This window comes from Loxodonta africana, chromosome 3, assembly GCF_030014295.1.
Source record: "Loxodonta africana isolate mLoxAfr1 chromosome 3, mLoxAfr1.hap2, whole genome shotgun sequence".
Taxonomy (NCBI): domain Eukaryota; kingdom Metazoa; phylum Chordata; class Mammalia; order Proboscidea; family Elephantidae; genus Loxodonta; species Loxodonta africana.
In genome coordinates this window covers 74,145,337-74,429,992 of record NC_087344.1, presented here as the reverse complement: position 1 = coordinate 74,429,992, position 284,656 = coordinate 74,145,337, and the positions used below count along the sequence as shown (strand labels likewise).

The 284,656-nt window shown below is 45.0% G+C and overlaps 9 protein-coding genes across 23 annotated transcripts; 6 read left to right on the top strand and 3 right to left on the bottom strand.

Annotated features, from left to right (window-relative positions):
• The first annotated feature begins 6,052 nt into the window (after window positions 1-6,052).
• POU3F1 (POU class 3 homeobox 1) lies at window positions 6,053-12,865 on the top strand. Its single transcript, XM_010595226.3, has one exon. The coding sequence runs from the start codon at window positions 6,053-6,055 to the stop codon at window positions 7,403-7,405; it is 1,353 nt and encodes a 450-aa protein (XP_010593528.2). The 3' UTR covers window positions 7,406-12,865.
• A 14,415-nt stretch (window positions 12,866-27,280) lies between these two features.
• Window positions 27,281-37,949, bottom strand: UTP11 (UTP11 small subunit processome component). The gene is made up of 8 exons (XM_003415509.4): window positions 37,783-37,949; window positions 33,393-33,454; window positions 31,875-31,977; window positions 31,376-31,489; window positions 30,801-30,894; window positions 30,569-30,699; window positions 28,602-28,712; window positions 27,281-27,941 (listed from the first exon to the last, which is right to left on the bottom strand). The coding sequence occupies exons 1-8, from the start codon at window positions 37,843-37,845 to the stop codon at window positions 27,858-27,860; spliced, it is 762 nt and encodes a 253-aa protein (XP_003415557.1). The 5' UTR covers window positions 37,846-37,949; the 3' UTR covers window positions 27,281-27,857.
• A 7,539-nt stretch (window positions 37,950-45,488) lies between these two features.
• FHL3 (four and a half LIM domains 3) lies at window positions 45,489-54,029 on the top strand. Of its 2 annotated transcripts, none has more exons than XM_064281760.1 (6): window positions 45,489-45,567; window positions 50,811-50,986; window positions 51,094-51,268; window positions 52,642-52,811; window positions 52,931-53,117; window positions 53,245-54,029. In XM_064281760.1, exons 2-6 carry the CDS (start codon window positions 50,831-50,833, stop codon window positions 53,397-53,399), a joined length of 843 nt encoding a protein of 280 aa, XP_064137830.1. In that variant the 5' UTR covers window positions 45,489-45,567; window positions 50,811-50,830; the 3' UTR covers window positions 53,400-54,029. The 2 variants fall into 2 exon arrangements, with proteins under 2 accessions (XP_064137830.1, XP_064137829.1); XM_064281759.1 differs by having other exon boundaries at window positions 45,552-45,651.
• Window positions 54,030-58,373: 4,344 nt separating this feature from the next.
• Window positions 58,374-90,759, top strand: LOC100668559 (splicing factor 3A subunit 3). 5 transcript variants are annotated; one of them, XM_064281754.1, is made up of 18 exons: window positions 58,374-58,579; window positions 58,843-58,890; window positions 59,003-59,161; window positions 63,396-63,448; window positions 63,552-63,657; window positions 65,218-65,290; window positions 65,720-65,811; window positions 66,711-66,793; window positions 67,435-67,573; window positions 68,084-68,152; window positions 68,570-68,637; window positions 68,801-68,908; window positions 77,095-77,164; window positions 79,888-80,052; window positions 80,158-80,268; window positions 81,495-81,585; window positions 89,366-89,421; window positions 90,459-90,759. In XM_064281754.1, the coding sequence occupies exons 1-18, from the start codon at window positions 58,484-58,486 to the stop codon at window positions 90,534-90,536; spliced, it is 1,665 nt and encodes a 554-aa protein (XP_064137824.1). In that variant the 5' UTR covers window positions 58,374-58,483; the 3' UTR covers window positions 90,537-90,759. The 5 variants fall into 5 exon arrangements, with proteins under 5 accessions (XP_064137824.1, XP_064137827.1, XP_064137826.1 ...); XM_064281755.1 differs by having other exon boundaries at window positions 58,459-58,579; window positions 58,799-58,890; XM_064281757.1 differs by lacking the exon at window positions 81,495-81,585.
• Window positions 90,760-116,461: 25,702 nt separating this feature from the next.
• On the top strand, window positions 116,462-184,832 carry INPP5B (inositol polyphosphate-5-phosphatase B). 7 transcript variants are annotated; one of them, XM_064281745.1, is made up of 24 exons: window positions 116,463-116,533; window positions 117,126-117,280; window positions 117,684-117,778; window positions 118,926-119,023; window positions 119,153-119,182; window positions 121,425-121,535; window positions 132,146-132,262; window positions 154,457-154,553; window positions 156,178-156,345; window positions 158,161-158,262; window positions 165,028-165,142; window positions 165,921-166,037; window positions 167,074-167,261; window positions 170,961-171,072; window positions 172,951-173,060; window positions 173,948-174,083; window positions 175,495-175,605; window positions 176,756-176,918; window positions 177,964-178,199; window positions 179,388-179,501; window positions 181,983-182,067; window positions 182,419-182,546; window positions 183,644-183,755; window positions 184,007-184,829. In XM_064281745.1, exons 2-24 carry the CDS (start codon window positions 117,224-117,226, stop codon window positions 184,120-184,122), a joined length of 2,718 nt encoding a protein of 905 aa, XP_064137815.1. In that variant the 5' UTR covers window positions 116,463-116,533; window positions 117,126-117,223; the 3' UTR covers window positions 184,123-184,829. The 7 variants fall into 7 exon arrangements, with proteins under 7 accessions (XP_064137817.1, XP_064137818.1, XP_064137815.1 ...); XM_064281747.1 differs by lacking the exons at window positions 181,983-182,067; window positions 182,419-182,546 and having other exon boundaries at window positions 116,462-116,533; window positions 184,007-184,832; XM_064281748.1 differs by lacking the exons at window positions 182,419-182,546; window positions 183,644-183,755; window positions 184,007-184,829 and adding an exon at window positions 182,209-182,412 and having other exon boundaries at window positions 116,462-116,533.
• A 1,277-nt stretch (window positions 184,833-186,109) lies between these two features.
• MTF1 (metal regulatory transcription factor 1) lies at window positions 186,110-245,592 on the top strand. 3 transcript variants are annotated; one of them, XM_064281750.1, is made up of 11 exons: window positions 186,110-186,209; window positions 187,836-188,294; window positions 204,191-204,429; window positions 205,444-205,575; window positions 210,733-210,806; window positions 211,253-211,389; window positions 215,061-215,138; window positions 233,775-233,871; window positions 234,591-235,189; window positions 237,879-237,939; window positions 239,967-245,592. In XM_064281750.1, exons 2-11 carry the CDS (start codon window positions 187,887-187,889, stop codon window positions 240,395-240,397), a joined length of 2,256 nt encoding a protein of 751 aa, XP_064137820.1. In that variant the 5' UTR covers window positions 186,110-186,209; window positions 187,836-187,886; the 3' UTR covers window positions 240,398-245,592. The 3 variants fall into 3 exon arrangements, with proteins under 3 accessions (XP_064137820.1, XP_064137819.1, XP_064137821.1); XM_064281749.1 differs by having other exon boundaries at window positions 237,876-237,939; XM_064281751.1 differs by lacking the exon at window positions 186,110-186,209 and adding an exon at window positions 194,833-194,965 and having other exon boundaries at window positions 188,185-188,294; window positions 237,876-237,939.
• A 119-nt stretch (window positions 245,593-245,711) lies between these two features.
• Window positions 245,712-246,967, bottom strand: C3H1orf122 (chromosome 3 C1orf122 homolog). Its single transcript, XM_010595223.2, has 3 exons — window positions 246,852-246,967; window positions 246,430-246,631; window positions 245,712-246,186 (listed from the first exon to the last, which is right to left on the bottom strand). The coding sequence occupies exons 2-3, from the start codon at window positions 246,475-246,477 to the stop codon at window positions 246,091-246,093; spliced, it is 144 nt and encodes a 47-aa protein (XP_010593525.1). The 5' UTR covers window positions 246,478-246,631; window positions 246,852-246,967; the 3' UTR covers window positions 245,712-246,090.
• A 10-nt stretch (window positions 246,968-246,977) lies between these two features.
• On the top strand, window positions 246,978-251,739 carry YRDC (yrdC N6-threonylcarbamoyltransferase domain containing). 2 transcript variants are annotated; one of them, XM_003415309.4, is made up of 5 exons: window positions 246,978-247,369; window positions 247,927-248,041; window positions 248,158-248,277; window positions 250,258-250,400; window positions 250,692-251,739. In XM_003415309.4, the coding sequence occupies exons 1-5, from the start codon at window positions 246,978-246,980 to the stop codon at window positions 250,762-250,764; spliced, it is 843 nt and encodes a 280-aa protein (XP_003415357.1). In that variant the 3' UTR covers window positions 250,765-251,739. The 2 variants fall into 2 exon arrangements, with proteins under 2 accessions (XP_003415357.1, XP_064137822.1); XM_064281752.1 differs by lacking the exon at window positions 250,258-250,400.
• On the bottom strand, window positions 251,203-258,554 carry MANEAL (mannosidase endo-alpha like). Its single transcript, XM_023554554.2, has 4 exons — window positions 257,953-258,554; window positions 256,654-256,763; window positions 255,465-255,541; window positions 251,203-254,044 (listed from the first exon to the last, which is right to left on the bottom strand). Exons 1-4 carry the CDS (start codon window positions 258,497-258,499, stop codon window positions 253,408-253,410), a joined length of 1,371 nt encoding a protein of 456 aa, XP_023410322.2. The 5' UTR covers window positions 258,500-258,554; the 3' UTR covers window positions 251,203-253,407.
• Window positions 258,555-284,656: the final 26,102 nt, after the last annotated feature.

Here is a 284,656-nt window from a genome sequence, read left to right as displayed (position 1 = left end):
TCAGACAGCTGTGACCCATAGGGTTTTCACTGGCAAGTTTTTCAGAAGTAGATTGTCAGGACTTTCTTCCTAGTCCTAGCTGGAAGTTCTGCTGTAACCTGTTCAGCATCATAGACACATGTAAGCCTCCCCTGACAGATGGGTGGTGGCTACGCATGAGGGGCATCGGCCAGGAATCAAAGCTGTTCTCCCGTAGGGAAGGCAAGAGTTCTACCACTGAACCACCATTGCAGTCTTCATCCGTGTGGTTGTGTAGCTGGGACTAACCTGCACCGAGGTAGGATGGACAAGATGACCCTGGCACAGCCCCAGGCTGGGACTCCGTGATAGCCCAGACCCTGCCAGACTCTTCGGTCAAAATCACATTCCAGCCCAGAGCCCAGAGGGCGGCAACCCCAGTGGGTGTAGCCACTCCTGACACTATTTAGAAAGAGCTAGCTGGGGGAGGGAGCAGGTTCTCCTCCTGATCGTACAGCATCTTACTCATCCCTAGTCAGCCTGGGAGAAAAACCAAGTCGAACTTGCCCTTTCCAAGTTTTCACCAGGGCAGTGGTTTCATTCCACCTTCCCAAGCAGCTCAACAGAGACCAGCCAGCTCAGTTTACTTAAGAGGACACTGAGGTTCACAGAGATTAGGAAGCTGAGACTGACTGGTCCAATGCCATCCAGCAGGCCTGCGTCAGGGCCAGGATGGAACTCAGACCCTTGGCACTCTGCAAACACAAGATCAAGGACATGAGGAGGTCCCTGGGTGGTACAAACGGTGAAGTTGCTCCACTGCTAACCTGAATGATTGCAGGTTTTCATCCACTAAGAGGCTCCTCAGAAGACAGTTCTGATGACATACTTCTGAAAAACCAACCGTTGAAAATACTATGGGGTACAGCTCTGACACACATGGGGTCACCGTGAGTCAGGGTCAACAGCAACCGGAAAAGACTAACAGAAGGGAAAGGAAGGGAGACCTGAGAGCTGCCTCCCACCGTGCTCCACCCCCCGCCGCCCCCCGCCCCGGGGCTGACCCAGCTAGCCTCTGACAAAGACTCAAAGCCCACACACACAGGAAGGCACCCCAAGACAGCAACTCCTCCAGCAGCCCTCTGCGTGGCCCCTGACTCTTCCTCTCGCTAGCTCTTGTCAGCAGTCCTGGCTTGCAAAGAACCCAGGTGAGTGTCCTGGGCCTGTCTTCCTCAGAACTGAAAAGGCCTTGGCTCTGCAGCTCCATCTGCTCTCAACGCTTCCCAGACTCAGAGAGCTGACTGGCCAAGGGTTCAGAGGGGGAAGCAGCCGGACCCAGCTGCCTGCAGGAGATTCTCAGCAAGACTGCCCCTCTCTTCTCCCTCCCAGATGTGGGCTTGGTGTGGCATTGTGTAGGCTCGCCTGTCTGGGATGTGTGTCTGGAATGCCAGGGTGAGTATATGGCCGGGGGGAGACTGATGGTGACTCCCCATGAGTGTGGCTGTGTGCCTGGGCCTATCAGGCAGAACGTGACCGTGGATCAGGGAGGTTTGCATCTGTGACCCAGGGCTTTACAGAGCGTGTGCAGCTAGAGCTGTACAGCCTCCCCCACTACCACCCCCTGCCCCTTCAGCCCCTCGATCTCAGACCCCCCACAGCGAGGGCCCCATCTGCTGGAGGCTCGGTGACCTGTGTCAAATGAGCAGGCGTTCAGTCACACTCCAGGGCCTGGCAGAGGCCATGCCGCTCTGGGAAACCCCAGCAGCTCCTGGCCTGGGGGCAGGCTGGGCAGGGGCCCTGCTGGGGACAGAGGCCTGGGAGCTTCTGAGTCTGGCGTCGGCCTGGCTGGGAACTGCCCTCCACAAACAACGAAAACGAAAACAAATATAGGATAAAAAGGGCTTCCGTGCTTCCTTGGAGTTAGCATTGCTGAACTGTGGGGACCAAACTCTGGCTTGGGCACATCCCTTCCTCTGCTTTCTGTCCCTTGTGCAAACCTGTTCATTCCTACAGGGTGTGTGCGTGCATGTTTGGATGTTTGTGATGTGAGGGGGGTGGGCCTCTGTATCTGTGTGCTTCTGGGTCAGAGAGCTTATGTGCCTACTCTGTGTGCAAATACGAGGGTGTGCCTATGCTTGTAAATCGGCAAGCCAGCTAAGAGTTCCCACGTTTTCCACCCTGAGGGCCTAGAGGTCCTGTGTAGAACAGCGTCAGTGAAGGAATGCCTATTTGAGCCTATTGCAGCTTACTTGTGAGTTCTATGCATTTTCCCATTTAGACATGTCTGTCTTTCTCATTGTGTGTTGTTATCTGTGACTACAGCGATCAGCCTAATGGTGTGAGTCCTCGTGTCCCTGTTGTGAACATGTGCTAGGTTGCATGTGTATATCTGTGTGATGTGTGCATGAATGCACATTCGTTCGCATGTCTGAACCATTCCGTGTCAGCAAGGGGCAGGTGGGTTCCGGCTTCCGCGTGTGCCCCTGTGATTGTGTGTGGTGGGTCTGAGGACAAGTTCTCTGCAGTCTGTGCGAGTGGCACTCCTGGGGAGAGGGGCTACCAATGGCCATGTCACAGCCCCAGTATCCCACACAGAATCTGTGGGAGCAAGAGTAAGGAGGATGTCCAGATTTCTTGGAGGAAACATAGCTCTCAAACACAAGGAAGCTTTGATTCAAGACCAAGCCCGTATCTTGTATAGAGTCTAAAGAGTCCAAAGCTGAGAAAGAAATTTTACCCTCTCCTAGTTCACACTGCTGCTCACCGCAGAGAAAGTCTCTGACATGCAGTGGGTGTCTAACATGCTGTATTTCATCCTTGTGAGTCCCTGAATGGTGCAAACGGTTAACACATTCAGCTGCTCAGTTGGCAGTTTGAGTCCACCCAGAGGCACCTTGGAAGAAGGGTCTGTGGATCTACTTCTAAAAAGTCAGCCACCGAAAATCCTGGGGAGCTCAGTTCTACTGTGTCACACATGGGCTTGCCATTAGTCGGCACCGACTCAACGGCAGTTGGTTTATTTCATCCTTGTAACCTCACAGCAATCCTGAGGAGCAGGTATTATTGTCCCTATTTTATGATGAAGAAACTGAAGCTCAAGCAGGTAAAGAAAGCAACTTGCACAAAGTCACACACCTACTGATCGGTATAATGGGGCTGGGATTGAGATTTGCTGGGCTCATATGCTGGTAAGCTGGGAGCCCAGCTGTTGCTTTGCTGCAGACGACCCTCAATTCAGCATAGGCCTGGGAACACAGCCTCGGGAGCTCCAGCTGACCCTGGCCTGCCCCAGGAGAGCTACCAGAGACAGGGCCATGGGCTCTCTCTGCTGTGATGGCCAAACCAGCCACCTCCACAGGTACCCTCCCCCATCCCACAGCAGCAGGGAGAACAACGAGAAGCGGGGCCCCCATGGGTTCTGCACCCTTAGACAGGTCTCAGTTCCCTCAACTATGCCCTGGGAGTAATAACTGCACTGTTTTCTCATGGGGCTGAGAGGCACAGATGGAATGATGAATGTAAAAGCACTTTGTAAAACACCGTGCCCACTGGTCATTGTTCTTCAAGTCTCAGTGACAATTCCAAAGGCAGGACATCACAACACCTGTCTAATGCCCAGACATTTCTCTTCCTCCAACAGGAACTGGGACAGATTCATTGAATCATAGACCATCAGAGCTGGAAGGACCTTAGAGATCAACTGGTCCAAACTTCTGCAACCTCACTCTAGGGATGAGGAAACTGAAATTTAGTTAGAAGAGAGAAACTTGCCCATTCATGGGGCAATAGCAATAGAAATACCCAGAGCAACAAGCCCTTACTGAGAGCTCTTCATCCTCATTGTCTCATACCACCCTCTGACTTACCTTAGTGCTATGCCCAATTGACAGATAGGAAAATCAAGGGCTAGAGAGACTGGACTCTTGTCCAGTAGGATAGTGGCAGCTCTGGGTTGGCAGCCCAAGAGTCAATGTCATGCAGGTCTGGCTACAGCTGGCATGAGAGAAGCCTTCACTATGGGCATCCCAGCTTTGGTCCTACCTCCAGGGCTTGGGAGAGGGACCAGAGAGGTGAGTGAACCAGGAGGTCCTGTGCTGCCTCAAGGTGACCACTTCCTATGCGAGTCCTGTGAAACCTAGCATCCCTACATGGATTCAGACACAGGGCACCATCGCAGCTCCTGCAGCTAGGGTGGTGCCTGAGGGGCCTGCTCAGGACAGTGGCCAATGGTCAGCCAAGGTCCCTGCCTTGTCCTACTCCATCCCTTGGGCACTAGCCAGAGGCTGGTCCTAGGGCGGCATTCAGGGCCCAGATGAGCACAGTCTGTGCCCAGGATGACACTTGTCACTGTCAACTATGCCCCCACCACCTTAGAACCATCTCCACTGCAGCTGCATCTACCTGAGCCCCCAGTCACCCTTCTCCACACACCTTCCAGCTGAGGCTTTATTACACAGTCCTGATTTATCCAGTGGGACACTGGCTGGGCCCCCAGCTCTGTTCTGTGATCTGGGATGCCAGGGCCCTGGAATATGTCAATCCATTGAAGGCTAGATTGAGGAGGAAAATGGGGTCGGGCCAGCAGCTGGAAGACTCCCTGGAACCCCAAGTCTGGGGAAGAGGAGAGACTACAGCTCATTCACACACAGCCTGGGGCCAACTTGGGGTTAAGAGTCACAGACTGGGCTGCAGCAGAGGTCCAAGTCCACTCCGGATGCTTTGGGGAGTCCTCCTAGACTTGGAGGGATGAAGAGGTACCCAAATTCCACACCCTGCCTCTCCAACAGGGGCTCCTCACCCAACTCCCTTTTCAGCAGCCCCAGGCAAATCCAGCTAAACTCCAGCCCAGGGCCCATTAGAAGCTGGACAGCTCCCTGCATGCACGCTCAAGTGCCAGCCGCCTTTCCTTGAGTCCATTCCACTGCTCACCTCCAGCAAGTTTCCCGGGGCGTGACCCCGGCCAATGAGCCCTTCAGGCTTGGAGAAAGGGCGAGAAGGCTTCAGCGGCGCGAGACAGGTACCCCTCGGCCCAGTGTCCACCATCCCAGCCAAGGGCGTTTTCCCTGGAGCCACAGCCTCCACCTCGAAGTCCTCTCATTCCGGACCCCGGAACGCAGCCCGGATACAGGAGCTTCCTATCTTCCCGTAGCACCGCTGCCTCCCGCCGCCGGTTCCCAGCCGTCCACGCGGTACTCACCTGGGCCGAGGTACCGGGGAAAGCGGTGCGTGCTCGAGGAGTGAAGCCGGGGCCGGTCCAGTTCTGTCCGCGCCGCGCGCTCTCGGGACCGCGGAGGTCCGGCGGAGTTGTGACGTTGGGTCTAGAGGGAGAACAAGGAAAACCGAGACCGGTCCGGGGAGGCGCGGAGAAGAGCTCTGTGCCCCCTGGAAACTGCGGGAGGAGACGCGGGCGAGGTAAGCAGCCGTACCAGAGCCGAGCTGGGGACCCGCACCGCCTCCCGCTCGCAGCCGCCGAGACCCGCGGGAATCCTGACCCGCCGGCAGCGGTACTGAGAAGGGAGGAAAGCGGGGCTGAGCCGCTTCTCGGAGCCCGAGCGCCTCCCGGAGCCCGCAATCCCAGCCGTTGCCTCTGGACGCCCCGGCGGGACCCAGGAGGGAATTAGGCACGCGCGGAGTGTTGGACTGCCCGGGCTCGGAATCTCCATTGCCGAGGGAAAGCCGGGCCCACGCAGCCAGGATGAGAGGGGGTGCGGTCCCAGTGCCACCCCCGCGCCACTCCCCACGTGGCGGCCGCGCCCCCGAGGCGTGAGAGTGTACGCTGACTGTAGGGGCAGTGAATGAAGCCCCAGCAGCCAATCAGCACGGCCGGCGCGCGGGACCCCGGGAGCGAGGCCCAATGGCAAGCTCCGGGCGGCCGGGCCGAGCGGCAGGCTGGCGCGGGGGGCGGGGGCCGGGGCCGAGGGGGGGCGGGAGGCGGCTCCGCGGGCAGCCAATGGGCGGCGGGTAGGGTGGGGCTCCGGAGCGCCGAGCGGGTCCCGGCTTTAAGCCCGCGGAGCGCGGCGGCGGGGTCCGCAGACGGAGCAGAGCGGCAGCGGCGGCGGCGGCGGCGGCGGCGCGGCGCAGGGCGCGGGGCGGCATGGCCACTACCGCGCAGTACCTGCCGCGGGGCCCCGGCGGCGGAGCCGGGGGCACTGGGCCGCTCATGCACCCGGACGCCGCGGCGGCAGCAGCGGCGGCAGCGGCCGCCGAGCGGCTGCACGCGGGCGCCGCGTACCGCGAAGTGCAGAAGCTGATGCACCACGAGTGGCTGGGCGCGGGCGCGGGCCACCCCGTGGGCCTAGCGCACCCCCAATGGCTACCCACGGGAGGAGGCGGCGGTGGCGACTGGGCCGGCGGCCCACACTTGGAACACGGCAAGGCGGGCGGTGGCAGCACTGGCCGAGACGACGGCGGTGGCAGCGGCGGCTTCCACGCTCGCCTGGTGCACCAAGGGGCCGCCCATGCGGGCGCGGCGTGGGCACAGGGCGGCACGGCGCACCACTTGGGCCCAGCCATGTCGCCGTCGCCAGGGGCTGGCGGGGGTCATCAGCCCCAGCCGCTCGGGCTGTATGCGCAGGCGGCCTACCCTGGGGGCGGCGGCGGCGGCCTGGCGGGGATGCTGGCGGCGGGCGGCGGCGGTGCGGGACCGGGCATGCACCACGCGCTGCACGAGGACGGCCACGAGGCGCAGCTGGAGCCGTCGCCGCCGCCGCACCTGGGCGCCCACGGACACGCACACGGACACGCACACGCGGGCGGCCTGCACGCGGCGGCGGCGCACCTGCACCCGGGCGCAGGCGGCGGCGGTTCGTCGGTGGGCGAGCACTCGGACGAGGACGCACCCAGCTCGGACGACCTGGAGCAGTTCGCCAAGCAATTCAAGCAGAGGCGCATCAAGCTGGGCTTCACGCAAGCCGACGTGGGGCTGGCGCTGGGCACACTGTACGGTAACGTGTTCTCGCAGACCACGATATGCCGCTTCGAGGCCCTCCAGCTGAGCTTCAAGAACATGTGCAAGCTCAAGCCGTTGCTCAACAAGTGGCTGGAGGAGACCGACTCGTCCAGCGGCAGCCCCACCAACCTGGACAAGATCGCGGCGCAGGGCCGCAAGCGCAAGAAGCGCACGTCCATCGAGGTGGGGGTCAAAGGCGCGCTCGAGAGCCACTTTCTCAAGTGCCCCAAGCCCTCGGCGCACGAGATCACGGGCCTGGCTGACAGCCTGCAGCTGGAGAAGGAGGTGGTGCGCGTCTGGTTCTGCAACCGGCGGCAGAAGGAGAAGCGCATGACCCCGGCGGCCGGCACCGGCCACCCTCCCATGGACGACGTTTATGCGCCCGGCGAGCTAGGGCCGGGTGGGGGTGGCGCATCGCCGCCCTCGGCACCCCCGCCGCCCCCGCCTGCCGCCCTGCACCACCACCATCACCACACACTGCCCGGCTCGGTGCAGTGACCCCGCGGGCCGGGCCCCCGCCGGTGCGCAGCGAGGCGCGGGCACGCAGCCCGCTCGCGCGGCCTGGACTCTTTTTGTTCGGTTGCTTTGGATTTTACAAAAAGCCCAGAAACTTTCGAACAAAACCAAACACCCGGACGACCCTCTCCGGCGATCGGCGAAGACAGCTTCGCCGATAAGCTGCGGCGCCCGAGACTCGGGGAGAGGAGCGAAGATCCGGAACGCGCCAACTCACCCCGGGCACTCTGCCCGACGCCTGCTCCCTATCCCCATCCCCTCGACGATCCCCGCCCCTGCCCCCCGGGCTGTTCGGGGCCGGATCCCGGCAGCGACCTCCCCACAGCGACAGGTAACGCGGTGCGGGGTCAGGGATTCCTCGGGAGAGAGGACGAAGTGAGGAGAGTTCCCCATCCCCTCTACCCGGCGCGGACTCCCGGGCTTGCGGGTAAAGGGCGGGGGGCTGTCACTTTATTCGCTCCACGCCTTTTCTCTCCCCTAAGGATGCACCCCACCCCTTTCACCTTAGTCCGGGTTTGGTTTTTTAAGGTTTTTATTTATTCGCGGAGCCTCTTGGTTCCTGGGGTCCTTCTAACTCCGCCCGCGCCCTTAATTTAAATCGCTGTATACTGTATTTATCCGGGCCCTGGAGGGGAGGCCGCGAGAGCCGCGTCTGTGTATAAAGCAGGAAATAGCCAAAGCTTTAATCTAGCCTAATTTATTTTTCCCGGTACCTTCCCCTACCCTCCCTCAAAAAAGCAAAACAAAAACATTGGAGTGTTCGTTTTTTCGTTTCGTTTTATCCGAGCCCCGGCTCGGTTCCCGGCCACGCCGGAGGGGTCTGCGATCCCACACACACCCGGATGGGAACGGGCTTTTGCCCCGCTGCAGACTGACCACCGCACAGCAGGGCTCCCACTCCCCGCGGGGCCCTGCCCTGCTGGCCACTAGCAAAAGAAACTTGGAAAAGTTGGAGAGATGTTTTAACCAGCTGTAGAAATCAGCCGTTCCCTGAGAACCTTCTGCCTGATTCCCTGCAACTTCACTCGGCTCCCTTTCCGGGCCGCTGACCCCCTGAGATGTGGGATGCTGAGGGAGGTGAAGAGAGAAATTACCCAAGTTTGGGGTGAGGTGGGAACCATGTAAATATGTGAGATATGTACACACTGGCGGGGAGAAGAAACATTTTGTGCTTGGTTTTTATTTTTGGCTTTCTGGGTTGCCCCTTCACACCCCATCCTAAAGGATTTTGTACACAACTAATCTGAAAAAGGCATTTTAATATGATTTCCGGATTTCTGACCCATCTCTATTTATTTTCTGAATGTGTTTGGAGCTTCCCCTATTCTCCATGTCTTGTTCTGTTTGTTACAGTTTGAATTTAAATTTTGTTATTTTATTTTTATTATTTTTTTGGAACAATGTTTTGGTGCATTCTCTTTGTATCTTTATTGCAAAAAATGTAGACTGGGAAGTTCCCTTTATATTTATGTTATAGTAAATATTTTATTACTCACATAAACATGTACCCCAGGGCTGTGTCCTGTCCTCTTTACTGCCAGGGCTGGGTTGATTGTGGGGTGAAGTGATGGGATTTCCTGGTTCACCTGTCCTAAATTTCTGACCCTAGTTGGGGAGATGTTGGAGGAAGGTGACCACACAGACCTTTCCAGGTCAGTATTAGGACCAGACCGCCTGTTACTTAGGGTACAGTTGGGCCCCTGCCCCAGGTGAGTGTGTTTAGGGAAGGTGAAGCTGCTTCGTGCCCTCATCCTATAAACCGACTCTCCCAAGACCAGACCAGGGCCTGGGACAGTGAACGACAGACACCACACCAAGCTGGGGTCAGCCATTCCTCAGGCACAATTCAACTGCCCTTTTTGGCCAAGGAGAAGCCTGCCGGGGCTGGACTACCAGCCTGGCATCTCTGTGCCCCCTGCCAGACACCCAACCCATGATGTTAGTTTCGCTTTGCAATTCCATGTGTAGGGCCGAGCCAACTGCACTGTTCTGAGTCCTGGGGAAGCTGGAACCCTTTTCAGGCCTGCCAGCCTGCCGCAGCTGCCTCTGTACCCACAGACAAATGATACCCAAGCCCACCAGAATCCATGCAGAGTTTTAAGGACTTAGATAGAGATCCGGCCAGTGGTTTCATGGAGCTAAGTCAGCCTGGGGAGGGAGCCCTGCCTACTCGCTTGGGCAAAGCCAGTCCTACTTCTCTTTCAACAAGCCACCTGCCCCAACTTCTCTTGGAGAGAAGTGGGGTACAAACAACTGTGCCACAAGAAATACATGGCATCTCTCCAGGGGTGGGCACCCAAGAACCCCACGGAGAGTGATGTATCTGCCTGTTGGAGGACTGGCCTCCGGGAAGCGGTAGATACAGTCCCTTCTCAAGCCTTCAGCAACAGTATCCCCGAGGGTCAGGATGGGTGGAGGCAGATCCGATTCCAGGTCCAAAGCCCAAGACTACCAGTATCCCAGTCAAGATCTTGAGATTTTTTGGGGGGAGGGGGTTTAAATTAAAGCAAGTCTTTAATATACAAATAAAACAGCTCTTTCTATTGACCCCATAAAATGCAGTTCTTTTCCCTTCTCAGGGGACCGCATGAGGTTTCTCTTACTCTTCGTGGAGCCAAGGTGCAAGGGCACAGTTGCTTAGCAGGGGAGAAGGTTACAGCCCTCGTAAGGGGGTATGTTGGCTCCTACCAGGGACACTGCCCAAGCCCAGGCCAGGGAGAGGCCTTGGCTCAAACAATGGCATTGGGGTGCCCAGAGAGGTGTTCTTCTGCCACCGAGGTGGTGGTCCCCGGCTGGGTGCTGGGCTCAGGATGACTGTGCCATGCTGTGAGTTCCTCATGACTTTCTGGCCTCTGCTCCTCAGTCTTGGGGGGAATTGTCTGCAAGTGCAAAGGCCGCTGCTGTCTTCAAAGGCTCAGCCGCTCACTACTTTGGTTTTTTTCATTTCCCTCCTTCAGTCCAGCCTAGTGAGCGATTAGCCCTGTAATTGGCACCAGCATCCCTGCTGTTCCCCATGCTGGTAGGCCAGTGAGCCTCCCACTGGTGCTTCTTAAAGAAGAAACTGGGAACTGGCCGGCATGTTGGCCACGTGGCCAGGAGCTGCTGTCACCCTACCTTGACCTCTCATTTCCCCTTCCCCTAAGTACGCAACTTCGAAGCAGTCGCACATTCCCCTCACTCCCTCCTAATTTCTCCATTCCTGGATTTGTCTCAGCCTCAGGGCCCTGAAATGGAAGCAAATGAAGCTCAGAGCTCCCCCACTGCCTGCGCCCCACTCTGAGCCTCAGCAGGTTTTGAGGTTGGTAAGGGCGACTGGAAGGACGGGGCCTTTCACTAGCTCAGCCTGCAGCTGACACGAATTGATTGATTGATTTCCTAATTGTCTGCTTAATCCTGCACAAGAGGGTAGGTTTATTATTTAAGCAAGTCAACTCAAAAACAACAAAACAAAGCGGCCTCCCAAGAACCAGCAGCAGCTGAGGAGTAGAACAAAAAACAAAAAGTGGTAAAAAGGGTAGAAGACAATCTTGCACTTTGTGAGGATTTTGCTTAGTGAGACAACAGCCTGGAACTGCTACCTTCAGTGACCAATCCCTTGGTCACATGAAGCATGGGGCTGCTTCCCCCCTTCTCCAGCCTAGGGATGAACAGGAAGAACCTCAGCAAGTTTGACTTTGTAAGATGAAAACCATAGGGAGAGAAATATTTTGTCCCATCAAATCTCACTCCCTGGATAGACTAGAGAGTGGAGAAGGAGTTAGCTCGGCTCCACTTTGGTTTCTACACCTCATGTGTATGTGTATGTACCTGCTTGCTCATGAGAACCTCAGACTTTCTTTCGTTCAAGAGAGGCAGCTGTCCCTCGCATTGACTTCAGAGGAAGCCAAAGCTGTCGCTAGCAGGTTTGGAATTTTCTGATCCCACCTCCCTTCCATTCTCATTTAAACAAAATTATTTTCTATGGTCAATTTAGCCACATATTCTGGTAGTCAGAGCTTTACCCTCCCCATGTGAACCTCTGCATGTTGGTGTACAAATACGTGTGTGTACCACTGTGTGTGCAAATCCATAGCTGCTTGCAGAGTAGGCTGGGGAGGGAATCCATGCTACACTGTTAATGCTTTGAGCTAGGAGAGCATTTGCAGGGTGGAGGTTGACTAATGTGGGAAGGAAGGTGGCTATTGTGGTCGCCCGTGGTCATCAAGGCAAACCCAGAAGGTGTCTTGCCCTGAGTAAGGAGCCTGACTGTGCCAGACACAGCCTCTACTAGAGCCCCAAAGACACCTATATTCTCCCACACCTCCTATCCCAGGAAGATGCACTAGCTTATGTTCTGGGTGGCTTAGGTCCTGCACAAGCCTAGTCACCCCATGACCCCAGGCCTCGATTAGGTGTCCACAGGACTAGCCAAGCCCCAACCACAGCTGCCCACCTTGAGCTGTTTGGAACTCAGCTTCTTCTGGAGAGGCTCTGGGCCCGCATGTGGGAAGGGCAAGCTCCCAATAGCACATCCAGATCCACTCTGCCTTCCTCCTTGGGGCCCTCACCTGAACAGGGAGAGGAAAGAAAGGAAGTTCGGCATCTGGCACAGCTGCTTCTCCTAAGCTTAGCAAAAACAATCATCAATCCAGAGCACCAGTTTAGCGACTGAGGCCAGAGGCAGCTGGAACCATCGGTTTGGTCCCTGCCTGGCTTATTTGAAGACCCTGGAGGAAGTGTTTGACCAACCATTCAGAGTTCCTATTGCCACCTCCAAGGCCTCCATGTGGGAGGACTGCCCTCTATTGGTCCCTGAGCTGGGACATGGCAGCAGACTCCAGGGCCATCTCGGTACTGAGCGTTCCCCACCAGACAAATCAGCTTCAAGGTGGCTAGTCCGCTGAAGAAGTCCAGCTAGAGCTGAGACAACTTTAGCCTCCAAAGGAAGCAACGCTGTTCCACGCACACACACACACGCACACGTGCACACATACACACACATGCTTGCCCATGACCCTTCCCTCTCAAATCTACCACCACACCCATTTGCACAGCCACTCTCGGAAATTCACCACCATTTGTTCACCACCTCCTCTGTCTCTCTCCCCCTCACACTCATCATCATCACTCCTCTTCTCAAGCCTGCTAAAACTCTTGCCAACTCACTCATTCACACACACACACACACACACAGACTCACATGCTTACACACCCATGGCCACACCAACGTTCTGGCTGTCCAGTTCCAGCTTTCTGGTCTTTTGGCACTGAGCTCCCCGGAGTCACCAGGTACCTGGCACCTGGCTAAGCACACACACTCATCCTTTGTAGCATTGATGAGGTCCCTTTCTCTTAGGATTTCCAAGTGCTTACCCCCACAAACCGCTTTCCAAACACATCCCTGCCCGTCATTGTCCCAGCTCCACCCAGATCTCTTCCTGCTCCGTTCAGATAATTAAAGTTAGGCTGTGTGTTTGTATGTATGTGTGATCTTATTTTTTAAACACACACCCCCACACATACATATGCGTGTATATATACAAACACACACAGCAATTAGATCTATCTGTTCCTGCCGCCATCCATCTCCTGCAGCAAAACCTCAGCTACGCACAGGCACCCACGTCGCCATGCATATGAGCCTGCGCTGCATCACCTAGTCACGGGCTCCTGATGTCACACACGCACAGACACACACACAGTGGCACTTTCACACCATCACACCTACCCCGAGCTCCCTGGTGTTTCTCCAGGGGCATGACCCACCTCCTACCACCCACCCACCACCAGGCATCTGAGTGGGCTCTCCTCAAATAAGCTAAGTCCCTGGAGGCTGTGCCTCAACTCCCACCCCCCACACACATACACCAGTGGACATGTCTCTGCTGCGGCGCCTGGCCAGGGTGGGTCTGGGTATTCCTAGGCCGCAGAGACAGCACGGAGGCATATGGTCTCGTACACAAGAAATAATGTTCATGTTAAATCAGACCTCATGCATAATGCATGGTGCCTGATCTCACATTATTTTGGGTGTTCGTCAAAATCAGTGTTCTTTCTTGTGAGGGCTCCTGAAAAGAAGGGAAAAAAGGCATTTGCTAATTACACCCACAGCCTGGACCCAGGCAGCTAGGAGTACCCCAGCAGCCTCCCTCTGGCCCCTCGGCACCCACCAGCGAGTCTCATCCCTCTGTCCCACTCTGTCTTTCCACATGGAAGGAGGGGCTGACTCAGGTTTGTAGCAGGCGGAAGGCCCCGTGTTATTTTTATTTCTTTCCTCCCTGCTCTCTGTCCCCAGAGGGTTCTGGGGAACAGCCGTGGCTCCGTCGCTCTCACACCCAATTCATTTGCCGTTTTATGAACTCCCCGTTGATTCATCGCCTACCTAAGTCAATGATTCACTCCTGATGGCTTTTCAGAAATCCTTCTTCAAAGACTCCTGATTATTCAGCTCTGAACAGGAGGGAGAGCCAGAGCAGACCTGGATGCGGCCCTGCTGCTGCTCTCAATGCTTGAGGTGGAATGTTCTCGCCCCCCTTGGCCTTTCCCAAGGGCTGGACAGGCCTGGGGAGGGGGTGCCCCGTCTACTCGGAACCTGGCAGAGCTGACCCAAGCAGCTCATAGGGAGACCTGGCCCTCCAGCTGTGGGTCACCTGCCTTCTCTCATTCTCATCAAAGTCCCTCAGGAAGCTCTCCTTGTCTCGGGGGAGGCAGAGTGCAGAATGGGGAAGCACATGGGCCTGTGGCATCACACAGACCCAAGTACAAATCCTGGCTTTACCATTTATCAGCTGTGTGGCCTTAGGCCAGCTACTTACCCTTTCCGTGCCTCAGTTTCCTGATATGCTGACAATGGTGGTCCCTATGTTATAGGGTTATTTTGAGAATTAAGTGGAACAATGTACACCTATATAGTGCTTAGCATAAGTAGGTGATCAATGAATGAAAGCTGTTTTGTTATAGGGTCCTGGGCAGGGCACTGTGAATGAGGGAAGTTCAAGTGACAAGTGAATGAAGCAAACCAAAATGTAACAAACTTTCAAGGTCCCTGGGTAGAGCAAACAGTTTGTGCTAGACTACTAACCTAAGAGAGGTTGGCCAGCAACACCCTAAAAGAGAAAGGCCTGGTGATCTGGTTCCATAAAGATTACAGCCAAGAAAACTTGACGGAGCAGTTCTACTCTGTGACACACGGTGTCGCCATGAGTCAGAATCGACTCAACAGCAACAGGTTCAATTTATTTTTTAATGAACTCATACCATAGGCCTTGCCCTATCCAAGGCTCTCTAACATAGTACTTACCCAGCACTTTGTGGTTTATCTTTATTATCTCACATTAATTATCTCTATTTTACAGATTAAGAAACTAGTGCCTGGAGAGGTTTAGTGACCTGTTCAAGGTGGCACCACTAGTTGACACCGCACCGCTTGCCATCAAGACAGTTCCAACTCATGGCAACCCCATGTATGTCAGAGTACAATTGTGCTCCATAGGGTTTCCAGTGGCTATTTTTTCAGAAGTAGATTGCCAGGCCTTTCTTCCAAGGAGTCTCTGGGCAGACTTGAACCACCAGCCTTTCAGTTAGCAGCAAACACGTTAACCACTTGCACCATTCAGGGACTCCAGTTAGTGATATTGTTGTTAGGTGCCATCAAGTCGGTTCTGACTCATAGCAACCCTACGTACAACAGAATGAAACACTGCCCAGTCCTGCACCATCCTCACAATCATTGTTATGCTTGAGCCCGTTACTGCAGCCACTGTGTCAATCCACTTAGTGATGGAACCTGGGATAAAACCCATTTTATCTAACTCCCTGGCCCGTGGACTTTTCGTATCCCCTGCTGGGACCAACAGTGGTGTTCAGGATTTCAGTATGTGCCCAGAGCAGGGGAAGTTCCGGAATTCAGGAGTGGGCTGGGGATAGAAGCTGGGGACCAAAGGTGTTAGAGCTAATTGGCTAGGATCTCTTCCACCCTACAGCCAGGTTAATCTCTTGAGGTTCAAGGAAGTTGGATGACTTGCCTAGTATCATCAACAAGGCCAGGAAGCCCTTCTAATCAAGCCATTCAGAGCTGCCACATATTGAGCAGACACATATAGGGGCTGAGAATGCAGACCCTGGAGTAGCTCAGGTTTTAATCTGGGCTGGACTACCTACTACCCATGTGACCTTGGGCAAGCTGCTTCAGCGCTCCATGCCTCAGTTTCCTCATTTGTAAAGTAAAGACAATAATAGTACCTGCCTTGTAGGATTGCTGTGAGGATTAAATGAGAGATGATAAAGGTAAACACTTAGAAGAGTGCCTGGCACCCTGTAAGAGCACATTAAATGTTAACTATAAAAATACTTTTATATGTATGATATAATATTATTATATTATTGCTGGGATGAAGCAGTATCGAAAAATAATGCCTACCGCTTTTCTTTCCCCAGAATTATTTCCCTTCACTCTCAAAACCACTCCAGATGGAAAGGCTCAAGATCATCATCCCCAGTCCACATATGAGGAAACTGAGGCCCAAGGATATAGAGCAATTTGCCCAAGATGACCCAGAAAGTTAGTGACAGGTGCAGCCTCCCAAACCATTCTTCGCTTCTGTCTCTTTGTGCCAACCCATGTATCCAACAAATGTTCACTGAACCCCTCCTGAGTACTAAGGCTGTGGGCTGGGTTCTGGGGAGACAGCACCCAGGGGGTCAGGGAAGGCCTCATAAAGGGTGGGCATGAAGAATGAGTAGGGGTTTGCCTGAAGGCCTTTTTCTGCCCTGCTCAGCACCCTCCCACCAGTGACCCTGCTGTCCCCTCCTTCAGCCCCAACACAGAAGAGTCAATTCAGGGTCAAGATCCCTAGACCCTGTGGTGCCACCTACCACAGGACTTGGTCTGGCTGTAGATTCCTTTGGGTCCCAACTTCTGATTCCACCCCAACCCTGTCACACCAAACCACACCACAGGGTAAACTGGCCTCAAAGTTGGAGCCCAGGGCTCCAGGCCTCACCCCCCTTCTCATCCTTGGGTTATTTGTCATCTCTGGACCTCGATATATAAAATGGACATTCCCTCATGCACCCATTCACCCATTCTGCAACCACCTACTCATCCATTCAACAACCCAGCCACCCATCCATCCAACTGTCCATTCAGCCTTCTACCCACCCAACCATTTATCTATCCACCCATTCGAACATCTACCCATCTACCTATCCAATTACCCACCATCCACTCATCCAATTTAACAGCCAGGCCCTGTGTCGAGCACTGGGAACACGGAGATAAATAAGACCAGTTCCCTGTGCTCAAGACACTCCTGGATTAGCCGCTCCCCCTCCCTGCTTCTCAATAGTAAAAGGTAGGCACATGAAAATCCCAAAAGATATTATTGCTTGGAAGAAAAGGATGAAATCTAGTGTGGCCTCCGTGACTCTCGTGTGTCAGAGCACTGGGAACTCCATGCCCCATTCTGTTCTTCAGGACCCCACAGAAGGTGTAGTCAGTGTGGCTTCTGCATGGACCTAGCTCTAATTTAGCTCTAATTTCTCACTCCATGGATGCCAAGACCAGAGAGATTTCAGAGGAAGTGGGGAGAGGAAGGAGCTTATGAACATAACTTCCGCCAAGGTTGAAGATCACCACTGGGACTTTGTTTCCTACCAGAAATGGCACCAGCATCTCAATACGGGGAGATACGGAGAAATGTTCTGGTCCCAGCCCTGTCACTACATAGCTTGGTGGCCTTGAGCAAGTCCTCGCCATTCTCTGGGCCTCAATTTCCCTACCAGTGCAGTGTGAGGGAAGGTCTATGGGCCCTCCCAGCTTGGAGGTGGCCCCTCTCGGTTCTCACTTCCCCTCCAGCCTGGGTGGGCCTGCCCCTCTGACAATGGGGCCTCTCTGACCGGCCCACACATGAGGAGGGGTAGGAGATGACGTGGCTTGGCGTCCACAGCCCTGAGTCCTCTGGCTATTCAACCCCTCCTCCCCTGACACAAACAACCCTCAGTCGCCCCCCTCCTGCCCTCCACAATCTGGGCACAGCTGGGGCCTGCTATGCCCTGGCCACCCCATGAATCACCCCTCTATGGTCCCTGGGGGAGTAGTGCAGGGAGCATCCTACGCCCTATGTGGGGTGAGGGCCAGAATGGAGGCCCTCAAGCAGCCAGTGTCCACAGGAACAATGGGGGCCTGTGGCTCACAGCCGGAATGCAGCCATTGTCCTGCCCTGGCCCCCAACCCCTAGGCCTCAGGTCCCCAGGCCAGGCAGGCTGGCGTGGGTCGGTGCGTCAGGCGCTCGTGTGCCAGGGCCAGGACGCATGGCCTGCCACTTTCCCTCTCTGGGCAGGCAGGCAGGCGGGTGGGCTGATGGTCCAAATCCCACCTCCACACCCAGCCTCACAAAGGAATCCACACACAGGGTGAGGAGAAATAAGATGGGACCCAAGAAAGCCAAGCTACGCTCTGACCCGACCATCCCTGGGTTACCTGGAACAGACTCTCAGAGAAGGGGCCCAGCAACTCTGAGACCCAAGCTATACATCACAGTGGGGAGGGGGACCACATTAGAATAATGCAGGATTAGAGTGGGGTTGCTATAGCGACGTATTAGGGCAATACATCTAGAAGCCCCGGTCCCTTGGTGATGTATGACTCTGTTCAGCTGCGGGGAGCAGGGGGAGGGGAGCCATCCCGCCCCTCTGAAGGAAGAGCAGACACCAAACATTCTCTTTATTGGGGGAGACCAGCTGCCTTGGGCTCCAAAAATCAGCTTCTCAGAATCACATCAAGATTGAAGGAGATGCCCTGCCCACCCAACCCCAAACACCCCGGCTTTAGTCCACGCTCGACTGCTCAACTCAGCTTCAACTTCAGACTCCAGTGCTAACCTCAGCCTCAGCCCAAGCCCAGCTTCACCTGCACCACAGCCTCTGGAGCCCCATCCTTTCTGCTTCAGTGCTAGAGGCCATTCGCAGACTCTCTCTCCAGTACCTCACAGGACTAATAGGACCATATCTGGGGGGTCAAACAGGGGAATTAGAAAGTACTCGTTTGGTTCAGAAACACTTCTTGGCCAAACCCCTTGAAGCTCTTAGCTTGAAAGAAGCCCAGAGAATAAATCTGAGGGTACGCATGCTGTCCCCTTCTCACCCACAGGCCTCCAGATAACATCTGGGCACCCCACCCCCATCTAACCCCAGCTCTGGGAATTTAGTTCCCTCCAGACACCCCCAGAGCCACCGAGAGGATGTATAGGTAGACTGACCCAGCTAAAAAAAAATTGGGTGGCACTCCCAGCAAAGGAGGATTTGCTAAAAATTCCTCAGGTAATATTTGTGATGGTATGTGATGACGTCAGGCCATGGGCCCCGTTTCAAACTGCTGCATGGAGAATTTTGTGCAGGTTTGCCTCTGTCTCAGAGGCCCTGGCCCTCAACCCCCTGAGGACTTTAGGGGAAGATTCTCTTGAGACACCTCTTTTGCTACAACCACCTTAGCATTTTGGTGAAAAAGAAAAGACAGACAGGCCAAAGCCCTTCAAGAACCATAGGTGTGCCTATGTGTATAACCACGTCTCCATGTATAGCCTTACTTTCCCTCTGTGTACCTTTGTCTGTGTGTGTGTACATGCACACACACTTTCCTTCCTCACTAAACGGTTTTAGTTAATTCAATTGGTTACAATAATTACACAGGCCCCCCCCGCCCCCCGCCAAAGTCTTCCTTTTTCCTTTCGAAAGTGACATTCTGGCTCTGTGCCACAGAGAGGGGGTCTGGCTCCAGCCAGGTGTAAGAAGCTGCCCATAGAACTCAACCCCTCCCACCAGAGAGAACATAGGTCAAAGGACAAGGCAGGGTAGGAGGTATTGCCCTCTACATATGCACACACATGTCCACACCTGTACATGGACACACATGCACATACACTTGGACCCGATCCCTGGTTTTGTCCCCACAGTGGAGGAAAAAAGGTCTTCACCCCTGATTGGGAAGACACCATATGGGGTTTTTTCTCTCACTGTCTTTCATCCTCTGTGCTTCTCCCTTTTCACACTCACACAGACACGCATGCTCACACACACATGCACACACAGTGTGCACACACATGGAGGAGCAGAGAGAAAGACTAAAGAAGAAGGTAGGTGGAAGACAGAGTGTGTGTGCCCAGAGGGCAGTTCTGGGCTGGGGGTGGCAGGGTGCCCAGGGCATTGAGTGGGCAGGAAGGCTTCATGACTTCCTCTCTTCCCTAGCCAGGGACCAAAGGTCAGCCTAGGCTGCCTAGCCACGTGCAGTCCACCCACCCCCGGGTCGGGTCATGTGAGACTAGGACCAGAGACTCATCAACACGCCATTGTCTCCCAGCACCCAGCCTTGTGCTGAAGGTCTAGTTCATGCCCCTCCAGCACCTTTGGTCCCCTCAGGGTCTCTGAGGAGGTCCCTCAGCCCCCACTTGGAGGACAAGCTGAGTGATGCTCATTGGGTTCCTAGCCCTCTTTGGGACTTTGCATCCTTCCTGAGAAATGGGGAGGAGTTGGCCTTCCATTTGCACGGACAGTAACTGGGATGGAGAGTGGAGAGCAGGGGAGGAAGGGTCCTCTTTTCTCATGGTCCCTAGAGACCATCCCATACATACGCCATCCAAAGCCACCGCTCCCTGCCCATTCCCCAAGTTCTGGGGAGGGGGGTAGAGAGCAAAGTGGAGCAGGCTGAAGAGTTGTCCTGAAGGTCATCTTGCACGTCAGCACTGGGATGGGCCCCAGAGTCCCTTGCGCCCTGGCTCCCAGCCTGGACCACAACACAGACTCCATTGACTCCTGTGCACCCTCTTTCCCAAGATGCATGCAAAGCTGTGGGCTCGCGGTTCCTGCCTACGGGCCCCTGAGCCCCATAAGGCTCCAGGGGGGCTGGCCTCACCAGACCCACCCAGGGAAGGAGGCCAGCACTGGCTGCTGGCTGGATGAACAGCCGTGGGTGGACACAGTTCCCAAGGAGCTGGCAGGAGAGATGAAGAAGGGTGGGATGGATGCTGTGCCTCCACAAGAATCTCTTGGATCTGGGCTGCAAGACCTCATGGTCAACCTCTAAACCCTGTCTTACCCAGCCTGGAATGGAGTCAAAGATCTTGGGGGCTTGGCTAGGACAAATTCTCTGCTAGTTCTGCCTGTACCTGTTGCCATTGAGTCAATTCCAACTCATGGTGACCTCACCTGTTACAGACTAGAAGTACTCCCTAGCGTTTTCTCGGCTGTAATCTTTAAGGAAGCAGATCACCAGACCTTTCTTCTGCAGTGTCTCTGCGTGGGTTTGAACCACCAACCTTTCTGTTAGTAGTCAAACTCAAACCATTTGCACCACCCAGGGACAAAGGACCACTTCTACCTACTCCTAAGCTCTACCTACACCTTGCAAAAACATGTACACCCTTTCCCCCTACCAAGACTAAACCTGGGGCAAAGCCACCCTGGCCCACCCTCTGTCTCCTACAAGGGAAGTCAGATGGGGTAGGATGGTTGTGTCTGGAGGAGGGAGATTGGAGGGAAGCAGGGCTGAGAGGCTGCCGCCCCTCTAGGGGCTCCAGCAAGGGGAGGGCTGCCCCAGCAGGATGACAGAGAGATGATTAAACCCACAGAGAAGATTGATAAGGGAGCTAAACAGCTGCAGCTCTGCAAGGTGGGCTGGGGACAAATCTCATCTTGTCCTGGCGGGTGCTCAAAGCACTGGGGGGCTGGGCCTGCCCGAGTGAGCTCATGACCTACAAGAGCTCAGGAGCAGGGGTGGGGGTGGGGCGAAGGACTACTCCCACCTTCTTCCCCCAAAGGCCGCTGGCGTGGCTTTCAGAGCCCAGTCCCCATTCCTGCCGCCCCAGTGTTCCTTCCCCCTTGACACCCATCTGCACCTGGGCAGCACGTCCCTTCTCACCGGTGCCCCCTTCACCCACAGCATCTCCACCACAGCTCTCACTCTCGTTATTATTAGATGTGATTTACAGCGGAAACGCTGAGTCAGACAAACCAAGAGTCCCCAGACAGAAGCAGAGGGAGAGGAGAGGAACCCAGGGGAGCCGCCCCTCTCTGGACAGCCTCCTCGGAAAGGAGCAAGGAGATTGGAACGGGGCGGGGGGTGGGGTGAGGCTTCCGGGATAAGTGGGAGGTCAGTCTCTCCTGTTTCTCTTGTTGGCTCCACGCCCAGGATCCTCACCCTGGACCCCTGAACATTCAGATCCTTCCCCCGGCTCAGCCTTAGTCCTGTCAGCCTCTGGCTGTTCCTAGGCAAGTTTGAGACCAGCTCAGGGATCCTGGAGCCTTGAAATGAGGTGGCTCGCCTGGGCCCTAATGTTGCCTCACACCAGGGCTCGTGGTTCAGGAGGTGGCTCCTGACTTCCAGAGATGGAAGAGGCAGGAAAAGTGCATTGCTGGGGCCCCAGCCCCCGCTCTGCAAACAGAATACGTGTGTTCGTGGGGGTGTCCAGAGGCACTGGAGTGCTTGGAGAGCGCACGATTCTGCTTTCACCTAGCGCGGAAGAGCAAGGTGGGCAGGTCCGTGTGCGCTCGCTGAGTCTCTGACTCCCTGGCAGGGAGGAACTGGGCATTGTTGCCAAAAATAAACCTTCCCTCTCCCGCTCCCTGGCTCCCGGCTCCCGCTCATTAGGATGCGTGGCGTTTGGCTGCGGTCCCACACCTTGCAGCTCATTATAAATATGCAGTCGCTGCTGGCGCTACCCCAATCATCTCTGCAATCAGAGCTTTTAATTAGGTTAATTAAATTGTATCAAATCTCGCAGGGACGCAGTTCACTGATGCTGATGAGGCAGCCAAAACAGACCCCAGCTCCTCCGCTAATGAAGGCCGCTGCCTGCCTGAGCGGTGAGGGAGCAGGAGCGCATAATAAACGGGCGCGTCCTCCGGGAGGAGCCGCTGCCCAGGCCGCAGGCTCTGGGGACCTGGCAGGGGGTCTGCTTCGAGCAGACCAGGCTCCAGCTGCAGCGGAGGCTCCCACCCGGGAACCATCCCCTTCACTTGAGAACTAACAGGAGCTTCTCCAGGAGCTTAGGCAGTGTCAGGGGCCTGAGCACCTGCCACTCCTGCACAGCAAACTTGGGTGAGTCCCTAAGAGACACCTACTTAGTCTGGGGCACTCGCTTTATTTCTCCCCCGAAATGGCCCGAAAGGTCAGGACTCTCTCCCCATACACACCTACACACACACACAGACACACAGACACACACACACACAGCCCTGTCACTGCCCCTCTGATTGTCTTATTAGCCAGGGGGCCCAGGCTGAGACCAGAAAACCCATCCAGCCACTGCCAGTATAGTCTCCATCTGCCATGGAGGCCATCTGCCCCTGGGAGCAGGAAGGTGGTTTATACACTACCAGCCAGAGACAGGAGGGAGTGGCACCCTCAGTCTCTACACACCAGATGGACCCTATATTTTCCCACCTACCACTCTACCTTAAGAGCCCTTTTTGGCAGAGGGACACTTGCCCCAGACCCCCTGGATCAAATCGGCTAGGGGATACAAGATGGGAGGAGGAGGAGAGAGAGTCTCCCCCATTCCTGGTCCCTGCCCACCCTGAACTAACGTCCCTGTCCCCTGGCAATCGTTGCTAGGCACAGCAGGCTCCAGAGCTTGAGGGCCCTTCGAAGGTCCTCCCCTGCCTACCAGCAGGAGAGCAGGTGCTGCCCCCTTCAAAGGGGCTCTCCCCAACCCTCCACTCAGCCCGGCTCCAACTCCTCCTCTTACCCCCCACGTCACCGGTCTCAGCATCACTGAGCAGATGAGGACAGAGGATGGGGAAATTTTCAGTGCTTTCAGGATATGTTTCTGCTGTAGATGCTGGTTTTTTGGTTTGGAAATGTTTTTTTTTTTTTTTTTTTTTTTACTTTCCACCCAGTAATGTGAAAACATGAAACCTGAAACCAACCCCCCACATTTGTCACCTCAGAGAGAAGACTTTGGGGTAACTGGAAGAAAGCTGTAAATGAGTCAAGCGGATTCAGGGCGGGGGGCTGCCCAGCTGCCTCCGGGGCACCATAGTTTCATTAGCACTTATGATCTGAGCATGGCCATCAGGTGACAGATGACAGGGGGAGAGGGAAAGCTTTCCTTCCCACCCTCCTCATACTCCCAAACCCAGCAGTCACCAGGGTAAAGTTCTCTTGTCTAGAAATAGCTAGATGCTTGGCTCTGTTCTGGACCAGCCTCCACCCTCACCCTACAGAGGCAGAGAGTTCCAGATAGTATAATTGAAAGGTACCGAGCAGCCTGTTCCCCTCACCCAAGAGAGGAAAGAGCCATTGCCATTACCAGTGCCATGGAGTAAAACGGACAAGACTGGACAGGGAGAACTCTGTATGAACTTCAGTTAGGAGAGATACAGATTGGACAGGAGTTCCCAGTGGAATGATGATGGATCCAGGAATGGGGAACAGAGATTCCTTATAGGAAGTCTGAAAGAGGCAGGAGAGATTTTGTCCTCTGACCAGAGAACAAGCAGAAGCATGAACCTTCTAGCCTCTTCTAGCCTCCTAAGGTGGTGGACTTGGAAAAGGAAACTCTGCCTCTCATTGTTTCATAGCTTCTCTCTGATCCTTCCCCGCACTTTCTGCTGAGGCCGACCCAAGGAGCTGAGTGGAAGCTCTGCCAGCAGGGAGGCCCCGTGACCTAGCTGGCTACAGAGGATGCACCCTCTGACCCCAGGAGGCAGCTGCTCAAGCCTAAGAATCCTGCCAACTCAGCCCCCAGACTGGGTACTTCAGGTCCATCCCCGATTCCTTCGTTCACCTGGGGCTTTGGGCCAGGATTCCCACCCGAGCTTCAGCCTGCCCTTCCCCAACATCCTGTGCATGAGGCTCTGGGAACTGGCATGCTGGGAGAGTTTGAGAAGGGAGGGAGGCCAGCACCACACACCTACGTGCCTCACTGTTTCAAGTCCCAACAGGCCTGGCCTCACCGGCCTCCACAGGTAGGCAGAGCACGTCTGCATCTGTTGGCTGCTTTCCCTGCTGGAGGACGTGAAGCTCTAATTGTTCAGTACCTCGCAGCCAGCAGCATGGGGAGAGACAGCAAGATATAAACAAACACTCAAAAATGCATGTGGAGAGACCCCTACCAGGTCTTGGTGGAAGCACTGTTTGGGCAACCTGGGGCATGACATAGAGCCCTGGGGAAGACTCCAATGCTTCCTATATGGTCCCCACTACAAATAACTCCTTGGGGAAAGCCCTTTCCTGTCTAGTCCTCTTCTTGGGGCCACACTAACCTCAAGATTGGGGGAGAAAATCTTTTTTCATACGTGCTCTCCCCCATGATATTATATGTAATAAATAAATACATACTTCACAGGTTGGGAGTACAATGAGGATTGTGACGGAAACGAAATGTGCTAGGTGGGTGGACACCAGCTCTGGAGAGCTAATCCCAGCAAAGGGGCAGCAGCTCCACCTGCTGGGCCCTTTCCCGCCCTGTCACCAGGAATCAGTTTCCTCTAAAAATAGTCATGATTTTTTTTTTTCTGCCTAAGGTCCATTTGGACGTCTGACCACATATACATCCCTGGTCCCATAACGTTGTAATAGAGTTCCGAACAGGACGTAGCAGACATTATTGGACGTATTGAACACAACAGCTTCCCGCATGCAGTATGTCCATCTCATGTATCTTGTATACAAAGCAATTGTGTCGCCAAGTGTATAATGGTACAGTACATACATTACCTATAATACGTCTTGATAGACATAATAAATGCCTGTTACTGGCATATATATGTACTGTACTGTACTTTCTATCATTGTTTTAATATGAACTTTCCCTACTTACCAATGAAGTTTACCATATAACAGTGTATAATCAACTCATAGGCAGCAGCATCAAATCTCATGTATCACACGACTCCTGTGTGTTGTAGCATTATCTCTGTTTTTCTTTCAAAAATATTACCATGAAGTGCATCATGGCTCCCAAATGCAGCAAAACCAGTGTTAGTGATAGCAGCAGCAAGAGGCAAAGGAGAATTATCAATTTGGAAGTGAAACAAAAGGTTACTAATCAACATGAAGGTGAGAAATCAGTAAACGCTATTGCTTGTGATTTGGGCACGTTCGCACAACGTCCAAATCACATATAGGCCTATTTCACAGAATGTATCGTGAACATTAATCAACGCATGACTGTAGAAGAGAGAGAGTCAGAAAAAGGTTTTATTCAAGAAAAAGCCAGGGTGACACTCTCCTGCCTTGGTCAGCAGGGCAACCCTAAGACATTCAACGGGCTGAGTTGGACTCGTTCTCTGCTGGGCAGCTGCTTTCCAAAGCAGCAGCTACAAGGTCTGCAGTTCATGTAGCTGCTGCTTTAGAAAGTTTATACAAGAGACCTGAACCACACCGGTCCTGACTCACAGAAATGCTCTCCACCTCCACAGGCTACCCACAACACCCATGGCATAGCCAGGGCAGGATGCCACCAACAGCCCAAGCCACTCCTGGGCCTGGATCCTAAGAAAACAATATTCTCCTTTCCCAAGCAGTAAGCAGGAATCTGAGGTCCCACTGAGCATCAACGTATCAAAGGTCTGGCCTATTCTCAATACCCACAGGGCGAAGCCAATCTCTTCCCTTAGAATTCCTGGGCCTCAGAGACAGCTCAGTGTAACAGCAATTCAGGATACTCAGACACATCCCCTTAGTTTTCTGGTTACCTCTGGCCTGGAACTTAAGGGTACCCTGCGAAGGTAGACTTCTCTGCTTCATTGAGCCTATGCATATACCTCTCCAAGCATGTTTGTGTACCTGTCTGAGGACTCACGCAGTCAATGGCCTGTGTGTGAAACCCTCGTGGTGAGTCCCTATTTCAGAGGGTATATAGGTACACATGGGCCTGTTTGAGGCCTGAGTTGTACGCGCTTTATATGCCTGTTAAAGTGTACCATTGGGAGGGTATATGCTTCATGAGAAGACAAGTAGGGATACTCCCTCTGCTCCAGAGCCTTACCTTCCTACCCAGTAGGGGCAGGAGGCAAGGTGGGAAACAACAGTATCAACTTGTCCCAGTAACAGATTGCAGCTTGGTCTGCTCACTCCCCTGTCCCACATCTATGTGACAAGCCCCTTCCCTGGCTTGGGACTCAGGTCCCCGGATCACCATCCTGTAAATCTATCACCATTTACTGATATCAGCACCTCCACAGGAGTTCCTGCAGACTGCGAGACTTCCTGAAGATAAAAGCTGCTAAATTCTGTTCCCCTGGCCCTTCTTCCTGTTTTCCAGGGCCCCCAGATCTAAATCCCACTGGATATAACCTGAGGAAACAGGCTTTAACACTAGGCTTTGTACACAAAACTGGCAACTATGGGCACTTATTAACAATAATTTTTAAAAATATATATATATCTTTAAAATCCACACAGCTATTCCCCCTCCCCGCCCCAGGGCACAGTGAGGTGTGAGCAAGCCTTCCAGAACCCTGTTCTCCATTCTCCACCCCTCCCCCATTTGCTCTAAGCATGCTCAGTCCTGTTCCGACTGGCCTCAGCCTACAATCCCTGTAGGGGCAGACAAGGGAAGGGTGAGACTGGGAAGAGGAGAAGGAAACTGCCACATACACTCTGGGGTCTGTATCCCAGGGTGAAGGGTTGCACTAAGAATCAAAGAGTGGCCAGCAGAGTAGAGAGCAGGAACAGAGAGCCAGGTCTATTCCAATTTGAGCTTCATGAACAAAGAGGTGCCTCTGCCGGTTCTTGGCTCCACAGGTTTCTACCTGTAGCTGTAAGGTTTTAAGAGAAAGATCTTTTCCTTGGAAAACTTACGAAGCCACCTGAGTATCCAATAAAAGAACAATGAATAAGGGTAAAATCATTCTACCCACTGAATAAAACATTATGCAATCATTAAAAATAATATTTAATTTTTACCAAGAGCATATAGTACTTTAACATTTAGTGATGTAACAAAAATGTAAAAAAAATTAATGATTTAATCTTAAGTGAAAAAAGTAGGATATAAAGTTGTTTACTATAATTACAGCTACAAAACACAAAAACATAAAACCTGGTGCAGAGTTTTAAAAATATAATAAACCAGGACATTCACAGTAGTTGTTTACCTCCATAGCCCTTAGTACAGTAAGTATGCAATAAAATTTGCTGTTCTTGAATAAGTATTGGGATTAAAGATGAATTAATCTATTTTCCAAATTTGCTGAAATAAGATTATATACTCTTCATAATAATAAAAAACTTAAGTATATACAAATAAGACTGATTTCAGAACCCAAAAACAGTAACACAAGGGAAGGAGCTTTAATGTTGTTTATAGAAAGACATCAAACCTTAAGATCTACAATAAATTATGTCTACAAAAAGATAAACCACACCATTTGGACTAATGGAATGTGAAGTTACTGGGGGAGGGGGGCGAAGAATTCTTGTCCCTGCAGAATGACAACGCTCATCTATAATACGTCAGCGTTTTCGACGACTCTGAAATTTGTAAATAGCTGGTGAGTTTACAGTCGCGTTCTTCACCTTCACCTTCGGAGTTTTATCCTAAAAAAAAAGTAAAAAGGTTACCAGTAAATAGCAAAGCTCGTTCAGGAGAGACAAAGCCCTAATGCCCTCAGGCACCCGCTGTGTGTAATGAACTAACCTCTCTCCTGAGCATCTACAGTGGTGCTAGCTCTACACATACAGTCCTTGGGAAAATTGAGAAGAAAGGTATTTAAATCATTTTTTTGTAGGTTCTCTCACAGAACAGCAGTTGAGAAAGGCTGACCTAAGTAATCTGCAAAGCTAAAGAACTTGACATTTAGAGAAATGATAATATATGAAAGGGGCATCTTAGATTCCTTAGCTCTGCTATTTAACTACACAATGTTGTCTATTTTTAAACACGAATGAGCGACACATAGTTTTGTTAACCTGTTTAAATGTTAAGGATAGCTGCTCATAAGCTATAAAGTTCATATGCTACCCGATCCTACCCTTTGCTATTCTAAAGCACTGACTAATAACCCCCTTATTATCCTCTTAATCAAGAAACATTTCAACACCATCAGACTAACAGACAGTGGCTCAAACCACTGCCCCTGAGGAGCAGACATTTTCAATCGGGCTGATTTACACACAGCTGAAATCCAGCCTCAGTTAAGACCTTTACAAGAAGGGGAAAAAAAAAAAAATGAAGGCCTAAGGCTTCTCTCTCCTCACCAGAAGGTCTTTGCGTGTTTGAATTTTCTGTGCAACAACAAACAATTCCTTCTCTCGCTGAATCCGCTGCGTCAGATGCTTATACTGCTTTTGCCTTTCTTTAGCCATCCGCTGCAAAAGAAACGCACGCATTCAATAAAACAATTCAAGGGATAAAACCGAGGCAATGTTTCTTAATCCACTTAAGCCCATAGGCATGAATGGCTTCATCAACTCCCTCCTTACTTTAGAATCAACATGGCATGATACTCTAGTGTCCATTTTAGAAAGACCACATTGTAGAGCTGAAAGGAACCTTGGAAACCGTCTTATTGAAACCTGTCAGTTCATAAATGCAGAAACTGAGATTCAGAGTGCCCACGGATACATTGCTCATCTGGAGCAGAGTCAGGGCTGTCCTGAGTCTCACAAATGCCAGGTATCTTTCCACTACTACACTAAGCTGCTTCGACCTTTGTGTCTAAGCTCCTGGTTACCAGAGGTGATGGCAAGTAATGAACCAGTACTAGAAATCCTACACAAAATGAACAGAGAGAAACAGCAGGGCCGCCAGGTCATGTGCTGGAGACTGAGAACCTCAGAACTCAAGAGATCAGGACTTTTTCAGCAGAAGTGACCTGAGATTCTCACTGCTAATGACTCCTCAAAGATCAGTGGTCCTTAAATTCGGGTAATCATAAACCTTTGAGAAACTGATCAAAGTTTTGGATCCTTTCTTGAAATACATGTACACACATTTGTACAAATCTGTCCAAACTATACACCCATTTGCACAAAATTTCAGTGTGTGTGTGTGTGTGTGTGTGTGTGTGTGTCATGGGGGGGAGTGGCGTATTCACAGACCTCTTAAAGCCCACTCCTGGATTGCCCACCCTCTCCAGGTTACAGACTAAATTCCCTTGCAATCCACCCACCAGCAAAAGAAACGACACTGCTGGACAAATATGACAAGACCCAAACCTTCCCAACTTCTCAAAAGCTATGCTGTAAACTATTCTACACAGGAGTTCAGGATATTAATCTCTTTAGGGACTACCACAATTCTTGAGAAGTGTCAGTGACACAGCTAATTGAAAATACAACTAATTGACAAACAGAGTTATCACAGGAACCCTAGTCAGCCGGCTCCTCAGCTTGAAGTGTCATCTATAAGGAGGGGAACAGTACTGGGCCTCAGACTTCACAATCCACCGATTCTACCCTAGTCTCACAGCAGTGGTTTCAGACAGCTTTTGTTTTCACTTTATTGCACAGACTGTCAAATTTATGGGATTACCCAATATAGTCAAACTAATTAGGGGTATTTATATTACTAAAGCAAGTTTAGCTGCCTCTGAGCTAGAGAAAACTGCTGTGAAATTAAACATTGGAAGCAAAGCTGATGCGGTGTAAATGATTCAAATCAAAACAGAACAGCTGTCTGCCTGAAACACATTGACAGTATTTTTTTTAAACGAATCAGTCAGAAGTGAGAGTTCAACTCCAGAAGGCTCTGAGAAAAAGCATGTCTTTTGCACAAACCCAGTTATGATGATGGAAAGCACTATAAGTTAAATACAAAATTTTGGTTACAATTACTAGCGTGATATATAAAGACCTTTTGATATGTCATCACCGCTGCAGGTTCAATATCAAAGCATACCAAATCCCTTAATCTTTGCTGTCCCTCTTTTCTCTGCATTTTAAAAATGTCTGGCATTTGTTTAAAGCATTAGAGCACAGGGTCAGAGCTGGGACTCCAACCCAGACCTAAAGGCCAGAACCTAAGCTCCTGGCCCTGCTATGCTACATGGCCTCCAATCTCAAAAACCACAGAACCCTCCTCCATTCCCACCCCTATAATCAAATTCTCCTTCCACTTTTCTAAGGGAACGTAGTGAGTTTTCCACAAATAACTATACTAAATGCAGTGAGGAAAAAAAAAAAAGAACCTAAACTCAAATATGAAGAACAAAGGAGAAAATTACCTTAAACTGAGCCTGATGGGTAACTCCTTTCACTTTTTCCTTCCTCAGGGTCTCTATTGTGGGTCTATTAAAGACTCTCTCAACTAGTTCTGGGGCTGTTCGCAGGTGAGTTGCAACGTCGAACTGTTCAACTAAAAGTCAAGATAACTCTTAAGGCAATGTCAAAAGTCTGTCTCTAAACAACATAGATCAATATGCTAGATTGTCCCAGAAACCTTCAAACATTTCATACCTTCTTTTTTGGTGTCAAAAAAGAACACATGCTTATTCTGTTGCTTCCCTTGGAAATCCAGCAGATGGAGCTCTGATTTTAGTCTTTCAATTTTCTAGAAAGCAGAATACAATCTCACTTTATATTGGGTTCTTCTGGGGTATCAGGAATGAATTCCAAAAGTTTAAACCATTTCACATCATTATCGCCAGTCAGCAATCAACTTGTTTCATTCTTTTAAAGGAAAGCGCCATTAAAATTTAGGTGGTGCTAGCCAAGCATTCCACAAAATTCATTCAATCCTTAAAATGGTCCCATGAGATAGAAATGAGTAAACAGCCTCAGGGAGATTAATTTGTCCATAATCATGTGGTGAGTAAATGGTACAGCCAAAATTCAAACCTAACTCTGTCTTCCCAAACTTGAATTCTTTCCATTCCACCATGCTAATTATACTTCTAATTCATTATCACAATTAAGCATGCGTTAAGATTTTAAACGCCACAAGAAATCAATTTCTAACTTGAGGTTAATGAATTTACATTTCCTGTCTTCACCAGCAGAAATACATCAGAACAAAGAGTTTCGATTGTTACCTTAGCTTCTGCAACTCTTTTCATTTCTATATATTTGACATCCTGAGTTCTCATCAGTTTCAGCTGTTCTGGGGTTGCTTCTTCCTTTGTCTCCTTAATAACATGAACTCCATCCTAAAATCCAAATTTAAAACATACATTTCCTATTAGATTAAAATCCTTAATTTAGTGCTGCACAGTTCATAGCTGAAGCAAAGGCAACCCAATGCTGTATGCTAATGGCAATCCAATGTATCAGGCCCCTGAGACACACGTACAACTTAGCACCTCCAATAAGCCACTCTTAGTACAACTCACGGCATAAGACAACTCAGATTCAGAAACAGAAATGCATGTTGCCCATGACGGGGCAGGTCTGCCTTGGATATTGACCGAGAGCATCCCGCCCAATCAAGAAGGGCTCTATTAAGGCCAAAGATTCTTCCTCACCATCCTTTCCCCCATCCTTATTTTCAAACAGTTGGAGCTCAAAACACTGACTGGCCAATTAAGCACCCACCTGGAGTTTAACCCGAGTCATTTTATAGTAGAATTCATCTGGATTTTTTTCAAGAGCCTTCTTCCGGAGAGCTCTGAGATATTCTTGCTTTTTTCGGTAGTCACTAAATAAACAAGGTTCATAGCAAACAAAACACAATGAGCAGATTTTACAAGAATCTGAAAGTTCATACAAAATGAAATGCAAAAAAAACCAAAGCAATGACTGGCTCTGATCCATGCTCCACTGTCACTGATGTTGAGCTCGTGTCTCCGTAGGATCCACAATCTAACAGTCCTCTCCTATCCCACTCTTACCTAAAATTAATGGTTCCTAACCCATGTATATTTTAGTGTCATCTAAATCATTATGACGGGACACCAAACAAAGCACAAAAACTCCTCAGGCAGGACTGTGGTGCCAGCTTCAGCAGATTCAGAAACTACACGGTGCAGAATAGCATGATGACTAGAACCGTGGACTCTGAAGCCCAGATGTGGGAAGGGGAGGGAACCGCCCGGGTTCAAATCTTGACTCCACTAATTCTGGGTGATTAACCTTGGTTAATTAACCACTCTGCACCCCAATTTCATTTGTAATATGAGGATGATAATAATAGTAACCTAGCCCAGAAAATTAGGAGCCCTGGTGGCACAACGCTACTAACCAAAAGGTTGGTGGTTCAAACCCACCAGCTGTTCCACGGGAGAAAGATGCAGCAGTCTGCTTCTGAAAAGATTTCACCCTTGGAAACCATATGGGGCAGTTCTACTCTGACCTATAGGGTCACTATGAGTTGGAATCAACTCGACAACAACTGGTTTGGTTTTTCAGGTTTTATTCCAGAAAATAACTGGGAGGAATAAATGAAAATAAACACTAAAAATCTCCTAGAAAACTGGTCTGGTATCAGCACTCAATTATTATTATTATTATTAGCCTTCAAACTCTGGGACCCAGAGCAACCCACTTAACCATCTGTACCAGCATAAGAAGGACCACAGCTGACATGCACAGTTAAAAAATAACTACAAAGTATTCTGCAAATAAAGTCCTAAAGAAGAAGAAGAATGGGGATAATTGTTTTATAAAATGTTTTCAGAGTTCATTATCACCCACGCTCAGTCTTATGAATCCATCTTTCACATCTCTTCATTCCACACCACACACATGGTGAGGTAAGAAAACTCAACAACTGGAATTTTAGATTTTATCTTGCACTTCAAAAAAAGCAGACAGAAGAAAGACCCAACTTCTGGCTCAAACACCAAGGCAGAAGCAAATCAAAGTCACCATGAGAAAATGATTTGGAGCGACATAACAAAAACTCACAATGCAACCACAGTTAAGTAAATACCACTATGCCTGAACAAAGAGAGAAGCTGAGGTTCACAGAAAAGCATCTGACAGGCTGCCAGGGCTCTGGCCATGTTCTCAATGGCAGGAAATTATCCAGTCGGACACTCGGGCAATTCCGCTGCAGCACAGGCAGACTCTAAGCTTTCTTGGCAGCATGTCTCGAAGAAAGCCTGAACTCACTCTGCACGAAGTTTGTAATCCTTCTTTTTCTCCAGCAGGCCCAGATGTTTTCGAAAGCCGGGCTAGAAGACAAAAGTAAAAAAAAGGGCTAGTTTTCTCAGCAAACATATACCTAAATCAACATGACATCTGATGGGAACAGGAGTCTCTAGAGTACCCAGTAAACCCATGTCCTTGGAGCCAGACCTGTTACCCTGCTCCCTCCCCACGTCCAGCTGGGCTCTGCCCAAGGATAAGAGTACCATGCTGACGCCAGAGAGGTCACAAGCACTGCCATAGTAGGTTTCCTGGCCTATTAAGGACAGAGAGAGGCAACAATGACTCGGCACTAAGCAAGCAGTTGCCAGTTGTACTAAAATTACTACCAACTTAATCCAAGGGTTTAAAAACTACTATGAAGGGAATAGATAGTAACAGGGAGGCAACTGTGGTAAGAGAGCTAAATTTAGAGTCTGGAGACTTGGGTTCAAATCCAAGCTTTACCTTTTAATAATCTGTGACCTTGGGCAAGTCACTTAACTTCTCTGAGCTGCGGTTTCCTAACTGTAAAACAAGAATAATAGTACCTACTTCACAGAGTTGTGTTGTTGTTGTTGTTCTTGTTCGGTGCCATTTCAACTCATAATGACCCCGTGTGACAGAACAGAACTGTCTCATAGGGTTTTCTAGGCTGTAATCTTTACAGGAGCAGATCTCCAGGTCTTCCTCCAGTGGAGCCACTAGGTTAGTTCAGTCCAAACTGCCAACATTTCAGTTAGCAGCTGAGCACTTAACCACTGTGCCACTGTGGCTTCTTAGTGAGGATGTCTGTGAAGTGGAAGTGCCTGCAAGTGCACACAGCAGGTGCCTGACAAATGTTTACAGTTATCATCAATCAGCCTGTGGTACAAGGTATGAGAGAAAACCAAGTATGACAGAAAACATTCTCTGACACAAGGATTAAATCTTGGTATTATGTTTCTACAATCTACTATCTGTTGAGCACTTACTATATATCAAGGAGCCCTTGTGGCACTGTGGTTAAAGCAATCAAGTGCTAACCAAAAAGTCAGTGGTTCAAAACCACCAGCTGCTCCCGGAAGAAAGATGTGGAAATCTGCTTCCGCAGACATCTACATCCTTGGAAATCCTATGGGGTCACTGTGAGTTGGAACTGACTTAACTGGCAGCGGGTTTGGGCTCTGGTTTACTATATATCAGTCTGCACTAGACGCTTCAGTTACATCATCATACTAGGCCATATTTATTAAGCACTTACTCTGTTATAAGACAATGTTATAAACTCATCACAATCTCATTTAATCCCAACAACCATGGAAACGAAGTAAAGCAATTCTATGTGGTGGTACAGTCTTCACCACCCCATTAGACTGCATCCTCTTCTGCTTTGAATAATCTTCCCTTTCGCAGAGGTACACTCCTTTACTGTTTAAACTGGTATGATAATTTGGGTGGGATTTTAAAGACACCTTTCTCATCTTTTTCTCTTCAAGTGATACAACAAATAACTCAATATTTAAATGATGCCCAAAACCTCCTCTAATAATTTTTAATTATAGCAGACAAAGGGAGGTTGACAAATAGTGGAGAGAGAAAACTCAAGGGTCGAAAGAGCGACATGAGGTAGAAATGTTGGAATCTGTCATGTCCATCTTGGATATACATCTGTATTATAGAATGAAACCTGGCACTGCATTTGAAGTATTCTTTACATTACACACACACTCTGTACAAAGTATCTTCAATGGCTTCCCCACTGCCTCACTGAAGGACCTACAGGGTAAAGTCCAAACTTTATCCAAACAGAGAATGCCCCTGTCAATGTGTTTACTCACCTTTCCGGCATGGCCTTCTCCTCACCTCTCCCACAAAGATCCTCACTTCCTCCTTAAACAGATTTGCTTATGCCATGCTCATGGCCTGCCTGGAAAGCTCTCTCTCCCTTCTCTGCTGATCGAAATTGACTACTGGTAACTGTGACCCTATTCAATCTAAGCATCAGATCATTGGTAAAATGAGGATACTAACATCTACCTCAAAGGGATGCTGTAGGATTATATAAGATAATACCTGTAAAGCACGTAAGGCTTTGCCTAACACATAGTATGTGCTCAAAAAGCGATGATTATCATTTCCTTCCCACTCTAACAAGTTTCATCACGGTGTTTTCTCTCATCACCTCTACTCTTCCCACTCAAACTCCTCACTTGGCATTTTTTATGTGCCATCTCTTATAAAGTTCTCTCTTAATTCACCTTTTGGTACCCTCTGGAGTCAAAACACCTGGTATATGCTATATGTCTCTGGGCAAATTACTTAACCTATCTGATCAGGCAACATTTCCTTGTTAAGCATAGGGTCGTTATGAGTCAGTCAACTCAACAGCAATCTGAGCCCTAGTTTCCTAATCTGCAAATGTGAGAAAATAATAGTACCTACTTCCATCAGTGGTTGTGAGAGTTTAATGAGAGTATAGGGTAAGGCACTTTGACTCCAGCACACAGTAAGCACTATAGCTACTACTACTTTTAGATAGGTCCAAACACAGTCTTCTATGCAAGGTAGCAAATTACACTACTGTTCTCAGCACACCACTGAGCACACGGCAAGAACATAATAAATGTCTGATAAATGCTATTAAGCAGGAAGACTAAACTGTCATCAAGAGGCTTTAGTTCTCATTCAAGGCATAACAATTGGTATCTATCCGCCTGGAGTGACGGAGGAAGAAGAGCCAGGAGTAGGAGGAGGAAATGGAATGTGCAGCTAATTGCCTTCTTGAACAACTGCCTCATCTGCCATGAGACCAGAAGAACTGGATGGTGCCCAGCTACCATTACTGAACATTTTGATCAGAGATTCCATAGAATCCTGATTGAAGGAGGGAAAATGCAGAAACGGAATTTCAAATTCTCATGAACTCCAGGCTTTCTAAATCACTGGAGGGTGGATGAACCCCTGAAACTATTGCTCTCAGACAATCTTTAAACCTTAAACCAAAAATATTCCCTGAAGTCTTCTTAAAACCAAACGGTAGTTTAGCTTAACAAGTAAAAAATGTCTACACTGAGCATTAAGCTGTTTTTAGAACTTTTTTTTTTTTTTTTTATGTAATCAGGAAACCCCGGTGATATAGTGGTTAAGTGCTATGGCTGCTAACCAAAGGCTGCTAACCAAAAGGACGGCAGTTCAAATCCCCTAGGCACTCCTTGGAACCTCTACGGGGCAGTTCTACTCTCTCCTACAGGGTTGCTATGAGTTGGAATTGACTCATGGCAACGAGTTTTTTTGTTTGTTTTATATGGGATTAAGTTGACAACAGCAGCTTGAAAGATTAGATAGGAACGTGAGGGGCAGCGAGTTTTTGTTAAGGAGAGAGAAACGACTCAGAAAAGGAAGGTGAGAATGGCATGACTCAAAAAATGTAAACAATGTCACTGAAATGTACATGTAGAAATGGCTGAATAGGTGTATGCTTTGCTGTATAGCTTCTCAACAACAACAAAATAAACTTTAAAAAATAGTTTTTTTGTTTGTTTGTTCTTAAAAGAAGCTTTAGTTCTACCCCATCAATCACCTGCATAACTTTTAGATACACCCCCTCCCCTTTCTTCCCCATCTGTAAAATGAAATTGGACCAGATGTCTTTAAGGGCTTTTCTGAATTAGATATTATGTGATTCCCAGAGCAGCGGGCTGGATAAATTGATTCTACACATAAGCAAACTTCTACTCACTCTCCCCACAGACAAACACCCTCTACAGACATCCTTACAACTGTTTATTTTGTCTGAATTTGATGTTGTAGTGAATGGGCAAGTCCCTTTCACTCTCTGGTCGTCAGCTTCCTCACCTGTGTAACAGGAATGGAAAAAACACCAACATTACAAGATGAGGCACAAAAAAAAGCGTATTTGGCAGATCTTCATTAACCACAAATCCCTCGCATGATGGTGATAGCACATCTAAAGCATCAATCCCTACGCTCATCAAAACCAATATGCAGCAGGCAGAGCCAAGCGTTAGATACAAATACTAATCCCAGCCGGGCCATTTTCTAGCTGTGTGAACTTTGACCTCAACTTCCTCAGGGAAGGTCAGGCACTTTACACACATTACCTCACTGCGTTACCTCACCTGCAGGATGGGTTTGATTATCCCCACTGGCAGGGGAGCAGCCCGGCAGAAAGCGCCCCGAACTTCTTATGGAGAGAACAACAATTTTATCCCCAGCCGCCGCGAGGCTCCGCCCCAGCCACAACTATTCGTTAGCATATATTTACTTACAGCCCGACCAGGACCGGAGCGGGGCAGCGGGGAGGGATAGGGGGCAAGGGCGAGACAGTTCTGGGGGCGACGGGCCAGCGCTCCAGGGGCCTGTGCGGGCCTACCTGGCTTCGCTCTCGGTGTTCCCGCTGCCGGGACTTAGCCGCCTTCCGAAAAGCCGCCGCCATATCTGCTCACGCCTGGAAAAGCTCAACAGACACGACGGTTCCACACTGTCTCAGCTGCCACGACCACTAAGGCTACCGGAAACAGGCTGAGCCTCCAGCGCTCAGGACCACCCACTTTCTGTCCTCAGCGTATCGCGCGCCTGCCTTTCCGGAAATCCGTCCACAATCAAGACGGCTACTGAAGGCTTTTTCTGGGAAGTGTAGTTTCCTAGGTCTAGTTTCCTGACTAGAGTTCTTACTCGCCAGAGCTTGTCCACGTGTACGGAGATCTAGGCTTCGCGCTCGGCTCCGCGTTGGCACCTGGGAACACGTGGCTGGCACTGCCAGCTGGCGGAGCTGAGCTTGGCGTGTGCGCATGAGCAGTCACCTACTCGTCAGCTCCGGTTGCCGTGTTTACTTGGTACACTTAAAGCCAGGAACGATGTAATTTTTTTTTTTTTTTCTTCCCTTCAGTGTGCTAAAAAGCGCGCTCTATAGACAGGAAACCCTGATGGCATAGTGGTTAAGTGCTGAGGCTGCTAACCAAAAGGTCGGCAGTTCAAATCCACCAGGTGCTCGTTGGAAATTCTATGGGGCAGTTCTAACCTGTCCTATAGGGTCGCTATGAGTCGGAATCGACTGGACAGCAACGGGTTTATAGAGGGACAAAGGACCTTAAAAACCATAGCTGACTCTGCCCCGACAGGCTGTGTGACTCTTAACAGGTGGCTTGACTTTAATGAGCATCATTTTTCTCATCTATAAAACGAGGATAAGGATAATAATAGCATGCACTGCCTGCCTCACTGGGTTGTCAAGTGGCTCACAATCTGAGTCGTCGTATCTGTAAACAACGTAGAAGAGAATCACCTAATGGCAGTGGTTATAAAGTTCTTAGTCCCCCTCACCACTAACGGAAAGGCTTGCAGCCCAAACGACGGTTTGAGACAGTACATGTAATGATTAGGACCATGAACTAAGGAGGTGTATTCTGAATCAGGGCTTCAAACTGGTCCATTCCGGTTGAACCCCTCCTGAGAATTTGCATTTCCACCCCCCAGATATACTGAATCAGAATCTACGTTTCAACAAAATCTCCAGTGATACATACAATAAATTTTGAGAACCACTGCCCTACTAGTAGAGGCCCTGGTGGGGCAGTGGGTTAAGCACTTGGCTGCTAACTGAAAGGCTGCTAGTTCAAATCCATCAGCTACTCCACAGTAGAAGGATGTGGCAATCTGCTTCTGTAAAGATTTCAGCCTTGGAAACTCTATGAGACAGTTCTTCCGTGTCCTACAGGGTCACTATAAGTCAGAGTCGGCTTGACGGCAGTGGGTTTGGTTTTTTATTGGCTCTACTAGTGGTTTTCAGAATTGGTCCCTAACCAGCAGCGTTAGCATCACCCGGAAACTTGTTAGAACTGCAAATTCTCAGCAGGGGTTCAAACTAGAAGGAACCAGTTCAAAGCCCTGGTTCCAACCCTAACTCAGCTACCAGCCAAGGCAAGGTTAGCTTCTCTGAGCCTCAGTCTGTTATTGTTGTTGTGTGCCCTCGACTGACAGAGGAGAACTGCCCCATAGAGTTTCCTAGGCTGTAAATCTTTGCCAGAGCAGATGGCCAGGTCTTTTCTCCCACAGAGCGGCTGATAGGTTTGAACCACTGACCTTTTGGCAGCTGAGCGCTTAACCATTGCACCACCAGGGCTCCTTCAGCCTCAGTCTACCCATCTGTAAAATGGAGGTAATAATACTATACCCACAGGATTGTTGTGAGGATTAAATGAAATATTGTGTGTAAACACACACAAAAAAAAACAAATCCATTGCAGTTGATTCTGACTCACAGTCAACCCTATAGGACAGAGTAGAACTGCCCACAGTTTCCAGGGAGCACCTGGTGGATTTGAACTGCTGACCTCTTGGTTAGCAGCCATAGCACTTAAACACTACGCCCCCAGGGTTCCCATTGTAAAGTGCATACTAAAGACACCCTGGTGGCACAATGGTTAAGCGCTGGGCACTAACTGAAAGATTGGCAGTTAGAACCCACCAGCTGCTTCTTGGGAGAAATGACCTGTCGATCTGCTCTAGTAAAGATTACAGCCTAGGAAACCCTATAGGGCAGTTCTACTGTGTCACATGGGCCCACTATGAGTCAGAATCAACTTGAAGGCACCTAACAACCACAAAGTGCTTACTGCAGTGTTCAGCTCTTAGCAAGTTCACAATAAACTGGAACTACAGTAAAACATGCGGAAGCTGGAAAGCTGTGTAAGGCAGAAACCTGTCAGAGAAGGAAAACTCAAATATTTTCACTAAATAGAGAGCGACAGAATATCGGTGACTGCACCCTGTCAAAGGCGTAAAACTTTTGAGACCTGGGAAAACAAGGCAGTCCCATCAACTTTAGCTCTTACAGGTTTCACTGTATTATTTTTATCATCATTAAACCTGCCTCTAAGGCTAGGAAGAGTCTTGGAGACAGCAGAACATTCCAAAGCCCTTTGGTTTCTTTTCTACCACGTGAAACTGACCTTCAGCAGGTTCTGTAATTTTGCCCATTACTCATGACAGGGGTCACCCCTCCAGCTGATATCATCTGGGGATATCATCTCTTCAGTCCCCAGAGGTGCTAGTCCAGTAGACCAAAGGTCATGAAAAGTAGCTGAGATCTACTGTGTGAAAAGTCCTTTCCTGCCTCTGGACCTGAGCCTTGACCAACTCTGGTCACATGCATTAACAAAACTCCATCTCATTTGTCATTTGCCATTAGAAGACAAGGCCCTTCACGGTCTGGCCAGGACCTACCTTCCCAGCCTCATTTCACTCCTTTTCCCTCGGCCATAATGACCTTCTTGCTGCCCCTAAGCAAACAAGCTCGTTCTTACCTCAAGCCCTCTGCAACTGTTTTTCCCTCTGCCTGGAACTCCCTACCCTGATGCTCACTTGACTGGCTCTTCCTTGCCCCTCAGATCTCAGCTCAAATATCCTCTCCAAGGGGAGTTTTCCTATCACTGCATTTGCTATAGCAGCCCCCATCCCCAGCCTATCACATCACTCTATTTTATTTTCTTCAAAACACAGTCTGATATTTTTGCTTGTTTTCTTATTTATTTCTGCTTCACCCCCCAACCTCCAGTTCCACACATGTCCATGAATGTATGTAATCTCCATGAGATCAAGAATCATGTCTTATTTGCTGCTTGTATCCCCAGTGTCTAGAGCAAGTGCCTGGCACAGAGTAGGCACTACATTAATATTTGTAAATTAATAAATTGCCACCACCACCATCTCTGCCGCCACCCTGCAATCAACTCTGTGAGGGGATGTTTATACCATGAAACCTGTGAGGGCCAGAACTTGACGGGACTGCCTTGTTTTCCCAAGTCTCAAAAGTTTTCTGCCTTTCATATCCTGTGCAGAGGGGAGATGAGAGGGCAGAGGCGGTCAGAAGCTGGCTGAAAGGACAGAAAAGAGAGAGTGGAAGGAAGGAGTGTGCTGTCTCATGAGGGGGACAGCAATTAGGAGTATATAGCAAGGTGTATATAAATTTTTGTATGAGAGACTGACTTGGTTTGTAAAATTTCACTTAAAACATGATAAAAATTAAAAAAAAAGAAATGATCCTCAAAACTTTGAAAAAAAAATGTTTTCTGCCTTGTAACAGGTGCAGTCACCACTTTTCTATTGCACTCTATTTACTGAAAAATATTTGCATTTTCCTTCTCTAACAGGTTTCCTCCTTACACAAGTTCCAGCTTTTGCAGGCTTTACTGTGTTATTATCCCCATTTCCCAGGCAACACAGAGACCCAGATTGCGCCATCCAGTAGAGCTTTCTGCCAATGATGGAAATGTTCTATATCTGCACTTTCCAATATGGTAGCCAATAGGCATGTGTGGCTATTTAACACATGAAACATGGAATTGTGACTGAGGAGCTAATTTTTTTAATTTTAATTAAGTTTAATTTAAACAGCCACATGTGGTTAGTGGCTACTCCATTGGACAGCACAGTTTAGAAGGCTAGTCTAATGGAGAACACACGACTAGTTTGTGGAATAGCTAGAACTAGAACCATTGTGCCTCTGGTTCCCAGCATGGTGTCTAGTACATAATGGTGGTGGTGTTTGGTGCTGTAGAGTCAGCTCCAACTCATAGCAACCTTACATATAACAGAATGAAACGTTTCCTGGTCCTGTGCCATCCTCATGATAGTACGTATGTTTGAGCCCATTATTGCAGCCACTGTGTCAATCAATCTCGTTAAGGGTCTTCCTCTTTTTTGCTGACCCTCTACTTTACCAAGCAGGATGTCCTTCTCCAGGGATTGGTCCCTCCTGAAAACATGTCCAAAGCAAGAGAGATGAACTCTCGCCACACTTGCTTCTAAGGAACATTCTGGCTGTACTTCCTCCATCTCTTTTACAAAAAGCCAAGAGTCAATAATGAGCCAGATTAAGAAGCTCACACATCAGGCCGAGTGACCAGGTGGCAGCCCAGCCACTCCTGCACTTCCTCCAAAAAAGGCATGCCCAGAAGGCAGTTTTGTGCCCTAGGGGAACCCTGAGTCAGCCCTGGATTTGAACTGCACATCGACCACCTGTGGGCTTATGATTTGGGGCCACAGTCTCAAACTCTTCTGAGCCTCATTTCCTAATCTATGAAATGGTGGTAATAATAATAACACATCGTATGGTTTTTATAAGGATTAAAGGAGGTAACGATAGCACTTAGCACAAGGTAGGCATTTAACCACATTAGGGCTCCCTGTACCATACTTCTCCCTTACCCCCATGCTCAGTAGAAGTCACTCATTTCACCATCTCCACCCACAGACCCATCGTCAGGCTTGGGGTCACGAGGACAGTGTTTTCTGGGCAATTTGCAAAAGGGTGTCGGCTAAGCCATGAGGCCTGCAGGGGCTCTAGGCTGCCTAGTACATGTAAGAGTGAGCAATACACTCAGAGAAGGAAGGAAGTTTTCTCTCTGGGTGAAGGAGGACTTGTGGTTACAGGCATCAGAGAGTGATTCAGCACCCAGAGGAAACCATGAGAGGCCTGTCAGTCATCACCCAGGCCTCCTTTGAAAACCTTTCCAAGGTGGTAGAACAGCTGGGGACCCTGAGCAAGCCCCCTTCCACCATGAGACAAGGAAGGCTGTGTGGGACCTCCCAGATGTATAAAGGGACAACCAGATCTCACTCACCCCGAACCTGTCATGCAGCACTAGAAACTCTGCTTCCAGCCCTGGCTCAGACACACCTGTTCCCCAGAGAGTGGGGGAAGACAGATAGGGAACAGAGAGTCCATGTGGCTGATACCCAGGCCTTCATGCGGCACGTCCTCCTGGGCCAACCGAAATAGAGTGGGCAGGGAAATGTGAGCCCATCGGGGAGCTGGAAATGGAGAGGGAAAAAGACACAGTCCCCCTTCTCTAAGCCAGTCCCCCTCCCCCAGGAGATGTCCTAACCTTCTCTGGCCTCCAGGCTCCAAATCCAAGCAACAGAACCTTAACACTTGACCATGAAAGGGTATGTGGGTTTGAGGAGTGGGGGTAATTACCAAATATTGAAGACCTGCTGTGTGCTCTCATCCAATACTCACAACAACACTATGTGATAGGGAGTCAACTATTCAACAAATGAAGAGACCAAGGCTTAAATGACTATAGAGGCTGTAGCGCCTAATGGTTAAGCTTATTTTTGGCATAAGGGGCTTTGACATTTGATTGTCTGGATTTCAGTTTGAAGCTTTGCCATTATTAGTTGTGTCACTCTGCCTCCCTTTTCTCATCTTTAAAGTAAGGATAAAAATAATATTTCATCAATTTGTTGGATGATCAGGTGAGTTCCTACATGTCAAGTGCTTAGATAGGAACTGGTGCAAAGTAAGAATTCAGGAAACACTGGCTCGTATTATAATTAAGGCTATTAGGCAGAGATTCAAGCTATGAGAAAACAGCAGAGACCCAATACTCTGCCTTTAATCCAGAGCCTTCCTTACTTACTCATAACCACTTCATTTCTGCAAGCCTCTTACCTTCACCCTTCCCTCACCCCAGAGCAGACGTCCCTCTTGCCATCTACTCCAACTCAGTGACTCCCCAGGCTGGCAGTCCCCTGCACCTGTGAGACCAGTCCCTAGACTCTGCGGACCTCTATGCCAGTGAAAGGGCCCACCCATAGGCTAGCTGCTCACTTCCTGGGCTCCGGATAGCAGGTGCCTATGGTCCAAACTAGGGGGTTGGAGTCAGATTGAAGCAGTGTCTTCATTCATTCATTCATCAGATATTTATTATGTGCCAGACATTGGAATAAACACTGAGAATGCAGTAGTAAACAAGATAGACCCAGTTTCTGCCCTCATGGAACCTGCAGTTTAGGCAGCAACAACAACAGTAATAATAAACAAGCAATTATTTAATTAAGAAAGGAAACCTGGCCCGAAGGGCAATTTAGCAATTTAGGAGTGGGAATCCAGGCAGGTGATGCAGAGATGGGAGAGGAGGGTCCTCCGGAGCCCCAGCATGGGAGGGAGTGGGTCCCTGCCCTGAGAGCTTGGCAGGACTCAGCCTGGGGAGGGGGTGGGGGGCCTCTGTGGGTACCTCAATCTCTAGATGCCCGAGGTTATTTCCAGGGTTGGTTTGTTGTCTCTTGTTTTGCAAACAGTACAGCAGAGCCTCCTTCCTCCCTCCCCCTTCCCTCCAGAGGGAGGCTATTTATTCCTAGTGACAAGCCTGAAGATCCCAGGGGGGGTGGCCTCAAGAACCTGGAGAGGCACCATGTCCCTGGCAGGTGCCAGCTCTCCCTCCCAGGCACAGGGAGGAAGCCAGAGGCTCAGAAACTGCAGAAAACGGGGGAGGGTTCCCTCCCCTCCATTATTTCTGCCACTCACATCCTCACACCCCTCCTAGAAAAGCCCAAAGATCATGGGGCCAAGGATTAGGGTCTCCCCTGGGCATCAAAGGTCAAAACTATTTTTGGGCACTACGGAAATCAAGGCGGGATCTCACAGTGCCAGGTTTCAGCTGGGGTTGGGGAGGTAGTTACCTCTGTTTTTGCCGCTCAGGGTTGTGGAATAAGACTCTTCGAAGGTCAGGGCACTATAGGGAGGCCCTTTCTTCACCCCCTGTTTCCGGAGAACACCTGAGTTCCCACTGACCCAGCCGTGACAGCTGAATTGACTCCATCCCCTCCTCCAGGCTGGGTTAAGGCCTCCTACACACGCTCAAGCTGAGTGTGACCCCTGGGGAAAGCCGGTAGGGGGACACAAAGAGGGCATGAGGACTCTTTGGTCTCCTAGTAGACCCTGGTCTGCGGGGTCCAGTGCCTCTTGTCCGGGGTTGAATACGGCAATCCCCCGCTTGCAGCTGGGGGCACAGAAAGGGAGACAGAGAGGACAGCAAAGGCTGCAGGGAGGGGGCAGGGGTGGGGTCCCTCCCTCCGGGAAGGTTGGGAGGGCCAGGTTAGGCTGGCCCGGGGGAGGGGGGTTGGGGCTGGCTCCAGTCTGAAAGGGAGGTGGGGGCGGGGCCTGGCCCCCAGCGGCCCGCTTGGGGGACCGGGGGCGGGGTCCGCACCCTGAGGGCAGGGGGGCCCGGGGGCGGGGGCCGGGCGGGGCGGGCTCCCGCGCTCACTTCCTCGGGGAGGGGTTGGGGCCAAGCTCCCACTCGCCCACACAGTCCGTCTCCAGCCGGCAGCCTCGCCGGCAGCTCGCTCGGCCGCCGCTCGGCCGGGCCCGCAGGTAGGAGCCGCCGAGAGACGCGACCCCCGGTGCCTGTCCCCACCCTCACGGGCGCTGCGCCCCGCTGCTGCCGCCTGCTTCGAGGTGAGCTCCCCGCCGACCCGGCTCTGAATCCCAGAGCCGGGTCCCCTCCCTCGGGCCGGGGAGCGGAGACAGCCCGCACAGGGTTAAGGACAGCTGCGGCTCCCGCCCCCTGCCCAGGTCCGGCCGGGGACACCGGGCACGCTGGGAGCCGGAGGCGCTGAGCACCGGAGCGCCGGCTGTCCCGACTGGACCGCTCCCGGCCGCCTGGCGGGGCGGGGGCTGCCTCGAGAGTGGGGCGGGGGAGGGGACGAAGTTTGAAATAGAAAAGCCAGAGAGACAGACTTCGGCCTGCAGAGACCGGGAGGGTCCGAGAAACAGGCTGGCAGAAACCTCGGTGGAGCGAGACACCGGGACAGAGACAGGGACATGAGCGGTTGGCTTAGGCTCCGGGTCTGCGGAGACAGACGGGCTACAGACATAATGGAAACACGGACACAGACTTGGTGTACAGAGTCACCGAGAGACGGACCCGAGATATAGGGACAGATTAGGATTTTGTGGAGCATTTTAAGAAAAGACATTCATATGACCCCGTAAACACATTGCTAGGGCCTTTGAGGTGCCCTGAACTTTATGTTTCTTTAGCTTCCTGGTAAGCCCGCCTCTGGATTCACTGTCTAGCTCAGAGGGTAGAGGTGGAGACACTGAGGCTTTCTAAAGACAGACTGTGAGACCAAGATTTGAGTGTACAGAGGCAGAGATCCAGAGAGGTGGTGGCCACCACTGGGAGATAGCTAGTCAAAGACAGACACCCAAAAACGTAAGGAAAGCTGCTGAAGTGTGCTGAGACAGAAATTATGAGCAGAGCAGAGCCAGAACTCCAGAGACTGAGATTTAATGGGAGCAGAGAGACAGGCGAGCTGACAGCTTCCAAGATAGACCCAGAGACCCAGGCCAGGAAAGATGGGGAAGCCAGGATGTGGGGAAGCAGAAACTGAGCCAGCTGAGCCCCCCGAGGCCCAGGACCTGAGACAGTGAGATTGAGATGAAGAAGCAGCCCCACGAATACACACAGCCACCAAGGCAGCCCCAACTTATTTTTAAACTCAAGTCTTGGATGCATTGCTTCAGCCCTGGGGGACCTAGGGTGAATGAACTCTTCCTCCCCTGTCCCCAGAGCAGCTGCCAGATCCTGTGCCCCATCCCTCTTTGCCTAAGCTTCTCTGACTTCCAGGTCCCTTAGGGGAACTGAAGGGGGAAAGGAGTTTGGGATTGGTGCCTGGTAGTGGGGAGTAGGGGAGTTTGGTTTCACCCCTTAAGACTCCTGTCAACTCCTGGGAGCTGGGGGAGGTGTCTGTCCTGATCCTGACTCACAGCTGTGGGGCCCTCCTGGACAGTTGGGGGCTGGAGGGTTTGAGTGGTTGGCATGGGTAATTGGAAAGGCTTCTGGGTGTCTTCCAATCGCAGAGCTGGCAGCTGGGGGGTAAAAGGGGAGAAGAGCCAAGCTCCAGTCCTGGTGATATTACCCAGCATCTCCTGTTTCCCTGCCCTCAAATACTGACCAGCCCCTCCACCACCACCAAACCCCTTTCAAAGGATTTCCAGGGAGAGAAGCGGGAATGGGCTCCAGGCTGGGTGGCAGAGACCTGGGCTTTCTGACTACCTGAGTGATCTTGGGCATGGCCCTGCCCTGGCGTTCTTATGCTCAGCTGGAGAGTGAGGCCTGTCTTTTGAGGCCTGATGAGGTAGTGGGTGTGAATGCTCTTTGGGAGGGCAAAGCTGCATGCTGGTGCGCACACACCTGTGCCTCTGGGATAGGTTGCAGGCAGAGATAGGCTTGCTGGAGCAGGGTGGCTGGGCCAGAGCCACCACTAGCCCTCCTAGTCTCCTCAGCCAGCCCCATGGGCCTCAGGGCCTCTTCTATTCCCCAGCTACACTGAGAAAGTACAGTTCCCTTACCTACGTCTTAGTTATCTAGTGCCTCTATAACAGAAATATAACACAAATGGGTGGCTTTAACAAACGAATTTATTTTCTGGAAGTTTAGGAGGCTAGAAGTCCTAATTCAAGGCGCCAGCTCTAGTAGGAGACTTTCCGTTGGCTCTGGGGGAGGGTCCTAGTCTCTTCTGAGCTTGTGCTCCTGAGCAATCTTCACATGGCTTGGCACCTCTCTTCCCCCATCTCTGCTTCTAACTTATGTTTAATCTCTTTTATATCTCAAAAGAGATTGACTCAAGATACACCCTACACTAATCCCGCCTCATTAACATAAGACAACCCATTCCCCAATGGGATTATAACCATAGGCATAGAGGTTAGGATTTACAACATGTATTTTTGGGGGTCATAATTCAATCTATAACACCAGGCCTGGCTGAGAAACTGCCATCTGACCCCACTATGAAAAATGGACTAATAATAAAAAGACCAACAGCCAACATTTACTGAGTGTTTACTATCTGCCAGGAAACCCTGGTGGCATAGTGCTTAAGTGCTTTGGCTGCTAACCAAGAAGTCAGCAGTTCGAATCCACCAGGCGCCCCCTGGAAACCATGGGTCACTTCTACTCTGTCCTATAGGGTCACTATGAGTCAGAATCGACTCGATGGCAGCGGGTTTGGTTTTTTTTGTTTACTATCTACCAGGTACTTTACAAGTATCACCCCATTTAAACCTTACAACAACCCTAGGAGGTAGGGAGTTATAATTACCTCATTTTATTAGATGGGAAAATAGGCTCAGGGAGCTTAAGTGACTTGCCCAAGGTCACCCAGCTTAGTAAGTGAAGGGAGCCAGGATTCAAACCCAGATTTAAGATTTTGCTCCACACACCAAGTCTGTTATCCAGCCATTCTGAGCTCTAGGAGGTTTGCTAGGAAGTGCCAGCTGTGTGTCTATATGTGTGGTGGGGGAGAGGGCAAGGGCTGAGAGCCATCTGGCAGACTGAGCAAGTCTCCCTCTGTGCCCCCCCCACCCCCGCAGCCAGGAAGGCCTGGCTGTCTTCAATACCCCCAAGCCCTGCCAGAGAAGGGGGGGGAAGGGGGATGGGCAGAGACAGGTGGGCCTTGATAGTGCCCTTCATTCTGTCCTCACCAGAGCCCAGCCTGACAGATTAGGGGATTCTGGGAAGGGAACAAGCCACGCCTATACCCTATTTGGGGTGTTTCTGTCTGAGAGTGACTACGTCTTCCCAGAGGGCGGGCGTGCCAGCCCGGGGCTAGCCTGGGCCTGGGAAGGCGGCTGTTGCTGCTGACCAAGCCATAGAGGAAGGAAAGGACCTGGTGCACTCTTGGACACAGGACCACACTCTCCACTTCCATGGCCCCCTGCTGTCCAGTGGCTGACAGCCCAGGCCAGCCTCAGATGTTGGGCCAGAGGAAACCTGGGCCTGGGAGGGGAGGGACAGTACTGAGTGCTAGGGGCACCCTGCTGCATAGTCCCACACCCCAGGAATCCTGCTCTGAAGACCACAGCTCCTGATGGCTTCGGGCCCTGGCCCAAAGTGTGCACTGAGTATTCTCCCATTGTACAGAAGGGAAGGTGAAAGCTCACAGGCCATCCCTTCAGAGAAGCCAGGCCCTCAGGGCCTGGGGTGTCTGCTGGCGCCTGGAGTCTGGACTCCAGGCCAGAGAGCAATGCTTGTTGGCAAGGATTTCCCACTTGTGGTGGCTGAGAAAAGGAGGGCTTTTCCTTCAGCTTGATCCAGGGCAGGCTCTGGGGACAGCCAGTCACTGGGGTCTAATGGGAGAGGGAGTGGATTGGAGGGGTTCTTTGTATGTCTCTTTGACTTCCCCCAGACTCATCTGCAGCTGGGAAATGGCCCAGCTCAGTGTTCCAGGGCCTTCCCATGGGTCCTGGTGGCTCCTGTCCACCCACCCTGGATCCCAGTCCTTAGAGAGTTGGCTTCATGGTAGAGGAGGCCAGGGCTGGGGAGCTCTGACTTTGGGGCTAGAGACTGCAATCAGAGGCAGCAGAAGGGACTGGGAACCCCACTTCCCTACCCCCCCATTCCCCATGCTCCTGTTCCAGAGGCAGCTGTGTGCATGACCTCATCCTGCAAACATGCTTTGTTCCTGAGAAAATGGAAAGTGTCTGAGGTTTGGTGGGGGGCTGGGTGTCTGCAGCAACAGCTTTCAGGGCTCCCCTTTGCCTCACTCCCCCACCCCTGGGGGGGCCCCTCCCAAACTGGGGAGAAAACATCTTCAGTGGCTCCCGCTCCCTCACCCTTTACTCCCAGTCCCAAACCCTTGGAAATCAGAAGAGCTAGGAAGAGACTGTCTCACCCAGAGGCTGTGCCAGATGCTGCCAGGGGTGATTCTGGGGGGTGGGTTGGAGCACACTTCTTTTTCCCTCTCCCTCATTCTGTCTCCATTTCCCCTCTTCCTCCCCTGCCATCTCATTTCCCTTTTTTCTCCCCTGTTGTTGGCAAAACTTGACATCTGGCCATCTGGGCTATCACAGCTGCTGCAGATGTTGCAGGCCAAGGCTGCCCAGCCCGGTGTGACCAGAGACACAGCAGGGGTGGAAGGGGATGAGGGCAGAGGGTCCAGCTGGGGAAGTCTGGCTGCGTCCAGCTTGCAGGATTTCCTTCCTGCTGAAACTTAGGCTGAGCCTCTGAAGTTCTTGTTGCCGGGCTGATTCTTTTCTGGGAGGGGAGGCCCAGCTTCTCACACAGGTCTCCTCCACCATTCATCTGTCCAGCAGCCATCTAGCATTCCACCGTTTCCTGGATCAGGAGGGGGTGGGAACAACCCATTCCCATCCCTAACCCCCCACTCCAGATATCTGATAGAGGTTCCTTTATTCACATCTTCCTGGGAGTCAGGAGAGGATGGGCATGCTAGTCAGATGGGGTAGAGTGGTGTGGCTTCTTGCCCCTGGTCCTGCCACCCTAGAGACAGTGTTTGCTAAACTCAGGCTGGGGCAGGAAATGAGTCACTGACCCAGGAAAAGCCCCCTCCCCCCTGATCTGCCAGAGCCTAGATAAGAAAGCAACTTTGCTTCCTGATTCTTTCCTGACCCCTTCACACCCCCACCTGTAAATACAGAAATAAATGTGCAGGACTCCTGGGTTCCCAGAAGCACCCCTTCTTCATCCCCACCTGCTCTGACCTGGCACTTCCTATGCCTGGTCCCTTTCTTGAATGCAAAGGGCTCTTGCAAGGGGCTAAGCCACAGCCCCCCTTGGTGACCCCTGCCCCATCTTGTGTTCCTAACAGGGCGCACCCACAGTGCCACCATGAGCGAGGCCTTTGACTGTGCAAAATGTGGTGAATCCCTGTATGGCCGCAAGTACATTCAGACAGACGGCGGACCCCACTGCGTGCCCTGCTATGACAACACCTTTGCCAACACCTGTGCTGAGTGCCAGCAGCTTATTGGGCATGACTCGAGGGTGAGGACCGGACCAGACAAAGCAGGGAGTGGGTGGGGCTGGTGGGAGGAGGCAAAAGGTAGATCTACCAGGCCTGGATGCCAGCACCCCCACTGTGCTCCCCGCAGGAGCTGTTCTATGAAGACCGCCACTTCCACGAGGGCTGCTTCCGCTGCTGCCGCTGCCAGCGCTCCCTGGCCGATGAGCCCTTCACCTGCCAGGACAGCGAGCTGCTCTGCAATGACTGCTACTGCAGTGCCTTCTCCTCACAGTGCTCTGCCTGTGGGGAGACCGTCATGCCTGGTACGTCCCCAGGGGCTTACCATATGCAGGGAGTGGCATGCCTGGCATCTACGTGGGAGCTTAGCATGTACAGAGATCAGGACACCTGGCATCTATGTAGGGTCTTTGCATGTGCAGGGGCCAGCATGCGTATCTAATTACACACCTAGAGGCTTGGATGTGTACAGGCCTACATACACAGTATGTTCTTGGAAATGTCATATTTGTATGCTCTTGGGACTTAGCACGCACAGGGACTGACAAGGCCAGGTATACACATGACAGCTTAGCATGTACAGGAACTGACGAGCTTGGTACATTCCTGAGGGCTTCATGTGTGCTAGACCAGCAGGTCTGGTAAACACCTGGAGGCTTAGCATGTACAGACAGACTACCACACTTGATACACACTTAAGGCCTTAGCATGTATAAAGACATACATGTTTGGTACTTGTAAGAGCTAAAGGCAGGCAGAGACTCTCATGCCTGGTGCATTGGGCTTAGTGTGTGCCCCAGAACCAAATCCACTGCTGTCAAGTTAATTCAGACTCATTGCGACCCTATAGGACAGAGTGGAACTGCCCCAAAGGGTTTCCAGGAAGCGGCTGGCGGATTTGAACTGCTGACTCTTTGGTTAACAGCCAAGTTCTTAACTACTGTACCACCAGGGCTCCTTAGTGTGTGCAGAGACACATAAACAGAGGGCATCTAGTAGATACGTGAGTGGAGAGTGGCGTGCCTGAGATATGCAAGGGCTTAGCACATACTGAATCTATCATGCCCCAGGCATTAGAACGTTGTGTGGATAGAGACTTGCTTGCCTGGTATATGTGGGGTCTTTGTGTGCCAGGTCCCTGGGTGGTGCAAACAGTTTGCAATAGACTAGTAACCAAGAAGTTGGTGGTTCAAACTGATCCAGTGATGCTACAGAAGAAAGGCCTGGCAATCTGCTTCCATAGAGATTACAGTCAAGAAAACCCTATGGAGCTTGGCTGTACTCTGTAACACATTGGGTTGCCATGAATCTGAATCAATCAAAAATGGCAATGAGTTTTGTTTCTTTGGGGGGTGTGTGTGCTAATACCATCATGTCTGGTGTATAGGGTCTCAGCCTGTACCGAGACTCATGCCTGTTATATCATATCTGGTACATATGGGCACTTAACATATGCCTAAACCCTCATGTCTAGGCTATGGGGGCTGAGCCGTCATGTGCAGTGTTTGGGTTTGAGGGAGGTTATCATACGGAGTATGTGGTGGGGGTCTTGCCGCATATACATGAACACTACTCTGCTCAGACTATGGGAACAGTGGGTACTGTTCTTGGGGGTAGCAAAGGATATCCCTCTGGAGCTTGGGACACAGCCTCTGAGTGGGACCCCTGTCCCCTACAGGGTCCCGGAAGCTGGAGTATGGAGGCCAGACGTGGCATGAGCACTGTTTCCTGTGCAGTGGCTGTGAGCAGCCGCTGGGCTCCCATTCTTTTGTGCCTGACAAGGGTGGTCACTACTGTGTACCCTGCTACGAGAACAAGTTTGCACCTCGCTGTGCCCGCTGCAGCAAGGTAAGGGCTGGGCCAGCGGGTAGGGTGCCAACTTCCACTGCACTAACAGGTGGGGTGAATAAGGCTCTGTTGTGGGGTGGGAATCCCCACTCCCCAGCTGACGGATGCTGCCCCCACAGACGCTGACACAGGGAGGCGTGACATACCGTGACCAGCCCTGGCATCGAGAATGCCTGCTCTGCACCGGGTGCCAGACACCCCTGGCAGGACAGCAGTTCACCTCCCGGGATGATGATCCCTACTGCGTGGACTGTTATGGGGAACTCTTTGCACCTAAGTGCAGCAGCTGCAAGCGCCCCATCACAGGTGGGACAAGGGTCAAAAAATAGGGTGGGTAGGGTACAGACAAGTGAATGGCATCTGGTATTGGGCGAGGTTGAGGGACAGGACTTAACCCTGGGATTTGCAGAGCTAACCTCCAGCCTCCCTCCAGGACTTGGTGGGGGCAAGTATGTGTCCTTTGAAGACCGTCACTGGCACCACAGCTGCTTCTCCTGCGCCCGCTGCTCCACCTCCCTGGTGGGCCAAGGCTTCGTGCCCGACGGAGACCAAGTGCTGTGCCAGGGCTGCAGCCAGGCAGGGCCCTGAGGCAGGGCTCCTGGGCCCAGGCCCTCCCAAACCAGGGCTCTAGGACTATGACTCCCTTTCCAAACCACCTCTCGGACCCCAGCCCCTCCCCAAAATGGAACTGCCCCTTGGCTCCAGGATTCAGCCTCCTTATCCCAACATCTCCAAACTGGTACTCCATGACCCAGGGTCCCCAGACCCAGCCTCTTATAGAGCCTCCAGGATTCAAGCTCCCACCCCAACTCCAGAACTCAGCCCTCTCCCCCATGGTCTCAGACAAAGGCCCCTTCACAAATCAGAGCTCTAGACCCCAGCCCTCCAAACATGGGCCCTGGAACCCAGATCCCCTTAAATCTAGACTTCTCTCCAAAGACGTTTGGTCTTCTGTGGGTGCCTGAGAAGTCCTAAAAAGTGGGCTATACTCAGGTCTGATTCCTCTTCTGGCCCCATTCCAATCCCATCACTAGGGCTGGGGCTGTCTAAGCAGCAGGGCAGGGGTTGCTGGTTGGGGGTGGGGGTCCTAGCGTGCAGGAGCTCTGTGTCCACCGAGTGTCTTCTCATTTCATTTCAGCTCCATTTTACCGAGAGATGGGCAGAGGGGTGGCCATGGGGCTCCCCCCTCCAGATTCTGTAATAAAGCAGTGTGAGAAAGCTCTGGCCTCATGTGTTTGTCTGGGGGAAGGGGAGGGAAAGAAGCTTCCTTTGCGGACCAGGAGATGCTGAAGCTCTTCCTAGACCTCTTCTGTGCGGGGCTGAGAGGGAGGTGGCCTGGACTCAGGGTGGGAAGTCCCTCCCGAAGAAGGAATCCCGAAAGAAGGGTTCCCAGCCACAGCTACCATCCCTCTCAAGCTTAGCGGGCCTCCCTCCTGCTGGCACAGGGCTTTCTCCTCCTTGTGGGGAAAGGAGGGTCAGGGTGGGGGGGGGCGGGAGTAGAAGTGGGGTTACCTCTGGTACAGATCGCCCCCACCCCTCACAGCCCTTCTCAAATCCTGCAGGGCACCTCGTCCGGATCCCCAGTCTGAGCCCAGACCCTCAGCCCGCTTTCCCCCTCTTCCCAGGGATTAGCGGGGGCGGCCCGGGATCCGCTCTCGCGGCCGCACGTTTTTTGCCAAAAAAGGCAAGGATGCAGCTGCACGCGCCGCGGGAACATCTGGATCCAATTCCCGGCATGAATGGGTCATGGCCCCGCCCCCTCCCCCGTGATTCACGGGCGGGGGCGTGAATGAGCGTGGAGGGCTAACCCCCGAAGTGGGGAGATGGGGCGGAGCGCTGCACCCCTCACCCAGCGTCCCACGCCGGGGCCCCCAGCCCCCTCGGCGGCCTGCGGTCTGGGCCGCCGCCATCTGACTGGTGGAGGCAGCTTTGCGCGCGCACGCGGCACGCGCGGGCTGATGCGCACACAGAGGACCGCCGGCAGCCGCCCCTCGGTGTGAGGGTGCGGGCGGACCGTGGGCGATCTGTGGGGTGGGGCTCACTCCTAGTCCGGCGGAAACCGCGCGATCAGATGTGGCTCACGTTAAACCTTCCCAGAAACCTGTGGGGCATTACTTCCATTTTACAGAGGAGAAGACCGAGACTCAGGCGGTTGCCCAAAGTCTTGTAGGTAGTCACTAATCCTGGATTCTAATCTGCATTACACTGCCTCCCGGGCCCAGTCCTAAACTATCTGAGGAAAGGGTTGGCATTTTCAACACACCATTCCCAGTGCCCAGTGCGCTTACCATGATTAATAATTGCATGTTTACGTTTTTGTTTCTCTCCTTGACCGTCAGAATTGGGCTGGGGCTTCCCTTGTTTCCCCTTCCATTCCCAGCTCCCGGCACTTACTACAAGTTCGGTGAGTATTTGTCGAGTAGGAGCAGTCCAAGCGTAGAAAACAGGTGGTGCAAAGGCCTGGAGGCCTGAAAACATATGGTGCTTTGGGGAAGCACCAAGTAATTTAATCTGGAAAAAGTGCCAGGAGACTAAAATGGCAGGCAAAGCCCAGGTCACGGAAAGCCAAGTGCCAAGTTAAACAGACCTCACCCTGCGGGTAAAGCAGCTAATGGAAATGTTCAAGCAGGGGCGTGAGATGATCGCAGTTTTGGAAAGATCACTTGGGCTGTGGCATGAATAATGGATTGGAGGAGTAAGATGAGCAAGCTGGTTAGGCGGGTGGTGCAGTGGTCCAGGTGAGAGAGGATGAGGCAGGTGGCAGGTGGCAGTAGGAGTGGAAAAGACAGGACTGATTTGATGGAGTGGGGATAGAAAAGGGGTTTAGGAGGAGGTAGGCATCAAGTTTGAGGCAAAGGGAAGGAATGAATGGCGGTGCTTAAATGTTCCACCCACCTAAGAGGAAGAGATACCCTGGTACAATACCACATTTCATTGATTTCAAGACATTTTCCAGGTTTAAGATCTCAGAATCCTGAGATGCATTTTATAATTGACAGTGTCAATTATAAAACTGGGTCATAATTTGACAGTTTTCCTTTCTTTTTGGAGCTTAAAATAATGGTAAGTTTTACATTTGATGGTATCTCTTATTGGATGAAATAGGACAGATCACCAACCTTACAAAAAAAAATAATAATAAACACCCTGAGTTACTCCACTCCAGAATGGAGATTTCTCCCTTCTTTCCTAGGGGCCCAGGAAAAGCCCCAGAGGGCAGCTGTGCCTGGGGTCCCCCATTCTCGAACACTGGAGGTCTTGCTTATATTTTCAGATGCAAATATGATCCTCACAACACCCTCATGAGTAGGCAAGACAAGGGTCATTATCCCCATTTTATTTTTCAAACTTTAAAAACCAGAAGATAATTTTTTTTTTTTTTGCAAAAAGCAACGTGTATTCCTTGTAGAAAAATTGTTATTGTTCTGTGCCCTGAAGTCAATTCCAACTCATAAAAACCAGTCCAGTGCCTACCCTGTGCCTAGCAACCCTATATGACAGAGTAGAACTGCCCCATAGGGTTTCCTAGGCTGTAGTCTTTACGGGAGCAGATCACCAGGTCTTTTCTCCCACAAGCCGCTAGGGGGTTCAATCCACTGACCTTTTGGTTACCAACCAAGCTCTTAACCATTGCTCTGCTGGGGCTCCTTGTAGAAAAATTAGACACTACCAAAGAGTAAAGAGAACAAAAGGTAAAAAAATAACTCCTTGATGCATTACAGCTTTCTAGTCCTTTTTTGTTAAGCATATACATGCATATTTTTTTTTTTTAGTTTAAATTTATTTTTAAATTAAAAAAATAGTACATGAATACATTAAACAAAACTTTTCACACTGTACTTTGGGTATATACAAAGAAAAACTTTTCTCTCATACCACATGTGCCAGTCCATCTTCTGGAAAACAACCATTGTTTAGTGTTACTTGGATATTCTTACAGAAATCATCTCTGTATATCTTTTATACACACTGTTGAGCATCCACCTTTTTTGACTTTTCCTGGCCATCTTTTCACATGAGTTCACACTGATTTTTTGACAGCTTCATTGAAGTATAATTTACAAACCGTAACATTCACTCATTTTAAATGTATAATTCAATTATTTCTAGTACATTAATAGAGTTGTGGAACTATCACCACCATCCAATTTTAGAACCTTTCCATCACCCCAAAAAGATACTTGGTGTCTATTTGCAGTCACTTCCAGTCTCACCTCCAACCCCTGGCAACCACTCATCTACTTTCTGTCTCCATGGATTTGCCTTTCTGAACATTTCATATAAATGGAATCATACACTATGTCATTTTAGTATCTAGTTTTTTTTTACTGGCTTTTTTTTTTTTTTTTTACTGGCATTATGTTTTCAAGGTTCCTCCATATTGTAGCATTACGTGGATATGCCGAATTTGGTTTATACACTCACCAGTTTAGGTTGTGTCCAGTTTTTCTGTCAATTGTGAATTATAAACAGATGCCCATATAAGCACACAGCTGTAGGTCTTCATTTCTCTACCTAGAAATGAACATACAGATTTCTTCCCCCTTTTTTTTTCAATGATTGGATGTACTACACTTTATCAATCTAGTCCTCAACTGGAGCCCAGAAACCCTAGTGGTTAAGTGCTACAGCTGCTAATCAAAGGTTGGCAGTTTGAATCCACCAGGAGCTCCTTGGAAACTCCATGGGGCAGTTCTACTCTGTCCTACAGGGTCACTATGAGTCGGAATCAACTCCACCGCAATGGGTTTGGTTGTTTTTGTCTGCTGGAGCCCTGGTGGCATAGTAGTTAAGAGCTTGGCTGCTAAACAAAAGGTTAGCACTTGGAATCCACCAGCCGCTCCTTGGAATCCCTATGGAGCAGTTCTGTTCTTTCCTACAGGGTAGCTATGAGTCGAAATCAACTGGACAGCTAAGGGTTTTTTTGTTTGTTTGTTTTTAAGTCTGCTGCTGTGAACCCTGGTGGCAGAGTGGTAAGAGCCACATGGGCTAAACAAAAAATTAGCAGTTCGAATCCACAAGCCACGCTTGAAAACACCATGAGATAGTTCTACTCTGTCCTATAGGGTCACAAAGAACCGGAATCAACTCCATGGCAACGAGTTTGGTTTTTGGTTTGGTTGGCACCCCGCTGAAAGGCAATTAAATTGTTTCCATTTGTAAGTTTCTACAAAAAAAAATCTGTTATTATCCCCATTTTACTGAAAAGGACATTGAGGTCCAGAAAAGAGGCAAATGTTGTCAGAGGTCACCCTGAAAGCTAGGGACTCAAGTTCTGATCCTCCCAATTCCCATCGCGTGCTCCTCAACTGCTCCTGAATCCAGACAAGATCCCCAGCGGCCCAGACGGCCCCACGAAGCTCCGTGAAGCCCTAAGAAGCCAGCAGCTGAATTCAGGCTCTTGGATTTCCATTCGCCCACCAGAGGAATCTGCAAACCGCTCGGTAGCGGGCCACACACCCCGACCAGCAGGGGGCAATGCTGCCATCGCGATAGCACAGGCTGGCGCTCCTCGCGGTGCCCCTTTTCCTCGAGTCCCCAAGGCACTTCCGGCACTTCCGGAACTCTAGTGCAGCCGGACGTGCCGCGTGGGGACGCAGGCGCTCAAGGCGGCGGGAGCTGCTTCTGGCCGCGTCGCTGATCTGAAGTGAGGTACAGCGGCCAAGGGAAAAATGGAGACAATTCTGGAGCAGCAGCGGCGATACCACGAGGAGAGGGAACGGCTCATGGACGTCATGGCCAAAGAGATGCTCACTAAGAAGTCCACGGTGAGTAGGGTCTGGGCCCCTTCCCCGGGTTTAGCCGCCGAGCGCGCTCTTTGGCCTCAGACCCGCCCTCCTCCTGCCCCCCACCCTCCCGGGGGCTCCGTCTCCGAGCTCCGGCCTCGGCAACCTCCTCCTCAGGCCCAGCGCCCCGGCGGCCTCTTCGCTTCTGCCGCTGAACCTGCGAAGGTAAGCTCCGCCCTCGGGCGGCCTTTCCACCCCCAGGCCTGGGACTAACGGCGTCTGTGTCACCGTTTGTCTGTCTTCAGCTCCGGGACCAGATCAATTCCGACCACCGCACACGGGCCATGGAAGATGTGAGTGCTCCGCTGTCGTTTGGTCGGGGGGCGGGAAAGGAGAGGAGCGGGGAGGCGGGCGGAGCACGGGGTCTCACCGGGAGCCCTGGCCAGAGCTCACCTGACTGGCCAGGGTTGTCCGCCTGCAGCCGAACCTGAGGCTCCTGAGCTGCTCCTCCTCACTTTCCTGAGTGGGGAGCGCTTCCTCTTCATTACTCGGAAAGTAATGCCTTCTGTGTCCCTTGGATGTGCGAAAAATAGTGAGGAGGACTCAGTGACTCAGACACAGAAGGTACTGTTGTGTCCCCGCAAAACGAGAATGCTGTGTTAGTGTTTCCCTTCCAGACCTCTCTTTTGAAATGTTTTTGTTTACCAAACTGCTTTTGCCCAGTTAGATTTTCTTATTTGAAAAAAAGAAAACTAAAGTAAAATGTTGGTAATAAAGTTGGGTGATGGGTAAATGGAGATTCATTATACTACTTTTTCATGTATTTGAAATCTGCTCAGAAAGGATTAAAGGCCTAATTAGATTTTTTTTATTTGCAGGAGATAAACATTACTACCAGTCCTGTCCCTTATCTACATCCCCAAATCCAAAAACAGTTTGTAAATCGATAGGTTTTTTGGTGGCAAAACATAATGTGGCCTCATTTGGCAGCAAAACCTGCCCTGAGCAGATGAGAGGCTTTTTATGGTGTTTCTTATTCCACTTCGCCCTGGTGGCACAGTGTTTAAGCACTTGGCTGCAATTGGCATCCACCAGCTGCTCCTTGGTAACCCTATGGAGCAGTTCCACTCTATCCTATAAGGTGGCTCTGAGTCAGAATTGAGTCAACAGCAACAGGTTTTGTTTTTTTTTTTAGTTTATTATCCCACTTAAGGAGCCATGGTGGGGCAGGGGTTAAGCACTTGGCTGCTAAGAGAAAGGTGGGCCTGTTGACATGGCAATCACTTCTGCTTCCACAAAGATTACAGTTTTGGAAACCCTATGGGGCAGTTCTACTCTATTTTATAGGGTTGTTATGAGTCAGAATCTATTCCACGACAATGAATTTTATGTACTAATTAACCCAATTTGGTATCAATCCAAAGGTTTTAAGTTATGTAAAGATCTTGAAAATTATCTACAAGCCTATATACCACAAAACAATTACTGTTAAAATAAAATTTGTTTACATAGTTTAAATTTTTATCCAAACTTTTCACCATTTTCCATATTTTTCAATCTAACTGTAGCCCTTTTAAGATTTCGTCAACTGGTTTTGGACCACCACAGGGATGGAACCATTTTTCCAAGCAATTTTGATGCATTTTTATTGTGATTTTTATCTTTTTACTTCTTAAAAATTTCTTTACAATAGAGAGGACTTGTTTATGGTTCTTACTAAGACAGCGTTTGTTTTATTTTAACCCAATCAATATCTGCCTTATTTATCCAGTTTTTAAATATCTCCGCCCTGTTGGGAAGAGTCTCTCAACTCTTTCTTTTGTCTTTACTAGTCTTTTGGTAATTGGCGTAGCCTTATTTCCTTCAATAAAACCTTTTCTTTAACAGATTTATAGAAAAACGCATCAAGTTTTAACTTTTATTTCCATCTGGGTTTGTCCCGTTGTTGTTGTTGTTAGGTGCCGTTGAGACAGTTCCGACTCATAGGGACCTTATGTACAACAGAATGAAACACTGCCCAGTCCTGGGCCATCCTCACAATCTTTGCTATGCTTGAGCCGGTTGTTGCAGCTTCTGTGTCAGTCCAACTCATGGAGGGTCTTCGTTTCTTCCACTGACCCTCTACATTATCAAGCATGATGTCCTTCTCCAGGGACTAATCCCTCCTGATTACACGTCCAAAATACATGAGATGAGTCTCGCCATCCTCACTTCTAAGGAACGTTCTGGCTGTATTTCTTCCAGGACAGACTTGTTTGTTCTTTTGGCAGCCCATGGTAAATTCAGTGTTCTTCGCCAACGGTGTAATTCAAAGGCATCAGTTCTTTAGTCTTGCTTATCTGTTGTTCAGCTTTCGCATGATATGACGTGATTGAAAATATAGTAATCCTCCCTTATCTGCAGGGAATACATTCCAAGATCCCCTGTGGATGCCTGAAACTGGGGATAGTACGGAACCCTATATATACTATTTTTGGTCCTATATATATATACATAACTATGGTGAAGTTTAATTTATAAATCAGGTACAGTAAGAGATTAGCAACAATAATAAAATAGGATAATTACAATAATATAGTGTAATAAAAGTTATGTGAATGTGGTCCCTGGGCAGGACGGAGTGGGACGGCACAAAATTTCAGTATGCTACTCATATAACACTTTTGGACTGAGGTTGGCCTCAGGTAACTGAAACTGTAGGAAGTGAAACCTTGGGTAAGGAGGGGCCACTGTACCATGACTTGAGTCGGCACACCTTAGTCCTCAAGTGAAATCTTTGCTTTTTAACACTTTAAAGAGGTCTTTTGCAGCAGATTTGTCCTGTGCTTCCCTTTGTCACATTCTGGAACAACCAAAGTTTTCACTTTAGGACAAAATTACTCTCTTTTTCCCTTAACAAGTCTTGTATGCTCAGTCTAGCCTAAGTTACTTAAAAAGATCTAGGAAACTGCCTTTAGTTAACATACTGTAAAACGTAAAACCATTTGTCAGAACGAATTCACTTTTTTTAATTCCTGTGAATATTAGGACCATTCAGTCTATATAATCAATCATTTATCTGTAAACTAATCAGAATAAAGCTTTATAAAGGAATATTATAAATTGATAATGCCACTCAGGGGTAGGAAAATACTACATTTTCGTAACCCTATCTTCTGCCCACTTTAAAGAGTCCTTTAGAGAAGCAGTTTAGAATAATTTTTGTCTTTTGAAGCCTGGTTAAGCCAATCAAGATAAACAACCCATCCTTTTTTGTGTTCTTTTAAATTGAACCAATTTATGTCAAAGATTGTTTCAAAGCCACTGAAGGCCCAATCATTCTTAGTAAATTGTGCCATTGAGAAAGGCAGGCTCACATAGGAAGCTATTTTTCTCAAAGAGGAAAGAGTTGAAACTTAAAATGACCTCTTGAAAGCTGGCCAATTCAGCCTTCCCCATGCTACCTGAAGGCAAGCAAAAAAAAAACCCAGACAGGGGGTCTTAAACACTAGTTAGTGGCCATCTAATTGGTCTCAACCTACCTGGACCAAAGGTGAATGAAGAACACCAAAGACACAAGATAATTATGAGCCCAAGAGACAGAAAGGGCCACATAAACCAGAGACTACATCAGCCTGAGATTAGAAGAACTAGATGGTGCCCGGCTATCACTGATGTCTACCCTGACAGGAAACACAACAGAGAACCCCTCAGGGAGCAGGAGAGCAGTGGGATGAAGACCTCAAATTCTCGTAAAAAGACCAGACTTAATGGTCTGACTGAGACTGGAAGGACCCTGGAGGTCATGGTCCCCAGAGCTTCTTTTAGCCCACGACAGGCACCATTCCCAAAGCCAGCTCTTCAGACAGGGATTGGACTGGACTGTGGGATAGAAAATGATATTTGTGAAGAGTGAGCTTTTTTTTTTATCAAGTAGACACGTGAGACTATGTGGGCAGCTCCTGTCCGGAGGGGAGATGAGAGGGCAGAGGGAGTCAGAAGCTGGCCAAATGTACACGAAAATAGCGGATGGAAGGAATGTGCTATCTTGTTACGGGGAGAGCAACTAGGAGTATATAGTAAGGTGTATATAAATTTATATATGAGAGACTGACTTGATTTGTAAACTTTGACTTAAAGCACAAAAAAAATGTTTACGAAAAAAAAAAACAACCCAGAAGGAACGCTGTCTAGATCAGAACCAAGTTCTCAAGACAAAATGAGACAGAAAGGAGAACCACAAACTCGTCTGTGAGGCTGGCTGAAACAAGCAGACTTCTACTTTATGGTTGTCCTTTTTATGACAATTTCGGACATCCCCACACTTTCAAACAATAAATCAGAAAACAAAGCAAATAAGGAATTCAGTTTCCTAAACCGTCCACTGAAACTCGAAGTTGTCCACCAATTTCAACAGAAAAAAGTGGGTTCTAGAGCCTTAATTTTTAAAAAACTCATCAATTTACCTGAACAGTGTTTACACAACAATTTGCCTTAAAACACGGCTTTTAGTTTGCCTTTGGAGCTTCTGGAAACTTGACATAGTAATTCTTCAAAAGAGCAGAAGGTCTAAGACAGAATGGTCTTTACTATCATTTGACTTAAGGGTGACTTTTAGGGGACCAGTTTCATCAAGGTTCAAATATTAGCTCAGGGCAGATTGCTTGGATGGGTCACCCCAATCTCCATGGAACCCAGAAATCTGAATTCTATGAGAATTAAAATTCTGTTTTCCACTATTAAAGGTACTAAAAACCTCAAGAATTTAACACCACATCTCTTGAGGTTTACTTGGCCTTGCCTGAGGAGCCATTGTTGGCTGCTTAGCTTGCAGTTGTACGAATTGCTTTGTTCTTAAGTGTTCGTGTTTGCCTTTCAGAGGTATATGGAGGTCAGTGGGAACCTGAGGGATTTGTATGACGATAAGGATGGGTAAGTGACATCACAGTCAATCCAGGAATTAGTGCTTCTGAGGGGCCATCTTTAAAGGACTGACTTTGTGCTCTATGCTCTTTGGATTTTCCTGAAATTGTAGGTTACGAAAAGAGGAGCTGAATGCCATTTCAGGACCCAATGAGTTTGCTGAATTCTATAATAGACTCAAGCAAATAAAGGAATTCCACCGGAAGCATCCAAACGAGGTATGGATTATTTCAGTATTTTTTCCTGACCTACTCAAAGAGCACACTAAAGAAAAGGTGTAAGGAAAATGGAGATGTGGCACACAGATGTTCCTTCAAAACAGAGCTTGCCATTTAATTAAAAGCATAGCAAGGTGACAGTCTACAACTGTAGTGCTTTTAGCATTCCCCTCAGCTTTGAAGCCAAAGCCATACTGTTTGGGCAGGGCCCAGCCGGTGTCTGAGTACCGTGGTTTCTGCCCAGCGTGGGACCTCTTTAATGAGTACTCTTTGCTCCAGAGCTCCCCTCTGGGGGAGTCAAGATATTGTCTGATCTCCATTGTAGCCTAGGCTTTCGCTGCCCAATCCTGCTTTCTCCTAGAGTTTCTCATAGAGTTGTGAGAGAGAGAGAATGTAAAGGGAGAATGTCAGCGCTTAGCTATGTACCTTGGGCCACACTGATAATAAGATACTTAAAGGAAAAGGAGGCTGGAAAGACTTCCATCACAGATTAAATGACAGCTCCAGGTAGTGCTTGCTGTCTTACGGAAGCCATGCAAAAGAGTTTTATACGGGAAGTCACTGGTATCAGTTATTGATGGTAGCTGCCAGGATTGCTGTTTCACCGAAGTAATGGGAATGGAAATCTGGTCACAGGTAAAGGCAGGTAATGGGGAAGTATGGCCGTGCATTTGAAAGGCTGGCAGAAAAAGGAGGAAGAGAAACAGCAGAGTAGTAAGAAATATACGGAAGATACAGATAATTACACGAACAGACAGACTTAAAGTATCAAAAAGGAGAGACTATTAAATTAAATTACTGTGCAGGTAGATGATGTTACACACACACACGCACAGAGATATACCGCCCTCCTCTTTTGGAGGGTAAAGTATGAGGTCCTCTGATAACCAAGAGAGAACACCTTACCCAGCCCTGGTAGAATACTGACGAGGAATAAATGGTTAAGTAAATGATGGGAAGGACACATAAGATATGTAAACTGAAGGAAGCAAGTCCATTTATGTGAAAAAAATAAAAACTTTATACATGCATGTGAGGCTGTGTGCTTGTACAAATACAAGATAACTAGAGCAGTGGTTTTCAAATTCTGCACATTTGAATCACTTGGTAGATACTGTAAAAGTGCTGATGCTCACTGCTCATCCTTTCTGATTTAATTGGTATGAGCTGTGAAATGGGCATCAGATTTTTTTAAGTTGCTCTGGTGACCTAATGTGGAATAGTTTGTGAACCTTAGCAACAAAAACACCTGGAAGTATATAGCCTAGACTGTTAATATTGGTTACCTCTTTGGAGGAGAATTAATGAAGTAGGCTTTTCATTTTTCACTGAATCTTTTTGTATTATTTGAGTTTTTGTGAGCATGTGTTACTTTAGCAATTCTTAGTCACTACCAAAGAAGAGGAAAGAAAGCAAAGTAATTGGGAAACAGTAATAGGCCCTTTTTGAGAATTTAAGGTCAAGTAAAGCTTCAGAAGTTCAACTTTCTGTAGTGCGCATTCCTTTGACGTGCAGCTTTTGTGTTGAAAGATCCATCTAATCTTTCCTCTTTTGCCTCAGATCTGTGTGCCAATGTCAGTGGAATTTGAGGAGCTCCTAAAGGCTCGAGAGAATCCAAGTGAAGAGGCACAGAGTAAGTTGGGTTTAATATTCCTTTGCAGCACTAACAAAAGTACGGGCTTTGCCTTCTGAGCCCTGGAAAGCAGGGCCCCAGAGGAAAAAAAAATTAATTGTGGTGCAAAGGTACACCACAAAACATATACCAGTTCAACAATTTCGCCAGAGAAATTTTTGCCAGTTTCTTTTGCTTGTTTTTTTCTTCGCTGATTTCTGGGCTAGACTGACATCCAAAATTGACCTTGGGCAAAACGTTCCTTTTGCGCTAGCCTAGTTTAGATACACTAGTCCGGAGAGCCAAAGTCAGTTCACCTCAGGAGTGTAGGGAGGACATTTTGATGAAGAGCTGCCTCATGGAACAAGGAGCAAACCGTCCATTTGAAAGGGCTAGTTGGAGAAAGTGGTGTTTAGTTATCTGAGTCATTGATGTCTCTGATTCCTTCAGACTTGGTGGAGTTCACAGACGAAGAGGGATATGGTCGTTACCTTGATCTCCATGACTGTTACCTCAAATACATTAACCTGAAGGCATCTGAGGTAAGGCATGGGAGAGGGGAGGGTGGTTGTGCTTTCAGTGCTAAGTCAGGATACTCGACTGGGCTGGGCTGCGAGACATGAAACGGTTAGAGTGCCTTTCTTATGTTCTGTAACTACTGTGTTAAAGAGGCGGTAGGCTTTCTTGGAATGAAACCATATTCAAATGAAAGTCAGGTTCTATAGTGGACACACAAGCACATTATTACTTTTGTAAAAACTTAAAAAAAAAAAAAAAAAAGCGAGAAGTACCTATCTTCATCTCCTGTGTTATGCACACACAGTACAAGGAACATAGTAGATACAAAAATATATTATCTACCAGCAAAGGACTATCTAAAAGTGTAAATAGAACATTAAAAAATAGCTTATTACTAAGAGATGACATTTAATATGACACTCTTAGAAAGGGCACAAAGAAGTATATGGTTAAGTTCCTCATGGAGTTGTGAGAACATGTCCAAATGTGTAGTGAATAAATTTTAAGCTCTATGAGGGCAGGTCCCTGGGCTGACTTGTTTTCTGCTATATCCCCAGTACTTGGTATGAAGATACTCAGTATGTGGTTGTATGAGTGAATCAATGGCAACTTTCAGGACTTTTAGGTTGTAATGGATGTCAAAGTCCTTAACCAAGTGCCAGTGTGCAGTTAGTGTTCAGTAAATATTTGTTTTAATTTACTGTTCATTAATTTGAACATTACTTTGCAGAGTTAATTTTGTGTCTGATATTCTCAGTCTAGTGGAATTCATACCCCACTGGACTGAGAAGGAATTGAATGATGGGAAATAAAAAGACTAGAGTGATCTGGGTGGGCCTTGTTATTTGTTAGGGAACACTCCATCTGGATCTCACTTACTGGAGACTATATTGTAATTGAATCTTATGTCATCTCTTTTCAGAAACTGGATTATATCACATACCTGTCTATCTTTGACCAGTTATTTGACATTCCTAAAGAAAGGAAGAATGCAGAATATAAGAGGTAGGTATTAATGGTTTCTAGGTCTCTGCTGGATTGATTAGAAGATTATTTAATATGAAGGTGTAAGGGCAAAGTTCCAAATTTTATCACCTGAAAGGCATACCTGACTTCCAGGTTTATTAGACAACAGGGGTTTGGAATGACATGGTTTTAAAACATTTGTAGTACTCTGCTTCTATGATCTTATGCCCATGCTGTTCTTAATTTTGTCTTTGGATGTAGAAGGAAGTCTCCCATCCAGGGACCTCTGTGTCTTTGGAATTTAGTGGGAGAAAATGACACATTCTCATACTGTGATTGAAGTGAGGTGTCTGGGTCTGGTGTGTAAATGGGAAATTATGTTTTTGTTATTCTCCCCTTGGTTAGTGATTTGTACCCCTAGCTGCTTCCCTTTTTCTGGTTTTCTTCTTACCCAAAATGTTTTATGTATAGAATTAATTAAAACTTTAGTATTTGAATAGTGTCATGAGGGTGAAAAGAGGTTAGAAAGGTCAGAATTGAAATGACACGTTGGGGAAAAAATCATGAGCTAATTTAAAAAACTAGTAGTACTAGAATTATAAGTATATTCTACAGAGCATAACAGTAGACCAAAAATAGAAACCTTCTTAGCTTTCACTTTATTCCATGTTTCTCTATAGATACCTAGAGATGCTGCTTGAGTACCTTCAGGATTACACAGATAGAGTGAAGCCCCTCCAAGATCAGAATGAACTTTTTGGGAAGATTCAGACAGAATTTGAGAAGAAGTGGGAAAATGGCACCTTTCCTGGATGGCCGGTAAGCTTCAGTGGAGGTGTGGGTAGAAGACATGCCAGGGAATTGAGCTAATTAATTGAATCTTGATCCTCACTTTCTCTGTCAGGGGCATTAGATGTTGAGCCCCTCAGTATCAGTTGTGGCCATGAGGTGTTCCCTGCCAAGTATACAAGGTTTTCCCTTTGTACTTTGGAACAAGATTTACCAGGGCCCACTTGCTATTGAGTAGACACAGGATTTTTACCAGCCATGTTATTACCGCTATGTGGTTCCTACTGACCAAAACCTGACGAGAATGTTTGTTAGAAAGCTCTACTATATATCTTGACTCCTGGGGATATGCTTGAGTTTTTATTGAACTCTCAGAGAGAAAATGGACCATCTGGGTTTTTGCCCCGCTCCTGCAAGAATTTGATCCTTACTCGTAAATGTGTATAAGAAAGGGCCAACCAGCAGCCAGCAGTTTAAATGACCCCCTTATCTTCATCTTAAACTTGGATTTCAATAAATGTTAAACATTGTTCTTGCCAGAAAGAGACAAGCAGTGCCCTTACCCATGCCGGAGCCCATCTTGACCTCTCTGCCTTCTCTTCCTGGGAGGTATGTTTTCTATAGCTGTTGCACTGAGCTCACCTGTCTACCCTTCCAAGGACCACTCACTCTTGTTTTTAATGCCATGGTTGTATTATGATAAGACACAAGCTTCTGGGACCAGGCATCTACAAAGAATGTGGAAAGGTTAAAAGAAAACAAAAATTAGGTAACTGCTTTGAAAACCATGTGATAATACGTCTAACTATGTTAAATTGTGGTGGAGGTAATATAACAATAACGTCATGGTCAGCTCTGAACTTGACCGCAGATCAGTACTTTGGAGAGCTTGAACTTATGCTAGGAGACTGGCTATGGAATGTGTGGTTCTGCCACAGCCTCAGACTGGGAAGACCTGGGTTTGAGCATTTGTTGTTTCCCCAAATCTACTTTTTAAAATATTGTAACTTGTCCCTTTTTGTACAGGAGTTGGCCTCCCTGGGTCTGGACAGATTGAAATCTGCACTTTTAGCTTTAGGCCTGAAATGTGGCGGGTAAGAGACTGGTTTTTTTTATCATAACTGTCTCATTTACTGTCTGTTTGCTAGATCTTCTAGGTGGCTCTGATTCCATTCTTTCTGTCATCCTACACTATAAAAATGATGACATCTGTTTGATGAACAAACCCTGAAATTCTTTGCCCTCCTGTCTTCTTAGGACCCTAGAAGAGCGAGCCCAGAGGCTGTTCAGCACCAAAGGAAAGTCCCTGGAGTCGCTTGATACCTCCCTGTTTGCCAAAAATCCCAAGTCAAAGGGCACCAAGCGGTGAGTGGCTGAGGTGGTACCTCTGTTTATGTCCTATTTTATTCTTTTTTTTTTTACTTTATTTTTATTGTGCTTTAAGTGAAAGTTTACAAATCAAGTCAGTCTCTCACATAAAAACTTACGTATACCTTGCTGTACAGTCCACTTGCTCTCCCCCTAATGAGGCAGCCCACTCCCTCCCTCCACTCTCTATTTCATGTCTATTTCGCCAGCTTCTAACCCCCTCTACCCTCTCATCTCCCCTCCAGACAGGAGATGCCAACATAGTCTCAAGTGTCCACCTGATCCAAGAAGCTCACTCCTCACCAGCATCCTCTCCATCCCATTGTCCAGTTCAATCCCTGTCTGAAGAGCTAGCTTTGGGAATAGTTCCTATCCTGGGCCAACAGAAGGTCTGGGGGCCATCACTACTGGGGTCCTTCTAGCCTCAGACCGTTAAGTCTGCTCTTTTTTTAATAAGAATTTGGGGTCTGCATTCCACTGCTCTCCTGCTCCCTGAGGGGTTCTCTGTTGTGTTCCCTGTCAGGGCAGTCATCAGCTGTAGCCAGGCACCCTCTAGTTCTTCTCGTCTCAGGCTGATGTAGTCTCTGGTTTATGTGGCCCTTTCTGTCTCTTGGGCTCGTAATTACCTTGTGTCCTTGGTGTTCTTCATGCTCCTTTGGTCCAGGTAGGTTGAGACCAACTGATGCATCTTAGATGGCCGCTTGCTAGCGTTTAAGACCCCGGATGCCACTCTCCAAAGGGGGATGCTGAATGTTTCCTTAATAGATTTTATTATGCCAGTTGACTTAGATGTCCCCTGAAACCATGGTCCCCAGACCCCCACCCCTGCTACGATGGCCTTCGAAGCTTTCATTTTATTCAGGAAACTGCTTTGCTTTTGGTTTGATCCAGTTGTGCTGACCTCACTTGTATTGTGTTGTCTTTCCTGTCACCTAAAGTAGTTCTTATCTACTATCTAATTAGTGAATGCCCGCTCCCACCCACCCTCCCTCCTCCCCTCCCCTAACCATCAAAGAATATTTTCTTCTCTGTTTAAACTGATTTTAGAGTTCTTATAACAGTGGTCTTATACAATATTTGTCCTTTTTGCAACTGACTAATTTCACTCAGCATTATGCCTTCCAGATTCCTCCATGTTATGAAATGTTTCACAGGTTCATCACTGTTCTTTATTGATACGTAGTATTCCATTGTGTGAATATACCATAATTTATTTATTCATTCATCCGTTGATGCGCACCTTGGTTGCTTCCATCTTTTTGCTATCGTAAACAGTGCTGCAATGAACATGGGTGTGCATATATCTGTTCGTGTAAAGGCTCTTATTTCTCTAGGATATATTCCAAGGAGTGGGATTGCTGGATCATATGGTAGTTCTATTTCTAGCTTTTTAAGGAAGCGTCAAATTGATTTCTGAAGTGGTTGTACCATTTTATGTTCCCACCAGCAGTTTCCAATCTCTCCACAACCTCTCCAACATTTATTATTTTGTGTTTTTTGGATTAATGCCAGCCTCGTTGGAGTGAGATGGAATCTCATTGTAGTTTTGATTTGCATTTCTCTAATGGCTGATGATCATGAGCATTTCCTCATGTATCTGTTAACTACCTGAATGTCTTCTTTAGTGAAGTGTCCATATCTTTTGCCCATTTTTTAATTGAGTTATTTGTCTTTTTGTAGTTGAGTTTTTGCTGTATCATGTAAATTTTAGAGATCAGATGCTGATTGGAAATGTCATAGCTAAAAACTTTTTCCCATTCTGTAGGTAATCTGTCTTTTTACTCTTTTGGTGAGGTCTTTGGATGACCATAGGTGTTTGATTTTTAGGAGCTCCCAGTTATCTAGTTTTTCTTCTACATTGTTAGTAATGTTTTATATACTGTTTATGCCATGTGTTAGGGCTCTTTGGAGCCTGTTGTCACTATTTTTTCTTCCATGATCTTTATCATTTTAGGTTTTATGTTTAGGTCCTTGATCCATTTTGAGCTTGTTTTTGTGCATGGTGTGAGGTATGGGTCTTGTTTCATTTTTTTGCAGATGAATATCCAGTTATGCCAGCACCATTTTGTTAAAAAGACTGTCTTTTCCCCATTTAACTGCTTTGGGGCCTTTGTCAAATATCAACTGCTCATTCGTGGATGGATTTATGTCTGGATTTTCAATTCTGTTCCATTCGTCTGTGTATCTGATGTTGTACCAGTATTGGGCTGTTTTGACTACTATGGCAGTGTAATAAGTTCTAAAATCAGGTAAAGTAAGGCCTCCCACTTTGTTCTTTTTCACTAATGCTTTCCTTACCTGGGGCCTCTTTCCCTTCCATATGAAGTTGGTGATTTGTTTCTCCATCTCATTAAAAAATGTTGTTGGAATTTGTATCGGAATTGCGTTAAATGTATAGATCGCTTTTGGTAGACTGGACGTTTTTCAATGTTAAGTCTTTCTATCCATGAGCAAGGTATGTTTTTCCACTTCTGTAGGTCTCTTGGTTTCTTGCAGAAGTGCTTTGTAGTTTTTTTTGTATAAGTCTTTTACATCTCTGGTAAGATTTATTCCTAAGTATTTTATCTTCTTGGGGGCTACTGTAAATGGTAGTGATTTGGTGATTTCCTCTTCGATGTTCTTTTTGTGGGTATAGAGGAATCCGACTGATTTTTGTATGTTTATCTTGTATCCTGATACTCTGCTGAACTATTAGTTTCAGTAGTTTTCTTGAGGATTTCTATTCTTCTTGAGGATTCCTTAGGGTTTTCTGTGTATAAGATCATGTCATCTGCAAATAGAGATACTTTTACTTCTTCCTTGCCAATCTGGATGCCCTTTGTTTCTTTATCTAGCCTAATTGCTCTGGCTAGGACCTCCAGCACAGCGTTGAATAAGAGCGGTGATAAAAGGCATCCTTGTCTGGTTCCTGATCTCAAAAGGAATGCTTTCAGGCTGTCTCCATTTAGGATGATGTTGGCTATTTGCTTTCTATAAATGCCCTTTATTATGTTGAGGAATTTTCCTTCTATTCCTATTTTGCTGAGAGTTTTTATTTTGAATGGGTGTTGAACTTTGTCAAATGCCTTTTCTGCATCAATTGATAAAATCATGTGATTCTCGTCTTGTGTTTTTTTTATATGATGGATTACATTAATTGTTTTTCTAATGTTGAACCACCCCTGCATACCTGGAATGAATCCCACTTGGTCATGGTGAATTATTTTTTTGATATGTTATTGAATTCTTTTGGCTAGAATTTTGTTGAGGATTTTTGCATCTAAGTTCATGAGGGATATAGGTCTGTAATTTTCTTTTTTTGTGGTCTCTTCACCTGGTTTTGGTATCAGGGATATGCTGGCTTCATAGAATGAGTTTGGGAGTATTCCGTCCTTTTCTGTGCTCTGAAATACCTTTAACGGTAGTGGTGTTAACTCTTCTCCGAAAGTTTGGTAGAGCTTTGCAGTGAAGCTGTCTGGGCCAGGGCCTTTTTTGTTGGGAGTTTTTTGATTACCTTTTCAATCTCTTCTTTTGTTATGGGTCTATTTAGTTGCTTCTTCTGTTTGTGTTAGTGTAGGTAGGGAGTGTGTTTCTAGGAATTCATTCTTCTGGGTTTTCAAATTTGTTAAGAGTACAATTTCTCATAGTAATCTGATATGATTCTTTTAATTTCAGTTGGGTCTGTTGTAATATTGCCCATCTCATTTCTTATTCAGGTTATTTGCTTCCTCTCCTGTTTTTCTTTTGTCAGTTTGGCCAATGGTTTATGAATTTTGTTGATTTTTTTCAGAGAACCAGCTTTTGGTCTTGTTAATTCTTTCAATTGTTTTTCTGATTTCTATTTCATTTATTCTGCTCTAATTTTTATCATTTGTTTTCTTTTGGTGCCTGAGGGTTTTGTTGCTCTTTTTCTATTTGTTCAAATTGTAAGGATAATTCTTTAATTTTGGCCCTTCTTTTTGTAGGTGTTCATTTATTGATATAAATTGACCTCTGAGCACTGCTTTTTCTCTGTCCCAAAGGTTCTGATGGGAAGTGCTTTCATTCTCATTAGATTCTATGAATTTCTTTATTCCATCCTTAATGTCTTCTAAATCCAGTCTTTTTTGAGAAGGGTATTGTTCAGTTTCCAAGTGTTTGATTTCTTTTCCCTACTTTTTCTGTTACTGATTTCCAGTTTTATGGCCTTATGGTCAGAGAAGATGCTTTGTAGTATTTCAATGTTTTGGATTCTGCTAAGGCTTGCTTTATGACCTAATATGTGGTCTATTCTAGAGAATGGTCCATGTGCACTAGAAAAGAAAGTATACTTGGTTGCCGTTGGGTGGAGTGTTCTGTATATGTCTATGAGGTTGAGTTGGTTGATTGTGGCATTTAGATCTTCCGTGTCTTTATTGAGCTTCTTTCTGGATGTCCTGTCCTTCACCGGAAGTGGTGTGTTGGAGTCTCCTACTGTTATTGTGGAGCTGTCTATCTCACTTTTCAATGCTGAGAGAGTTTGTTTTATGTATCTTGCAGCCCTGTCATTGGGTGCATAAATATTTGATATGGTTATATCTTCTTGGTATATTGTTCCTTTAATCATTATATAGTGTCCTTCCTTTTCCTTTCTGATGGATTTAACTTTAAAGTCTATTTTGTCAAATTAATATTGCCACTCCTCTTCTTTGATTGTGGTTTGCTTGATATATTTTTTCCCATCCTTTGAGTTTTAGTTTGTTTGTGTCTCTAAGGCGTGTCTCGTGTAGGCAGCATATAGATGGATCTTGTTTTTTAATCCCTTCTGCCACTCTCTCTTTATTGGTGCATTTAGTCCATTTACATTCAGTGTAATTATGGATAGGTATGAATTTAGTACTATCATTTTGATGTCTTTTTTGTGTGTGTTGTTGACAGTTTCTTTTTCCCACTTAATTTTATGTGCTGAGTAGGTTATCTTTATATATCGTCCTTTCCTCATATTTGTTGTTGATTTTATTTCTGCTGAGTCTCTTGTTTTTTTCTTGTTATTTTATTTTGATGAGTAGGATAGTTTGTCTCCTTTGTGGTTACCTTTATTTACCCCTTTTTTTCTTAAATTTAAACCTAACTTTTATATCTTTGTATCACCTTGTGTTCCTCTTCATAGGGAAGATCTATGACTACATTTCTTAGTTCCTTTTTATTGTTTTAATGTTACTTTCTTTTACATAATAACATTGCTGTTTCCTTGTTTTGAGGGTTTTTTTAATCTTGATTTATTTTTGTGATTTCCCTGTCTGGGTTGACTTCTGATTGCTTGGCCCAGTGTTCTAGTCTTGGGTTGATACATGATATTATTGATTTTCTAAACAAAGAACTCCCTTTAGTATTTCTTGTAGTTGCATTTTGGTTTTTATGAATTCCCTAAAGTTTTGATTATCTGGAAATGTCCTAATTTCACCTTCATATTTGAGAGACAGTTTTGCTGGATATAAGATTCTTGGCTGGCAATTTTTTTCCTCCAATTTTTTATATAAGTCTTGCCATTGCTTTCTTGCCTGCATGGTTTTTTCTGAGTAATCTGAGCTGATTCTTTTTGACTCTCCTTTGTAGGTGACTTTTTGTTTATCCCTAGCTGCTCTTAAAATTCTCTATTTATCTTTGGTTTTGGCAAGTTTGATTATAATATGTCCTGGTGACGTTCTTTTTTAAAATCTACCTTATGTGGAGTTCAGTGAGCATCTTGGGTAGATATCTTCTCATCTTTGATGATATCAGGGAAGTTTTCTGCCAACAAACCGTCAACAATTCTCTCTGTATTTTCTGTTATCTCTCCCCGTTCTGGTACTCCAATCACTCATAGGTTATTACTCTTGATAGAGTCCCACATGATTCTTAAGGTTTCTGCATTTTTTTTTAATTCTTTTCTCTGATTTTTCTTCAAATATATTGGTGCCAAGTGCTTTATCTGCTAGTTCAGAAATTAGGCCTTACACTTGCATGATTCTGCTCCTCTGACTTTTTATTGAGTTGTCTACTTTTGTAATTTTATTGTTAATCTTCTGAATTTCTGATTGCTGTCTATCTGTGGATTTTTCCAGCTTATTAAATTTTTCATTATTTTCCTGAATAATCTTTTTAATTTCTTCAATTGCTTTATCTGTGTGTTCCTTGGCTTCTTCTGCATATTGCCCATATTGCCTCATTTCCCTCCTGATGTCTTGAAGGGTTCTGTATATTAATCTTCCCTATTCTGCCTTTGGTAGTTCCAAGACTGCACTTTCATCTACAAGATCCCTTGATTCTTTGTTTTGAGTGCTTGTTGAGGTGATCATGGTCTGTTTCTTTATGTGACTTGATATTTACTCTTGTCTCCATGCCATCTATAAGTTATTGTATTAGTTTATTTTACGTTTGCTTACTGTATCGTAGCTTCTTGCTTTGTTTTGTTCTGATATGCCCAAATGGGTTGCTCTAGTGAGCTAGCTTGATTATTTTTGCCTTTGGAGCTCTGACGTCCTGTCCCCAGATGGCTAGAGCTGTTATCATGTATACCAGTCTAGGAGTCCATTCACTCTTCTTGTATGAATTCAGCCTAGGTGTCCAGGTAACTGATTAAGTGTGTGGTACAGGCTCTGTCCTATGGTCTTAGAGGGGCAGGGGTGATTGGTGTAGGTACTGGTATCCGGTTGCTGGTTGCAGCAGGAGGTCACACTTTGAACAAGGCAGGGGGCTGAGAATCGTCCCCCACGTGTCTCTGAGGAAAGCATGTCCCTGTTCCCTAGAGTGTACAGGTGGGTGGATTCTGCAGACGGACCATGGGCACCCAGTGTTTTTGGTTGTAAGGACTAGGAGGTACCGGTTATCCTTGGACCCCTGTTGCGGGTGGCTGGGTGACCCAAGTGGAGCCACCAGCCACTGGTTAGTAGAGCTGACAAATTATCTTTTCCCCCAAGTGGAAATTTATTCGTCCTCCAAGGCCAGGAGGATGGCTCTAGGTGCTCAACAGGGCCTATCTCAGGTCCAGGGAAGTCAGCCACTGAAGCCATCTTGGAGGGCTGGTGGTAAAATATACGCAAGTACTTAGCTTTTGCTGAGAGCACCGTTCTTCTCTGGTTCCGGAGGTGCTAGTAGGCTGTGTGGCTGGCTGCTTCTCCTTGAGGAAACTGTACCAGCCCACTGCAACCGCTCTCAGGAATGATGCCTGAGGGCTCCCTGCAATTCAGGTCCAGTAACTCCTCTCCGGGAATCATCTCTTCCCCCCCTCCCCCACCCTGCCCCTCAGTTCATTTTCTAAGCTTGCCTTTGATGTTCAGGGCTCATGGCTTGTCATAAATACACTCATTTCACTTCTTTTTTGGGGTCTTTGTTGTAAGAGGGTTCGCCAGAAGTGTCTGTCTATTCTGTCATCTTGGCTCCGACTCTGTCCTATTTTATTCTTAAGCAGAATTTTTACCACAACAGGTAAGCCAGTTTTGTCATCATTTTTGGTTCATAGAGATATGGTCCACTCTTTATCTCCACTAATGATAGAGAATACTGTCACCGTTACTGCAAAACAAAGAGCAGTCTGTACTCAGGAGATCGGAGGTTGGGGAAGGCTCTAGTGTTGAAACAGTACAGTGCTCTAGGTGCCTTTTATTACCTCAGCAGGGTATGGAGACTAAAAGTCTAAATAGTTCTAAAAAATATTTCTGTGAGCTTCTTTTTGCCAATGACGGTTGTATTCTTGAGCCACATACTTCTACAGGGCATTTTTTATTTGTGTTTCTTCTGATTCTCACATTACTTTTAAAAAGTCGTCCTTATCCTGATTTATTTTACAGATAAGGACTCCGAAAAGTTATAAAATGTGTTGTGTCTTTCAGAAGTACATAGCTGCAGGGCCAGATTTGGGCCCAGGTGTGCCTGGCCCCAGAGTTCTTTCTTTTGTACCACATTTCAAAAAAATAAATAAATAAATTTTTTTTTCCTTTGTAGATTATAATGATGGAAATTTAAATGTTGATAAATCTTTCACCTTCTAAAATGAGGTCAAAGAGGAAGTTTCCATCCATTCCAAGCAGTAACCCCAGTACTTCTATCAGCAAGTCCTGAGCTGAACAGGGCATTTACTTTCAGCATGGTATTTCTCCTGTGCTTGTAATCTCTAATGTAACGGTGGAATAAGTGTTCCCAGATACGGAGAGCAAGGTATTGGGTGAAAGAACGCTTGAGTGATACAGCTCGTTTCTTGTTCTCAGAGACACTGAGCGGAACAAAGACATTGCTTTCCTAGAAGCCCAGATCTACGAATATGTAGAGATTCTCGGGGTAAGTAACTGACTCTTTCGAGGGCTGTAAATACTAGAAGGTGTGGGAGTGAGATAGATATAAACTCCAGCAGGATATTTTCTCAGGGTTTAAAAGAGGAAGGGAGTAAACATTGAACTGGTGGAGCAAGAAAATGGGGTTTTCTCAGTGTCCATGTTCCTTCCTTAAGTCCCTCTTCTGCTGCCAGGTATATTCCCAAGGTTACCAAATTTCCTTGGGGCTAGAGATCTCTCTTGGGTCCTGGCATAGAAAGTAGGCTGCCTTCTCAGTGTAGTATCCAGAATAGTGCCTTAGCTCCATATATCCAGGATACAACCAAGAAGCAGACAGTCAAAAGGCAAATAAGAGATAGGTTACTAACAGAGCTTTCTGGTTATGACTTTTTATGAATAGTCATTACTTACATGTTCAGGAAATTATAAGAAACTAAGGCTGTAGTGTTAGTGGTATAAAGCTGCTGAGAGCTGCTCTTTGAATGTTCTTTCAGGAAGGAGTTGAAGGGTGGTCTAGGGGTGGGAAAAAGCTGAACCTCACTAAGATACTAAGATAACTTAGAGAGAAGGCAGGGGAGAGGAGTAGGAGGAAAACAGGCCCCTTTCAGGGAAGAGAAGGTAGAAGAAAGGGCAGTATTCATCCAGGGGAGATGGTTAGTGTCTCGGGGAGCCCTGGGGAAAGACTAACCTTTCTGGCAGTGTCTGCGTTTACAGTTTTCACCTGCTCTCTGAGCCGTTCTCTGCAGATACTCAGGTGGCATGTGAATGGGCAGCTCCACTCAGCTAGCCTGTCTCCTAAGAAGTTTGCATATTTCTGTCAGTTGCCATGGGTGTTTTCATTCTCCCTGTAGTTTGAGGAACACCTTCATAGTAGTTATAAAACTAGTCACCTATTGGTTTTCTCTGTTAGGACTGCTTTCAGTGAGAGGCAACTAGACAGACATTGGAAATTGGGGGCACTTATATTCTCCACAAGGAGCCCTGGTGTTACAGTTAATCCCCTAGCTGGTAACCAAAGTTTGGATGTTGGAACCCACCCAGTGGCTTCTCAAGAGAAAAGACCTGGTTCCTGTAAAGAGTACAGCCTAGGAAACTCTATGGGGAAGTTCTGTAGGATCACTTGGAATCAACTCAATGGCACACAACAATGTATTTTCCACAGTGAACTTGGGCTGTGCTAGGGTGGGCAGCAATGTGAGTTGCCAGTACTCTGAAGATGGCTGGGAGGGTAATTTGTGCCCTTGACATGAGATGGCAGCCACTACTCTCTCCCTTCTTTGAGAGCATCTTGCTTTCCCTGCCAGGAGGTGGCACTATTCACTTTGGAATTTGAACCAGTTCCAGCCAAAATGGCTTCCAGAGATTGCTCTCATTGTATACTGCTATGATTTTTGCCATTATTTCACCATTTATTGATGCCTCTTGGTTTCCAGGCATTGTACTAGATCTTTGGGTACAATAGTGCATATGACACACCCTGTTACCCTTGAAAAGACCCACCTTATAGTTGGCTGGGGGAGATAGACAAATGTATAACGTGACTGTAATGGATTGAATTATGTCCCCGAAAAAATGTGTGTATCAATTTGGCTGGACCATGATTCATGGTATTGTGTGATTTTGCTATATATTGTAAATCCTGCCTCTATGATGTTAATGAGGAAGGATGGGCAACAGTTAGTGAGGCAGGGCTCAATCTACAAGATTGGACTGTGTCTTGAGGCAATCTCTTGAGATATAAAAAGTGAGAAGTAGTAGAGAGACAGGGGAACCTCCCACCACCAAGAAAGCAGTGATAGGAGCACAGAGTGTCCTTTGGACCCAGAGGCCCTGCGTAGAAACTCCTAGTCCAGAGGAAGATTGATGAGAAGACCGACAGAGAGAGAAAGCCTTCCCCCGATCTGACACCCTGAATTTGGACTTTTAGCCTGCTTTACTCTGAGAAAACAAACTTCTCTTTGTTAAAACCACCCACTTGGGGTATTGCTGTTATAGTAGCACTAGATGACTAAGACAGCGACACATACTTGAATATACTGAGGGTTAAGTTCTCTAAGTAGAAAGAGGGAGAAAAATGGTTCCAAGTAGAGGGAACAGCAAGTACAAAGGTACAACATTATGAAAAGATATTAGAAGTTAAGGGACTAGTGAGAAATTAGGTGTGGCTGGAGTCTGCCTTGTGAGGAAGGGAGCGGTCAAAAAATTTAGAATAGTTGGAAGAGTTAGAAATTTGTCCTGTAAGGAGCAGGAAGTTCTTTATGCGGGAGAGCATGCCTTTAGATTTGTGTGTAAAAAGATAATCTGCAGAGAATCTAGCAAGAGAATGGAAGCTGGACTGGAAGGGGGAGAGACTCAGGGCAAGTGTGAAGCTGGGCGTCTTGGTGAGGGCAGTGACAGTGGAAAGGAGGACAAAGGATTAGTTCAGGAAATATTTTAGAGACAGAATAAATGAGACTTTGTTTTCTGTTGTTCTGTGATAATCTGTGACCTCCGATAAGTAATTTAGGCAAATGACCTGAAAGCTTTGACTTTTTCCTGGGAGATAAATCCAGGGACTGCTGAAAAGGGGTCTGATATGAAGGCAGGACTTTTGCTTTATTCTGCAAGAAAGAAAACTTTATCCTTGGAGTGAGGGGTCAGCAGGGGTTATGGGAAAACAGTAGGAAATTTCCCTCTGATTCTGTGCTGCTTTTCCTCTGACTTCCCTTTTCATTTATGGACCTGCCTTAGGAACAGCGACATCTCACTCATGAAAACGTGCAACGCAAGCAGGCAAGGACGGGAGAAGAGCGAGAAGAGGAGGAGGAAGAGCAGATCAGTGAGAGTGAAAGTGAAGATGAAGAGAACGAGATCATTTACAACCCCAAAAACCTGCCCCTTGGCTGGGATGGCAAAGTAAGTCCCACCACCACCACCTCTTGTCCCCATCCCCCATTTTGGAAGCAGTATAACCCTTAGCAGACATTGCTCTAATGCCATTTCTTATCTGATTTCTTTTAGCCCATTCCCTACTGGCTGTATAAGCTTCATGGCCTAAATATCAACTACAACTGTGAGATTTGTGGAAACTACACCTACAGAGGGCCCAAGGCCTTCCAGCGGCACTTTGCTGTGAGGAATTCAAAGCCATTTCTCCTGGGAATTAAATAATCGTGAGACTTCTAGAAAAGAGGATAGAGCAGCTTGAGAAGGCTGCTAGTGCCCAGAGCTTAATGGGATTACAGAGGGAACAAGCCTAAAGTCAAGCATAAGGCATATGGCTTTAGGTGCCAGTGCTACTCTTAAATAATGCCTGAAAGTTTCTGGTTCATTCTACCACTCTGTTATTTGAACCTCATTTCAGTTTTCTCTTGCTTGTTCTAGTACTTCTCTCTTCTTTTTTCTTTCTTCCAACACCTTAGACCGATCTGATTCCTTGGTCATTTTTCTTCTCCATTACTTGGGACTAAAGAGAATGCTGACCACATCTTTCTTTGGGACTTAACTGAGCCTTTGCCTCTTTGGGGGGAAAAAAAAAACCAATGAGATGACATTTATCGAGTTATTCTTGAGACAAGGAGTTGTCTGTGTAGCAGTCCAGTAAGTGGGTTTACCCTTGTTTTATTTCTGCCTTCAATTCTTAATACTTGAAGGAAATTTTTACAGAATAGGGAAGACTAGTCCTAGGATTGCAAATATGTGTGAAGTCCTCCTTCCCTTCCTCCTTCACTCCAGATGTTACTAATTTACCCTGGCTCTTTCCCACTGAACCCTGTAGTGGTCTCTGAATCTCTCAGCGCTGCCTTTCCAATCAATTGCAGTTGACATACAGGATAAAGCCCAGCCCAGTTGTCATCCCTGAGCCAAGACTGTCATTACATCACTCTCTCCCTACTCTCCCCATACCTCCGTTTTCACAACTGGTAAACAAACTGCCTTCTCCTTTACTTATGAGGATGACAGTGACCTGCCAGTACTATACCTTATATAAGGCTACTTGTGCTGATTGTGGGGATTGCTTGGGCTGCATCAGGCTCTCCCCCAGCACGGGAGGTAACTGGTCAGAGTTGTGTTTTCTATGATCTCGAGCCAAAGATTTTGTCTGAAGAACTACTGGATCTAAGATCTAAGTTACATAAAGCAGCTCAGGAAGGCAGACAATGCAACGCTTCTTTGAAACATCTGCCTCCTGTCAGTCACAACCAGCTGTTTACAGACATTATCTGCCAAAGGAATGCTTCTTTTAGGTGGAATCTTTTGCAAAGGGTTGGGTGAAGGTTTATGAGTAGAATGGACTTAATGCTCGGTGTCCAACTATTCCCATTTCACATTGTCTTTTGGCTTCTCTCTTTTCCCAGGAATGGCGTCATGCTCATGGCATGAGGTGTTTGGGCATCCCAAATACTGCCCACTTTGCTAATGTGACACAGATTGAAGATGCTGTCTCCTGTAAGTCAACTCCATTCCTAGGCTAGACCAAGCACCCACTCCTACTACGATTCACTGTCCCAATACCCTGGTGAATCAGGCCCGAGGGCAGTAGGTTGTGGGTATTAAAAACTGGAACAGTCATATAATTATGCAGTTTTAAGGAGAGTGACTTAGTCAGCAGTATTGATTGTTCTTCCTTTGAGAAGAGTCCTATGCTGAGTGTAAAATAGGAATTCCTAACCTGAAATCTGTGTACTCCCCTGTATGTAGGATTTTGACGAATTGTACAGATAGTCCCCAACTTACCACAGAGTTCCATTCCAAACCATAAATTGGTTCTAGCGTAAGTTGAATACCACTTCTTTTATAGGTTTTCATTATTACTGCGTTATTATCCATATCAGTGTCTTTATGTATCGTAATATCGAACGTATATGATTGAACATCTGAGAATGATAACATCAGCAAATTACGCACTGCAACGTTGTGTGTAGTACTTTTTACTAATGATAAGATGTACAAAAGAAGAACACAGTTGTAAGCGCAGTTTGTCGTAACTAAAATACGACGTAAGTCAGAGACTACCTGTATGTATATCTTCTGAATTGTTTTTAATATGTGAAGAACCTTATGCTGAGTGAAATAAGTCAGTCACAACAGGGCAAATATTGTATGAGACTACCATTATAAAGTAACAACAAAAGGTTTACACACAGGAGAAATAACCTCTTCGATGGTTACCAGGGATGGGAGGAAGAGGGAGGGAAAGTTACCAAAGAGATAGTAGACATGTGTTGATATTGGTGAAGGGAAGGCTGTACACAATATGGGAGAAGTTAGCACAACATGACCAAAGCAAGAGAGGACACCGTGAGGAACGTAGAAATAAAAGACAACTGTGGTAACAATTATAGAATAGACAGTCCTGTAGCAGTAGCATTAACAAAGAATAATCTACAAATCTACACAGATAGATATGCCAAGAGATGAGGGAGGGGTAGAGGAGCACACCCACCAGCAGATACAGGCTTTGTAGTGAAAATTTCTAAATATGACTGTAGGTGCTTCTCATACATTCATATAGACAATAGAGCACACAAGTGGCACAGTCAGGGAGACTACTCAGACATAACTAAATACCTCTTGGGAAGAAATTCCCAGGTTCAAAGGCAAAGGACCATAGATTCAGGGGACATCTATGTCAATTGGCACAACATAGTTCTTAAAAACAATGTTCTACATCCCACTTTGGTGAGTAGTGCCTGGGGTCTTGACAGCTTACAAGCAGCAATCTGAGATACAGCTATCAGTCTCTTCTAGTCCAGAGCAAAGGAAAGTGAAAAAAACTGAAGACTGAAGGGGGTAATTAGTCCGAAGGACTAATGGACCACATGAACCACAGCCCGCTTAACGCTGAGACCAGAAGAACTAGATGGTGCTCGGCTACCACTACCTACCACTCTGACTGCGATTACAATAGAGGTTCCCAGACAGAGTGGGAGAAAAATGTAGACTACAAGATCAAATTCACAAAAAAGACCAGACTTAGACTGGTCTTTCAGGGACTGGAGGAACCCCTGACACTATGGCCTCCAGATACCCTTTTAACTCAGAACTGAAGCCACTCCCAAGGTTCACCTTTCAGCCAGAAATTAGGCAGGGCTGTGAAACAAACAGTAACACATGTGAGGAGCATGCTGCTTAGATCAGTAAAGTATACGAGACAAAATGGGCAACACCTGCCTAAAAAAGAAAAGACTAGAAGGCGGGAAGGGACAGGAAAACTGGACTGGACTAATGGAACTGAGGAACGCGGGGTGGAAAGGGAGAGGGGTGAGTGGTGACATGTGCAAGGATTGCAACAAATGTCACAAAACAGTTTGTGTGTATAAATTTTTGAATGAGAAACTAATTTGCTCTGTAAACATTCACATGAAGTACAATTAAGAAAAAATACCTTAAGAACTACTAATATATAGAAAAAAATACAAATCTCAGTAAGCTTATTTCTGAGCCCACAGTACAGATACACAGAAACAAAACAGCACAATACCTCTTAGAGAGAGATGTGCCGTGCACACCACGAAATGTGTTGTCACAGTACCCAGGGGTCCTCAGCCGAGGCTTCCTGTTTGCCTGGCAGTGGTAGCTTTTTCTGCCATTAGCATCTTCCTCACAGGCTTTTTATTTCTTTCCTGTTTATCTCTTGTCTGTCATGTTTTTACTTTCAACTAGTTAGCCTGAGAAAGAGGTTTATTTTACCACTCTACTTTGTTAAATTACACGCACTCACTAAAGTAGTACATGGGCCAAGAAAAACAAATAAAAATAGAAAAATAATTTCACGTGTCTGCCTATAAAGTATATTGTATCTTTGTGTCTGATATTTGTATGGTCGGTGGTTTGTAAAAGATTTATGTCCACCTGGAAAGAAGTACTTCTCTCTCTCCACATGTAGGCTGAGTTAAACTTCTTACAGTGTCCAAGTCTTTAATTTCTTACTTTCATCTATTTATTTTGAATTCTGATAGAGACATGGTGCTATTTCCAATTATGATTGTTTTGTTCCTTCTTGCACTTCTGATGAATTTTGTTTTTGTGTTTGAGTCAAACAAACTCAATATTGTATCATAAACTTACTATTCATTCCCATTTTCTTTTTGAAATTCCCTTTATCTGATGTCATTGTTCTGTTATGATAGACTATTTCCCCAGTTATCAAGATTTTGACAACAAATATTGGCTATTTTTTTAATCTCACTCGTCAATATTTGTCATTATAGAGGGATATTAAGCCTTTTACCCTCAATGTATTGATCTGTTTATAATCATCTACTTTCTGGACAGTTACTTAAATGTTGTTAGGTTTGTTTGTACTTCTCATTTATGTGGTGTGTTTGGTAGTTTTGAAACTACCTTTGGACAGGTATTTTTCTAACGTTTCTAACTAACTTTTTATGAATAGTATATTTCTAATACTAATTTCTATTATTGTCATGGATAATATATATAATGTTCATGGTATAATATATACAGTATTATTAAATTGAATTATTACAGAAGATAAGTTATATATCAGTGGTCTGAAGTACCATAGATTCCATACTTATTTCTTTTCATAATTTATCAGTAGGTTTTATTTTATATTTTTAATCTTATCCTATCATTATCTTAACATCTTGTTTATAAAAAGTGATATTTAAAATTTCTGTTGTCATGATCCTGGTTGATAAATTCTGTCACGTTCTTGTGATATGTTCTGCTTCAATGGCCAAGTGTGCTCCAAACCCCATTCCTAATGTAGTATCACGTGGTGGTTAACTCAGGGTCTCGAGAGTCAGCCTCTTGGGGTCAGTCATGGCTCCACCTCTTACTAGCTGTGGGATCCTGGGCAAGTTACTTACCTCTCAGTGCCTTAGTTTCCATATCTTTAAGACGTGGAATTGTCTTGAAGTTCAATTAGATCATATGGGTAACAAGCTTAAAACAGTATAGTATGTTGTTAGTAAGCACAACTGCCATCATCACCATCTTCATTTGTGGGTTCTTCTGCAGAGTGTGAGCAGGAGATCCAAAGTCATTTCCATCTTTTCATTCAAAGTTTAATGCTAATATTGCTAGAAACCATTTAACCAAGTGCCTGTTAGTATGCCAGATACTATGGGAAATGTTACACACTCGTGCAGTTCTCACTTAAGCCCACAGGGTAGTAGGCATCACCCGCATTTTCAGGTGAAGAAATTGAGACCCAGAGAAGCTAGGTGACCGTCACAAGGTTGCAAAGCTTCTAAGTGGAAAACCCAGGGCTCATGCCCATGTCTGTCGTGTGACATAAGAGTCTTTTCTCTGTCTGCAATGCTCCACTGCCTTCCTTTAAATCACCCTCATCAAGTTGTGGGTCAATCTTGAAAGGTTATTCCAGAAGGAAACTTCACACATTCTCTAATTAGCCATACAGCGATTTTTAGGAATATTTTACCTTTTTTCTAGAATATTCTTGGCAGGTTCATGATTCTTCCATTACCCCATATCATTTTCAGAATATGTCCTTATTCAGCTGTCTAGGTTAATCAGTTATTTTTATGTGCATGTTTTTATTATTGCCAAGTCTTTGATTTCCTATATCAGTTCTCCCCATCATGGCTTCCTTTGATATTTTTAGGTTCTCTACATAGCATGGAAACCCTGGTGGCGTAGTGGTTAAGTGCTATGGCTGCTAACCCGAGGGTTGGCAGTTCAAATCCACCAGGCGCTCCTTAGAAACTCCATGGGGCAGTTCTACTCTGTCTTATAGGGTTGCTATGAGTCGGAATCGACTCAACGGCACTGGGTTTGGTTTTTTTGGTGTCTACATAGCATTTGTGGAAATCCTGCTGGCATGGTGGTTAAGTGCTATTATGGCTGCTAACCAGAAGGTTGGCGTTTCAAATCCATTAGGCACTCCGTGGAAACTCTATGGGACAGTTCTACTCTGTCCTGTAGGGTCGCTATGAGTCTGAATTGACTCAACAGCAATGGGTTTGGGTTTTTTGGTTTTTACATAGCATTTCTAGTTTTAGTTATATCTCAATATTATCACTTTCTCTTTCCATTTTTTTCCCCATCCTCTAGAAGAGTATTCATAGGCTTGTTACAATTTTATCATCACTTTTGCCCCCTTTTCTGTTTCAAGTACCATTCCTCCTTTTAAATACCTTAGATTAACTCTATCTGGCTTCATTGCAGGCATTCAGTGACATAAGTAGGTGGTTATATACGTGTAAATGCTCACAAGACTGACAGACTATTTCTCAGGTATATGGCTAGTAAACAAAAAACCAAATCCATTGCCATCAAGTCGATCCTGACTCATAGTGACCCTATAGGACAGAGTAGAACTGCCCCATAGGGTTTCCAAGGAGTGGCTGGTAGTAGTAAACATCGATAATTATTGAGTTGAATTTAATTCTTACATTGTGCAGAGTTTCTTTAAGTTTTATTTCCTGTTGGTGGTATGATTCTTTTTTTTATTAAATTTGAATTGCTGTTTTGTTTTTAAGCATATAAATTAGATCTTAGGGATTTTTGGTTATAAGGAAGAGAGCCTACTAACACTAGCCCAATGTCCTCCATACTCTTTATGAAAATGTGCTTATTTGGCAGTGCTTCTCTCTGTAGATCCACCTTCTTCACTTCCTTGTTTCTTCTCTATTAACCTCGATTACCAATGAAGGCAACTCCAGCCCACGTTCTATATGACTTTTTAAGTTTCAAGAGCCCGTGTCATCCAGCTCACAGAGTCTTTCAGTGTCCCAGTTTCTAATACCTGGGGAAGACAACAGCTAGGCACTGCTGGGTCAGGTGCCATCCGTATTCCTGTTGGCTATGTCTTCAGTAATGCTGGTGGTGAATGTAGTTACTGTTACATAGGACTGTTCCTCCAGGGAGTGTCGGGTAGACATGTGCTCTGTGGCAGGGAAGTAGGCATTGGCACAGTTCCTATGCAGGATTTTACTTGTTGTTTTAGATGATTCTGTTGAAGCTTTTCTTTTCCCTGTCTTGGAACTCTTAGGCAGAAGGGAGAGATTCAGTACTGTCATTTAAGCTGGGTCTCTCAGAAGTTGCAGTTGATTTTATTTATTTTTACTTAAATGAAGAATTTCACTTGTAAATTTATCCATTATTCCCAGACTATTGAAAATTCTGTTTGAAGCGGTAAGCAGGAGTATGCAATCTTTTGTCCTGCCACGGGTGTTCGTAAGCCAAGAGGTTGAGAATCCTTATAAGTTACATCTCCTTTGAGGAAAGCATCTAATGCGAGATGATCCTCTGGTGGGGGTGAGGGGCTTCCTGGCTGGTCTCTGAACAGCACGTTTCAGAGATGGAGGGTGATGTGTATGGGAGGAGGCGTGCTAGCAACTCACCCTGAGTCCCACAGTGACGGGCAACAGGCCCCCTTTACTTAGGTCAGTGGTTTTCAGCATTTCCTTTTTAAGCATCAGAGCTCTTTGCAAACAAACTGTGATGTGGAACTCCAATATATAAATTAGAATAAAGCAGAACTTCTCTGTGGGAAAGCTATGAGTCGGAATAGACTTGACGGCAGTGGGTTTGGTTTTGGTTTTTTGGTATTGGCTTTAAAAAAAATGAACAAAACACAGCAAAGAGAGTACTGTGGAAGTGCCACCAGGGGCCTCCATTTAAGTGGTTGGTCACACTTTATCAATATTTACTATTATCTGCCTAACTGAAAAACTACTAAAGCATCGAGTCCAAATATTGCTGTCTCATTTATAATACTTAAACATCTTAGGAAAATCTAAGTACAGTCCCTACAAGAGCAGTTGCTTTGCTAAAATGATGATATCCTGTGTCTGTGGCCTTTTCTTGGGTCAAGTGTCCCATCAAAAACAATTAGTTTGACCTACTCGTAGTGAACCTCCCTGGCGCCTAGTGGTGATCACAAGAGCAGTTGCTTTGCTAAAATGATGATATCCTGTGTCTGTGGCCTTTTCTTGTGTCAAGTGTCCCATCAAAAACAATTAGTTTGTTTGACCTACTCGTAGTAAACCTCCCTGGCACCTAGTGGTGATCACATTCTTTTCTAATTGCTTTCAGAGTTCTCTGAGGAATAACACCTCACTTACTACTCTGGTTTCTTAAATCCATTTTTTCCTTCAAGAAAATCAGGACAGCGTTTCCCATCCTCCAGTATTTTTCGTTCAAGTTACCAGATTCCGGAGTGGCCTGGACAACGACTGTCAGGGCCCTGTTCTGGCACGTAGGAAGCACACCATAAATTCTCCACTCTTTCCAATAGACCTGCTACCTGAGTGTGAAGACTTCAGCTAATTTAAAGCAATCAGCAGGAAAGGAGAAAAACAAAAAACACTTGTTGAGCATCTGTGTGCCAGGCACAGAGCTAAGCACTTTTCCATGCATTGTCTCATTTTCTATTTCTTAGGCTTCAACTCTCTTTACATGATGTCTCTACTAATCTTGTCAAGTGTAAAGATTGTTCTACTTGATAGGAAAGATGGAAGCATATAGCAATCAAGTAGTTAATGCCTTCTCACTGTCATCAACTAATGTTTTACCATCTTCCCTCCTTAGCAGCGGACCTGTCTTCTCTATTCACTGTATCCAATTGTGCTAAGAGTGTAACTTCTTGGCATCATTCTTAAAGATTCATGTCGTTCTCTCCCTGGTTTTGTGACTGTCTTGTCTGATTGCCGCCTCTGTGGTGGTTTTGTAGCTGTCTTCCCATTTCTGTCTTTAGTGGGACAGATTTGTTAATGAGCTGACGTAATTTTGTCCTTAATGTCTCCCATGTTTTTTGAACCATCTTATCTTTTAGACTCTTTGGCCATGATAGTGCACCTGTCTTTCTCTGAAGTTTTTGTAATATATGCACCAGATTAAGCAGACGTGTTTGACATATTTGGTAGTATTTCCTTTCTCTTGTATTATAATCTTTAAGACAGTAAGACCCCTTTGTCCCCAAATTCCCATAGGTTTTTCCATATGGATAAACTAAGTTCTTTCTTCAAGAGCATCAATTTTCTCTTCTATGAGGTCTTCAGTTATATTTAATCTAATTTTCTTTTACAGCAAAACGAAGATTATGGTTAATTTTGCAGTCGAGGGGCTTTTTTCTATGGGTGGTCCAGAACCAAAATTCCAGCTTAGGGCAAGCAGGAGTCTCAAGGGCAGAGTCACCTAGGGGGACCCTGATAAGGCGGGGAGGGTGTTGTTGTAACACTGTGTGCCCGATGGATGCTCATTGAATCCTGACTGCTGCTTGTTTCTCATCCTGCAGTGTGGGCCAAGCTGAAACTGCAGAAGGCGTCGGAACGATGGCAGCCTGACACCGAGGTGGGTGCTAATGTAGGGGATTAGGATCTGGGACAAAGTCAGGGACAGCATCAAGTGACAGCTCTTTCACCATGTAGAAGGGAGAACATGTCCCTTGGTCATGGTAGTAGCTAGTATAATGTGACAGTATCGATAATTTGATTCTTGACGTATAAGCCTGATTTATTTTTGATATTTAATATGTCACACTTTAAATCTGTATCTGAAGCCAGGTTGTATTCTCCCACTGAAAATTCTGTTTGAAGCGGTAAGCAGGAGTATGCAATCTTTTGTCCTGCCACGGGTGTTCATAAGCCAAGAGGTTGAGAATCTTATAAGTTACATCTCCTTTGAGGAAAGCATCTAATGCGAGATGATCCTCTGGTGGGGGTGGGGGGCTTCCTGGCTGGTCTCTGAACAGCGCGTTTCAGAGATGGAGGGTGATGTGTATGGGAGGAGACGTGCTAGCAACTCACCCTGAGTTCCACAGTGACGGGCAACAGGCCCTCTTTACTTAGGTCAGTGGTTTTCAGCATTTCCTTTTTAAGCATCAGAGCTCTTTGCAAACAAACAGTGATGTGGAACTCCAATATATAAATTAGAATAAAGCAGAACTTCTCTGTGGGAAAGCTCAGTCTTCTTGGCTGCCCTATCACCCTGTGCACTGGCCTCTTAGGCCGAAACCTAGAAATGGTTTGAAAGCTGTTGTCTTAGATCAGCCTTTCTCAGCTAGGTTTCCTCAACTGAAACACAGAATGTGATTTGAATGAACTGTTTCTCAGATCTTCCAAGGACAGGTTATAACTAATACTAGTACCAGTCTAGGTCCCCAGGAGAGAAGTTAATTCACTACACAGTGGATGCCTCAGGGCAGGGCAGTAGAGCTTGATTCTGTTGGGGAACCCCAGTGAGAAGGGCTGTCTTAGATGAACACCAATCTTGGAGTACTAGAATGTGCTGTGGAATCAGGCGAGGATGAGTTCAGGTGCTCAGAAATTGGTTCCAAACATTTCCCCCAGTGGGTGTAGCTGACAACGCGTACCCCCCTTCCTTTTTAGGAAGAGTATGAAGACTCCAGTGGGAATGTTGTGAATAAGAAGACTTACGAGGATCTGAAAAGACAAGGACTGCTCTAGTGTTCTGATCTGTCCCGGCTGTCAGGTTTGCCCTGGCTTCCTGGAGATCAGCTTTTTTTACTCCTCCACATCAAATGCTCCTAAAGACTTTTTGCTATGTAGAATTGTGGCCTAGCATGCATCTTGTAGAAACAAGGCATGGTTGCAGGGTTGAGATGTGTTTTATCTCTGTTTTATACTAAAAAGGATTCTGTCAGAAAATAAAATCAGCATTTCTTCTGAATGTGTCTTGTTCTGAAGCCCAAAGTCAGTGGACGAATTCAATTCAGTCTTTTAGTTCTGAGCACATCTCTGCCCCTTTCTCACCAACTTCAGTGTAACTAAGGCTTAATGAGCACCTGTCATGTTACATATGTTAGGTAAACTTAACCTATTGCCAGTCACCCATTTGCTGCCACTTCACCAAATGAGCATTGGCCAGGATAAGCCCAGCCCTTAGTGGAGTCAGCCATAAGTGCACACACAAGAAAGATAGGGCGAGCCAGGGCCTCTGCTGAGGACAAGTTGCAGCACCAAGTTTTGTTTTTTTTATTTGCCTGGGTCTGCAGCCCTTCCTTCTCCCCAATTCTCAGCAGCCTGGCACAGAATAGAAGTAGGAGCAGCTTCACCTGCTCCTAGTTCAGAATGAGAGTTGTGCTTTAGTTATCCTGTCTGCATATTTCCCCTACAAAATCCCTGTTTGACTTTGTTTTTTTGTGTGCCATCAAGGCAATTCCAACTCGTAGTGATCCTTTAGGAGAAAGTAGAACTGTCCCATAGGGTTTCCAAGGCTGTAATCTTTATGGGAGCAGGCTGTCCTATCTCTTTCCTGCAGAGCATCTGGTGGGTTTGAACCATCAATCTCTGGGTAAGTAGCCAAGAACTTAACCACTGTGCCACTGCGGCTCCTTGTTTGACATTACAAGTGGCTAACGTTCTTGTGTTGTCCAAGACATTGTGTGGAGTTGAGCAGCTGCTGCAGGATCTGAAGCCAGTATCCCAAGTCAAAAGAACTAGGGGAGCCAAGGAGGTACTGATCTGCCCACAAGCACAATTGCCAGGGCCCTGCTCCAGAGCAGGATTTCCCCAGAGGCCCCTTTTGCCTGTCAGCACTCAGACCTTCAGCTTTATTGTTTTTGTCAAATATATACATATATGTATGTCTGTGTGTGGTGGTGTTAGATGCCATTGAGTCACTTCTGACTCATAGCGAGTCTATAGGACAGAGTAGAACTGCCCCATGAGGTTTCCAAGGGAACAGCTGATGGATTTGAACTGCTGAGCTTTTAACCACTATACCAAATACCAAATCTGTTGCCACCGAGTTGATTCCGACTCATAGCAACCCTACAGGACAGAGTAGAACTGTCCCACAGAGCTTCCAAGGAGTGCCTGATGGATTCGAACAGCCAACCTTTCGGTTAGCTTCCGTAGCTCTTACCCACTATGCCACCAGGGTTTCCGTGTGTGTGTGTGTGTGCACGCGCACGCGCCATAATCAACTCATAGTGACCATACATATATATATTTGTGTATTTATTTTAAAAATCCGAGCTCCAGAACTGGCATTCTTCATCAGGCTTAACTAGTACCCTGGTCATCACCATGGCAGTAAGGTTTCAACCACCCCCAACCCTGTGGCACTTCACTCTGGTTTGATATTTTCTTCCTAGTTCAACCCATCCCTGAGGCAACTCCTCTTGGGTACGTTTGTGCTTTGGCTCCTCTAGTTGTTTAAAACCCCAGTTGGCCAACCTCTCTAGGGACCGAGCTTCTGAAACTGAGTGAGTGGAAAATTAAACCTGATTGAGCCATCTAGACACGCTACCAACAATTGGCCGAAGGTGCAAGGAGACATTGCCAACTGGGAAGAGAGTTCAGCAAAGCCCTGGAAATGGTAAAAGTGGGAGGAGACTTCCCTCCAGGCTTCCTGCTGGCAATTAGCACTGAAGCTACCAAGAAATGCACCTGTTGCTTTCCAGCAGGCACACTCTTCAGCAGCCCCTCTTGAGGAGAGGACACCTGAGACTTGATGGTTAATGCCTGTCATGGATTGAATTGTGTCCTTCAGAAATATCTGTCAACTTGGCCAGGTCGTGGTTCCCAGTATTGTGTGATTGTCTACCATTTTGTCGTCTGATGTGATTTCCCTGTGTGTTGTAAATCCTATCACTATGATGTAATGAAATGGATTAGTGGCTGTTACATTGATGAGATCTACTAGATAGTGTCTTAAGCCAATCTCTTTTGAGATGTAAAGAAAGAAGTGAGCAGAGAAATAGGGAGACCTCATACCACCAAGTAGGCAATGCTGGGAGTAGAGTGTGTCCTTTGGACCTGGGGTTCCTGTGCAGAGAAACTCCCAGATCACGGGAAGATTGATAACAAGGATCTTCCTTCCGAGTTGACAGAAGAAAGCCTTCCCCTGGTCCTGGCGCCCTGAATTTGGACTTCTAGCCTACTTGACTGTGAGAGAATAAATTTCTCTTTGTTAAAGCCATCAACTTGCGGTATTTCTGTTATAGCAGCACTGGATAACTACGACAATGCCATATCCCAAGAACCTGTTTTTCTTCTATAAGGTGTGGAGGGGAGGTGGGACGAGGTGCTGAGGAGTCATGTCATCACCCCTGCCCAGAAGCCTGACAGGTTACTGCTGTCATTTGTGTGAACTATGTACAAGAACAACCTTGGGGGAACCTGGGGGTTACCTGTTCCAGCAAAGCCTTTTTGTTCATTTGTTACATTCATTCACTCACGTATTTTATTAGTGCTTTTTTCTATGTACCGGGCACAGCTAGGTTTGCAATCCAGAATTAGGTGGAGGTGAGAATACAGGAGCATAAGCCAGAGGTAAAGAGTATCAATAGCAACCTCGGTGAGCAGGCAGGAAGAGGCATTTAAGCAACTACTGAGGGGGATAGAGCCGTTAGACGAGATGCTGGCAAATTCAGAGCAGAAGTGGTTCTCCTCCAAGGTGATTAGCTCAGTAGTTATTAATATTTTTAGGATCAGGGATTCCTTTGGAAGTACAAAGTTAAGCATGGACTTTCTCTCTAGAAAAATGTAAATGCACATACACAAATTTTGCAGACAATTTCAGAGGTTCATGGATCCCGGAAGTTCAGCCTTGGTTCCTGGGTTAGGAATCTTTTTTTAGATATGGAGTCTCAACCTCTGCCAGGGCTCTTCCTGCTGAGAACAGGTGATTCAGCTAGGTCTTGAAGAAAGATTCCCCATCAGGGAAGAAACACAGGACTCTACCTGCCCCTCCCAGCCAGGCGGGAAGCACTGGGGCTGTTGTTACTGGGACTGACCTCCAGATGGGTGCTGCTGAGTCCCGAGATGATCCTGGGTGAACCTCCAAGGGCCAAAGTCTCCTAACTCACCAACTCTGAGAAGAAAGTGAATGAATCTGTGTCCAGCCTCCACCAGTCATCCCTTTCCTCTCCACTTTCCTCTGTGTACCTCCCTGGGTTCAGCTTGTGCTGGAACGCTCTGGGGAACATCTTAAAGGTAACTAGTGTGTCAGGCAGACAGTGTTCCGAGATTTTGCTCCTCCCTGTGCATTATTTTTTTAAATCTTCGGTGTTATGGATTAAATTGTGTCCCCCCAAAATGTGTGTTATAAATCCCAAACCCCTGTACCTGTGGATGTAAGCCCATTTGGGAATAGGGCTTCCTTGGTTATGTTAATGAGACCATATCAGTATAGGGTGTGTTTTAAGCCATTCAACTTTGAGATATAAAAATATGAGATTAGGCACAGAGAAGCAAGCAAAGAAGGGAAGATATATACCACATGAGATCGCCAAGGAACCCAGGAACAGAAGCTGAAAAGAGGCAAGGTCCTTTACCTAGAGCCGACAGAGAAAGCCTTCCCTTGGCCAGTGCCCTGAATTTGGACTTCCAACCATCTCAACTGTGAGAAAATAAATTTGTTTACTAAAACCATCCACTTGTGGTATTTCCATTACAGCGGCAGTGGATAGACAACTAAGACGCTTGGGATGATGGTTACCTTTCTCCTCATCTTTGAGGTCCTCCATTAGCTTCACCTCAAAGTTCTCATGGTGGGAATAGGTTTGTGATGTCTCCCTACGTACCACCCCCTCCACCATCAGCCAGCATCCTCCCATTCCGACGGGCTCTGGGAGGACACTCTGGCCTCCCCTCCTTCTATCCTTTCTGAGAGCCCTCTTCACTGCCAGGTTTCCAGACAAATAAGGCACCTGCCACTGGGAGTTGTGGGGTGGGGGGTTCTTTGATCTGCCCAAGCTGCCAGTTGGCTTTATTTTTCTCCTTCAGCTGTAGTCTAGACGTTGGCTGTGCTTCCTTCACTTTCCTGTGGCCCCGGTGGGTCCCCAATGGCACCAATGTTAGAAAAAAAAACTCTGAGAGCTGACAAATGGTTGGAGGAGAAGGGGCAGCTGCCAGCCTCCCGGGGCTGCACCTGCAGCCTCCTTGACTCATATGCACACCCTTGCTGCCTTCTGCATCCTCAGGTGTGCAGGTAAGTTCTGCAGCTGGGTTGGGATGGGGCACAGAAATATTAAGAATTTTTTTTCTGGCCGTGGAGAGGTACAACAGACTGAAGTGGATGGACAAGAGGGCAGCATTAATGCAGCCTAGGACATAACCTAGGCTTTGCCCAGTCCTCTGATTCTGCTGAGAGCCAGCTGAGTGCCTGAGTGTTTGTCCCTCTCCCCACCCCAGCTCACGCTTCTGAGCTGTCCCTCCAGCCTCATCCATTCAAACCAGGAAGGAGGTTAAAATGGACTTGGGTGGGAGGCCTGGGTCCTTCCTCCATTATTTCTCAAAAAACAGGGGTCTGGGCTGAAACTTTGGGCCCTGCCCTTAACCTATTTCCACCTGTGAAGATTGAGGTCTCCATGCAGAAGTGTTGACTCGGTAAGAACTGCTTCCTGAGATCAGTGTTGGAGGGGAGGGAGGAGTGGAGAGGCTGAGGCTCAGGGGGTAAGTACGGGGTGAGCATGGAGAGAGAAGTGGCCCGTTATCTGCCTCACGTCCACATTCTGGATTCTGAGCACTGACCTGGTGGTGCATTAAAGACCACCCCCTCAGGGCCCAGCCCAGAGGGCGTGCTAGCTCCTGGCTCTCCTCTGTATTGCCTCACCCTGGCAGCTGTCACCTGAGAGATCCGAGTGCTGATGGAGGCCATGGCCATCCATGATGGCAGGGAAGCCAGTACCTGGTTAGCCCTGGGACCATGGGTGCTATGCTGTGCTCAGCCTCCCAGGATTGGGGGGGGGGGCAAATGGGAATGATGCCCCCGTGTCACCTCCAGCAGTTTTCTACCTTGCGTGGAAAAACCTGACCTGGGAGGGCAGGGGAGAGGGGTGGGTTGCTTAGCAGATCCTTCCTGGTCAGGTCCCTCAGTGCTGGGGGAGGCAGGGCCTTGGATCCACGTACCCAGGTTTGATAGCTACCTCCTGCCCTTGGCTCAGCTCTAATTTACGGACAGAGGGTGGGGCCTGGATTGAAGAACCTTCAGACAAGGTGAGTCCTGACTTCTGACCCTTTCTCTGACCCAGGGAGGGTTTTCCTGCTCTGGATTCTGAGGAGGCCTATCACCCCTGACTCCTCCTCCTGGGGAGGCACCTTCTAAAGAAAATAAATGAGGCCTGATCAGAGGCACCAAACATCCATTTCCTGTCACTGCACTTGCTCCAGCTCTGAATCCCCTTGGGCTCAGGATGCTGCTGTTGCCATGCCAATGTCATTCTCAGAGGGGCTATTACTAGGCTGCAGGCCCCTTAGTGCCTGCCTCAGTCTCTTTCTGACAGTATCACTTGCAGGGAGCAAAGCCCAGCCCCTGAACCCCTTATTCCCTGAAGGTTGACTTCCTCTGCTCCCAGCCCCATTTTATTCACCTGCATAGTGCAATGATGGGACAGCAGCCCTGACCTGGGCTGCCAGGACTAGTTCTTCACTCTCTCCGGCTTGTAGAGCACCTCAGCAAATGCCTATGGCCAATGGTGGCCACAGTGCTGCTTTGTTCAGAGGTAGCTGTCCTCAGCTAGGAACCCGAGTCTTTCTTAGACCCTGTGACCAATCCTGACCCATGACCATTGCTGGACCCTGGGACAGCCCCAACTTTTCCCTGACCTCATTACTACTTCTAGTTAACCACTGTATGACCTTTCCTTGACCTGTGACCTTTGAGCTGGTTAGTCCTGGAGTGGTTCCCTCTTTCCTTTTCCCCTACCAGTCCTCCTGCTGGCCTTACTGGTAGCCCAGAACACGGTGAGAAGTCAACTGACCCCTGCCCCTGTTCAGATAAGCAGAGAATGAAGGAGGGGAGAGCCTCCCTAATGCCTTCGTCCCATGGGAATGGGGCCAGTGTTCAAACCCTTCCACAGATAGCCACAGCTTCCAATGTTTCAGAGAGATGTTCTACCAGAGGCAGACTTCTCCAATCAGACGGCAAAGCACGGCTTTGGCGAGCACCACTGTGAGGTGGGGGCTGGGGGGGGGACAACCATGGGGCCCCAGATGGGATGCTATTCTGAGCTGAAGGGGTGTGGAGGAGGGCTACATCAGGGAGTGGGAGGGGTGCTGACATGTTCAGTAAGGTGCTACGAAGAGAAATACTGAAGGGGAAGGGGAAGGAGTCTGTATTTGGGATGCTGGGAGTTGAAATATGGCCCGGGGCTCCTGTCCCTCATCCTCAACACTTCTGCGCTCCCTTTGCCCAGACCATTCAACTCAAAGCTTCCAACTACACCGCTGGCTGGTGCAGCCCCAGTTGTGAGGGGAGCAGGTGAAATGGGTCCCAGCCCTTGCCTGCTGTCCAACAACTTGACCCCAGCCCAGGACCCTGCACCCTGCAATGCCGTGGTTACAGACCACTCTGCCTGGCACTCAACAAGTCTACCTCAGCTGAGACAGCCCCACCCTCCAACTCTGAACTCTCCCCCACTGGCCTCCAGCTCTGAACCCCTTCTTCATTGCCCCCAATTCTGAGTCGTCTACTGACCCCCAATACTGAACCCTGCCTTTGACAGACCCCCAAATCTAAGCTCAATTCTCAACAACCCCCCAATTCTGAGTTTATCAATACCCTAAATCCTGCACTTTGCCTGGCTCACCCCTTATCCTTGAAGCCTACCCTCCTTACCCTGCCAACCTAACTTCAGTGTAGGATAATGCTATTCAGCTATACGCATCCCCTCCTGATGGAGTCAGCCTTGCTCTTCCTCAGAGCATGTTGGGGATGAATTCTGGATGGACTTGGGCTAAGGTGCAAGGCCAGGAGTGGCATGACTGGGCCAGTGGCCAAGGCCGAGGAATGCTTTAGCAACAAGAAAAACATCTGGGCCTGGACGTGAAGTCCCTGGAAATGCTGACTGCCCAAGGACATAGCAGAAAAACAATGAGTCTTGGTCCCAGCTGGAATGGTATATAAGCTTGTGTCCCTTGCTAGGTAGTTGTGGAGCACTATGTCATGATTGCTGGTTCTGGGGTCTCTTTGGTCTCTTGGAACGCGGCCGACCTTGGGTTCAAGTGCCGCTAAGTTGCTACACAACAGTGCTCCACCCCACAAACCTCCAACTTTCTTCCCAGCCCAGCTGATCCAGTGCTCTCCTACCATGAACCAAAGAAGCAGAGCCCAGCTCCTGTCCTTGTCCAGGGTGGTAGGCAGAGGAAGGAATATCAGGTGCCCACACCCAAAATGGCCTCTCTTGGGAAGGGCATTTGGACTTTGCAGAGGAACAGGAGAGGTGTCCCAGTACTTCCCAGGCAGCTGTGCTGTCCCCAGGCCTAGACAATCTGATTGTCACTTCCCACTCCACCCCGGGGAACCACCAACTCACCGTCCCCCAAGAACATGAGTGTCTCATTCATACCTGCCTGCTCTGTACGGTGGCTGGGCCAGTGGACAGGCACAGATGGGGTCCAGCCTGGCCTCTGTCTAGTGAATGCATTCACTCCCTGTTTAGTCTGAATAGAAATCTCAGTCCCTCAAATCTTCCTCCCACGTTCTTTAACGTGGAAAACTCTAAGCCACCTTCTCCTGACAAAGAAGTGACTGCTTCAAAAGTCTACAACACCCAATTCAGAGTTCCAGGTCTAGGGGGAAGGCTCTGTCAGCTCTGGAGGAAGGTCTTTGTCTGTTTGAGCTTCTGCTCCTGAGCGATCATCATGTGGCCTGGAATGGGTCTTCCCCTATCTCTGCTTCTCATGCTTGCTTGTTTAATCTCTTATATCTCAAAGAGATTGACTTAAAATGTACTCTGCACAAAGCCGCCTCATTAACATAGCAGATACAACCTATTCCCAAATGGGATTATAACTACAGGCATAGAGGTTAAGATCTACAACACATATTTTTTGGAGACACAATTCAATTCATAACATTCTACCCTTTCGCTCCCCCAAATTCATGTCCTTGCAACATAGCTTCAGAATAATATGCATTCAGAACAAACGTGTTTTATTTTCTGACAGAATCCTTCTTACTGTAAAACGAAGATGAAACACATCTCAACCCTACTATCTGCCAGCATGCTTCGAGCTGCATGCTTGGCCACAAGACTACTAGCAAAGAGTCCTGAGGAGCAGTTGATGGGAAGTAGAAAAGCTGATCTCCAGGAAGCCAGGGCAAACCTGACAGCCGGGACAGATCAGAACACTAGAGCAGTCCTTGTCTTTTCAGATCCTCGTAAGTCTTCTTATTCACAACATTCCCACTGGAGTCTTCATACTCTTCCTAAAAAGGAAGGGGGGTACATGTTGTCAGCTACACCCACTGGGGGAAATGTTTGGAACCAATTTCTGGGCACCTGAACTCATCCTCGCCTGATTCCACAGCACATTCTAGTACTCCAAGATTGGTGTTCATCTAAGACAGCCCTTCTCACTGGGGTTCCCCAACAGAATCAAGCTCTACTGCCCTGCCCTGAGGCATCCACTGTGTAGTGAATTAACTTCTCTCCTGGGGACCTAGACTGGTACTAGTATTAGTTATAACCTGTCCTTGGAAGATCTGAGAAACAGTTCATTCAAATCACATTCTGTGTTTCAGTTGAGGAAACCTAGCTGAGAAAGGCTGATCTAAGACAACAGCTTTCAAACCATTTCTAGGTTTCGGCCTAAGAGGCCAGTGCACAGGGTGATAGGGCAGCCAAGAAGACTGAGCTTTCCCACAGAGAAGTTCTGCTTTATTCTAATTTATATATTGGAGTTCCACATCACTGTTTGTTTGCAAAGAGCTCTGATGCTTAAAAAGGAAATGCTGAAAACCACTGACCTAAGTAAAGGGGGCCTGTTGCCCGTCACTGTGGAACTCAGGGTGAGTTGCTAGCACGTCTCCTCCCATACACATCACCCTCCATCTCTGAAACGCGCTGTTCAGAGACCAGCCAGGAAGCCCCCCACCCCCACCAGAGGATCATCTCGCATTAGATGCTTTCCTCAAAGGAGATGTAACTTATAAGATTCTCAACCTCTTGGCTTATGAACACCCGTGGCAGGACAAAAGATTGCATACTCCTGCTTACCGCTTCAAACAGAATTTTCAGTGGGAGAATACAACCTGGCTTCAGATACAGATTTAAAATGTGACATATTAAATATCAAAAATAAATCAGGCTTATAGGTCAAGAATCAAATTATCGATACTGTCACATTATACTAGCTACTACCATGACCAAGGGACATGTTCTCCCTTCTACATGGTGAAAGAGCTGTCACTTGATGCTGTCCCTGACTTTGTCCCAGATCCTAATCCCCTACATTAGCACCCACCTCGGTGTCAGGCTGCCATCGTTCCGACGCCTTCTGCAGTTTCAGCTTGGCCCACACTGCAGGATGAGAAACAAGCAGCAGTCAGGATTCAATGAGCATCCATCGGGCACACAGTGTTACAACAACACCCTCCCCGCCTTATCAGGGTCCCCCTAGGTGACTCTGCCCTTGGGACTCCTGCTTGCCCTAAGCTGGAATTTTGGTTCTGGACCACCCATAGAAAAAAGCCCCTCGACTGCAAAATTAACCATAATCTTCGTTTTGCTGTAAAAGAAAACTAGATTAAATATAACTGAAGACCTCATAGAAGAGAAAATTGATGCTCTTGAAGAAAGAACTTAGTTTATCCATATGGAAAAACCTATGGGAATTTGGGGACAAAGGGGTCTTACTGTCTTAAAGATTATAATACAAGAGAAAGGAAATACTACCAAATATGTCAAACACGTCTGCTTAATCTGGTGCATATATTACAAAAACTTCAGAGAAAGACAGGTGCACTATCACGGCCAAAGAGTCTAAATGATAAGATGGTTCAAAAAACACTGGAGACAATAAGGACAAAATTATGTCAGCTCATTAACAAATCTGTCCCACTGAAGACAGAAATGGGAAGACAGCTACAAAACCACCACAGAGGCGAGCAATCAGACAAGACAGTCACAAAACCAGGGAGAGAACGACATGAATCTTTAAGAATGATGCCAAGAAGTTACACTCTTAGCACAAATGGATACAGTGAATAGAGAAGACAGGTCCGCTGCTAAGGAGGGAAGATGGTAAAACATTAGTTGACAGTGAGAAGGCATTAACTATTTGATTGCTATATGCTTCCATCTTTCCCATCAAGCAGAACAATCTTTACACTTGACAAGATTAGTAGAGACATCATGTAAAGAGAGTTGGAGCCTAAGAAATAGAAAATGAGACAATGCATGCAAAAGTGCTTAGCTCTGTGCCTGGCACACAGATGCTCAACAAATGTTTTTTGTTTTTCTCGTTTCCTGCTGATTCCTTTAAATTAGCTGAAGTCTTCAGATCCAGATAGCAGGCCTATAGGAAAGAGTGGAGAATTTATGGTGTGCTTCCTACACGCCAAAACAGGGCCCTGACAGTCGTCGTCCAGACCACTCCAGAATCTGGTAACTTGAACCAAAAATACTGGAGGATGGGAAACGCTGTCCTGATTTTCTTGAAGGAAAAAATGGATTTAGGAAACCAGAGTAGTAAGTGAGGTATTATTCTTCAGAGAACTCTGAAAGCAATTAGAAAAGAATGTGATCACCACTAGGCACCAGGGAAGTTCACTACGAGTAGGTCAAACAAACTAATTGTTTTTGATGGGACACCTGACCCAAGAAAAGGCCACAGACACAGGATATCATCATTTTAGCAAAGCAACTGCTCTTATAGGCAATGTATCTAGATTTTGGTAAGATGTTTAAGTACTATAAATGAGACAACAATATGTGAGCTTGATGCTATAGTACTTTATTGTTAATTAGTTAGGTAGACCTATCTAACATATTGGTAAAGTCTTTGACCGACCACTTAAACGGAGGTCCCTGATGGTAATTCTACAGTACTCTTCCTTTGCTGTATTTTGTTCAGCTTTTTTTTTCTTTTCAAAGTCAATAGTCTGGAATAATGGATAAATTTACAAATGAAATTCTTCACTTAAGTAAAAATAAAATCAACTGTAACTTTGAGGAGACACAGCTTAAAGGACAGTACTGACTGCCTCTCTCCTGGCTAAGAGCTCCAAAAGAGAGGAAAGAAAAACTTCAAGAGAATAGTTTAAAACAAAGACAAGTAAAATCCAGTGTAGCAACTGTGGCAATGCCTACTTCCCTGCCACAGAGCACACTTGCTGGAGTGCTACACAGACAATTCCTTGTCTCAAGAATAACTGATAAATATCATCTCATTAGAAGTTTTTTTTCTTGAAAAAGGTAAAGGTTCATTTAAGTCCCAAAGAGAGATGTGGTCAGCACCCTCTTTAGTCCCAAGTAACGCAGGAGAGAAATGACCAAGGCGTCAGATTGGTCTAAGGTGTTGGAAGAAAGAGAAAAAGGAGAGAGAAGTACTAGAACAAGCAAGAGAAAACTGAAATGAGGTTCAAATAACAGAGTGGTAGAATGAACCAGAAACTTTCAGGCATTACTGAAGACATTGCTTAAGACTAGCATTGGTACCTAAGGCCATACACTTTATGCTTGACTTTTGGACCTGCTCCCTCTGTAATCCCCTTAAGCTCTGGCCACTAGTGGCCCTCTCAGGCTGCTCTATCCGCTTTTCTAAAAGTCTCATGATTCATTATTTAATTCCCAGGAGAAATGGCTTTGAATTCCTCACAGCAAAGTGCCGCTGGAAGGCCTTGGGCCCTCTGTAGGTGTAGTTTCTACAAATCTCACAGTTGTAGTTGATTATTTAGGCCATGAAGCTTATACAGCCAGTAGGGAATGGGCTAAAAGAAATCAGATAAGAAATGGCATTAGAGCAAAGTCTGCTAAGGGTTGCGCTGCTTCCAAAATGCAAGATGGGGGCAACAGGTGGTGGTGGCAGGACTTACTTTGCCATCCCAGCGAAGGGGCAGGTTTTTGGGGTTGTAAATGATCTCGTTCTCTTCATCTTCACTTTCACTCTCACTGATCTGCTCTTCCTCCTCCTCTTCTCACTCTTCTCCTGTCCTTGCCTGCTTGCATTGTACGTTTTCATGAGTGAGATGTCACTATTCCTAAGGCAGGTCCATAAATGAAAAAGAAAGTCAGAGGAAAAGCAGCATAAAATCAGAGGGAAATTTCCTACTGTTTTCCCATAACCCCTGCTGACCTCTCACTCCATGGATAAAGTTTTCTTTCTTGGAGAATAAAGAGAAAGTCCTGCCTTCATATCAAACGCCCCTTTCAGCAGTCCCTGATTTATCTTCCAGGAAAAAGTCAAACCTTTCATGTCATTTGCCTGAATTACTTATCGGAGGGAACTGGTTATCACAGAACAACAAAGTCTCATCTATTCTGTCTCTAAAATATTTCCTGAACTAGTCCTTTCTCCTTTCCACTGTCACTGCCCTCACCAAGACGCCCAGCTTCACACTTGCCCTGAGTCTCTCCCCCTTCCAGTCCAGCTTCCATTCTGTTGCTAGATTCTCTGCAGATTATCTTTTTATACACAAATCTAAAGGCATGCTCTCCCACCTAAAGAACTTCCTACTTGTTACTGGACAAATTTCTAACTCTTCTAACTGTTCTAAATCTTTTGACCACTCCCTTCCTCACAAGGCACACTCCAGCCACACCTAATTTCTCACTAGTCCCTGAACTTCTAATTTCTTTTCATAATGTTCTACTTTTCTACTTGCTGTTTCGTCTACTTGGAACCATTTTTCTCCCTCTGGTTAGGGAACTCAACCTCCGTGTATAACAGCATGTGTCACATTACACATTTGTCTGTCTCCCCCAACCAACTACGAGGTGGTCTTTTCAAGGGTAACAGGGTGTGTCATATGTACTATTTTACCCAAAGATCCAGCACAATGCCTGGAAACCAAGAGGCATCAATAAATGGTGAAATAATGGCAAAAATCATAGCAGTATACAATGAGAGCAACCTCTGGAAGCCATTTTGGCTGGAACTGGTTCAAATTCCAAAGTGAATAGTGCCACCTCCTGGCAGGGAAAGCAAGATGCTCTCAAAGAAGGGAGAGAGTAGTGGCTGCCATCTCATGTCAAGGGCACAAATTACCCTCCCAGTCATCTTCAGAGCACTGGTAACTCACATTGCTGCCCACGCTAGCACAGCCCAAGTTCGCTGCGGAAAATATACTGCTATGTGCCATTGAGTTGATTCCGTGTGACCACCTAGGACAGAGTAGAAGTCAACAATCTTTATGGGAACAGGTCTTTTCTCCCCTGCAAAACCACTGATTTGGTTCAAACATCCAAACTTCTGGTTAGCAGCTGAGTACTTAAACCATCTGCACCACCAAGGCTCCTTGTGGAGAGTATAAGTGCCTGCAATTTCCAATGTCTGCCTAGTGCTCTCTCACTGAAAGCAGTCTTAGTAGAGAAAACGAACAGGTGACCAGTTTTATAGCTGCTATAGGGGTGTTCCTCAAACCAAGGACAGAATGAAAACATCCATGGCAATTGGTAGAGATATGTAAACTTCTTAGGAAATAGCTAGTTGAGCCAGGGCCACCCATTCAAACACCACCTGAGGATATGCAAAGGAATAGGCTAGAGAGCAGGTGCAAACTATAAAAGTAGACAGGATCAGAAAGGCTGGTCTTCCCCAGAACTCCCCGAGACACTAAACATTTCCAAAAGAAATCATCTACAGAATAAGGAGCTCTGAAGTCAGGCAGACCTGGGCCCAAATCCTAGACCTGGTGCTAAGTAAGTATGAGAAAATGGACACATTCGATAACCCTTCTGAGTCCTTATCTGTACAAAATCAGAATACCAACTACTTTTCAGAAGTATTGTGAGAGTCGGAAAAAACAAATACAAAATGCTCTGTACAAGTGTGTGGCTCAAGAATACATTCAACTGTCATTAGCAAAAGTAAGCCCAGAAAAATATTTCTTTTTTTTAAATAAGGAAAAGATTTGTAACTGGGCAGATGGGTAAACAAAAATACTTGAAATCAGCGGTCTGGAAGGGAAACACTAACACAGCATTCTCGTTTTGCGGGGACACAACAGTACCTTCTGTGTCTGAGTCACTGAGTCCTCCTCACTATTTTTCGCACATCCAAGGGACACAGAAGGCATTACTTTCCGAGTAATGAAGAGGAAGCGCTCCCCACTCAGGAAAGTGAGGAGGAGCAGCTCAGGAGCCTCAGGTTCGGCTGCAGGCGGACAACCCTGGCCAGTCAGGTGAGCTCTGGCCAGGGCTCCCGGTGAGACCCCGTGCTCCGCCCGCCTCCCCGCTCCTCTCCTTTCCCGCCCCCCGACCAAACGACAGCGGAGCACTCACATCTTCCATGGCCCGTGTGCGGTGGTCGGAATTGATCTGGTCCCGGAGCTGAAGACAGACAAACGGTGACACAGACGCCGTTAGTCCCAGGCCTGGGGGTGGAAAGGCCGCCCGAGGGCGGAGCTTACCTTCGCAGGTTCAGCGGCAGAAGCGAAGAGGCCGCCGGGGCGCTGGGCCTGAGGAGGAGGTTGCCGAGGCCGGAGCTCGGAGACGGAGCCCCCGGGAGGGTGGGGGGCAGGAGGAGGGCGGGTCTGAGGCCAAAGAGCGCGCTCGGCGGCTAAACCCGGGGAAGGGGCCCAGACCCTACTCACCGTGGACTTCTTAGTGAGCATCTCTTTGGCCATGACGTCCATGAGCCGTTCCCTCTCCTCGTGGTATCGCCGCTGCTGCTCCAGAATTGTCTCCATTTTTCCCTTGGCCGCTGTACCTCACTTCAGATCAGCGACGCGGCCAGAAGCAGCTCCCGCCGCCTTGAGCGCCTGCGTCCCCACGCGGCACGTCCGGCTGCACTAGAGTTCCGGAAGTGCCGGAAGTGCCTTGGGGACTCGAGGAAAAGGGGCACCGCGAGGAGCGCCAGCCTGTGCTATCGCGATGGCAGCATTGCCCCCTGCTGGTCGGGGTGTGTGGCCCGCTACCGAGCGGTTTGCAGATTCCTCTGGTGGGCGAATGGAAATCCAAGAGCCTGAATTCAGCTGCTGGCTTCTTAGGGCTTCACGGAGCTTCGTGGGGCCGTCTGGGCCGCTGGGGATCCTGTCTGGACTCAGGAGCAGTTGAGGAGCACGCGATGGGAATTGGAGGATCAGAACTTGAGTCCTCAATAATGTCCTTGTCAGTAAAATGGAGATGATTGCAGATTCTTTTTTTTTTTTTTTTAGAAATTTACATGTGGAAACAATCTAATTGCCTGTCAGCAGGGAACTAGATAAATATGATGCGTCCGAGCAATGAAATGCTATACAGCTGGAAAAAAAAAAAAAAAGGAGGATATCCGTGTGTTCACCTCTAGGTGGGGAAATAAAAACCTACATCCATATGTTTAGATTGGCAACCATTCATGTAGCATTATGCATAACCGACATAAAACAACTTGACACAACCTGAATTGGTAAATGTGTAAACCAAATGCAGAATACCCATACAGTGCTAAAACATGGAGGAAACTTGAAAACATTATGCTGAGTAAAAAAAGCCAGACACTAAAACGACATGGTGTATGATTCCACTTCTATAAAATGTCCAGAAAGACAAATTACGGAGACAGAAAGTAGATTAGTGGTTGCCTGGGAGTGGACGTGAGACTGAAAGTAACTGCAAATGAGCACAAAGCATCTTTTTTAGGGTGATGGAAATGTTCTAAAATTGGATGGTGATAACAGTTGCACAGCTCTATTAATTTACTAGAAATAATTGAATAAATGAATTGTACACTTAAAATGAGTGAATTTTATGGTATATAAATAATACCTCAATAAAGATGTCAAAAAATCTGTATCAGGTAGAAAGATGACCACGAAAAATCCAAAAAGCTGAATTAGTGTAGGGTGGGTTTTTTTTTTTTTTTTTTTATGATTTAAATCAATCTCTTTTTAGATGTTGTTAGGTGCCTTCGAGTTGGTTCCAACTCATAGGGACCCTATGCACAACAGAACGTAACTCTTCTCACCTGCACCATCCTCACAAGACTTGCTATGTTTAACCCTATGTTCGCAGCCACTGTGTCAATTCATCTCATTGAGGGTCTTCGTCTTTTTGCTGACCCTCTACTTTACCAAACATGATGTTCTTCTCCAGGAACTGGTCCCTCCTGATCACATGTCCAAAGTACGTGAGAAGTGTTGCCATCCTCATTTCTAAGGAGTGTTCTGGCTGTACTTCTAAGAAAAACTTGTTCCTTCTTCCAACAGTCCATGGTATATTCAATATTCTTCACCAACACTGTAATTCGAATGCATCAGTTCTTCAGTCTTCCTTATTCATTGCCCAGTTTTTGCATCCATATGAGGCTGTGGTCTTTGATCTTCATCAGTAAGTGCTTCGAGTTCTCTTTACTTTCAGCAAGCAAGGTTGTGTTATTTGCATAATGCAGGTCACTAATGAGTCTTCCTCCAGTCCTGATGCTGAATTCTTCATATAGTCCAGCTCCTCTGATTGTTTGCTCAACATACAGATTGAATAAGTATGGTGAAAAGATACAACCCTGATGCACACCTTTCCTGGTTTTAAATCACAAAGTCTGTCCTTGTTCTGTTTGAACAACTGCCTCTTGATCTAAATATAGATTGTGCATGAGCACAATTAAGTGCTCTGAATTTCCATTCTTTGTACTGTTATCAGTAATTTGTTACGTTTAACACAGCTGAATGCCTTTGCATAGTCAATAAAACCCAAGTAAACCTTTTTCTGGTATTCTCTGCTTTCAGCCAATATCCATCTTACATCAGCAATGATAGCCCTTGTTCCATGTCCTCTTCTGAATTCAGCTTGAATTTCTGGCAGTTTCCCATCAATGTACTGCTGCATCTTTTTTTGAATGATCTTCAGCAAAGTTTTACTTGCACGTAATATTAGTGATATTGTGTGATAATTTATGCATTCTGTTGGGTCACTTTTCTTTAGAATGGGTACAAACATGTATCTATTGCAGTTGGTTGGCCAGGTAACGGTCTTCCAAATTTCTTGGCATAGAAGTCTGAGCACTTCCAGCATTGCATTTGTTTCTTGAAACATCGTGATTGGTATTCTGTCAACTCCTGGAGCCTTGTTTTTCACCAGTCCCTTCAGTACAACTTGGACTTCTTTTTTCAATGCCATTGGTTTTTTTTTATCACATGCTACCTCCTGAAATGTTCAAACATCGAATAATTCTTTTTGGTACAATGACTGTATTCCTTCCATGTTCTTTTGATGCTTTCTGTGTCATTCAATACTGTGCTTGTGTTTTTGTTGTTGTTGTTAGGAACCGTCAAGTCGATTCCAACTCATCCCAACCCTAAGTACCACAGAATGAAACACTGTTGTTATGCTCCAGCCCATTGTTGTAGCCACAGTGTCAATCTGTCTCATTGAGGCGCTTCCTCTTTTCTGCTGACCCCCCACTTTACCAAGCATGATGTCCTCCTCCAGGAACTGATCCCTCCTGATAACATGACCAAAGTACATAAGACACAGTCTCACCATCCTTGCTTCTAAGGAACATTCTGGTTGTACTTCTTCCAAGACATTTTTGTTCATTCTTTTGGCAGTCCATGGTACATTCAATATTCTTCTCCAACACAACAATTCAAAGGCTTCAATTCTTCTTTAGTCTTCCTTATTCATTGTCCAGCTTTTGGGTGCATATGATGCCATTGAAAATACCACGACTTGGGTCAGGCACACCTGAGTCTTCAAGGTGACACCTTTGCTTTTCAAACTTTAAAGAGGTCCTTTGCAGCAGAGTCGCTCAATGCAATGGGTCTTTTGATTTCTTGACTGCTGCTTCCATGGGTGTTGATTGTGGATCCAAGTAAAATGAAATCCTTGACAACTTCAATCTTTTCTCCATTTATCGTGATGTTGCTTATTGCTCCAGTTGTGAGGATTTTTGTTTTGTTTATGTTGAGGCGTAATCCACACTGAAGAGTGAGGTCTTTGATCCTCGTCAGTAAATGCTTCAAGTCCTCTTCCCTTTCACCAAGATTGTGTCATCTGCATGTCACAGGTTGTTAATGAGTCTTCCTGCAGTCTTTGTGCCCCGTTCTTCTTCGTATATAGTCCAGCTTCTCAGATTATTTGCGCAGCATACAGACTGAATACGTATGGTGAGAGGATACAACCGTGACGCATAACTTTCCTGACTTTAAATCATGCAGTATCCCCGTGTTCTCTCCGAACAACTGCCTCTTGATCTATGTACAAGTTCCTCATTAGCATAATTAAATATTCTGGAATTCCCATTCTTCGCAACGTTATCCATAATTTGTCATGATCCGCACGGTTGCATGTCTTTGCGTAGTCAATAAAACACAGAAAAACATCCTTCTGGTATTCTCTGCTTTCAGGCAGGATCCATCTGACATCAGCATTGATATCCCTTGTTCCACCTCTTCTGAATCCGGGTCTGAATTTCTGGCAGTTCCCTGTCGATATACTGCTGCAGCCAATTTTGAATGATGTTCAGCAAAACTTTGCTTGCGTGTGATATTAATGATACTGTTCGATAATTTCCAAATTCAGTTGGATCACCTTTCTTGGGAATAGGCATAAATATGGATCTCTTCCAGTCGATTGGCCAGGTAGCTGTCTTCCAAATTTCTTGGCACAGATGAGCGAGCACTGCCAGCACTGCATCCGTTTGTCAAAACATCTCAATTGATATTCTGTCAATTCCTGGACGCTTGTTTTTCGCCAATGCTTTCAGTGCAGCTTGGACTTCTTCCTTTAGTACCATCAGTTCCTGATCATATTCTACCTCTTGAAATGGTTGAACAACCATCCGCCAATTCTTTTTGGTATAATGACTCTTGTGTATTCCTTCTATCTTCTTTTGATGCTTCCTGCGTCGTTTGATATTTTGTGAACTGGAGGCTTGAATTTTTTCTTCAATTCTTTCAGCTCCAGAAATGCCGAGTGTGTTCTTCCCTTTTGGTTTTCTATCTCCAGCTGTTTGTACATGTCATTATAATACTTTACTTTGTCTTCTCAAGCCGCCCTTTGAAATCTTCTGTTCCATTCTTTTACTTCATCTTCCTTTTGCTTTCGCTGCTTGACATTCAAGGGCAAGTTTCAGAGTCTCTTCTGACGTCCATTTTGGTCTTTTCTTTCTTTCTTGTCTTTTAATGACCTCTTGTTTTCTTCATGTATGATGTCATTCCACAACTTGTCTGGTCTTCGGTCATTAGTCTTCAACGTGTCAAATCTATTCTTGAGGTGGTCTCTAAATCCAGGTGGGATATACTCAAAGTTGTACTTTGGCTCTTGTGGACTTGTTCTAATTTTTTCAGTTTCAGCTTGAACTTCCATATGAGCAACTGATGATCTGTCCCACAGTTGGCCCCTGACCTTGTTCTGACTGATGATATTGAGCTTTTCCATCCTCTCTTTCTGCAGATGTTGTCAATTTGATTCTTGTGTATTCCATCTGGCGAGGTCCATGTGTATAGTCATCACTTATGTTGGTGAAAAAGGTATTTGCAATGGAGTAGTCATTGATCTTGCATATGTTTGTCAGTTTGTTGTACTGTGGGGGCTTGTGTGTTCCTGAGATGCTGGAAGTCATATCATCAGTGTTCAGATACCAGCAGGGTCACCCATGGCAGACAGGTTTCAGCTGAGCTTCCAGACTAAGACAGACTAGGAAGAAGGACTCGGCAGTCTACTTCTGAAAAGAACCAGCCAGCGAAAACCTTATGAATAGCAGCTGAACATTGTCTGATACAGGGCTGGAACGTGAGCCCCCTAGGTTGGAAGGCACTAAAAAGACGCCTAGGGAAGAGCTGTCTCCTCAAAGTAGAGTCAACCTTAATGACATGGATGGAGTCCAGCTCTTGGGACCTCCATTTGCTGATGTGGCAGCCGTCAAAATAAGAAGAAATAGCTGCAAGTATCCATTAATAATCGGAACCTGGAATGTACAATGTATGAATGAATCTAGGAAAACTGGAAATTTTAAAAAATGAAATGAAACACATAAACATCGATATCCTAACCATTAGTGAGCTGAAGCGGACTGGTATTGGCCATTTTGAATCAGACAATCATATGGTATACTATGCCGGCAATGACAACTTAAAGAAGAATGGCGTTGCACTCATCGTCAAAAAGAGCATTTCAAGATCTATTCTGAAGTACAATGCTGTCAGTGATAGGATGACATCCATACGTCTACAAGGAAGACTAGTTAATATGACTATTATTCAATTTACGCACCAACCACTAAGACCAAAGATGAAGAAATTGAAGATTTTTACCAGCTTCGGCAGTCTGAAATTGATTGAACATGCAGTCAGGATGCATTGATAATTACTGACAGTTGGAAACAAAGAAGAAGGATTGGTAGTTGGAAAGCATGGCCTTGGTGATAGAAGCATGGCGGAGATCCCATGATAGAATTTTGCAAGACCAACAACTTCTTCCTTGCAAATACCTTTATTTTGCCTGCAGAATCCTTCATTATTGCAACTTGAGGCTTTTTTTTTTCAGTTTTCTCAGCTTGAGAAATATCGAGTGTGTTCGTCCCTTTTGGTTTTCTAACTCCAGGTCTTTGCACGCTTTATTATACTTTAGTTTGTCTTTTCGAGCCACCCTTTGAAATCTTCTGTTCAGCTGTTCTACTTCATCATTTCCTCCGTTTTTTTAAGCTACTCTAAGTTCAAGTGCAAGTTTTAGAGATATAAAAGTTTTGAGATATGAAAGAGATTAAACAAGCAAGCAGAGGAAAGATGGGGTAAGATAAATGCTAAGACACATGGAGATCTCCAAAGAACCAGGAAGCAGAAGGTAAAGAGACAAGAGCCTTCCTTCAGAGCCAACAGAGAAAGAAAGCCTTCCCCAAGAGCTGGCACCCTGAATTTGGGCTTCCAGCCTCCTAATCTGTGAGAAAATAAATTTCTGTTTGTTAAAGCCACCCATTTGTGATATGTCTGTTATAGCAGCACTAGGTAACTAAGACAGCCATAATTTCCAACTACTGATCCTTGTTCCTTATTTCCCAGTTTTGCATTCCAATCACCAGTAATTATCAATGCACCTTTTTTTTTAAATTATTATACTTTAGATGAAGGTTTACAGAACAAACTAGTTCCTCATTAAACAGTTAGTACACATACTGTTTTATGACATTGGTTAACAACCCCACAACACGTCAACACTCTCTCTTCTCAACCTTGGATTCTCTATTACCAGCTTTCCTGTTCCCTCCTGCCTTTTAGTCCTTGCCACCGGGCTGGTGTGCCCTTTTAGTCTTGTTTTGTTTTATGGGCCTGTCCAATCTTTGACTGAAGGGTGAACCTCAGGTATGACTTCATTACTGAGCTGAAAGGGTGTTCCAGGACCATACTCTCAGGGTTTCTCCAGTCTCTCTCAGGCCAGCAAGTCTGGTCTTCCTTTTTGAATTAGAATGTTGTTCTACATTTTTCTGCAGCTCTGTCCAGGACCCTCTGTTGTGATCCCTGTCAGAGCAGTCAGTGGAGGTAGCGGGGCACCATCTAGTTGTATTGCAATCAGTCTGGTGGAGGCCATGATAGATGTGGTCCATTGGTCCTTTGGTTTTCTTAATTTTCTTCACTCTTCCTTGCTCCCGAAGGGGTGAGACCAGTGGAGTATCCTAGATGGCTGCTTACAGGCTTTTAAGACCCCAGATGCTACTCACCAAAGTAGAATATAGAACATATTCTTTTTTTTTTTAATTAACTTTTATTAAGCTTCAGGTGAACATTTACAAATCCAATCAGTCTGTCACATGTAAGTTTACATACATCTTACTCCCTTCTCCCATTTGCTCTCCCCCTATTGAGTCAGCCCTTTCAGTCTCTCGTTTCGTGACAATTTTGCCAGCTTCCCTCTCTCTCTATCTTCCCATCCCCCCTCCAGTCAAGAGTTGCCAACACACTCTCAATTGTCCACCTGATTTAATTAGCTCACTCTTCATCAGCATCTCTCTCCCCCCTGCTGACCAGTCCCTTTCATGTCTGATGAGTTGTCTTCGGGGATGGTTCCTGTCCTGTGCCAACAGAAGGTCTGGGGAGCATTTCCGCCGGGATTCCTCTAGTCGCAGTCAGACTAGAACATATTCTTTTTTTTTTTTTAATTAATTTTTATTAAGCTTCAAGTGAACATTTACCATTCCAATCAGTCTGTCACATGTAGGTTTACATACATCTTACTCCCTTTTCCCACTTGCTCTCCCCCTATTGAGTCAGCCCTTTCAGTCTCTCGTTTCATGACAATTTTGCCAGCTTCCCTCTCTCTCTATCTTCCCATCCCCCCTCCAGTCAAGAGTTGCCAACACACTCTCAAGTGTCCACCTGATTTAATTAGCTCACTCTTCATCAGCATCTCTCTCCCCCCCGCTGACCAGTCCTTTTCATGCCTGATGAGTTGTCTTCGGGGATGGTTCCTGTCCTGTGCCATCAGAAGTTCTGGGGAGCATTGTCTCTGGGATTCCTCTAGTCGCAGTCATACCATTAGGTATGGTCTTTTTATGAGAATTTGGGGTCTGTATCCCATTGGTCTCCTGCTCCCTCAGGAGTTGTCTGTTGTGCTCCCTAACACGGCAGACATCGATTGTGGCCGGGCACCAACTAGTTCTTCTGGTCTCAGGATAATGTAGGTCTCTGGTTCATGTGTCCCTTTCTGTCTCTTGGGTTCTTAGTTGTTGTGTGACCTTGGTGTTCTTCCTTTGCCTTTGCTCCAGGTGGGTTGAGACCAATTGATGTATCTTAGATGGCCGCTTGTTGGCTTTTAGGACCCCTGGCGCCACAATTCAAAGTGGGATGCAGAATGTTTTCATAATAGAATTATTTTGCCCATTGACTTAGAAGTCCCCTCAAACCAAGTTCCCCAGACCCCAGCCCCTGCTCCGCTGACCTTTGAAGCTTTCATTTTATCCCGGAAACCTCTTTGCTTTTAGTCCAGTCCAGTTAGGCTGACCTTCCTTGTATTGAGTGTTGTCTTTCCCTTCACCCAAAGCAGTTCTTATCTACTGATTGATCAATATAAAACCCTCTCCCTCCCTCCCTCCCTCCCCCCTTTGTAACCACAAAAGTATGTGTTCTTCTCCGTTTTTTCTATTTCTCAAGATCTTGTAATAGTGGTCTTATACAATATTTGTCCTTTTGCCTCTGACTCATTTCGCTCAGCATAATGCCTTCCAGATTCCTCCATGTTATGAAATGTTTCAGGGATTCGTCACTGTAGAACATATTCTTGATAAACTATGTTATACCATTTGAGCTAGATATTAATCATCAGTGCCTCTTGATTGGATGTTTGATCAATTTCAGACTACAGAATTTTGTAAAAATCTTCAATTTCTTCATCTTTGTTGTTAATGCTGGTGCATAAATTTGAATAATAGTCATGTTAACTGGTCTTCCTGACAAAGTTGTACTTTAGGATAGATCTTGAAATGTTCTTTTTGACAATGAGTACTGAAGTCATCAAGGATTTCATTTTACTTGGATCCACAATCAATGCCTGTGGAAGCAACAATCTAGAAATGAAATGATGTAGTGCTTTGGGCAAATCTGCTGCAGAAGACCTCTTTAAAGTGTTAAAAAGCAAAGATGTCACTTTGAGGACTAAGGCTCACTTGATCCAAGCCATGTTATTTTCAAGTGCCTCATATGCATGTGAAAGCTGGACAATGAATAAAGAAAACTGAAGAAGAATTGATGCATTTGAATTATGGCGTTGGTGAAGTATATAGAATATATCGTGGACTGTCAGAAGGAACAAGTCTGTCTTGGAAGAAAACAGCCAGAATACTTCTTAGAAACAAAGATGGCGAGACTTCATCTCATGTACTTTGGACATGTTATTAGGATTAGTCCCTGGAGAGGGACATCATGCTTGATAAAGTGGAGGGTCAGTGAAAAAGAGGAAGGCTCTCAATGAGATAGATTGACACAGTGGCTGCAACAATGGGCTCAAAGATAGTAACAATTGTGAGGATGAGGTAGGACTGGACAGTGTTTCATTCTGTTGTAAATAGCGTCCTGCTATGAGTCAGAACGCACTCAACAGCACCTAACAACAACGACATAGGAGTTAGGATTTACAACACATATTTTTGAAGAACACAATTCAATCCATAACAGACACTAAGCATGGGGTGTCAGTTGGGGGTCCCCTGCTTCCGTCAGTGACTCCCAACCCCCAGATCTCTAAGGGCTGAATCAATCCTTTTTCCCATCATCACCCAGATGAATTTGAAACTGAATCTAAATAAACTTGAGGTCCATCCGTGCTGTGGATGTTTCCAGGGAAAGAAGGTTGGAGAGAGGGTGATACTTGTTTCTGGAAGGAGTTTACATATGCAAAGTCATACATAATGAGGCGGGTAATTCCCAGCTTAGGGAAAGGGGAGGGGGATTGGATAGAAGCTGTAAAGGTCACCCCATGTCCAGGACTGGCCCCTTGGCTGCGCTTTCAGGTTGAGTCAAATCTTGGGAATAAGAATATTCATTAAATTAATTAATTCAATAAACATGTTTCAAGAGCTAAGTGTGTGTCAGAAACTGTGCTGGGGTGATGAGGAAAAGATACAGTCCTGTCCTAACCTTACAGCTTAATGAAATGTCAATAGGTGAGAGAGACATATCCTAAAATATCTTATTTGAGCCTGGCCCTTTTGGTCCATCTGAAGCAAACATTTCATCTTAGAAGGGGAAATTGAGGCTCAAAAAACTAAAACGGTCTTGCCCCAGGGCACATGGCTAGGTAAATCTGGGGCTGGGGCTTGGACAACAACACAGTCCATCCTCAGCATGTCTTGAGAGCTGAAGGCCCTCTCCTGTGTACTCTCTCTCCTCCTGCAAGAATGCAGAACTCAGTCTCCCGGTGGTGATGGTCATCACAGCACTGCATTTGAGCAGTGTCACACGATTTACAGAGTGTTTTTATATCTGTTACCCTCCTAACAGACCCAAGAGGCAGGCAGGGCTGGGCTTAAGGAGGAAATATGGCAGTATGTGGCAGTATGAATGGCACAGGAGTTGGAGTCAGACATTCAGTTGGATGCCAGTTTTGCTACTCGCTAGCTGCAGAAATCTTGGTCAAATTACTTAACATCTCCAAGCCTCAGTTTCTCCACATGAATAATAATGGTTCTTCATAGTTTTTGTTGTTCTCCCTTAAGCTTGTCAGAAAAATTATTTTGTGGAGGGCAGTTGGGAGTAGAGGCCAGGTCTCCCTGCCTGGAGTGGGAGTAGCTGATGATAGACTTAAGAAATAAAAATGTATTATTTTTCCCTTAAGACAAACATAAACATCTTCTTCCCAGGCCTTGGGCAGGAAACTACGGCCCCAGGACTTGGAGGTCCAGTGATTGTAGTTCGAATATTCATTAGAGACACATTTCCGTAAGAGAACCCCAGTTTACCCCAGGACCTAAAGGGTTAATGGTCCCCCCCCCCCCCCGCCGTCTCCCCTTCCACACCAGGATTCACGTGGGCATGCTGGGACTTGTAGGCTGTCTGACCATCCTGCGGCGCGGAGGCTATTGGGAAGCGTAGTTACTGTCCCAGCGCCGGGGCCGGTGTCCCGCGCCTAGCGGTGACAGCTCAGGAGGTAGGCGGGAGTGGCAGGGGGCTGGGAGCAGGTTCGGAGCAGGAAAGCCAGGGCAGGACTGGGCAGGAGGAAGGAGGAAAGCTGATAGCTGGTGGCTTCTGTACTGCAGCCATCAGGACCAGACACCCCTGGCCTGCGGCTGATGCAATGGGGCCTGTGGGGGTGGCCATGGGGGTGAGGGGCAACCGGACGCCTTTCCGATCCCCAAGGATAAAGGAATAGGATAGAACTCTTCCTTTCCGACAGTAAGGGTATCTTCCCTCAACCCGATGGAGACCACCACCTAGAGAGGCGCCCGCTGGACTAATACCGCACCCCCTAAAAGGGAGCGTCGGACCAGTCCCCCACTCCAATAGCGGGACCAGGCACCCCACTTCCCGCAAGTACACTGGACCCCACTCAAGAACAACTAGATGCCCTCCCAGGCAAAAGGCTGTACAATAAATTGCACATTCCACCAGGGGCGAAGGAGCAGGACCCTCTCCCTAGAAACTTTAAAAGGCCCCACCCTAGGGAAGATAAGGAAGACCAGGAAGACCAGGCCTCCCTTCTACTGTCTCCCTCAACAAAGGCCCCTCTTTCCTGCCCCCAGCCCTGTGAGGCAGCTCCAGCACCTCTTGGGTAACTTGTTGACCAAAGGAGTCCTTCATCTACCCTACCCCAGGGTGCATCTGCTTAGCAGCAGTCAGCATGGACCAGTCTGTGGCGATTCAGGAGACCCTGGCTGAGGGGGAATATTGCATCATCATATCCTTCCCAGCACTGAAACCCCAGCCCTGGGACCTGCCCTGGCATTGGGAAGTGGAACAGAAGGTGTCTCCGTGTCTATCCGCTCTTTCTCCATGCTCGGGGTGGGGGGGTGGGGGTGGGGGGGTGCGGGGAGAGTGGCAGGAAGAAGGAAATCAGTGTTTGTTAAGTACCTACCCAGTGCTGGACTCTGCCAGGTACTTCAAATACTCAGTTATCCTCCTACTCACTCCCCGATGCCCCTCCCCCCACCCCTGATGAAGAAGGCTCAGAGAGGTGAAATGATTTAACTGAAGTCACACAGCGAATCTGTGGGAACAAGGGGAAGGCAGGGAAAGTGGGGTGGGCAGGGTTGGGAAAGCCGTGGCCTCTGGTTTCCATTTCCCTTGACCTTGAGCAGTAGGCCGTGCAAGGTGTGCTGTTTGAGGGAGACAGTCGGCAGAGCCGTCTCCTGGGGCTTGTCCGATACCGCTTGGAACATGGTGGCCAGGAACATGCGTAAGTGAGGGGTTCAAGTCTTGCCTGTCTGGGCCATGGGATTATTCTACACTGTATCCTCCAGCTGGACTTCAATCATCTGTGTAGGGCAGGGTCTGAGTCTTCTACAATAATTGTAATAATGATAGTTACTAGTTTTTAACACTAACTGTGACCCGCACTATCTAAGCCCCTCTCATGCATTAATTTATTTATTCCTCACAATTCAATGAGGGAGCTGCTGGAAAATAGGCAATTTAACATCTTGATTCAGAGCTGGAGTTCCACCTGACTGCCTGGGTGCAAATTCAGGCTTTGTTACTTCCAAGCCACATGATCTCGAGCAAATTGTTTTACTCCTGTGTGCCTCAATTTGTCAAGACTAAAGATTAAAATGAGTTAGTGTCTATAAAGTGTTTAAAACACCAGGAGGTACCCCTCTCAAAAAATCCAAAACCAAACCTGCTCCCAATGACTCAATTCCAACTCATGGCACCCCCACGTGTTACAGAGTAGAACTGCTCCATAGAGTTTTCTTGGCTGTAATCTCTACAGGAGCAGATTGCAAGGTCTTTCTTCCCTAGCACCACTGGGTGGCTTCAGATCTCAACCTTTAGGTTAGTAGTTGAGCACAAACCACTTGCGGTACCCAAGGATCTACTTAAGTGCTCCATTGAGCAAATGTTCAGTGCTAATAATACCCACATTTTACACAGAAGCAGTGAGAGTAAACAACATTAGTCTAAGGTCTCATAGCTAGTAAGTGAACCTCAGAGCTGGGAAGGGGAAGGCCTAGACATATTCTAATCTACCACCCTCATTTTACAGATGGAGAAACTGAGGTCCAGGGAGGGGAAGGGGGTGGTTGAGGTTGCACTGTCTCTCACACACAGTGCTAGAATGTGCCATGGATGGATCAAGCACATGTTTTACTTAGAAAGCAGGGGCTTCCCCAAATGAGAGATGTTTGTCTTTGAGGTCCCCATCTATAAAACTGGAGTCCATGGTGGACATCGGGGAAGGACATGGTAATGAGGAGGTATGGATTGTTAGGGCCTACCAGCACAGTCCAAGGGCTCAAGGAGGGAGTGTGACCACCCTGAGCTTGCAGAATGGGCCCAAGGGACAACCAGCAGCCCCTGCCCTCACCTCTACTTCCTGCCCTTAGCATCTTCCTGTACACACACCGGAGGATGGCCATTACCGGCGACGATGTCTCTTTGGACCAGATTGTGCCGGTCTCGCGGGATTTCTCACTGGAAGAAGGTGCCACAGGGGTTCGGGTGGTAGCAGTTCCTCCCCCTTGGGCCCCCAGGTCATCTGTACCTCACTGGGGGGGTGCATTGGGAGCAAGGATGAGGCTGAAGTGCTCAATTCTTATTTCCCTCCCCACAGTGAGCCCAGACGGTGAACTCTACATCCTTGGTGAGTGGTCCTCTCAGTCTGGGTCCCAGTTGGGGCAGGGGGTATAGGATCTGCAGAGAGAGATTAAAGACATGAAGTAAGAGCACCCCCTGAGATTGTTACTGTGGCAAGTAAGACTCTGTGGAGTCTGGTCCCTGCCCACCCCTAGCCTCATCTCCAATCACTCTCCTCCTTGCTTACTGCACTCAAGACCCTCTGGATTACTCCATGTGCTGCTGTATCCCCACACATGACACATTCTCACCATGGGGCCCTTGCACAGCTTTTCCTTCTTCCTGAAAGCCCTCATACCTCCTGGTACTGAGCCAACTCCTACTTACCCTTCAGGACTTCAGTTCACACATTATTTTTTCCCAGGAAGCCTTAGTTGAACACCTACAGTTCTTTGAATCTCACTGATACATGTTCCTTTTTCTGCTCTTTGGTAGCTGTCACTCACAGTTATTTAATCATTTGTAATAACTTATTTAATGTCTATCTTCTTTGCTAGACTCTAATGTTAATAATACAAAAAAAAAAAAAAAATCCAAGCCCATTGCTGTCAAGTCAATTCCAATTCATAGCGATCATATAGGACAGAGTAGAATTGCCCCATAGGGTTTCCAAGGCTGTAAATCTTTACAGAAGCAGACTGCCACATTTTTTTCTTAAGGAGCGACTGGTGGGTTCAAACTGCTGACCTTTTGGTTAGTAGCCCAGTGCTTTAACCACTGCTCCAATAATAATAAAAACAAAACCAAACCTGTTGCTGTCAAGTCGATTCTGACTCATAGAGACCCTATAGGACAGAGTGGGACTGCCCTGTAGGGTTTCCAAGGAGTGCCTGGTGGATTCAAACTGCAGATCTTTTGGTTAGAAGCTCCAATAATAAAAATAGAAGTGAATATCTAATCAATGATTATCTTGGGCCAGGAGCCCTGGTGGCACAATGGTTAAGAGCTCAGTTGCTAATCAAAAGGTCTGAAGTGCTAATCCACCAGCCATTCCTTGGAAACCCTATGGGGCAGTCCTACTCTGTCCTATAGGGTTGCTATGAGTCAGAATTAACGTGACCACAACGGATTTTGGATCTTGATCCAGGCACTATGCTAAAAGCTTAACACACATCTTATTGTGATTTCCTCACAACTCTGTTATGAAGTTATCACTGTTTTTATCCCCATTTTATGGACAAGGTAACCGAGGCCCAGAAAAATCAAGTAATTTAGCAAGTGGTGAGTTTTAGTTATCTAGTAGTGCTATAAGAGAAATACCACAAGATGGTGGCTTTAACGAACAAGTTTATTTTCTCACAGTTTGGGAGGCTAGAAGTCTGAATTCAGGATGCCAGCTCTAGGGGAAGGCCTTCTTTTTCTGCCAGCTCTGGAGGAAGGCTCTTGTCTCTTTGAACTTCTACTCCTGGGAAATCTTGATGTGGCTTGTCATGTGTCTTCTCCTACCTCTATTTCTCTCTTGCTTTTTAAATCTCTTTTAATACCTCAAAATGGATTGACTCAAGACACACCCTGCGTTAATTCTGCCTCATTAACATAACAAATCCTGCCTCATTAACATAACAATTCCAAATGGAATTATAACCATAGGCGTAGAGGTTAGGATTTACAACGCATAATTTTGGGGGATGCAATTCAATCCATAACATGGTGGAACCAAGATTCAAACTCAGAATCCAAACTCTAGAGCCCACATTCTTAATCACTCAGGTACACTGCTTCTACTCATTCATTAGTTCAGCACGTGATTTTGAGTGCCTGCCACATGCCAGGTACTGGGCATAAACAGTGAACAAGGAGCCTCCCACAGTCTAGCTCCCTGAAGATGCGTCCAACTTGTTCTCATTACTGCGGTATCCCCAGCACCCAGCACAGTACCTGGCACACTCAGGTAGACTGATAGGCAGCCCTCTTGTCTGCCTCCACGTACCTTTCATTCCATTGGGTAGGAAGTAGATTGCATGTCCAGAGAACCTGTTCTTTTCCAGCTCTATCTAGTACTGTTGGGGTGAGGCTTATTGACTTTTCAGACCTTGGTTTACCCCATTGTAAAGCGGGGTGGTGTTTCCGGAGCTGAAGTTACAGAGGGTCCCTTTATTGCCCCAGCAGCAGCCCTGAGTGAGTTGCTTAAGGATCAAAGGGGCTTTGGGAGCTTGGACTGCTGACTCTCTGTTCTGAGAACTCCAGCCTCAAGATCCAAGCGCTTAGCTCCTGGCAGCCAAGGGGTCATTTTTGCTTCCTCTGTGCAGGCTCAGATGTGACTGTCCAGCTGGACACTGCAGAGCTCAGCCTCCTATTCCAGCTGCCTTTTGGCTCACATACGAGGACGTTCCTCCAGGAAGTCGCCAGGGCCTGTCCAGGTAGGTAAGACCCCAGGATCCCTTGAACTACCCACTCCAGCTGACTTTCTACCTTTTGGACTCAACTGTCCCCTCTCAAATCTGCTGGCATGAGGCTGCAGTGCCCACCAGCCACCAGCCAGCTACGGTGTTTGCTTTTTTCTTTACCAGCTTCTGAACCTCAGTTTTTACCCCAGCAAAGCCCTTTTGCCCTCCTGGCTCTGGGTTGTGATTCTGGTGCAGAAATCTCTTACAAGTTGGGAGGGTCAGCAGCTCTAGAGGTTCATTCTCCCTCTCTCTGCCAACCAGAGCTAAAACCAAGGGAAGGTTGCCAGGTGGGCTCTCCTGCCCTTGAACCCTGCTCTGACCCCCTACTGCAGCTGAGAAAATGGTCTAGCTTTGGCCTAGCAATGAGAAGTTAGTGGCCTCTAGGGCAGAATTTGTTTGGATCTGGAGATCTGCCACAGAGAATGCAAATTCCAGCCACCAGGTGCTGGGGCTTAGGTGTTTATCCAGCACTATTCACCGTTGCCTTTCAAACATCTTTTGTCTGCAGGAATGCGGGGTGGAGCTTGCCTTCTGTCTTGATCTCACTGTAGAGTCTCCTGGGTCTCCAATTTGTGATCTTACCATAGAGCCTCCAGGGACTGTGAATGCAGATTTAGGGTGTGGGGAAAGGAAGTAGAAAATTATAGAGCCTTGGTTAAGGAGTATAAAATCTATTCTGTAAGCAGGGAGAGATTTATCCCCAAATCTTAAAATTATAATAAGGATAACTTATGATTATAAAAAAAATTTTTTTTTTTTTATGATTATTATTGGTAGTTGTAGGAGAGGTGATAATAGTAATAATAGCAAAAGCATGGGCTTTGAAGCTCGCAGATCCTTGAGTTTGAAACCCATCTCTTTTGGCCTCTCTAGCTGTGTGACTAGACAAACCACCTCACCTCTCTGAACCTTAGTTTTTGTAGACTTCTGTAACTAAAGACTGTTTTCTTTATACGGTTGTGAGAATTAAATGAGATAACACATGTGGAAATGCCCAGCACATAGTAGAAGCTCAGAAAATACCTCCTCCCTCTATACAGAAGTACCATGAGCTGGACATTGTTTTAAGAACTTCTCACACATCATCTCATTTAATCCTCTTTTACAACCTTACATGGTAAGTAAAATGTCTTCATTTTACAAACGAGGAAACTGAGTCTCAGAGGGGCTAAGTGCCTTGTCTGAGTACATAGCTGATAAACTGTAGAGCCAGAATTAGATAGTTCTACTCCAGAACCTGAGCTCTTGAGTGTTTTTTGCTCTAGTGCTTCTTTAGCTCATGGCACCCTGTCCCATATAGATGGTTCAAGGATAGCTTCATGTAGGCGGTGATGTTTAAGATGAGACTTGAAGAATGAATAATTTTTTCCCAGTAGACAAGGAGGAGGAAAAGTGCATGGCAGTTGGAGGAAAGAGCAGGTCATTGGGTGGGGCTGAGTTTGGGTAGGAGGAGGCTGTAGAAGATCTAAGCCAGGAGAGGCCAGCAGAGGGCATCTCATGGAGGTTCCTGAATGGCCAACAAGAGCTACGACAGCTCCTGGGGAGCCAGTAAAGGATTTTAAGGTGCTAGTGACAAGGCAATACTTGCATGTTAGGAAGGTTCCTTGGGTGTGGAAGAGAAGAGTCCACAGATTTGTACAGGCAGATCTACAGAAATGTATTAAAATAGTTCAGGCCTAAAACAATAAAGCCTGGACCAGAGTACTGGGGATGGAGATAGGGAAGAGGAGATGAACACCAAGGAGGTCAAACGGATGAGAATGAAGATGCTATGAGGGCACTGAGTTTGGGTTGTGTTCAGAACTTTATTGCCAGTGGTTAGAACAGAGCCTGGTATGTAGTAAAAAAAAAATAATAATAAATATCTGTTGAATGGATGAACAGAGCTTCGTACCTGCCTGTGAGAGTGAACGAGAGAGAGAGGTCAAGGATGACTTCCCTTTTTTGGGCTCGGGTGAATACTTTGCATTCCCCTTACCTTCTCTTCCTTCTGGGGTCCACACCTGGGGTACCAGCAGGGAAACTCTGTACTAACTCACCTTCTCTGAGTAGTTGTCCTGGTGGGCTTCCCCAGGGAGGGATCTGGCTGAGAGGGGACTCTCAGAGCTGACAGGCCCTTGGATATTCACCAGCCCAACCTTTGCATTTCACAGATAAAGAGATGACGGTCCACAGAGCCAAAGTGCCTTGCCCAAGAGACCACAGTTAGAGAAAGGAATTAGCTAACATTAATTAAGTTAGCTATATGACAGTTATTTTCCTAACCATCCCACAATAATCATGTTTTCCTTTCGAGTCTTTTGAGCAACATTAAGTAGGTATACCGTTTTATGAGCAGCCCTGGTGGCACAGTGGTTAAGAGCTCAGCTGCTAACTGAAAGGAGAGTGTTCAAACGCATCAGCTGCTGCACAGGAGAAAGATGTGGCAGTCTGCTTCTGTAGAGATCTATGGGGCTATTTTACTCTCTCCTGTAGGGTTGCTGTGAGTTGGAATCAACTCAACAGCAGTGGATTTGGTTTCTTGTTTTATAGATGAGTAAACTGCCACAGAGTTAAGTAACTTATCTAAGGTCACTCAGCTATTGAAAGGAATAGGGTGAGGTTTAGAACTACAGGTGATGTGACCAAGGTGGTCTGACTCCAAAGCCCACTCAGTCCAGAGATTTCAGTTCAGATTCCAGCTCTACCACTCCCTAAATATAAATGTGGACAATGTATTTAGCTTTCTTTTTTTACAATGGAAATATGAACTTGCCTTACCTACTGCTCCAAGGGTTCTATGAGGTTTGTGCTTATTTGGTTGTTGTTAGCTGTTGTGGAGTCAGCTTCTGACTCATGGTGACCCCATGTGCAACTGAACAAAGTTCTGCCCAGTCCTGAACCATCCCCATGATTGGTTGTGGATCGGACCATTGTAATCTATAGAGTTTTCATTGGTTGATTTTTGGAAGTAGATTGCCAAGCCTTTCTTCCCTAGTCTGTCTTAGTCTGGAAGCTCTTCTAAAACCTGTTCAGCATCACAGCAACATGCAAGCTTCCACTGACAGAGGGGTAATGGTAGTATGTGAGGTGCATTGGCTGGGAACTGAACTCCGGTCTTCTTCATGGAAGGCTGAAATTCTACCACTGAACCACCACTGCCACCATAATTAGTATGGGTTGTTGTTGTTGTTAGGTGCTATCACATCGGTTCCAACTCATAGCGGCCCTACATACCACAGAACGAAACACTGCCTGATCCTGAGCCTTGCTCACAATTATTGTTATGCTTGAGCCATTGTTGCAACCACTGTGGCAATCCATCTCGTTGGGGGGTCTTCCTCCTTTCTGCAGATGCTGTACTTTACCAAGCATGATGTCCTTCTCCAGGGACTGATCCCTCCTGACAACATGTCCAAAGTATGTAAGATGCAGTCATGCCATCCTTGCTTCTAAGGAGCATTCTGGTTGTACTTTTCCTAAGATAGGTTTGTTCATTCTTTTGGCGGTCCATGGTATATTCAATATTCTTCACCAACACTATAATTCAAAGGTGTCAATTCTACTTCAGTCTTCCTTATTCATTGTCCAGCTTTTGCATGCATATGATATGACCGAAAATACTATGGCTTGGGTCAGGTGCACCTTTGTCTTCAAGGTGATGTCTTTGCTTTTCAACACTTAGAGAGGTCCTTTGCAGCAGATTTGCCCAATGCAATGTGTCGTTTGATTTCTTGACTGTTGCTTCGGTGGGTGTTGATTGCGGATCCAAGTAAAATGAAATCCTTGACGACTTCAATCTTTTCTCCATTTATCATGGTGTTGCTTATTGGTCCAGTTGTGAGGATTTTTGTTTTATGTTGAGGTGTAATCCATACTGAAGGCTGTGGTCTTTGATCTTCATTAGTAAGTGATTCAAGTCCTCTTCACTTTCAGCAAGCAAGGTTATGTCATCTGCATAACACAGGTTGTTAACGAGTCTTCCTCCAATCCTGATGCCCTGTTCTTCTTCATATAGTCCAGTGTCTCATATTAGTTGCTCAGCATACAGACTGAATACGTATGGTGAGAGGATACAACCCTGATGCACACCTTTCCTAACTTTAAACCACGCAGGATCCTCTTGTTCTGTCCGAAAAACTGCCTCCTGATCTATGTACAGGTTCCTCATGAGCATAATTAAGTGTTCTGGAATTCCCATTCTTCATAATGTTATTCATAATTTGTTATTATCCGCACAGTTGAATGCCTTTGCATAGTCAATAAAACACAGGAAAACATCCTTCTAGTATTCTCTGCTTTCAGGCAAGATCCATCTAACATCAGCAATGATATCCCTCATTCCACATCTTCTTTGGAATCTGGCCTGAATTTCTGGCAGTTCCCTATGATATACTGCTGTAGCTGCTTTTGAATGATGTACAGCGAAATTTTGCTTGTGTGTGATATTAATGACATTGATAATTTCCCCATTTAATTGGATCACCTTTCTTGGGAATAGGAATAAATATGGATCTCTTCCAGTCGATTGGCCAGGTAGCTGTCTTCCAAATTTCTTGGCACAGATGAGTGAGCACTGCCAGCACTGCATCCGTTTGTCGAAACATCTCAATTGATATTCTGTCAATTCCTGGACGCTTGTTTTTCGCCAGTGCCTTCAGTGCAGCTTGGACTTCTTCCTTCAGTACCATCAGTTCCTGATCATATTCTACCTCTTGAAATGGTTGAACAACCATCCGCCAATTCTTTTTGGTATAATGACTCTTGTGTATTCCTTCTATCTTCTCTTGCTGCTTCCTGCGTCGTTTAATATTTTCCCCATAGAATCGTTCACTTTTGTAACTCAAGGCTTGAATTTTTTCTTCAGTTCTTTCAGCTCCAGAAATGCTGAGCGTGTTCTTCCCTTTTGGTTTTCTATCTCCACCTGTTTGCACATGTCGTTATAATACTTTGCCTTCTCAAGCTGCCCTTTGAAATCCTGTGTTCCGTTGTTTTAATTCATCATTTCTTCCTTTTGTTTTAGCTGCTTTATGTCCAAGAGCAAGTTTCAGAGTCTCTTCTGACATCCATTTTGGTCTTTTCTTTCTTTCCTGTCTTTTTAATGACTTCTTGCTTTCTGCATGTATGACGTCCTTGATGTCATTCCACAACTCGTCTGGTCTTTGGTCATTAGTGTTCAACATGTCAAATCTATTCTTGAGATGGTCTCTAAATTCAGGTGGGATATAATCAAGGACATACTTTGGCTCTAGTGGACTTGTTCTAATTTTCTTCAGTTTCAAATTGAACTTGCATATGAGCAATTGATGGTCTGTTCCCCAGTCAGCCCCTGGCCTCGTTCCGACTAATGATATTGAGCTTTTCCATTGTCTCTTTTCACAGATGTAGTTGATTTGATTCCTCTGTATTTCATCTGGTGAAGTCCATGTGTATAGTCGCTGTTTTTTTTTTTTTTTTTTTTTTTTGTGAAAAAAGGTATTTGCAGTGAAGCAGTCATTGGTCTTGCAAAATTCAATCATGTGATCTCTGGCATCATTTCTATCACCAAGGCCATATTTTTCAACTACCGATCCTTCTTTGTTTCCGGCTTTCACATTCCAATCACTAGTAATTATCAATGCATCCTGGCTGCGTGTTCAATCAATATCAGATTGCAGAAGCTTGTAAAAATCTTCAGTTTTCTCATCTTTGGCCTTAGTGGTTGGTCCGTAAATTTGAATAATAGTTGTATTAACTGGTCTTCCTTGTAGGCATATGGATATTATCCCATCAGTGACAGCATTATACTTCAGGATAGATCTTGAAACGTTCTTTTTGACAACAAATGTGATGCCATTCCTCTTCAAGTTATCATTCCCAGCGTAGTAGACCATATAATTGTCCAAATCAAAATGGCCAATACCAGTCTATTTTAGCCAACTAATACCTGGGATATAGATGTTTATGCATTCCGTTTCATTTTTGATGATTTCCAATTTTCCTAGAGTCATACTTTGTACATTCCACGTTCCGATTACAAATGAAGGTTCCGAAAGCTTGACTCCATCCACGTCATTAAGGTCGACTCTACTTTGAGGAGGCAGCTCTTCCTCAGTCTTTTGAGTGCCTTCCAACCTGGGAGGTCTCATCTTCTGGCACTATGTCAGACAATGTTCCGCTATTCATATAGTTTTCACTGGCTAATTCTTCTCAGAAGTAGACTGCTGGGTCCTTCTTCCTAGTCTGTCCTACTCTGGAAGCTCAGCTGAAACCTGTCTGCCATGGGTGACCCTGTTGGTATCTGAATACTGGTGGCATAGCTTCCAGTATCACAGCAACATGAAAGCCCCCACAGTATGACAAACTGACAGACACGTGGGGTTACTAGTATGTAAATGGTGAAAAAAAAATTTAAAGTTGTGTCTGGCAGTGCCATAGTCAGGACGGGGCTCAAACTTCCTCATTCATGATGTCCTTGTAAAACCAGTTCACTTCTGTCAGGTTCAGGCAGTTCTACAAGTGTAGCAGACACAACAACATAGTGGTTAATAACAAGTGTTTTGGAGTCAGACACACCTGGGTGCTAGTCAGAGGCAGAGGTGGCTCAAGAGTTGCTAGAAAGGAGAGGATCAGGAGTGGCAATCTGGTTGGGAGAAACAGAGGACTTGTCTTGAAGGTATATTTCATAGCAAGTACACTGCTTTTACTTACAAGTATGTTTATTCGGTGTGGTTTATGAGTTGCTGATGGACGTTTAGCCAGTAAAGTTGACTCTGACTCATGGCGACTCCATGTGGATCAGAGTAGAACTGTTCTCCACTTCTACTTTGGCTGACGTTTTGGAAGTAAATCACCAGACCTTTCCTCCAAGGAGTCCCTGGATGGACTTGAACCTCTAGCCTTTTGGTTAGCAGCCTAGGATTAACTGTTTGTATTGTCCAGAGACTCCCAAGATGGAGGTTACAGGTAATTAAATCCCTTTCCCCATTCCTTGGTGCTGACTTCTGTTTGAGTTTCCACTCTGCCATTTGCTCTGTAACCTTGGATAGTTAACTTCTCTGAGTTCAGTTTGCCTCATATATAAAATTGGGGTAATAGTTCCCTAGCCCATAAAAATGGACTGGTTTTGGCCATTTTGAGTCAGAAAATCATATGGTCTACTGTGCTGGGACTGACAAATTGAAGAGGAATGGTGTCCCCTTCATCAAGAGAAAGACATTTCATGATCTATCTTCAAGTACAACGCTGTCAGCAGTAGGATAATATCCATACACCTAAAAGGATGAACAGTTAATACGACTATTACTCAAATTTACACACCAACCGCTAATGCCAAAGATGAGAAAACTGAAGATTTTTACCAACTTCTGCAGTCTGAAATTGATCAAACATGCAATCAAGACGCATTGATAATTATTGGTGATTGGGATGCAAAAGTTGGAAACAAAGAAGAAGGATCGGTAATTGAAAAATATGGCCTTGGTGATAGAAATGACGCCCCATGATAGAGTTTAGCAAGACCAATGACTTATTCATTGCAGATACCCTTTTTTTCAACAACATAAATGACAACTATACAGGTGGACCTCACTGGATGGAAAACACAGAGATCAAATCGACTACATCTGTGGAAAGAAACGACGGAAAAGCTCAATACCACCTGCCAGAACGAGGCCAGGGCCGACTGTGGAACAGATCATCAATTGCTCATATGCAAATTCAAGTTGAAGCTGATGAATATTAAAACAAGCCCAAAAGAGTCAAAGTAAGACCTTGACTGTATTCCATCTGATTTTGGAGATCATCTCAAGAACACAATTGACTCATTGAACACTAATGACTGAAGACCAGATGAATTGTGGGTGACATCAAGGACATCATACATGAAGAAAGCAAAAGGTTATTAAAAAGAGAGGAAAGAAAGAAAAGACCAAAATGGATGTCAGAAGAGATTCTGAAAGTTGCTCTTGAGCATCGAGTAACTAAAGTGAATGGAAGAAATGATGAAGTAAAAGAGCTGAATAGAAGACTTCAAGGGGTAGTTTGAGAAGACAAAGTAAAATATTATAATGAAATGTGCAAAGACCTGGAGTTAGAAAAGCAGAAGGGAAGAACATGCTTGGCATTCCTCAAGCTGAAAGGACTAAAGAAAAATTAAAGCCTTGAGTTACAATTTTGAAGGAGTCTATGGGCAAAATATTGAATGACTCAGGAAGAATCAAAAGAAGATGGAAGGAATACACAGAGTCACTGTACCAAAAAAATTGGTAAATGTTCAGCCATTTCAGGAGGTAGCATATAATCAAGACTTGATGGTATTGAAGGAAGAATTCCAAGCTGCACTGAAAGCACTCGTGAAAAACAAAGCTCCAGGAATTAACAGAACACCAACTGAGATGTTTAAACAAAGGGATGCAGCACCTCCAGTGCTCACTAGTCAATGTCAAGAAATGTGGAAGACAACTACCTGGCCAACTGACTGGAAGAGATCCATATTTGTGCCCATTGCACAAAGAAAAGTGATCCAACAGAATGCGGAAGTTATCACAATATCATACACAAGTAAAATTTTGCTGAAGATCATTCAAAAACAGTTGCAGTAGTACATTAACAGGGAACTGCCAGAAACCAAGCTGGCTTTAGAAGAGGATGTGGAACAAGGGATATCATTGCTGATGTCAGATAGATCTTGGCTGAAAGCAGAGAAAACCAGAAAGATGTTTACCTGTGTTTTATTGACTATGTAAAGGAATTCAACTGTGTGGATCATATCAAATTATGGATAACCTTGTGAAGAATGCAAATTCCAGAACACTTAATTGTGCTCGTGAGAAACTTCTACATAGACCAATAGAGAGTGGTTCAAACAGAACAAGGGGATACTGCGTGGTTTAAAGTCAGGAAAGGCGTGCATCAGGGTTGTATCCTTTTACTATACGTATTCAACCTGTATGCTGAGCAAATAATCTGAGAAGCTGGACCATATGAAGAACCAGGCATCATGATCAGAGGAAGACTCATTAACCTGCGATATGCAGATGACACAACTTTGCTTGCTGGAAGTGAAGAGGACTTGAAGCACTTACTGATGAAGATCAAAGACTTCAGTATGGATTATATCTCAACATAAAGAAAACAAAAATCCTCACAGCTGGACCAATAAGCAGCATCATGATAAATGGAGAAAAGATGGACATTGACAAAGGATTTCATTTTACTTGGATCCACAACCAACACCCATGGAAGCAACAGTCAAGAAATAAAACAAAGTATTGCATTGAGCAAATCAGCACCAAAAGGCCCTCTAATACATTAAAAAGCAAAGATGTCACTTTGAGGACTAAGGTGCGCCTAACCCAAGCTATGATATTTTCAATTGCCTTATGTGCATGCAAAAGCTGGACAATGAATAAGGAAGACCAAAAAAGAATTGCTGCCTTTGAATTACAGCGCTGGTGAAGAATACTGAATATTCCATGGACTGCCGGAAGAACAAACAAGTCTGTCTTGGAAGAAATACAGTCAGAGTGCTGCTTGGAAGCGAGGATGGAGAGACTTTGGCTCACACACTTTGAACATGTTATCAGGAGGGACCAGTCCCTGGAGAAGGACATCATGCGTGGCAAAATAGAGGGTCAGCGAAAAAGAGGAAGACTCTCAAGGAGATGGAGTGACATAGTGACTGCAACGATGTGCTCAGAAGAGGCAAGGATTGTGAGTATAGTGCGGGACCGGGCAGTGTCATTGTTCTTAGGTCACTGTTAGTCAGAACTGACGTGATGGCACCTAACAACCACCCCTTAAAGCTTGTTTTGAGGATTAAAGGGTTAAAATACATAAAGCACAGATCTTGGCACATTTACTATGAGTTCAGAAGAATGGGTGTGTGTGTGGGAGAGGGGGCTTTGTGCCTTGGAATAGCATTTTTTTTAAAAATTTTAAAATTTTGTTATTGTTGAGAATATACAGAGCAAAACATACACCAATTCAACCATTTCTATAGGTACAATTCAGTGACATTGATTGCATTCTTTGAGTTATGGAAGCATTCTCACTCTCCTTTTCTGAGCTGTTCCTCCTCATTGACATCAACTCACCGGCCCCTAAGGTTCCTACCTAATCTTTCGAGTTGCTCTTGTCACTTTGATCCCATATAGTTCTTAAAAGAGCAAAATAGTCAAGACATTTTTTTTTTGTAGTTAAGCTAAACTTTTTTTTCTTCAGGGGATAAGTTTTAAAGATTATCTCAGGACAGCCTCCTTGGCTCCAGAAAGTCTGGAATTCATGAGAATTTGAAATTCTGTTCCGGATTTTATTCTTTTTGATCAGGATTCTTCTGTGGTCTTTGATCAAAATGTTCAGTAATGGTAGCTGGGCACCATCCAGTTCTTCTGGTCTCATGGCAAAGGAGACAGCTGTTCATGGAGGCAGTTAGCCACACATTCCGTATCCTCCTCCTTGAAAGAGTACTTTTGCTTTCCTAGAACCACCTTGTATGGTAGGGAAGCAGACTTGGAGACTCCCAGGGTAGGCTGAGTGATTTGCTCACCGTCATAGTGTCATTCAGAAGTGGAACCAGCTCCTGAAGTCCGCGGCTCAGTTTTTCCTCTGTGTTCCTGCCACAGGCTTCGATCCTGCGACCCCGAACCCTGAGTTCCTGTGGCTGTCTCGGTACAGGTGCACAGAGCTGAAGCCGGAATCGCCAGGGTTGCCGACACCGCGTCGTTGGAATTCGGCCCCAGGTACCTGGCCAGGGTGAGCGAGAATTGGCGGAGACAGGTATCCGTCTCGGAAGAGGCGGTGGGGATTGGAGGAGGCCCGGCTACAGGGGGCGGGCTCAGTTCCGTTTGGGGCGAGGCCATGAAGCAGAAGAGCCTTCGATTGGCCGAGGCGGTGAGAGGGGGCGGGCCCCTCTGGGGGCGGAGCGGGCGCGGCGGGCGGCGGGATGAAGAACTGCAGGAACCCGGGAAGGAAATGTCCGCCGCCGCCGGCTCTCGGGAGCGCGACCCTGCAGGTCCGCCGGGCGGTGGGAATCTGGGCTGCAGATTTAGGCCGGGAGCGGCGGTGGGCTCGGCCCACGGGAGGGCAGGGTCTGCGGTTAGGGTAGTGGCCGCAGGGGCGAAGACCAAGGTCCTCGCCCTACCGAGGCGGGGAAACTGGGGCTGAAGTTGATGGGGATGTTAGTTATTCTCAGCTGGGCGTGGTGAGGGCAGGAGAGTGGGGGTGGCAGTACTTAGGATCCAGAGGCTGGGACTTAGAGCTCTGTTCCTGACTCACAGTGTCACCTGGGGCCAGTCACTGCCCCTTTCAGAGCCTCAGTTTCTCCAACTGAGCTTGGCTTTCTGCCGTGCGTGCGTGTGTGTGTGTGTGTGTGTGTGTGTGTGTGTGTACACATATGTGTACTCCTCATACCCTTGGGTGAGGTGTGGTGTGTATGCTGGGGTTGTCTGACTCTTGTCTGTCCTCGGCCCCTGTAACAGACTGGACTGTGTGCTGGCTGAATCTGGGGGAGGTCCTGTCCAGCCTGGTCCTGGAGTCCAGGCTGAGGTACAGGTGAAAGGCACTAGGTTTTTTCCACCTAGTTCTTAATGAATAATGTTTTGCAGCACAAAAGGCCGATTGCTGAGCAGGAGTTTGTCTTTTGAAGAGTGAGAGGCCCAGGGCTGAAATTTGGGTCAGCCTAGTGCTTTGGGAGGACACGCAGACCTGTCTGTTCTGTCCAGCTCCAAGGTTTCCTGCAGGGGCTCCCTGGTGTATTTGCCTGTGTAGGCCTGTGCAGCTCTAGTCACGTGCCAGCTTTGGCATGCCCACTAGTACCCAGGTGTGCCCCCTTGCTCAGCCACTTGCTAGAGGTGGAGAGCCTGTGAAGGAGCTGTGTAAAGTAGGGCCAGCACTCCACTTGCTTTCACAAGGCTTGGAAACTATGAAGGGGGTGGGGAGCCATATTGTACAAGCGTTTGTAAAATGAGAGGAAACTAGATGAGCAAAGGACTTCCTCAGCGCTTAGGCTTTCCCTTCATTACAGCCACCACAAGAAGCCATTGAAGCGCCTGATGGTGCCGATAGTTTGGCTTGCATCTGTCTTGGGCTTATCTCAGAGCTGAGTTGAAGTGCTATTGCTTCAGTTTCCATGACATTCTGGGCTGTGCAGGGGTGGGTGAGAGTTTAAGATCAAGAGCATATCTTCCACTTGCCCCTTCACAAGAAGCTTCCAGAATCCAGACATCGGTGGAGGTCAGGCCCAATGGCAGCAGAAAGAGGTAGGTTCTGTCTTTTTAGCTGGCCAGTGGAGAGAGATCTTTCATGAGAGGTTAGGCCAGCTTCGAAGCCAGTTACCTGCCCCTGGTGGTGCAGTGGTTAAGCCCTCAATTGCTAGATGAAAGGTTGTCCATTGGAACCCACCTAGTGGCTCTGAGAGAGGAAGACCTGGTGATCTGCTCCCATAAAGATTACAGCCTAGAAAACCCTGTGGAGTTCTACTCTGTCACATGGGCTCAGTATGAGTGGAAAATCGATCGGACAGCACACAACAACCAGCAGCTGCCCCCAGGTGAGAAAAGTACACGGGAGTCTCAGAATCTTTCATCTCCTTTGAAAAAGCAAAAACGAGTCGCATCTGGTGAGGAATTATTGTCGAGGTTTTGGTTTTTAGTTTAAAAGAATTTGTCCTCATCAGAATATCTATAGTAAATAGGGCTACACTGTTAATTGCTAAGTTGCTCCTGCTGAAATTGCTAAGAAATGATACTAAGGCCCCAGGCCTGTCTGGGTCATCATTGTTTTGAGTTGCTCTGACCTCAGAGGAAAGGTACCTCTTCTACAGGAGGTAGGAGGAACCCTCTGGTTGCTTAGGATGATCCAGGCCCCAAGGGAAACAGATAATAGATTTGGTTCTTCTATATGCACACAATCAAAATACCCAATAACCTGGGGATCCAGCCCAGGTCTGCGTAGAGTGTGGTTTGTGACACGCAGCAGGAGAAGCAAGGCTCCCCTCGGCAGCTGGCAGTCTGATAGGGAGGGGTCTGACAGTCCCTCAGTAGAGGTGAGAGTGTAGCATTGGCCCAGCAGGACAGTGGTCCTTGTGGGCTGAGTCTAGGGCAAAAGCATCTTAGAGGTCTAGGTATTTTGGAGTCAAGATGAATCTGGTCTTTGGTGGAAAAAGAAATGCTCTCCTTTTGGTACTTCTCTCCAAAATGTCCATTCCTTTCTTTGGCTTATAGCTGCTGAGTTCAGGGGTGTTAGAGCAAGCTTAGGAGTCCCTGGGTGGTGCTGAGGGTTAGGTGCTTGACTGCTAGCCAAAAGGTTGGTGGTTCGAACCCATCTAGAGGTGTACCTTGGAAGATAGGCCTGGCAATCTGCTTCTGAAAGATCACAGCCTTGAAAACCCTGTGGAACAGTTCAGCTCTGCACAAAACCATATCAAAAGACCAAAATTCGTTTGCTATTACCATAAGTCGGAATCGAGGACAACAACAGTTCCAAGAGGGTGAGCTTGGTAGGGATTGCAGTAGAAAATTCTTAAGGTTTGGACTGGTGTCTTTGAGCTAAGTTATGATGTTGAAGTGAGATGTAATGCTCTGCTTGTGTGCCACACTGTTCGTGTGATCCTCTGGCCTTCTTCAGCTGCAAAGACCATGCACTGGCCCTAGACAGGTAGCCGTTGTAGGCAGGGCCATTTCTGTTTCTTTACTCTTTTAACTGTTCTTGTTTGTGTAGCTTTTTCTTTCTTTAAAAGAATAGGGTCTGATTTGGGAGAAATGCTTCATAATTTTTATCTAGCAACTGAAGGTGCCCTTATCCAGAAAACCCTCCAGCGTATCCTCCACAGGGCTCAGCGCTTATCCATGTTGTTGTGTAAAATGTTCACCTGGATTTCAACCTAGCCATGTGCAAAGACCTAGAGCTGTGTTCTGGAGAATTCTGAGCTATGCACTGAAAAGGAAACAGCCTACTCAGAAGTCCCATTGGGTTATTCTTTCTGGGCTAATTTAACAAAGTGGTAATAGCAAAACAAATTTTGGTCCTTTGATGTGGTTTTCTTGTTCCATGGTTGATTGAAAGCGAGCCAGTTTTGTAGTAACTCAAATTTAAAATGAAGTGTGTTATGAGTATTTTTTCGTCTGGACCCAGGAAACAAATCATTAAAGTCTCTCTGGCCTGAGAAAGGAAATGAATGCTATTTATATGTCAGGATAGCCTAAAGGGTAACCTAGATTCCCACAGTAGAAGCCAGAGAGAATGGTGGAAAAGTAGCCCTTGGGCTGGTTGGTTTCATCCCTCTCCCTCCTTTCTCTCTCTTTCTCGCAGTCTCTCTCCCAGAAGTTCTGCGATCTTGCTCTCAGTATGAATAAGTAAAGTCTGTGTGACCAGCATATCCTTGTAGCATCGAGAAAGTGAATCTGCTTCTGTTTATCCTGTAGGTAAAATATCCCCCATCACCTCCACCTTTGGGGAGCTCTGCAGGCTCCTAAGCAAATGAATTTATTTTGGGTCATTTTGTTTCGTTAAACAAAAGAGAACTTGTTTGTTTCTTCCTCTTGTTTTTCCTCCTTCCACTTTCCTTCTTGTCCCATTTAATCTGATGTTTGTTTCTCTACAGCAGAATTCCCTGAAGACTTTTTTTTTTCCCTTCTGAAAAGAGTTTGTTTTGGAATTCTGCAGTGGGGAGTCTAGAGCAAGAGAGGTGGTGACCCACAGCATTCGTTTGGAAGGGAGCTTTGCACAGAAGAAATCCTCAGGGATGGACAGTACAGGAAGAGCGAGGCATCAGCCTTTATTAGAGGGAAGACGGTGTTGGGACATAGAAGCTAGCTGACTTGCATGTTTTCCTTTGCTGCTTAAAATATACTGTACCAGTTTTATAGCCTTTACTGGCTGATGCATGTGTCAACTGAAGCTCGCAAATGTGAACGAGGACAGGCCTTCTTTGTTCGGAATGCTGATGATGAGGGTCAGAACAGAGGGTATGTCTAAGTGAATGAGGATGTGGATATTTTCACTTTTATTTTCAGTTTTGCTCTTTGGTGCAGTATTAGACATCTCCCTTGACTTTTACCTTTCATCTGTAAGAGAGTAATTGCCTCCCGGAAGGTCAAACAGGACCTAAAACCCATTGACACAGAGTCGATTCCGACACATAGTGACCTTACAGGACAGAGGAGTGCCTAGCAGATTCACACTGCTGACCTTTTGGTTAGCAGCCATAGCTCTTAACCACTGTGCCACCAGGGTTTCCAGTCAGAACCTAAGGAGTGCTAAATTATTTACGGGCTCTTTCCTTTGGGTGATGCATGCAGTTAATGCGGAAGGCTGCTAACCACAAGGTTTAATGTTCGAGTCTACCCAGAGGTGCCTCAGAAGAAAGGCCTGGTGATCTACGTCTGAAAAATCAGCTATTGAAAACCCCATGGAGCACAGTTCTACTCTGACACACACAGAGTCGCCTTAGGTGGGAATCGACGCTATGGCGACTGTTTTTTTTTTTTTTTCCTTGAGTTTGGGAAGCACAGTTGGAAATTGCAAATGCCTACTTCTGAGAATTTAGAAATGCCCTCTTCAGGTCCCGTCCTAGGTGTGTTTCTTACAGGTAAGACTGACACTTATTATGTTCTCTACTCTTTCCCGCCCTTCAGTTTCTTTTCTCTTAATGCGGTCACTAAAAACCATGGTCATTCTCAACTCTTCCTTCTCCTTTTGCATCTGATGACCAAATTCTGTTCTTTTTTTTTTTTTTTCTGCAGTGTTTCTTCTATCTGCCCATGTTTTCAAATCCCCATACTTCTTGATGATATCCTATTACCTGAACTATTCCATTAGGGACTTGTGTAGGAACTTGAATATTGTACCACACCTTGTTGTCTACAAAATAAAGTTCAGATCTCTTAGTGTGGTGTTCAAGTCCTGTAGAGCCTGGCTCCAGCTCCCCTTTCTGGTCTTAACTGCCAGTACTCACCTTTATCTCCTTTTCAAACTTGCATGCTTATTATTTCCGGATAAAGCCCTGTACTTGTTCACCTCTTCCTTGACTCCTTCCGCTACATTTTTATAAGATCAAACTTGCTGTACTTGGTATTTTCACATCCTCTCTCCTTCCCAAATGCCAGCCTCATGCCTTGTATATCAGTTGTTGTCAGGTGCCATCGATCCAATTTTAAATTCCTAGTGATCTCATGTGACAGAGTAGAACTGCCCCATAGGATTTTCTAGGCTGTAATCTTTATAGGAGCGGATCTCAGGTCTTCTCTCCCACGGAGCAGCTCGGTGAGTTTGAACCACCAACCTTTCGGCTATCAGCTGAGCACATAACCATTGCTCCACCAAGGCTCCATAGGAGCTAAAAAAATGTCTTTCTCTGTCTTTGGTGGAATTGTAGTTGTTGTTGGGTGCTATTGAGTCGATTCTGACTCATAGAGGCACCATACCTAGAGACCCATATAATTCGTAACCTGAAGTTTTCTATAGCCTGAAGAGCTCCAGTCCCCTTCCTCTTTGGGCATGCTCTGGGTCCCCTTCCCCCCTTCTTCCTGGTTTGCTCTTGCCCACTTCTCTTTCAGCTTTATCACCAGACCACAGCTGGTTCACAGAAGGCCCAGTGAGGGGAGAGTGCTGGGGGAAAAAGTCAAGTCATCTCTCCAGGAGCCTATCACCACTGACCTGCTGCCTTAAAATCATTACACTGTAGTCTTCCTTCTTGAAAGCTCAACTGTCATATTTTGTTCTTGGTAACTTAAACTGGATTTCACAGGGTGGGAATGATTTTGAGTCCAGGGTTCACAGATTTGCAGGGCACAGGATGGTGTGTGTTTAGAGATGTTTCTGCCCATTTTAAATATTGAGGAAATCGATAGTACGTTTTAGAAAACTAAGCATGGTTATTTGACTTTTAAGAAAGTAGCAACTATTCGAGGTAGTGGCCTGACTAAAACAAATTATTCTTTCCATTGTTTTTAACGCTGGGTCCAGCGCTATGGGAATCTCTCAAGAGCTCTCAGACCTGTGTACTACGTACCATGCAAATACCTAACTCTCCTTTGCTGTCAGCATAAAGTTCAAACTCCACATGGGATTCAAAGTCCTACAATTTGGGCCTAAGGTTATGACTATTTTGAGTATTACTATGATGAGCAGTTACCACTTATTAAAATTTACTGTGAGTCTGTAGGCCTCACACTCAAGAAAGTTCTATGAATGGATCTCCCTTTTTCAGATGGGGCGATTGAGGCTTAGAGAGGGTAGGTAACGTGTCTGTCATCACTTAGCTGGTCAGTGACAGAGTTGAGCATGGAACTCAGGTCGTCTGACTAATGCTTGAACCCTGCCCCTTCACTCTTTTTTTGTATCCCCTGATGCTTTCTCAAGCAAGACCTGTTCATTTTTACTAATTTACACGACTTATTATTACTGATTTCTGAGCCATAATGCCATGTCTCTGTGCTTTTGTTGAAGCTATTTCTTCTGCCAGAAACACTTCTTGGACCCTTCATTTATCAGACAGGTAATATAGTTTATTGATTAAAAGCATACTCCTTGAAGACTGTTGAAATGGCAAATGATTTGTTACGTGTATTTTTACCACAATTTAAAAAAGAGTGGTTAAGAGCGGTGGCCGCTCACCAAAAGGTCAGCAGTTCACATCCACCAGATGCTCCTTGGAAACCCTATGGGGCAGTTCTGCTCTGTCGTGTAGGGCTGCTATGAGTCGGAATCCACTCAGTGGCAATGGGTTTGTTTTCGTACAGGTCCCAGACTTCCTGGGTTTGAATCCTGGCTGTGTTACTTACTAAGTATGTGCCCTTGGGCAAGTTACTTAACCTCTCTGTGTTTATTTTGTGGTCTGTAAAGTGGAAATTATGATAGTACTTCATACAGTTTTTTGGGGATTAAATACATGTGAAGTGATTAAAATAATGCTTGGCATGTAGTAAGCTTTAAATATTTGTTTGCTTTTAATAATATTGGAACCCTGATGGCGTAGTGGTGAAGAGCTATAGTTTCTAACCAAAAGGTCAGCAGTTCGAATCTACCAGGAGCTCCTTGAAAACCCCATAGGGCAGTTCTACTCAGTCCTATAGGGTTGCTGTTGAGTTGGAATCCACTTGAAGGCAATGTGTTTGTTTTGGTACAGGTCCCAGACTTCCTGGGTTTGAATTCCGCCTGTGCTACTTAACTAAGAATGTGTTCTTGGGCAAGTTACTTAACCTCTCTGTGTTTATTTCCTGGTCTGTAAAGTGGAGATTATAACAGTACTTACTTCATAGAGTTTTTTTTTTAGATTAAATATCTGTAAAGTGTTTAAAATAGTGCCTGGCATATAAAAAAATAAAAAATAGTGCCTGGCATATAGTAAGCTGTAAATTTTTTTTTTTCGTATTAATAATATTAATGATAATATTACTATCATCATCATCATGAATACAGCCTGATTTAGATTCTGGTTAGTTGGCTCTGGACCTATTTATCTTCCTTTGAATTGAATGTATCCCACTGCTGGTATGCGTTTCCCTGTCTTAGACTGAGAGAACCCGTGGGACAGGGCCCCCTTGTGGTGTACACACAGTTTGGTGTCACTGGCAAGCATTGAACCAACCCTTTTCATCCTGCCAGTTTGAGTTTTCGGGTATTTTGGAGCACGTGGCTTGCAAGTATTTTGCTCACATGGTTTGGCAGGTTCTTCTAGTGTGCTGAAATGGAATGCAAAGGCCAGTGACTGAGATGATAGGAAGGGCAGGACATGGTCTCTACCTAGTGTGACAGCCACGTACCCATACATCCTGTGGAAATCACGGTAGCACTTTTGCTCTGTTATCCAAACAGACTTAACCCTTGTGTTCATTCAGTACTTATCCCTCAGTTTACAGCTTCATTAAAGATGGGGTACTCATGTTTGCAAAAGTGGTGGCTGGGGGGCTTTGGCGTCCAGCAGATGTAAGTTTTAATATCAGTGGTGTGGTTTACTGGCTCTGTGTCCTTGAGCAAGGGTGCTATCTGTGCTGGACCTCAATAGGCTTACTTGTAAAATGAAGGCAATAATTAATCAGTAATAATACGTAAAGCACTTAACACAATACCTAGGTGTTAGTAGGTACTCAATAAATAGTAGTCATTACTGTCAGAGCTGTAGGGGATTAAGAGTGATGGAGAAGAGGGAAAAGAGGTAATAGTTACTGAGTATTTGCCATGTACCAGGCATTGTGTTAGGCTTTTGACCAGGCATTGTGTTAGGCTTTTGATCCATATGGCTTTCATTTGTTTATCCTTTTCACTTCTTTGTGTTTGGTGGTGTTACTCCCATTTTACAAATGAGGAAACAAGTTAAGTAACTTGCTTGAGGTCTTATATCAGGTAATGACTGGATAGGGCAGTAAAATAGCCAGGTAAAATAGACAAGTCTATTTTACTGGCTCTATCCATTCATTGGAAACCCTGGTGGCATAGTGGTTAAGTGCGACGGCTGCTAACCGAAAGGTCAGGAGTTTGAATCCACCAGGTGCTCCTTGGAAACTATATGGGGCAGTTCTACTCTGTCCTATTGGGTTGCTATGAGTCAGAATTGACTGAACGGTGGTGGGCTTAGTTTTAGTTTTTATCCATTCATTGGAGCCCTGGTGGCGCGGTGGTGAAGAGCTTGGCTGCTAACTGAAAGGTGAGTGGCTCGAATTTACCAGGTACTCCTTGGAAACCCTGTGGGGCAGTTCTCCTCTGTCCTACAGGGTCACTATGAGTCAGAATTGATTTGATGGCAATGGGTTTTTTTTTTTTTTTTTTTAAATCCATTTATTACCTGATGTTCTGGATGCAGGTGGGTCCCAGCTACCCCTTTTGCAAACATGAGCACAACATCTTCAATGAAGCTGAAAACTCTGAGGAATAAGTACTGAATGAACACAAGGGTTAAGTCTGTTTGGATAACAAAGCAGAAGTACCACCCTGATCTCCATAGGATGTATGGGTATGGGGGTGTCACTGCTAGGTGGAAACCAGCCAGGTCTATTTTACTCCAAAGCCTATGCTTTTTCTAGAACATTCTGATGTCTCTTATCATACCAAACAGATTATATAGACAAGAAGGCCCTCAGAACTCAGAGAAATGACTACTGAGGGTTGGTGTGGTTGAGAAAGGCTTCATGAAGGAGGTAGGGGTTGAGGCTGGGCTTTGAAGGAGAGGTGGCCAGAACGTAGGAGGGACTAGAGGCAAGAGTGAGGATGACGTGCATGGGGAACCTGTCTGTTTGGATTGGGCACTTTGGGTGATGGATTGGTGAGAGTAAGGCTAATTTGCGAAGGCCTTGTATGCAAGTTTAACCAGTTTGGACCTGTAATACTGAAAGTTTTAGAGCAAGGAGAGATGACACTCTTGTTTATCTGACCAAGTCCAGAGACTAGATTTGGTAGGGAGAGGTGGGAAAATGTCTTAGCTGGGAAGCTCTTGAGATGACAAGTGAGGAGATGATGGCCCAGAGGAAGGCATCTATGAAAATGAAGAGACTGATGACTGACTGGCACTGGGGGCCCAAGAATAGGGGTGAGTGGATGGCAGGATTGCAAGCCTGCCTGACGGGGAGAATGATGGTACTGGTGACAGAAGGGAGAACTCAGAGAAGGGGCCGAGAGGTCACAGTTTTACCTGGGACTCACTTGCATCCAGAACATCCGGTGGAAATGCTCAGTAGGCAGTGGAGGGTCTGAGCTCAGGCAGAGGTAGACAGCTCAACAGAATTGACCAAATGGCTGATGGTTCTCCTTGTAATGGAGGAAGAAGAATGGGATCTAGATCTACATTGTCCAGTACTATAGCCGCTAGCCACATGCAGCTAATTAAACTGAAATTTGTTAAATGGAAAGTCCAGTTTCTCGTTTGCTGTAGCCACATTTCAAGTGTTCAGTTGTGGCTAGTGGCTACTGTGTTTGGCAGTGCAGTGATAGAGCTTTTCTATCATTGCAGAAAGTTACATTGGGTAGTACTGGTCTAGTACCAGGGGAGTACCTGGAAATAACTAGGGGGCCCAGAGGAGGAGAAGGAGCATGAGAAGGAGATAGAAGGAGCAATTGAATTAAGAAATAATTTTGCTGCCTCTTGGACACTTCTCAAAAGAAATGAGGTACTTGCATTTTGTTTTGAGTTTTTTTTTTTTTTTTCCTTGTGTGATGTCATGTTTTAAGAAAAGCCTAGATCTCAAGTTGGTGGTAAGTTTGGCTACTAGAAATTGAGGCCTGGCCTCCTATCTCCATTTGGTAGATCTGGACCTTTGACAAGCCTAGCTTGGCCTCTAGTGTACCTCTTGGCTATGCGATGAGGGATACAGTCTCAAGTTAACTGTGGGAACAGAAGACACCAACTATGTAATACTGTTAACTTTGTTCATTTGAGGAAGTGGAGGCTTAGAGAAGTAGATAACTTGTTCAAGGTCACATAGCTAGTAGGTGGCAGGGCCAGAAATGGAACCTAAGCTTTTGACTCCAAAGCCTGTGTAGTTAATACATATTTTTGTTATTATACAAAAAAATGTGTTCTTGTAGCTAACTTTGAAAGTACACATAAGCAAAAAAGAAAAAGAGATCCTACTACTGAGAACTGACTGTTGCTAGCATTTTGATGTATATCCTTCCAGGCTTTGCTATGTGTATGTATATGTGTCTGTATAAGTGTAAGGATATTTATAAACATGTGGCATATATGCATATAGATATGTACTCCAGTCCTTTTTAATGCACATAGATAGGTCAGTCCCTGGAGAAGGACATCATGATTGGTAAAGTAGAGGGTCATCGAAAAAGAGGAAGACCCTCAACGAGATGGATTAACACAGTGGCTGCAACAGTGGGCTCAAGCATAACAACAATCATGAGGATGGCACAGGACCAGGCAGTGTTTCGTTCTGTTGTACGTGGGGTCACTATGAGTTGGAACTGACTCACTGGCACCTAAGAAAAACAACAGATAGGTCAGACCATGCTCTTGACTACCATCCTCAATCCGTTTCTGGCAATTCTGTAGTCCTAAAAACTCTGCTGAAGATTGGGGGGGAAAAAAGTTAGTTTGGCCTCAGCTCATTTGGCAGTAAGACTTGTTTGAACTAACATGAAACTATTTATAGGCTCAATTTATCCCACTAAATGTTACTATTCATAAGTTGCGCTGTGCAAGTATTAAAGTTTTTAACTACTGCATGTTGCCTCAGACCCCACTGGTGCTATAATATAATATATGGCCTGTTGTTGTCAGGTGTTGTTGAGTCGGTTCCAACACAACAGAATGAAACACTGCCCGGTCCTGCGCCATCCTCACAGTCGTTGTTATGCTTGAGCTCATTGTTGCAGCCACTGTGTCAGTCTACCTCTTTTGCACTGACCCTCTACTTTACCAAGCATGATGCCCTTCTCCAGGGACTGATCCCTCCTGACAACAGGAGTCTTGCCATCCTTGCTTCTAAGGAGCATTCTGGTTGTACTTCTTCCAAGACAGATTTGTTCGTTCTTTTGGCAGTCCATGGTATATTCAATATTCTTCGCCAACACCACAATTCAAAGGTGTCAACTCTTCTTCAGTCTTCCTTATTCATTGACCAGCTTTCACATGCATAGGATGAGATTGAAAATACCATGGCTTGTATCAGGCACACCTTAGTCTTCAAGGTGACATCTTTCAACACTTTAAAGAGGTCCTTTGGAGCAGATTTGCCCAGTGCAATGCATCTTTTGATTTCTTGACTGCTGCTTCCATGGGTGTTGATTGTGGATCCAAGTAAAATGAAATCCTTGACAACTTCAGTCTTTTCTCCGCTTATCATGATGTTGCTTATTGGTCCAGTTGTGAGGATTTTTGTTTTCTTTATGTTGAGGTGCAATCCATATCGAAGGCTGTGGTCTTTGATCTTCGTTAGTAAGTGCTTCAAGTCCTTTTCACTTTCAGCGATCAAGGTTGTGTCATTTGCATAATGCAAGTTGTTAACGAATCTTCCTCCAATCCTGATGCCCCGTTCTTCTTCATATAGTCCAGCTTCTCAGATTATTTGCTCAGCATACAAATTGAATAGGTATGGTGAAAGGATACAACCCAGACGCACACCTTTCCTAACTTTAAACCACTCAGTATCCTCTTGTTCTGTCAGCAACATATGGCATAGGTAATATATTATCATCTTTTAAAAATCACCAACATGCTGAATTCCGAAGTACACTTGGCCCCAAGGGTTTCAGATACGGGACTGTAGATCTGTATCCGTCTCTACCCGTAGCCTGGGTTAAGGGAAGAGTCTTGAAGGTTTGCTTAGCTAGGCCTGTGAGAGAGGCTTTGGTTCTATGAGATGTTCAGTACACAGAGTTTTCAAGAAAAGTAGAACACTTCTGTGTTTTCACAATCCAGATCAAGCTGCAGTTGTTACTGTAGTTGACCTACTAGGCTCTTACTGGGAAATGGTTTTATTTGTAAGCATGAGAGGTGGTCAGTGAGAACTCACCCAGAAACCACAGTAAGCTTAATCTCTGTAGCAAGGCTGTTTTTTCAGTATGTGTTTACTGACTGCCTGGTATGCTTCATGTAAACCTAGGGGCATTAAGAATAACTCTCAATTCTTGCTCCCAGGAAGCTTGTGGTCTAGCTAAAGAGATAAGACAAGAACACAGTTAAACACAGTTATGGTTCCATTCTGATAATGACATGACAGAGGTAAGCACTGGGGATGTGAGAATATAAGGAGAGAGCCCGAGAAGGGTTTTTGGAAGAGATGACCCTGAGGTGAGTTTTGAAGGACAAGTTGAAGTTACCACATGGGACTGGGGTTGGTAGGTGTTCGAATATACCAAGGATACCAGTGGTGGGGTGAAGGGGCAACATTTAAAAAGATAAGTAGTTTTAATGTGACAGGAGTAGGGAGGTAGGAGGGGAGAGATTGGTGTAGGGGGTGGGTGATGGGGCAGGAGAAGTAGTTTGGGGCTAATTATAAGGTCCTTGAGGTTTGGGTTTTATTCTAAAGATGATGTAAGTTACTGAGGGATTTCACACAAGAAATGACCTGCTCACATATGTGTTTTCTTTCTAGATATTGGCTGAATGGTTGGTGGAGGGGGTGGGGAGAAGAAGCCAGGAAAATCATTAATGGGCTTTCCAGAAACATTAAGGGCCTAAATAAGGCATGGCAGTGGGGATGGACAAGAGGGTCAGGTATAAAACTGTCACAGCAAGAGAGGATTTATAGGACCTGGTGACAGAATGTAGGAAGAAAGGAAAAATCTCAGATGTCACGTGTTAGGCTGGGTGACAAAGGATCAAGGGTCTGAGGTTGGAAAAAGGGCAGAATGGGAGGAGTAGGGAGGCAGGAGAGGAGAAAGGACAGGAAGCTGTGGCCAGAGAGGGAACCAGGGGACTGCGGTGGTTTATTTGGCAAAGAGCTGCTGACAGCCAGCTTCTGGGTCAGATTCTGGAGAGAAGAGATTCCGAGAAGATTGCCCTGTGGCTGGAAATCCCCACAATCATGCCTTAAAGTTTCCATACAGAGAGCGTGAATGAGGATGTTCCAGTCATTGCTGGACGAAGTGGGGAGAGAGACATGTGTGAGAGCACAGAGCAGATGTAAGTCTCTCAGGCTGCTTTCCATCAGAGCGCCCTGGAGGTCAGCAGAATCCACGGGGCAAACCGCCTGCCCCCAGGAGATGTCCTTTCAGCCAACTGGTAGTAGGAAGTAACCAAGGGAGCAAAATCCTGAGGGACCCGTTACGGAGCACTGACACGAGGAAATAACACGGAATGAGAATTCCTTAGTTTCAGAAGTGCAAGCACCTTTGCATATTGCAAAAGTCCATGAGGTATTTATAATAAAGTCACTATTCTCTAGATGAGAAAACTAAGGCCCAGAGAGAGGAAGTAACTTGTCAAGTCAAACAGGAAGATAATGGCAGAGCTGGATTCAGCTTAAGTTTCCTGATTGTTCATGCATTCACACTGAGTACTTACTGTGTACCAGCTACACATCTATGTCCTGGGGAAATAGCATCGAGAAAAAAGTCCTTGTTTCATAGAGCTTATGATTTAGTGGGAATGGCATCCCGTAAATGGATAAAATTTAATATCAAATAGCATTAGTACTAAGAAGAAAAATTAAAAAGTAAGACTGTGGTTCCCAGACAGTGCAGAGGCACCCAGGGACTCTGTAGTGAATTCATAGGGACAGTGTGGAATCATTAAAATTTTCAAGATGAACACAGGTAGTAGACATCTGTTGAACACTAGACACACTTCTAGCTCAAGGTACTTCAGTTTCAACATTAGACAGTGTGACATTGCTTTGGATAACATCATATCTTTGCGAAGCTGCATTTTTGGCAGTGGCTGCCTGGGTGGTGCAATTGTTTTGCACTTGACTCCTAACTCACCCAGTACCACTGTGGAAGAAAGGCCTGGCAAGGTGCTTCAGTAAAAATGACAGTCAAGAAAACCCTGTGGTTTTTGGCTTTTCTGGTGATTAGCAATGAGTACAGTGCAAAAGTCAGTGTGGAACAAGAAGTGAGTGTGATGGTGCCCAGGCTGATTCCAGGGTTTGAGAAGTTGTGTAGTGCCCAACAGGTGCACATATTCCATTAGTAAGTAATTGCGGTTACTTAAGAAGAAATAAAAATATTTTTTCTTCATATTTATGTGTATGGTTTTTTTAAACTGCTACTAAGTTGTTAGGACTAAAATACCTATTATATTATTTGGCCCTAACTACTTAAATAGAACTGTTAGATATTTCTTTTGGCCTACAGGTACCTTGAAATTACTGAAAATTGTTGAGACGAGCACTGTGAACCGAGAGTTTAGGAACTTCTGGAGTAAAGGGCTAAAGTGATGTGGGGTGGTGGGACCTGTTTTAGATGGGGTGTCAGAGGGGGCCTCTCTGAGGAGGTGACATTTGAGCTAGGCCTTAACGGGACGAAGGAGCGAGCAATGTGGAGATCTGGGGGGAAAACATTCCAGGCAGAGGGACCAACAAGAGCAAAGGCGCTGAGTTGGGGATGAGCTTTTTCGTGCTCCAGGAACAGCAAAAACAAAGGGTGGCAGGATCAGACTGAACTAGGCAGAGCGCGGTAGATGACGCTGGAGAGGTATGGGGGCCAGAGGAGGTAGGGCCTTACCAACTCTGGAGTCACTGAGTGATGCAAACAGTTAACATGCTCAGCTGCTAACTGAAAGGGTGGAGGTTTGAGCCTACCCAGAGGCTCCTTGGAAGAAAGGCCTGGTGATCTACTTCCAAAAAATCAGCCAGTGAAAGCCCTATGGAGCGTGCGGTTCTACTCTGATGACACACGTGGGGTTGCCATGAGTTGGAATTGACTGTAACTGGGTGTTTTAACAACTCTATTCAGGGGGTGGATTTTATTTTGGGTCTAATGGGAAGCTATTTGAAAGTTTTAAGCAGGGAAGTTCTACAACCCTGTGGTTAGTTAATTATTTTATCTTTCATCTGATATACTTTTTCTTTTTTAAAAGTTCACTCTGGCTGCAATATGGAAAACTATAGAATTGTAAGAGTAGAAGTACAAAAGCAGTTAGGAAGCTGCTGTTGTAGCCTTGATGAGTTCTGATGGTCACTTCACTGAATTGGCTAGTGGTGGAGGTGGTGAGAAGCAGTCAGATCCTGGGTATATTTCTAAAGGTAGAACTTGCCTGAGTTGTTGATGAATTAGATGTAGGGTATGAGGGGAAAAAATAGGAGCCAGGAATAAGCCCTTGGTTTTTATTCTGAGAAGCTGGTTAGGCTCCTCTTGGCTGTGACAGTTTCTTAGACTTTCCTTGTTTTGATGCCCTTGAAAATTTTGAGGAGTACTGGTCTGATATTTTGTAGAGTGACTCTCCACTTGGTGTGTCTGATGTTCTTCTCATGATTAGACCAGGGTTATGGTTTTTTGGGAGGAAGACCACAAAGGTGAAATATTATTATGTCATAGCAAGGGTGCGTGCCGTCCCCATGACTTAACGCTGTTGATGTGAACCTTGATCACCTGGTTGAGGTAGTGTTTGTCAGGTTTCTCCACTGTGAAGTTACTCTTTCCCTGCTTTCCATACTGTGTTCTTTGGAAGGAAGTCACTATACACAGTCCACACTTAAGAAGTAGGGAGTTATACTCCACTTCTTGAGGGAGGAGTGTCTAATAAATTATCTGGAATTCTGCTTGGAGATTGGTCTAGTCTCCCCCATTTATTTATTTGTTTACTCATTTATATCAGTATGGACTCACGAATATTTATTTTATACTTTGGGTTATAGTCCAGTACTTCTTTATTTACTTTGTTGCCCAAATCCTTCCAGCTTTGGCCATTAGACACTCTTTCAGTTGAGTCCTGTGTCCCTTTGAGATACCCCCATCATCGTGAGGTTTTTTGTTTTGTTTAGCTTTATTTGAGCACTGCCTTGTTTTCTGGCACGATAAGATGCTCCAGGCTTATTTTGTATATTTCCTGCCTCACTCCTAGAGTCAGCCATTCCTCTAAGGAGCTCTGTTTCTTTTATTGGGAAATGGTATTAGAGACCAAGCTCTGGGCTCTAGACATGTTCCTTACAACACTCCTGACGTGTAGTTGCTCCTAGGCCCTTCCAGCCGACAGAGCAAGGAAGTTTCTGTGTGTGTACTAAGCTGTATATATACATATATCTATAAAGATTTCTCTATGTGACTGTCTCTGTCAGTATTAATCTACAATGAGCTTATACTTATGTCTCCAACTCTAATCCATCACCAGATGGCTCATTCTAGCATCCTCCCTTTGTTTATCCCTAACCTTCAACAGTGAGAAACCTGGCTCCCACCATCCACCATCCATTTACTTAATTGTGCAACTCCAAATTACATGCATAGTGGTTTTGGAATTGTTAACCTCTACCTCCATGGATACAGTACTTAAGTACAATTCCTTTTGCATTTTGCCTTACAAACTGCACTCATTTCCAGAATTATTTAGGTTAGCACCTTTTCCCCATCTCGTCAGTGAGGTTTCATGTATTTGTAACAGACAGATTCTTTGTCACAGCCTGTATTCCATCCTAGGATACCTTGACTGCCTGAATAATTTTTAAAAATTTGCATACATTAAGGTTTACTCTTTGAATTGTAAATTTCTGTGGATTTTGACAAATGCATAGTGTCATGTATCCATCTTTATGGTATACAGAATCATTTAAGCCTGTGCTTCACCCGTTCAACCCCTTGCCCCAAACCCGTGGCAACCACTGATCTGTTTACTATTTCTATGTTGTTGTTGTTAGGTACCATTGAGTCAGTTCCGACTCAAAGTGACCAACCCTGTGTATAACAGAAGGAAACACTGCCTGGTCTGCGCCATCCTCATAGTCATTGCTGTGTTTGAGCTCATTGTAGCCACTGTGTCAGTCCATCTCGTTGAGGGTCATCCGCTTTTTTGCTGACCCTCTACTTTACCAGGCATAATGTCCTTCTCCAGGGATTGGTCCCTCCTGATAACATGCCCAAAGTAGGTAGGAGACAAAGTCTCACCATCCTTGCTTCTATAGTTGTGCCTTTTCCAGAATGTCATATAATTGGAATCGTATAGTACGTTGCCTTTTCAGACTGGCTTCTTTCACTTAGCAATATGTATTTAAGATTTATCCATGCCTTTTTGTGCCTTGATAGCTCATTCTTTTTATTGCTGAGTAGTATTCCATTGTATGGATGTACCACAGTTTGTTTATCTGTTTACCTATTGAAGGGCATCTTGATTGTTTCCAGGTTTTGGCAATTATGAATAAAGCCACTATTAAATTTTACATGCAGGTTTTTGTGTGGACATACACTTTTAACAAGTTGGGTAAATACCCAAGAGTATGATTGCTGGGTTCATATGGTAAGACTGTGTTAGCTTTGTAAGAAACTGTCAAACTCTCTTGCAAAGTGGCTGCACCATTTTGCATTCCTGCCAGCAATGAATGAGAGTTTTCGTTGCTCCACATCCTTGCCAGCGGCTGCTACTGTCAGGTTTTTGGATTTCAGCCATTCCAGTAGGTGTCCCTGTAGGTCTTTCAGTTCCTCAAATACCTTAGTTCTCTAAGCTCTATAGATCAGTGGGAATAAAGCGAGAGAGGTGGAATCCAATTGGGGATTTGGTTTCCTGAAATAATTAACTGACCATGAGGTTGTAGAACTCTAGAAACAACCTTTTGTAGTTTTCCCTTCATCCATTTTTTTTTTCTGTGCTGAAGGCAATGGAAGATTTCCTGAAACATTCTTAAAGAATCTACAGACTTGAACTTGGATGTTATGTATTTATAAGGCACATAAGGGGTTCAGGTTCATTCATTCCTTCATCCAGTATTTCCTGTCAAATTGTTGAGTGTTTGCACTACTTACAACATGCTGGGCGATGTCCTGGCTGGTGGGAATACAGTGATAAGTCTTTTCACCAGGAAGCTTACAGTCTAACTAGGAAGACAGTTACATTACACAGCAATCAAGGAAGGTTATAATGGAGAAGTATAGGGGACTATGGGAACACCGAAGTCTGGGCATCTGACCAATCTAAGGGCAGAGGAGGCTTCATGGAAGAAGTGACCTCTAAGATACAGCCTTTAGGAGGAGTCAGCTAACTGTGGTCTGTGGGCCAAATCTGCTGCCTGTTTTTGTACTGCCCATGAGCTAAGGATGGTTTTTATATTTTTAAATGGTTGAAAAGAAAAGAGAATAATATTTTGTGACACATGAAAATTATGATATTCACAAATGGTCAACAGACACATGAAAATATGCTCAACATCATTAGCCATCAGAGATATGTAAATCAAAATCACAATGAGATACCATTTCACTCCAGTAAGAATGGCCAAGATGAAAGAAAAAAGGAAAATAGCAAATGTTGGAGGGGATGTGGAGAAATTGGAATGCTCATTCATTGCTGGTGGGAATGCAAAATGGTACAGCTGTTGTAGAAAACAGCCTGGCAGTTCCTCAGAAAACTAGAGGTAGAGCTACCATATGTCCAGCCATTTCCACTCCTAGATATATACCCTGGGGATCTAACAGAAGTGACAGCAATAGACATGTGCACACACTATGTTCATCACAGTGCTACTCACAGTAGCAAAAAGATTGAAACAACATACGTGCCCATGTGGTGCGATAGATTGCTTTTATATGACTTTGTAGCCATGGTCTTGTAACTTGCACCACAAAATTGGGTGGGACCATGCAGATAAGGAGTTTGTGGCCCACCAAGGGAATTGAACAGTTGCTACTAATGCAAGTAAGGTGCGTGGAACCCTTGTGGGGCTGGGACCGTGCAAAAAAGGTGTATGGAACCCTAATGAGATTGGTCAGTTTTGCTATCATGCTAGGATTAAAATGAGCCATCCTAGCAACGGAAAGGGGGGACCTCACTACTACCAAGAAAGAAGAGCTAGGAGTGGAGTGCATCCTTTTCATCTGGGATTCATGTGCTGAGAATTTCCTAGATCCAGGAGACAGAGAGAGAAGGCTGTAACACTGGAGACAAAAGAGGCAGCGAGAAGCAGCAGTATAGAAACATATGCAGCAGAGGCAACAAAACTAGGAGACCAGCAGGAGACAGCTTATTGGGCTTCCTGGCCCACAGGGCGAGAAAACTGAGCACTTTTGGGCAGGGGGCTTGCTGGGGATTGAGGTGCCCCTGGGCACTTGTTGCAGAGCTAGGCTTGCTGACCCATGGAGCTAGAGAGCTGAGTGTCTTAGGCGCCAAGGCTTACTGGTGGAATGAGGTGCCCCCAGGCACTTATGGCAGAGCTGTAACACTTGTCAGAGCAGGACAGAGGCCAGTTGGCCCAAGAGGCCTGAAGGGAGAGGCTTGCCTGCGGGCACTGCTGAGAAGCTGTCCTGACCAAAGAATTGTATCCTGAGTCATTTTCTGAGGCTGAATTGTAAACTGTTACTTCCCTAATAAACCCCATAGTCATAAGTATGCTCTGTGAGTTCTGTGTGGTTACTGCAATGAATTATCGAACCCAGCAAACAAGTAGAGGGTGCTATAGAAGGGACTGCTGGTGTCAGAACTGGTAAAAAGGTTAGAGAGAGGAGGTACGTCTGCCCTCTGCCCCTAGGAATCAGCTTTGGGCTGATGCTGTTGGTGATTCTTTCTCTCCTTTGTGAAATTAGAGGCCAGACGCCCCCACCAGGCGACTGTTTTTACAGCCCACCAGGGGATGAATGGATAAGTAAAATGTGGTGTGTGCATACAATGGAATACTACTCAGCGATAAAGAAAAATGAGTTCCCAAAACATCTTGGAACATGGACCTGAAGGACATTATGTTGATCAAAATAAGCCAATCACAAAAAAACAAATATTGTGTGTTCTTAACTTTATGAAATGACATGAACAAGTAAATATACAGAAACTAAAAAAAAATTATATGATACTCAAATTTCAGTGTCCATAAATAAAGCTTTATTGGAACACGACCATTCTCTCGAGCACTTTTGCGGAGTAGTTGCAGCAGTGACCCTCTGGCCCACAAGGCCTGAAATATTTACTATCTGGTCCTTTACAGAAATGGTTTGCCGACCCCTAGCCTACAGCATAAGTAGGAGTTAGTCTTGTAAAGCAGAATCAGGAAGAGGAAAGTTGGTTTCTGATGGGATCTTTGTATAACTGCAGTTACTGAAGTACATTAAAAAAAAAAAACCCATTGCCACTGAGTCGATTTTAACTCATAGCGACCCTCCCTGTGTACTGTTATATAGGAGACCTGTACTCCATAGGGCTTTCATGGCTGTAATCTTTATGGAAGCAGATTGCCAGACCTTTCTTCCATGGCGTCGCTGGGTAGGTTTGAACCGCCAACCTTTAGGTTAATAGTCAAGTGCAGACCATTTGTGCCAGGCGGGGAGACTAGTTGAGGTTTTTGCAGCCATCCAAGTAAGATGTTGGTAACTTGGACTAGTCCAGTGATACTGGGGTTAAGAGTATATTGATTTGAGAGACATTTAGGAAGCAAAATTGAAAGGCCTTGGTGATTGATTGGAAGGATTAAAATGTAATTATTTTCGTATTTCAAACAGTTGTCTTTTTTTTTTCCAACTCCAAAGTTTGTTTCTTCTGGTTCACGTGAATGCACAGTTGAAAAAAAAATCCTTGTTTAGTAATATTCTTCAGAGCAAAATTCTTCAGTGGTGTTTCATGCCTCCAGTAACCCTTCCCGTAACTTGTAACTTGTGTATTGAAGCTGTAACTCAGCGGGGCCTCCTCATGCTGTTCCCTGCTGACAAGGGATTTGGTTTTTAAGTAGCAGAGAAGCTATTGGCAAATTAATTTTCCCTTTCCAGTTTATCTTGGTTTAAAATTTTCCCCCAAATATTTCTTTGTTGGGAGTCCTCAGGTTTTTTGTTTTCAAGGCAGTTTGTTGGAATTCATTCCCTAGAGCACTTAGACCTTTTCCAGTTTTATATCTCTGACCTTTGCCTTTTTCGTCTTCAGAGTTGAAGCCTCACTGGCAGTCGATGGTAATAAGATTGTTATATTTTATAATGTGTTTCATGAGTTTCAAAGTGCTTACTCACATGTCAGCACACTTTATTCCTACAGCAAACCTGTGAGGAGGGCAGGACAAGTCAAGTAGCTGGAATTAAAAGAGGTTGAATGACTTGCCCAAAGTCAAAAGGTCAATAAATAGAGCAGGTGATCGAACTTAGGTTATCAGATCGCATCGTTTTATTTTTTCTAAAATGCACTCTATCTCCAATAAAAGGGAGTTACACTAGCTGGACTAGTTAAGCCTTCAGCAGTAAAGGCACCCAGATGAAATGCTTTCTTCCTTTGTACGCTCTGTGGGAGCTTCAGCCAGACACTGGCACGGGCCTTTCCTTTGCTTTTGAGCCATATGTGGACTGCCAGTAATTCCTAGACGACAAATTGAGAAGCTGTGACCTATATGTTAAAGTGTATATATGTGTATTTTAATTCTTCCCCCTCCTCTTAGGTGGTTCTAACATTGACAATTCGAGGCCAAATGGGAAAGGTGTGCTTGGAGACCAAGGCTCCTGGAGCCAGGATAAACCAGAAAACGTGTTCACAAGGTAATGAAGTCTCCCTTCATTTTGTACCCCTAGGACTGTGGTTCTCCTCCTCCGTAGAACTGAGGCCATTGCTGTGTGTGCTGTAGTGGTCACAGGGTAGCTGGCCTAGGAAATGTTCTTCACAATAGCTGACGTTTAGCGAGCACTTACTGTGACGCCAGGCACCATGCTAAGTGCTCGGACATTACCATCTCTGTTTTACAGCTCAGGTGAAGAGAGGTGATGTAACTCACCCACGGTCCCAGAACTAGCAAGTAGGGGATCTAGGATTTGAAACTGGCAGTCTAACCCCATTTTAGAAATATATAAGATTAGAAACATTTTGAGTTCTTTCTCCCATTCTTTTAGGAGCCCTGGTGGCAGAGTGGTTAAGAGTTAGGCTGCTAACCAGAAGGTTGGCAGTTCAAGCCTACCAGCCGCTCCATGGAAACCTGTGGGGCAGTTCTGCTTTTTCCTGTAGGGTCCCTATGAGCCAGAATCAACTCCAGGGGAATGGGTTTTGGTTTTCCTTTTTTATTTACTCCTTTTTTTTTTTTTAAGTCTGTACTCCAGTGCCCCCTACTGATCATAGTGGGAATCATCTGGCAAAGATAAAACCACTTATTTGTGTCAGTATTTTAATTATATTGGAAACCCTGGTGGTGTAGTGGTTAAGTGCTACAGCTGCTAACCAAAGGGTCGGCAGTTCGAATCCGCCAGGCGCTCCTTGGAAACTCTATGGGGCAGTTCTACTCTGTCCTATAGGGTCGCTATGAGTCGGAATCGACTCCATGGCAGTGGGTTTGGTTTTTTGGCAGGTATCTTAATTCATTAAGTAATCTTCAACAAATGTTTCTTGAGCAGTTATATACAATTCTGTTAGGTAAATATGTAACATTTTGATTAACTTTTAATGTTGGCATTTGAATAATTTTCAGTAAGACTATAAATAGTTTTGTGAACATTGCCTTTCTTTTTATTTTGAATTTATCCTTGTTTAATAGATTTATGGAACTAGAATTATCAAGTCAAAGAATCTGGATAGTTTTGTAACCTTGTCTTGTGACACTAGTGTGCAGAAAGTGCACTGTCAGGTCTGAATTCTAATCCAGACTCTGCCACCACCTAGCTGGGAATCATTGATGATGCTGGGTCTCGTTTGCGAAATAATGGGATTAGATTTAGAAGGTCTTCAAGATCATCTCCTGGTCTGAGGTTTTATGAGTCTGTTATCAGAAAGGAGCCCTGGTGATGCAGTGGTTAAGAGCTCAGCTGCTAACCAAAAGGTCGGCAGTTTGAATTCACTAGCCACTTCTTGGAAACCCTATGGGGCAGTTCTCCTCTGTCCTGTGGGGTCACTATGAGTCGGAATCAACTAAATGGCAACAGGTTTGGTTTGGTTTGGGTTATTATCAGAGAAATCCCCAGAAAGACTCTACCAATAGTTACTATGTAATCAACAGTGTATAAACTCACAATTCAACGTAGAAATAGTGTGGTTTTTTAATAAGAAAATTTTACCTTGGCCTCCTTTAGTGTTTTGCAACTCAGATGCTTGTGCGTGGAAACTTTGAGCTTTTTATTCATTGTGTTCTGTCGTGGAGGACTTATCAAAATCCGATCATTTTTTTGTGTATGTTTCCAGACAGAATAAATCCAAGTCTGAAATTACCGACATGGTTCGCTCTTCTACTATCACAGTGTCAGACAAGGCTCATATTTTATCAATGCAGAAGTTTGGACTGCGAGATACAATTGTGAAATCACAGCTAGTACAGAAAGAAGAGGATTATACCTATCTTCAAAACTTCAGGTAGCTAACTGGGTCTTAGACTGTTTTCTAAGTGAAATGATCATTCAGCTCTGAAATTTGAACACTTCCCTCCCTTGTACCCTGGATTTGGAAGCAAATCATTTTATAGACTCTCTCCCATCATTTTCTAAATCAGTGGTTTTTTCTTCATCCTTTTTTTTTTTAGGAATTTTTTTTTTAATTAGTAGACTTCACATTTTTAGAGTAGTTTTAGGTTTACAAAAAAATTGAGCAGAAGGTACAGAGAGTTCCCGTCTTCCTCATTCCCCTGACACACACAGTTTCCCCTATTATTAATGTCTTGCATTAGTGTGGTACATTTGTTACAACTGATGAAGAAATATTGATACATTATTATTAACTGAAGTCCATAGTTTGGAGTTCACTCTTTGTGTTGTACACGAATGAGCTTTGACAAATGTGTAATGTCATGTATCCATCATTATGGTGTCGTACAGCATGGCTTCACTGCCCTAAAAATCCCCTGTGCTCCGCCTGTTTAGTCTTCCTTTCCTCCCCGCAACCACTTACTTCTTACTGTCTCTGTGGTTTTGCCTTTTTTAGAACGCTATATAGTTGCAAACATATAGTATGTAGCCTTTTGAAACTGGCATCTTTCACTTAGCAATATATATTTAAGATTCTCACATGTCTTTTCACAGCTTGATAGCTTGTTTCTTTTTATAGCTGAATAATATTCTATTGTGTGGATGTACTACAGTTCCTTTTATTCACCTGTTGAGGTACATCTTGATCGTGTCCATGAATGTAGCTGCTGTAACGTTCGTATATGGGTTTTTGTGTAGACGTAAGTTTTCAACTCATTTGGGTAAATACCAAGGAGCACAATTGCTGGGTCATATGGTGAGACTACACTTAGTTTTGTAAGAAACCAGCAAACTGTCTTCCATGGTGGCTATGCCAGCAATAAATGAGAGTTCCAGCTGCCCCCCATCCTTGTCAGCATTTGGTGTTGTTGGTGTTTTAGATTTTAGCCATTCTGGTGGGTGTGTAGTGATACCTCATTGTTGTTTTAATTTGCGGTCCCATTTGATGTTTAACATCTTTTCATATAACTTTCATGCTTTTTTAGCAAGTGTCTGTTCTGGCCAGGCACTATGGTGAGTGTGGTATAGTGGGAGAGACACAACTTGCAAAGAGTTACAGAAATATTTGCAGAGATACATAGGTACAGAAGAGGGAGTGATATCCTAATTTTTGTGTAATAGTCTGAGGGTTTTTTTTATTCCCTTAGTCATTCTGAAGAAAGTCACTTAAAATGAAGTTAGTTGGTATTTTCATAATCTTTTTAGACAGAATTACTGAAAGTTAAATGAATTAAAGTTTCAGGATTCCTCTTGATCTTTTTAAATCATTGCAATGGGGCTATATGACAAAGTAACATTATTTCTAGGGATATAAATAGTAAATTATGAAAAACAGCCTTTTGGACACTGGTGTTGCTTTTCTACAGAAAGTAATTACCGAGACGCTTCTCAGTTTTTCCTTTCAGTGGCATACACAAGGTAAAGAATCATTTTGTGGATTACGGCTCTATAATGGCTGTTAAAGGAAATAGCAATATTCAGAGGACATCTATACTGTTTATTGTTATTATCACAAGAGCAACAAATGTCATGGCAGGTTGTAAGCCATCCCTTGGTGCTAGTCATTGGTCTAGGTTAGATGTGACATTTCTTATGTCTTTAAAGTCTACTCCAGAGAGACTGAAACCAGGCCAAGTCAGCATAAAATGCTTTTTTCTGTCATCTGCAAAGCCCTTCCTAGTCATTGATTGCTTCTTTTTGTTGACAGGTTCTTTGTGGGAACATACAATGTGAACGGACAGTCCCCCAAAGAATGCCTCCAGCCGTGGCTAAGCCATGATATCCAGGCTCCAGATGTGTACTGTGTCGGGTGAGTGCTTCTCTTCTAGTCGCCTGTACGTCCTCAACAATGTACAGCGGTGGTTGAAGGGGTAGGGATGTGAGTATGTAACTGAGTATTCACAGCAGGTGAAGGAAATTGAAAAACAGGCATGTGGTTAATAGCAGCTGCCTCTCTGATGCTCTTCCTCATGGTAAACAAATTTCTGGTTTTTTTTTTTTTTTTTTGGGTTATTTTGAAGTTTTTTTTTTTTTTTTTTTATAATAACTTTTATTAAGCTTCAAGTGAACGTTTACAAATCCAATCAGTCTGTCACATATAAGTTTACATACATCTCACTCCCTACTCCCACTTACTCTCCCCGTCTTGAGTCAGCCCTTTCAGTCTCTCCTTTCTTGACAATTTTGCCGGCTTCCCTCTCTCTCTATCCTCCCATCCCCCCTCCAGACAAGAGTTGCCAACACAATCTCAAGTGTCCACCTGATATAATTAGCTCACTCTTCATCAGCATCTCTCTCCCACCCGCTGACCAGTCCCTTTCATTTCTGATGAGTTGTCTTCGGGGATGGTTCCTGTCCTGTGTCAACTGAAGGTCTGGGGAGCATGGCCGCCGGGATTCCTCCAGTCTCAGTCAGACCATTAAGTTTGGTCTTCTTATGAGAATTTGGGGTCTGCATCCCACTGATCTCCTGCTCCCTCAGGGGTCCTCTGCTGAGCTCCCTGTCAGGGCAGTCATCAATTGTGGCCGGGCACCAACTAGTTCTTCTGGTCTCAGGATGATGTAGGTCTCTGGTTCATGTGGCCCTTTCTGTCTCTTGGGCTCTTAGTTGTCATGTGGGCTTGGTGTTCTTCATTTTCCTTTGCTCCAGGTGGGTTGAGACCAATTGCTGCATCTTAGATGGCTGCTTGTTAGCATTTAAGACCCCAGACGCCACATTTCAAAGTGGGATGCAGAATGATTTCATAATAGAATTATTTTGCCAATTGACTTAGAAGTCCCCGCAAACCATGCTCCCCAGACCCCCGCGCTTGCTCCGCTGACCTTTGAAGCATTCATTTTATCCCGGAAACTTCTTTGCTTTTGGTCCAGTCCAATTGAGCTGACCTTCCATGTATTGAGTGTTGTCTTTCCCTTCACCTAAAGCAGTTCTTATCTACTGATTAATCAATAAAAAAACCCTCTCCCACCCTCCCTCCCTCCCCCCCTCGTAACCACAAAAGTATGTGTTCTTCTCAGGTTTACTATTTCTCAAGATCTTATAATAGTGGTCTTATACAATATTTGTCCTTTTGCCTCTGACTAATTTCGCTCAGCATAATGCCTTCCAGGTTCCTCCATGTTATGAAATGTTTCAGAGATTCGTCACTGTTCTTTATCGATGCGTAGTATTCCATTGTGTGAATATACCACAATTTATTTAACCATTCATCTGTTGATGGACACCTTGGTTGCTTCCAACTTTTTGCTATTGTAAACAGAGCTGCAATAAACATGGGTGTGCATATATCTGTTTGTATGAAGGCTCTTGTATCTCTAGGGTATATTCCTAGGAGTGGGATTTCTGGCTTGTATGGTAGTTCTATTTCTAACTGTTTAAGATAACGCCAGATAGATTTCCAAAGTGGTTGTACCATTTTACATTCCCACCAGCAGTGTATGAGAGTTCCAATCTCTCCGCAGCCTCTCCAACATTTATTATTTTGTGTTTTTTGGATCAATGCCAGCCTTGCTGGTGTGAGATGGAATCTCATCGTAGTTTTAATTTGCATTTCTCTAATGGCTAATGATCGAGAGCATTTTCTCATGTATCTGTTGGCTGCCTGAATATCTTCTTTAGAGAAATGTGTGTTCATATCCTTTGCCCACTTCTTGATTGGGTTGTTTGTCTTTTTGTGGTTGAGTTTTGACAGAATCATGTAGATTTTAGAGATCAGGCGCTGGTCGGAGATGTCATAGCTGAAAATTCTTTCCCAATCTGTAGGTGGTCTTTTTACTCTTTTGGTGAAGTCTTTAGATGAGCATAGGTGTTTGATTTTTAGGAGCTCCCAGTTATCGGGTTTCTCTTCATCATTTTTGGTAATGTTTTGTATTCTGTTTATACCTTGTATTAGGGCTCCTAGGGTTGTCCCAATTTTTTCTTCCATGATCTTTATCGTTTTAGTCTTTATGTTTAGGTCTTTGATCCACTTGGAGTTAGTTTTTGTGCATGGTGTGAGGTATGGGTCCTGTTTCATTTTTTTGCAAATGGATATCCAGTTATGCCAGCACCATTTGTTAAAAAGGCTGTCTTTTCCCCAGTTAATTGACACTGGTCCTTTGTCAAATATCAGCTGCTCATACGTGGATGGATCTATGTCTGGGTTCTCAATTCTGTTCCATTGGTCTATGTGTCTGTTGTTGTACCAATACCAGGCTGTTTTGACTACTGTGGCTGTATAATAGGTTCTGAAGTCAGGTAAGGTGAGGCCTCCCACTTTCTTCTTCTTTTTCAGTAGTGCTTTGCTTATCCGGGGCTTCTTTCCCTTCCATATGAAATTGGTGATTTGTTTCTCTATCCCCTTAAAATATGACATTGGAATTTGGATCGGAAGTGCGTTAAATGTATAGATGGCTTTTGGTAGAATAGACATTTTTACTATGTTAAGTCTTCCTATCCATGAGCAAGGTATGTTTTTCCACTTAAGTATGTCCTTTTGAATTTCTTGTAGTAGAGCTTTGTAGTTTTCTTTGTATAGGTCTTTTACATCCTTGGTAAGATTTATTCCTAAGTATCTTATCTTCTTGGGGGCTACTGTGAATGGTATTGATTTGGTTATTTCCTCTTCGGTGTTCTTTTTGTTGATGTAGAGGAATCCAAGTGATTTTTGTATGTTTATTTTATAACCTGAGACTCTGCCAAACTCTTCTATTAGTTTCAGTAGTTTTCTGGAGGATTCCTTAGGGTTTTCTGTGTATATAATCATGTCATCTGCAAATAGTGATAACTTTACTTCTTCCTTGCCAATCCGGATACCTTTTATTTCTTTGTCTAGCCTGATTGCCCTGGCTAAGACTTCCAACACGATGTTGAATAAGAGCGGTGATAAAGGGCATCCTTGTCTGGTTCCCGTTCTCAAGGGAAATGCTTTCAGGTTCTCTCCATTTAGAGTGATATTGGCTGTTGGCTTTGCATAGATGCCCTTTATTATGTTGAGGAATTTTCCTTCAATTCCTATTTTGGTAAGAGTTTTTATCATGAATGGGTGTTGGACTTTGTCAAATGCCTTTTCTGCATCAATTGATAAGATCATGTGGTTTTTGTCTTTTGTTTTATTTATGTGATGGATTACATTAATGGTTTTTCTGATATTAAACCAGCCTTGCATACCTGGTATAAATCCCACTTGATCAGGGTGAATTATTTTTTTGATGTGTCGTTGGATTCTATTGGCTAGAATTTTGTTGAGGATTTTTGCATCAATGTTCATGAGGGATATAGGTCTATAATTTTCTTTTTTTGTAATGTCTTTACCTGGTTTTGGTATCAGGGAGATGGTGGCTTCATAGAATGAGTTGGGTAGTATTCCGTCATTTTCTATGCTTTGGAATACCTTTAGTAGTAGTGGTGTTAACTCTTCTCTGAAAATTTGGTAGAACTCTGCAGTGAAGCCGTCCGGGCCAGGACTTTTTTTTGTTGGGAGTTTTTTGATTACCGTTTCAATCTCTTTTTTTGTTATGGGTCTATTTAGTTGTTCTACTTCTGAATGTGTTAGTTTAGGTAGGTAGTGTTTTTCCAGGAATTCATCCATTTCTTCTAGGTTTTCAAATTTGTTAGAGTACAATTTTTCATAATAATCTGAAATGATTCTTTTAATTTCATTTGGTTCTGTTGTGATGTGGTCCTTCTCATTTCTTATTCGGGTTATTTGTTTCCTTTCCTGTATTTCTTTAGTCAGTCTAGCCAATGGTTTATCAATTTTGTTAATTTTTTCAAAGAACCAGCTTTTGGCTTTGTTAATTCTTTCGATTGTTTTTCTGTTCTCTAATTCATTTAGTTCAGCTCTAATTTTTATTATTTGTTTTCTTCTGGTGCCTGATGGATTCTTTTGTTGCTCAGTTTCTATTTGTTCAAGTTGTAGGGACAGTTCTCTGATTTTGGCTCTTTCTTCTTTTTGTATGTGTGCATTTATCGATATAAATTGGCCTCTGAGCACTGCTTTTGCTGTGTCCCAGAGGTTTTGATAGGAAGTATTTTCATTCTCGTTGCTTTCTATGAATTTCCTTATTCCCTCCTTGATGTCTTCTATAACCCAGTCTTTTTTCAGGAGGGTATTGTTCATTTTCCAAGTATTTGATTTCTTTTCCCTCGTTTTTCTGTTATTGATCTCTAGTTTTATTGCCTTGTGGTCTGAGAAGATGCTTTGTAATATTTCGATGTTTTGGACTCTGCAAAGGTTTGTTTTATGACCTAATATGTGGTCTATTCTAGAGAATGTTCCATGTGCGCTAGAAAAAAAAGTATATTTTGCAGCAGTTGGGTGGAAAGTTCTGTATAAGTCAATGAGGTCAAGTTGGTTGATTGTTGTAATTAGATCTTCCGTGTCTCTGTTGAGCTTCTTACTGGATGTCCTGTCCTTCTCCGAAAGTGGTGTGTTGAAGTCTCCTACTATAATTGTGGAGGTATCTATCTCGCTTTTCAGTTCTGTTAAAATTTGATTTATGTATCTTGCAGCCCTGTCATTGGGTGCGTAAATATTTAATATGGTTATGTCTTCCTGATCAATTGTCCCTTTTATCATTATATAGTGTCCTTCTTTATCCTTTGTGGTGGATTTAAGTCTAAAGTCTATTTTGTCAGAAATTAATATTGCTACTCCTCTTCTTTTTTGCTTATTGTTTGCTTGATATACTTTTTTCCATCCTTTGAGTTTTAGTTTGTTTGTGTCTCTAAGTCTAAGGTGTGTCTCTTGTAGGCAGCATATAGATGGATCGTGTTTCTTTATCCAGTCTGTGACTCTCTGTCTCTTTATTGGTGCATTTAGTCCATTTACATTCAGGGTAATTATAGATAAATAAGTTTTTAGTGCTGTCATTTTGATGCCTTTTTATGTGTGTTGTTGACAATTTCATTTTTCCACACACTTTTTTGTGCTGAGGCGTTTTTCTTAGTAAATTGTGAGATCCTCATTTTCATAGTGTTTGACCAAATTTCTGGTTTTTTAAAGCACTATCAAGAAGTGCTGTGCTTGGCATTTAAATGCTAATATTTAATTTTTCGTGTAACCATCTGTCAGAATCAGGGCATCTTGAACCGCACCTCATTATTTAGACATTTAACATTTTTTGGTCACAAAGTAAACGTATCTTTTGCCAGGGAAGGAAGGTTAACTAAAAAAAGCCCCATCAAAACAAATTCACGTAAAAAGATCAGACCTAATGGTCTGACAGAGAGTGGGGGAACCCCGGAAACTATGGCCCCTGGATGCTCTGTTAACCCAGAACTGAAACCCTGAAGCCCACTCTTCAAAGATTAGACAGGATACTATAAAACAAAAAATAATACACGTGAAGAGTGTGCTTCTTAGTTTAGTCAAATACACGAGACCAAAGGGGTGGCTCCCGTCCAAAAGCAGGATGAAAAGCCAGGAGGGGACAGGAACTGGTCAAATGGACATAGGGAACCCACAGTGGAAAGGGGGAGTGTGCTGTCACATTGTGGGGATTGCAGCTGATGTCACAAAACAAAATACATTTTTGAATGAGAAATTAACTTGAGCTGTAAACTTTCATCTAAAGCTCAATTAAAAAAAAAAAGTCAGTTTTTTTTTTTTTTTTTTGCATACTTCCTGTCTTCTCACTACTGTTATAGCCACTGCTAGGGGGTGAAGGAGTAAAAGAAAACTGTATGATGTAGTGGAAAGCAGTCAAGGAATCAGACAACATATTGCATTGGGAAAATTACCGAAAAGATCTCTTTCAAGTGCTAAAAAGCAAAGATGTCACTTTGACGACAAAGGTGCGCCTGACCCAAGCCATGGTCTTTTCAGTCACCTCACATACATGCAAAAGCTGAACAGTGAAAAAGGAAGATTGAAGAATTGACACATTTGATTTGTGGTATTGGCGAAGAATATTGAACATACCATAGACTCCCAGAAGAATGAAGAAATCCATTTTAGATTTCCAAGAAATCCACAGCCAGGATGCTCCTTAGAAGTGAGGATAGCGGGACTTCATCTTGTTTACTTTGGACGCATCATCAGGAAAGACCAATCTCCAGAAAAGGACATCATGCTTGGTAAAGTAGAGGATCAGTGAACATGAGGGAAAGCCTCCTTGAGGTAGATTGACCCAGTAGCTGCAGCAGTAGGCTCAGACATACCGGTAGCTGTAAGGGTTGCACAGGAGCGGGTAGTGTATCGTTCTGTTATACACAGCGTCTTCATGTGAGTCACAGCCAACTCAGCAGCAACTAACAACAACAAAAGGTTTGAATCCCCGTTTGCCACTTGGTGCTTATGTGAACCTAACTTCCGTGAGTGAGACTCTGAGGTCAGTGATCTCAGCTGTAAAATGGGGACGCATCCACTTACTTCATAGCCTGTTTATGAAGAGTAAATGAGCTGAAGTTTTTGAAAGAACCTTTAAGGTCTTCGTCATGTAGTTCCTTGGCAATAGTGTTTATTTTTCTTCCCTCCTGAGGGTCCTGCATTTGAGCCAGAAAGTTAGGACTTATGTACCTAAACCAGTCTGGGAACATGTCATATGATCTTTCTCCACTCCCTTACTGGTTGCTTGGTTGCTTCTCCCCACAGGTTCCAAGAGCTCGATCTGAGTAAGGAAGCCTTTTTCTTTCATGATACCCCAAAGGAGGAAGAGTGGTTTAAAGCTGTATCAGATGGTCTTCATCCAGATGCCAAATATGCAAAGGTAACAGAGGAGTTACTAATAACCAAACCCGTTGCCATCAAGTTGATTCTCACTCATAACGACTCTGTAGGACAGAGTGGAACTGACCCACAGGGTTTCCAAGGAGCGGCTGGTGGATTCGAACTCCCAACCTTTTTGGTTAGCAGCTGAATGCTTAACCACTGCACCACCTAATTTTATGGTGCCACGCAGGGAAGTTTTAAGATAATTTTTCACTTTATCATGTTGTTAACTGCTGTCGTGTCAGCGTCCAACTCATGGTAACCCCATGCACAATAGGATCAGACCGTCGTGATCCACGGGGTTTTCACTGGCCTTTCTTCCTAGTCTGTCTTACTCTGAAAGCATCATAACAACATGCAAACCTCCACCGAATGTGGGTAGTGTCTGTGTTTGAGGTACATTGGCTGGGAATTGAACCTCGGTCTCCCACATAGAAGGCGAGAATTGTACCTCTGAACCATCACTGCCCTCAGCTTTTATCACATAGGATGAACCTTATAACATAATGCTGAGTGAAGTCAGTCAGTCCTAATTGTCCTGGTATTTTCAGTTCCAGATCTTCTAGGAGGGGTGTCTGTGGGTGGGAAAGATGCAAGGTCTCGGCAGCACTGTAGGCTATTTAGTTTATCACGTAGTGTGAGGAGTCAAACCCTGTGAGTATGGAGAAGGAGATATATCAATACCCTCAGCCAGCTTTGGGCTATTTATTCCTGTTTTCAATTTCTGTTTAATGCCATGACTTGAATAGGCTCTGTTGTTTGGCTCTGCTTTCCAGGTGAAGCTCATCCGACTGGTTGGGATCATGCTGCTGCTATATGTCAAGCAAGAACATGCAGCACACATCTCAGAAGTGGAAGCGGAGACTGTGGGGACAGGAATCATGGGGAGAATGGTGAGTTCCTGCCTGGTGTGTTTGTGCTCTGAGAGCCTTGATTCCCAGGGCTTTGACCCAGCTTCTCATGGTGTAGCGACGTTCGACGGTTCTGGTACTGTAAGATGAACTGTACCCTCAACAGGGCTAGATTGAGCAGGTTATTTATAAATTGTGTTTTAGTGAGTTGCTGGCTGATTTGCCCCTAGTGTGCATCCTTGTGTTCATGTGACACTGGCACCTCCAGTTGATTCTCCCATTTAACCCCTGGAGTATTCTACAGAGACTGTGTTGGGTCTTCAAAGAGAAGAAAGAATGCTGAAAGTAGGTGTACAACTTCCTCTTCTTCTTGAGGCTATTAAAGTGCTGCTTTCAGGTTCCACTGCAGGAGCTTAGCTTCAAGTAGAAAAGGAAGAGCATAGGATTTGCCTGTGATTCAGTGGGAAGAACATAGACTGACCTGATCGTGGTACAACATGGATGAACCTTGAAAACATGCTGAGTGAAATAAGTCAGTCACAAAAGGACAAATACTGTATGATCCCACTTATATGAAGTATCTAGAATAGGCAAGTACACAGAGATCAAAGTTTATTAGTGGTTACCAGGGGTGGGAACCAGGGGTGGATGGGAGAGGGAGGGGAAAGGGAGACACAATATTTAGGGGACACCGAGCTTCTGTTAAGGGTGAGGGAAAAATCTGGGAATGGATAAGGGTGAAGGCTGATCAACATGATGAATGTAATTAATGTCACTGAACTATAATGTGAAGTTTGTTGAAATGACAAACATTTTGTTATATATATTTACCACAAAACAAAAAACATGGACTAAGCTGGTTACGGACCCAACTTTGCCACTGGATGGTAGTCATTTTGTCTTCTTGGATTTGTTTTCTTAAATCTGTAAAATACAGATAATAACAGCTGCTTTACTTAATCTCACAGGATTATTACGGTGACTTATTAAGAGGAAAACATTTGGAAAATTTATGGGTTTAAGTGACTGACATAATGAAGATGTGAGTCGGATTTCTGTTTCGGAATCCTCTTCCTAGGGTAACAAAGGAGGCGTGGCGATCAGGTTCCGGTTCCACAATACCAGCATCTGCGTTGTGAATTCTCACTTGGCAGCCCACACCGAAGAGTATGAGAGGAGGAACCAGGACTATAAAGACATCTGTTCCCGAATGCAGTTTTGTCAGGTTGATCCAAGCCTGCCCCCTCTCACCATTAACAAGCATGAGTGAGTCTGGACATCTATCCCATGCTTTTCATCTCGTCTGATGTGCAGAGCTGTGGGCCCTATGTTTTGTTGGGCAGGTGACTGAGGGAGGCTTCCCACTGCAGGAGCGGTAGTATCTGTCAGCTCTCAGTTACGTGTGGATTATAGCTCTTGGGAATTTTCAGTCCCCTAGCTTATCCTCTGGCAAAACCCAAAACCCAAATAAACCAAACCCATTGTCGCTGAGTCAATTCTGACTCACCGCAATCCCATATGTTACAGAGTAGAACTGCTCCATAGAATTTTCTTGGCTGTAATCTTTATAGAAGCAGATCACCAGGCCTTTCTTCCATGGTGCTGCTGGGTGGGTTCAAAACTCCAACCTTTAAGTTAGTAGTCGAGTGCAAACCATTTCTGCCACCAAAGGACCTTACCATCTGCCAGACCTCTAAAATCTTTCTCAAACATCATTTGTCCCCAGAAAATGTCTAAGATTGCTTAAATTTGGGTCTGCTTTGACCCAACATCACGAGGAAAGCAACCAAAGAGTGAGCATCACAGATTGAGTTTTTAGAAGGATGTTTAAGGATTTCAAATATGTCTGTTCTTTGAAGAAGCATGTGTAACTCAGTGTTGGGCTGCGTTTGTTTGCCTTACTGACAGTCTTTTTGTTGTCTTAATTTAACTTTGCAAAGCTGTAGTTGGACCTTTTGGAGCCTCTTGTGCTAATTTTTTTTTTTAAATTGTACTCTAGGTGAAAGTTTACAGAACAAACTAGTTTCTCATTAAACAGTACACATATTGTTTTATAACATGGGTTGACAACCCCATGATGTGTCAACGCTCTCCCTTCTCTACCTTGAGTTCCCAATCACCAGCTTCCCTGTCCCTTCCTGGCTTCTAGTCCTTGCCCCTGGGCTGGTGTGTCCCTTTAGTCTTGTTTTATGGGCCTGTCTAATCTTTGGCTGAAGGGCGAATCTCGGGAGTGACTTCATTACCGAGCTAAAAGGGTGTCTGGGGGCCATACTCATGGGGTTTTTCCAGTCTCTGTCAGACTAGTAAGTCTGGTCTTTTTTTGTGGGTTTGAATTTTGTTCTACATGTTCCTCCAGCTCTATCTGGGACCCTCTGCTGTGATCCCTGTCAGAGCAGTTGGTGGTGGTAGGCGGGCATCACCTAGTTGTACTGGACTCAGTTGTACTGGCGGCTGTGGCAGATGTGGTCTATTAGTCCTTTGGACTAATCTTTCCATTGTTCTTTAGTTTTCTTCATTCTCCCTTGTTCCTGAAGGAGTGAGACCAGTGTTGTATCTTAGATGGCTGCTCACAGGCTTTTAAGACCCCAGACGCTACTCACCAAAGTACAACGTAGAACATTTTCTTTATAAACAATGTTATGCCAGTTGAGCTACATGTTCCCCGAGACTATGGTCCCCACAGCCCCCAGCCCAGTAATTCTATCCCTCAGGGAGTTTGGATGTGTCTGTGGAGCTACTGTGACCTTGCCTTGTACAAGTTGTGCTGGCTTCCCCAGTATTGTGTACTGTCTTATCCTTCACCAAAGTTACAACTTACCTATTGTCTATTTAGTGTTTCTCCATCTCTACCCCTCCCCTCCCTTGTAACCGTCAGAGATTGTTTCTTTTTGTGTGTAAACCTTTTCATGAGTTTTTACAGTGGTAGTCTCATACAATATTTGTCTTTTTGTGATTGATTTATTTCACTCAGTGTAATGCCCTCCAGATTCATCCATGTTATGAAAGATGCTTCACAGATTCATCGTTGTTCTTTATCATTGTATAATACTCCATCGTGTGTATGTACCATAGTTTGTTTATCCATTCATCTGTTGATGGTCACCTAGGTTGTTTCCATCTTTTTGGTATTGTGAACAATGCTGCAATGAACATGGGTGTGCATATGTCTATTCGTGTGATGGCTCTTATTTCTCTAGGATATATTCCTAGGGATGGGTTTGCTGGATCATATGGTATTTCTATTTCTAGCTTTCTGAGGAAGCTCCATATTGTTTTCCAAAATGGTTGTACCATTTTACATTCCCACCAACAATGCATAAGAGTTCCAATCTCCCCGCAGCCTCTCCAACATTTGTTACTTCCTGTTTTTGTGATTCGTGCCAGTAATGCTGGGGTGAGATGGTACCTCATTGTGGTTTTAATTTGCATTTCTCTAATGGCTAGTGATCGCAAGCATTTCCTAATGTGTCTGTTGGCCGCTTCTTTGATGAAGTGTCTGTTCATTTCCTTTGCCCATTTTTTAATTGGATTATTTGTCTTTTTTTTGTAGAGGTGTTGGATTTTCTTGTAGGTTTTAGAGATAAGGCCTTTGTCTGATTTGTAATAGTCAAAAATTTTTTCCCAGTCTGTAGGTTCTCTTTTTACTCTTTTGATGAACATAAGTGTTTAATTTTTAGAAGATCCCAGTTGTCTGACTTATATTCTGGAGTTTGTGTATTGTTAGTTATGGTTTGAGTCCTGTTAATGCCATTTATTAGGGCCTCTAGCATTGTTCCTGTTTTTTTTTTTTTTCCTATGAACTTTATAGTTTTTGGCTTTATATTTAGGTCTTTGATCCATTTTGAATTAGTTTTTGTATATGGTGTGAGGTATGGGTCCTTTTTCATTTTTTTGCAGATGGACATCCAGTTTTGCCAGGCTTTGTGCTAATTTTTATTTTCTTTATCTCTAAAATTTTCTTTTCTAAATTCAAAGCGTATTAGAATTTCAGACTTTATGTTAACCGTTAAAGCTTGTGCCACTTCTTTTATAAAGAGGAAGACGCCACTCGGGTCGTAGTGTCTGTCAGGGAGTAAACAGAGTCAAGCCTCTCTTCCTGCCAGCTGGGGTGGGGATTTCTTGAGTAGAAGCTCATTGGTGTTCTGGGAGCTGACAGAGTGGCTTTTATTCTCCAGGGAACCCAGCGGGGGAGTGTGTCTTACAGCTGAGCTCTTCCTTTCTGGTGAACCTGCAGCATCCTTGTTTGTGAGGTTGCAGCTTGAGTGTCAGTTGGTCTGCTTTTAGCTTGTGGCTGCATTGATTTTGGGGTGTGTGTACTGCTGTGCGGATTCTCTAATGATGTGGTTGTTGGCTTTGTATAGAGCAGTATTGGACTTATTTGGATGTGTGATGTCATCTGGGGGCATTCTTTATCCCAAACCAGGAGGTATAATAAAGCACCCATCACACTCTGCACAGGAATGCAAAAAGAGCCAACAGATAACAGAGTGGTGGTTAAATGGAGAACCCACTGTAAAGGTGGAGCTTTGTTTCAGAGGAACTCAGCTCAGAAACAAAGGCAGAGCGGGTGCTTTGGGAATGAGGGTGTGCACGGAGGCAGAAGCAATCATGGCATCGTCTGGTTTGGGGCCCCATGACTATTTTTTGCCTCTTCCCAAGAATGAGATAAGTTAGCTTCTTACTCTTAGATCTTAGTAGTCTATCATTTCAACCAAGTAAAAATAAAATATTCAAGGAGAACTCAAGGCTATTTATCATGAACTTGGACCAAGATAATTGAATAAGCGACATGTTAGACATGATATTAAAGGGGATGGCAAGAGGAAAAAATCCCCTGCATACCGGATCACTTCCCCTCCTAGCTCCCAAGAGGCTGAGGCTCAGGGGTTGACTTTGAAAAGCACTCTGGATAGGATGGTCTGTCTCCCTCCTAAATCCTCTTACCTTTGTGCTCTGTTCTCACAGCGTGATTCTGTGGCTGGGGGACCTCAACTACAGGATAGAAGAACTGGATGTGGAGAAAGTGAAAAAGCTCATCGAAGAGAAGGCCTTTCAAACCCTGCATGCCTATGATCAGGTACAGATGGCCACCTGTGGCCTCGGCAGGCCGCTGCCCTCTCGCTGTGGGCACAGATACGCCGGGCTTACCAATCTCAGGCCTCTTCTTCCTCGGCTTGGGGGGGTTTCCATGAGAAGCTGATGCTGTCCAGGCATTTCTTTGTTTCATCTGCATTTCCCTCTTCCAGAGTTATCACCTCCTTAGCCCTTATCTTGAGGTGCCTGGTCTCCTTTGGAGCAAGACAGCATTCTCTCTTTTTCCCTTGCTCCCTTGCTCACTCACTCAGGAGGTCTGAGACTGGGGCTAAGAGGATACCAAGCTTCTCATAAGGAAGATACTTGGTATATTGAGGCTGATTTAATAATTTTTTTTAGAATGAGCCTCTGGCTCCCGCCCTCTTCCTCGCCAGACTTGCCTCGTGTGGGTGGACAACTGTTCCTCCTGAGTGGCTTTCTTGACTTCCTTCAGGAATCACTTCTGTAATTGCTGTTCTCTACTGTGTCTTGGCCTAGCGTTTCTTTCTTGGCGCATTAGCCATTTCATAGAACAAGAGAAATGTGTCTCTCTATGACTTTCTCCAGTGTACTCCCCTCAATAGATTTCAGAACTATTCAGGTGGTAAGAGTTGCTCAGAATGTTGAAGTCCTTTTTCTTTACAGTTTTATCCCCCTTTTAATACCCTAAGTAGTGTCATTAGTCTAAAGCTGTTTATTACCCATTTTTTCCCCCAGTGCAGGTCATTTGAAAGGAAAATAAAACAAAACAAACCAATTTTGTTATGTCTGTCTTTATGGAATAACCTTCTCTTTATTGACCCATTTTTCTTTCCAGTTTTTTCCTGTGGTAAATTACATTTATTCTCTTCAATCTCTATTTCAGCATTAACCCCGCTAGTTCTGTAACTGTTTATGGCCTCTGTATTCTGAACTGAGGCATTCTAATTTCCCTTGTAGTTTGATACTTGTCTCCTCTTGCTTTCTTTTCTTGTCTTTCCTGAGGTTATAATCCTTCTTTTGTGTGGTCTTTTTTTGCTTTCTAGATGGTTTTACAGTCTTAATATACCCACTTAAGAAGCACTTGCTTACATTAATACTTAATATTTTCATTATTTCCTGTTGTGTTTTTTAAAATAATTTTTTAGGAAATCATATTTCAGGAAATTTGGCAAGTGGTGTCCCCAGGACAGCTGACCCTGTGTCCACTGTTAGAGCTCACAGCTCTTCAGCAGTCCTGATTACCAGGCTTCGTACCAGGCTTTTTTCTCTTGCTGGGAATGTGATCTGGAAGGAGCTCCTAGCATCAGTGCAATAGGAGAGATGCTAGCTACTGTTATAATGTGTTGGGCACTGTTTTAAGTTGACAGTTAATCAACAATCCTAAAAGGTAGATTCTATTTTAAATCCAGCATCTACAGATGGGAAAACCAAGGCACAGAGCTTTCCCCAGGTCACATAACTAATTTGACAATGCAGATCTCTCTCTGTCTATAGTACACACAGATGAAGTGTTTGATACCAAGGAGGGAAAAACCCTATGTCCAGTGGTACCTAATCTTCCTAGAGGCATCTCAGTAAGATGGTATTTAGGCCTCTAGGATTCAGGTACACTCTTAGACCTCCCCCCCTCCCAAAAAAAAAAACCTAAACCCATTGCCATCGAGTTGATTCTGACTCATAGAGACCCTTTAGAGCCTTTAAAACTATATCAGTGAAGGAATGACCAGCTTCCTCTTCCTAGGAGTTAGTTAACTCAAGATCTTATGGAATAGCTTTCTCCTGAGGCTTTTCCGTCTGAGTTGGAATTTGGATTCCAGATTTACTTCCTTTTCTCTGCCAGTTCAAGGTTTGGTCTTTTTATTCTGACATTTTCTTTCTTTTCTTCCATTGTTTTGTATAGTTGAAAAATCAAGTGGCTGCCAAGGCTGTCTTTGAAGGCTTCACAGAGGGTGAGCTCACGTTCCAGCCTACTTATAAGTATGATACTGGCTGTGACGACTGGGATACCAGGTAGGTCAGAGGTCACTTGAGGAGATGAGCAAATAGAAACACAGAGGTTCTGGGACGCACTTGCCCTCATGGACCTAAAGAGGAAGATGAATAGCCTGTGGCTTTTTTCCTGTATTTTGAGCTCAGGTCACACATTTTCTCTTCGTATCTGCTCATTAAGCAGCCTGCCTTCCTACACGCATTCTTTCCCTTAATGTTTTGCCTCCATTTAATTTGACTGCCTTATCCTTTGTTCCATAATAAATTCTTGATACTGATTTACTTTTCAGCTCCACTTAGAGTGAAGAGATGATCCCAACTAAGTTAGCTTGTGCTTAGTCATTACAAGGTAGTTAGTATTTTCATTATAAGATAGTTAACTTTTTTATTAATGCTGTTTGCCATATACTATTCCATACACTTCACTTGTATTATTTCATTTAATCTTCTCAACAGCCCTATCAGGTAAGTAGGATTTCTTAGCCTCCTTTTCTAAAACAGGGAACTGAGGCACAGAGAAATTAAAGAGCCTCCCAAGCATGCAAATGAGAGAGCTAGGATTTGAACCCAGGCAGTTGGAATTCTCTTAACCACTATCCCTTAAGGACCACGGAGTACATGCTTTCAGATTGTCTTTTTGACTCTCTCCTGATCCCTACTGGAGAGGACAGAGCAGAAAATCCATCAGAAGGATGTTTTGGCTTTGAGCTTTTGTAGTTGTTCTGGATGATCGCCACAGGATATATGTTTTCCCTTGGTGGACCTGAATCACTCATGCCTCATCAGATCGCTTGGCTGCATGGACTCAGATGCTGTGTCCCATCATTCCCTGACTGACCCAGGGCACTAGCCAGCCAGTAGGTGTTGCTGTCTCTGTGCAGGCTCCCAGTGTGGACTTTGCATTTTAGTGAGAAGTGTCGTGCGCCTGCCTGGTGTGACCGGGTCCTCTGGAAAGGGAAGAACATCACTCAGCTGAGTTACCAGAGCCACATGGCCCTGAAGACCAGTGACCATAAGCCCGTCAGCTCCATGTTTGATATTGGGGTAGGTGGGCAGCTGGTGCCTGTCGTAATCGTTCTGTGGGGAATTGGTTCTTACAGCCCAAACCACTTTTGTCTTTCTGGACTTCTCCACCCCTTTGAGTATGAGGAACCTTATTTTTAAAATTGTTTAAACATTGTAAAAGTAATTTGCTATTGGTATACATCTACTCTATATTTCATCATACCTGTCAGTTCCTATGTGCTTTTGGACTATATCTTTTCACACTTTTTTTTATGCATTTATAAACAAGTGTATTAGTGTTCTGTATACAACATAGAGGATTTTTTTTTTCCTTTTTGGTAAAAGAGATCATATTATACATATTGTTCTGAGAACATCTTTTTTCCCTCCACTGAATATGTCTTTGGAGATCTTTCCATGTCAGTACAGGTAGACCATTTAAGATGTTTCCAAAGTTTTGCTATTATGTATGGTGCTGTTGTGAGCACCCTTCACGTGTATCTTTGTGTACCCGTGTGAATATCTCTATAGCAGGAAATTCCTAGAGGTGAAATTGTGGTTCAAAGGCAAATGTATTTCAGATTTATTAGATACTGCTAAATAATCTTCCCAACAATCCTTCTGCCAACCACATATGAGCCTGTTTTTTCACACCATTGCCAATATTGGATTTTATCAGTCTTTTAAATTTTTATCAACCCAGTAAGCAATATGTATATGTGTATGTATATGTATATATGTGCACACATGTATCTATCTGTATATAATAATTTATTCTTTTAGATTACATTTCCCTGATTACTAGTAAGTTGAGCATTTTTTTGTTTCATATCTATTTGTATGTCTTATTCAGTGACTTGTGTTTCTTTATATTACTAGTTCTCAAGGGTGTGAGTAGAGTTGTATCAGAATCTATGAGTCTGAGTATTTTGAAAAAAGTCTAATGAATGTTGTAATTAAATTTTATTATTGGAAGAGAAGAAAAAAGCTTATAATTCAAAATACAGAAGGGAAAGCTTGACAGAATCTTCTTGGTTGATAGAACATGGTTTAAAAAAAAACTTGAGAAACACTGCCTGAAATCAAAGCCCTAGAATAGTTCCTCACTGCAGGCCTGTTAGCAGCAGGAAGCAAAATAGAAGTTGCACTGGGCACCTTTCTGCCCTAGACCTGTAGACCTAAGGCCTGGCTGAACTGCAAACCAGGCTTTCACTCTCTTACCTTCTTTCTGCTAATCAGGAAGCAGTTGGCTTTACCTCAAGCTTTGCCTCCAGGGGACTCTACTAATTGTATTGTTAATTGGGTTCTTTGTTAATTAATTAAATCTTTCTGGCTTTAGAAGATAACTGTGTTGCTATCAACTGCTATTTCCCCATGCTGTGGAGGACCTCCACACTGACAAAAGGAAATGGGCAGTAATCGAGGCACTCAGCCTGTGTTTCCCTTCCAGGTGAGGGTTGTAAATGAAGAGCTTTACCGCAAGACTCTGGAGACTATCGTTCGCTCCCTGGATAAGATGGAAAATGCCAACATTCCTTCTGTATCTCTCTCCAAACGAGAGGTAGGAAAGACGCATTAAAAATATTGGCACGAGACTCTTCCATTATAGAACTTACATCTCCCTCAGCTGCTGGGGCTGAGAAGAGGCACCCATCAGACGGTGGGAGTCTCAGTCTTTCTTGATAGGCTGTTTCTGCCTGAAGTGAGGGTAGTGATGCTAGTCGAGAAGAGATGGATTGTTGGTTTAAGTCATGTTTGTCTCCTAATCTTCTAAGCTGTTAGTCTTTAGCCTTTTGTGGCTTGTATATTTCATCCGTATACGGGCCATCCATGAGTTAAATAATGGCATGTTGTTGTTTGTTGTTGTGTGTCATCGAGTCGATTTCTGACTCGTAGTGACCCTGTAGGACAGAGTATAACTTCCCCATAGGGTTTCCAAGGCCGTAATCTTTACGGAAGCAGACTGTCTCTTCTTTCTCCCGTGGAGCAGCTGGTAGGTTCGAACTGCCGACCTGTTGGTTAGCAGCCGAGCGCTTAATCACTGTGCCACCAGAGCTCCTTAAACAATGGCATAGATGATCCAAAACGTTGTTTAATTTTGGAGTAACCGGTATGTATCCTTGCAGTGGATTTGTCTTCCTAGTGATGCTTTTCTTTGACTAGGATTAAATTGAGTCTCAATTTCTTGGATACACATGAGTTGATGGGAGGGAGGGCAGTATAGGATAGTGACGAGCAGTGGGGGACATTAAATTAGAGTTAAAGGTTTTTCATGAAGTGCCATAACACAGATCATTCAGAGTTGACGATACCAAACATTCACTCAAATGTGAGTTTACGGCTGAGGATGCTTCTAATGCCTCTGATATCCAGCTCTTTGGAAGGATGAGCTTGATCTTCATGTTTGGGGGTGGAATTGTGACAGATGTTTTGGAAATGGTCTTTCCGTATAGAAGATTTAAACTTCAACTCCTTCAGGAAATTTATTTACCAAAACAGCTTGAGTTTTTTGAGTTTTCAGGCTAAACATAGACATTGGGTCTTTAGTGGTAGCTGTGGCCTCCCAGGTAAATACTTAACAAAGCAGAAACATCATTTCAAAGAGATGACTCTTTGTTTTCTTTCCAGGGTAAGAATAGCCCAGTTGGGGTGGCTGGGCAGGTTGTAGAGGAGAGGGCACTGGTTCTGACTGATCTCGATGCTTGCCCCAGTTCTGTTTTCAGAATGTGAAGTACATGCAGTTGCAAGTAGAATCCTTCAGAATTCGTAATGGACAAGTACCCTGTCAGTTTGAATTCATCAACAAGCCTGATGAAGAGTCCTACTGTAAGCAGTGGTTGAATGCCAATCCCAGCAGAGGGTTCCTCCTGCCAGGTAAGACCTCTGTCCTCAGGTACCCAGTTCGTCGTTTGGGGAGTGACGTACCCTGTCTTTTCTCATTCTTCTAAACTAAGCTTTTTGCTTCTGAGTGTTTTGTTCTCCACTTAAATCTTTTTTCAAGCCTTATGGAAGAACCAAGGATCCCTGGTGGCACAATGGTTAAGCACTTGGCTGCTAACCAAAAGGTTGGTGGTTTGAATCCACCAGCAGCTCTGCAGGAGAAAAAAGCCTGGTGACCTGCTCCCATAAAGATTACAGCCTAGGAAGCCCAATAGGGCAGTTCTACTCTGTCCTCTAAGGTCACTATGGCTCAGAATTAACTGCACGCAACACCAACAACAATGGATGAACCCAGTCATAAATAAAATATAAAATAGTGGAGGGTATGAGTTCAGTTTATAAAGGATTCTCGGTAGTAGTTTATACGTTCCATAATTTCATGGAAAAAGAAAATACAAGGTTGCTGTGAAGCAGGTGTTACTGTTAAAGGAACCATTTTTCACTGCCTGTCTCAAACTATAATCAACTCCCAATTATTTGCTCCCGTGAAGAACAAGAATGGGCAGTAATTCAGAAGTTATATCTGGCTATAGAATGTACCATCTGAGTCTTTTCCCTAACTTCCCCTTTTCACTCTGCATTGTGCTGTGTGGCAGAGAAATTAAGCATATTTCACAGTAATTGTATTATATTTTCTACTGAATCAGGTATCTTGATCTTACCTACTTCAGAGAAAGCTCTTTGATCCATGACTTCTTATTGTACTAATATTTCTAGCTTCAGCGGTGCTGCTTAGTACTTGAATTTTATAGCACTTATCTATTCAAATGTTTTTGTTTATTGTTTTTGTATTCCCAGTTGGACTGTAAACTCCCTGTTCTGTGTCTCCTGAGTGCTGGGCACATAGCTTCTTGTTGACTGGCTGATACCTTTTATTTCTCTAATCCTTTGTGTCTTACCTTCTTCCCTCCTATCATCTTTCTCCCTTTACTCTAGGTCTCTCCCAAGCCAACATTATTTTTTAAATTTTTTTCTTCAGATTCTGACATTGAGATTGAATTGGAGCTATTTGTAAATAAGACCACGGCTAAAAAGCTCAACTCAGGTGAAGACAAAATTGAGGACATTCTGGTTTTGCACTTGGACAGGGGAAAGGATTACTTTTTGTCTGTGTCTGGGAACTACCTGCCCAGCTGTTTTGGGTCTCCGCTTCACACATTGTGCTACATGAGGGAGCCGATCTTGGACCTACCACTTAAAACTATTAGAGAGCTGGTGAGTTACATGCTACAAGGAAATGTCTAGAACTGCGTAGCAGTCAAGCTATTCAAAATGGTAATTCCTGTGCCTACCTTCTCAGGAACCTGAGAATTCTTCAGCCTCACTACAGCTTGCTTACTGTATCAGTTACGTTTTGCTGTGTAACAAAAGCCACCCCAAAATTGTAGTGGCTTAAAACAACAACGATTTATTGCTTCTCATAATTTGTGTGTCCCCCGTGTGGTTCTTCTGCTAGCCTTGCTTAGGCTACTTTGTGCAGTTGCAGCCACATGGCAGCTGTGATGGCTGGAGTGTTCGAGATGGCCTCCCTCACATGTCTTGGTGTTGGCTGTTTCCTGGGCCTCTCTCTCCATGTGGCCTCTCATCATTCAGTAGGCCAGCCCAGGCTTCCACAAGTGGTGACAAGCACATTCCGAGAGTGCGAGGCCAGGAGCTGCAAGGCCTCTTGTGGTTTGGGCTCCAAAAGCTCTCACAGTGCCACTTCTGCTGCATTTTATTGGTTAGAGCAAGTTATAAAGCAGGCCCTGATTCCAGAGGGTGAGAGAATAGACTCCATCTATGAGAAGAGCTACAAAATGTGTTCTTGTTTTATAGTCTTTCATGCATAGTGCATTAGAGAATGAAGATAATACTCATACAAGACCTGTTTGGAGCAGATTTATAGTACGTATTTTTTTATTTTGCCAATGCATTTTTTTGTTTATGAACTCTTGACCTCTATCCTCCCCATTGTATAGATGAAAACAGAGGTCCAATCAAGGAGAGTGATTTGTCACAGGTCATGTGGTGAGTTAACAGTGGACCTGAACCTTCACCTCAGGTTTTTGGACTCCTGAGTCTGTTATGCTCTTTCCTCACCAGACCACACCATCTCTTTGGTTCTAGTGGTTCTAACAGTGAAATGCTATAGGCATGATTTTTTTTTCCCCCAAGAAGATGGTGCATATTTTACCTGTTTCATTGAAACTGCTTGCCATACCCTTTCCCAGTTCTCGAATCACCGTTTGGTCCTTGATTGTGCTACCCAATTTCATTTTTGCCTGTGGAATGTTTGGTTAGGGGTATTGAAATGCTTCCCTTTTTCCACGGGTTTGCTGTCCCCATATCATGTGTTCTCCTGATGGCATCCTGGCAGAAGTTCCATTGGCAGGTCTTCTTGTCATGTATTTTATTTCTTTTCAGACCCTGATGCCAGTACAGACTGAAGATGATGGGAGCCTGTTAGAGAACCCCATGGAAATCCCCAAAGAGCTCTGGATGATGGTTGATTACCTCTACCGAAATGCTGTCCAGCAGGTAGGTGGCAGTTAAGGTTGAGGCCTTGAGGCCAAGCTGTCTTGAGAAAGAGCATGGGCCCCAAGAACTTTTGGCTTTAAAAGCTTTTACTTTAGGAAACCTGAAGAGAACTGTTCTTCCACAAGAGAGTGAATGCAGGAAAGATGGGTTCATATCTCACTCCGCTGTGAGGCTTGCTGTTACATACAGCACTGATTACCACCACTGCCCCTCCCCCCAGGAAGCAGCCTTGCAGAGGACAGACCTCCCAGCACAGCAAGTTCTCTCCCCTGGCCTCTGGGGCCCCCTCAACTAGAAAGTCATCTGGAGGCCTCTCAGGAACTCTCCTAGCTTCTGGGAGCGGGAGGGGCAAACTTGTTGACAAGCCAAGCAGAGGCAGGGGACCAGATGGAGAACCCTGGGCCATGAGGCAGGAGGCCTGATTTCTAGTATAACTTGAGCAGGCTTCATGGGGTCAGATTGGTCAATTTCACCAACCTATTTTTCCTAGGGAGACCTATACAAACTATAATCTCATAGCTCTACCACTTTGGAGCAACATACCTTTTTTTTTTTAATTGTGGCAAATATATATGTAACAGAATATTTGCCGTTTCAACGTTTTTTTGTGATAAATATATATGTGACCAAACATTTGCCATTTCAACTTTTTTGTTGTTATTGTTGTTGTAAATACATATGTAACAAAACCAAAACCAAACCCACTGCTGTCGAGTTGACTCCGACTCATAGCCGACCGTATAGGACAGAGTAGAACTGCCCCGTAGGGTTTCCAGGGCTGTAAATCTTTGTCGAAGCAGACTGCCACATCTTTCTCCCACAAAACAGCTCATGGGTTCGAACCGCTGGACCTACTGACCTTTCCATTAGTGGCCGAACTCTTTAACCACTGCGCCATTAGAGCTCCCCGTATGTAACAAAACAATTGCTGATTCAACATTTTTTACATGTACAATTCAGTGACATTAATTACATTCATAATGTCATTCAACCGTCATCATCATCCTTAACAGAAGCTCAGTGTCCCCTAAGCAATTTGTCACCCCTTCTCCTTTAGTCCTCCCTTAGTACCCACTAATAAACTTTGGTCTCTATACATTTGCCTATTCTAGATATTTCATATATGTGGAATCATACAGTATTGTCCTTTTGCAACTGACTTATTTTACTCAGCGTAATGTTTTCAAGGTTCTTTGAACAACATACATTTTTAGGACATTCCCTTTTGATCTTCTTTTTTTGCTTTCATTTATTGACGATAACAGTGTATCTAGCACTATCCTAAGTGTTTTTTTGGTCATTGCTTCATTTAGTTCTTAAAATAGCTCTCAGATGGACCAGGTCCCAAAACTACTGAGACATGGGCAAGGATGGGACTTGAACCAGAGTTTTGAACTGGTTCAAACTGGTTCAGTCATGGCTGATGGTGTCAAACCAGAACAGACCGAATTGCTATAATTTGGGTGATCCAGAAGGGGAAAACTTACAGGTTGAACTACTGGAATGAGAGATTCAGAAGAAGTATAGTGAGTCCTTTCAGGAGCCTGATGTGTGAGATCGTATTATTGACAGGACTGAAGAGCAATGCATGTTCAGAGCAGCCCAGTCAGGTGCTATCTTTGAGTGGGGCAGTGTTGTTTCTAACTCTGCCCAAAATCCAATGGGCAGGAGGTTTGTTTGCTATGCAGTGCTTATGCTGCCCTTGTTTTCTAAGAGAGAGATTGTTTCTAGCAGGGCTTCCACCCGTAATTTTTCCCGTTCCAATTATTGTTCCAGTTCACTCCAATTTTAAAAATTCAGGCCTGTACCAGTTTCCCTTCCATGGCTGTGATTGAACTGGAAGAACCAGTTCAAAGCCCTGATTTCAACTCAGGGAGCCTGGCTCTAGAGGCAACATTCTTATCATCATGCTATTCTACCTTCTCTGTAGAATTACTTTTAAATGTAACTTTTGGGCAATGCGTATAATATTGTTATTATTAACACAGCTATATGGCTTTAAGTCATTTTATCAAACAAATGGATATAAAGTATCCTGGGACTAATGGAAATGCCTTTATTGCCATAACCTTGTTTGCACAAAGCACTGAGGTGCCTTTTTAGCTTTCTCCTTCTTATAAATGGTATACTTTCTTCCATTTTTCTTTTTCTGGTTCATTTCCTCCATACCACTGCAAGAAGCCTAGCGACTTTGAAGTTTTTCCTTACACTGGATCGTCTTGTCCTACGTACTATATACCCTCCTGTAGTTTTATGGTAGATCTCTTGTCATTCTAAAGACCTCTTGTGGGGATACATCGGGGAAAGCCTGCAAGATGAATTAGCCACATCAGCCTTGATCAGATTGTCTACCAGGGTGGTCCAAGGGCCTCACCACACTGCTCCTTGTTGTACTGTGCTGGTGATTATATTTCTAGTTCAGGAAATAGTTACTGATTTTCTAAGAAAATAATTATTTTGTGACTTTCTTCCCTTTTGCAGGAAGATCTGTTTCAGCAGCCTGGCCTAAGGTCGGAATTTGAGCATATCAGGGACTGTTTGGATACTGGAATGATTGACACCCTCTGTATCCTTCAGTCATTCAGCTGTGCGTGTGTGTGTGTGAGAGAGAGAGACAATGAATAAGAGAAAGAAACATATTTTAAGGTTCCAAAGCTGATGCCATATCCTCCGCTATTATGTTTTCCTTGCTTAAAAGTTTCCATAGAGAAGACTTTAAGCAACCAACGTAGTGGGAACTCAGGAGGGCCTAGCTATGCTGACAAACAGCTTGGCTCCTTGGAGATGTCAGGCTGGTATCCTAGCTCTGAGCCAAGAGACTGTTTGAGCAGGCAGTGCTTCTGGCATATGCTTGCTCCTGAGCCTTTTCCTAACCACGGGCCACATCATCAACCATTCCTTAACCCTGGGCCAAAAGCTGCTAACAATCATTCCGTAGCCGAGGCCTTGCTGCTTTTCCTTGAGAGCCTGCCAGAGCCTGTCATCTGTCACAGCGCCTACCATAGCTGCTTGGAGTGTTCTGGCAACTACACAGCAAGTAAACAGGTGAGGGGAAGCCTTAAGCGTCAGCATACACATGTTGCTAGCCCCAGGCTTCAAGGGTCCTGAGGAAACAAAGTAGGCACAGTCCCTCAAATGCAGTGTCTTAGGAACTCAGCTTCATATCGTTACTCCCCAAACCTGCTCTTCCTCTCATGTCCTTTTTCCTTTTAATGCCATCACCATTAATTTCAGCAACTCATTCTGAAACCTGAGTCATATATGTCTCCTCCCTGTCTCTCATCTCCCACATGTCAAGTCCCATGCTCTCTCCTCCATCCTCAATCCACTCACCTTGGTTCAGGGCACTGCATGCAGGCTCTCCCTCTGCTGACTTGTTTTGCATACTGCCTTCAGATTGTGTTGCCTAACACTGTCTTTCATCATGTCACTATTGCTCAAAAACCAAAATTGGCTCTCCATTGCCAGTTAGGGTTTTCTTACACAAATATTTAGGACCTTCTGTGATCTAGGCTAGTGGTTCCCACATACAACAGACCATAGCAGAATAAGCTAGAAAGCTTGTTAATAATATAGGTTCCAGAGCCTCAGCCTAGATCCACTGAATCAGAATCACTATCAGTGTGCCTAGGAGTTGATTTTGTACAAGCTCCCCAGCTGATTCTGATACGCCTGTAGCTGGAGTACTCAGCAAATCCTAGCCTGATCAGCCCTGCAGGGCTCAGCGTCTATTAAACAGTTGTGCCACTGCCAAGATTGACTTCTCACAGCGTGTTCTCCTGACTTATCTCACTGATTGCCTTCTCTTGCCCCCCCCCTTTTTTTTTTTAACACTTTCTTTGGTTCTAAGTACCCTATTCCTTGCTTCTGTAAGTCCAATTTTGTCTGTATTCAAGACCAACTAAAATGCCATCTATCCCTTGAAGTCATTTGAGAACATGCAGTTACAAGTTTGACCTTTAAATTCATATGGTGCTTGATCTGTGCCACTTTTGGCACTTGTGCCAAGTGATGAAAATTTTCTGTGCACAGTCTTACTCATGTACTTGGATCGTGTACTTAGTTCCGGGAATATAGTAGGCACTTGACAAAATAGTTGATTGAATGAATGATAAGACAAACACCAATTCTTCCTCTTTCAGGTCATTTCTACTCTCCCCACATTCCACAAAAATGTCTTCAACTACTTGATGGCGTTTTTGCAAGAATTGCTGAAAAATTCAGCAAAAAATCATTTGGATGAGAATATTCTAGGTAAGCAGCCAAGTGTTTGTGAGAAGCATCTCCGCCAACTGAGAAACTCATTATGCAAAATGCGATTGAGTACGGTCCCAAGTCTACTGCAATAGAACTAAAATCTCTAGCTTTGGGCGAAGTTTAACACTCCACTAGTTTTTCTAAAAGCAGAAAGTACTGTTTTTGGTCATTCTCCCCTCTCCTAACAACTCAAGAATAAGTAGGACCTTTTTCTGCTGAATCATTTGTTTTCTGTGTTTTCCATGCAGCTAGCATATTTGGCAGTTTGCTGCTTCGAAACCCAGCTGGTCACCAAAAGCTTGACATGGCAGAGAAGAAGAAGGCTCAAGAATTTATTCACCAGTTCCTCTGCAACTCAGCCTGAGCCTATTTCCTCTCCTGTTTTATCAGAGGCAGCCATTACAAGCCCCACCTGTTTCAGCTCAAGGGCTGCCTTTAGAGGGTGTGAGGCCCCTTGGAAGCAAGAATTGGCAGCTGCATGTTTCCTGAGCCCAGAACCTCATGACTAGCACACTCCGTGCTACTGTTGTGAAGACATAGGGGAACATCTACCACAATAAAACTGACATTCAATGTTCAACTTTTGTTACTTAACACAGATATATCTCTATTTTATTTTATTTTTAAAATATAAAAAATAACTGTACTTCTTGTGCTCAATCAGCCTGCCTCCAGGGCAAAGTCAGTGTCTTCCCTGTGGCCTGGGCTGAGCTCCCATGGTCAGATATCATTTAAACAAACTTTGGAGTCCTCAAAGGAGAGCGAGTTGGATGGCAAGAATGCAAGTGGAAGCTTCTGGACAGACAGACCACAACCACCCCAGATGCTTCCAGTGCTTCGTCTGAGGACATGTGTATATGCATATGCAGATCCTAGACCTCTACCTACTCAAAAGTGGCTCAGTAACTCTGAGGCTGGCCACTGGAGACAGCACAGTGTCTTGAAAATGAAAACAGAAGAAATCGGTGTTCTCATGAAACAAGTGGAATTTTCTGGACCAGCAAATCCTCCAAACTGTATATAATGCATCCCTTCTCTCAAATGTATATTTTGATGATAAATGTATTTTTAACAGTGGTTGGTGTGTATATTTTTCTCTCTTAAGAGATGGCAGCTCTTGACTGCTGGGCCTTTGTGGTATAAGTACTGGGGGCAGTTCGTCAGGGACCAAAGAGATGTTTGCCTGGCAGTCTGGTGGGTAACAGGTACTATTCACATTTTTCAAGCAAGAAATGGTAGCGTCATGGCCTGAACCCCAAGACCCTGATCTAGTCTCTTTGGGGGTTGTCCTACTCTGAGAGGCAGCTTATGGAAAAATACAGGCAGTTGGCTGTTGGGAGTGCTAATATCTAGATCTTCCTGGTATTTGAGTTTGACTGAAAGGATAGGAGGATAACGAAGGCACAAGAAAGATTGCTTTTTGGGCACTGAAGCGCCACTGCTTGGCGCCGTAAAACGCGATTTTAGAAATGGACCTGAATGAAAACGTGTACGGTTAAAGAAAGTAAGTGGCCGGTAGGTGGAGTTGACTGGCCTGAGCACGAGCCCCACTGAAGCTGACTACCCTCTGCAGGAAACAATTGGGGCTCAGAGCTTGGGCAGGAGTGTGAAGAAGGGATTTGGGCCCTTCTGAAAGCGTGTGAGAACAGGAAGAAGGGGCGTCCTCTCTGGCTTGGTTTGGAGTACTCCTAGTTCTCTCTTAGGTCTAATCTTTTATTAATTTTCCTACTGAGTCCCTGTCCTCGTCTATATTTTAACTTTAATAAGTGATGAGGGGGAGCTGGGGCCATTGAGAGTGAAATCCGAGAATGCTTCTAGGCTCTTCCCCTGCGGGTGTGAGCCGGGATTCTGTGGTTAACTGTGGACCTTCCAGTTGCAGCTGTGGCCGCCAGGGCGAGAGTGGCGAGCTCAACCCGGGCTGAAGTGCCTTCGGATTAGGGGTTGGGGGTTCATGCCGGTTCCCTGCGCAGAGCCGGATTACCCGATAAACAAGGTACGCAAAGGTTTACTTGTGTGTACTTATTACTTTGTAATGAACAATTTCAACCCATGTGTTCACTACAGATTAGGAAGTAAACACAAGTAAATCCGTACGTGCCTTGCTTACTGGTTAATCCGTCCCGTTCCTGCGTCTGGGGCCGAAATAGCCGTGCCTCGGCTTCCAACCGATCGCGGACTGCCTGGGGCGCTTCCCGGCGGGAGTCCAACTCAAGGCACTGGCTGAGTCCCCTCGGTGCCCCGCCCCACTCTTCCCGCTCGCCAATTGGGGGCTCGAGCTCAGCCCCCAGCTCGCCTAAACCAACCAGAAGCCCAAGAGAGAGGTGAGGCGGCTTTCCCCTCCTTCCTCCGGAAAGCGGAAGCGGAAGTGACGTTCGGGGAAGGTGGGGGCAATCATGGTGCCGCTGGGGAGGGGAGAAGCTGCTGCTGCCGCCGTTGCCGGGAGCCGCGGAGGTAAAAGGCGAAACTAGACTCGGCCTGGGCTTGGGACTTCCCGGGGGGCGCGAGACGTAGGCTCCCTTCTGAAACATTTCCCAGTGGAGACCTCAATCCAGTCACCATAGGGACCCCACCCCTCCTCCGTTTCCATGGGGATGGGTATCCAGCCCCCCTCCTCTGTTTCCATGGAGACCCGGACCCTGTCCCTCATCACTCGGCTTGTAGCCCCCAGTTCTGTCTCGGATTTTTCCGTGTATCCCTGAGCTGGGGGCTGTCCCAGACAGGTTTCTTTCCTCAGCCTCCTCTCAGAGGTGCTTCGTTCTTACTCCTCGTTTGCCATCCTCAAACCTGTTCTGTTTGTTCCGGACAGTTGATCTCCGCGTTGCCGCTGATGGTGCCGGGACAGCCCAGTGGGACTCTGGGTGCTCTTATCTCTGCTCTCAGATGCAGCGAAATGTGCATCTACCGGGTTGCGTAAGCCAGAGCCAGGGGTCGAGCCGGTTCCTCCCGGACCTGATCCCTTGGCCTGTGCCCGGTAACTACCTCTGTCTAACCGCCCCTCTACGTAAAAACTCACTTTCTAACCTAGAGCAAAAGAGAAAGATAAAGTGCAAAGTGGACTGGAAACTAGTGATGTGTTGATTATTTTTAAATTCTCTTCTGCCTGCCATACCCACATTTGTAGAAGCTCTGTGTTTGGAGGTGAAGGAAGAATCACTATTCTAGAACAGGAAACCTTCAAATTTGGTATTTTGCCCAGGAGAGTATATTTGTAGGTCTTTCATTCATTCACCTAACATTTCCTGAACTTCTAGTATCAGTGTACTCTGCTAAGGGCTGTGGAAACAAAAATAAGTTAAGACTCATCATGTCTTCACTGCAGAGAGCCACTATACTGGCATAGCTTCTGGTTAACATCAAATTGTTTTAGGACAGAAATAATTAAAGTGATCTTCATTAGGTGTGTCCAATTAGGGAGCACCCTCTCCACCCAGAAGCTGAAACATCTGTTCTAGGAAGAAGGGAAGGAATTAACAATGTTCCTTTACTATTTGTCAGACGCTGTGTTTTACAAACATTATCTCTTTTACTCCTCGTGACAACTTTGAGAGAACAGGAATTACTAGTCCCACTTACACGTAAGGAAAATGAAACACAGAAATGTTACCCAAGTAGTGAAGGGCAAAGCCAGGTTTTGTAGGTAGGTGAGTATGGCTCCAAAGCCTTACTCTTCTGCCATAGACTGCACTTCCTCATGATCTGATTTGGGGAATATTTGGGTGGGGTTTTCTTACTTTAATATTTACAGCGACTCAGCCTTGAAGCAGCTACTCTTCTGTTTGCTCCTTTATCCCCTTTAGGTGTTTTGACCAGTGTTCACATTGTTTGACAGGAAGGCATATTCAGAAGGTCTTATGAACTGATTGGCTACTTATTCAAAAATTTTTAAAAGGCATTGCTTTTCCTTAAAACTGACTCGAAGATTTCAAAGTTAAACTTAAAGCAATTATTCCCAAGGAAGATGATTTTTTATTTGCTTTGTCCTGTTCTTTAAATGAGAGGGAAGATGAACCCTCTTGCTGCTGAGGAGGCCCCTGGGTCCTGTGGTATGGCTCTAACTCTCGCCTTGTTCTATTGCAGAAGGGTCATCACCTTTCCATTTCTCGCAATTGGGCTGAGCGCTGTTGAACCATGGAGGAACACAGTCCAGACGACAACATCATCTACTTTGAGGCAGAGGAAGATGAGCTGACTCCCGATGACAAGATGCTCAGGTTTGTGGATAAAAACGGACTGGTGCCTTCCTCATCTGGAACTGTTTATGATAGGACAACTGTTCTTATTGAGCAGGACCCTGGCACTTTGGAGGATGAAGAAGACGATGGACAGTGCGGAGAACATTTGCCTTTTTTAGTCGGGGGTGAAGAGGGCTTTCACCTAATAGATCATGAAGCAATGTCACAGGGTTATGTGCAACACATTATCTCACCAGATCAAATTCATTTAACAATAAACCCTGGTTCCACGCCCATGCCAAGAAATATCGAAGGTGCAACTCTCACTTTGCAGTCGGAATGTCCAGAAACGAAACGTAAAGAAGTAAGTAAACAGGAGGTGAGGGTCCTGTTTGGCACTGGGGAAAGTTGAACATTGGTTACTTCAGTAACTCGTGTTGGCAGTTTTAGTTGGGAGGTAAAGGACAATCACTACATGTGCTTCATGTTTTGTTGTGACTGCTTTTTGTTGTCTGGAACTATTGGTTTGTATAGCTACACTGAAATTTTGGAAAACTAATTATAATTCCTCAAATTTTCTTCCCCAAATCATAAATAAAATAGAAATTTCACTGAGGGGTAACTCCATGGTTCTGATGCTGACAGAACTAGATTTGGCTTATCGGCTAGTGAAATAACTGGATTTGACTCATCTCTGGGTTGCGTATTAATGGTTTGTTTTGGAGATGGGTATCTGCTGGTATATGCTTTATTATCTTACAAAGTGTTTAATAAATAATAAAGACTAGCTTTCTTTCCCAAGAAATTCAGGCAAGAGGTGGTAAGTGGGAGCAGTTTATCTAAAGTAAGGTTTCCCTCTCATATTTAACTAATGTGAGGTTATGCATGCCAGAATGCTTTGAAAACTGTAAAGCATTGTACAGATTGTACTGGTGGTGGCTATTAGTGAAATAAAAAATATGGTAAACTTTAAAGGTATCCAATAACTGGTTACAGATTATTTAGGAAAAAAACAGGTTACTGGTAGTTACAATGTCAGGGAATAACTATCAAATGTTACCAAACAGAAATAGGGCAAATCATTTAGCAAAATATGTGTCTCTTTTTTTGTAATTTAAGTCTTGAAATTGGGGGAATTTTATTATTCATGACACACGTCTTTTCCTTTGCTAGCCTTAGAATCTAGAGCTAGAAGGAACCTTAGACCATCTTATCTACCTCCCACCCCAAGCAGGAATCCCTCTGCAGCATCTCAGACATCAGTTCATCTGAGCTCTGCTTGAACACTTCCAGAATGACCAGAGCACAGTGTTTCACAGCTTAGCTCAGAACATTTTTGGCCAGCTCTGATTGTTAGAAAGCTTTTACTTGCATAGAGCCGAAATCTGTCTTCCTGCAGCTGCCACCCACTGGTTCTAGTTCTGCCTCCCTGAGTAACAGCAAGTTCACCTTCCTCCCACAGGATAGCCCATCAGATATTTAAAGATCATTATCATGGATTTCTCTTCACCTTCTCTTCTATAGGCTAAACACTTCCATTTACTTAAATATCCCACTTACGACATTTTTCCCGTCTCATTACCCTGGACACCTTCGATTGTATAAATTCCACTTTTCCAAATTCCTCTTAAAATCAAACTGAACGTAGTCTCACAAGTGGGAATCATTTAGCACTGAATATAGTGGGACCCTTAACCTGGACACCCTATAGTTATTAATTTGTATTTTATTAGCAACAACATCACACCGTAGTTTGTACTAGAAAACCTCTAGACTAGTAGTTCTCAACTGGGGGCAATTTTGCCTTCACGGGATACATTTAGCAATATCCGGAATCATTTCTGGTTGTCATACCAGGGAGGTGCTACTGGAATGTAGTGGGACGAGTCCAGAGATGCTGTTAAATATTCTACAGTGCACAGGGTGGCCTCCTACAACAAAGAATCATCTGGCCCAAAATGTCACTAGTGCCGAGATTGAGAAACTCTGCTCTAGATTGGTCTCATGTGTGCAGCCGTCCGAACAAGCCTCCCCGTTTCATCTTATGCAATTGAATGGGAAGGCCTGCATTAAACCTTAAGAATATTTCCCTACTAAATTTTATCTTGTTGAATTCAGCCCAGTATTTGAGTTTGTCAAGGTTCATTTCACTTCAACAAACATTTATATTGTGCTCTATGGGGGTTGTAAAGATGACTACAACAGCTTACAGTATAGAAGTAGAAATACATTTATTCCAGTAACCTTAACATCAGGCACAGTGCATTAAATGTGAGAGAGAGGTACAGATACTGCCCTGGAAGCGCAGAGAAGTTCAACTTTAGCTTCAGGGATCTGAGAGACCTTCATTAAAAAGGTGGCATTGGAGGTGGTCTTAAAAAATATGTATAATTTAGATTAAAAAGCAGGGAAGGGCTTTTCAAGTGATGGGAACAGCATGAACAAAGGAGTGGCGGTGGGAAAACAAAGGCCATTTTCATGGAATAGTGAATTATCTGTTAGATTAGAACAGGAGGAGTCTGCATACTTTTTCTGTAAAGGCTTAAATTGTAAGTATTCTAGGCTTTGCGGAGCCCTTGTGGCGCAGTGGTTAAGAACGTAGGCTGCTAACAAAAAGATTGGCAGTTTGAATCTACCAGCTGCTCCTTGGAAACCCCATGGGGCAGTTCTACTCTGTCCTGTAGGGTCACTGTGAGTTGGACGGACTCGATAGCAGTGTTTTTTTTGTTTTTCTACGCTTTGCAGGGCCTATGGTCTCTATTGAAACTACTCAACTCTGCCATTGTAGTACAAGAGCAGCCATAGACAATACATACACAAGTGAGCGTGTCTCTGTTTCATTAAAATTTTATTTACAGGAACAGACAGCAGGCTACATTTGGCCATTTGGCTGTAGTTTGCTGACCCCTGGACTAGAACATAGGGAGTAGTAGAAGATAAGGATGGGTAGATAGTTGAGGTCCAAACATAGAAGGCAGTGATAGCACACTGTGGGGTTTGAACTGTATTCTAGAAGCAATGGGAAACCATTGAAGGTTTTTGAGCCCAGAACTGATGCGGTTAGAGTAGCATTTTAGAAGGACTGCTGTGGCAGCAGTGGTATTTTGGAAACAGTGGCAAACTGGAGACAGATTGCCCAGTTAGGAGACAGTTGTAGTTTAGTTTGGGGGTTTCATTTAAGTCTGATGAAGGATAGTGGCCTTGTACTGGAAAAGAATCCAGAGCTTTTGCAGAAATATGAGAGAATTGGTATGTTATTGGATTTTGAAGAATGAGCCATGAATTGGACATGATTTAGAAGATTTTAATCATGTTGTGCATTGAATTTCTGCTGTGTCTTAAAACACAGGGGCCACACAGATGATTGACAGGGTTCTCTGCCTTGAGCTTCATGTCTAGGTAGAGAGGTAAATAGAGTGCACGGTGATAGGTACCTTAATAGAGGCAGATTCACAGTTTTATGGGCATGTTGAGGAGAAAGCAGCTAAGTCTGCTGCTCTTGAGAATGTTGTTTATATTAACAGAAATCAAGAAGAAGAGAAAGTTTGGTGGAGAGATTTGATGAGTTTAGTTTGGAGTATATTGACTTTATAGTCCTTGGGGAAAAGTAAAGTGAGCAAAATCAGGAAGCCCATTGCAAATGTGGATCTGAAGTCAAGGAAGTGGTTTGGGATTGAAATTGTGGATCCACAAAGGGGCAATAGTTCAAACTGTGGGCAGTTTACTTAAGGGAGTAGTAAGAGTTGGTCTGAGAATTTAAGGGCTGGAAGGAGAAAGAGGAACCAGAGAAGATCACAGTAGTCAAGACATGGGTGGAATGCAGTGTGGTGGGATCTTAGGGAAGAGAATTTCAAGAAGTATGACTGTTCCCATCTTACCCTGCAGAGAGGTTGAGGAATGAAGACGCCATTAGTTCTGCAAGTTGTGCAGTTGTTCACATCATGAGAAGACTTTCAGTAGAGCAGTAAGGGCTGAAGCTAGATTGCAAGTGATGGAGAAGTGAGTGGGTGGTGAGGAAATAGGAGGCAGGAAGTGTCAACTCTTTTTTTTTTTTAAGTTTGGTAGGGGAAGAATGATGAGACAGTAGTAGCTCAAGGGAATTGAATAATTTTTTAGCATAGAAAATTTGGACATGGTTTAGATCCTAAACTTTAGGCCATCCTCAGCTAATGATTACTGTATGAAAAGTGTTTTTATGAGCAAATGTTTAGAAACCAGTTGGTTAAACCAAGACCAAAGTTTCTTTATTATACGGTTTCTTGGAGCCTTTGATGTGCTAATGACTAAGAAGAAATGAAATGCTGGATTCTCCAAATGTCTTAAGGTAGAGATGGTAGGGAGGTAATGATTATGCAGTCAGTAATATTAGCTGTCACTTTCCTATCTTATACTACTTGCAAGCCTGGTTTGCCGTTGGCATGTTCAGGTCTTGTTGATAAATCATGTCGAATAGGACAGGGTCAAGGATACTGTGAGTACCTTGTTTAGTCTGCTCTAGATTTAGCTCACTGTACTTCCCTCCTACTCACGTTTTCCCATTCTCTCCATGAGACCTGTGTGGAAGATTCTATAATCTGTTCCTAAAATCAATAGGTGTTGGGTTGGTGGGGTTAGAGGGAGAAGCAGCAGTGGGTTTATTCTTTGAAACTCTTGTTTAATGGCCAGGCATTTGGGAACCTTGCCTTCCTCAAGCACCATCTTACCTTAGCTCTTTATTTTTTCAGAAGTGATTTTTGGGGGCATTTAAATCCATTTAATTGGCCTTAGGAGGTCAATGTTTATGACTATTCGATAACATGCTTCATCATCTCCTACCTTTTTTTTCTTTTTTTAAACTTGGCTTATGCTCCCTCGCCATGCTCAGGTGTTATTCCTGAGAAATGAAATCACTTGGTAACTACGTAGTCTTCTCGGCTTCCTAAGCAGCTTATTTTCTGAGTCAGATTTTAGCCTGATTTTCCTGTTTACTCCTGATTGTTCCATTGTTTCTCACAGTGTATAGTTGGCTTACCTGTTAGTTCATTTTTTTCCCTCATGCTTGTCTTGCGCAAAAGATAAACCAACCAGAACACTGTTCTAGATGCTGTCTTCTCCTACCTCAGAGCCACTGGTCATTCTGGCTGTAATTTTACATATCTTATTTTCATACTTGCTGTTTTACTATTGCCTCACTGTTGATTTGGTAGGTTTGATAAATTTCCTGTCAGAATATTGCCACCCTGATCAAGATCACCTTTCTTAGTGGTTGCTCCTTCAAGGCCTTTGTACTCCAGGTGTCTAGGCAGCGTGTTTCCTTTAGTTGATCCATGCAGTCTATGATTTCTGAAACTTTCTTGCACCTGTGTCCTACCAGAGAACCTGCCAGGACTGTCTAGTTATCTGTTCACCTACTTCTGTCTGAATCACATTAGTGAACATAATCTACCTCCAGTGGCTAACTGACCTTGCCTCTTTTCTGCTGAATAGGTAGCTAAGAAGTATGAAGAAACCCAGACATCATCATATACCAAATCTGTTCTTCAGGGTGCACCAAAGTGTTCTAGTGCGTGGACTGGGAAAGAATATCCTTTTGTACTAAGAAGTGTGGCTACAGTGTTGCTTTATTAACTAGGCTACTATGTAGCTTCACAACAGGCCATGAATGTATTATGTGATCAGGGGCATATCCAAGAGGAGATTTTTTTTTTTTCAGTGCAACAAATTTAAAGTGTAAAAGTAATGGGAAAAATTTGATTCCAGTGTTTCAGAGCCTTTTTGCAATGTGTCCTTTGCTTCTGGAGACCTAGTTCTGGTCTCATTCCTCATTCTAAATCCCTCAGGCAATGGAATGATCCATTCAGACAAACCAGAATGTTGCTGACTCTCCCAGAGGGGAACTACCTACTTCTTAGTCTTTGCATACTGTGATTACATTTCTTTACAGGTTCCCTTCTGAACTCCCACAGAATTGCCATTCAGAACTAGGACAGATGGAGACTCTTTCTGCTTGAAATCCTAGCTTTAAGGATCCATTCATTCTTTCCACAGCTTTCACTTATTCAGTATCTACTTTTGTCAAATATCAGAAAATACAAATAAATAGCCCCTGCCCTGAGAAGCTTGGAGTCTAGTAGACCCAAAGCCAAACCAAACTCATTGCCATTGAATCGATTCCAACTCACAGAGACCGTACAGGACAGAGTAGAGCTTCCCCATATGGTTTCCAAGGAGCAGCTGGTGGATTCAAATTGCTTACCTTTTTGGTTAGCAGCCGAACGCTTAACCACTGCGCCACTAGGGAGTCTAGTAGGGAGGCTGCTAATGCTGTATGTGCATGGTCTGTAGGAGCCCAGAACAGGAAGGATTTTCCATTTAGCATCCATCGTATGAAGCTGGTTAGCAGTGTGTCCACTGTTTGTCTGCATGTATGTATGTGCTCTCTCCTTAGCCATCAGCACTTCTACCATTGTGCGCCTGCTGGCCTGGGAAAGGGCCAGGGGTTGTTTTGTGTACGTACTGGTTTTTAAACACAAAGTTGCAGGAATAATACAGGCCCCAGATTTTTTTTTTATAAGTGTTAGGTATTGCTAAATTTCTTTATTATTGTGGGATATTGGAATTTTAGTATTTTTTCCTTTTATTTCAATTAAGTTTATTCTTAAATTTATTTCTTCTGTGACATGGAAAGGGATAATTTAGACCTAGGTTCCACCTTGGCTCTGGTGTATACTAGCTATGTGGCCTTGGGCAAGTGCTTAATGTCTGTTTCCTCTTTTGTGAAATTGAAATAAAAATATCCCTTTGTATTTTGCGATGATTAAATGAGATTTTTTCGTATATAGTATATATGAAAAACATTTAGCAGAGTGTCTGGTGCCTCGTGGTTGTTTAGTAAATGTGCATTTACTTTCCCTTCCTTATAGGCCCACGTGGTTCTTGGAGGTGGTACAGAAGTATAGAAAGCTGCTACGGTGTTTGACCTCCTCTAATTTCATGAGGAGGAGGAGAGAGAATCACTATCAACGTCAGCCCAAGGCTGATTCCTATGAGATGGAGGTTAGACATACCTCCTCTCTCCAACCTTTTTACCAATTCTGACACCAGCTGTCCCTCGCATGGTGCTCACTACTTTTGTACTGGGTTTAATAATTCGTTGCAGTGGCCACACAGAACTCACAGATCATACTTGCGTTTATGGGGTTTATTAGGGAAGTAACAGGTTATAATTCAGGATCAGGAACGACTCAGGATACAGTTCTTCGCTCAGAACAGCTTTTCAGCTGTCCCTGCAAGCAGCCTTCTCTCTTGCCCCCTGGGCCCGTTGGCCTGGTCTTTGTCCTGTTTGGTCAGGTGTCACAAAGCTCTTTAGCTTCTCCGATAAGGGCCCAGAGGCACTCAGCTTTCTCACTGCATGTGATGACATGCCCACGGTTATTGCCTTGCTCACTGGCAGTGGAGCCTGCCTCACCATCTCATGCTGGTGTCTTGGTTCTGCTGCCACAGTTTCTCTGCCACTGGTTTTTGTCATCTCATGCCATATCCAGTGTTACAGCTCTCTCTTGTGCTGTCTCTCTGTCTGTCTCCTGGGTCCACAAAGTTCTCAGCACAGGGACCCAGGGTCCAAAGGATGCACTCCACTACTGGCTCTTCTTTCTTGGTGGTAGTGAGATCCTCCCTTTGCTCTGGGATTGGTTCTCTTTTAAACCTAGCAGATGGCAAAACTAAATAATCCCCTCATTAGTGTTCTATATACCTTATTTGCATGGTCCCACTCCCATAAGGATGCCAGGTACCTTATTTGCATTATTAATAAGCTCTCCAATCCCCTTGGTGGGCCACAAGCACCTTATTTGCATAATTCCACCCAGTCATTTGGTGGGAGTTACAAGACCATGGCTAGAAAGGCCATATAAAAGCAACCCATTGAGACCAGAAGAATTAGATGGTGCCCAGCTACAACTGATGATTGCTCTGACGGGGAACACAACAGAGAACCCCTGAGGGAGCAGGAGAGCAGTGGGGTGCAGACCCCAAATTCTCATAAAAAGACCAGACTTAATGGTCTGACTGAGACTGGAAGGACCTCGGTGGTCATGGTCCCCAGACCTTCTGTTAGCCCAAGACAGGAGCCATTCCCAGAGCCAACTCTTCAGACAGGGATTGGACTGGACAATGGGATAGAAAATGATACTGGTGAAGAGTGAGCTTCTTGGATCAAGTAGACGTCTACATGGTACTATGTTGGCATCTCTTGTCTGGAGGGGAGATGGGAGGGTGGAGGGGATAAGAAGCTGGCCGAATGGACACAAAAAGAAAGAGTGGAGAGAAGGAGTGTGCTGTCTCATTAGGGGGAGAGCAATTAGGAGTATATAGCAAGGTATATTGAGGGCAATGGGTTTTGATGGGTAGCAAGGTATATATAAATTTTTGTATGAGAAACTGACTTGATTTGTAAACTTTCACTTAAAGCACAATAAACATTAAAAAAAAAAAAAAAAGGCGACCCATTGCACCACAGGAGGTAATCTCCAGTTTATAAAGAATTTGTAGTGTTAAAATGTTCTTTGTTAGGAACTCTTCAGGAAGCATTTTCTCCTTGAAATGAGGTTATACATTGTGGCTGGGATCCAAGACAGCCGCGGAAGTCTCGGTAACCCCTAATTAGCTGAACTGTATTCTAATAGCACTATGGAATAGAAGCCACCACTCATAACCATGTTCGAAAAGGGGAACGTGTCTGTGGTGCAACTGCAGGGATTCTGGGAACACCACCCCTAGTCACGGATAATCTGCTCTCGTAGACAACTTCCCTAGTACTAGGCCCCTGAAAGTTATTTCCGTGGTGGGCAGTTGGGGCACCGACCTAAGCTAAGGGCTCTTAAGAAGTGAGGCATGGCAGTGATGATGGAGAGAGGGTGAGATAACTAGCATCTGTCGAGTGCCTACTGCGTACCAGTCACTGCATTCCTGTTGCCGTCGAGTTGATTCCGACTCGTAGTGACCCTGTAGGACAGAGTAGAACCGCCTGTAGGGAGCGGTTGGTGGATTCAAACTGCCGACCTTTTGGTTAGCAGCTGAACACCTACCACAGTGCCACCAGCGCTCCAGTCACTGGGTTAGGGGCTTTAATATAGTTTTGTATTTAATTTTCATAACCTTATAAAATAGATATCACTAGCCCCCATTTTTACAGGTGAACAGACGGAGGCTTAGGAACATAAAACTAGTGAGGGGTAGAACTAAGATTTGAACTGAGGACTTTCTGGATGCCAAAGTCTATGCTTTTCCACTATTACATACCACCTTCCCAAAGGCAAAGAGGAGAGGCAGACACTGAGACCTGTTGGCTGTGAAAAGGGCTGAGAAATGAGGGGGAGCAGGATGGTATTCTGTAAGGGTAAAGGATTGAGGTGTGGGAACATCTATGTGAATTCAGCTTGGGATGGGTGATGGGGGGCCTGTTGAAGAAACAGGGTCAGTTCAGAGCTCTTATATTTCTCTTTGGAGCTCTGTGGTTTGCACCTTACAGAGTAGACTAAATGAAATCAGTGCCAGGGTGGGGACAGAGTTGGTATCTGGGAGAGGTAAGGGAAGTCCCTAGTGATGGGGAGAAAAGGGTAGCTCCTACAGCCATAATAGTCGAACCAGTCATTTCTTTGTAAGAGTGTTCATATGCTAGGCGCTCAGAATCAGGCACTCCCCGTCCTTATCAAATGTGGGGCTGTACATGTGTGTAGAATCTAGTACTGTAGTCCTTGCTTCTTTTTCCTCCGGTGGAAACCCAACCTTTTTTCCTGAAATTTTTAAGCGCTTTGTCTCCAGGGTTCAGTTTTCTCTTTTTTGCTTATCTCATTCTCTTTTCCCTCTTCACTGATTCTGTTGATTTAACAGGGCAATCATCTTTGTTAAGTATTTCTCTATTCAGAACTGCTCAGAACACTGTAAATCAACATCAGTTGTCTGAAAACCCATGATTTCTGCCCATTACTAGCATTAGACTCCGTACTAAGCGCAGATCTTTAGTGAACCTCTCCTGTGCTCCCTCCGTGCTTCTTAAAACAGTAATTGGCAACTGCCTAAGGCCACACAGGGAAAAATGAAAGTATTTAAGCTCTTTTGGAGAAAGAGTGCTTTCTTTATTATCCAGTGGAATCATCAGTGACATTATATTTATATTATAGATACTCTTATTGATTTTGATAGGCAAATTAATTATTTGTTACCCATCCCTCAAATTCTTTAAATTTAGCTTGGGCCTCACCTCCTTTGAGAGCCTTTCTTAGTCATCCCCAAGTCTAAGCTTCTGTGTATTCCCATTGTATGCCGAACATCCATTATCATTACAGCTCATGCTAGGTTTTTCTTGTCTATTTTTTGTTGTTTGTTCATTTGATTCTCCTCTTGACCTTGACCTCCTGGAGAGCAGGGGTTATGCCCTTTTATTCTGCATTCCTAATACCTGGAACAAGGAGCCCTGGTGGTACAGTGGTTAAGCACTTGGCTGCTAATAGAAAGGTCGGTGATTTGAACCCACCAGCCACTCCACGGGAGAACGATGTGGCAGTCTGTTTCCATAAAGACTTACAGCCTTGGAAACTTTATGGGGGTGGTTCTGCTGTCCCATAGGGTCACTCACTATGAGTTGGAATCGACTTGATGGCAGTGGGTTTTGGGTTTAGTACCTGAAATGGTACAATGCCTGACACATAACTGAATGCATGAATGATAAACATTAATTGTATTTAATGTACCAAATGTTGCAACACTCCCTCTATGTAACCAGGAAAACCTACATGTTTGCAACTTCCTGTTCCAGTTTTTCCCTTTTTGTAAAACTTGGTGCAATTTAAAAATGATTCTGAAAGACACAGAATAGTCACTTCCATTTACCATATCCAGATGGGGTGAGGGTTTACTCATTTATTCACCATACATTGGGAGGTGCAGACATTTGACCGTCTCCCCCTCCTTTAAATACAAATACCTTCCCCAGTCTGTGGCCTTTCCCAACTCTATTCTCTCTTTCTCACTGTATCTTCTCAGTCAAGTTTCTTGAAAGAGTCGTGGATATTTATTGTCTCCAGTTCCTCCCTTCTCCTTAACTCCTTAGGTCATTGCATTTTGACTTCTGCTCCCACCACTTCAGTGAAACTAGTCTTGTTAGGGATAGTTGCGACCTTTTGAGTTGGCTGAATTCAAGAAATACTTTATCAGTCATCTCTGCTGCATTTGACCTAGTTGACCATCCTTTCTGAAACCCTATTCCTTTAATGTCTTTGTCACTACTTTCATTAGCACCCAGTTCTGCTGGTTTGATTTTCTTCTATCTTTCATTCAACAAACATGAATTGAGTGCCACTTCTCCACAAGGGTAGACCTTGAGGCTATAGCAGTGAACAAGACAGACTTGGTTGAAGCTCTCATGGAGCCTACAGCCACTTACTTGATTCGACAGGTGTTTATTTAATAACTAACTACTCCTGTGCCTAGCAACTAAATAATTATGTTAATTAATTATGTAATTATTTAACCTTCATTGTATTATGTGCTTTATAGAAGTACAGAAGCTGTGAGAACCTATAATAAGGCTACCTATTCTAGTTTGGGGTGGGAGTAAAGAGCAGTTGGGAGATTTCCTTGTGAAAGGAACATTTAATGGAGGTTTGAATTGGCCAAGTAAAAAACCCCGGTGAGAGTGGGGATTGGCAGGGGAGGAAAGTAGTTGATTATTTGTTGCACTGCTACTTATAAAGTTATCAACCGTAGTAGCGTCTTAAGAATCAAATTCTTCTCTTACCGTTGACCACTCTCATGAGCTTTATGAGTGAGCCATGCAAGACTCCTTTATTGCCACTTTCACATTGCCAGTTCTTCTGACTGGTCAGTGATGATTTTGAAATTTCTATCTGGCAGCACAAAAGAAAGGAGCTTTGGTGGTGCAATGGTTAAGCTCTCTGCTCCTAAGCAAAAGATTGGTGGTTCGAACCCACCCAGTGGCTCTGTGATAGAAAGACTTGGTGATCTGCTTCCATAAAGATTACAGCCAGAGCAGTTCTACTCTGTCATATAGGGTTGCTATGAGTCAGAATGGAGCCCTTGTGGTGCAGTGGTTAAGGGATATAGCTGCTAGCCAAAAGGTCGGGAATTCGAATCCACCAGCTGCTCCTTGGATACCCTAGGGGGTGGTTCTACTCTGTCCTGTAGGGTTGCTATGAGTCAGAAGTGACTCAACGGCAACAGGTGTGGTGTGTATGCGTGATGAGTGAGAATAGACTCAAAGGCACCCAACAACAACAGCACCAAAGAGGTTTTTGGTCTTGGTGAGAAGTCAGGATATATGCACGAGAGGATATGTAACAATACAGGCTAAGTGTCAAATGAGTGTTATAGTTAAATATCATTGGAATTCAGAGGAGGGCACTGTAGCCTAGACATGGGGTGATTGTAGAGAGCCTTGGAAGTAGTGAGGCATGAATTGAAGGAATAGAGACTCAGAAAAGCATAGAAGAAAGAAACTAGGCATTTCCGGTGGAGAGATAGGAGACAGGAAAGTGGGAACTTAGTGTTGCAATTGGAGAAGAGTGTCCTGTTTGTTGTCTGTGCACCTAGACAGAGCCTACACTTTGGCTGATCATGGGGTAATGTGATAGAAGTGAAAGACTTGTGAAGAAGGACCTTAAATATCAGGCAAAGGAGTTTATCATTTGATGAAGGAGATGTCACGTGTAAAACATTGTTTTAGAATTAATGTGGCAATGATTGGCTTCAAAACTAGGCTCTGAGACATGAGGAGTGCCTAGAATGGTGATTCAGTAATTCGGTTCAACAACTATTTGTGGAGCACCTCCTGTATGGCAGTAGGAAGGGTGAGGAATGAACAGGTAAGAGAGCACTTGCCTAAGGAACCTACAGACTTGTGCAAGATCTTATTGGGGGTTGGACAGATGAAAGCGGGAGTGGGGGGGGAGGCAGGTGTAGTCAGGGCCCTTCCCCCACTTCTGTAGGTTAAAGTGTTGGCAAACTGGCCCATAGCCATCCTGATACCTTTTTTGTATGACCCTCAAGCTAAGAATGGTTTTTACCTTTTTAAATGGTTGAAAAAAAAATTAAGAATATTTCCTGACACACGACAGTTATATGAAATCCAAGTTTCAGTGTCCATAAATAAAGTCCTCATTCATTTATGTATTATCCATGGCTACTTTCACATGCAGCCTGGAAAGCCTGTTTACTGACTGGTCCTTTACAGAAAAATGTGTTGACCTGAATCACACCCATCCTTACCTCAATTCTTCTGTTCTCTGAAACCGAATGTCCCTCTTCTTACATAAGGCTTTTTCCTCTACTTAGGCTTTTAAATATCTTTCTTTTCTTTATGTTCCTTCCTAGATCCTCAACTTCTGACTTCTTTCTTCTAGGATCTTCTTCCTCCAAATATGCTCAAGACTTACCCTACTTGGGGAAAAAAAAAAAAAAAACTTCGTCAACTCCAAAGACCATTTGTGCTGCTGCTTTCATCTGTATTCTCCACCTCTACCTCACCTTTCATTTATTTACCTTAATCTAGGCTTCTGACTCCATTAGTTCCTTAGAATTAGTTCTGTAAGTCATTAGTGAATTCCTAACTGCTGAACCCAGTGGCTTCCCCGATCCTTATTCCTTGTTTTCCCTGACGTTTGACATTTTCGATGATTCCCTTTTCCTTGAGACCCTTTTTCTTTTGTTTTCTGAGGCATCATCCTCTTTTGCTTCTCTTCCTACGTCCCAGCCCTTTCTCCCACTCACCCACCAAAGGCTTCTTTTACTGGTACCCTCAGTGGTGATGACTTTAAAGGGGTCTATTTTATTGACTGCCTACTCTATGCCAGCCAGTATATTAAAATGCTTTACACGTATCATTCCTAATCTTTGCAACAATCCTGCAAAGATAGATTTTGTTTCCTCTGTGCTATAAATAAGGAAATTGAGGCTTTGTGAGTTGAAGTAACTTTCCCAAGGCTGTACCGTTAGTAAGTGGTAGAGCTGGGAATTGAACCTGAGCTATTACCTTTGTACTAAGACTCTTGTCAGACTTTCCTTTTAGCTTCCAGCCTGTATGTCTGTCTCTCTGCTAGACAATTCCACCTGGAAGTCTTGGCAACACCCCAAACCCAACTCATCATCTCTACCTCACCCCAGCCAGCCACAAATTGGTTGTGTGACCATCTAGCTGATCATCTAGGCCATAATCATGGGGGTTGATCTTGACTTCTCCTTTCATACCTCAGTACCCGATTGTTACTACAGTCAATCACTTCTCCTTCCTTCATTCTTCTGGAACTCATCTCTCATAATTTCCATTGTTACTTCCCTAGTTTAGGCTCCCTTCATCTCTCTCCTGAACTATTATCCCTCTTCTCTTAATTTCGATCCCTTTCTTTACTCTTCTTTCATCTTCTACAAGGCTGCTAGAATGCGCTCTCCTAAACCCCAGATCTGATTGTGTTGCTATCTTGGTTAAAACCTGTAGTGACTTCCCATTGTCCTATTCCTCTACTCCATAGCTTACCTTAAGAAGCCTTGCCTGATTTTTCTAGATTCCTCTCCTGCCAGTCTCTCACATACTGCACGTACGTTTGTGGTTCACTGTACACAGCATATTCATTCATCTCTCCATGCAGTTCCCATTCTGTTCATTCTTTCTTAAATGCTCTTCTCTTCCTGGTTTGTATGAAGAACCTTTTCAGCTCTTCCTAAAAAACAGACAAATAAACAAGCAAAAACCATCCGCAGTTCTCGGAGAGTACCTCAGCTTCTAAGCCTTCGCTAATTTCCACTCTCTCTGAGAGGGGTTAGGTGTTCCCTATTCCGTGTTGCCACAGCACCTTGTGCACGTATACATTACAGAACTCAAATAGTGTGTAATAATTTGTCCACTTGACGCTCTCCTTAAAAATGCAGCTCCTTAAAGGTGGAGATTTTTGTCTCGTTCACCTTTTTATCTGTGGTATATATCTCGATGTCTGGGCCATAGTGGTTGAGTAACTGTTGAATGAATAACAATAGTGTAGGTTGAGATACTGACTGAGGCTTTGGGGAAAGGTTAGGATTAGAGATTGATGCACAGGAAGATGCATCAGAACCTACAGTTAAATCTGAAGAGTAGGTGGTACCAGCACCTTGATATGTATAGCATCAAATAATTTACATGGTATTTCTACAGATTTTTATACTATTTTGTTCCACTCAAAACCACTGGAGACAGGCAGGGTAGGCATTAATATTCTCATTTAAAAAACAAAGAACCTGAAGCTTAGAGAAGTGAAGTGACTTGCTCAAGGTCTCAAACATAAGTGCCAGAATTCAGTCTTCTGACATCAAGTCTAATATTACCTCCACTCACCAGTGTAGATGTGGGGGAAGGTTTGGGAGATAAGAGATAAGTTTTGGAATACGCCCACACTTAAGGGTTAGGGGAAGGGAGTGGCTCAGTAAAGGAGATAAAGAGTGCCTGAGAAGAACCAGGGTGATACTACTGTGTTGTGAAGGACCTTTTCAGAAGGAGAAGGCATCATCAATGAAATATATTGCAGAGAATCAAGGAGAATGGGGGAAGATAAAAGGCTTTGACCATCAGGAAGCTCAAGAGAATAGTTTTAGTACAGTGGTTAAGGGTTACATGAACATTGAGGGAAGTGGAGGCATACTACCCTTTCAAGAGATTTGGTGGTGAAAGGAAACAAATAGGCTGGTGGCTTGAGAAATGTCATGCCACCAAATATTCCAAGAAATTTGAGATACCTTGTTTTCGTTTTGGGAATGTGAAATTAGGCAGTAGAAACTATGCTGAGGAAATATTGCTTAAGATTGAGTATATAAATTTCAGGATGTTTTAGACTCAATTTAATGTTTGGTCAATTCCTATCAAGGTATAGTGCAAGAGGGCAGGGTGTTTAATCAATCCTTAAAGTCAAAATTATATTTGAATCTAGGTAACTGTAACTGTATATGCTCATCTTTAGAGGACAGATGTATACTAGAGTCTGAAAACACCCTTCTTGTATTTGTTTAGAATATTCACCTACTTCCAAGTTTATCTCTTCCTTGTTGCTCTTCTCATTTGTTGCTTAAGTATGATTTGATCAGTGGAAATATTTCCCCACTTTGTTGTTAGGGATTGTTTTCTGTGTTTACTATAAAACCCATTTGTATTGTTCGTGTCTCCTGAGAGCCAAGCTCTCGGGGGAGTTAGGCCCTGGAAAGCCCTTTTGTCCTGTTGATGAGGTGTCCTCTGTCTGCCAGGTAAAGCGGTACCAGTGCACCTTTGAGGGCTGTCCCCGAACCTACAGCACAGCAGGCAACCTGCGCACCCACCAGAAGACTCACCGAGGAGAGTACACCTTTGTCTGTAATCAGGAGGGCTGTGGCAAGGCCTTCCTCACCTCCTACAGCCTCAGGATCCATGTGCGAGTGCACACGAAGGAGAAGCCATTTGAGTGTGACGTGCAGGGCTGTGAGAAGGCATTCAACACACTGTACAGGTCAGCCTCTTCGCCGACTTGCTCCACCAGCCTCTGATCCTAACCTGGTCATGACTGCAGTGCTCTTTCTCTTTGCACAAGAGAGAGGTTCACACAGGGCTTTAAAGAGCACAGCTGTGTTCAACTATCGAAAATTCACTAGAGGACTTTGTTACTTAACAGATCAGCATATACAGAGTTAGCTAGATTTGTATGTCACGGAGTGACATTCTGACCTGGGGATTTTAGTGCTTGACATAGAGTAATATCTCCTCTTGGTTCCGGATCTTGGTGCTGAGGCTTCTAATATTTTCTTTCCTACCTCACCTTGAAGATAGCTTCTTTTTTTCTACCCTGACAAATGGGCCTACGCTACAGCCGTTTCTGTTTTCCACCATTTGTATCAGGAGACTTGTTTAGTCTTTGGCACTGGATGTAAAATAACAAAAATAACAATAGCTAACACTTAGGAAGCACTCACTGTGTGGTAGGCACTTTTCTAAGTACAGGTTTTCCCTGCTCTGTGAAAGTTCACCTTATGCCACTTCACTTTTACAAAAGACCTACATTAGTATCTGTTTTCACTAACCAGAAAAAACCCAAAGAGGATTTTTGCCTTTGCGGAAAAAAGACGAAAAGCGAAAATAGCATTCCTGCATGTAAACAGCTGGTTTGGGGGTGCACACCCTTCTGACGGTTGGCTCAGTAGGTGAAAACCAGGTTGGCATGCCAGACAGGCACCAGTCACCCACGATCATCTTGGCAACGTCAGAGGTGCACTAGTCCAGGGACTCAGTGCAGTGTTCCTGAAGGGGGCAGCAGATCTGGGTCGGGGTCCAAGGTGCTGCAGTCCAGGTCAGCGGAGTATATGCTATGCACTTCTCAAATTTCTCTTTGGGTGAAAAACTTGGGGTGCTAATGTATTATGGGTATAGAGTTCTTCAGAATCCACTTGATCCTAAGGCACAATGAGTTGACAAGGGAAGGCTCTGTAGACTAGTATGATAAAGGGAATTTCTTTGGGATATTTTACAGGCTGAAAGCACATCAGAGGCTTCACACAGGGAAAACATTTAACTGTGAATCTGAAGGCTGCAGCAAATACTTCACCACACTCAGTGATCTGAGGAAGCACATTCGAACCCATACAGGAGAAAAGCCATTTCGGTAGGTCTTACTGTTTTCTACAGGCCTGTTTGTCACAGATCGGGTTTCAACTGGGTATCTTAATGTACTCAAATTGTTTTCAAATAGAAAGAAAACTTCCTTCACCAGTTATTTCTTTGGAGTTATAGCTCTCCTCTGGGATTGTTTCCTGTGTTTACTATAAAACCCATTTGTATTGTTCGTGTCTGGAGAGCTATAACCTCTTGCGGATTGGAGAGGTGGTGATGGATTCCAAGAACACCCTTACTCTGTAGATGATAGGCTTTCCACCTCATTTTTTTCCTTTCTTTTATTTAAAAAAAAAAAAAAATTATTATTACATAATAGACTTTAATTTTTAAAGCAGTTTTAGGTTTACAGAAAATAGAGCTGAAAGTACAGAGGGCTTCCACATGTCTTCTCTGTTACCACCCCCCCCCCACCACCAATTTCCCCTATTATTAAAGCTTTGCATAGTGTGGAGCATTTGTCACAGTTGATGAATGAATATTGATGCATTATTATTAACTAGGAAACCCTGGTGGCGTAGTGGTTAAGAACTACGGCTGCTCACCAAAAGGTCGGCAGTTGGAATCCATCAGCCGCTCCTTGGAAACTCTGTGGGGGCAGTTCTACTCTGTCCTATAGGGTCGCTATGAATTGGTAATTGACTCGGTGGCAGTGGGTTTTTGGTGGGTTGTTATTAACTAAACTCCAAGTTTACATTAAGTTTCACTCTTGGTGCTGTGCAGTTCTGTAAAAAAAAAGTTCTATAGGTTTTGATAAATGCATAAGGTCATGTATCCATCATTACAGTAGCATACAGAATAGTTTCATTGCTCTAAAAAAAAAAATCCCATGTTCCACCTATTTATCCCTCCTTCCCTCTTCCCAAACGCCTGGGAACCACTGATCTTACTGTCTCTATAGTTTTGCTTTTTCTAGAATGTTACATAGTTGCAATAATACAGTGTTGGCTTCTTTCACTTTGCAATACAGATTTAAGGTTCCTCTTTGTCTTTTTGTGGCTTTGGTGGATAATTTCTTTTTTCGCTGAAGAATATTTCACTATATGTATGTACCACAGTTTGTTTATCCATTCACCCTTTGAAGGACATCTTGGTTGCTTCCAAGTTTTGGCAATTATGAATAAAGCTGCCATAAACATCTTATATGCAGGTTTTCTGTAGACATAAATTTTCAACTTTTTTGGGTAAATACCAAGAAGTGCAAATGCTGGGTCATATGATAAGACTATGTTTAGCTGTCTTCCAAGGTGCCTTTTCCATTTTTGCATTCCCGCCAACAGTGAATGAGCATTCCTATTGCTCCACATCCTCACTAGCATTTGGTATTGTCAGTTTTTTGGATTTTAGACATTTTAATAGGTGTGTAGTAGTACCTCATCGTTGTTTTCCTTTACTTTCAACAATCATTTGTTTAAACTTACTTATGTGGTAAGTACTTTTATTGGTGCTAGAGAAATACTAAGACACAGGCTCTCCTCTCAAGAACCTTACAGCCTGCTGGAAAAGAATGACAAGTAACCAGACATTATCTGAGACTGAGAAATGCCCAAAATGCTTTGAGCCCAGAGGGCAGGAGACTTAGTGGGCAGGAGAAGAGATTAGAAGGGAAATGAGGGGTAGGAATGCTTAGGCTAAGTGCTATAGGTATTTTATTTTGTCACTTGTTCAGTTGTCATTTTAAAGTATCACTGGTGTGTATACACATATATTTAGTATCATCCATTTTATTTATATAAATATGTGTGTGTACATATATATATTTTTTAATTTTATTTTTTAAATTGATAAATGTATAAATGTACTAAGGTTGAAGGAAAGACTTCCTTCTTCTCTACTCATAGCACCTAGCATGCTTCTGGACATTTAGTAGTTATTCAGAAACAACACTGGGCTGATTATATGACATTATTATGAGATAATCAGTTTGTGAGGCTCCCTCTAAATGTAATATAGGTATATTACTGAAAATTGCCCCTAAATCACATGTTTGAATTTTGGCAGGAGATACTGCCATTATGTTTATTGAATTAAATATGCAATGTCTCCCTTTCAGGTCACTCATCTCCTCATGAGGAGACTTAGAAACAACTTAAAAGTCTTCAGGAGTAATCAGCTCTTGTCTTAGTTATCTAGTTCTGGTATAACAGAAATGCCGTTAAGTGGATGGCTTTAACAAACAAATTTATTCTCTCACAGTCTAGGAGGTTAGGAGTCCAAAAAATCAGGGCGCCAGCTCCCCGGGAAGGCTTTTTCTGTCAATTCTCGGGGAAGGTCCTTGTCATCAGTCTTCCCCTGGTCTAGGTACTTGTCAGCGCAGGGACCCCCGGTTTAAAGAACACACTCCACTCCCAATGTTTTTATCTTGGTAGTATAAGATCCCTCTCACCTCTGCTTGGTTCTTTCTTTTATATCTCAAAAATGTGAGATTGACTCAAGATACAACCTCATCCTATAGATTCAGTCCTGCCTCATTAGCATAACTGCCTCTAATCCTGCCTCATTAACATCATAGAGGTTAGGATTTATAACACATAGGATAATCACATCAGATCACAAAATGGTGGACAACCACACAATACTGAGAATCACAGCCTAGCCAAGTTCACAGTTCCATGCATAACATTCCACCCTTTGACCCCCCCAAAATTCATGTCCTTGCCACACATAAAACACATCCACCCCATCATAGCACCACAAAAGTCTTAAATCAACTCCAAGTCCAAAATCTCATCCGCAAAATTCTTCTTCAGCTGTGAAATCTAGAATACAAGTTATCAGCTTCCAAAGTACAATAGTGGAACAGGCACGAGGCCCTGTTCTCCTGCCCCTTGGGCATGGGAGCCCTGCCCCCTCAGCTTTGGGCGGTGGACCTGGCCGCATCCCACTAGCACTCATGAAAGGCGGCCCTACACTCTGGATCCGTGTTGGTGAAGATCTGAATCTTTGAAACATATGAGGCTGTGGCCCCACCCTTTGAAATCCTAGAGGCCATGGCTCCACCCATTGAAACCCCAGAGGTCATGGCCCTACGCTTTGAGACTGAGGCAGCTCTGCTTCCTGGGTTCCTTTTGTCTTCAGCTTCTGCTTCCTGGTTCCTTGGCCTCTTGGCCCCTCCAGCCTCTTGGGCTGGCTGGCCAGGTGTCTGCCCTGCTCAGCCAAGTGTTCCAAAGCTCTTTAGCTCTACTGATAAGTTTCTGGAGGCACCCCACTCCACCAGTAAACCTCGGCCAGAAGGCACTCAGCTCTCTTGCTCCATGGGTTGGCAAGCCTAGCTTCACCAATAAGTGCCGAGGTATCCCACTCCGCAGGAAGCCTCTTGTGCAAAGGCATTTAGCTCTCTTGCACCATGGGTCGACTTCTAACCCGTCTTGTGCCAATCTCCTTGCTCTGCTGCTGCCATTTCTGTGCTGCTTCTCGCTGTGTGCACCATTTCTGGCATTACAGCTCTCTTCACTTCCTTCTGAGTCCCCACCAGAATTGTCTTTGGTGTCTGTAATCCCACCAACAGTCTCCTCAAGGCAATATAGGCTTTTACTATTAGTCACCTTAAAACTGTTCCAACCTCTACCCATTCACAGTTTCAAAACCCCTTCCATGTTTTAGGTATGTTAGAGCAGCACCCCACTCTCCTGGAACCAAATTCTATCTTAGTTGTCTAGTGTTACTGTTACAGAAATACCACAAGTGGATGGCTTTAACAAACAGAAATTTATTCTGTCACACTTTAGAAGGCTAGAAGTCTGAATTCAGGGCACCAGCTCCCAAGGGAGGCTTTCTTTCTCTAATGGTTCTAGGGGAAGCTCCTTGTCATCAATCTTCCCCTGGTCTAGGAGCTTCTCAGCGCAGGGATCTCAGGTCCAAAGGACACACTCTGCTCTCAGTGCTTCTTTCTTGGTGGTATGAGATACCTCTTCTCTCTGCTCAAGTCTCTCTCTTATATCTCAAAAGAGAGCGATTTAGCATACAACCTAATCCTATAGATTGAGTCCTGCCTCATTAGCATAACTGCCTCTAATCCTGCCTCATTGACATCACAGAGGTTAAGGTTTACAACACAGGATAATCACATCAGATCATAGAATGGTGGACAACCACACAGTACTGGGAATCATGACCTAGCCAAGTTGACACACATTTTGGGGGGACACGAGTCAATCCTTAACAGCTCTTAAATATGAATTAAATGGAATTGTGTTTTTAAATTACAGATATATTCCTGAGTCATGGTGCCTTTAAAAGTGAAGTTAGTTGATTCTAGCTCCTTACTCTCTAGATCCTGTGAAGCTTAGGTTACTTTTTTCCCTCAGAGGCTGCTGAGCGGACTCTGATTTCTGTTCAGTCAAGTGCATTTGTCTTTGTGGTGATTAATACTGCTAGTGGAATTTCTTCTTGAATGTTAGATGGAACTCTATTTATTTAAAGAATGTGTTTTGGTTTATAAGAACCTGCATTAATTCAATATAAATAATTATTGAATGCCTGCTGTGTGCAAGAACTATACCAAAGTAAAGAACTACATGGACCCTGCCCTCAAAGAGTTTACAATCTAGAAGAGCAGATAATGAATGTACACACAGATTACATAAGATTGGAAATAAGAGGTGCCATAAAAGAAGTATATTAAGTGCCTTAAAAGTTCTGAGAAGGGAAAGATTAATTCTGACTTTGGTTATCAAGGAAGTGAAGGAACAAGAAGTACCTCTTGACACTGAAGAATATATAGATAAGTCATTGGCATCAATAAATTCTGACATTCTTTGTTCTAATATCATCTTTCAGGCTCCCATGCATATGTGAGCACCTCTTCACCCACCACTGATATTCCTAATATTCCACTGGCAGTAGATTTTCCATGCGGACTGTCACTGTTAATACAGTCTTTTAAGTAATTTATGAAAAGGCTTATATTGTCCGGGCTCTCAACATATGCTTTACCTGTAAGACAGGAAATACTTACCTTGGACCATCAACTCCCTCTGATCCTTGCTTTTCCAAGGACCTCTCATCATTCCCAACTCTGAAGCCAGTTTGCATCCATCTGGTCTGAGTGTTCTGAACATTTGCTTTAGTTTGCATTTTACAGAAGATGTTCGTTAAAGACCTCATAGCTAATGACTGCTGTTTCTTTTTGCTTGAACAACTGATTCAGGTGTGATCACGACGGCTGTGGAAAAGCATTTGCGGCAAGCCACCACCTTAAAACTCATGTCCGCACACATACTGGTGAGTTTAGGTTACTTTTTATTTTTTTACTTTAGCCTTCATCGAGCCCATAGATACCTGTGTTTCTTTTGAGACCTGTAGAGTGATGTGGAGGGAACAAGCTTAGCCTTCACCTGTAATGTTTGCGTTTCTTTCAGAAGTGAAAAGATCTTAAGGTTGGACTCGAGAATCCAATCTTAAGAAATGAAATCAATATAGAAATACTTGAAAAAAGAAGCTGGGAGAAAATAATCTCTTTAAACTTCCCAGGAGCAGGCCATTCCCAGTGGTTTGCTCTGCAGTAAATTTTAGGACTGAGATGATTGAATGTGATTTATTCAACTTTTAACAATTACTTCCTACACCCTCTTAAGAATATTTACTTCCTTTTGTTTGGGAAAGGTAGATTTCTTAATCCAGTGACATGACTTTATGGTGAAATTAACATTACTTTGTCATTCTTGCAGGTGAAAGACCCTTTTTCTGCCCCAGTAATGGCTGTGAGAAAACATTCAGCACCCAGTACAGTCTCAAAAGTCACATGAAAGGTCATGATAACAAAGGACACTCATACAATGCACTTCCACACCACAATGGCTCAGAGGTGTGCAGTGTTTTGTCTCTTGCTTTGATCTGGGCACTACAGGATAGGAACGGTTATTTGTGTATCAAACTAAAAGGTTAAAATGTATTCTGTGTCTGTTAAAAAACAAGAGGGAAAATCTCGGTCAAGATCTATGTTTTTGTGATGGGTGGTGGAAGCCGGAAATTTCTCCAGGCTTCCTGTGCTGCAGCCTCTGATTCAGCTCCGCCTTATTTCCATCAGGTGTGATGGAAGGAGGTGGTCTTAAAACCAGAGGTACAGAATGGCTTTCAAAGGGTCATCCAGTTGCTCTTAAGGGGGTATTGTTTTCCTCTTCATGCCTGTAAAAGGACGTATCTTTACTTGAGTTTGAGACATGAATTAATGGTTTGCTTCACACATCTGTCTCTGGAAAACCAGGCAGAGTCCAGAGAGCCACTTACCCTTCTGAACGGGCTGCACAGCAAAAATTTAAGCGCCGTTGGCTTAAAGCACAACGGCAGAATAAGCTCTTGCAGAGTTTCAGGCAGTTTTGTCTATTCTTCTTTACGAAGCCCCTCCTCCATACTTACCTCCCCGCTGCAGCTCTTTCCAGGGAGGTTACTACTTCTAATATAAGGATCCCTGCTGGAGCAGTGGTTAAGCACCCAGCTGCTAAATGAAAGATCAGCGATTCAAGCCCACCAGCGGCTCTGCGGGAGAAAGACGTGGCAGCCTACTTTCCTAAAGATTATAGCCTAGGAAACCCAGTGGGCTAGTTCTCCTTTGTCCTATAGGGGTCGCTATGAGTCAGAATTCACTCGAGGGCATTTAACAATACTTCTAATATGGCATTGAGCACTTCCCTGTGAAGTGAGGGTGTTACTATTTACAATTTACAGATAGATTGAAGCATCTGATCCCCTTTTGAATAATGAGGCGCCTCGGGTGTGTAGTATGATTTTGATTTTGTGAGAGGTGGCAACCCTGGTGGCCTAGTGGTTAAGTGCTACTGCTGCTGACCAAAAGGTCGGCAGTTCAAATCTGCCAGGCACTCCTTGGAAACTCTATGGGGCAGTTCTACTCTGTCCTGTACGGTCGCTATGAGTCGGAATCGACTCAACGGCAGTGGGTTTGGTTTTTTTGGTTTGGAGAGATAGCATACTCTGATTCTGTGGTTTCCAATTTTTAAACAACAAAGGGACCTGTTATAATTCTCTCCCCCTTTGTTTTATTAATAATATTAATAACAAATATTTATTGAATGTTTGCTATGTACCAGGCACTGTGCTAAGTGCTTTTATATGGATTTTCTTACTCATAAGTATCCGGTGAGGTATGTACTATTATCCCCATTTTATTGAGAAAGAAATTTGAGGTAAGGAGAAATTAAATAACTTGCCTGAGGTTGCACAGTTGATAATTATCTAATTTAGACAGGCATTCTGATTCCAGAGCCCAGTTCCTAACCCCTATGTTGAGAGAAAAAATAGTATTCCTTGTGAAAAGTGTAGCCTCTGGGCACAGCTGCCTGAATTCAAGTCTGCGCTCTGCCACTAATTGTGGGACCTGAAGCAAATGGCTTCTCTCTGCCTCAGTTTCATCTGTAAATCCAGATAAGAATATTAAGATTTGAGATTCTTGTCTACTAAGTTGCATATATTAAATGTAGCCAGTTTTCTCAAGTTTGTAGCATTCTAAGGACAGTTTAAGTGCCAGCAGCCTGTACACATTGGAGGGCCTCAGTGCTCAGTCTTCAGACCTCATCTTCTCAGGATCTCTATTCACTCCCCAGCAGAGTGAATCTTACATATTCTTAAGGCATTAAATGCCATCTGTATTGTCTTTGGGTCCTAAATTTATCACTCCAGACTGAATCTCTCCCTGAACTCCAGACTTATATGTTTAACCACCTACTTGACATCTCCACTTGAATATCTACTAGGCATCTCAGACTTAACATGTCCAAACTTTTTTTTTCTGGAGTCTTCCTCATCTTAGTAAATGGTAACTCTGTTTTTCTAGTGGCAGAGGACAGAATTTTTGAAGTCACTCTTGACTCTTTTTTCCTCACACTCCTCATCCAGTCCACCAGCAAAGCCTATCAGCTCTACTTTGAGAATATATCTAGAATCTGATCACTTCTTCCGATGACTTTGTTCACACCACTATCATCTCTTGCCTGAATTATTGCAGTAACCTACTAGGTGGTCTTCTTAGCATCCCCTCCCCCACTATAAACTATTCCATATCAGCCAGAGTGATCTTTCTAAACCATAAGGCAGATAATGGCTTTCCTCTGCTTATAGTCCTTCAGTAGCTTCTTGTATCAGTTAAAGTAAAAATGAAAATCTTTATAATGGCCCATAAGGCCTTACCCAGTCTGGCGTGGTCACCTCTCTAACCTCATCTACTTCTTCTTCCCCTCACTTCAGCCATTCTGTCCCCCTTGTGGTTCCTTGAACAAGGAAAGCCCACCCCTGGCATCAGACCTCTGTACCTGCCGTACCCTCTGCTTGGAACACTTTCTCCAGATTTGTGGATGTCTCACTTTCTGTGCATAAATGCTGCCTTATCTGAGAGGTCTTCCTAACTATCTAATGAGAGAGCAGCTCCTACCCAGCATTCCCATTCTCTTTCCTGTACCCTCGCCCCCAGCACTCGTATAGTGTATGTTTGTTTTTGTTGTGTGTGAATTTTTGTTTTTTGTCCTCTCCCCACTAGAATGTAACTCCATGGGGGGCAAAGACTTTGTTTTGTTCATTACTTTATCCCTGGTCCAGGAACAGTGCCTAATCCATAGTAGATGCTCAATAAATATTTGTTGAATGCATGTATGAATGGAAGCATCTGACCCACATGAGGTAAACAGAGTCACCATATAAAGCGTATGAATTGCGACTGACATTGTAAGAATCTAGAGTTCAGAATTAGCCTGGGCAGTGGTATTTGAATAGTAAATCCTCAGTACTGCTCCAAGTAAGGATCCCTCAGATTGCCATATTGGGGACTCAGTGGTATAATGGAATGAAGAAGGACTTTTCAATCAGAAGCACTGGGTTTGTCTTCCACTAATTAGCTGTGTATTCTAGAACAGTTCACTGCCACTGTCTTAGCATCAGTTTTCTCATATTTAAAATGGGAATATAAAATAATACTTCAAAGGTTTATATGAATGGCAAATGAGGTCATGTGAAATCATTTTGAAAATGATAAGACCAATTGTACAAATATTCTTACTTTCGTATTATTGCAGCTTTTGTCACTGTGGAGCCTGAGTCATGAGATAATCTGAAAAAAAAGCAAAACCAAACCCAGTGCTGTCGAGTTGATTCCGACTCATAGCGACCCTATAGGACAGAGTAGAACTGCTCCATAGAGTTTCCAAGGAGCGCCTGGTGGATTCAAACTGCCTGCACTTTGGTTAGCAGCCATAGCACTTAACCACTACTCCACCAGGGGTTTCCTCAGAAAATCTAAGAACTCTTAATTTGTTAGCCCCCTTAAGAAATGTAAGAGATTGTTCTAAGAATATCAGGGCTTTTAAAAATGCAATTAACTGCCATAGCCCTTGCTTTGGATGGTTTGTGCCTTGCTGTGTAATATATGTAGACATTTAGAACCTGGGAGAGTTTGTCTGTGTGTCTTAGTATATGATATACTGCTGGAAGTCCTGATTTTTGTTACTCAATTAGAATTTTTCTCTTTCACAGGATACAAATAACTCACTTTGTCTGAGTGACTTGAGCCTTCTGTCCACAGATTCTGAACTGCGAGAAAATTCCAATACAGTAAGTACACTTGTGGTATGGATGCTAAAGAGTAGGTGCAAGAACTGAGTACTCCTTTTGAAGGGAAAACCGAGGAAGGCCAGTCTTTGAAGTCTTCCAGGCTTAGTAATGTTCAGCTACTGACCGTTGGATTTATTTTCTGTTAAGACCTCTCATAGGAGAGGATGTTCTCGCTGATGCCTAATCCCATTGACCCAGGTCAGTCACTTGATAACCTCCTGGCCCCAGAAAGTTTCTCTATTCTTTTAGTAAATATTGAATGTGTACTTTATCCGGATGCTGTGCTGGTGCTGAGCTTAATAGTGGTAAAAAATAGGTGTGCTCTATCCTTGAGGAGCTTAAAGTCTAGTCTGCTGTAAGATGTAGTCATAATTTCAGTTTCTAGACTTTCCAAAGAGGACATCAGTGGTTCAGTGGCAGAATTCTCATCTTCCATGCAGGAGACCCTGGTTGGATTCCTGTGCAGCCACCACAGCTCTGTCATTGGAGGGTTGCATGTAGCTATGATTCTAAACAGGTTTCACTGGAGCTTCTAGACTAAGACTAGGAAGAAAGACCTGGCAATCTGTGTCCAAAAATCAGCCAGTGAAAACGATATGGATCTCAGTGGTCTGATCTGCAACTGATTGTGGGGATAGAAAAGGGCCAAATGGTGTTTTGTTCCATTGTGCCTGGGTTTGCCACGAGTCGGGGGCCAACTGACAGCAGGTAACGATAACAACAAGAAACTTTCTCAAACCCTGCCTGTCTGATCTGAGTTAATCTTTTCCCTTCCCTTGAACTCAACTACATTGGGTTTTTGAAGGGGACCCCCTATACAAGCCCTCTCTGTCTTGGGGATCTGATTGCGTCAGCTCACTCTGTTAGGGAATTTTCCTGTGATTCCCATGACTTACAGACCACTGCATTGAGCCTGAGTTTATATACGCTCCCTCATGAGAATTTTTGAATTTTATAGTGTTACCAATACTAATTGGTTGAGTTTGAAGTTTTTGCTGTTTTCCCACCAGTAAATAAATATAAATTAGTCTAGGTTTTATGTGAGTATGTTGTTGTTAGGTGCTGTCTAGTCAGTTCTGACTGATTGCGACTCTGTGTGCCACAGAACAAAACACTCTTCAGTCCTGTGCCATCCTCACAGTTGTTGCTTTGTTTGAGACCGTTGTTGCAGCTACTGTGTCAACCCATCTCGTTGAGGGTCTTCCTCTTTTTCGCTTATCCTCTACTTTACCAGGCATGATGCCTTCTCCAGGGACTGGTCCCTCCTGATAACATGTCCAAAGTACATGAGATGAAGCCTAGATGTGATAGGAAATATTGAGTAGAGACCGAATGACTCAGAAATGCTGTGAAAAGGTATTTCTCAAAATGTGGTCAATGGAATTATCTACAACACTTTTTTAAAAATCTAGATTTTTGGGCCTCTCCTCAACTCTACTGAATCAATGTCTCTGAGAATGAGTTCCGAAAATGTGTTTTTATGTAAGCACCCCAAGGCCTGGGTTCTCCTTCTGGTAATGGCAGATTTGCTTTTATCAGACCGACCCTTCCACAGAAAACAACTATAAATGCTAGACAAAATATAAAAAACAACTACATGACAACAGCAGAGTATAGCCAGAAGCAGGCAGAAACTGTAAGTAACCCTTGGAAGAAAGGAAAGGCACTGGGTGAATTTTCAGGTTTTAGTACTTATCACCTCAGGACAAACCCAAGCTGGGACCAAACAACGTGGCTTAAACTCAGTAACAGCTCCATCTTACTGGGTTGAATAACCAGAGGGCAGAGTTCAGGGTAACCACAGCATCTGGAATGTGAGGAGGGATCGCCTGGAAAGGGAAGAGCCACAAAGGAGGAGCCCCAACTTCTGTGTATAAACTTTACCCAAATGTCTGGCGGATCCCTCAGCTGTGGATTTGTGGACATACTGTAAGCAGCCCAGCTAAGGCTAAAGAACTAAACAGAGGTAACAGCTGTTATCCACTACAAGGGAGGCAGAATTTGGAGTTCGGGCACAGCCAAGGTAATGGTTTGTTAAAGCAAAAAAAGTCACTCTTCAGAGAAGTATGACAGAATCCAGAGTCTCTACAACGTATCATTTGCAGTGTCCAGGACTATCCAAAATTAGTAGACATATGCAGAAACAGGAAAACATGACCCCTATTCAAGAGAAAAGGTAATCTGTAGAGACTCACTCCAAGATGACCCAGATGTTGGAATTAGCAGACAGGAATTTTTAAACAGCTATTTTATGCTCAAAGATGTAAAGGAATATGCTTGTAATGTTTGAACAAATAGGAAATATCAGCAGAAAAATAGAAACTATTAAAAATGAACCAAATGGAAATTCTGGAACTGAAAACTATGGTGTCTGAAGTAAAAAATTCACTGGATGGGCTTAACAGTAGTTAGATATGACAGAATAATCAGTTAAGTTGAGGGTAAACCACCAAAAAAACCAAACCCGTTGCTGTCGAGTTGATTCCGACTCATAGCGACCCTATAGGACAAGGCAGAACTGCACCGTATGGTTTTCAAAGAGCAGCTGGTGGGTTCAAACTGACAACATTTTGGCTAGCAGCTTAACCACTGCACCAACCAGGGCTTCAAGTTGAAGATAGAGCAATAAAAATGAATTAATCTGAAGAACAAAGAGAAAAAGATTAAATGAGCACCTCATATGAACTAATGTTCTAAAAGGAATTTCTACATTGGGTAGCCTAGATGCTCACTGAGCTACCCCACTCTTAAGATTTCTGAGTATAATATCCCTTTAACCTCAGAAACTGTATTAAGTGGCTTAGGGGTCCACTCCCTGGCCACGGCTGTGACATACAACTGAGGAGCTTTTTGGAACCCTGAAGTCACCATGTAGGATACCCTGGTATAAGGGGATGAAGCCTTTTCTACCACAGCTTCTCTCAGCAAAAGAGAAGAGCTCTATCCCTTGGTATCAAATTACATATTATGCCCCTAGCACCAGCATTTATTCCAAAATTGGAAATAGGCTCATTTTTAGTCTTTTGAACTAAGACCACAATTCTAATAGGATTAATTTTGTTTTGCTTTAAGAAATATTATGAATTGCCTTAAGAAATAATTATGAATATTTAAGAAATATTATGAATCAAATGGGTTTTGATTTTATGGGTTTCTGGCAGCCACGTATGTATATGTGTCCTTTGAAACGAGTTTTGGGTCACTCAGATCTTTTGTTAAAAGAGGGTTGAAGTGCTAGGGAATGGCCCACTGGGACTTTTTATATGCTGAGCCCCAGATCCATCCTGGTCCCAGGCAGCTCCCAGGATTCTTCCTTCTCTCTTTGTTCCAGGCCACATAGGCTCAGCCTGTTCTTGTCTCCTCTACTTTTGGGAGCTGCTTCTATTTACTCTCTCCCTGAAGTTTTTGCCCTGAATCCTGGTAGTGACTGAGACAAAGTACCTTCAGCATTTTCCTTTTTTCTAATTTAAAAACATTTTATTGAGGTATAATGTACATACAGAAAAGTGCACACAGCATAAATGTGCAGCTTGGTGAATTATCACAGTTCATCGCACCCATGTAACCAGTACCCAGATCAAGAAACAGAACATTACCAGCACCCAGAAGACCCAACCCCACTGCCAGCTACTAGTTCTCCCTAAGGGTCACTGCTATCCTGGCTTCTAACAACATAAGATTAATATTGTCTGTTTTTGTGCTTTTGTAATTGGAATCATACAAGATGTACTCATTTGTGTTTAGCTTGTTTCTCACGTTATATTTAAGAAATTAATCTATATTGTTGCATATTTATTACAGGTCATTTGTTCTCTTTGTTAAATAGTATTCCACTAAACAAATACACCACCATTTGTCTTTTCTGCTATTGTTGGCCGTTTGGATAATTTTCTAGTCTGGGGCTATTATGAATAATGCTGCTATGGCCACTCTTGCACATATCCTTTGGAGGCACACAGGCCCGTTCCTTTTTTTTTAATTTAATTTTGTTGTTGAGAATATACACAGCAAAACGTACACCAATTCAACCGTTTCTACACATACAATTCAGTGACACTGATTACATTCTTCAAGTTGTGTAACCATTCTCACCCTCTTTTCTGATTTGTTCCTCCACTATTAACATAAACTCATTGCCCCCTAAGGTTTCTACCTAATCTTTGAGTTGCTGTTGTCAGTTTGATCTGATATAGATCTTAAAAGGGCATAGTGCTTAAGGCAGACTTTTTTTTTACTAGTTAAGCTAAACTATTGTTTGATTTTAAGAGGATTTAGGGAATATTTTTTGGTTTAAGTTTTCAAAATTATCCCAGGGCCATAGCTTCAGGGGTTCATCAGGCCCCCATGGCTCCAGAAAGTCTGGTGTCCATGAGAATTTGAAATTTTGTTCTGTATTTCCCCCCTTTTGATCAGGATTCTTCTATAGAATCTTTGATCAAAATGTTCAGTAATGGTAGTCAGGCACCATCCAGTTCTTCTGGTCTCATGGCAAAGGAGAGGGTTGTTCATGGAGGCAATTAGCCACACGTTCCATTTTTTCCTCTTATTCTTGACTCTCCTTCCTCTATTGCTCCAGGCGAACAGAGACTTAATTGTTGTGCCTTGGATGGCCGCTTGCAAGCTTTTAAGACCCCAGGCACTACTCAATGAACTGGGAGGTAGAACAGAATCACTAAACATGTATTTGGCCAGCTAACTGGGATGGCCCATAAAACCATGACCCTAAACCTCCAAACCAAGGAACCAAATCCCTTGAAGGTGTTTGGTTGTATATAAGCAGCCTGAGCAGCTATTCAGTGTGTGTGTGTGTCTGTGTGTTGTAAATATATCTATCACACAACTTTTATTTATTTTTATTGTACTTTAGATGAAGGTTTACAGAACAAACTAGTTGCTCATCAAACAGTTAGCACACACGTTATTCTATGCCATTGGTTAACAACTCCATGATATGTCAACACTCTCCCTTCTCAACCCTGGGTTCCATATTACCAACTTTTCTGTTCCCTCCTGCCATCCTGTCCCTGCCCCAGGGCTGATGCACCCCTTTAGCCTTGTTTTGTTCCATGGGCCTGTTCAATCTTTGGCTGAAGGGCGAACCTCAGGAGTGACCTCATTACTGAGCTGAAACGGTGTCTGAGGGCCATATTCTCAGGTTTCTCCAGTCTCTGTCAGGCCAGCAAGTCTGGTCTTTCTTTTTGAGTTAGAATTTTGTTCTGCATTTTTCTCTAGCTCTGTCCAGGACCCTCTATTGTGACCCCTGTCAGTGCAGTCATTGGTGGTATCCAGGCACCATCTTGTTGTACTGGACTCAGTCTGGTGAAGGCCGTGGTAGATGTGGTCCATTAGTCCTTTGGGCTAATCTTTCCCTTGTGTCTTTAGTTTTCTTCATTCTTCCTTGCTCCTGAGGGGCTGAGACCAGTGGAGTACCCTGGATGGCCACTCAAAGGCTTTTAAGACCCCAGACGCTACTCACCAAAGTAGAATGTAGAACATGTTCTTTATAAACTATGTTATGCCAGTTGAGCTAAATATTCCCCAAGACCATGGTCCCCACAGCCCCCAGCCCAGCAATTTGGTCCCTCAGGGAGTTTGGATGTATCACATGACTTTTGCCAATTTAACTTTTTACGGGTGTACAACTTATTAACAGCAATTACAATAATTGGCTGTGCAACCCTACCCTTATCAGTGCAGTTTTTCTTCATCATTAACTCCCCTTATTCCCCCCCCGCTCCCCTTATAACCACTAATAAACTTGGGCCTCTATATTTTTGCTTTTCTTGTCTTTTTATGTAAGTGAAGTCATACATTTGTCCTTTTGTGATTTGCTTATTTCCAGCATAATGTCTTCAAGCTCCATCCATACTGTAGCTTGTATCAAGACTTGTTCCTCCTGTTGACTGAGTAGTGTTCCATTGTATGTATATACCACATTTTGATTATCTGTTCGTCTGTTGATGGACATTTAGATTGTTTCCATGTTTTGGCTGTTGTGAGTAGTGCTGCAATGAACACTGATATACAAGTTTCTTTTTTTTAGAGTTCCCGCTTTAAAGTCTTTTGAGCATATACCTAGGAGTGAAATTGCTGAGTCCTATGGTAGTACTATTCTTAGTTTTTTGAGGAGCTACCGCGCTGTTTTCCACGATGGCTGTACCATTTTGCATTCCCACCAACAATGGATAAGGGTTCCAATTTCCCCATATCCTCACCAACATTTCTGATTTTTTGCTCATTTATCTTAGCCATCCTTGTTGTTGTTGTTATTTGGTGTTGTTGAGTCAGTTCCAACTCATATGCACAAGAGAATGAAACACTGCCCAGTCCTGCTCCATCCTCACAATTGTTGCTATGCTTGAGTCTGTTGTTGCAGCCAGTGTGTCAGTACATCTCGTTGAGGGTCTTCCTCTTTTTGGCTGACACTCTACTCTACCAAACATGATGTCCTTCTCCAGGGACTAATCCCTCCTGATAACATGTCCGAAATGTGTGAGATGTAGTCTCACCATCCTTGCTTCTAAGGAACATTCTGGTTGTACTTCTTCCAAGACAGATGTATTCGTTCTTTTGGCAGTCCATGGTGTACTCAATATTCTTCACCAATACCACATTTCAAAAGAGTCAATTCTTCTTCAGTCTTCCTTATTCATTGTCCAGCTTGCATATGCATATGAGGCTATTGAAAACACCATGGCTTGAGTCAAGCGCACCTTAGTACTTAAGATGACATCTTTGCGTTTCAACACTTTAAAGAAATTGCAGCAGATTTGCTCAATGCAATGCATCCTTTCATTTCTTGACTGTAGCTTCCATGGGTGTTGATTGTGGATCCAAGTAAAATTTCTCCATTTATCATGATGTTGCTTATTGGTCCAGTTGTGAGGACTTTTGCTTTCTTTAGGTTGAGGTGTAATCCTAGTGGGAGTGAAATGGTATCTCATTGTGGTTTTGATTTGAATCTTTCTGATGGCTAATTATTACATTGAGCATCTTTTCATGTGTCTGGTGACCATTTGAATGTCCTCTTTGGTGAAATGTCTGTTTAAGTCCTTTGCCCATTTTATGATTTGGTTACTTGTCTTTTTATTGTTAAGTTGTCAAAGTTTTATATATATACTGGTTATTAGATTCTTGTCAGATACATGGTTTCTGAAGATATTCTCCCAGTTGGTAGCTTGTCTTTTCACTTTTTTTTGTAATGTCTTTTAATGAACAGAAGTTTTTAATTTTTATGAGGTCCCATTTATTTCATCTCTTCTGTTTGTGCGTTTCTTATTATATTAGATAATCCATTGTGGACAGCTAGGCCTGACAGCGTTGCCCTTGCATTTTTTTTTTTTTTAAAGAATTTTATGGTTTTAGTTTGTACATTTAGGCCTCCTTAATCCATTTTGAATTTGTTTTTGTGTACGGTGTGAGGTATGGATCCTACTTCATTTTTCTGCATGTGGAAATCCAGTTTTCCCAGCGCCGTTCGTTGAAGAGACTCTTCTTTCCCCATCAAATGGACTGAGCACCATTGTGAAAAATCAGTTGACCATGGATGTGTGGGTTTATTTCTAGACTCTCAATTCCATTCCGTTGGTCTATGTGTCTCTTGTTATACCAGTACCAGGCTGTTTTGATTATTGTAGCTATATAGTATATTTAAAATCAGTAAGTGTGAGTCCTCCTACTTTGTTCTTTGCTTTCAACATTGTTTTAGCTATTTGGTTGCCTCTTGCCATTCCATGTAAAGTTGAGGATTGGCTTTTCTATTTCTGTAAAGAAAGCTGTTGGAATTTTGATCAAGATTGCATAGAATCTATAGATCACTTTAGGTAGTATTGACATCTTAACAACATTAAGTCTTCTAGTCCATGAACATGGAACATCCTTCCATTTATTTAAGTCTTCTTTAATCTCTTTCAGCAGTGTTTTATAGTTTTCATTATTTTATTCTCTTAGATGCCGTAAATGGAATTGTTTCCCTAATTTCCCTTTTACATTTCTCATTGCTGGTGAATAGAAACCCTACTGATTTTTGTTCGTTGATCTTGTACCCTGCGACTTCGCTAAATTCCTCTATTATCTCTAGAAGTTTGCCTGTGTATATTTTGGGATTTTTTATGTATAGGATCATATTATCCACGAATAGAGAGAATTTTACTTTTTCTTTTCCAATCTGGATATCTTTTATTTCTTGTTTATTGCTCTGGCTAGGACTTTGTCTTAGTTATCTAGTGCTGCTATAACAGAAATACCACAAGTGGGTGGCTTTAACAAAGGAAATTTATTTCTTCACAGTTAAGTAGGCTAAAAGTCCAAATTCAGGGTGTCAGCTCCAGGGGAAGGCTTTCTTTCCCTGTTGGCCTTCTCATCAATCTTCCCCCAGACTAGGAGCTTCTTTGCACAGGAACCCTGGGTCCAAAGGATGTGCTCTGCTCCTGGCACTGCTTTCTTGGTGGTAGGAGTTTCCCCTGTCTCTCTGCTGGCTTCTTTCTTTTATATCTCAAGAGATTGCCTCAAGACACAATCCTGTCTTGTAGGTAGAGTCCTGCCTCACTAACACAGCCGCTGCCCATCCTCCCTCATTAACATCATAGAGGCAGGATTTACAACATAGGAAAATCACACAATACTGAGAATCATGGCCCAGCCCAATTGATACACACATTTTTGGGGAGACATAATTCAATCCATGACAGACTTCTAATACAATATTGAATAGAAGTGGTGAGAGCTGGCATACTTCTCTTGTTCCTAATTTCAAGGGGATGGCTCTTAGTCTTTCTTCATTAAATATAATGTTGACTGTTGGTTTTTCATGTATGCCCTGAATCATACTGAGGTATTTCCCTTCTATTCCAATCTTCGTTAGAGTTTTTATCAAGAAACAGTGTTGGACTTCATCAAATGCTTTTTCTGCACCCATAGAGACGATCATATGGCTCTTTTCCTTTGTTATATTGGTATGGTGTATTACATTTGTACTTTGGACCTGACAACATGTCCATACATATTGTATGTCCATACATACTTTGGACATGTTGTCAGGAGGGATCAGTCCCTGGAGAAGGACATCATGCTTTGCAGAGTACAGGGTCAGCAGAAAAGAGGAAGACCCTCAACAAGGTGGATTGACACAGTGGCTGCAACAATGAGCTCAAGCATAACAATGATTGTAAGGGTGGCTCAGGACCGGGCAGTATTTCATTCTGTTGTGCATAGGGTTGCTATGATTCGGAACCAGCTTGATGGCACCTAACAACAACATTACATTTGTAAAAATGGCATGGCAGAGGCATCTGAGCTCCTCTTCTAACTTCATAAACAGAAGGAGAGAGAATCATTGTCAGCATCAGCAGCCCAAAGCTGATCCCTGTGAGGCGAAGGTCAGACACACCTTCACCCTCCCATCTTTTTTCCAATTCTGACACCAGGTGCCCCTACCACGGCACTCTCTACTTCTCTGCTGGGTTCAATAATTTGTTGCAGTGGCCACCCAGAACTCACAGATTATACTCACAGTAACGGGGTTTATTAGGGAAGTAACTGGTTACAATTCAGGATCAGGAACAACTTGGGATACAGTTCTTCGGTCAGGACAGCCTCTTCTCAGCCATGCCTCCAGGCAGGCTTCTCTCTGGCCCTCGGTCCCTTGGCCCCTTGGCTGGGCTGTTGCCCTGCTTGGGCAAGTATTACAAAGTTTTTTAGCTTTGCCAATAAGTGCCTAGAGGTACCCCATTCCACCAGGAAGTCTCCTGCCTCAAGGCACTCAGCTATCTCCGTCTGTGGGCACATCTACTATAACCATCTTACTCTGTGGGCTGGGAAGCCCATTGTGCATCCTCACACTGGTCTCTTGGTTCTGCTGCCATCATTTCTCTGCCACCGCTTCTCGCTGTCTTGCACCATCTCCAGTGTTACAGCTTTCTCTATCTCCTGGGTCTAGGAGGTTCTCAGCACAGGAACTCAGGTTCCAAAGAATGCTCTCCACTCCCATCTCTTATACTTGGTTGTAGTGAGGTCCTCCTTTTCCACGTCGGGGATGGCTCTTTTTAAGCCTAGCATAATGGCAAAACTGACCAATCCCCTCTTTAGGGTTCCATAGACCTTATTTATATGGTCCCACCCCCACAAAGGTGCCATGCTCCTTATTTGCATTATTAGCAAGCTGTCTAAACCCCTTGATGGGGCACAAGCACCATATTTGCATAGTCCTACCCAGTCATTTGGTGGAATTTACAAGACCATGGCTTGAAAGGCCATATAAAAGCGATCCATTGCACATGGAATACTACGCATTGATAAAGAACAGTGAGGAATCTGTGAAACATTTCATAACATGGAGGAAACTGGAAGGCATTATGCTGAAATTAGTTAGTTGCAAAAGGACAAATATTGTATAAGACCGCTATTATAAGAACTTGAGAAATAGTTTAAACTGAGAAGAAAGCATTCTTTTGTGGTATGAGAGGAGGGAGAGAGGAAGGGTGGGAGAGGGGTACTCGCTAATTAGATGGTAGATAAGAACTACTTTAGGTGAAGGGAAAGACAACACACAATACAGGGGAGGCCAGCACAACTGGACTAAACCAAAAGCAAAGAAGTTTCCTGAATAAACTGAATGCTTCGAAGGCCAGTGTAGTAGGGGCAGGGGTTTGGGGACCATGATTTCAGGGGACATCTAAGTCAATTGGCATAATACAATCTATTAAAACATTCTGCATCCCACTTTGAAGAGTGGCGTCTGGGGTTTTAAACGCTAGCAAGCAGCCATCTAAGAGGCATCAATTGTTCTCAACCCACCTGGATCTAAGGAGAATGAAGAACACCAAAGACACAGGTAATTACGAGCCCAAGAGACAGAAAGGGCCACATGAACCAGCGACTACATCATCCTGAGACCAGAAGAACTAGATGGTACCTGGCTACAACCAATGACTGCCCTGACAGGGAACACAACAGAGGACCCCTGAGGGAGCAGGAGAGCAGTGGAATGCAGACCCCAAATTCTCATAAAAAGACCAGACTTAATAGTCTGACTGAGACTAAAAAGACCCTGGTTGTCATGGCCCCCAGACTTTCTGTTGGCCCAGCACAGGAACCATTCCCAAAGCCAGCTCTTCAGACAGGGATTGGACTGGACAATGGGTTGGAGAGGGATGCTGGTGAGGAGTGAGCTTCTTGGATCAGGTGGACACTTGAGACTATGTTGGCATCTCCTGCCTGGAGGGCAGATAAGAGGGTAGAGGGGGTTAGAAGCTGGCAAAATGGACACAAAAAGAGAGTGGAGGGAGAGAGCGGGCTGTCTCATTAGGGGGAGAGTAATTGGGAGTATGCAGCAAGGTGTATATAAGTTTTTATGTGAGAGTCTTGATTTGTAAACTTAAAGCACAATAAAAATTATTAAAAAAAAAAAAAGCCATCCATCGCACCGCAGGCCACCCCCTGACTTTCCTAGCCGTAGTTCTTTCATACTTGGAGGATTACATCCCCCCCACCCCCCACCCCCACCCCCAGTCATTTTACCAGTCCAAAACAGTCATTAACAATTAGTCCTTTAGTAGGGCAAAGAGTCTTTAGGGTGAGGTTACTCAGGGATCAGCCATTGAGATCTGCTTCAGGTGTCCGTCTAATCTGGTCAGGTTCTCAAAAGTCATCTTGGCTTCACCCTTTCTGGTGTCTGATAAAATTTAACTGATAGATTATTCCCTTATTCTGAGCCCCGTGAGGTATCAGCATAGCAAAGCCTTTAACCCTTTCAAGACACTATCCCTTTCTACTTAAAAATTTTTTTGATACTATGTGTTTTGAATGAAAGGCATGCTGAATTATGAATCAGGGAGTTTTTCTGAATTTATATTTTGAAGTATGGATTTTGATACATAATTTGTGGGGGACGTATGTCACCAAAACGTAAAACTTTTCAAACTTGTGCCAAAATCCATTTGGTTACATTGGTTTTCCAAATATCATACACACACACACACACACACACACACACACACACACAAACAAACCAAAGCCACCAGGACTCCCTATCACACAGGAAGCCATAAATATGTGAATCGTGCTTATCTACCTGTACAAAAGCCAAAAGAGACAAAACTTTGACCCAGTCACTGTTCCTGGATTCACTGCCTCATACTGAAGCCTCCTACCTTAGTGAATATTCGCCAAAGAACTTTTCTTTCATTTTTCACTGTTACAAAAGCCACCACTGGAGGGCAGTAAATATTTTTAGTGGGAAAAGTGTACCCTCCCAAGAAACTTGAGAGCCCAAAAATGTGTGTGGGCAAAATCTGTCCCACTGTAATCCAATCAAACAATGCCTCCCCCTTAAAGTTGATCTTCTAATGTTGAACCATCCCTGCATTCCTGGAATAAATCCCACTTGGTAATGGCATGTGACTCTTTTAATATGCTGTTGGATTCTGTTCACTAGTATTTCGTTGAGGATTTTTACATCTGTTCTCATAAGAGATATTGGCCTGTAGTTTTCTTGTGCCTTTGTCTGGTTCAGATATCAGGGTTACGTTTGCTTCATAGAATGAACTAGGAAATACCCCTTCTTTCTCTATCTTTTGGGGCAGTTTAAACAGTATTGATGTCAATTCTTCTCTAAATATTTGGTAGAATTGCCCAGTGAAGCCATCTGGTCCAGGACTTTTTTTTTTTTTTTTGGAGAGGTTTTTGATCACTGATTTGATCTCTTCACTTTTATGGGCCCATTGAGACTTCTTTTTCCTCTTGAGTCAGTTTGGATTGGTTGTATGCTTTTAAGAATTTGTCCATTTCATCTAGGTTATCCAGTTCGTTGTCATATAGTTGTTCACAATATTCTGTCATGATTCTCTTTGTTCTGTTGGGTCACTTTTAGTATCTCCTCTTTTGTTTATTTTGGTTATATGCATCTTTTCTTTGTCAGTCTAGCTAAAGGTTTGTCAATTTTATTGATCTTTTCAAAGAACCAACTTGTGGTTTTATTGATTCTCTCTGTTGTTTTTCTGTATTCGATCTTATTTATTTCTGCTCTGGTCTTTGTTATTTTCTTTCTTCTGGGTAGGTTTAGGCTTAGTTTGCTCTTCTCTTTCTAGCTCCTGGAGTTGTCAAATTAGGCTGTTAATCTGATATCTTTTTTTGTAGTTCTTTGAGGAATTGTCACATCGTTTTCCACAATGGCTATACCATTTTGCATTCCCACCAGCAATGGATAAGGGTTCCAATTTCCCCACATCCTCGTCAATATTTGTAATTTTCAGTTTTTTTATCTTAGCCATCCTAGTAAATGAAATGGTATCCCATTGTGGTTTTGATTTGCATCTCTCTGATGGCTAATTAAACTGAGCATCTTTTCATGTAACTGGTGACCATTTGAATGTCCTCTTTGGTGAAATGTCTGTTCAAGTCCTTTGCCTGTTTTATGATTTGGTTATTTGTCTTTTGTTGTTGTCAATGTTTTATATATATACTAGTTATTAGATTCTTGTCAGATATGTGGTTTCTGAAGTTATTCTCCCAGTTGGTAGCATGTCTTCACTTTTTTTGTAAGTCTTTTGATGAACATAAGTTTTTAATTTTTATGAGGTCCCATTTATTAATTTTGTCTTTTGCTATTTGTGCCCCATTCCTTTTTAATTTGTAAACAGGTAGAACAAAAATGATAACCATGAGGAAGTTGCAAAGCTAACAGCTTAGTGATATTTGCTAGCCTACTATTTTTTCAAACTGGATTGCACCTCTTTGTTGGGTTGTACAATAGTGGTTTACAATCAGCATTTTAAAGACATCAAAATAGAAAAGATCAGAGGACATTGCACATAAGGGTAAGCTCTGTTACACAGAGTTTTGTTTCAGTTTTACATATGAATATATATGTAATAAAAAAAACCATTCCGAGATATATGTAATATATAATATAAAATATGTTTCTTACTTTGTGTCACAATGAAAAGTTTGAAAGCCACTGTCTTGGCCTATGATTCTTAACTCCCTCTGGACTGGAAGGTGACTGGAATCCTGCATAGGTTTCTGCCTTCGGCTTCTATCATACCTGGTAGTAGAACAATTGGTACCTCTTGGCTCATATGGGCAGTTTCATATCTGAGGACCTCCACATTGGTGGACAGTCTCATTTACCTCACTTCTTCCCAGCCCCGGAGTGTTCCTCCTGGGTACTCTCCTAGAGGCAGAATTTGTTGCAAAATGACCTTAACATACAAGTTACACTTGGGCAAAAAATCTGGCCTGAAGACAAGTTTTTTTTGGTCTACACATTCCTTTTAAATACTTTTTAATTATTTGCTTCTATTAACATGTCAGTAGCTTTCATAGAAAAATCCAAATTTCTGACCTTTTTTTGAGCTTTGGTAATACCAGGCCTGCATATTCACGTTGCGGCATTTAGCTGAAGCCGTTTATATTCATAGGGTGCATGCTCTCCGGTGTGCTACAGTCCTTCCCTTCCCTGGCCTCCTCCAGTTGCTTCACTTATTTATACTGCTTGCCTGACCTCCAGTCTGTGGTTGCCCGCATCATACTTGCCCTACAAAATGTGGAGGTGGAGGTGGACTGGGGAGAAGAGAGTTTCCCCTGCTCCCCTTAGCTAAAGCGAAGAGTAGTGCCTGTTAGGAATCAGGCCCTCAGGGGATTGCTTTTGTTTTTCCGTATTTTATCTTTTTTTACAATGTCTCTGACCTTTTATTAAGTATAAGTCTATCACTGTTTGTCACTGTGAGCTTTTTTTATATTGTTTGATCTATTACCATGTGCACATATTAGCATATCATAGATGTTATGCGTGACTTTGAAAGCTATTCACAGTGTATTATATGGGAAAAGCAAGTTGTAGGTTCATGAATATTATACAGTCCCATTTTTAGAAAAACAAAATAACTCCTATATGTAGGATTTAGTCTTTTAGAGCAGAGATCAGCAAACTTTTATAAAGAGCTACGTTCTGAACACTTCGACTTTGCGGATCGTGTGGTCTCTGTTACAACCCCTCACCTTTACGCTGGAGTGGACCATGTGGTCTCTGCCACAACCCCTCACCTCTACACTGGAGTGGACCATGCGGTCTCTGCCACAACCCCTCACCTCTTCATTGGAGTGGACCATGTGGTCTCTGCCACAATCCCTCACCTCTTCATTGGAGTGGACCATGTGGTCTCTGCCACAATCCCTCACCTCTACATTGGAGTGGACCATGTGGTCTCTGCCACAGCCCCTCACCTCTACATTGGAGTGGACCATGTGGTCTCTGCCACAACCCCTAACCTCTACACTGGAGTGGACCATGTGGTCTCTGCCACAGCCCCTCACCTCTACATTGGAGTGGACCATGTGGTCTCTGCCACAACCCCTAACCTCTACACTGGAGTGGACCATGTGGTCTCTGCCACAACCCCTCACCTCTACACTGGAGTGGACCATGCGGTCTCTGCCACAACCCCTCACCTCTTCATTGGAGTGGACCATGTGGTCTCTGCCACAATCCCTCACCTCTTCATTGGAGTGGACCATGTGGTCTCTGCCACAATCCCTCACCTCTACATTGGAGTGGACCATGTGGTCTCTGCCACAGCCCCTCACCTCTACATTGGAGTGGACCATGTGGTCTCTGCCACAACCCCTAACCTCTACACTGGAGTGGACCATGTGGTCTCTGCCACAGCCCCTCACCTCTACATTGGAGTGGACCATGTGGTCTCTGCCACAACCCCTAACCTCTACACTGGAGTGGACCATGTGGTCTCTGCCACAACCCCTCACCTCTACACTGGAGTGGACCATGCGGTCTCTGCCACAACCCCTCACCTCTTCATTGGAGTGGACCATGTGGTCTCTGCCACAATCCCTCACCTCTTCATTGGAGTGGACCATGTGGTCTCTGCCACAATCCCTCACCTCTACATTGGAGTGGACCATGTGGTCTCTGCCACAGCCCCTCACCTCTACATTGGAGTGGACCATGTGGTCTCTGCCACAACCCCTAACCTCTACACTGGAGTGGACCATGTGGTCTCTGTCACAGCCCCTCACCTCTACACTGGAGTGGACCATGCGGTCTCTGCCACAGCCCCTCACCTCTACACTGGAGTGGACCATGTGGTCTCTGCCACAACCCCTAACCTCTACACTGGAGTGGACCATGTGGTCTCTGCCACAGCCCCTCACCTCTACATTGGAGTGGACCATGTGGTCTCTGCCACAACCCCTCACCTCTACACTGGAGTGGACCATGCGGTCTCTGCCACAACCCCTCACCTCTTCATTGGAGTGGACCATGTGGTCTCTGCCACAATCCCTCACCTCTTCATTGGAGTGGACCATGTGGTCTCTGCCACAATCCCTCACCTCTACATTGGAGTGGACCATGTGGTCTCTGCCACAGCCCCTCACCTCTACATTGGAGTGGACCATGTGGTCTCTGCCACAACCCCTAACCTCTACACTGGAGTGGACCATGTGGTCTCTGCCACAGCCCCTCACCTCTACATTGGAGTGGACCATGTGGTCTCTGCCACAACCCCTAACCTCTACACTGGAGTGGACCATGTGGTCTCTGCCACAACCCCTCACCTCTACACTGGAGTGGACCATGCGGTCTCTGCCACAACCCCTCACCTCTTCATTGGAGTGGACCATGTGGTCTCTGCCACAATCCCTCACCTCTTCATTGGAGTGGACCATGTGGTCTCTGCCACAATCCCTCACCTCTACATTGGAGTGGACCATGTGGTCTCTGCCACAGCCCCTAACCTCTACACTGGAGTGGACCATGCGGTCTCTGTCACAGCCCCTCACCTCTACACTGGAGTGGACCATGCGGTCTCTGCCACAATCCCTCACCTCTTCATTGGAGTGGACCATGTGGTCTCTGCCACAATCCCTCACCTCTACATTGGAGTGGACCATGTGGTCTCTGCCACAACCCCTAACCTCTACACTGGAGTGGACCATGCGGTCTCTGTCACAGCCCCTCACCTCTACACTGGAGTGGACCATGCGGTCTCTGCCACAGCCCCTCACCTCTACACTGGAGTGGACCATGTGGTCTCTGTCACAGCCCCTCACCTCTACACTGGAGTGGACCATGTGGTCTCTGTCACAGCCCCTCACCTCTACACTGGAGTGGACCATGTGGTCTCTGTCACAGCCCCTCACCTCTACACTGGAGTGGACCATGTGGTCTCTGCCACAATCCCTCACCTCTACATTGGAGTGGACCATGTGGTCTCTGCCACAACCCCTAACCTCTACACTGGAGTGGACCATGCGGTCTCTGTCACAGCCCCTCACCTCTACACTGGAGTGGACCATGTGGTCTCTGTCACAGCCCCTCACCTCTACACTGGAGTGGACCATGTGGTCTCTGTCACAGCCCCTCACCTCTACACTGGAGTGGACCATGTGGTCTCTGCCACAATCCCTCACCTCTACATTGGAGTGGACCATGTGGTCTCTGCCACAACCCCTAACCTCTACACTGGAGTGGACCATGCGGTCTCTGTCACAGCCCCTCACCTCTACACTGGAGTGGACCATGCGGTCTCTGCCACAGCCCCTCACCTCTACACTGGAGTGGACCATGTGGTCTCTGTCACAGCCCCTCACCTCTACACTGGAGTGGACCATGTGGTCTCTGCCACAACCCCTAACCTCTACACTGGAGTGGACCATGCGGTCTCTGTCACAGCCCCTCACCTCTACACTGGAGTGGACCATGCGGTCTCTGCCACAGCCCCTCACCTCTACACTGGAGTGGACCATGTGGTCTCTGTCACAGCCCCTCACCTCTACACTGGAGTGGACCATGTGGTCTCTGTCACAGCCCCTCACCTCTACATTGGAGTGGACCATGTGGTCTCTGCCACAACCCCTAACCTCTACACTGGAGTGGACCATGTGGTCTCTGCCACAACCCCTCACCTCTACACTGGAGTGGACCATGCGGTCTCTGCCACAACCCCTCACCTCTTCATTGGAGTGGACCATGTGGTCTCTGCCACAATCCCTCACCTCTTCATTGGAGTGGACCATGTGGTCTCTGCCACAATCCCTCACCTCTTCATTGGAGTGGACCATGTGGTCTCTGCCACAATCCCTCACCTCTTCATTGGAGTGGACCATGTGGTCTCTGCCACAATCCCTCACCTCTACATTGGAGTGGACCATGTGGTCTCTGCCACAGCCCCTCACCTCTACATTGGAGTGGACCATGTGGTCTCTGCCACAACCCCTCACCTCTACACTGGAGTGGACCATGTGGTCTCTGTCACAGCCCCTCACCTCTACACTGGAGTGGACCATGCGGTCTCTGTCACAGCCCCTCACCTCTACACTGGAGTGCCAGTGCACTGTAGCAGGACAGAAGCAAAGGCATGTGCCTCTGCACCAGTACAACTTTATTTACTACAACAGGCAGCTGGCCTGCAAGTCACCGTCAGTTGACCCTTGTTTTAAAGTCTTTGAGGACCCAGAATCTTCTGTATCTGAGATTTAGGGAAATATGTCACCTTGAAATAGGATAAGTTAGAAACAAGAGGCCTATCAAAAGATCATTCCAGGTTTGCTGCTCTGAATATGTTCTCATTGCTTCAGGATGACCAGTCTCACATCCGTGTCTCCTTCCATCAAACACAGGGCCAGGACCTCAGCACAATTTCACCAGCAATCATCTTTGAATCAATGTTCCAGAACTCAGATGATACAGCAATTCAGGAAGATCCTCAGCAGACAGGTTTGCTCCCCAGCCTCTCTTCCTGCTCAAACCTTAGCCCTGGGAGGGGGAATCCACACTTGCTGACACACCGAATGACAAGCACAATGAAATGTTCTTTCAATTAGCTTAAGTGAAGTGGGCTTTCTGTGAAGGGTCAGGAAAGTCTAGCCCTTTCAGTTCAATTACATCTTTTCCCCTACTTCACTCAGCTCCTGAAAAAGACGGTCTCTTTTTGAAGAAGCCATTGTGTTTTATTGCTCTTGTTGGCTTTAAAAAATGGAAGGAGCTATAAGCTCTTTCTTCTTCTGATGTGGTGCCCTGTTCTGAGGGAATAGGAACCACAAACTAAGCTTCAGATGTGTAAATCGTTTTGTATTTGAATTGAAAATTTCTTCGTAAATCTTCTTCACAATTATCAGAAAGTCTGTTCACTGGTCATGCAAAAAAAAAGGACGTCTAGACTTTTTTCCAGAAAAGCATTAGGACATTTTTTTTTTTTTTTTAGTTAGACCTTAGACTTGGTCTTCACACTTAGAAAATGAAATTGATGGTAAAGCGTGGTGTTTTTTGACCAAAGGTGTCATTAAATGAAAAGCAGAAAGAGAGCTTGCTAGAAAAGAAGAAATTGGCCCTAATGGACTTCACATGTCTTTTGTGTAGCCCATAAAGATTGTGTTTTTGTGGCTTATATAAGGCTTGGGATATGTATATATACTTCTATTTCTTTTTCTTGCCAGCTGCCTTGATTGAAAGTTTTAATGGTGATGCAGAGTCAGTCAGTGATGTTCCGCCATCCAGAGGAAATTCAGCATCTTTATCTCTTCCACTTGTACTGCAGCCTGGCATCTCCGAGCCACCCCAGCCTCTACTACCAGCCTCAGCGCCATCTGCTCCTCTGCCTGCTTCCTCCCTAGGAACTGGTTCCCAGCAAGCTGCATTTGGCACCCCTCCTGCTCTCTTACAACCTCCAGAAGTGCCTGTTCCCCACAGCACACAGTTGGCTGCTAATCATCAAGAGTTCCTTCCTCACCCCCAGGCACCACAGCCCATCGTACCAGGACTTTCTGTTGTTGCTGGGGCTTCTACATCAGCAGCGGCGGTGGCGGCAACAGCCATGGCAGCACCCCCCCAACCACAAAGTACTACTGAGCCCCTGCCAGCCATGGTCCAGACTCTGCCCTTGGGTGCCAACTCTGTCCTAACTAATAATCCCACTATAACTATCACCCCAACTCCCAACACGGCTATTTTGCAGTCCAGCCTAATGATGGGAGAACAGAACTTACAGTGGTTATTAAATGGTGCCACCAGTTCACCGCAAAACCAAGAACAAAATGTAAGTATTATGTGTAAATGTATCCAGTATGGTGAAGTGTATTTACAAAGATGACATGATCTGGGACTTTTACTTCAGAAAACAAAATGGCTATCATATCTGCCCTGAAATATATACCACATTTTTAGGCAAATCATGTGCACCTTCTGGGTTTGTTTGTCAAGTAACTACGCCCTCCCCCTGGGAGGTATTTTCGTAAGTGCTGCTATGCCAATTGTTTTTACACATTGCTGTAAAAAAATTAGCATAGTGTGCTTATGAAAATACCTCGCCAGGGGAGGGTGCGGTTGGCAAACAAATGTAGAAGGCTCACATTATTTGCGTGAATATACAGTAATTTTATCTCTAGTCATTTTCCCCATTGTTAAGCAGCGTTAAATCCAGAGAATGCTGTCGTCATTACCTACGGTAGGGAGGCAGAGAAACAATCATCATGTTTACCTAGCAGTAGATACTTGAACAAACATTCCATGTGCAGTCCACTCCCATCGTGTAGTATAGGAAAGCAGTAAACAAACTCTAGAGGTCCAAAGATACTCAGGAAAGCTGGCTGTCTCTGAGGTAGAGCCAGACTGATCGGAGTAACTAACATGGCCCAGACAGATGTAACTGAACTGCAGTGGCCAAGTCAGAGACACAGTCTGTGCTCACAGAGACCGCTGTAGAACCATTTTCTAACAAAGTGTTTGGTCTTGATGACTAAGGAAATGACTTGGTCATTCAGGTAAATAGATTTGAGAGCTTAGGATTTGCCAGATACCACGCTAGAGACTGGAGGATGCAAAAGGTGAAAAACATGACCTTTTTTTCATAAAAACTTGCATTCTAATTAAAGAGCCTCAAAGAAAGTTTTAATAATAATGATAGTAATTATAATAAAAAATTAATAATAGCTACTATTTATTTGAGCCCTTAGCCTGTATCATGCACTGCACTAACTAAGCACTTTTTAATGCCTTATTTCATTTAATTCAAAACAATCTTAGGAGGTAGATGCCATTTTGCCTATGGAGAGCTGAAGCCCAGAGAGGTTAAGGTGACTAGCCCAAGGTCAAATAGCTCACAAGTGGCAAAGCTGGGGTTTGGGCATAGGCAGCCTAACTCTAGGGCCTATGCTCTTGGCTACTACATTGTGCTGCCAGGTGAGGGGTTTAGATACTAAGGACTTGTCAGAGGGTGGCCACCCAGGTCAGGTGAGCCTTGAGGTACGGGAAGAAATTAGGTGGAGAAAAGGATGTTCTAGGTAGGAGGATGTGTAGGTGGATGTATGACAGTATCAGACAAACTGGAAAGGTAGTTTAGAGCAAAATAATGAGAGGCCTTGAATTCCAGAAATATGGTGTCAGCCACCTCTGGAAGCAACTTATTTCCATTTTCAGATAGCCAGAGTCATTGCTAAAGGCTTTCCAGTGTTATAACCCAGTCTACCTTCATGTGGTTTTTATCTGTTATTTCTATATCTCCCTAGGGGAGCTGCATGGAACAAGTATTATTCCTTTCTGTGCAATTCATTTTCTTGTATTTAAATGTGATTCTCATTTCTCTATCATTATTTTACAGTGTCACCTCTTACAACTTAGCCAGAAACTTTCACTTTCCTCTCAGACCCATCTTAGAGGCACTTTTTTTTTTTTTTTTCTTAAAGGGATAAAAGACAAAGTACCTTTAAGATAAGACTTAAAGGAAGCACAAAGCCTTTAGGCAATTTAACAGGAAGTGTAATAAAGTGATAAAGGCAATTTTATGGGCATGACTTTATAGTTCTCCTTAGTAATAATATGAACAGCTAATGTCTATTGAATGCTCACCATGTGCCAAGTGCTCTATGAGCATCATCTCATTTAATCCTCACAGGGGTCCTTTGGGAGGTTCTTTGGTTTTCATCCTCATTTTTAGAGGTGGGGGAATTGAGGCTGTAAGAGGTTTACATAACGTGCCTGAAGTCAACAACTAATAAGTTGCAGAACTTGGATTTGAATCCAGGTGTGGCTGACTCCAGCACTTATCTTGTGCAGCTTACAGCGCACTGCCCAGGCCTTCTGCAGCAAGGGGCAGGACGGTGGCAGCTCTGGCTGTGAGAGGAAGCCCTAGCCTGTTCTTAGCATGCAGCTTAATTCCTGTGGGGAATAAAGAACTTCCCAGCTTTCATAGTAGTATTGTGGGGAGGGGGGCGGGGGGGGATGGAGAGCCTGGAGGGGAGGCTAGCCCTGGGCTCTCTGAGAAAAGCAACCTTGGAAGAGCCTCTGGGCACACAGAATCTACTGGAACAGGCAGCTGGGGAGGCAGCCAAGTAGTAGGGTACAGTGCTGGCTACATTGTCAGCACTGAATGTCAAACAGTACAATGACCTCATGTCAGAGTACAAACAAAACATCGTTCAGGACAAAAATCCCCAGGCACTGAGGGGTTTCTGTCCTATTGGGTGATCGTTACAATTGGGGAGGCTTCAGGTCCTTGGAAAAAAACAAAACCAAACTCGTTGCCTTGGAGTCGATTCTGACTCATAGTGACCCTATAGGACAGAGTAGAACTGGGTTTCCAAGGAGCAGTTGGTGGATTCAAACTACTAACCCTTTTGGTTAGCAGCCGAGCTCTTAACCACTTCGCCAGTACAGTTTTAAGTCCTTGGAGATCTAACATATTTGAGTGGCCATAAATATAATTTTTTTTTTTTTTTTTTTCCCAGCAGCAAGCACCTAAAGTTGAGAAGGTGTTTTTTACCACTGCAGTTCCAGTAGCCAGTAGCACAGGTATGTAACTCTGTTAGTTTTAACAGAAAGTGAACTCTCTGGGCCCTTGAGGCATGAGTTAATTATTCCTTCTCTCCAGTTTTTAAAACTTAAAAAAATCTTTAAGCAGCATCAATTAAATTTTTCACATTATATTGTTTATTAGAGTATTTCATAGTCTCACAACTATTGGAAGTTAGGGCACTTATGATATAAATGCCACATTTAACATTTCTTTAACTAGTAGCGGCTGTTTCCCTTACAGATCCAGCTTTTACGTGCAGCCAGAAAACAGTTTGAATCACAGTTAATGCTAAAGAGGGCAGTTGTTAATTCACTGGGCTCTTTTCTAATTACAGTGATGAAGAAATAGCACCTGGGTCTGAGACAGATGTAGAGCTGAGAGGTCCTTTTACGGCAAACACTTTATTTTACAGGTTAAGAAACTGAGACCTGGAAAAATTAAACGACTCCCCCAGGGTCAAAGAGCAAATCTTGGCAGAACCAAAGCTCTAGTTCTCAGGCCTCCTAACTCCCACTCCCTTCTCCTGTCTGTTAGTCTCTCTAGCTCTGTTGAGACACAAAACCTGACTGATTTCAGAGTGGGTCTGCACACAGCACATAGTACACATACCCACACAGAAGAGAGACTGTGCACTCACGAGGCTGGCTAGGTAAAAAGAAGGTTTACTGACAGCTAGTATGTGCCAAGAAGTCCCTGAGTGGCACAAATGGTGAGACACTCAACTACTAACTGAAAGGTTGGTGGTTTGAACCCATCAGAGATACCTCAGAAGAAAAGCCTGGCGCTGTGCTTCCAAAAGATTACAGCCTTGAAAAGTCTATGGAGCGCAGTTCTACTCTGCAACACATGGGTCGCCATGCGTTGGAATCAACAGCAACTAGCTAAGGTCCCTGGGTGGCGCAGATGGTTTGTGCTTGGCTACTAACCTAAAAGCTGGCAGTTCAAACCCACCCAACAATGCCACTGAAGAAAGGCCTGGCGATCTGCTTCTGTAAAGATTACAGCCAGGAAAACCCTATGGAACAGTTTTACTTTGTAACACATGGAAATCGATTTCAGCAATGGGCTTGGGCAGGGTTGGATTATCCAGTAAGCAAGGTAAGCATGGGCTTACTTGTGCATACTTAATAATCTGGGTCACCCACCCCTATCAGGGATTGTAAATTTGAAAAGAAGCTTTGATTCTGTAGGAAGGTGCTGTGGGGTTGGGAGAGAGGCAGATGCCAGCCATACATAGATACATAGAAGCAGAATCTTTGATGTAGTGAAAAAGTGAAATTGTTCACTACAGACGATCTGGTAAGCAAAGTATGCACCATGCTTACCTTGCTTATTGGATAATCTACACCTGGGTTTGCATTTTTTTTTTTTTTTTTTTTTTGGTACTACGCGTCAGCCGCTGGAGCTACAAAGATGAGTAAGCTGTCAGAGTCTCTGGGGCAGGCAGTACTGAGCACGTACTGTGCAGTGTCCATAGCATTGTGGACATGAACCAGGACGCTCACATGCTGGCTGCACTCAGGCAAGCCCCTCTGCACAAGCCTACAGGGAAGCACCAGCAGAGGCATCAGGAGACGGGAGGAGTGGGCTGGATCTTGAAGGATGAGAGGAGGTTCTCCAAGAGAGCAGCAGTGTCTAGGTAGTTTATGGAGAAGGAGGAGCTCCTAGGCCCAGAGGTATAAGGAATGCATCAGGAAAGGGGTGGCATCTGCTGTGGCTGGTGTGGGGGAGATGGCAGGGGAGAATGGCAGGAAATGAAGGTGAAAACACAGGGTACATCTAGTTTGTGTGTGTGGCTTTCTAAGAAAAGGGAGCTTGAAGGGGATGGGGAGTGTCAGAGGCTCTTTACCTAAGAAATAAAACATGGTCCAATTTATAGCAAAACAAAGCCTGGCACATGGCCCCCACCCTCCCCACAGTTCCTGCCTTCGTGGCATTCAGCCCTCACCTAGCTTCTGACCCCATCCCTCGGGCCCCTGCCCTGCGGCCACTTGAAGAGCAGTCTCTCTTGCCTCTTTCACAGGGAGCTCTGTACAACAGATTGGCCTCAGCGTTCCTGTGATCATCATCAAACAAGAGGAGGCCTGTCAGTGTCAGTGTGCGTGCCGGGACTCTGCTAAGGAGCGGGCTTCCGGCAGGAGAAAGGGCTGTGCTTCCCCAACCCTCCCAGAGCCCAGCCCCCAGCCTCCTGATGGGCCCGGCCTGCAGCTACCACCGCAGACTTTTTCCTCACCCTCTGCCCCCCTCTCATCATCCTCCCCTGTACCCTCTTCCCATGAGCAAAACAGACAAGCAGAGACTCCTTCAGACCCTCAAACGGAAACGTTAAGTGCCATGGATGTGTCAGAGTTTCTGTCCCTCCAGAGCCTGGACACCCCGTCCAATCTGATTCCCATTGAAGCACTACTGCAGGGGGAGGAGGAGATGGGCCTGACCAGCAGCTTCTCCAAGTGAAGGGCTGTATGTGCTCACCCCAAGGAAAAGAGGGCAAGCAGGAGGCATAGGTGTGATGCCTACCATCTTGGGGTCAGAAATTTGAAGAATGAAGAAATCTACTGTTTGAAATTCTCACCTTTCAGACGTATTTTCTTTATTCACATCCCAGGAGGATCCATCTTAAGGAACTAATCTTTGGGAAAACAAAACAAAACAAAAAAACAACAAAAAAAGCTAAGTTATAAATGAACTGTTTGGCTGCACTGTATGTCACTTTTGCTTATTGTCTTGTGAACATGGAAATTAAGGTTACTCGTATGCATAAAAATTCTGAATGAAAGGGTGTGGTTTCCATCAATCTGATCTTGCCCATCACTTGCACTGGGGTCTTTGTGGTTTGGGCAGCAGAGTTCAGTGTGCTGGGTGTTGCTCCTCCCTGTGTGTCTTTGGAACCTGAGGCTAACAGTTGCTTAGAAGGCCAGACCCTTGCTCCATCAGAGAGGGAAGTGGCAGAGGAAGGTCAGACAGTTGTGCGTTGGACAGAAGTTCAGTGAAATGGCTTTGTTGTTTGTGCTTGGTATGGACTTCAGGGTGGATAGTGCAGGGCGGATCCTGCAGCCAGCTTCAGCACACTGGGCAGCTGAAAGCCTGGCCCATGGTCTGTGGGGATGATCTGGTTCTGCAGGGGTCCTGGGGAAGTTGGTGACTTCTGTCTGCTGATGACGTGTATGCAGAGCAGGCTCTAGCAGCATGATCGCAGTCTTTGCCTCCCTGGTTCCTTGTCTCTCGGTAGCCGGGGCTTGCAGATGACAGTGAATTTTCTCTGGGGAACATCCCTGGCCACATCCCATCCTCGAGTGGACATGTGGCTTATGGCCAGGACTGGTCAGTGGTCTGCCTTCCCTTGAACTGTGTTTGCTTCCTCAGAGCAGAAGGACTGCATTTTGCTGTTGAGGAGAAGCTGCAGATTTAGGAGACGTTTGTATAAGGTGGCATATAATTGGCAGGCCAGCTGTCTGGTCCCAGGTTCTATCTAGGTTTTTGGTTGCCCCCCTCCCATGATCACCCCTTACCTGTCTGGATTTTGCATACAGCCTAGTACAGTGCAAACAAGGATGTGACTTGCTCAATTTGGTCATATGATTGCTAAACAAACAACAAACTCCACAAAACGATGATCTTCTACTCAGGGTAAAACAAAAAAAAAATTCCCCTTCCACCAAAAAGCCTGAAATGTTGCAATAAGTTATCTCATTTGGAATGTTTCATTAAGTTGTGTTATAGGGAAAAAAATGTTTTTTTGATTTGTGTATGGAATTATATCCATCTGTTTGCCTTTGGTTCCAAGTCATTGCCTATTAAAATAAAACAGTACACTCCACACTAAAATTAAAACAGAAGGCTTCCCTCAAGTGGCTATATTAACACAGTCAGTAGTGTTTCAACAAAGAACCTCTATGCTCACCAAGCTCAGGGGCTAGGCATGGCCCTGGAACAGATCTCTGTCTCCCAAGAGCCCTTTTCCTGCCTCGAACAGGGGGCAGGGTTCAACAAACAGGACTGCTCTTTGGAGTCAGTGATGTCAGGCAGGAAAGAACCACCACTTTGCCTTCCTTTTCCATTCTTTAACCCTGGTGGTGTAGTGGTTAAGTGCTGCAGCTGCTAACCAAGAGGTCGGCAGTTCGAATCCACCAAGCGCTCCTTGGAAACTCTGTGGGACAGTTCTACTCTGTCCTATAGGGTCGCTATGAGTCGGGATCAACTCAATGGCAGCGGGTTTGGTTTTTTGGTTTTCATGCAAAGAGATCTGCATTGTCACTCTCCTGTCCTCTGACCCATTACTCAGGGACTGCTAAGGCAGTATCCAGAGCAGGTCATTTACCTTGGAGCCAGAGACGCTGCCTTTTAGCCAGGATATTCAAGGATGGACTTGGGCAAGAGGGCCATTGTGGTAAATGTTGGTACTGCCACGAGGAGAAATGGGCTTAACTACAAGCACCTGATTCTCATTCCAGCAGTCTGGTCTATTGATTTTTGATCTTCTGTATTCCCCTTCTCAAAAGGCTGGTGCGTTCCGGTGACCTCAGCAGAAGTTGAGAAGGCAGGAGGAATCTTCTATTACAACAGTGGGTTAATTCTCCTGTAAAAGCAACTGCTGAGCTAGGGGTGAGGTAGGGCCCTTGCTATTTTTTCTACAACTGCTGAGAAGGAGCAGTGGGGCGGGATCTCCAAGTCAGCTTGTTTTGGAGGGCAGTAGTGACCTCCCCTCTTAAGAGCCCTATGGTCACTGGGTTTCTGGTTCTCGGAAGCTGAGGTGGGCAATAGGAGCCCAGAGAAGGCCATTTGAAGCTGCCCACAGTTTAAACATTGCTTCTTCCTGGTTAGCCAGGGCTATGCTTATGTTGGGCCCCAATGAGGTCAGTAGCTTTTTCACTCTCCAGAGATTGGGAGTGATAAAGAAGCATCTTGAAACAGTGTTTTTCTAGCTGAAGAAGTTGAAATATCTGCCTTTTGAGGGTGATTAGATTTGAAGGGGCACTATCAGGTCCAGTCAGCTTTGAAAAGTCAGGAACGTGCATAAACTGATCATGAGTTGTTGTGAGGGGCAGGTTTTTCCACAGGCGTAGGTAGTCTTTCTCTTCTTTTCCACCTTCCGCAAGCCTGGCTTCTAGGGCCAAGAACCTTGGAGAAGAGAGGGCCCCTGGCTGAGCTGGGGCCAGAAAGAGCCTTCCTGGAGAGTGTGGTTTCCCAAATCTGGGAATGAACCTAGAGTGCAGTGAGCGGCCACAGACTTCTAGCAGGTGAAATCAAGCCTTCTTTTCTTTCCATGGTAACCTTAACCACTTTCAGCCTGTAGATTTCTATTTCTGCTCCCACTAGCATCTCCAGTTAGATTGCCTCTTTAAAGGGTGCTAGTCAGCATCAGGGGTTGGAGTTTATGGGCTTAGGAGGTGGTAAGGAGACTTTGGCTGGCACCGCCAAGCTGCCTTAGTGAATGGCCCTTCCCAGGCAGTAGGTGGGGCATTGAGGGAAAGTAGCCTGGCCTTTCCTGGCAGGATCTGGCTTCTCACAGCCAGTCACATGGGGCATCACTAGTTTGGTGTCAGGAGTCGGGGTCATTTATTGAATTCCACCCGCCTTTATAAGGAGATCGTGGTACAAAGCCCCGGAAGGGCTTTAAGGTGTGACGACCTCTCTGGGTATAAGGCAAGGGACTTCTCTTCACCACCCCTGGGAGAGTCAGTAGATTGGAGAGTTGTGTTTTCAGGGTCAAGGCAGTGGACCGATGGGGATAATGGAGGGGGGTGGGTTTTCCTGAGAGACTTTGTATAATGCTGAATGTGTCCAGAGGGACGAGTTTGCAGAACCTCATGTTGGTATATTAAAGAAATAATAAAATAAAAAAGCACTTTAGGTTATTTTATCTTTAACCCAATTGCTGCAATTTCTTTTGTGTATATATACATATATATATATATACTTTCCACAAAGTTTTATTTTTTGCTCAGAATAAAAAGTTAAATTGAGGTGTGAAAAGCAAAGCACTTACCTTGGTGCAATATGTGTAGCTTGATGGTCGTTGTCCCGTGTGGCCCTGGCCTGGCCACGTTGTAACGCTTGATCGGCCCTGTACAATGAGGCTGTCTGTAGGGAAACACTATTATGCATTCTCTGCAACTGTTCAATCTATGCAAGCCTTCCCCCGTGCCCGAGGGCGCCCCCTCAGGCTCTCTGAAGAACTGCTGCGGGGCCTGTTTTCTTCTGCTGACTGTTGAGGCCCTTTTCAACACTTCTTCTTGGTCTCTTGCCATCTTTCCCCTGTTCAACATAACCAAGTGACACCTGAAAGGAACAGCTTCTAGACTCTTCTATTTGTAATCATGTCCATTGTCCTTATTCTTATAGACTTCTCCAGTCTCTGAAACCATTGATTTGTGCAACTGCCACAATATCGCTGAAGAGTTTACAATTTTTCTGTACCACCAATCAGAAATATGTTTGGGGAGATGGTGGAGGGGAAGCAACATGAGCCATTTCCATTCTGCTCCCATATACTGCCCGTTGGCTCTTTAAGCAAAAAGGCCTCCAACCTTCATTAAATCCAGCAAACAGAGTTAGTAATTTGGTCTATCAACTGTAATTGGAGGGGAGAGGCAGCAGAGCTGAATCATGCATATTTCTGATTGGTCAGTCAGTATAGCCTGTTTCCTCTTACATATTTTTGCAGGGGGAAAGGGGTCCTGTTTTTCTCCTCATGCCCTTTGGGGAAGCTGATGATCATTCTGGGCGTTTCTGTTTCTCCTGTTCGAGAGGGCTTCTCAGTCTGCACTGAAAAATGCAAATTAAACTGGATCTTTATGTCATTGTGTACATAGTACAAGCTTTTTTACTGGAAGCGAGGTTTAAAACAACACACTGCCCTTTTGGTGGTGTGCCTGCTGGGCCAAAAATTGGATAGTAGTCACTTTCTCAGCTCAGTGCAGTTTCTACTCTTTTTCTTATGGGAAAATTTTTCATAAAACCTTTTTTCACCAAAACCCAGGGGTGTTTTTTGCAGTATCCTTGTAGTGGTGCCAAGCCAGAGGCTTCTCTTGCCCCATCTTCACCTGTGTTTTCGGGCCTCCCAAAGGTCCTGTTTGACCCAACAGTCTACATCCTTTGTCGTGTTTTGGAGAATGTGGGGTTCGGGGTTGGAAGTCCAAGGTGGCTGTCCCTTTTCCCTGTGAACTCTTCCTCATCCTTGTTTGGGGAAGGTGGCTGGGAACAGATCTTTGCTAAATCTCTGGCTCGGATCTTCTAGCCAGGAAAGGCAAGAGCCCCTGAGAGCCTTCTTTTTTGACACACACTAGTCATTGGCCGACGGTCTAGGTGACAGTTTTTTAAATCCCAGATAGTTTTATTTCAATTATGTAATAGCTTATCAAATTTATTTAAGTGTGAAACATGGGAACAACGGACTTTCACTGAGCGATATGAAAACGTTACAGGTTCAGTACTTCCAAAGGAAGAAACCTCCAAACCCAAAAAAGAGTAAATATGAATTTGTATTTTTGAAGAATGTGAAATAATGGTGTTTGCTTAATTGCTCATTTTGTATAAACTTAATATTGTACTTTAAAATATCTGCTAAGAAGTGAAAATTTAACTTTTTGGAATTGAAAAAGCAATATTAAATACTAATGAAATCCTAATTAAATGCTTATTTAAATCTGGTAGTATCTGTGGCATTTCTTCCCAGCCCTTCCCATGGTTGACAGTTTTCAACCACTTCCCCCCTCCCCAGCCATCAGTCTTGGAGAGGGGACAGAAATGAAAAGGTCATTCACCGAGAGAGTCTGCAGATTTCCTTTTAATCAAGGCTCCGCTGAAGGTTTTTTATGGGGCCAGGAGCCCCCAAAGCATGAAATGGACATGTAACACCACCTAATTCCCCCAAAGCAGACCAGATCATGCTGGCGAGCACTGCTGGTCTGCCCACATTCGGGTAATCCGACTGGGTATTCGTTGGCTGCATTTCAAAACACAGCACCACCTTCAGCCAGAATGAAGTGGGAGCGAACCCAGCTGTTAGCGGAGCTGCCACCCCTGGCTGAGAGCCAAGTAACAGCCACTGCCAGTGAAGACTGGCCCCTTTATTGAAGGGAGTTGTTCAGAGTCCAGCCACCAGCCCAGGGGAGGGAGAGAAACCAGGGTGCCTGGCTCGGGGATAGTCAAGGCTCCGCAGCTCCATCACCAGCATCCTTTGGAAAGCCACCTCTGGCGGAGACAGCTGGCTGCGGAGGCGCTCCGGGTTTGGCTGAGACGTTCTGGTTGAAACAGAGAGGAAGAAAATGAGGCTAGGAGGAAAGGCCTTGGATTAGGCCCTGCAAGGGTATATGGCCACTTTGCATTTGGATAGCACTTAACTTTTTCAAAGCCTCTCGCCCAGATAAAGGTTAGAGGTAGGGCGATGGAGACACTTTTCCACCCTCCAGGGAGAGTTAGGGCTTAGCAAGTCTAGCCAGTCGGTAGACGCCACCCCCCAGGCCCAGCCCCGGATGGGCACTGACCCCGCCACCAGTAGGCTCCGGGCGCCGGCGGCCCAGCTGCCGCAGCATCTCCTCGCAGGCGGCGATGGTATCCAGGAGCTGCCGCTGCCGCTGCTCCACCGCGTCCAGCAGCTGCTGGGCGCGCTCATCCCGGGGCGGTTGCGGGGGTGGCCTCCCGCCGAGCCCCAACCCCGCCTTCCCGCGGTCCACGCCGGCAGCCTCCCTGCCCCGGAGAGAGGTAGAGACAGTCAGGGCCCGCGCTTGCGCAGGGTTCAAGCCCCTTTCCCCCGCCCGGACAGGCCCCCTCTCACCCCCGTGACCAGTCTGAACCCGGGCCCCATTCCATCTCCGCCTGTGCGGCCCGACCACCGCCCCCCTTTCCGCCGCCCCCTCCCCAGCGCTGCGCTAGGGCTCCGCAAAGCTGTGCCCCGCCCCGTCCCCACCGGTCTTCTTCAATCCTCCTGGGGGTCGCGGTCCCTTTAAGGTGCCCGGCGCGGAGGCGGGGCCGAGCCTCCTGGGCCGGAAGTTGACTGGGTGCGTCACTTCCTCCCGGAAGCGGGCCTCGACGGATGTCTCCGGCGCGTCCGTGCAGGGGGTTAAGGGCCGCAGTGGCTGCCAGCGTGGGTTTGAGTGAGGGGCCGGCGGGCTCTGCCCGGAGCGGCCGCCTCTTTCGCCCGCCGAGCACCTCTCCGGTGGCGCCGGGGGCCCGGCTGTTGCGGCTCCCAGGGAGCGGGGCCGTGCGGGCCGCGAGCCCCGAGCGCGCCTGCTGGACCGAGGCGCTGCGGGCCGCCGTGGCCGAACTGCGCGCCGGCGCCGTGGTGGCTGTCCCCACCGACACGCTGTACGGCCTCGCTTGCTCGGCGAGTTGCTCAGCGGCACTTGGAGATGTGTACCGCCTCAAGGGTCGCAGCGAGGCCAAGCCGCTGGCCGTTTGCCTGGGTCGCGTGGCCGACGTCTACAGGTGAGGCCTCCCCGACCCGGCCCCGCTGGGGGCGGCACCACGGGTGGGGCTTCCGGTGACAGGCTTGGGAGACTGAGGCGCAGAGAGCGGGAGGGGCTTGTCCAAGCTCACCCAGGAATCCGGAACTGGAAATATGTATCGAGCATTTAGCGTATGTCATGCCCAGAACTAGATCCTGCAACGCAGCGATGAACGAAGTAGGAGAGTCCCTATTCTCTTGGTGTTTTTCTGCTAACGAGGAGAGTCACATGGTAAAAAAGAAAACATTCACGATTATTTGATTTAACAGGGAGTGTTTTTTTGCCCGGTAGAAAATAAGACACGGAGCGTGATGAGCAGCTTTTGTAGCCCCTGAGATGGGAGGCATGTGCTTTCCAGGCTTGGGACGCTCCTCTGGAGTTCTAGCCTCTGATCAGGTTCTCAGGGAGGTGAGTGTGGGAGGCAGACGCATCCCATTGTAGGCCCTAAGGACCTCTTTCTCCCTCTACCTGAATTCTAGGGAAGGACCAGTGGTGTCCCTTCATTTATTGATGGAGTTACACTTGTTTGTTTCACAGGTACTGCCATGTAAGAGTCCCCGAGGGGCTCCTGAAAGACCTTTTGCCAGGACCAGTGACCCTGGTAATGGAACGCTCAGAGGAGCTCAACAAGGATCTGAACCCCTTCACTCCTGTAAGTCAGGTTTTCTGTTGTTGTGTCCCCAGACTCCTGGTCACTAGGATCCAGGCCAGACCCATTCCCCCTCGCTTCCAACCTTTCTGATGGCCCCCTTTTCTCTTGCCTCATAGCTTGTGGGCATCCGGATTCCTGACCATGCCTTCATGCAGGACTTGGTCCAGGTGTTTGGGGGACCACTTGCACTCACCAGTGCCAATCTCAGCTCCCAGGCCAGTTCTCTGAATGTCAAGGTGAGAGTTACCCAGTCCTCCAGAAATATCACCAGACCAAACACCTTCCTCTGAGCCAGTGCGCTGTAATTGCCTAGCAGGGAGAGTTGCCCTTTTGGTCTGATGGTGAGAAGTCTGCCCAGTAGGCAGTGGGTAGAGGTTGGGAGAATCAAAGTTAAAGAATCTTAGAAAGGTTTTATTGCAAAGTTTGAGAGGCCAAGGGGAGAACTTGTGTTTTCTTTCTCTGTCTTTATAACGTTCCTGGGTGGTGCCGATGGTTGCTGCTAACCAAGGGTGGAGATTTGAATTCACCCAGAGGCTCCTCAAAAGAAAACTTTGGTGATCTACTCCAAAAAAATCAGCCATCGAAACACTATGGAACCTAGCTCTGCTCTTACACACGTGGGATTGCTAGGAGTTGGAATTGACTTGATAGCAAGTGGTTTTAGCTTTTTAATCTTTATAATGATAGGAAAGATTATGATAAGTAAAATCACTGTTTTCCACCTTTTGTGGGGGTAACAGTTGAATACAGAGTTAGTGCGAAAAACGGCGTGGGGGTGGCGTCCAACCTTCTCTAACTTCACAAGGGGGAAGGAGAATCAAGATGAACAGCCCAAGGCTAATCCCTGTGAGGCAGAGATCAGATATGCCTCTTCTCTCTGCCATCTTTACCAGTTCTGACACCAGCCGTCCTTCCCACAGCACTGTGTACTTCTCTGCTGGGTTCGATAGTTCACCAAGTGTTGCAGAGCTCTTTTAGCTCTGCCAAGAAGTGCCCAGAGACACCCTACCCCACCAGTAAGCCTCAGCCCAAAGATACTCAGCTTTCTCACTCTGTGAACTAGGAAGGTCACTGCACTGTCTCCTGCTGTCAGTCTCTCCTGCCGCCATTTCTCTGCCACCACTTCTTGCTGTCTTCATTGTCAGAACTCTCTCTTGGTCTCTTCGTTCCAGGAGCTCCTCAGTGCAGTGATCCCAGGTCCAAAGGACATGCTCTGCTCTCAGCTCTCCCTCCTTGGTGGTGGTAGGGTGCTCTCTTTCCTGCCTCTGGGATGGCTCATTTCAAGCCCAGTGGGATAGCAAAACTGGCCAGTCCCCTTGGTGGGCCACAATTACCTCGTCTGCAATCACTTGGGTGGGAGCTACAAGACCATGGCAAGAAAGGCCACACAAAAGTGACCTGGCGCACTGCAGTTATACTATAACGGTTGTAACAATGCTGTAAAGAGTGTGAAAACGTGAAGGATCCCAGAACTTAAATCACTTGTCTCAGGTTACACAGCTACTAAGAGGCAGACCCAAATTTTTACTTAGTTTGTGACTGCTGTCCTTGTTCTCTCATCTCTGCCACAAGGCAGGTTGCAGAAAGGATCATTCTAATCTTCTCCTGGATGCATTGCTTAGAATAAATGAGGACACACAGAAGTTTAATTTATTTTCTTCTTACTAAATTAAAGGTAGAACACAATAAGAAGATGGGTTTTCCATGCCCTACACCTCCCCAACTGAAGCAGTGTGTGGAATTTCCCCCGGCACAGCAAGATTTTCTTTAGGCGTTGTTGTCAGATCCCATCAAGTCGATTTTTGGCTCATATCAACCCCATGAGACAGCAGAACTGCCCCATAGGGTTTTCTGTGTAATCTTTACAGGAGCAGATTGCCTGGTCTTTCTCCCATGGAGCTGCTGGGTGTTCGAACCGCCAACCTTCCAGTTTACAGCCAAGGACTTACCCATTGGGTCACCACGGCTCCTTCTTTAGGCTCTAGACAGGTGTTTTTTGGGGCTGTGACCCAGGGGGCCCCAAACCTCATAGGAAGCAGTGCCTTGGATGCTAATGCAGTGTTCTTAGCCCTAACTAAATGCATTTCCATTCTCTGCTTAGAGGAAAATGCCTTCTGTTTTAAAATTGTGCAGCCTTTGTCTTACGAACCCTGTGTGCAGTATGACATCATTGCAGATGCCAGGGATCATGTCCATGCTCCTCCTTTCCTTCTCAGGAGTTCCAGGACCTATGGCCTCAACTGTCCCTGGTCATTGATGGGGGGCCAATTGGGGATGGCCAGAGCCCTGAGTATCGCCTCGGCTCAACTGTGGTCAACTTATCTGTGCCTGGAAAGTTTGGCATCATTCGTCCAGGCTGGTGAGTCTCTTTCCTGTGGCATGGGAGTAGAAAACAAGCCTTAAGAGAATGAAGGTTGTCACTGCTATCTAGCTCTGAGCAGGGCGGGCAGGTTTAGAGAAGGTTCAGGTGCAGTGGGACTAAGTTTGCTGGGTTCTGCTGGCTTTTTTGGGATTCAGAAGGCTTCCCCGAGGGTTTCATGAACAGAGCCTGGTAAGACCAGTAATTTTAGCATTCCCTGATCACCACATGCTGGTGGTCTCAGGGAGACTTATAAAGTCAGACTGTAACTCTCCTGTGTTTTCTCCTCAGTGCCCTGGAAAGTACTACAGCCATCCTCCAACAGAAGTATGGGCTGCTGCCCTCAGATGATCCCTGCTCGTGAAACTTGGGAGGAGGGAGGGCCCAAGGACTGGTGTGGACACTGTGTGTCTGTCCACTGGCAGTTGGCAAGGCCTCATTTGCAGAGGCTGCTGGGGCTACGTCACTAGCTTCACCCCCTTGAGCAGCAAGTCTTTCTGAACACTGTACACCAGGCCCCAGAAGCTACTGGTTTAGCTTTATACCTGGGGAGAAAAAAAACACGTTGCTGTCGAGTAAATTCCAACTGAGCCACCCTGTAGGACAGAGTAGAACTGTCCCATAGGGTTTCCAAGAAGCATCTGGTGGATTTGAGCTGCCGACCTTTTGCTTAGCAGCCGAGCTCTTAACCACTACGCCACCAGGGCTTCGGCTTCATTCCTCAGGAGAAGGTCATATTTATTATTTTTAATTTTACATTTCAGTCAAAAACTGAAAAACAGGTTAAGTATGTTTGTAGAGAGGCCTTCTTCTGATTTTTTTTTTTTTTAAGTGATTTAATTAGATCTGAAATCCAGTGAGAGTCTCCTCCTTGGTGGGTGGAGGCTTTTAAGGTCCAAAGCAGCTAGAGGTGCTGATGCTGTTTGTAAGTCTCAGGTGACCAAAGACATGGCTTTGGGCTCCTGAAGCTGGAACCAGGTTAAGATAAAGATGTAGAGCGCAGGCCATACAGTGTTTCCTCAGACCCAGGGGGCTGGTGGTGCACTGTAATTGCCTGCCAGGGAGAGGCACTCTTCTGGTCTAATGGTGGGAAGTCTGCTCAGTTGGCAGGGGCTAGAGGTGGGGGGAATCCAAATTAAAGAATACTGGAAAACAAGTTTCTGCCTTTTTCAGCCAGTGATTTTTTCCCCCCTTATTTATTCACTTTTATTTAAATGCAGTATTTACTCAACAGCCTTTTATCTGTATGTGTATGCCAAATGTTAAACATAATTATCGATGGGCATTTGAACTTTGTTTTTCTTTAATATAAAACAATGCTGCTGGTAAACATTGTAAATGGTTTATTTTTCTTTTGCGTTATCTCCTTAGGGTAGGATCACTGGGTCCAAATGTATGAATGTTTTTATGGCTCTTGATACAGATTAGCCTTTAAAAGAACCGAATCAAGTTACATTGCCATCAGCAGTGTGTGAGAAGTGCTGCTTTCCCCACCCTTACCATAATTTTATTGTTTTTCAAATTGTGTGTGTGTGTGAAATGATGCCTGGGTGTGACTGCCTTTGTAAATTACTACAGGTCAGCATCCAGCCCTTTTCACTTGTCCCTGCCTGCCTTGGTTTCAACTAACCTGCAAGTGTGGCCAGGCCTGCCCCTCCATCCAGTGGGGTTTAGTGTTAGTGATCGGCTGGAGCGGAATGTCCTTTCGTGGTGACTGCTAGGGTCCACTTTTTCCCTCCCTTCTTCTGTCCCAGTTACCAGAATTGGGATTCAGTTTTGAGTCCATAAACTTCTCAGTATGGTGCTTTACAGTGTACTTATTTTCAAGTCAATCTTAAGAGTCTTGGCATGATGTTGCTGGGGTCTGCAGTAATGAGGGTCCCTGCAATTAACATATTAGTTTATTTGTAAATAAATACTGGTTGTTAAGTGTTTCCTCTAGAAGTCTTGTTTAAACTAGTAATTTCTTAAGCAAACCCATTCTTCATTGTGCTAATAATGTCGCCAGCCCAACTCACACCTCAAGTTTGTCATGAAATCAGACTGAGGGGTTAGAATAAGTGAGGTCTTGGAGAGCACAGAAGGAATGCTTACTTGAGAACACCACTTCGTTTTAATACAAATCACAGTAGCACTGAAAATGGCTCTAGTGAGTAGGCCACATTCGTTTAGGCAGCTAAAGGAAGGCGGATATCCTAGTCTCCCTGGAGCTAAACGTTCGTCCAGGAAAATGTAGGCTTCAGAGCACAGAGGTATTTTCTTAAAGCACTGGGTAAAACTGAAAAAGAAACTTTTTGCTGTGCCCAGGCACCAGCTACAAGGCCACACCAAATAGGGAAAGCTGGATCCTGTAAACTTCAGGACAGGAACTGCTCCTTGGTCAAGTTTTTCCCCAACACCTAGCCCATGGCAAGGAGTTCAGTTAGTGTGTGTTGAATGTGCGAATGCTCTGGATTACCGTTTTCTGATAATTGGCTTCAGGAATCAATTGAGAGGAGCCTAAACCTAGAATTTCCCTTTTAGAAAATTTCAGATATGGTTCCCTAACTTAGAAGACAGACTGGATATGGGAAGGAGGTCTGAAGAGGACACGGGCTGGCAGAAGGGAGCAGGGTGCATGCTAGCCCAGAACCCTGACACCCTTCCAGGAGCAGTGACTGTGGGTGGCTCCACTATACACCACCAGCCTCTGCAGAGTTCAAAGCTAGAAGGGATTATTTTGAAGTGCCCTAACTGACATGGAGCTGGGTCCTGGGCTGAGTCTGGTCACCCACCAGCCTCTGCCATTGCCTCTCTGGACCACCGCTGCGTTTTCTGTCACAGCAGACAACCCCAGCACCACTTGCCTCAGGAACAGGCTCTGTTCTACATGGGCCCAGGCTCAATGGCCCACCCAGAAGAACCCAGTTGCTGACTTGGAGATGAGTGCCTGCACTCTCTCAGCTCAGCCTCACATTGTGACATCTTCCAATGAGGCTGGGACCTCATGCGCCTCTTGGCAGGCTCTTCACATCAGCCACTGCTCTTTCTCTTTGATGAAGTGCTCTGCCCAGCGGCGGGTCAGCTCCAGATACAGGCTGGGCTGGTGAGGCAGGTAGTCCAGATAGAGGCGAGTTGGTGTCTTCTTGGGAATAGCCTTCTCTATCTGGGTGCCCTCATGCCACTCATTGAAAGAGGTGATGGAGACGATCTCAGGCCTCACTGTCAGGGCAGCCTGCAGGGCTGTCTCATAGTACTTGCCATTGACCCTGTTGCGCGTATTATGGTTGTTCCAGGGGCGGATGCTGGTATCAATGTAGCCAGGCCCCACACTGGGAATGAACATAAGGTTGTTGGCATCACAAAAGTTCTTCACAGCTTTCCAGTTCTGATGGGAGGAGCCGAAGGAGAAACCATTGGAGGCAAAGTAGGTGTACATGCCATCAAAGCCAGCAGCCAGGATGTCGTGGGTGTGCCCCTCCTCTACCAGCAGCGCTATGAAGACCCCATCATAGGGGGTATTGCGAATTGAGTGGGGCCCAGTTGGTGTCAGGAGATGGGCCCAGGCCTCAGGGGATGTCAGATATGAGTCGTAGATATAAAAGAGTGGAAGGCTTTTACCCATGCTGTTCTTATAGCGATAAAATGCACCATGCGAGCCATACCTGAGGAGCAGGAGGAAGAAGAGCCTGAGTTGGCAGCCTGGGGTGGGTGAAGCCAGCACAGCTGTAGGGCCAGCCATGGGTGAGCTCTTTGCTAATGCCCACAGCACAAATTAGGGTCCAGCCAGTTTCCAGAGCTGGAATCTCCATACCTCTAAGCAAGAACCAGGTTCCCCTCCCAGCTCCATCATTCATTTATTCAAGTCTCACTTCCCTACCCTAGGCCAAGTCACCACCATCTCCATCTGGACTGCACAGTAGCTGCCTAACTGGTCTCAGCATCCTCTCCTGCCTCCCTGTAATCCATTCTCTTCTACAAGTGTAAATCAAATCTGACTGCCCCTTATCATCACCTACAGGGCCTCACCTACTTGATCTGGCCCTGCCTACATTCACTCCTGTCATTCTCCCACCCATCTCTGCACTCCAGCTACACTGGCTTTGCCATTCCATTTTCACGCCAGCCTGTTTCCACCTCTGCCTGGAATTTCCTGCCTGCTCCTAGGTCTTTGCAGAGCTGACTCTTCACTCAGGTGTTAGCTCAGTTATCATTTCCGCGAAGCTCACCTGACCACCCATTCTAAAGTAGCTTCTTGGGCACACACCCTGCTTTATTATTTTTTCATGTTGGGTGCTACCGAGTCGATTCCGATTCATAGTGACCCCATGTGACAGAATAGGACTGCCCCATAGAGTATTCTTGGCTATAATCTGTACAGAAGCAGATCACCAGATCATTCTCCTGCAGAGCCGCTGGGTGAGTTCAAACTGACAAACTTTTGGTTAACAGCCGAATGCTTAATCGTTGTGCCACCCGGGCTCCTTTTTTCATAGTATAGATCACTTATTTAATTTTTCCTGTTTAATTACCGTATGCTCCGCTGTACTCAAAACACATGCTAGAATATTGTTAGGTGCCGTCAAGTCGGTTCCGACTCATAGCCACCCTGTGTACAACGGAATGAAACGCTGCCCGGTCCTGTGCCATCCTCATGATCCTTATGCTTGAGCCCATTGTTGCAGCCATTGTGTCAATCCGTCTTGAGGATGTTTACCCTATGTAAACTAGGAAATCAGAAACCTTGTTAGTCCTACCATTCCTGTATAACTAGGGCCTATGACAGTGCCTGGAAGGCGCTCAATAAGTAATGAATGAATGAATGAATGATATGTACCAGGTTCTGTGCAGGCCACTTTCACATAGCTTAACTCATGTAACTCTCACAAGACTCAGAGGTTAAGAGGCTTGCCTCTGATCATAGATAGGAAGCTGCAGAAGTGACTCCAAGCCCAGCATTCTCCCTATAAAACAGCTGCCAAGAACACAGGTATTCCGCCCTGTCTCTTGGCCCCTGCCCCTCCAAACCTGTTCCCACCCCAGTTTTGATCTCTGTCAAGATCCCAGCCCCCAGAGCCACCTTACGTGTCAATGATGTACTTGATGTTGTCATGAAGAGTCATGTCATCCCGGCCCTTGTAGGGCTGGATGTGGAAGGCAACCTGCCACAAACAGAGGAGTTACTGGTCAGGGGCTATCTGTCCAGGGGCCACGTTTCTGACTGCAGACACCAATCTGTAAGACCCATGCTTTCACCATGGCTTGGATGACTACCTGAGCTCAGGAGGGCGCCTGGCAATGGTAGGCAAAAAGAAAGGCAGCAATACTGCCATTCAGGCCAAAAAAGGGACCACCAAGCCATAGCCTTTTGGGTTGAGATATTTGCCCACCTCCCACAGCAGGGCATATGGAAATCGCCCTGATGGGCTGTTGCAAGATGGCTACTGGCTTTCAACCAGTGTGCCAGCTCCAAGCGATAACCACTAACTGCCTGAAACAATGGAAAGAGGAAGCTGACGCTGTGTCAGTGGGGAAGTGTGCTATGATCTGTAAAACCTGTCAGTGTCAGGCTCAGCAACACGGAGTAGGGCTTCTCTATTTTCTTTATTAGAGAAGAGGGGAATGACTTATTTGATTGGTACATTTGGGGAAAATAACTGGACATGCTTAGTTCAGCTGTGTCTTTCCTCTTGAAAGTGGGTCCGGCTGCCAAGAGCACATTGTGCAGTACTTCTTGAGGCCCAGCGCTGCCTCCCGCCAGGAAGGTGAGTCTGACTTAAATAGTAAGTTTGGAGTTCATTTTGCAGGCCCATTTGACTCTTGAACTAATCTTCTCTAGCCTACCCTCTATCTTTAATTAATAAAATTACATTTGGTCTCCCATTTGTCCTGTATCTGGTATTATTACTTTTTTTCATTATTCAAGAAAATAGTGACATACACCAAAAACCCTTTGCCATCGAGTCAATTCTGACTCATAGCAACCCAACAGGATAGAGTAGCACTGCCCCATAGAGTTTCCAAGGAGCACCTGGTGGATTTGAACTGCCAGCCTTTTTGGTTAGTAGCCGTAGCACTTAACCACTATGCCACCAGGGTTTCCAAAGAATGACATAGGCACTACTATTAGGGCCCTCCCCCAATGCCACGCTTGCTAGGTAGTTGCCATTCCTGGGCTACTGCCAAGAACTTCTGTAGAGGTGCTAACCCTGTGGACAGAGAAAGGGCCATTATGAAGATAGATTAGAAAGCACGTGACCTCTCGGAGACTCACCTGGATGTTGTACTGATGGGCGGTGTCCAGAATGGCAGGCACCAGGTCATCTGAGGGTTCCCCATTATCATCAGCCATGCCAGGTGGGTACCACGACAGGACCAGGACACCTGAAACACAACACAGAGGCTACGTCAGAGACACAGAGCCCCCCCCCCCAACAGAGATTATTCTTCCCTCTCTCACAAACCTTCTCCAACTGCAAAACAAAGGTTTCTGGAAACCCGCGAGCAAGGTTCATGCTAGGTTCACTTCCTGCGGATGAGATTCCAGAGCAACGCGCCTGGAGCTGTCCATGCCAGCGGTGCTGAAGCACAGCTGCTGTGAGAACCCTACCGCAGCAGGCCGGGAAGAAGCTGGGCTCTTGAGTGCATTGGGAAACGGTAGACACTGGCACACCCACCTGGAAGCAACAGCCCTGCCTCTAGGGAAGAGGGACACCACTGAGGTTCTGCAGGGAGAGGGGCCCTAAGTAGAGGTCCTCTTAGTGCTTCTCGTGAGAAGTAACATTTGGCTCGGCTGCCCCTCTACAATGTAAAATCCTGAAGGATGCTCCGGGTCTTTGTATACTTTCCACCCCTGCCTCTGGCATTCAGTGGTTGTGGTCTGGTTTTCCTCGCAAACCATCTCCAGATAAACTGAAATGTACTGCAAAATCCTGTAGCATTCTGTGGCAAAACTTGAAACAGGCCTCACCCCCCCCAAAAAAAAATGCTGTGAAGGGGGGTCCCAGGGACCTCTGTTCCAGCCCAGTGCTTGAAAAGCTCCTGAGCTCCACACTGCAAAAAGAGCAGGGTCCATCATGCAACGTGGGCAAACTTCACCCTCTGCAGCCAGAAAAAACGGGAAGGGCTGCTGCTCTACCCTTACCTGGTGTGAAGGCAGAGACCACCCCAGGTGCTACGCCTCTGCACCCCAGGCTCCTGAGAGGCCAGGACACCCAAGCCTAGCTTCCCCTTCCAAACCTAGAAGCCTAACAGACAGGAACATTCCGCCTCCCTCTCCTAGCTGTCTGAGACAGCTCTGGCACAAACTCCTTCCACCAATCCTCCCAGCAGCTCTGCCCTCTGGAAGGGCCCTGGAGTTGTGGAGGGTCAGAAGGACTGAGGTTGGGAGGGTCTGAATGCAAGAAAGTGGGGACAGTGTCGAGTGGTGGGCTCAGGATGAGAGTGGAAGGGAAGGGGCAAGAAACCAGGGTGCAAGATGAGTGAGGCCAAAGGACCGGCGGGAGTTGGGGTGTGAGAACGAAAACGGCCGAGGCTGGGAGACAGGGCCATCCGGGACGGGGAGGAAACTCACCGATGGCGGCTTCCCTAAGCTGGGTCATGTGCTCCCGCAGCACGTCGGGGTCCCGGGAGCTGTAGGGCCCCAGCTCCGGGTAGAAGCTGGAGCCCAAGTCGTCGGGCGGGGTGTGGCGGCCACGGGGGTAGCTGGCCGAGATCTTGGGGTCCCAGTGAGGCACCATGACGTGGTCCCAGTGAATGTAGTGGCCCTCGCGCCGCGGGCTTCCGTACCACGAGTAGTAAAAGGCGTGCAGGTCGGAGTAGACGCGCAGACTCTGCCCAGGGGCAGGCTCAGCCTCCGCGGGGGCCGGCTCCGGTGGACTGCCCGGGCCAGCGGTGCGGGGCGGGGGCGGCGGCGGCGGCGCAGCGGGGGCGGCCGGGGCCCGGGCAGCGGGAGCCGGAGCCCCCTCCGGGCGCCGCTCAAAGGGCGCCAGCTCCTGGCCGGGGCCCACAGCCGGGAGTCCGTCTGGAGCCTTGAGCGTGCGCAAGCCCATGATAGTGCCGAAGGCGAAAAGCAGCACCAGAAAAAGCGCGATGCAGGCGCGGCGCCGCCGCCGGGCCATGGCGACCCTTAGGGTCTTCTCGGCCGGCCAGGCTACCTCCCGACACGCCGCTCCATGGTCGCCCGCCCGGCTTCTGCGCGCCGCGAAGCTCGCGAGTGTCCCAGGGAGACGGCGTCGCCTGGCCGGGAGAGCAGCGTGGGCGGCTCCCGGCCTCTCCCCCGCAGTGCGGGCGGGCCCGGCACACAGAGAATGCAGGCGGCGCAGACCAAGTGGTCGTGAGCTGAAGGGGGGAGTGGTGGAGTAGAGACTATGCCCAGCTGGACTGCGGGTTTCGGGGCCAAAGAAACGCAACCCTAAGTCAAACTGCATTGCCCACCGAGGAATCCTCACCTTTCAAACTGGGGTAGCGGGATGGAGGCTTGCAGTGGGGGCAAAGGGAATGTCTTCCTTTTGGAGCACATGAGAAGGTCCGGGGCGGGGGGTGCTGGAGGGGGTGGGGACAGAGTCTCGGCTGGGGAAAAAAGAGGGTGTCTCTGGCTTCACTCCTCCCGTTGATTTCTTTCCCACTGCTCCTCGTTTCCTGGCTTTACTGACCTCTTCCCTACTGATCTCGTGGGCCTCAGACCCCTTTCATACATCCCAAGCAGCCTGTGAAGAAAGGGTGAAAAACTCTGAGGAGGCAGACACCAATGTCACTGGCCAGAGCCTTGAAGGAAGAGTTAGACCGTGACTTGCGCAAGGTCACAGTGACCGGGCCAAAACTCAGGGCTCTGGGGATGGCTCTCCAGGGCTCTTTCACTGCCCAGATTGCGTGGCCTCAGTCGGGGCCGTCTCTCTTTGGACAGCCTCCTAAAGTCAGTGTGTGTTGAATGAAATAATTCCCTAAAGCACTTTGCACAGGGCCTTCCCAAATGAGTACGCATACACGTTCGCCATTATTCCAGGACTCTGAGTCTGGGGTGCAGCCCCCAGGTCTTATTTACATTTTTAGACTCCAAGAGCTGTGAGAACAGGATCTGGTATGATATCTCATAGACAATGATAAGTTTTTCACTCAAACATTTACTGAATTTCTACTTTGCATTATTCATTATTTCAGTCATTCAGGAACAATTTTGTTTATTGTGTCCCCTTCACTGGTCCGTGATGACAGCAACTTTGTTTCACTGACTGCACTATCTGCAATGTTTTTAGCAGAGCTTTGCATAAATGAGTAAGCACCCAATTATTGTTTTTTAAAAAAATGAATTGTAGGGAATCCTTGGAAGTACAGCCAGAATGCTCCTTAGAAACAAGGATGGTGAGACTTCATCTCACATACTTTGAACATGTTATCAGGAGGGATCAGTCCTTGGAGAAGGACATCAGGCTCGGTAAAGTAGAAGGTCAGCAAAAAAGAGGAGGACCTTCAACGAGATAGATTGACACAGTGGCTGCAACAATGGGCTCAAACATGGCAATGATTGTGCGGGTGGAGCAAGACCAGGAGTGTTTTGTTCTGTTGTAGATAGTGTAGCTGTGAGTTGGAACTGACTTCACACCACCTAACAACAATAACAACAACACAGGGGACCCAGGAAGAGGAGGAGCAAGGTTGGGAAATATCGGTAGGTCTGGAGCCCAGGAAAGAGAGTTTGAGAGAATTCCTGGCAGTAAGTGTGAATTAAGTAGGATGCTTACAGCTCCAAGTAGCACACACTTGATGATTCAAGCTGACTTAAGCAACATGGAAATGTATTAGCTCACAAAGCAAGAAGTCCAATGGTAGGGAAGAGTGGGTACATTCCCTAGCTCAACAATGCCATTAAGGACCTGAGATGTTTCCATCTCACTGCTCTGCTGACCGCACCACTGATTTCGTCCTAAGGCTGGCTCCCCTCACATCACAAGATGGCTGCCAGAGGCAATCAGGACTGCATGCTTTTCCCATCCAGCAGGCAACAGCAAGACTGATTTCTCTTTCCCAGAAGTCCTGGGCAAGTGTATCCTTGAATCTCATTGGTCTAATTTGGTTTAGGCCTGTTTATCCCAAATCGGTTGTTGCCAAGGGAAGTGGAATTATCTTTACTACATTAGATTAAATTAGGTTAAATGTTGAGGAGACTACCATAACATCTATCGTGGAGTAAGATGACTCTGGGAATGAGTAAGAAGAGTAAAGATGGAACTCCCAGGAACACCAGCATTTATGGGTTGGGCAGAGGAGGGAGAGTCTATGAAGGAAACTGAGAAAAAACCAGTAAAGAGGATAAAAGAGCATTGGGAGTGGGTGATGATGGTTTTGGATAACTAGTAGGAAGGTTTCTCCAGCTCTCAATGCTCCCACCATTTCTGGGAATGCCCTGAAACACTAGTGGTCCCCAGTGACCATGCCTGAACTACTTGACCTCTGCCAACCAGCTATAGTGGTTTGATCCAGAGATAGACCCCTGACCCAAGATGGACCAATCGTAGTGCCCTGTCTCCCGTTTTACCAGTCATGGACATTGACCCAAGAGTGGCCAATTAAAACCCTTCCTTGGAATTTTTCTCTCCTAGTGGGAATAGAGCCTTTCCTTCTCTCTATAGGTGAAGCCATTAGAAGAGGAGGGACAAAGGACAGAGAGAAACTTGGAGGCATTGAAGTCCTCAATTTCAATTTTCCTTGAGGCCTGATTTCAGTGTGAATGATTGAAATATCCTCCCAACAAATCACCCTTTTATTCTAAGCAAGATCAGCTGATGGAGTAGACTTTATTATTTGCTGATCAATCTTAAGCAGAGATTGATAAAGGGATTTGGGTGCAGGGGAAAAAAAAAAAAAAACTATTGCTGTTGAGTCAATTGTGACTCATAGCGACCCTATAGGAAAGCCCCGTAGAGTTTCCAAAGAGTGCCTGGTATTCGAAATGCCAGCATTTTGGCTAGCAGCTGTAGCACTTAACCACTACACCACCAGGGTTTCCTGGGTCCAGGAAAGTTATTAGTTATCCCATGAATCAAGAGCGAGAAATGAGGGAGAGTGGACAAAGAAGAAAGAAAAGCAAAACTAATGGTTCATTATGGAGGTTGCTGCTATAGATAACGGGGCCTTGATCCTACCAGGAATCTGAGAAGTGTACAAATGCCTCCCAGAATTATCCATCTGAAAGGTAGGCAGCTCCCCTCCCCCTTTGGCTGAGTGTTGTTCCTATAGGTGTTAACTTCCTTGTATGTTGTATGTTGGCAGTGGGATGCTGCCAGTGAAAGATAAACCTAAACTTGCACAGGACGTTCCGTCTTAACTGTATTCATTTTCTATTGCTATTATGATGACAAATTACTACAAATTGAGCACCTTAAAACAACACAAATTTATTATCTCACAGTTTCTGTAAGTCAGAAGTCTGGGCACAATGTGGGCCTGCTGGTTCTTTGCTTACAGTCTCGCAAGGCCAAAATCAAGGTGTTGACAGGGCTATGCTCTCTTCTGGAGGTTCTAGTGAAGAATCGGCTTGCAAACTCATTGGCAGAAGTCAGTTCTATACAACTGTTAAGACTAAGGTCACAGTTTCGTTGCTGGCTGTCGGTCAGTCAGGCGTTGTCTCCAGCTTTTAGGAGCCACCTGTATTCCTTGGCTTGTGGCTCCCTTCTTCTGTCTTCAAAGTCAGCAACATCAGGTCGAGTCCTTCTCACACTTTGGATTTCTCTGACCTCCGCCTTCTGCCTCATCTCTCCTGCCTTCCTCTTCTGCCACATTTCTCTAATGATTCTTCTGTCTTCCCTTTCTGCATTTAAGGGACCACGTAATATATTGGGCCCACCTGGGTAAACCTGGATAATCTCCCTATTTTAAGGTTAGCTGATTAATAACCTTAATTTCATCTGCCAAGTACCTAGATCCATGCTTGATTGAATAGCCAGAGGATAGGAACCTTGAGGCGGTGGCATTTTTAGAATTCTATCTACCATGGTGCCTGTTCCTGAGATCAAGGTTAGCCCAGGAGATGTGATGTACGACATCAACTGTGTCTCTACACCCACTCTGTCAGTTAGAATGTGTTCAGCTGCAAATAAGAAGAGAAACAGCTACACAGGGCTTAAAGCAGTGCTTCTTAAACATTAATGAGCATATCGGTTCCCTTGGGGATCTTGTTAAAATGGAGATTCAGATTCAGTAGGTCTGGGGATAGGACAAGGAGCCCTGAGACACAGTGGTTAAGTGCTCAGCTGCTAACTGAAAGGTCTGTGGTTCAAACACCCCAGCTGCACCACAAAAGAAAGATGTTGCAGTCTGCTCCTGTAAAGATTACATCCTTGGAAACCCTATGGGGCAGTTCTAGCTACTTTGTCTTGTAGGGTCGCTGAGTCAGAATTGACTTGATAGCAGTGGGTTTGGTTTTTTGCGGGGTAGAGCATGAGCTTCTGCATTTTTATCAAGCTCCCATGTGATGCTGATTCTGCTGGTCCTCAGACCACATTTTAGATAGTAAAGTATAGTGGGTTTATTACCAAAGCCTTGAAAACCCTATGGAGTGCAGTTCTACTCTGCCCACACGGGGTTGCCATGTGTTGGAATTGACTCGATGGCAACTGGTTAGGTAGGCTGGTGTCAGGAATGGTTAATCCAGTGAGTCAAAGACATTGTGGCATCAGATCATCTTCTCTGTGATCTTCTTGGCCTCCCCTTCACTATTGAAAAGGGATCGAAGCAGTTCCAAGGATGACATTCCCACAGGACAATATCCAGATGCAAATGAGGGCGTGAACCTATCTTATAGCCCTTTCAAAGAGTAAGATAAATTCTTCCTGAAGCTCCCAGCAGATTTCCTGTCACTCCTCATTGGCCAAAATTGTGTCATATGCTCATGTATAATCAAAGACCATTTAGAAAACGGTGAACAAAATCAGGAAGAAAGGAGGAAATGGGATTGGGTTAAAAAAACCAGGAGTATTTCTCACATGTGTCCAGAGCATATTCTCTCCTTCCTCTTCCTTACAGAACTCAGACTTTGTTCAGACAGACACCCTTCCCCACTATGCAAGAGATGGCAGGTTTATTCTGTGGAGGAGATGAACAAGAAAGATTTCAGATTCAGGAGCACCAGGCAATAGCAGAGGTAGATGTGAGATGCATGTTGCAAACCAAGGGTCTAAATAAAAATTTGCATAATACATGGTAAGAAGTCCAGCCCTTTACATCATTCAACCCCCAAAAAGTTCCTTCTGGAACACATCTGGGTGATTCTTCTCTGGAGAAAAAGAAAGACCCCTGAGAAAAGCCCTACATGTACTGAAATACCGGCTCACTGCCTGACCAACCCAGAGTGAAATGCATCAGCCAGCAAAGTGCCCCCTGCAGTCAAATCTTTCAATCAGCTTTCTAGAGCTTCGCTCTAAGTATAAATAAAAAACCAGTGATTCCCAGACATTTGGTGAAAGCCCTCTGCATGAAAGAAAGAGATACAAATAAGCAAAAAAGAAAAGAAAGGAAGATAAGAAGAAAAAGAGAGCAAGAGCAAGTGAGAGATTAAATCAGAGGAAACATATATAATGCAGCTAACCAAATAAGACCCCCCCAAAAAAACCCCACTATTTGTTACCCCAGAGATTTTGAATTCATGAAACAAGAACAGGATGTAATATAAAAGGTAGGAAGGACTAATCAGAGAGCAAGGAAGCACTCTTAGGATATAAAAACAATACTGCCTAAATTAAAAATTTTAATAGAAAATTTGGAAGACAAACCCAAGTAATCTAAGAATTAGAAGGCAAAAAAAAAAAATGCCAGAAGGTAGAATTTGGAAAGGAAATGAGAAAATTAGAGGCTTAATCTTGGAGTCCAATATTTGACTAATACAAATTTGATAAAGACAGAGCAGAAAATGATGAAAGGAGAAATTATCAAAGAAATAACAGAAGAAAATTTTCCAGGACATGACTTCCTGGATTGCAATAGCCCTTCAAGTGAGCAATGAATGAAATTAAAGAAGAGGACTCACACGGGATTCACCATCATGAAATTTTGAAGATCAAAAGAGAAGATTAAAATAAATAAATAAATAAAAGCTTTTGGAGAAAGAGAAGTCACATACCAAAGAATTGGAATTACAATGGCACTAGAAACCAGAAGACATGGAGAATCGCCTCCAAAATTCTAAGGAAAAGTAATTTTGAACCTAGAATTCTCACCAGTTTATTCGTTAGAATAAAGGAATTTTTAGATATACAAACTCTCAATTTTTTTCTTCTGTGCCCTCTTTTTTAGGAAGTTACTGGAGAGTGTAATGAGGAGGCAAATTAAAAAAAGGTGAGGGAAAACTTGGGATCCGAGGAGAAGAGAATCTAACACAGAAGAAAACCTTAAGGGAGTCTTAGGCTATTTTGGCAACAAATCCTAAGAGCAATCTGTCCCATAGAAGCAAGCAGACAGAGGGCCCGGGGAAGGGTATCTCCTGAAACAAATGAAATTGATATTCTGATATATATAACTCCCTCCCCCCACGTGTCTGTCAGTTTGTCATACTGTGGGGGCTTGTGTGTTGCTGTGATGCTGGAATCTATGCCACCGGTATTCAGATACCAGTAGGATCACTCATGGAGGACAGGTTTCAGCTGAGCTTCCAGACTAAGACAGACTAGGAAGACAGACCCAGCAGTCTACTTCTGAAAAGCATGAGCCAGTGAAAACCTTATGTGTGGATCATAACAAACTATGGATAACACTGAGAAGAATGGGAATTCCAGAACACTTACTTGTGCTCATGAGGAACGTTTACATGGATCAAGAGGCAGTCGTTCGGACAGAATGAGGGGATACTGATTGGTTTAAAGTCAGGAAAGGTGTGCATCAGGGTTGTATTCTTTCACCATACCTATTTAATCTGTATGCTGAACAAATAATCCGAGAAGCTGGACTATATGAAGAAGAATGGGGCATCAGGATTGGAGGAAGACTCATTAACAACCTGCGTTATACAGATGACACAACCTTGCTTGCTGAAAGTGAAGAGGACTTGAAGCACTTACTGATGAAGATCAAAGACCACATCCTTCAGTATGGATCACACCTCAACATAAAGAAAACAAAAATCCTCACAACTGGACCAATGACCAACATCACGACAAACGGGGAAAAGATTGAAGTTGTCAAGGATTTCATTTTACTTGGATCCACAATCAACAGCCATGGAAGTAGCAGTCAAGAAATCAAAAGACGCATTGCATTGGGCAAATCTGCTGCAAAGGACCTCTTGAAAGTGTTGAAGAGCAAAGATGTCACCCTGAAGACTAAGGTGCGCCTGACCCGAGCCATGGTATTTTCGATCACATCATATGCATGTGAAAGCTGGACAATGAATAAGGAAGACCGAAGAAGAATTGAAGCCTTTGAATTGTGGTGTTGGTGAAGAATATTGAATACACCATGGACTGCCAAGAGAACGAACAAATCTGTCTTGGACGAAGTGCGGCCAGAGTGCTCCTTAGAGACAAGGATGGCGAGACTACGTCTTACATACTTTGGACATGTTGTCAGGAGGGATCAGTCCCTGGAGAAGGACATCATGCTTGGCAGAGTACAGAGTCAGCAGAAAAGAGGAAGACCCTCAACAAGGTGGATTGACACAGTGGCTGCAACAATGAGCTCAAGCATAACAACGATTGTAAGGATGGCGCAGGATCGGGCAGTGTTTCGTTCTGTTGTGCATAGGGTTGCTATGAGTCGGAACCAACTTGATGGCACCTAACAACAACAACAACATAACTCCCTCCCACTTCTGCTCTTTCATTACCCATATATGGTTGTAAGGGGGCAGTGGTGGTTCGGTGGTAGAATTCTTGCCTTCCATGTGGGAGCCAGGTTTGATTTCTGGCCAATGCACCTCAAATGCAGCCACCACCATCAGCCAAGACTTGGCTGAACAGGTTGCAGTGAAGCTTCCAGACTAAGACACACTAGGAAGAATGACCCTGTGATCTACTTCTGAAAAATCAGCCAATGAAAACCCTAGGAATCAAAAAGGCTCCATCTTGTACGTGGGGTCGCCATGAGTCAGGGCCAACTTGATGACAGCTAACAACAGCATATCATTGTATCATTGTTCCAGGTTAAATCGCTGGTGGATACATTACACTCTACAATATTTTTCACCATTGAGCCAAGTAGTAAAATATGATTCACACTTTCTTTCTTGTACATTTTTTGTTTCTTTTGGAATTAATACTTTTTTTCTATTTGATTTTTTTCTATGTCTCTACTAGTTGTTCTTCCTAAACTGTCCATTACAACTGTAAAACTCCTCTGGATACTAATTTTTACACAGTCTCCATATCTGGACATCTATCAATAAGCAAATAAATAAGTGACATTGTTACTAGGTGCCGTCGAGTCAGTTCCAACTTATAGCAACCATACACACAACAGAATGAACACTGCCCGGCCCTGTGCCATCCTCACAATCATTGCTATGCTTATGCCCATTGTTGCAGCCACTGTGTCAGCTCATCTCTTTGAGGGTGTTCCTCTTTTTCACTGAGCTTCTACTCTAATAAGCGTGATGTCCTTCTGCAGGGACTGATCCCTCCTGATAACATGTCCATAGTATGAGATGCACCCTTGCCATCCTTGCTTCTAAGAAGCATTCTGATTGTACTTCTTCCAAGACAGATTTGTTCGTCCTTTTGACAGTCCATGGTATATTCAATATTCTTCGCCAACACCACAATTCAAAGGTATCAATTCTTCTTCGGTCTTCTTTATTCATCGTCCAGCTTGCACATGCGTATGAGGCAATTGAAAACACCATGGCTTGGGTAAGGGGCACCTTAGTGTTCAAGGTGACGTCTTAGCTTTTCAACACTTTAAAGAGATCTTTTGGCATTGGTGAAAAACAAAGCTCTAGGAATTAATTGATTTTTTTCAAAATAAGTGAGATATATATATATATATATATATATATATATATATATATATATATATATATATATATATATATATATCACATGGAGCCCTGATGGCAAAGTGGTTAAAAGCTGCTCCTTGAAAACTCTATGGGGCAGTTCTACTCTGTCTTATAGGGTCTCTATGAGTTGGAACCGACTCGGCGCCTAACAACATATGTCACATATATATAAGCTGGGGAGAGGGAGTGCCAGAATGAGGAAACTGTGCAATTTTTAGTAGGTTAGTCAAGGAAGATCTCACCAAGAGGGTGACTGGAAGGGTGAGAAGAAGGAAACCATATGGACATTTGGAGGAAGAGAGCTCCAGGCAGAAGGAACAGCAAGTGCAAAGTTCCAGAGAAGGAAGCAGCCTCACATGTTCATGCATCCACTAGAATTTCACTTGCATGTCTTATTGTCACTTCCACTACCCACCTCCCCACCCAATAGCACGCCAGTCTCTCAGGCACACATATTCAAACTTTTTTCACTATTGACGCATTCTTAAAATTCTCAGTATCCAAATGGTGACCAAGTCACATTGATGCTACTTTAAAAACATTTTATTTCTTTCTCTTTTTCTGTATTCCCACCATAGGACCAATATAGGACACCATATCAGTCCTATAATGGCATAAATTATAGAACATTAGGACTGTAAGAGTCTTTAAAGACTACCCAATATGACTCCATCTTAACCAAGACCCATTGCTGTCAAGTCAATGCCAACTCATAGCAACCCTATAGGGTGGAAGCAGGCTGGCACGCCTTTCTCCTACAGAAGCAGCTGGTGGGTTCAAACCACCAACCTTTAAGTTAGGAGCTGAGCATTTAACCTCTGTGTCACCAGGGCTCCCTCTGTCTTACAGAGGCCCAAATTAAGTTACTTAACTGAGAACTCTCAGCTAGGTCTCTGGAGTACCAAGTGAAGCTTAATTATAACACACCTATGTCTGCCCTTCACTGAATCCAATCCAACCTGCATGCTGCTCACAAATAACTGCTTCTCACACACTGCCCCACTACTCCCCCTGCCACCCTACAGTGGGTGCTTTACCTAAAAATCCAACATGATTTCCTACATCTAAAGCAAACATTCAAGCTAAATCACTCTGCTTTCATCGTTCCTCAAATATACCATGTTCGTTTCTGCCTTTAAGTTTGCACTTCAATTCTTTTCTTTCCTATAAATCTTTCTTTTTCCTTCCTGTCTGTGATGGTTAAAATTGTGAGGATTTTAACAATCAAGTGAACAGGATGATGGGTTGTGGAAACCAGCCATCCTCTTTCCTCAGCTACTCCCATCATTGCTCAATGGGCTCATGAACAAAGTGGCCATAGTGGCAGGGATGGAGCTTATGCATGAGCTCAGCAACATGGACTTACACTCACCAAGGCTGACTTGTCTACAGCCAATACTGAGCGCCCAATCTGCCAGCAGCAGAGTCCAACACTGAGAGACCGATATGGCACCATCCCTGGAGGTGATCAGCCAGCAACCTGGTGGCAAGTTGATTATATTGGACCATTTCCACCATGGAAAGGGCAGTGTTTTGTTCTCATTGGAAGACAAACTTACTCTGGATATGGTTTTGCCTTCCCTGCACGCAATGCCTTTGCCAAAACTACCATCCGTGGACTCACAGAATGCCTTATTCACCATCATAGTATCCCGCACAGCATTGCCTCAGATCAAGGGACTCACTTCACAGCAAATGAAGTGCAGCAATGGGCCCATGCTCATGGAATTCACTGGTCTTACCACATTCCAAATCATCCTGAAGCAGCTGGCTTGATAGAACAATGGAACAGTCTTCTAAAGTTACAATTATGGTGCCAGCTAGGACGGAATACCTTGGAGGGTTGGAGCAATGTTCTCCAGGAGGTTGTAATATGCTCTAAACCAGGGCCCAATATATGGTACTAATTTCTCCCATAGCCAGGATTCATGGGTCCAGAAATCAAGGGGTGGAAATGGGAGTGGCACCATCCGCAATTACCCCAGTAACTCACTGGCAAGATTTTTGTTTCCTGTCCCTGTGACCTGTGCTCTTCAGGTCTAGAGGTCTTAGTCCCAAAGGGAGGAATGCTCCCACCTAGAGACACGTTTTTGATTCCATTGAACTGGAAGCTAAGACTACCACCTGAATACTTTGTTCTCCTTATGCCTTTGAATCAACAGGCAAAGAAAAGAGTTATCATACTGGCTGGCGTGATTGATCCTGATTGCCAAGAGGAAATCAGATTGATATTACATAATGGAGGTAAAGAAGAGTATGTCTGGAATGCAGGAGATCACTTAGTGTGTCTCTTAGTACTACCGTGCCCTGTGATTAAAGTCAGTGGAAAACTACAGCAACTCAATTCCGACATGACTACTAATGACCCAGGCCCTTCAGGAATGAAGGTTTGGGTCACCTCACCAGGCAAAGGACCACGACCAGCTGAGGTGCTTGCTGAGGGCAAAGAGAATATGGAACGGATGGTGGAAGAAGGTAGTTCTAAATACCAGTTAGAACCACGTGACCAGTTGCAGAAATGAAGACTGTAATTGTTATGAGTATTACTGCTTTGTATATGTGCATCAAGTATTTTTGTTCTCTTCACTTATAAAATATAAGATGTAAACAGGGCTAGTGCATTTTCAGCAGTGTGTGAGTTCATTGTATCTTGCTAGGTGCAAGTATGACTTTATAATTGTCTTTATTCAGAGATTATTTATGGTTTGAGGAGATGCGTACGGGTGCCAAGTTGACAAGGGGTGGACTGTGATGGTTAAGATTGTGTGTCAACTTGGCTGGACCATGATTCTCAGTGTTTTCACAGTCGTATAATGTTGTGGTCATTTCCCTGTTGAGATTTGATATGTGGTCACCCCCATGATGGGAGTGCTATAAGTAGCCAATCAGTTGAAAGGAAGTTTCCTTGGGCATGTAGCCTGCCCAGGTGGATATTCTGGCAAGGCTCCAGGGCTTTTGTTCATTCCGGATCCTGCAGCTCACTCCTGTTCATCAGACATCTGGTTCTTGGGACCTGAGCTAGCAGATTACCTGTGGTCATGCCTGCCAATCTTGGGATTTGTCAGTCTTCACCATCTATGGGCAAGAGCTCTGCTCTCTGACCTGCTGATCTTGGGTTTGCCAGACACTGGAACTGTGTGAATCAGGAGGTCTCTATCCTAACCCACAGACTTAGGATGTTCCAGCCTCTACAACCTCAGGAGCCATTTCCTTGATATAAATCTCTCTATTTATATTTATGCACTTTACTGGTTTTGCTTCTCTAGAGAACTCAGCCTAAGACACTGTCCAAATTTCACCCATCTTTCAGCCACAGCTTTCCTGTCTAATGAATTAGAAGCTATATTTTGGGATACTTGATTGCCCACATCTATGCTTTCATCCTTGTAACAATCTTGTGTTATGCGTATTGTCATTCCCCAATTTAGAAGTCAAGAAACAAAGGCTTGGAGAGGTAGGAAGAGGCAGAGCTAGGATTTGAGCCCACATCTGCCTGTGCTCTTAATCACTGGGCAATACTGCCTCCTGAACCTGGTATATAGTTGTTGTTGTTAGGTGCCATCGAGTTGGTTCCAACTCACAGCAACCGTATGTACAACAGAACGAAAGACTGCCCAGTCCTGCACCATCCTCATAATCATTGTTATGCTTGAGCCCATTGTTTCAGCCACTGTGTCAATCCATCTCATTGAGGGTCCTCCTCTTTTTCACTGACCCTCTACTTTACCAAGCATGATACCCTTCTCCAGGGACTGATCCCTCCCAATAACATGTCCAAAATATGTGAGACATAGTCTCACCACCCTTGTTTCTAATGAGCATTCTGGCTGTACTTCTTCCAAGACAGATTTGTTTGTTCTTTTGGCAGTCCATGGTATATTCAGTATTCTTTGTCAACACATAATTCAATTCTTCTTTGATCTTCCTTGTTCATTGTCCAGCTTTTGCACACACGTGAGGTGATTGAAAACACCATGGCTTAGGTCAGGTGCACCCTAGTCTTCAAGGCGATATCTTTGCTCTTTAACACTTTAAAGAGGTCTTCTGCAGCAGATTTTCCCAATGCAATGCATTGTTTGATTTCTTGACTGTTGCTTCCATGGGTGTTGATTGTGGATCCAAGTAAAATGAAATCCTTGACAACTTCAATCTTTCCTCCATTTATCATGATAGTGCTTATTGGTCCAGTTGTATGGATTTTTTTTTCTTTATGTTGAGGTGAAATCCATATTGAGGGCTGTAATCTTTGATCTTCATCAGTAAGTGCTTCAGGTCCTCTTCACTTTCAGCAAGCAAGGTTGTACCATCTGCATAACACAGGTTGTTAATGACTATGCCACAATCCTCAACCATCAACAATCCTGATGGTATACAGTAGGTATTAATAAATGTTAACTGAGTTCTGCATTAACTATTTCAAATATGTTGGTCGTCTCATCACCCCAATTGACCATGCCCTGAGGCTTGTTGGTCAGAGGGGGCAGGAAAGATTCCCCACTTATGGAGGGTCCACAATATGCCAGATTCCTTGCCATATTCAGTGAATGTAGGAAATACCAGAAGACATAACCAAAAGCATTGGAAGTAGTTGACTCTGGGGAATGAAACTCAGGGACTGGGAGGTGAGACAGGAAATTTACATTTTCATTAGAAGCCTTGTAGTACTATTTGACTTTAATACTATGTACAATATCACTTTGATTAAAAAATGAAAGTGAATTTAAACAAATTAAATGGAGAAGTTACTGTAAACTACCCTTTTAGAATCTTGAATGTGAAAGGAAGAAGAAAATATAAGGCAATAACTGTATTATATATTTGCAGTAATGATTAAACAAAACAAGACATTTAGCACAGTGCTTGACATAGAACCAGCAGCAAGAATTATTATAAACTGAAGTATAGGATCAAAGTTTTATATGAGAAACTTTAGCATGTTTATAGACTAAGTAGCCCAAGCCTTTTGCTGTCGAGTCAATTCCAACTCATAATGAAGCTATTGGGCAGGGTAGAAGTGCCCCATAGGGTTTTCAAGGAGCACCTGGTGGATTCTAACTGCCGACCTTTTGGTTAGCAGCCATGGCTCTTAACCACTGTGCCACCAGGGATCCAATCTTAACAGAGGAAGGGGGAGTAATGTCATAGTGTGGATTCCCTAAAGTAGTGTGTGTGTGTCTGTGTGTGTTTGTGTGTGTGTATGTGTAATGGTAGAGGTAGTGATGGTGGTGATGTTTTGGGTAGAGAGGCTAAGACTTGACCACAGTCCCAAAGACATGAAGGGACATGCACCCAAGGGTACATCTCTGATAGATGCCCCATGTGCCATCTGCTGATCCCTGATGTATTTATTAGACCTGGGAGATGTCATTATAAGGACAGGCTAAGATAATATGGGAGTCCCTGGATGGTGCAAACAGTTAATACACTTGCCTGCTAACTGAAAGGGTGGGTTTCGAGTCCAGCCAGAGACTCCTCAGAAGAAAGACCTGGCGATCTACTTCTGGGAAATCAGACATTGAAAACCCTATGGAACACAGTTCTACTCTGACACAGATGGAATTGTCAAATGCTGAAGTTGACTCAATGGCAACTGGGTTTGTTAGTTTGTTTTAAGATAATAAGAGATGATTCTGATTTCCATTGAGACAAAAAGATGTCACATCCTTCTCTGGCCTTTCTGTTCCTTTTTCTCATCCCTTACTCCAGAGTTTTCTTTCAACTCGATCCACTCAACAGGGTAATTATCCACACCACTACCCCCACCCTGGACACAGGAAGCATCAAAAGAAGCTGGGAAGAATACGCAGAGTCACTACACCAAAAAGAATTGGTTGACTTTCAACCATTTCAGGAGGTAGCATATGATCAGGAACTGACTGTACTGAAAGAAGAGGTCCTAGCTGCACTGAAGGCATTGGCAAAAAACAAGGCTTCAGAAATTGACAGAATACCAGCTGAGATGTTTCAACAAATGGATGTAGCACTAGAAGCGCTCACTTGTTTATACCAAGAAATTTGGAATACAGCTATCTTGCTACTGACTGGAAGAGATTCATATTTATGTCTATTCATAAGAAAGGTGATCCAACTGAATGCAGAAATTATAAAACAGTATCCTTAATATCACATGAAAATAAAATTTTGCTGAAGATCATTCAAAAGTGGCTGCAGCAGTACATCAACAGGGAACTGCCAGAAATTCAAGCCAGATTCTGAAGAGGATGTGGAACGAGGGATATAGTTGCTGATGTGAGATGGATCCTGGCTGAAAGAAGAGAATACCAGAAGGATGTTTACCTGTGTTTTCTTGACTATGCAAAGCCATTTGACTGTGTGGATCAAAACAAATTATGTATAACACTGGGAAGAAAGGGAATTCCAGAACACTTAATTGTGCTTATGAGGAACCTATACGTGGATCAAGAGGCAGTTGTTTGAACAGAACAAGGGTATACTTCATGGTTTAAAGTCAGGAAAAGTGTGCATCAGGGTTGTATCCATTCATTAGATTTATTCAATCTGTGAGCTGAGCAAATCATCTGAGAAGCTCGTCTACATGAAGAAGAACAGGGCATCAGGATTAGAGGACGACTCATTAAAAACTTGCAATACGCCGATGACACAAGCTTTCTTGCTGAAACTGAAGAGAACTTGAAGCACTTACTGATAAACATCAAAGACTGCAGCCTTCAGCGTGGATTACACCTCAACATAAAGAAAATAAAAATCCTCACAACTGAACCAGTGAGCAACATCATGATAAACACAGAAAAGATTGAAGTTGTCAAGGATTTCCTTTTACTTGGAGCCACAATCAACGCCCATGGAAGCAGCAGTCTAGAAACCAAACGAAGCATTACATTGGGCAAAAAGACCTCTTTAAAGTGTTAAAAGGCAAAGATATCACTTTGAGGACTAAGGTGAGCCTGATGCCAGCCATGATATTTTCAGTCGCCTCACATACATGCAAAAGCTGGACAATGAGTAAGGAAGACCAAAGAAGAACTAATGCCTTTGAATTACGGTGTTGGCCAAGAATATTACATATATTATGGGCTGTCAAAAGAACAAACAAACCTGTCTTGGAAGAAGTACAGCCAGAATGCCCCTTAGAAACAAAGATGGCAAGAGTATGTCTCACATACTTTGAACATGTTATCAGGAGGGATCAGTACCTGGAGAAGGACGTTATGCTTGGTAACATAGAGGGTCAGAGAAAAAGAGGAAGATCCTCAATGAGATGGAATGACACAGTGGCACAACAGTGGGCTCAAGCATAATGATTATGAGGATGGTGCAGAACTGGGCAGTGTTTCATTCTGTTGTTCATAGGATTGCTATGAGTCGGAACTGACTTGATGGCTCCTAACAACAATGACAACTGCCCCACCCTCACCCCTGCAGGCACACTGACACATCATGCTTTCACCTTAGCCTGACCCTTAGCCCCAAGAAACGCAGTGAAACCTACAATCAGATTTTGTAGTTCAGATGGGAAAGTAGTTGACTATTTCCATGGGACATTTTAGTTTTTAGGAAAAGGAGATTAGAAGGGAATGTTCAATCACACTATTAAGATCTCATTCATTCAGTAAGTAAGTATTTATTGAGCGCATACTATGTGCTAAGTATAATTCTAGGTACTAACTATACAGTGATAAACAAAACAAATACACTTCTTGCCTTCGTGGAGCTTACAAATAATGCCACAATGACCAGAGCAGCTACTTGGGCAGGCTGAGGTCTCCGGCAAGGATAGTCACCTCCATTTACTGCTGCCAGCCTGAAACAGTGAAACGGAATAGAAGGCGTGACTTGGGGAACTTGCTCATCCACATCCTCCTGCTTAGCGGACATCCTTGTACCATGTGAACCCTGCCTCACTGACCACAGTGATAAACCATCTGACCCAACCTAGACCTAGATTCTTCTTCCAAGAATTTGCTGAAATTCGGCATGGGAAGGTGTGATCGTTAAGGTTGTGGGTCAACTTGGCTGGGCCATGAGTCTCAGTGGTTTGGCAATTATGATGCAGTTTACCCAGTGCCCAGTGCCGTTGAGTTGATTCCAACAGTTGTGTAATGATGTAATTTGGCAGTTATGTAATGATATAGTCATCCTCCACAATGTGATCCGCCAATCAGTTTTAAAGTGAGTTTCCTCGAAGGTGTGGCCTGCATCTAATATACATATGGACATTATGGCAAAGCTCACTTGCTTGCTTTGGATCCTGCATCCCACTCATCATCGTCTGACCTCTGGTTCTTGGGACTTAAGCCAGTTGCCTGCAGTCTTACTTGCCGATCTTGGATTCATCAGCCTCCTCAGCCCGTGAGATAGCAGCTTGCCATCTTACCTGCCAATCTTGGATTTGTCAGCCTTGCAGCCCTGAGTTAGGAGAAGCCTCCAGCCTGACGTCTGGCCCATGGACTTGGGACTTGCCAGCCTCTACAACAGCATTTGCTTGAGATAAATCTCTGTCTGTCTGCCTCTCTCTCTCTCTATATATATATCTATATATAGATATGCTTCGCCGGTTTTGCTTCTCTAGAGAACCCAACCTAAGACAGAAGGAGATTTGAAAAGTCATGCAGAGTCAAGGCAACCAACAGTGGAAGTCAGAATAGACCCATGACAAGCCAATGTCAAGGGTAGACCAGAGTTATGAAGGACAGATGCTATGAGTAGGCTGGAGCAAGCAGTGTACCTACAAAGAGGAAAATGCAACAACTATGCTACAAAAAGAAGAAATCAGAGACCATTTGACAGCAGGCGAAAAGAGGAAAAGTGAGAGAGTAACTGTTCACAACAGCAAAAGGATGGAAACAACCTAGGTGCCCATTAGCGGACGAATGGATAAGGAAATTATGGTACATTCACAAATTGAATACTACGCAATGATAAAAAACAAGGATGAATACATGAAACATCTCATAATATGTAGGAATCTGGAGGGCATTATGCTGAGTGAAGTTAAAAAAAAAAAGTCACAAAAGGACAAATATTATATGAGACCACTATTATAAGAACTCCAGAAAAGGTTTAAACCCAGAAGAAAACATTCTTTGATGGTTACAAGGATAGGGAGGAAGGGAGAGGGGTATTCACTTTCTAGGTAAGTAGACAAGAATTATCTTAGGTGAAGGCAAGGACAACACACAATACCGGAGAAATCAACACAACTGAGATAACCAAAAACTAAGAAGTTTTCTGAATACAACCAAATACTTTGAAGGACAGAGTAACAGGGGCAGGGGTCTGGGGACCATGGTTTCAGGGGACATCTAGGTCAATTGGCATAACAAAGTTTATTAAGAAAGTGTTCTGCACCCCGCCTTGGTAAGTGGTGTTTGGGGCCTTAAAAGCTAGGAAGCGGCCGTCTAAGATGCGTCAGTTGGTCCCAATGCACATGGAGCAAAGGAGAATGAAGAACACCAAAGACACATGGAAAATATTAGCCCAAGAGACAGAAAGAGCCACATAAATCAGATTACTCCAACAGCCTGAGACCAGGAGAGCTAGACAGTGCCCAGTTACCATCAATGACCACCCTGACAGGGAACACAACAGAGAGTCCTTGGCAGAGCAGGAGAAAAGTAGGGTGCAGAACTCAAATTCTAGTAAAAAGACCAGACTTAATGGTCTGACTGAGACTGGAGGGACCTCAGAAGACATGACCCCCAGACTCTCTCTTAACCCCAAACTAAAACCATTCCCAAAGCTAACTCTTCAGACAAAGATTAGACTGGACTATAAGACATAAAATGCAGCTTGTGAAGAGCATTATTCTTAGTTCAAGAGGATACATAAGACTACATGAGCAGCTCCTGTCTGGAGGTGAGATGAGAAGGCAGAAAGGGGCAGGAGCTGGCTGGATGGACACAGGGAACCTGGGATGGAGAAGAGGAGTGTGCTGTCACATTATAGGGAGAGCAACTAGGGTCATATGTAACAGTGTATAAATTTTTGTATGAGAAACTAACTTGAACTTTAAACTTTCACTTAAAGCACAATAAAATAATAATAATAAAGTGAGAGGGCAAAAGACAATTTAAAAGTGAAGAGACAAGTGGCCTCAGTATCTGATAGCTTCCAGACCCAGCTCCACTTGCCATCAGATGGTCCAGTTCATTTTTAGGAGGTGTTTGCATCCACACATTAACTCTTCTCCCCTTCAGTTAAGCTGATTTGAATATTTCTGCCTGTGGCAGACAGACCCTAGTGTGCCCCATGATTGTGGTTCCTGGTATTGATGCCCTTGTATAATCCCCTACCCTAGATTGTGGGTCGAACCTGTGACTTGCTTCTAGCCAATAGATTATAGCAAAGGAGGAGGAGGAGATCCCAAATCAGTAGATTTTTTTCTAGTTAGTCACAAGTTATCCTTACGTAGTCAGGTGAACGTCCTTAAAAGAAGGACTGGACTCTTCCTGAAGTGAGAAGCTCTTCTTATGGGCTTGATGAAGTGAACGCCTATGTTGGAGAAGCTCACAAGGCAAGCCAGCAAAAACCCAGGTACCTCAGACAGACAGCCACATACCCACAACCGGCATTGTATCCTTTCGCCATACTTATTCAGTCTGTATGCTAAACAAATAATCTGAGAAGCTAAACTATCTGAAGAACACAGCATCAGGATTAGAGGAAGACTCATTAGCAACCTTAGATATGCAGATGGCACAACCACGCTTGCTGAAAATGAAAGTGACTTGAAGCACTTACTGATGAACGTGAAAGACTATACATACAGCCTTCAGTTTGGATTACACCTGAACTTAAAGAAAACAAAAATCTTCATAAATAAGCAGCATCATGATAAACAGAGAAAATACTGAAGTTGTCAAGGATTTCATTTTACTCGGATCAACAATCAATGCCCATGAAAGCAGTCGTCTAAGTACTGTTAGAAGGAATAGAACCAGAATGTTCCTTACAAGCAGGGATGGTGAAACTTTACCTTGCTTACGTTGGATAGTCATCAGGAAAGACTGATAGCTAGAAAAGGACATCATGTTTTCTAAAGCAGAAGGTTAGCACAAATGAAGGAAACCATCAATGAAATGGATTGACACAATAACCACAATAATGGGCTCAAACGTATCAAAGATCATGAAGATGGTGCAGGACCAGCCAATGTTTTGTTAAGTTACACATAAGGTTGCCATGAGTAGGAGCTGACTCACGTAATGTAATTATTCAGTCGAGGTCATACCAGTGTAGGGTGGATACCAATCCCTTCTGAGTTATAAAAACAGCAGAATAGACCACACACACACACACACACTCAAGGGAAGACAGACTACACGTGAGGATCTTCTACAAGCAAAGGAGTGCCAAGGATCGCTGGCACACCAGAAACTAGGAGAGAGGTTCGCAGAAGGAATTGACGTGCCTGAGACACTGATTCGGACTTAAAGCTTTCAGAACTGTGAGAAAATAAATTTCTGTTCTTTAAAGCCACCTACTTGTGTCACGTGTGTTCCAGCAGCATTGGATAACTAAGGCACACCTCTTCCCCTCTCACAGATTCCTGACAGTGCAGTTAGAAGGTGACAGAGCCTTTGTCAGTCTCTTTTTTTTTTTCCCTGAAGATTGTAAATGAAGCATAGTCACTATGAATACACATGGGATATGTAAAGAGAGCTAGAAATAAATTTGTTGAATTAAGCCGATGAAATTTTGGGGTTTGTCTGTTGCAGCAGCTAGCACTGACTAATAAAACCCTGATGCTGGATGCACTCAGCATTCCGAGTTCATTCCTTTGAGCAAATTCTCTTTTCCTGGGTCCGCAGGATTCTTAGTTCTTTGCTCTCTATACTACGTACACGGAGATGTGGTATGCATGATATGCTTTTATAGACTTGGAAGCTATGGTATTAGGTGCATACAGATTTAGAATTGTTATAGCTTCCCGGTTTGTTGATGTTTTATTCATTATGCAGCATCTAGCAGTACTTCTTGAAGGAGCATAGTGGCGCAACCATTAAGTGCTTGACTACTAACCAAAGGTTGGTGGTTCAAACTCACTCAGTGGCTCTGAGGGAGAAAGACCTGAAGATCTGCTCCCATAAAGATTACAACCTAGAAAACCCTATGGGGCAGTTCGACTCTGTCACATGGGTTGCTATGAGTCAAAATTGACTCAACAACACATAGCAACAATAACAAAAGTAATGCTTCTTGCCTTAAAGTCTAATTTGTATAATATTAGTTTAACTACACTGAATTTCTTTTGGTTAATGTTTGTATTGTTTTTCAACATTTTACTTTAACACATCTGTGTCATTATATTTGGGGTCCATGGATGGCACCAATGGTTAATCACTGGACTACTAACTGAAAGGTTGGCAGTTCACACCCACCCAGAGGTGCCTTAGAAGTAAGGCCTAGTTATCTGCTTTTGACAGGCCACAGCCTTGAAAACCCCGTGAAGCACAGTTCTACTCTGCCCAAATGAGGTGTCCGTGAGTCAGAACTGACTTGACGGCAGCTAACAACAACAGCATCCTTATATGTAAGGTGCATTTCTTATAAGCCGTATATATTTGGTTTTTAAAACCAAAGATAACCTTTGCTTTTTAATTCCAGTGTTTAGCCCATTTATATTTAAAATAGGATTTGTGCCCTTGGTTTCTGTACAGCGTACTATCTGCTTTCTATTTCTAATTTTTCCTACAGTTTCTATGTTTTTTCCTCTCTTCTTTGAAATCTTTTTGGTTATTTTTATTATTATATACTTTGCTGTATTAGCCTGTTGTTAATAATCTTTTATTTATTAGAGTTTATTATAAATTGTCTCTTTTACCATTTCCTGAACAACGGAAACCCTGGTGCTATAGTGGTTAAGAGCTGTGGCTGCTAACCAAAAGGTCAGCATTTTGAATCCACCAGGTGCTCTTTGGAAACTCTATGGGGCAGTTCTACTCTGTCCTATAAGGTTGCTATTAGTTGGAATGGAGTCGACAGTAACGGGTTTTTTTTGGTTTTTTTTTTTAACTTCGCAAGGACTTCAGAACACTTTAACTCCATTTACCTTCTCACACTCTTTGTGCTGTTTTTATCATGTGTTTTTAATCCTACATGTATTTTAAACTTCACAAGATATTATTGCTTTATATGCCCATCGTTGTGGGGTCAATTCTGACTCATAGCAACCCATAGGACAGAGTAGAACTGCCCCATAGGGTCTCCAAGGAGTGGCTGGTGGATTCAAACTGCTGACCTTTTGGTTAGCAGCCGAACACTTAACCACTAGGCCATCAGGACCCCATTGCTTTACATAAAATAACTGTTAATTTATTTTTACTCATACATTTTCCCTCCACAATGCTCTTTATTTCTTTCCGCATGTCCATGTTTCCTTTTGAGTTTAATTTCGTTCTGCTGGAGGTGAGAAATTTTCATAGGTTTTGATTGTCTGAAAATACTTATTTTGCTCTGATTTTTTAAAGAATATTTTCACTGGGTATAAACACTTCCTGGTCCTGTGCCATCCTCACAAATGCTGTTAGGCTTGACCCATTGTTGCAGCCACTGTGTCAATCCATCTTGTTGATGGTCTTCCTCATTTTTGCTGACCCTCTGTCTTAGTCATCTAGTGCTGCTATAACAGAAACACCACAAGTGGATGGCTTTAACAAAGAGAAGTTTATTCTCTCACAGTTCTGTAGGCTAGAAGTCTGAATTCAGGGCACCGGCTCCATGGGAAGGCTTTCTCACTCTGTCAGCTCTGGAGGAAGGTCCTTGTCATCAGTCTTCCCTTGACCTGGGAGCATCTCAGCACAGGAACCTCAGGTCCAAAGGACACACTCTGCTCCCGGCACGGCTTTCTTGGTGGTATGAGGTCCCCATGTCTCTCTGCTCACTTCTCTCTTTTATATCTCAAAAGAGGTTGGCTTAAGACACTCTCTAATCTTGTAGATCTCATTAATGTAACTACCACTAATCCATCATATTACATCATAGTGATAGGATTTATAACATATAGGGAAAACATATCAGATGACAAAATGGTAGACAATCGTACAATACTGTGAATCATGACCTAGCCAAGTTGACAGATATTTTGGGGGGGACACAATGCAATCCATGACATCCTCTACTTTACCAAGCATGATGTCCTTCTCCAGGGACTGGTTCCTCCTGATAACATGCCCAAAGTACATGAGACAAAGTCTCGCCATCATTGCTTCTAAGGATTATTCTGGCTGTATTTCTTCTAAGACAGATTTGTTTGTTCTTCTGGCAGTCCATGGTACATTCAATATTCTTCACTAACACCATAATTCAAAGATGTCAATTCTCCTTCAGTCTTCCTTAGTAATTGTCCAGCTTTCACATGCATATGATGCAATTGAAAATACCATGACTTGGGTCAGGTGCACCTTAGTCTTCAAAGTGACATTTTTGCTTTTGAACATTTTAAAGAGGTCTTTTGCAGCAGATTTGCCCAATGCAATGCATTGTTTGATTTCTTGACTGCTGCTTCAATGAGTGTTGATTGTGGATTCAAGTAAAATGAAATCCTTGACAACTTCAACCTTTTCTCCATTTATCACAATGTCCTTACTGGTCCAGTTGTGAGAATTTTTGTTTTGTGTTGAGGTGCAATCCATACTGAAGGCTGTAGTCTTTGATTTTGACCAGTAAGTGCTTCAAGTCCTCTTCGCTTTCAGCAAGCAAGGTTGTGTCATCTGCATATCACAGGTTGTTAACGAGTCTTCTGCCAATTCTGGTGAAGCTCTCTTCTTCATATAGTCAACATACACACTGAATAAGTATGGTGAAAGTATACAACCCTGAAGCACACATTTTCTGACTTTAAACTATGCAGCATCCCTTTGTTCTGTTCAAAAAACTACCTCTTGGTCTAAGTACAGGTTCTTCATGAGCACATTAAGTTGTCTGGAATTCCCATTCTTCACAATGTTATCCAAATTCTGTTATGATCCACACAGTCAAATGCCTTTGGATACTCAATAAAACACAAGCAGACATCTTTCTGGCATTCTTTTCTTTCAGTCAAGATCCATCTGACATCAGCAATGATGTCCTTTATTCCAAGTCCTCTTCTGAATCTGCTTGACTTTCTGGCAGTTCTCTGTGCATGTATTGCTGCAACTGCTTTTTGAGTGGTCTTCAGTGAAATTTTACTTGTGTGTGATATTAATGATACTGTTTGATAATTTCCACAGTGAATTGGATCATCTTTCTTTTAAAAGGACACAAATACGGACCTCTTGCAGTCGGCTGGCCAGGTAGCTGTCTTGCAATTATCTCGGCATAGATAAGTGAGCACTTTCAGTGCTGCATCCATTTGCTGAAACATTCCAATTGGTATTCTGTCAATTCCTTGAGTCTTGTTTTTTGCCAATGCCTTCAGTGTAGTTTGGACTTCTTCCTTCAATACCATTGGTTCTTGATCATATACTACCCCCTGAAATGGCTGAAAGTCGATCTATTCTTTTTGGTACAGTGACTCTGTGTATTCCTTCCATCTTCTTTTGCTGCTTCCTGCATCATTTAGTATTTTCCCTGTAAAATATTTCAATATTGCAACTCGAGGCTTGACTTTTCATTCAGTTCTTTCAGCTTGAGAAATGTCAAGTGTGTTCTTCCTTTTTGGTTTTCTAATTCCAGGCCTTTACACATTTCATTAGAATACTTTACTTTGTCTTCTTGAGCCGCCCTTTGACATCTTCTGTTCAGCGTTTTTGCTTCATCATTTCTTCTGTTTGCTTTTAAAAATTCTACTCTATGTTCTCTAGTTGGTTTTAATAATTTTTCTTTGTCTTTTGTGTTTAGCAGTTTTATTATGAAGTCCCTAGGTGTGGTTATCTTTGTATTTATCTTGCATGTCATTGATAGTGCTTCTTGATATCTTTCATCAGTTTGGGAAATTTTTCAATCACTCTATCATCGAATATCGCTTCTTTCCCATTTACTCTGCTCTCTCTTTCTAGGAATCTAACTCCGTGTATTTTAGGCCTTTTCACCATGTGCCATACGTCTCTTACTCTCTTATTTGTATTTTCCATTCTTTTCTCTTTCTTCATACTTTAGTCTGCATATTTTATACTGACCTATCTTCCCTCTCACTAATCCTGGAATTCACTGTGTCTAATATGCCATTGCACCATGTGTCCGTCTGATTGTCACACTGTGGTGGCTTTCGTGTCGCTGTGATGCTGGAAGCTTTGCCACCAGTATTTCGGATACCAGGAGGGTCACCCATGGTGGACAGGTTTCAGCTGATTTTCCAGACTAAGACAGACTAGGAAAAAGGACTTGGCAGACTACCTCTGAAAAAATTGGCTAGTGAAAACCCTATGCATAGCAGCAGAACATCTTCTGGTATAGTGCTGGAAGATGAGCCCCTCAGATTGGAAGACACTCAAAATATGACCGTGGAAGAGCGGCCTGGACGACTTTAAATGAGAATGGCTGCAAACATTCATTAATAATTGGAACATGGAATGTACAAAGTATAAAACTAGGAAAATTGGAAGTTGAGAAAATGAAATAGATCGCATGAACTTTGATACCCTAGGAATTAGTGAGCTGAAATTGACTGGTATTGGCCTTTTTGAATCAGACAATCTTACAGTCTACTATGCCGGAATGACAAATTGACGAGGAATGGCATGACATTCATCATCAAAAAGAACATTTCAACATCTATCCTGAAGTACAACACTGTCAGTGATAGGATAATATCCACATTCCTACAAGGAAGACCAGGTAATACAACTATTATTCAAATTTACTCACTCGCCACTAAGGCCAAAGCTGAAGAAATTGAAGATTTTTACCACTTTCTGCAGTCTGAAATTGATCAAACATGTAATCAAGATGCATTGATAATTACTGGTGATTGGAATGCAAAAGTTGGAAATGAAGAAGGATTGGTAGTTGGATAACATGGCTTTGGTGATAGAAACAACACCATAGATCACATGATAGGATTTTGCAAGACCAACAACTTCTTCACTGCAAATACCTTTTTTCAACAACATAAACAGTGACTATACACGTGGACTTCACTGAATGGAATACACAGGAATCAAATCGACTATATCTGTGGAAAGAAATGATGGAAAAGTTTAATATCATCAGTCAGAACAAGGCCAGGGGCCGACTGTGGAACAGACCATCAATTGCTCACATGCAGGTTCAAGCTGAAGATGAAGAAAATTAGAACAAGTTCACAAAAGCCAAATTAAAACCTTGGTTATATCCCACCTGAATTTAGAAATGATCTCAAGAATAGATTTGATGCATTGAACTCTAATGACTG

Excerpts from the sequence above, each read along its gene's own strand:
- INPP5B (XM_064281745.1), top strand. The coding sequence starts at position 117,224 with ATGGACCAGTCTGTGGCGATTCAGGAGACCCTGGCTGAGGGGGAATAT. Across the intron at positions 121,536-132,145 it reads AGTCGCCAGGGCCTGTCCAG|GCTTCGATCCTGCGACCCCG; the intron begins GTAGGTAAGACC and ends TTCCTGCCACAG. Across the intron at positions 175,606-176,755 it reads TATCTCTCTCCAAACGAGAG|TTCTGTTTTCAGAATGTGAA; the intron begins GTAGGAAAGACG and ends TGCTTGCCCCAG.
- FHL3 (XM_064281760.1), top strand. The coding sequence starts at position 50,831 with ATGAGCGAGGCCTTTGACTGTGCAAAATGTGGTGAATCCCTGTATGGC. Across the intron at positions 52,812-52,930 it reads GCTGTGCCCGCTGCAGCAAG|ACGCTGACACAGGGAGGCGT; the intron begins GTAAGGGCTGGG and ends CTGCCCCCACAG. Across the intron at positions 53,118-53,244 it reads CTGCAAGCGCCCCATCACAG|GACTTGGTGGGGGCAAGTAT; the intron begins GTGGGACAAGGG and ends GCCTCCCTCCAG.
- UTP11 (XM_003415509.4), bottom strand. The coding sequence starts at position 37,845 with ATGGCGGCGGCTTTTCGGAAGGCGGCTAAGTCCCGGCAGCGGGAACAC. Across the intron at positions 33,455-37,782 it reads AACACCGAGAGCGAAGCCAG|CCCGGCTTTCGAAAACATCT; the intron begins GTAGGCCCGCAC and ends TTTGTCTTCTAG. Across the intron at positions 28,713-30,568 it reads CCCATCAGGCTCAGTTTAAG|CGGATGGCTAAAGAAAGGCA; the intron begins GTAATTTTCTCC and ends TTTCTTTTGCAG.
- C3H1orf122 (XM_010595223.2), bottom strand. The coding sequence starts at position 246,477 with ATGCTGCGGCAGCTGGGCCGCCGGCGCCCGGAGCCTACTGGTGGCGGG. Across the intron at positions 246,187-246,429 it reads CGGAGCCTACTGGTGGCGGG|AACGTCTCAGCCAAACCCGG; the intron begins GTCAGTGCCCAT and ends TGTTTCAACCAG.
- POU3F1 (XM_010595226.3), top strand. The coding sequence starts at position 6,053 with ATGGCCACTACCGCGCAGTACCTGCCGCGGGGCCCCGGCGGCGGAGCC.
- YRDC (XM_003415309.4), top strand. The coding sequence starts at position 246,978 with ATGTCTCCGGCGCGTCCGTGCAGGGGGTTAAGGGCCGCAGTGGCTGCC. Across the intron at positions 247,370-247,926 it reads CGCGTGGCCGACGTCTACAG|GTACTGCCATGTAAGAGTCC; the intron begins GTGAGGCCTCCC and ends TTTGTTTCACAG. Across the intron at positions 248,042-248,157 it reads ATCTGAACCCCTTCACTCCT|CTTGTGGGCATCCGGATTCC; the intron begins GTAAGTCAGGTT and ends CTTGCCTCATAG.
- MTF1 (XM_064281749.1), top strand. The coding sequence starts at position 187,887 with ATGGAGGAACACAGTCCAGACGACAACATCATCTACTTTGAGGCAGAG. Across the intron at positions 204,430-205,443 it reads GCATTCAACACACTGTACAG|GCTGAAAGCACATCAGAGGC; the intron begins GTCAGCCTCTTC and ends GATATTTTACAG. Across the intron at positions 211,390-215,060 it reads CACACCACAATGGCTCAGAG|GATACAAATAACTCACTTTG; the intron begins GTGTGCAGTGTT and ends TCTCTTTCACAG.
- MANEAL (XM_023554554.2), bottom strand. The coding sequence starts at position 258,499 with ATGGCCCGGCGGCGGCGCCGCGCCTGCATCGCGCTTTTTCTGGTGCTG. Across the intron at positions 256,764-257,952 it reads GCTTAGGGAAGCCGCCATCG|GTGTCCTGGTCCTGTCGTGG; the intron begins GTGAGTTTCCTC and ends GTTGTGTTTCAG. Across the intron at positions 254,045-255,464 it reads ATCAAGTACATCATTGACAC|GTATGGCTCGCATGGTGCAT; the intron begins GTAAGGTGGCTC and ends CCTGCTCCTCAG.
- LOC100668559 (XM_064281754.1), top strand. The coding sequence starts at position 58,484 with ATGGAGACAATTCTGGAGCAGCAGCGGCGATACCACGAGGAGAGGGAA. Across the intron at positions 58,891-59,002 it reads GCACACGGGCCATGGAAGAT|GGTTGTCCGCCTGCAGCCGA; the intron begins GTGAGTGCTCCG and ends CTGACTGGCCAG. Across the intron at positions 63,449-63,551 it reads TTGTATGACGATAAGGATGG|GTTACGAAAAGAGGAGCTGA; the intron begins GTAAGTGACATC and ends CTGAAATTGTAG.